Here is a 267,824-nt window from a genome sequence, read left to right as displayed (position 1 = left end):
CACCTATTTAGATACGGCCGAACAACCAAGGCAAAAACTTTTTGGTGAAAAAATGTGTTTGTTTGTTTTTGTTTTTTTTTTTAAATTAGCGTGTTTCTATTAAGCAATGTTATTTTTGTATTTTCAAATTTTCAATTAGCGCAACTCTATGGTTAATGGAAACACAGCTACAGTTTTTTAGTTCTGGTTCTCTGTTGCCCGACATGTTTTAAACGTGTCTCTGTTCCAGAGCAGCTGATTCAAGTGATTGCATGACCTCCTCTGCATGCCATCGAGTCGAGCCTCTTAGTCACCCACTTAATCAAGCCGGGTGCTTGACAGAAGGGAAACACCTAAAACATGTCGGGCAGTGGTCCCTGAAGACCAGAGTTTAGAAATTCTGCTTTATGAGATCAGTGGAAATTTTGCCAGAAGCTATGACTTACAAAAAAAACAAAGTTATTATCTTTGGACCTAAAGAGAAACAATCTGGAGTCAGCACACAGCTTCAGTTACTGAAGCTGGAGGCCAGCGATCAGGTCCGAAATCTGGCTGTAGTGATGGACTCAGACCTGAACCTTCAGAGTCGCATAAAGACTGTCACAAAGTCGGCCTTCTGTCACCTGAAGAACATTTCCAAGTCTTCTTTGCTGCTCAAGCTCAGTCAGATTCAATGGAGAAACCTGATGTACAACTCCTTTAAAGACAGACTCTAAATTATTTGATTTAGATGTGGATTTTATCTGAGCCATTCATCACCAACAATAAATTGTCAAATTACCAGTGGAAACATGCAACAGAGAAAAACGTTTCACATCAATTATTTGAAGAATGCCTGACAAAATTGTCTCGCTGTGTTTGCTATTTTAAATTTGCAAACAAAAAGTGCTCACAGACGTTTGTGTTTTGGTTTTCATTTGTGTTTGTTTTGTGATCTGCAGTATTGTGTAAAATCATTTTTCTTTCGGCTTTACATCATCTTCAAAAATATACCTACAGGGTTGCCTATATTTTTTTTCATGCATGTTTAAGAAATCCTTTAATCTCCTGTGGCAACCATTCAGTTGTATAAAATGTTTGGTGGGATGCAACACCTCCACTCAGCTCCTTTAGACTAGCCAGCAGCAATTAGCAAACACCTAGTCAAACTGTTCATCTTCTGAGCTCATTATAGGAGATACTTCTCAGTGTAGCGCAAGTAAAAACATTGTTAAAGGGCTAATAGAGGAGCCATGTTGTGATGGCTTCCTGAAGGTGGAGTTTCACAAAGAGCAGGAGTTCTTAAAGAGACAGAGGCCCAATTTCAAGGCATTAAATATTGATGTCAAATTTCTTTTGAGTCATATTTGATATATATAGTATTTTTATAACAACCGACGGTGAAATAGTTACTTGACTGTGCTACAAAATGGAACTATGTACCTACAAAATACATAATACTGCCCCTTTAAAGTTCTTAATCCATTGGCTATCGGTGTCTTTAGGTCCAACTAAAAGCCAACATGACAGATTTAAGCTCACTCAAAGAGGACTGAGGTGAAATGTCCTATGCAAAGTTTCTTGCAAATAATTATTAATAGTGTGTACAATTCAAGGAAGGCTATTTCAAATTGAAATTCAGAAATACTTGACTGATCCCAAAGGGAAATTAAATGTTGTTGTAACTCATATTCATTAAAATTTGATGTTTTAAAAAATAACTTAATGTGAATTTTATAAATGAAATTCAGTGTCATTTTAGAATTAAATGGTCATTTTACATTCTTATTATTATTATCATCATTATTATTGATGCCATGTTTTCCAGCTCTTTCATTAACCTTGACACTGATGGATGACTTGGTTTATGGAGTAGCAATCCTGTTTTATGTCCTGCTAGAGGTCATGCTACAACAGATGACCTCTGATGAGGATTAAAAATCAAATTACTGGAGATGGTACTCGAATTTTGTTAATTAAATGAATCCATTAATATTCAGAGGGCCCCGGCAGAACATTGCCTCACAGCAAAAACATTTAAAAGGACAAGTCCAACCTGCAGTGAATTTTAATCTAGACCACATCAGTTTTAGGTAAATAGGAATTTTTGTTTGTGTGAACTCTTGTCCGCAAACTAATTAATGAATTCATTCAATCTCAGTTGAGGCCCGGCTGGAAATGATCATCTACATTTTCACAAAAATAATTGTATTGTTATATTTGCATTCAGGACTATGTTCTTTTGGCCATGATTCATATCTTATGACCAAGGTGAGGATCTTAACATAATACAGCAATAAATTAAGAGCTTTCCTTTCTGGCTCTCCTCTCAGACAGCAGCTGGCATCTCTCCAGACGAAGCCCTTCTCTGTCCACCAACCTCTTTTACCGTCGCTTGAGACACCAAGACACGTAAACTCCTGTGTTTGGGACGGACACCAACACATCTTTTGGGATCTCTGTCTTCAGATTTAGAGGAGCTGACTTTAGCCCAGGAAAAGGTGTGGATGTAAATTACTGTTCCAGTTGGCTTTGCTGCAAGCGATCATTAATTATTTTACTTTGAAATCAAAATCTTCCAATGAAGGAAATGAGGATAGCAACGAAAATTATTATTAAACTCCATCCAGAAAGTAATTAAACATAAATTGGCAGGAAAGAAATCGCTTATTATCCTGACAGCTGGTTCCAAAAATGTGTTCTAGCAAATTAGGGAGGATGTAAACTGGACAAAAGCAGGACTAAAACGTCTCTTCTGTACTTCATCCAAAGGGTGTTTATGTCATCTTGCCTTTAAAAAATTGCATTAAAAGTCCATTAAAAGTGTCAACCTTGCATTAATAGTGTTATTATTTAGTGAATGACACATCATAAACGAATGTGTCACATCAGCCGTATGCACACCCGTTCAAATAAAGTGTTACTGACTTTTTTTAAGCCAACAGACACTCTTACCCATGCAGCTAACCCGACATTAGCTTCCAAACAGCACTCCTTTGAAAAGATAGAGAGATTGTGCTCAAAACCAAAGTGATACCAAAGCGTTTTCAAGGACATTGTTTTTGTATATGATCTGTTGGATTTGTTGTTTCTGTGAGAAGTCAGAGGACGATGGTCAAGCTGGTTTGACATGATAGGAGGGCGGACAACAGCTTAGATAACCGCTTGTTACAACCAAGGTATGGGGAATACGATCTCCGAATGCACAGCAGATTGAACTTTGAAGTAGACGGAGAACAGGAAACTCAGGCCACAAGTCACACAAATTCACTGAAACTGGGCAATAAAAGACTGAAACAACGTCGCCGGATTCATTGAGTCTTGATTTCAGCTGCAACATGCCGATGGTGCAGTCAGAATTTGACATTAAGAACATATCAGCATGGCTCCATGATATTAGTGGTTCAGGCTGCTGGAGGTAGTGTTGTGATACGAGGGATATTTTCTTGACACATGTTCAGTAAGACCCTTTAGCTCTTACTGAACATTATATGCCACAACCTGCCAAAGTATTGTTGCTCACCATGTCCGTCCCTTCATAGCAACCTGCGTTGCGAAGAGCATCCAAACTGGCACTAGAAAGGTACAACCAACAAAATGTCCAGTGAGTGAGTCCAGCCTATTTCTCGAATCATTTTAAAAAATATATATTAACAGTTGCATTCCTAACACACAGTCATGTCAACGTACCTGTTGTGGAGTTGCTGTATTTGTCTTTTTATAGCCATTCTCTTGGGGATGCGACAAAAACTCAGAGCTGCCCAAATAAAATACCCAGTAACAGCGCACATCTTTACCACGCCCAGCAGCGTCCTGACAGCAGGGAAGGCCCGACCCATAGCACCGACTGGCTTATAGCTTTGAGTCGTCTGTATTTCAAATCACAGCCAAAGTTGATTCAGAGCTTTGTGGAGTGAAGACGTCCAGAGATCTTGACCCATGCGTGACACATCCAGCTTCCATGTGCAAATAATCACACTGAAGCTGAGTTTTGATGGGATTTTGGAGTGATGGGTTGGGAGCTTTTATCATTAATGTGTCCACGGGTCACTGGTTTTAATCCAGTCTGGATCATCCCATTTGAGTACTTTTTTTTTTCAAACTTCCTCCTTAGTTATAATTTATTAATTGTCTCAGTGAGAGCTTTGATATTATAAAATATTCAAATAATCTCAGCCTGCTGTATCTAGTAGCGGTTATTAGTTCAGCTCGTCTTTCGTGTGCAGTAAAATAAGCACAAGTCACTTCTTCATCTCTTTCTGAACCTTCTTTCAGAAATGTATGTTTGATCCTGCTAGACTGTTTATGTAGAATGAGTACAAACATTTAATAAACAGTTATGTTTTACTCTGATTTATTTTACAATTATAGGGTTAATTATACCAAAAACAACCAACCTAAACCCTAAAAGCAAAAAATATTCATAACATATTGTGGGTTTTTTGATCCAATTTCACAGACACCAACTATTACAATGCAAATGGATAATAATACATATTAGGTGATGACATCATTTGGCAACTTATTCCAAAAGTTATTCTTTTTCTTCCTGCTGCTGTAAGTAAGTGACAGCTCTCACTGTGTGAGAAACAATTTTTCAAAACAACATTTTCTGACATTTAAAACAAAACACTAAATTCATTAAGCGCCACAGCTTTTCCTATGCCTTTTGTCTTCACACAATAAACTCTGTGAAATTGGCCTCAATAAAGCAAAACGATGTAACGACAACTTTGTGTGTGTCAAAACTAATTTTATATAGAAAAGAGGAGTAAATATCTGGAAAAAAAAAAGGAGTTTCGAAATTCAAATATTTTCAACTCGTGAAACTCAGAAAATATCCAAAAGTTGAAAATGTGCAACTTTTCAAACACAGAAATTTCCTTGTTTTTTAATCTAAATCTTTTTTGTATTTTCTAGCAAATATTTTACGTTTCAAACACAGACATTTACTTGTTTTTTTTATTAAAATTTGAGAGATTAATCTAAAAGTTTTTGACAAAAAAAATTACTCCTTTTGTTTCTTTCTATGATGGCTCTAATTTTTTTTAATATGTATCTAAAGACATAGCTGGATTTAAAATATTCATTTAAAAAAATGTCATGCTCAACTTGACAGCATATAATATATAAAAATGAATAAATCCGTACATGGGCTCATACACAAAGTATCTACTTTGATAACTGAATATTTCCGACATGTCTGAAAATGTTCAGGACATTTATGACTATTCTTACCGCAGCTTGCAGTTCCTCACGCCACACCTCCCAACGCTGAGCCTGTTCCTGGTTGGTTTCGCCACCAGGCCTCCAGGTTTCATTGGCTGCAAAGAGTCACCTGATTTGAAGAACAAAAAAATACTTTGAAAAGAAGTGGAGCAGACTGAGTGCTAGCTAAATTTTCTATGCTAACAGAACTGCCTTTCTACTCGGTCCAGGTAGGCCCAATAAGCAGCACGTGTTACTGTAAACAGGCGCTCGTGGCAGCAGCTGCTTTCTGATTGGTCAACCGCGCGTCGATTGTTCATTGGCTCTTCAGAAACGGGGACAAAACTGAAGAGACTATTAAAGACGATCATGGGGGCGACAGGAGGCGACAGGAGTAGCGTCTGCCTGTGTGTTGGACTAATACAGTGGTTCTCAAATGGGGGTACGCGTACCCCTGGGGGTACGTGGAGGTACTGCAGGGGGTACGTGAAGCTTTTCAAAATATCTTTAAAAAATCAGTAGGCTCCTCATAATAAGTCTTGGGAAAAATTATTTTGTAAAAAGTTCGATAAAATATAAATGTGTGTTCATGCACTGAATTTTATATTCAGTATTTAGTTTCAATATCCTTTAAAATAAAACAGACCCCCCCACCAAGTTAGTTTGACCCACGGACCCAGGGCACTCGTCAACGACCTGTCGTTATCATGATTACACTGTATCTATGGAGACGTGGCTAAAGCATAGCAGCAATGCTGCTGAAAGTATAGATAAAGTGAAAAAGACGGCACTGTACCTCTTTTTTGTTCCAAAAATGTTTTGCCAGTGTCAGGGGGTACTTGACTAAAAATATATTTTTAAGGGGGTACATCACTGAAAAAAGTTTGAGAACCACTGGACTAATACATTCAGGTGTTAGTTTTTCCGAAAGGCTTTTAACAAACAAGGAGGGCGACATGAGCAGAGAGTTGATTCATTTTGAAGAGATTTTTACATCAACGCTTTATCAGAAAATAAGTGAAACTTAAAGTTGGACATTATGTCAATAAAAAATTCTAAATAAAAAGAGAATACTAGAAAAAAAAGTCAAAATTAAATCCTAATCATTCTTGACGATATCTACATTGTTATATAAAAAATAATTTCCCCACATAAAGTTACCAACTAATTAAGATTAAGTAGGTCTGGGGTTTTCCCTTTTCGTTTCATTCTTTTTAGCAGAGGTAGACTGTCTTACCTTCCACGGTCTGACCAGCGTGTCCCTCCAGGGGTACTACAGTCACCGCCATGTTGCTGTTCAGACCCGAGCAGATGGAGCCCATCGTCAGGTGGAGGCTCCAAACAAGCAGAGCATTCTGAATGATGATAAAAAGACATGGTCCTTCTGCTGCTGTCCACATGCTACTTAGAGTAGCTTTGTGTTTGCCTCTCTGTCTCTCTCCCTCTAAACACTGAACGAGGATGTGTGGGTTTTTTGTGTGCGCATCACCCAGGCCTGCTTCAATGGCTGCGTTTCCATTAACCATAAAATTGCGTAACTTGAAATAAAGAAAATAAATTCACTCGATGGAAACACGGCAATTTTGAAAAAAACTCCAGTTTTTTTTATTAAAAAGTTTGGCCAATCGTATCGGTTTGGCAATATGGCCGAACCGATTTGGCCATATCGAAATCGGTTTGGTTCACAAACTGCAACTTTCCTTTCAACACGAGTCACATGATCGACAACCGAATGTTGCCACTGGTTCAAACCACGAAGGCAGAAGTAGTTGGAGCTTAACAGCACAAAGTGTTTTTAATGACTCATCGTGTGAACAAACCTTTCAAATTTTAGTTGCATTTCTTGTGTGATGGAAACACCACAGTCGCGAATTTGTGTTTTTTTTCCGACATTAGTGGAATATTGGCAAAATTTTAGGCACATTGGTAACAAAAATGCACTGCTATTTTCTTGTCCGTTGTATTCAACTCTCTTCACTCACAGATCCAAAGCTAATTATTTGGCTTGCTTCAGAAGCCAAATAAAGGCAAAGTGGGGGATCATCTTATGGCATCCTCATCATCACCGGAGAGATAAAAAGTAAAGACAAATCTCATTAATTCAGATTTGGCCAAACCTCACACCAAAGTGAATTCGGCTGTAGTGTGTTATATGATTTTTATTGATTCCACGACTGCATGCAGTACCACAGTACAACACCGTACGGTACGCAGGTAATTGATTGGCGTAATATCAGGCTACAGGCGGAAGATAACTTTTCTAAAGGGTAAGAATTTAAGGAAGTGATGAACTGAAAATTATGCCAACATTTTTATTTTTACCATTTTGCATCAGTTTTGCAATCAAGCCCACAGGCCTCTAACCTCAGACCCCGACTCTGTCTGAACTGTGTTGTATTATTTTTCATCTATGTTCTGTAAACTCAGAGGAAAAGTCCAACAGACTTGATGACAAAGTCTGTTAGAAATTTTAGGAATCACAACTAGCAAGTAGCTGCCCCACACCTCCCTCCCAGCCACTTCTTTAAAGAGGCAGTATCATGTAAAATTGACTTTTTTGTGCTTTACATTGTGTTATAATGTTGTTCCTCATCAAAAACATACCTGGAGTGTTGCCTTGGTTCTTTCATGCATGTTTGAGAGAGCCATTAATCTCCATGGCAACCACTCAGCTGTGCAAAACACCTGGGTGGATCTAGGAGTTTTGAGGTTGAAGCTTGTCCTCTGAGCTGCTGGTCCCCCACTCAGCTCCTTCAGACTAGCCAACAACAATTAGCAAACGTTGAGTCCATTATAAGAGCTACTACTTGGTACCATACTGGTAAAAACATTGTTAAGGGTTAATAGATGAACGAAGTTGTGATGACTTCCTGAAGGCGGCGCCTCAGAAAGGGCAGGTGTTTCTTAAAGAGACAGACACCCAATTTCAAGGCATTGAAGTACAACGTCAAATTTCTTTTAAGTCATATTTGATATAAATTACAACTGAAGGTGACATAGTTATTGACTGTGTTATTAATGCCATTATATGTCTGGAAAACAGATTATACTGAACCTTTAACATAGAAAGTATTAAATGAGATAATAAATGGAGTTTAACATTATGGCAAGGATTACATCGGAATGTATATAACTACATTTTAATCTGTCTGATTGACTTGAACTGAGTTTACATTTTTGTCTTGTAATGTGCCCTCAAGATGTCCATCCATACATCTGTTGTAATTTTATGTTGTGTGGATGAACTGTATTAAGTTCAGTTCATTTCCACTCATCAAAAACTGTCTTCTTATTATTGATATGATGTTGTTAGTAAAAAAGAAATACATCACTGGATAGTAGCTTTAATATGGGGGAAAAAAAACATCAGAACAAAAGAGAGATGTTATTGCTGGTAAGAAGCTCATGAAGAACATTTAGAAATTTAAAATTCACAAAAAGGCATACAACACAGAAAATAAATAGAAATCAAGCAGGAGTTTTGGTAATTGCAGTTATTCTCAGACCTAATTTCACTCTGATGGTTGGTATCTAACTTTAGAGTATTCCTGCACCATTAAAAACAATTCTACACAGAAGAAATGTTTAACGTTTCTTTACAATGTTTTATTACAATCACAGAGATTTCTCGTCGGACTGTATAACCTTCGCCAGACTCAGTCTTTAGACCCGTTCATTGTAGGCAGTTTGTAGTTTCTCAGCTGTTCCAGGAAGCCGGGGTTGGGAGAGGAGGCCGGCCGGGCAGACTTCACCAACGAGAACGCGTCTTCAAAGGACTGTCCGTCACATGACATCAGGTAGCCGATGACAACAGCCGGGGCGCGGGACACACCGGCATTACAATGGACCAACACAACGCCTTTCTGAAACACAATCATGTCACAACTGAGACCAACAATTGATTAAACTTGAAGCCAAGAAAAAATTTATTAATTCAAATTTCTAAAGTATTCGATCATCGCTACTGGTCATGGCAGTTTCTCTTTAACATGACTGACTTGCCTCAAGGTTCTGTACTTTAGCACTACTGGACTTTCCTCAAGCAAATCAATCGGATCATATTTCCCAGCAGTTCTATTAGTTATGTCACAACTCTAACAAACTTTTGTGACATTTTGGGTTATTTCAAAAGTTACGTAACACCAAGCTTGCAATAAGCCCTGCCTTTCCCTTGGGTTGCCCCTGGAGGCGCAGATTCACAACACATGCATTCACTTAGGTAGGGAAAAACACCTTATTTTCTGTGTTTAGCTCTAATAGCTAAGCCAAACCATGCATCCTTGACTCCGTGTCCCTTTGTAGCTCTAATGCACAGGTGTCGAACTCCAGTCCTCAAGGGCCACTGCAACTTTTACTGAAATGGTTCTCCTGATTCTATTAGTTAATACCTTATTAATAATTTGATGAAAAGTGAACTTTTAATCATAGTTATTAATAATTACATTAGCCAAACATTGATGCAAATCCTGCTTCCCTTCAGTGCTGTCTTCTTTACTTTATTCATAGTTGTTTTGAATCACGGGAAACAAAAATTCTCGTGGTTATACCAGAGATGCATAACTTTAGCTATCATTGTAAGGTTATTTGGTTTAAATGAGGAGGAAAGCTGCTGCTTTGTTTTAGTTCCTGATGGAATCATTTGGTTCTTTATTTAGCTAATAGTTTGTCTCTGGCCGGGACAATAAAGCAAACGTAAGAGAAAAGTTTGCGTCAAATTATACAACTTGATTATAAATTGACAGACAATTGCTCTTATTGTTGGGACTTAAGTTAAGTACCACATAAATAAATGTTTCTGTAAAACAAAAGTTAGGAAAAAAGTAAAGGGTTTTTTTTCTAGAAATACATGGAATCGTCTGCAATGACCAGCATTCCTCGAGTCAGCGTTTCGGTTTCTTTTTATATATCGATAAATTAACAGTTTTGAAAACAAAGAGGACCTGATAACCAGATGGAAGATGAAGCTGCTGGATTTCAGACATCCGCTGCAGTGGCGTCATTTGACCACACGTTGGCTCCCTCTCTCCTGCTGCTGTGACTTCGGCTCTTTGAGCCGAACTAAGCAGCTTGTTTGTTGGTGTCTTTAGGAAGTCATTAGCTTCTCAATTACAGCCCGCATGTTCCTTCAAAAGAACGCTTCACACCGCCCGGCGAGAGGCAGGGCGGGCAGCAGGACGGATGAACGAATGAACGAATGATCCAAAATGATTTTGTTTTTGTTTTTGTTTTTTTTTTTTAAAAAAAAAGGTTTTCTTTACTTCATCACGTTTAGAAATATAGCTGGTAGGAAAAGTTAACATTGAAACTTCTGGTTAGATGGCGAGGAATACATGCAAAAGAACAAATGAATTAAGAAAAAAGTGTATCTAGATCTTTTCTTACAAAACAATGAAAACAACAAGTTGCATCTGGATATCAAATATGAGCTTGAAAATCTGCTGGGGGGGAAAAGTCAATAAATGCAATTTAAAAGTTGCACATTTTGCGTATCTGTTGTACTTTTCCTGCCTGTCCTTCAACAATTAGATGTTTGCAGTTGTCATAGCGACATCAATATCTATTGGTCATGATCAACCAGGTGGCCTGCTGGGTAATCTGAGCCTGCATTTCAAAGTAAATGAATCAGTTTGGTTATCAGGGCTGGAATTACCAAAAACACACAAACACCCATGCATCCCCCCACACACACAGAACCATTTCATCATCAGGAATTCATACACACACTTCCTGTAATCAGACACCTCTAATGACTCTGTGTGTGTGTGTGTGTTTGTGTGTAGTGTCATGTTAAGGTGAGGCCCAGGATCCGCTGCTAAAAGCTTGTATGTCACCGAGATCTGATCTAGAGGCTGTTTAATAAAACATCAGCAAAACTTAGCATCTATTATTCAGAGCTGAAAAAGAGGAGAGGAAATTAGGAGAGGAAGCAAGTGGCAAAGATGTCAGGACGTCTGTCACAGCACAAAACTGTTCATACCCAAAGGCATAAAGGCTTCAGAGGTTCGTTAGAGACTATTAGATGATAACCGGCTTCATGAAGGCCAAGGGCCGCAGCGCATTTTGGAGAAGTTTAAAGTTATTATTGAAGAACTCCACAAATCTGGCGTTCATGGAAGAGTTACAAGGAAACGTTTTTAAGCTACTGCAAACACGAGGGAGTATGCGCTCTGATCTTAGCTAAAATCAAAGGTTTTTGACTTTACACCAAAAACCTGGGAAACCAATGTCTCCAGCTGCGTTTCCTTTACGAATGGGAGCAAAACCTGGTCGACGTTCTGCTGTTTTCGCCATTGTGGTTTTTTTTAAATAAGAAACGCAATTAAAAATCGCACATGAATGAGTTTGTGAAAGTGACGCGTCAAAAACATTCCGCGTCATCGTCCTTCCACTACCTCCTGTTGTTGTCTTCTTCGTTGGTTTACGCCAAGGGTCAGGCTCTTGATCCACCCCTATTGCAAAAAAAAAAAAAAGTCTTTCCATTGCAGTTTTGCGAAATAAACTAATTTTGACAAAGCCACAAAAAAAAACACTTCATCCTGACGCCAACACTTTACCTGAGTGAAGTTGTCCCTACAACTCACCTTCTGCAAGTCAGACAAAATAGGTGTCAAATGTTTCTGCTGGTTTGTGCAGTAAAATTCTTTGTGCCACAAAAGGTCATCTTTATTTAGTAAAATTGGTGGGGCTGGTTGACCTTTTGACCTTTAAGCTTTCATTAATATCGTCAAAGCCAAAGCAGCAAAAAAACAAAAGTTTTTTGCTGTACAAACCAGCACAAAAGTAGTTGAGTTGATTGGCACCAATTTCATGTGATTTGAAGAAGGTGGGGGGGCTGATTGACCTTTCGTGACCTCTGGAAACATTTTGTAATATCTCTGCAGCAAAACCAAGAACTTTTCCCGCACAAATTTTGCCTGATTTGAAGAAGGTGGGGGGTCAACTACACTCAGGTCAAAAACTCTTTATAAAAATAGTTTTCAGTTTCTTTTATTTGAAGTGGAACGTGGCAAGACTTGAGCAGTGACGTTTTATACACTCTCTCCATCGGGAAAGTAAAGAAAGATTTCAGCCTCTAGAACGCTGGCAGAAAGATCCCCAGAAAGATCTGCAGCTGTAAATGCAGCAAAAGGTGATTCATTTTCCTTCTGTTTCATAACTATGATAAATTGTGCTTGTATTGTGACAAAATGTGAAAAATCTAAGGAGCATGGTTTCTAAATGAAAACACAAAACTGTTCTTAATTTTGCTCGGACAAAGGACTTTTATGTTCCATGGGATGGAAAGAATCTATTTAACTGATTAGACTTTTTTTGTTGAGGTCAAGTTCTTCGTTTACGCTGTAGATTGAAAGTACAATCTAAAGTGCTTCGCCTTACGTTGCAGTAGCTTTTAAATCCATCTGGTCATCCGATATCTCTGTGATGTTATCAGTTTTGCAAATGCAGATTAAACTGAGGTCAGCTGACGGGGAGGGGTAGAATTAATTTGCAGCACTTTGACATGAAATCTTCCCAGGAAATCTCCCGAGGACGGAGACGCTACCTCTCTGCGAGCCTGCTGGATGAAGTCGCAGCAGTCCCGCATGTACTGCAGCAGGTCGGCGTCGGGGTGGTCCAGGATGCTGACGGTCCGGTAGATGAACAGGTCCGGAAACGCGTTCTCCACGCCGAACGCCACGTTCAGGATGTGAGAAACCTGAGGAGGAAGAACGGCTGACTGGTGGACCGAAGTGTGTGGCACGCACGGACGGACGGTCTGAATGGGAGGCATTCAGGCTGCATATAAACACACTGAGTGTGTAACTACACTGTGCTTGTCTTCGGTTAACAGCTCTTGAGAAAATGATATTTACAGGGTACAATGCTGATGGACCCGCCACGTTACAAAGCCTCTGTGAATCTGTGTACTTTTAAACCCTGTAGTGCAACTGAACAAGCATACAGTGGAATCAACAACAAAATATTACCAAGTAAATTTGGTTCTTTTTCTAGTACAAATGTCTTAGTAGACTTGAAATAAGACAAACCTAACTTACAAGTACATTTTCAGCAAGATGTAGAAGCTTGTTGTAAGTAAATAATTCTTCATATTGATGAAAAAGTTCCTGTTTCGCTGGCAGATTATTTCACTTGTAACATGAGAAAAACATTTTGTTATAAGTGAAATAATCTGCCAGTGGAACTGGTACTTTTTCATTAATATTAAGGAATTGTTTACTTAAAACAAGCTTGTACATCTTACTGAAAACCTTCCAAAAAAGGCTTAGGCTGTTGTTTTAGGAAGGTGACAATATTCACATCACACTGGCCTTATTTTTATGTTGAAAACCTTGCTTTGTTTTTTTCTTCTGTTCTACAGACAGGCACTAGTTCGTGTTGCTTTGTCTTATAAAATACCTCTAAACTACGCCAAAGTTTCTGGTTCCGATGTAACTAAATGTAGAAAGCTTTGATGGGTAGGAATACTTGTTTAAGGTGCTTTATATATATAATATTTATCTACAAATGCGGAAGACAAAAAAAGATGGCCAACCCAAAACTTTTGCCCAATGCTCAAAAGTTCCTAACAGGCTGGAGTCGTGTGTGACCCGACCTGATCTGCTCACCTTGTGTTTTCTTAGGGTGCCAAAGTCGTGTGCAGCATCCTGGGAACCTGCTCACACACACAAACACACAGTGAGTCAATTAGACGCGTAGTTCCAGACTTTTCCGTGTTTTGGAGTGCGTTGGACCCAAACGAGGATCCGTTTGGTACGCTGAGCTTAATGCAGGTCAAAGGTTCATCCAGCTTCCACATCTATGTCCTCAGGGGTCATGTCTCCTCCAGTCCACCCCCACCTCTGCACTCGTGTTACAGACTGCCCTGGTCCGGGAGGTCGTGGTCGTGGACTGAAAGTGACATCCAGGCCAAGGCGGGGAAAGGCGGTGAACCCGACTGCTGACCAGGGTAGAGGTAAACCAAAACAACGGCTGAACCTAAAATACTATGTTAAAAACTAGAATGAGTTATAAAAATGAGCACTAATATACTGACACTCTGCAAAATCACAAAATCTTACAAAGTACTTTTGTCTGGTTTCTATCGCAAATATCTTAGTACACTTGAAATAAGACAAAAGTAACTGACAAGCAACTTTTCAACTTGTTATAAGAGAATAATTTATTAATTTTGATGAAAAAGTACTACTTCCACTGGTAGATTATTTCACTTTTAACATGGTAAAAATGTCTTATTATAAGTGAAATCACTTGCCAGTGGAACTTGCTCTTTTGTGATGCACAAATAAACTTGACTTGGTAACGTAACGTAACATTTGCTGAGTGAGTGTTTGTCTGTCTCTTCCACTCTCACCCAGAAGCAGGTAGGGCGTCACGAAGCCGACCTGCAGGTCCCAGGAAGTATCTGGGACGTAGCCCAGCATCTTCTCTGGCGGGACGGGGTCTTCGACCACGGTAATCGTCGAGCCCTTCCAGGTCTCGATGATGCGTCGGCCACTCAGCGACGTCACACGGGTGCACTGCTTCCGCAGGCGAGTCCTGGAGAAGCTCTGGATCTCCTGAGTCAACGACTGCATGGCCAAACTTTACCAAACCTGAGGAGACGGGAACGTCGGTGAGAAACTGCCTCGACAGCATTACCACGTCGACATATCGATGTTTAATAGAGTTGCGCTGATCTGGTTCTGCTCTGCGTCCTCACAACCAGAATCAAACATAGAGAAGCAGCATCCAGCTTCTATTCACCACAAATCTGGAACAAACCTCCAGAAAACTGAAAAAGAGCAGAAACACTGAGTTCCTTTAAATCTAGAGTAAAAACCCAGCTGTTTAGAGTCGCTATTGAAACATAATCAGTGAAATGCGATGTGTAACGATGGCGCTTGTCAAAATGTAAAGCTTCACTTGTTGACTGTTTGCTCTATGACTGTATTTCTGTGTTTTTATTATGTAAAGCTCTTGGAAATGCCTTGTTGCTCAAGTTTATTGATGTAAGTTTACATCAATAAACTTTATTGATGGGTTGGTTGATTGATTGATGTGAAAAATTGAGACGATATCGATATCCGATATTTATTGCCATCATACAGAATAACCTATATTTACTGATGTATCCCAATAAATCTGCCATAATAAATTTCGCTGGATAATATATTGGCCCTGAAATTATAGCTGTAAATGACAAGGCTGTTGTTTTGAGACCGTTTTCAAGTCATATACTGATGATGGTATAATATTTCAAGAAAAGAAAGAAACAATACTCTGACATAATGAATATGAAGTAGCTGTAGAACTACATGGTCTGGCCGCCGCAACGTAGTAAAGGAAAGCCAGAGAAGATAATTGCCCACACTTCATCAACTTAATTATGCATTATTCACTGAACCAATCACACAAGATAATTACATTTTTCAGAGTGCATTTATCCGTCTATTTAGAGCGCTGGAGTAAGTTTAGATAATTTAGTATTGATGCTCTAATGGTGTTGTTACCTTCTTTCTGAATAGCTTTGTTTAATTAAGTCCAGTCACCAAACGTCCAAGCTGTCAAAAAATGACTAATTGTGAGTCAAATTGCTCATTAAGTTTTCAAAGTAAAGACTACATGAGAAAAACGCAACTACCAAGGAGACACTTTAGACCAGTAAGCAGCAGTGTTGTCTATTACTGAACTCCTTTAAATGTTCAGTTTGGTATTTATCACCAAACTGAACTGAACTGGTAATTATAAATCGGAGCGAGCAAAAATGACCTGTGGAGTTCCTCTAGGATGCTTTTTCGTGCCACTTTTATTCAGTATTTGCATCATTAAAATACAGAGTATTTCAGAATTTGTAATAATACCACAGTGATGACACAACTCTATATAAGTGTGTGACTATCTGACACAACTCTTTACACACACAGAGCGGATAGGCCAGTGTTTCCTTCAGCTTAATGTAAAAAAAATAAATTAAATAAAAGACACACAACCTCAGAAAGACTCGATGGTGCGTAAAAGCGCAGAAAAAATACATCCTAAACTCAGAACTAAATCTTAACAGTGACATCAAGTTTCATTTTAAACCAGCTTCTAGAATCAAGGCATTCTTGTCTATGTAGGATGTAGAAAAATAGGCACCAACATTGAACATTTCTACAATAAATATTAGTGATACGGACAGTAAAAAATACATATCAGACACAGTCGATCATTTCACTGGGTCTCCAGTTGTAAAAGAAAAAATATTAATATCTTTGCTGCTGGTCAACGATGGACTGAATGTCCCCAGGCCTGAATAAAGTCAGGCATGAACTATTTTAGGCGAAATTCATAGAGAGCACTTGAATTTTAATGTGATTTAAGTAACATATTTATTGACTTTTAGTTTTTATCTTGATGTGCTTCTGTGTCAGTCTGGTTTTTGTTATTTTTTTTGTAATTTACTGTGATTATCAGTCATCACTGGTGATTTGAGGTAAATCAAATGGACATTAATTAACATTAATTATCATTCTAAAATAAAGTTATACACTTTATTTTTTTGCTGAGATATTCATTCAGCCCATAGGACACATTTCCAGAATGTAAATGTCTCATTTTGGATGGTAAATTTATCCTTTATAAAATTTTACATCCCCAAATCTGACTTATCATTTTTATTTTTTAATTATTATTATTTCGTGAGATGTCTGTTCAGTCGTGTGATTTCCGATTTAAATCCACATTTCTGAGTCATTTTTCCTGTGCACAGGTTGCACAAGACATTTCATTATGTCAATGAAAAAAATACACTGAATATTATTTAGTATGTGGATTTTTTTCCCCCTAATCGTCTGATTTTTATTTTTACATTAATATTTGTTGCCCAAGTTCAAGGCAACAGTTAATAGTTTAAGTTCAAGTTTCTTTTTTAAAATGGGACAACACGTGTTAATGAATATCTACATGTAAAATATGAGATTATAGCCAGCAAGTTGCTAATTTCCATTTCTAGTCCTTTGGCAGGTTGATGCTAAAGCACAATAACAAACACAGGGATAAATAAAATAAAAAAAGTCCATTACCTGCTTTATCAGATGGTCGGTTTTAGTTGTTGCTTTTGTGACAAAACAGACGGTCATCCAGTTCAAACCGGGACACAGAGAGAACCACGGACACAAACTTCTGTTCTCATCCTTTTCTCCAGCAGTCTCTCCTCTCCAGTTGTAGCAGCTTCAGGTGTGACGTCTACCTGTCTGCCCGGTGTCACCTGGACCTCCTCTGCTGGAGGGGAGCGGTCACTGGGCAACATGAGACCCGCCAACTGGCTACGTAACAGATACTGTTAAACTGTACCAAGACTAAAATCTTGTCCCAAATGAGGTTACGGTACTCATTTAAAAAATGTTTTAAAAAAAACAAGAGGGAACTTAGAGTTTTGAAGTATTTAGGTCACAACATTTTAGTAAACACAGGCTTAGATTTAAAGAAACTGTGGTAGATGTTCCAAATGTTCCACTAGAGGGAGCCATATTTCTATATTTGCTGATGGGCTTCCTGAGAAACGGGAGACAGAAATACATCGCTGCTTAAAAGGTTATCTACTTATGTATGTTTTAAGTAGGCTGCATTTTTCTGAAATACATTTCTAATATTATATCAATTGGACGTACTTTCTAAGATATTTTAAGATAAATACATTAAAAACCATGCTTCTAATCCATCCATCCATCCAAATATTTGATTTTTTTTCCCCCTAAAATACACTTTACATTACAATTAAATATATTACTGAAGTTATATTAAGGGTAATTTAAAAAATATATATCCTTTGCATGTTTTTGTAAAAATGTATTATTAAAATGTACATTTAAAAAATATATTCAAAATATACATCTATATGCAATCATTTTTAGAAGTTTTACTTTAGATAAGTTTTGAGTGTATAATTTTAGTTCTTAATTATTCTCAAACAAAAATACATTTTATTACTTGTAAGTACTTTGTGTAACGGTGTCTAATTATGCTTCGGTTATGTTCAAGGTAACGAGATGAAAGTAGAACTGTTTTGAGTTTTTTGAACACATCGGACACTTTATTAGGTGCACCCTGTCGGGCCCTGTTCCCTGTGGCATAGATTAGAGAAAGCTTCAGGGATTTTGGTTCATGTTGACATACAGGCAGCACCGGTTGGTGCGGGCTGGTCGTGATGAGAATTGTCGGCACCAAGTAACGGAGGAGTCAAGAAAGCCGAGCCAACTGTTGAGCATGGTAATGCTAAGGTCGCTGCTTTTTTCTGCTAGTGGAAATGATGCGTTCAATGGTGTGGATAAAATAATAATATTTGCTTCGAAATTATTTGACCTCACCCAAAAGTAACAGCAACATTACGGAAAGACTTAGTACAGACACCTTTTAGACAGCATTAGTGTAGTAATTAGCAACCCAGTTAAAGGAACAATCAGCTGCGACGTGATGCCTGATGGTTTATGGGAGTCAGGAAGGTCAAATTGTGTTTAGGTCCCTATACAGCCTTGTAGGGCAGCTGTCAACAGTTTAACATGGCCGTGTTAAAGGGCCAGTATTATGTAAACTGGACTTTTAGCTTTACATCCCTCATCAAAAACACATCTGGAGTGTTCGGGGTGTGCTTGCTCTCACAAAGTGCCGCCGTTTCCACAAAGCAGATGTTTCTCAGCTCCTTCAGACTAGCCAGCAGCAATTAGCAAACACCTGGTGGAACTGCACTATCTGCTGAGCTCCTTATAGGAGCTTCCACTTAGAAGAACGCTGGTAAAAACGTTGTTAAAGCTTTAATAGAGGAGCCATGTTGTGATGACTTCCTGAAGGCGGAGTTTCAGAAAGAGCAGGAGCTTCTTAAAGAAATAGAGGCCCAATTTCAAGCTGTTAAATTGTCATATTTGACTCATACACAGCAATGTTTTAATAACTGAAGGTAACAGTTTTTTGATTATGCCATAAAATGGTATATGCATGATGTGCCTGGAATATGCATGATGCTGCCCCTTTAACAGCCAGAGAAAACCTGAAGCCATCTGAAGGGCACATGGTGCTTCATTTACCTTTTTATTATTGGCATTTAAGTGCTAAAAGCACCATATAACCTACTAGGATGTGTTTTGATTGGCGAGAAAGCCCTCTAAGTACCTACTGAACAGTGTCTTCAACCAGAAGGGTAAACCTTCACAGATGACTTTATGTGTTCCAGCTGCAGAGGGCAGCAGGTTTTAGAGGAGGATGAAAACTATTTGCAGTGAATATGTCCACCTGCGCTGCGCTGGCTTTATTTAACTACGCGTCATAAATCCAACACTGCAGCCACCAGTCACTTTTTTCTGCAAACATGCTGCAAAACCAGCAATTGTTCCAGATTACATTCAATCCTTCGCAATACCCTGAGTGTGCGGGCATGTGTGTGCGTGCGGGGTGTGTGTGTGTGTGTGTGTGTGTGTGTACAGCTGCAGTCGTATTTATGTTGGAATCAATTTTGGTAGTTTCCAAGAATATTTCCACATGCAGCGAGAACTAGCTTTCTCTCTGGGTGAAACTGAATCTTCTCAACCCCCAACCTCACCCCATGCCCCTCCCGCACCGCACTGGCCAGGACACGTTAGCACAGCTATCTTTGAGAGAGGACCATCGATGACATAATGCAATCCAGGGATACGAGAAGCCCCTTCCTCTGATCCGAAACCTCAAAAGTGATAAGAACGAGATGAGGAGATGCAGAAGACGGGACAAAATGAAAAACCTGACAGAAGAGGTGATGTTGGGGGGGTAGGGAAGAAAAAGAGACAGAAAAAACATTGGGAAAAACGAATGTGCTTCCAGTCTATGTGTGTGTTTACCTTTGGGAATGTGTGTGTTCATTCCTCTGATAAGATTTTTTCCTGCCAACTAAAAGAAGCTTTTACGTCAGAAAAAAAAAAACACTTACAGAGATTAAATCATGAGAACATGCAGAAGAAAGAAAAACGGGTCGAGAACGGGGGTGGAAGAAAGAAAGACAGAAAGAAAGAGAGAGGTAAGCGAATGATGGAAGACAAAGTGCTGATTCAGTTCTCTGCATGTTGATCCATGAGTCAGAAAACCCAGAGAGGCCAAGGGTGTGAATGCATGTGTGTGTGTGTGTGCGTGTGCGTGCGTTTGTGTGTGTGTGTGGGCGTGTGTGTGTGTGGGCGTGTGTGTGTGTGTGTTGGCTGTAACTCAATCCTTACATGGGAAGCTCCTCCAACATCTGACAATCATTACTAACCATCAACACACACACACACACACACACACACAAAAAGTGCTTCAGTTTGCTGCGTCATACTCAGGTTTAATGGACCAATAACGGGGCTGTTAATGCAACAAGCCCTGCCTGGGTCAAAGGTCGCCTCCAGCCACTCAATCAGTTACGGGTTCGTCCCAGTACTCCCAGCATCGGTGACGGGTCAAGTTGCCGCTTCTGTGTTTAGGCGGATGTGGAGGTTTCCCACGACACCCGCGGTCACTCGAGGAATCACTGATTTGATCTGAAAACCTGAATCAGAGACAACGACGGTTTTGCGACCAGGCCTGGAGGCACGTTAACCTAATCACTACTGGGGGGGGGGTTCTCTGTGAGACTGTGAGGATCAAGGAAAAGCAGCTGAAAGCTCAGCAGCAGTCAGTCAGAGAGACATTTTACCGTTTTTTGCCAGATCCCTGTGTTACCTTCACCCCACATGTCAGTCCCAATCTCTGCACTGTTCCTGTTTCTAACACCTTCTTTTGAACCTTTGTTTCTCCTCTGTACTTTCCGTTAACATGCTTGGCTACAGAACTCTGTGAACCACCAGCTTCTTCAGCTGTGGACGTTTGTGGGCGTGTGGGTGGGTGGGTGTGTGTGTGTGTGTGCGTGTGTGTGTGTTCCCCTCTTCGTGACAGGTGTCCATCACCGTCCTCTGGACATGTCCAGTCAGCAGATCGTGTAGCTGACTGACCCGACTGAGAGACGGTTTAAAGGCTCAGGAAACCTTAGCAGGTGTTTTGAGTTAATTACCTGATTAGGCTGTGACAACATGAGTTTCCATTAATGACCTTTGCCACAGGATTCTAATTGTTCTGAAAGACTGACTTTTGGGATTTCATTCTCTGGAAGAAATAATCATCAAAAAATAACAAGAAAAGACAAAAAAGCTTTGAATGTATCAATCTATGATCATTTTATACAATATGTGAGTTTCACTTTCTGAGATCACTGGTAAGACATTTTGACACATTTACCCAATATTGTAATTTATGAGATGTACTAAAATACTTAGAAATCACTCAATGGCTTAGAACCACAGTACATTACAGATCTGCTGATGTATCAACCTTCCAAACCTCCCAGGTCTTCTGATTCTGGTTCTGGTTCTGTTCTGCATCCCCAGAACCAGAACCAAACATGGAGAAGCAGCATTCAGCTTCTGTGTAACACAACTTCCAAAAACTGAGAACAGCCGAAACACTGAGCTCCTTTAAATCAAGAATAAAAACCCAGCTGTTTAAGGCCACTTTTGAATCATAACAACTGGAATATTGATCGACATATTTGATGGGTGTTGGTGATTTTGATTATGGCATTTGACACAATGTAATGTTTGTAACTGGTTTCACAATTGGTGACCGTACAATGTTTTCATGCTTTATTGAGAACAACAAATATGTTGTTCTCATATTTTTATGATGTAAGGCACTTTGAGCTGTCTTGTTGCTGCAATGTGATATACAAATAAATTTGGATTTGATTTTTGATTTACTAGATTTATTGCTAGATTGCACAATCTAGCAATAAAGGAAAAATAGTCTCTTTAAGGTCTTTAAGGTGTTTTATGAAATGTAAAATATATTTTCATTTCATAATTTTATTTGTTGACTGTATCACACTAAAGGAAAGACATTTGTTTCCAAATGAATGCAGGTAAACAGGCGTTTTCCACAGAATCATTTTTCATTTAGTTGTGAGGCAACCAGCAAGTTGCTCTGTTTCTGTAAATAACTGTCTAGTGCAACAATTCCCAGACTTTTGAATTCAAATAGCGGCTCAGTGCATGTTGAATTCTCTCAAGGTCCAGCGTCTGCATAGCAATGCTATTAAGGGGTAATACAGCTGGATATGATCTCTTTCAGTTTGCTGTGCCATGTCATAAAAACAAACATACAGTGAAAAGAAATAAGAACTGAATGTGTTAATTCTTTCTCAGTTTAAGTATTTCTAATGGGGCCATTGGCATATAATTCACACCAGATGTCGGCAGAAACCCAAGTAAGACATAAAGAAAGCAAAGCAAGTTCACAAGTGAGGTTATGGGTAAAAAAAAACAATAATAATACACAGAGTTGAGTTCTCACCAAACTGTTAGCTGTTAGCATGATGTCCTGCAGGTCCACCATCTTGTCCCTGGTGTTCTAACATGATCCTACCAATGCTGACAAGGATGGAGTTTGATCGGTTAACTGCATTCCCATTGAAAAATTATAGATGTGCTAATGCCAATCTAGCAATTTTTCTATTGCAAAAACTGTGCTTTCTAATTTATTTTAAATAGGAAATTTAATTAAAATCGCATGTGAAGGAGCTTGTGCACGTCACAACTCACTGAAAATCGCGACAGTGACAGTTACATGAAATATATTCACGCTTCAGTCATGGCGCTAGCTCATCATCTATCGGGCGTCGGAGCGACAAGCCCCGCCTACTTGGGAGTGGCTACGTATGCGGCGTTTTTGGGGAAATTGCAGTCGGTGATTTTACATTAGAGCGATGGATTCAACAGAATGGCGAATCTTTTACTGAACTGTGTGAAGCTGAGAGACTCTCAGAGCTCCGCTGGAGCCAGCTGCAAGAAAAAACTACAAATAAAACCTTGTCCTCTTCCACGTTTTCATCTGTGGTGACGTCTGGTTGTTGATCACGTAACAATTGTGATGTGGAAAACAAATGGTTTTGATAGGCCAATAACTTCTTACCCAAAAATCATGTTGTTTTTTTCTTTTCAAAATTGCTGTGTTTCCATTAAGTAAATTCATTTTCATTATGTCAATTTGCAGTTAATTCAAACAGATGCAATTAATCCAGATGATGGGTGGAGGACAGAAGGGCTTTTTAAAAACAAACTAACGGGTCTGGTTAGTTTCTGGTAGGTTTCAGCCAATAACATGTTGATACGTTAAAAAAGATGCTGTGCATCTTTTTAAAATAAATACTTTCCCACTCTGTTTGACAGGTTGTATAAAATTTTCTGGTTCCATTCGTGTAAAACACAGTTAATGTCTTAACTATAGCAAGTCTCTGAATGTGATTCTATTGAACAAAAACATAATGTTTCACTTTCTCCATGTTTATATGTTTGATTTTGGAATTAAATCTTTATTACTTTTTTTTTTTTTTTTATCACCGGAGACTTATAAGGAAAGTTAAAAATGAGCTTCTTCATAATGTCCTTAAGACTGTTCCAGTCTTTGGAACAATCTGTGAGGTTTGCTGGATCTCTAAATTATTTTAAAACTGTTTTGAAAACTCGTCTTTTTATACCGGTGTATAATTCCATATAGCGCCTTTGTGTTATGACTTAATTAATTATGTCAACCTTGTAGTTTTCTTAGTTTTGTGCTATTATTATTGCCTTCATTTTATTTCCTTTAGTATACCTGTAAAGCACTTTATCTAAAGCGCTTTATAAATAAACAATGCTTTGAAGAAAAAAAAAGACCCTGGAGACCATTTGTCATAGGCAAGCTACAGTAGGTGACTGCTTGCGACCTCCTAGCCACCAGGGGGCCCCAAAGCTACATGTTCAGCCTCATCGCAGTAAAATTAAAACAGCATTATTATGTAAGATAGACGTTTTGGAATTTCACATCATGTTGTAATGTCAAAACATACCTGGAGTGTTGCTTGGATTCTTTCATGCACGTTTGAGGAATCCTTTAATCTCCAATGGCAACCATTAAGCTGTGCAAAACACCTGGGTGGACCTAGCTCCGCCTTCGAGGACATGGCTCCTCCTCAGAGCTGCAGTTTCCAAGTATTCAGGCAGTTCTGTTGCCTCACAGAGCAGTGCATGTGTGTGTGTGGTGTATGAGTGTGTGTGTGGGGTGAAATATGGTTCATAGCTGCAAGGAAACATACAGAATCGGACATTTTTTGACATTTTTTACCCTTAAACTTGACTGCCGGGTCAAACTGACCCGAACAGTATCAGTATCTATGTAAAAAGTAGACGGGGGGGGGTAACAAATGATTAATAATTTTTCAATTATTATTATATGTATATGTATCTATTAAGACAGATAGAAAAGGTTTCATGCAAAAAAAAAAAAAAGTCAATTTGATCCCCAACATAAGTCCATCCGTTTTCTATACACCCTTGTCCCTAGTGGGGTCGGGAGGGGTGCTGGTGCCAGCTAACGTTCCGGGAGGGGTTCGCCAGTCTGTCGCAGGGCAGGACACACAACCATGCACACACCTAACAGTTATGTTTTTGGACTGTGGGAGGAAGCCAGAGAACCCAGCATGCACAGGGAGAACATGCAAACTCTGTGCAGAAAGACCCCAGAGCGGGAATCGAACCCAGGACCTTCTTGCTGCAAGGCAACAGCTCTACCAACTGCGCCACTGGGTTAAGTATACAACATTTTTATAACAACTGAAGTTATGTACTGGCACTATGTTGCCTGAAAACACATGTAACAGCCCCTTTAACTGCACACTGCCTCGCTTCTAACATGTAATAGATGGTGGCATTTCAGTGAGCCACGTAAGGAGTTAGAAATTTCTTCACTGTAATTTGGGCCCCCGCAAAACTAGAAACAGACAGGCATATATATCCCAGGACACCAAAATAGACAGAAGACTAATAACTGCATCTAATAAACCTTGAATATATAAGTGTAATGCAGCCTGCAGTGGGATTACTCCAACTTTAGGTGGAGGGAAATGCAGCCAGTGAGTGCCCCACACTTACTCCTGTAGATGTAATGGCACAAGCACCCAGGAGCTTTCCGGGGCTTAAGCAATGTTGACTTTTCATCAAAAAGGAATCTGTTTTTTTAGTGCATAGGATAAGGGAAGAGGAGGAGGAGGAGGAGGAGGAGGAGGAGGAGGAGAGGTGAGCATAGTAGAAGAGGAAGGCCTGAGGAAGAGGAGAAGAAGAGGAGGAGGTGGTGGTGTGAGTCTGCATAAGAAAGCAACTCCACCCTTGCTCTAGCTGCAGGAGCAGAGAGCAGCAGCAGCAGGTCAGGTCCCGTCCTGATTTGGATCTAACTTCACCGAGCACCGACTGGACCGCCGTTCCTTTTCACCGCCCCATCACCTCCCCCCCCGCCCCGGTCATGCTCTCCGCGGGACTCTGCGTGTCTCTGCTGGCCGCGTCCTGCGCCCTGTGGCCGCCCGCTGTCCGGGCTGCAGCCTGCGAGCCGGTCCGGATCCCGCTGTGCCGGTCCATGCCGTGGAACATGACCAAGATGCCGAACCACCTCCACCACAGCACGCAGGACAACGCGGTGCTGGCCATCGAGCAGTTTGAGGGGCTGCTGGGTGAGTTAATAAAAACCAATTAAACATAAATCAAGCGTTTTCTACAATATCTGGATACATTTTTATTTTTAGTTTCAGTGTTATTTTTAGGTTGTTGTTTTTTTTTTTTTAAGTTTTCACGCAAAGTTTTCATCAGCCTCTTCATGATATATGCTTCTAAGTTCCTTATTTTGGTTACAATAATGTGACATTTGATCCCAAAAGTTCAATGAAAAGTTTTTTCCCCCCCAGGAATCAACTGGTGCTTTCCAAATCGTCACCTTCCTAAAATAATGACAGAAGTGATTTTTGCCAAAAGTATTTTTTTTTCCACTTAAATAAAAAAGGGGGAGATGATAATATAGATATATCTATCTATATAGATAGATATATATCTATCTATATAGATAGATATATATCTATATATATATCTATCTATATAGATAGATAGATATCTATATATATATCTATCTATATAGATAGATAGATAGATAGATAGATATATAGTTATTTATTTTGACTAAAAATCACTTGGGGAAAAAAAAAGACTTCGGTCATTATTTTAGGAAGGTCACAAATCATACTTAAAGGAGTCTTTATTTTTTAATTTTTAAAAGGGCATCCTTCAAGGTTCCTTGCTAGGCATCTTAATATTTAACATTTAAGTATTCGCATAAATCATCTTAGACAAAAAAAACCTAAGTATTTTCTTTCCTCCCTCCAAAAAAACTCAAAGCTCAGCGCAGAATGAAAAAAAAAAAATCTTTAAAATATGAGCTGGCATCCAGTTTTAATTGTCTGGGATTTTAATCTCTTACTAGTTTTCTTATTCAGCACATTAGATACTAAGTTTTTTTGTTTTTGCTTTTTTCCCGGAAGAGTTTTTGCGGCGCTAGTGGCTCATATTTTTTTGCGACAGTAGGCAGACAGGAAAGAGGGGAGGACATGCGGCAAAGGTCGCGGGGACCGGAAGTCGAACCCGCGACGTCGAGGATTAAGGCCTCCAAACGTGGGGCGTGCTGTGGTGGCGCAGGGGGTTAGGAACGTTTTTTTTTTTTTAAAGCTTTTTCTTTCGTGTAAAACAAAAATATTTGTTCTCTTTGTGCAAAATACAAAAATATTAATAAATCAGGTCATTTTTCAGTTTTTACTCATTCATTATAAACTTTTCCATCCATCCATCTATTATCCTCTGCTTTTCTGGGCTCAGCTCGGTCGCAGGGCCAGCTCCCCCTGGAGGAACCTTGAGGTACTTCGGCTACGTTCACACCTGGCCTGTTTGGTTCTCTTTAATCAAACTCTAATTTCAAATCTGATGCGGACTAAAAAAAACAAACAACAAACTTCAAGCCTTTGTGTCTGTTTGATTAAAGTGAAGTCCGGTGCAGTTCGCGTGCATATGTGAACCCCAGGCGGGCTGGACCGGAGGCGGCTCCAAAAGCAGGGCATTCTGGGTAAATGCAACCTAAACAAACGCAAGAAATGGCTCGTGGGTTTCCTAAAAGACAAAAGAGAAATTATACAACCGCTAAAATCAGACACCACTCCATTTTTGTTTACATTTCATGAAGAAGGAAGTTGTTCTCTTGTTCTGTGAGGTTTTCATGTCGTTTCCTTCAGCAGTTGTTGGTGTCACTAAAGTAGTTGATGGCAATTTTAATAACAAATTCATCGCGATTAATCGTGAGGAATATTTGTTTCGGCTGTGCCGAACTTCCCCCTGGTTTTCAGATAATCAGGTCTCTCAGTGCCTGCCAGGTACTGATAACCTTGGCAGGCAAAACAAGGCCATGCATTCGCCAAGACTAAGCACCTGAGCCACCATGATGCATTACACGAATCCCACAGATATAAATTATGTGGCTCTGTTCTGCTTCTCTGTGTTTTGTGCTGCTGGTTTTAGTTTCACGCAGGATCAGCCTTTTCAGTCACACTTGAGCGACAAGCAACCAACCATGGAGATGGAGGTCTGATTTTTTGTTTAGTTTTTTGGGGGGGTTTGGGGGTCAGATATTTTAGATATCCGCATGGCTTCACATTAAAATAGTGGTGGATGCAGTGATCAAATCCAGGGGGAAATGACAGAAATGGAATGTGACGATTTTTTCAGCAGCTATGTGAGCCACTACACTGCAAAAACACAAAATCTCACCAAGTATTTTAGTCTAGTTTCTGGTGTAAATATCTTAATACATTTAAAATAAGACTAAACCAACTTACAAGTAACTTTTCAAGTATAAATAGGAGCTTGATGTAAGTCAATAACTCCTTAATATTGATGAAAATGTACTAGTTCCATCGGCAGATTATTATACTTAATATGAGACATTTTTCCCATATTAGAAGTGAATTAATCTGCCGATGCAACTAGTACTTTTTCATCAATATTAAGGAGTTATTGACTTACATCAAGCTCCTATTTATAGTTGAAAAGTTACTTGTAAGTTGGTTTTGTCTTATTTTGAGTGAACTAAGATATTTACACTAGAAACTGGATAAAAATACTTGGTAGATCTGCACATTCTGCACACACACTAGCTAAGTCTATAGACCAAAGATATTTGACTGTGTGAGGGTTTTCTTTGTTTTTGTATCGACTTATGCTCCTTATCAAGACATATCTCAGGGAGAATAGTAACTATAACTTCTCTTGCAACAAAATGGAGAACTTGATTTGGCTAAGTTTGGCTTTCAGTTTCCCTGGGGGACGAAACGTTGCCGTCTGCTGTGCTCGTTGACGCTTGTTTTCTGTTGCCTTTGCACATCCAACTGGATTTGGAACATCTGATCCTCAAGCAGAAAACTGGATGAACTGCCAGGAAATACAGTTCAGTTATCCGTACTGCTTACTGGATGAATCCCACTAACATCGACAAAGCCTGGTGTGTGTTTTTCTTCTTTTTCCCACCAACCTCTGTGTGCACCGAATACTTTTGAGTATTGGGATTTTCATTAAGTGGACATTTATGGTTTAGATTTAAAAGAGAAATCTTTTTCAAATGTCTTTAAAAAGTGCTCTCCAATTCCTTCCAGATATTGCAAAAGGAATTGCTTTGTCACATTTCGGACAATGCGCTTGGATATTTTGATTTTCAAATGAACAGAAAACGTAGCCGCTCTCTGTATGTGAATTTCTCCAGCTGTACTGAACTACACTGTTTCAGTTTTGTCCTTCTGTTAAAGATGAGAAAATCTTTCTTCTCTTAAATACAGGAGGAAAAAGGAGAAAGATTTTGGGTTTTAGATAACCGACTAACGACTCAGCGACTGTCGAGAGAAAGTCGAGAGAATTTCCATTTGCCGGCATAGAAAATGTGGAAGGATTTCACATGTTGGACTGCATGTGAAACGCTGCTTTGGCAGAAAACTTGCACTCTGTCACCCTCGGCATTCCGTCCTCCACACTGAAACATGGTGGTGGGAGTATCATGCTGTGGGGATTCTTTGGAGGGCTGACAGACGGAGGTAAACACAGAGCAGTCCTGGGAGAAAACCTGGTGAAATCCTTAAAATACCCGAGAATATGGCTGAGGTTCACCTACCAGCACAACAATAATCCTAAAGATATCACCATAGCAACAATGAAATGGTTTACATCAGGGGTTGTGAGAGAGCTAAGCTAAGCTACCAACCTAGCTCAGCAAGCTGTGAGAGATTGAGCAGCTAAAACCTTTCCTCTGCCTACATCCCTCAGAATGCTGTGCGGTTCTGGCACAAAGTTCAGTGAAATCCTAGAACATCCTATTGGATATATTTTCAATTGTTATTGATCACATGTCTATTGTGACGTATATTTTGGATTTACTGTCGAGCCTTGGTTTTTAGCCTTGGTTTAAGTTTTAACTTTGAGTCTTGAAGGTAGCAGCGTGTTAGTCAATGAGGTGAAAACTTAACAAAATCCACAGATGTTTATGGTTGGAACGTGACAGAATGTGAAAATGTGATGAATACTTTAGCACGACTGTATTCTGAATAAATTTTAGAAGAACAGTAGAAATTTGGTGGAATTCAAACTGTCCTCCTGACGTTTTGGGATTAGCTGAGCGCAGCTGAGTTTATACGAGTCTTAAAAGTTGCAAGTGAGAAAACTCCAACTAAAAACAAAACGCCCTAATGAGAGACCCATGATCCAACATTTAGGAAGCAGCTTCAGGTTATGAGTTCAACATCTTTCTGTGACTTCATTGAGAAGCCGCACAGCCAAACCTCAGGCATGCTCTTACAATAAAAAGGCTGATTTATCTCCCACCCTGTTTTGAACCTCTTCTGGTTCCGTCTTGTTTGAAACGTGCAGCGGGGTGGAAGTCGCGGTAACCCTCCGGCTGCACCTCCTGCGTGCGGTCAGTCGGTCCACGGTTCCTGAATGCAACACGCTGCTCTGCTGTAAGAGAAGTCCTTCCTGCTGAGGGGAAAAACCAACAACTCAAGTTCGAAAGAACTGAGCTGAGACTGAGTAAGCATCCTTCAAAAATGTTTCCATTTAGCAGATGTAGGAGCCTCCCGGGAGAGGAAGGAAGTTGCTTTATGTTCTTGATGTTGTACCTCACTGCCATCCATCTATTGTCGTCCACTTCTATGAAACCGGGTTGTTGAGGCAAACTTAGATGCCTCTTTCCCCCGGCAAAGCTCCAACTCACTTTGGGGATCCCAGAGCTTTCCCAGGTCAGAAGGGATAAATATTCCCTCCTCCAAGTTTTAAGCGGTGCCTGGAAAACCTCCAAAGGGAGGTTCGGTGGAAGACTACCTTTTGATGAGGAAGCGCTCTACGAGCTCCCCACGAAAAACTGAGTTCCTCATCCGATCTTGAAGGCCAAGAGATCGGGTGAAGAGACGCATTTCAATGTCTCTACAGGATCTTGCCCTTTTGGTCAAGACCCAAATCCTGTGACTATAGGTTAAGATCAGACTGTTGGACTGGTAAAACAGTTTGTTTGGCGCAACTGTTCCTTGAACTGAGCCTCACGTCTGCCAGAGTGCCCCAAGGCAGATGTGGCTCACCACCATTAGCTTCTGAATGTGTGTGTGTGTGTGTGTGGGGGGGGGGGGGAGTTACCTAGCAACAACCTGTTGAGTAACTTGCGCAGCAGCAGTTTCATATTTCGCCACCGTGTCTCAAAACGGCTTAAAAAATAATAATAATGGTGTGAAGTGAAAACTGTGGATAAAACAGGAAAAGTCATGTCACCAATTTTTATTACAGATATTTAAAATCAATCAATCAATCAAATTTTATTTGCATAGCACATTTCAGCAGCAAGACATTTCAAAGTGCTTTACATCATTACAAACACAGAAACACAAAGCAACATAGAATCAATAATCAAAACAAAGCATTAAGTCAAGTTCCATCAATAAATTTGTAATTGATTACATTTCAAATACAATTCTAAACAGGTGGGTTTTTAGTTGAGATTTAAAAGAAGTCAGTGTTTCAGCTGTTTTACAGTTTTCTGGAAGTTTGTTCCAAATTTGTGGAATAAAAGTAAAAACTAATCAAGAATTATTATCGACTAATACAGAACCCTTATATCGTGATACATTTTTCAGCCATATCAAGTCCTACTGTTTAGTAATACCTCTGATTCATAGTAACTGGAACATTCACTAATATATCTGATGTATATTTGTTTGATTTTGACAATTGCTTTTGATAAAATATAACATGCAGAGCAAAAGAGACTGAAAACGTTTTACACATTTTTGATGACCTGAGCAAATACAAAAAGCAGTTTTCAATTGATGATGTAATCTATAAAGGATGTGAAAGCTTTCCAAACCAATCAAACCAGATGAAAAAAGCAATTTCATGGTTGGTTTTTTAAAAAAACAAAAAAACAACCTCTATGGTTTCCTGTTCTGTCAGGTACTGGATGCAGTCAAGATCTACTCTTCTTCTTGTGTGCCATGTACGCCCCAATCTGCACCATCGACTTCCAGCATGAGCCTATCAAGCCCTGCAAGGCGGTGTGCGAGCGGGCGAAGTCCGGCTGCGAGCCGGTGATGAAGCGGTACAACCACAGCTGGCCCGACAGCCTGGCCTGCGGCGAGCTGCCGCTGTATGACCGCGGAGTGTGCATCTCACCTGAGGCCATCGTCAAGGCAGACGGACCAGGTATTCACATAATCATTCATAAAATGGCTGACGGGTAGAGGACATTCTGAAATTCTCATCTGCACCGAGAAGTCAGGGGTGTAAATTGTAGTAAATTGTAATGACAGACAGACTTCAGATTATTTTGTCGTTTAAAAAAAACAACAAACAAAAAAACAGTCAAATATAGAAAACGTTCTGTTAATGTGACCCCTGGTGTAAATCATAAAAAGTTTCTACCATACTTAATATTTATTTTATTTCAAGATGATTTTATTTGTTTGCAAAGATATATAAATAATAAAAGTATGGGGTGCTGTGGTGGCGCAGGGGTTAACCACAACCCACGTATGGAGGCCTTAGTCCTCGATGTGGTGGTCACAGGTTCGATTCCCTGCCTGGTGACCTTTGCTGCATGTATTCCCCATTTTCTCAGTATCCACTTTCCTGTCAGTTCACTATCAAATAAAGGCAACTAGAGCCAAAAAAACAAACAAATGATAATAATAGTAATAAAAGTATCCATCTGCATCAACCAAACCCCTGAGGCCTAAACAAAATAATTCAGACAGTCATTAATTTGCCCCACACCATACATTGGACACTCCTGGGCTAAATACAAATGCGCGCCACACTTTCAGGATTTTTTTTTTATAAGTCATAAAAAATATTTATTTTAAAAAGTACTAGTTCCATTGGCTAATTACTTCACTTGTAGCGAGACATTTTCCCCTGTAATAGGTGCAATAATAATCTGGCAATGCAACAAGTACTTTTTTGTCAATGTGAATAAATTATTACCAAGCTCCTGTATCCTGCTGAATAATTACTTGCAATTTAGCTTTGCCCTTTTTTTAAAGTGTAATAAGATATTTTCATTAACAACTAGACCAAAAATTCTTGTCAATATTTTGTGTTTTTGCAGTGTAAAAGTTGTCCCATTCAAGTAAATCCCACTGACTTCCTGCTGCCTGTAAAAGCCACAAATTGAAGGACTTTTATGGATAAGTTTCTAAGCTGCTTCTGAACTAGCATGCTATCTCTCTCTGAAAGACGTGGCCCGTTTTCCCAGAGAAGCCGAGTCCTATCAGCGTTTTCAGCCGCCTTCCTTCTCCTGCAGCTCTGTTTTGCTTTCCTCACAGATAGCATGAGTCATTTCCTCCTCTGAATCCACTCCCACCGACTTTCTCAAAAAGCTCCTGGATAGACGCAGCCCACTCGTTTTCCACTCAGTAAAACCCTCGCTGTCCTTGGCCTCTTTCCAAGCCGAGCCGGGAGCGGGGAGTCCTGAAGAAAAAAAACAAAACAGAACAAAAAAAAAAACACAACCTCATCCTGATCTCCTTGACCTCCGCGGCAAAACGCCCACGGCCCGGTGGACGTGGCAGGGGGCCTTTGGATTGTCCTCTCGCTGTGATTTGTTGCGGTTCAGCCGGGGTGAAACTTCCAAAATGTTCCCCCGAAGTCCAAAAGCAAGGCACGGAAGCGCCGCTGTGTGCGGGGAGAACCACGGGCCCACCCAACGGAGCTCATCTGGCCTTCAGCCGAGGCCGCGCTGATCCCATCCGCAGCTCTGACGAAACGCTGCGCAGACGGTTGAAATCATGCGTGGGATTTCTTTTAGATTCTGGGTTTGATTAAAAATGTTGCTGCAATGGGACTTACTAGGAGGCGGATCTGAGCAACAACTTTCTTCCAACCGAAAGCAGCTTGGTGCCTTATAGTCACTTGGTGACCTCACATCTGACAGGTTTTGATCAATCTGTGACATTTAGCATCAGATCTATCTGGAATGTTTCTTCCAGCACACCAAACCAGTCACACATCATTTCGTTTACTCTGTGTAGTGACAGGACACATGTTCTAACTTCCTTTTTCTATATAAGAAAACCAGCTTCCTTGTGAAAGAGTGAATATTTTCCCTCCATGTTTCTGCAGACCCATACCTCCAGGACCCCTCCAGGTGTAACCCAGGTGAGGTTTTAAAATTTAATAAAATGTACAAAGAAACAACAAAAGTTTATTTTCTTATGTAGAACCTTCCAACAAGAGGAATCAAAGATAACATAAATATAAAGTGCTATCATAGCAGTGTTAACTATTACACATGTACAGTAGGTGGATCTTTCTAAAAATGCTGCATCATTTAAAAAATACTATTGTTTGGTTTCTGAAAAGTTCTTATCCACATTAAATTGCACAAATACACCCTTTGTGTTGTTTTAAACATGCCAAACAGTGTAGTGCAAAGCTAAAACCTGTCAGCCAATCAGAATCCTTCAAAACAACAATGACTTCCTGGTTGGAGTTAAACATGTCGCACAGAAGGTTCATTTGTGTGGACAGAAATATAGACTGAGCTATTTTTAAATAGGGGTGTTGTAATACAACTTTTCCACTTCCGATATGATACCAATATCGCATCTTTGATAAGATATCTGCAAGTATCAACAATATTTTTATTTAGTTTTGTAGTGTGGAATGTTAGAAAAGGCTTGATCAAGTGACATCACTCAAACCGAGAACAGTAGTCAACAATAGATATAAAAAGAAACTGACCCATTTATTATTAACCAATGGTTCTCCGTTGAATACAAGCTCTGGTGGATAGAAATACCGGGACGGACTAAATGCTGGAGCGGAGTACTTCTATCAGTGTGCTAATATTGGAGATTTTAGATGCAGACTCATATAATCCAATACTTTGTTTGTTGGCTGATACCAGACCAATTTCCGATATCAGTATCAGATTGGGACACCCTTACTTTTTAAAAGCGCATTAGAATATGAAGTTAATAAAACACAAGACAATGTTGATTTGGGAACCATGACAAAGCAAGTATGTTTATATATTGGTGCATTATTCATCGCAGACTCCAGCACATGGAACCATAAATCTCTGCTTTCTCATGTATACACGCAAACACAGTTACCAAGTTTTTACAAATCTCCACTTTGATCTGAGTTTTTATAAATAATAATTTGTAGTGGTATAATCCCAGATGAAGGGCCAAATCACATAAAAATGTATACATTTTCCCAGCTACACTATGCTTGGACCTTAATCAAACTCTGCTTTTCCATGACAGAATCCAGTCCAGACTTTCCAATGGACCCTAACAACTTCCACTGCCAGGGTCCAAATGGAGGTGAGGCCCCACTGTCTCTTCTTCTCTTTTTTCCCATTTTGGGCAGGAGAGAGAAAACTTGTGACTGAGATTTGAAAATTTATTCCTATTAACCTAGTGTTGCTAATTAGCATCACACCTAAATTTGGACCAATTGCAAATGGAAAATTAAAGCAAGCTATCTCTAAATAATTTAGCATCTGGTTGTGAAATATAAATGCAGGCTTTAAGGGTCTAATGAAATGAATGACAAATATAACCCAATAAAATATTTTTGTTTTGATTCTAGATCGCTGCAAGTGTAAGACGGTCAAAATGGGACAGAAAACTTACGTGAACAACAACTATAACTATGGTGAGTGATTTGAGACTTGAAAATGTTATTTTAAAATGTGATCTATAATAATCATTAATATTTCAAGTGCAATAATATACGATACAATGTACAAATACAATATATAAAAAATTTTCTATACAAAAATCCGTCAACATCCAGACTCCAAGATCCTCTTCCAACTCCTAATCCTTCTAAATAAAACACTCTGAGGTCCAGTAATGCATTCTGTCTTTGGGCTTGACACTTCTATAGCGCTGTATGAGAAATAATTGGGCCAATATCAGGTAAAAGTATGAAGGAGGTGTATTATTTCTGTTGAAAGCATCAAATTAATTCCTGAAAGGGCAAAGTGGTTTCAGGAAGCTGGTCAGGAAGACATTAAAAATTATTTCTTTGTTTTATGTGTCTTTTAAATGAAGATTTCAGTTAACTCTTGGTCTGTTTGACATTTGACACCAGTAGGATTTGCGAACTATGTAAAAACCTTTGACCTATGTTTAACATAGTAAAATGAAACCTTTTGGGGCCAACGGGGGGACCTTGAGGCACACCCAAAGAGACCATAATATTTTGATTTGGTCAATGAAAATAAATCCTGCTCCACAGAATAGGGTTCTTATGGTTATTTTCAAAAGGTACTTTTAATCTGACCACCAAACCTCATTGGAACGCATATTCTAATTTCTTGACTGCATATAGGAGGGAATTTGTTCAGAAGAGAAAATTTAGCTATGTTCTCTCGCTCTTCAGTTATCAGAGCGAGGGTGAGGGAGGTTAGAAATCGTGGCCTGGAGCCCACGGCGGTGGTGGACGTGAAGGAGGTGCTCAAGTCCTCCCTGGTCAACATTCCTAAGGAGACGCAGATGCTCTACTACTCCTCGTCCTGCCTGTGTCCTCCTCTCACCGCTGGGGAAGAGTATATCATCATGGGCTACGAGAATGAAGAAAGGTCCAGGTATGAGTGGCACAGTTATAATAAAAGTATCATTGTAGATATCTGTGGAACCTGGACACATAAAGACAAAACGCATTGTGAATTCACCTTGCTACTTCTGTGTTCCAGTCATAGTGTTTTTTTCTTTAACAATAACTTTAGGCCTTCTTGTCCTTCTTCGATGTTTGATGCTGTAGATTGCCATTGAAATGAGTCGCTCACAAGTCCAACTGTGAACTTTATTTACCTCTTAATGTTTCTTGTGGCTGTAGGTTGCTTCTGATTGATAGCTCCATTGCGCAAAAGTGGAAGGACAAAATGCGCAGGAAAGTCAAGGTTTGTACTGGACTTGATTATTCACATAAGAGACTCTCTCCACTAGCCAGTTAGCTGGCAGAGCTAACTAGCCTCAAGTTAATGCTAATTAGAGTGGGTGGGATATCATATGGTAGTATTGTACCTAAACATACCAACCCTAATAAATTAGGATATTTGCTATTTAAAAAATAAATAAAATACTAGCCCATTTCCAATGTAGGTCACAATTGGGAAAAAAAAGGAAAATATCTGTCAACTCTAAAACAGATTTTTACTGTGATATAACAATTTGTCATGTTGAATTTACTCACATTTCTGTTAATCCAATACCAAAATTTTCCAAATTTTTTCAGCATATCTCCCGTTACATTCACAAACATTTCTGTCATTAAAAACTAAAATTTTCAGTATTTTTTCAGCACATCTCCTGGTACATTTGCAGACATTTCCGCTGTTAGAAACGCCAGTCTCCCAAAGTCAGAGTTAACCTGTTAACTGAGGTTGTTAACGGACAACCTCAGTTAACTACTACTCTCTCAAAGGAGTAAAGGATTTTATTCAGGGGAAAAAATTGTCCAGGTAGCTGTTTTTAATGCCATCTGTACAACAAACCAATTGTTCGTTTTCCCATAATGCAATGCGTGAAGCAGGAAGTACAGAAAAATTTCTTTAAATTTTTACAGTACATAAACCCGGTACAGAGTACCTCCATATGCATTAATATGTACAGTGGAAACCATTTACCACAGAAGCTAACATCTACAGTCTTTCTCATCTACACTCTTTGGGCTTCAGCCAATCAGCACTAAGGAAAAAAAAACTGGCACTCCTGGATTGGCTACTTTGCAAACACCAGTCAGTAGTATGTCAAGTAGTATTGCTCCTAGATGTTGTAGTTTCCCAAGCTGCATTCCTTCTAAAAGATTTCCAAAACGCTCCACAAAAAAGTCTTTCAATAGGCAAACTTTCTGCAAATAGCTTAAAGTTGCATTCCACAGAAAAATGACATGTAGTTAGAAAACTACATCTACTGAGATGACATTTGTTCTGAGAAGTTTGAGAGGAAATTTGTAGAAAAGGACAAATTTAGTCTCACTTGAATATTAAGACTTTCTGAGTTGCTTCTTGACTTACTGCTGGAAGCAGTAAGCAGGTGGTGCTCTCTTACCTGTTCATGTATCGACTCTCCTCGTCTTACAAGAACAGGAACCTCTTGTAGGTTTGAAGTTTCACACTTTGTTTTTTTTTCTCCTCTCCAGAAATGGGATCAGGCCCTGCAGGCACCCCCAGCATATTCACGCCAAAGATCTCCCTGAGATCTCACCCTCTGTCTGAATGTGTGTGTGGGTGTGTGTGCATGTGACTGTATGGGTGTGTGTTTGTGTTAATATTGCACTATAACAGGCTGTCCTTGCTGAATGTAGTTCATCTCTTCATTTTTCAGACTGTTTGGGATTAGATTTTTGCCTTGTCATTTTCTTTGCACAGACATTATTCAGTGTGTTTTTGTCATTGTGTCTCTGTATGTATGTATGTATATACAAACGAGTGAAGAGGCGGAGCTTTAAATATGTTGGCAAATGCTTTTTTTTTTTTCTTCTCTTGTTTTTGGACCAAACGTTTTTCAAAGGCAGCCATATTGGCTCAATTGCTCCCCTCCAGATTCTGATTTTATATAATCCTGGATGAGGCCCAAGTTACCATGGTGATTGGAAAGAAGACATTAAGTGACAGCAAAGCCATGTGGGTTTTCTCATAATGGATCTGGAACCACAAACTGGACTTCACTCAGCTTAAAGACGGAAGAGCATTTACCAACACGGAAACAAGAACATCTACTGTTGCCAAAGATTTCTGGGTTCTGGATCGGAAACCCTCCTTTTTAGTAGACAATAAACTTAAATCAGCTGCTTACAATGTGGTCATGGCTCATATTGTTTAATTTCATGGGAAACCTTAAAGCTGAACAACCAACTGCTCATAATTTACAAAGACCCAGAAACCCACAACGATACAGGCCCAGACGTAGTCTCAAATCCTAGATAGGGTTAGGTTGTGTGGTGTGTTTGGTTTTTATTAGTTCGTTGCTTCATTTTGTTTATTAGTTCGACATGCAGACTTTGTGAATTTTAAACGGAGACCAATTCACAGGCAACTTCTTTCTGCGTGTTTTTTAACAGCTGCCAGGCTAACAGGCCTCAGGGTAGGAAATCTGAATCTGACTTTGAAGTTTGCACACTGCACGAACACAAAATCTGACCAGGTATTTTTGGTCTAGTTTCTAATGCAAGTCTTAGTACACTTAAAGTAAAACAAAGGTAAATTACAAGAAACTTTTCTGCAAGATATGAGCATTATTTAGGTAAAAGATTCCCTAATATTGATTCTATGAAGCATAAGTAATTGCTTATAAGTTAGTTCTCACTTGTGGGGGCATGCCGTGGTGGCGTAGCTGTTAGCGCGACCCATATTTGGAGGCCTTCAGTCCTCGACGCGGCCGTCGCGGGTTCGACTCCCGGACCAGACGACATTTGCCGCACGTCTTCCCCCTCTTCTTCCCCGTTTCCTGTCAGCCTACTGTCATATAAGGGACACTAGAACCCACAAAAGACCCCCTGGAGGGAAAAAAAAAAAAAGTTCTCACTTGTTTCAGGTGTTTTTTTGTTTTGTCTAATTTCACTAGAAACCAGACCAAAGATACTGTGTAATAAATTCAGCGTAATAAAGAATTTAGCTGCTATTTGGAGCTGCGCTAACACATCAGGGGTTTTCAACCATCTTTATTAACTCCAATTTCATAACCTGTTTACACGGGAATTTTTATTTTTTTTTACCTCAAACCTGTTGTCAGTTTAAAAAACATTATCATCCACATGGGATCATTTCCAGAAATTATTTTATCCACACAGAAACATCAGGAACAGCCCCAAATGGTAATTTTCACTCACTGGGCCTGTAAGTAAAGCTAAACATGCAGCGTAGGACATGCGCTTATGGCCTCCACACAAGGTTAGCGGTAAACATGAGCAAAATGCGAATTACGAACAACAAAAACACGAGTGGAGTGTTTCGTCCAGAGCGATGGCGAGGTTGAGCTTCTTCTCGGTCACATTGGACTACAAATCCAATAAACTTCATCACAGCGTTGACTGATAGGCACAATGGCTGATGTCTTCATTTACACTTAAAAAAAAATTTTTTTCAGCAAAAAAGTTTGTTTTATGTAAAGTTAGCATGGTAAAAACCAGTCACTTGTTCCACGCTTCACTTCGTGCAGAAGGTGTGGACTCTCAGCTATTGAGAAATGATTGCTTCCTGGAGCCGTGGACGCTGTTGAAGTTTAAAATTTTATCCAGTTGCTAAAGTTTGGCGGTGAGGTATGTAATACGCCTATTCAACAATCTGAATTTGTCTGCGCTGTAAAGAACCACCCTCTTTTGGAGAGAAGGGCTGTTAATATTAATTCAATATTTAGAAGTGTGGTCAACACGGACTGAATACCTTTGTTCTCTTCCTACGTTCTTTAGTAAAGGCTAAGACTAGCTGAACAAGCTACTTTTAGCAATAGCAGTGGAGGAAATGAACAAAGCCACTAGCTAGCTACTTTTAGCAAGCTATAAACTAGAATTGTAGTCTAGCTAGCTAGACCCTAATCTTTAGCTCCTGCCAAAAATTCTCAGATTGAAGTCTGGACTTTCTGCTCCAAAACGTTAATATTACTTTCAGTCTGCAGAAATTTGTGGTTAATATTAAAATATTTGTTTAACTGAAACTGACATTATTTTCAGATCCATAGTTTTGTTAGATCATGTGTACAGTTTCAACTCTTCTATATCCTGTATATAGATATATAGTTATGTATCCGGTATACATACAGGATATATAATTCTTACATATCCTGTATGTATGTACAAGACCAGTTTTTTGTATTCTATAATTTTTTTATGTGCGATTGTATGTGTAAAGTTGAATATGCAAATGCAGAGAACCAAATAAAAACAATTTTAAACAATTTTGATTTTACTTCTTTTTTTTTTTTACATTTTATTTCAAATAAAGATGCAGAGTGAAAATAAATGGTCCACAGATTTTGCACAGTTCTTAAGTACAGAAGCTTTGTAGGATGTTTCTTTAATGTGGGTATTTTTTGGAGATGTGGTTTGAATTCTAGTGAGATGACATATGTTCAGACTTCAGACTCTCAGGTCTGTTCTGGCCGTTTGTAACGTCTTTATTTCTGAAACAAATGTTAAATCTGACTGGAAGTGGAGTTGGAAAACATGTTAAATGTAACACTTCAATACACTTGTGAATATTTATTCACAACCTCTCTGATTCACTGCTATTAAATCTGGAAAACACAAGAAACTGAGCACGTTTCCTAATTCAAAGTGTATTATTTGTGCTGTACAAACAGCTCAAATATTTGTGTGGCTAACATTACCTTTAAAATAAAAGCTTTGTAAGTTTTAAAAAAATTAATTGTGCCATCAATCAATAAAAAATTTTAACCGGATTAATCACACTTTAGCGCTGCAATTAATCATGATTAATCACAATGTTCAACTTTCGAAGCCTGATATGTACACGTTTTTTGTTTTTAAATACTTAGAAGGGCAGTATTATGCGTTTTATGTGTATTGTGTGTTAGCACAATCAATTAACTATGTAACCTTCAGTTGTTTATAAAAAGCCATATATATCAAATATGACTGAAAAGAAATTTTATTTCCTGATATAACGCCTTTAATTTGGGCCTCTTTCTCTTTAAGAAGCTCCTACTCTTTCTGAAACTCCGCCTTCAGGAAGTCATTACAATATCGCTGTTCTATTAATCCTTTAACAACATTTTCACCAGCATTTCACTGAGAAGTAGCTCCCACAATGAGCTCAGCAGATGCTCAGTTCCACTAGGTGTTTACTAATTGCTGCTAGCTAGTCTGAAGGAGCTGAATCCACCTAATCGTTTTGCACAGACAGCTGAATGGTTGCCATGGGAGATTAAAGGATTTCTCAAACACATTCAAAAATCAAGGCAACACTCCTAGTATGTTTTTGATGAGGGAATAACATCATAACATGATGCAAAGCTCAAAAAAGTCAATTCTACAACATACACTACCTCTTTAAATTATTAATTTTCTTCCTCTTCACACATGTACAGTAGATTTTCTTGGCCTGTCACTTAAAAAAAAAAAACTCAGAATGTTTGCCAGTTTGTTGTAACATGACAAAATGTGGTTCAAGAAGTTGAAATACTTTCAAGGCGCTGTAAAGGCAGGAAAACCATTTTCAGGCTGCAGATAAGCATCAATCTGTTAACCTGGCGCATGTGTTGGATCCAGTCAGGCGCATAACGAGATGAAAAAGTGGCTCGGAAATCTGTTCTCGAACAGAGAGCTCTGTGTCGTGGGATCCTGGACGGTTTTTAAAGGAGTTTTATGCAAGCTCATGGCGAGCCATAATGAGCACGCATTTTTGGAATTAGAAACACTTGCTTGACTTTTCCCAGATGATAAATTCACCAGAATGCGTGAGTGGAATGAACGAGTCGCAGCAAAGCTGCAGCCTGGCATGTCTACCAACCACATCCTTTCAATTTCAGTGTAGTACAAGTCAGATCAAATCTAAATCCAGTCATTTGAGGAAGTTCATAGTGTCTTAAAGCTGCAGTGTGTAATTTTCATATAAAACATGTTTGTTTTTTTTTACAAATTTGTTAAAACTGTCACTATGTCCTGATTATCTGTGAGACGGATAATATGTGACAAGATCAGTCTCTAACACCTGCTCCATGAGCTAGCATTGCCATCTGGAGAAATGTGCCTTTCCAAAGCAGAAACAACCAATGAGAGCCCGGAGGAGTGGCCTAGCGCTGTGAGTCAACCTCTTGTCTGCGCTGCTAAATGTGCTAATGGTGGAGAAACAAGTTATTGTTCCAGGGAAACTGTTTCTCTACCATCATAGGTGGCTATGCTAATTAGCCTGAGCGTTCATGGCAGGCTCTGCTGCTGGGATCTAGATGTCGCGTAGCACAGAGCAAGAGAAAAGTCTGAGCAGCGCGTACACAAGCAAGAGTGACAGCACTAAGACCCTCCTCCTAGCTCTGATTGCTTGTTTCTTATCAAACACCGCATTTCGTAAGGTGGCAGAATTATCATAGTAGTACCACGAAATATCGAGATAAAACTTGACGTCAACATCACCCACCCTTATTCACCCATCCCTCTGGAAATCTGCACAATTTGTGAACGACAAACTTAAATATAGTTCATTTCATATTTTATGTAATAAACCAAGACACAGTGGTGTATTCAGTGTATTCAGAAACTAAATTTCTTAGTTTAAATTGCAATTTTAAGTTCAGTTTGCAGCCTTACAAGCATGACAACTCAAAAAGATAATTGATATGAATATAGTTAGTTTAATTTTAACGTGTGAGTTGAAAGGATATATAAACGTAGGTTACTTTGTGAGTTGTTTTAACTCCGTGGTATCAAGTTCAAATAATAAGCAGTCATTAATTACACAACTTGTACAGCTTGACTACACGAGTTCAAATGACATAAATGTAACTTACCCTAAGAATAATCTTTTTTGTTAATGGATAATGTTATACAGTGAGTAATATCAACTCCTAGCATCAAGTTGCTAAATTATCATCAACTGGGTAACTTTCACGACTTATCTTTGTAAGCTGAAAAAAAGAAGAAGCTTGAGTTCACTTACGTTTTTAAGGCAGCAATTAAACTTAAGTTACCTTAATAATTTCTATAGTTTAGTGGAAGGAATATGGACTATGGTTTTCAAAGTAAATATGCCACCTTTTCAGCTTTTTATTTGTAAAAAGAGTTTGAAAAGCACGTACACCGATCTTTGCAACATGGACATTTGTGGTGTCAGCACGACAAAAGGTGGGAAAAATTCAGTGCCTCTTTCATGCATTTCAAACTGCACATTTTCCCGCGCTAATTTTAACAGCGTGTGGTTAATCGGCCCTATTTAGGAACCATGTTGTGTTTTGTTTTGTCTTTTTATTGTCCCATTTGCCCAGGAGCCCAGCTGATTCGAGCAGGTCTGCCATATCTGTTCACGGAACACCGACTTTGTGTGTAATTGTGATTTCCATCCAGCAGGGGAAAAAAATTGCAATATATTTTCCTGGCGACTGGGTTTAAATGTTGGGTGTTTCTGCCTCTAAAATGCTGGTAATTGCCCCTTTTGTGATGGTTTCATGAAATGTTATGATTGTATTCCCGTATGCATTTTTTTCTTTGTCTATTCTTTTTCCAGGCGCCCCCCCTGTGTGTGGGGGCCGCCCCCCCCCCCCCCCACACACACACACACACACACACACACATACAACAGAGACAGTTCAAGGACACAAATCAGCAGATTACATTTCTTGACAGGTTTCAGAAAGCGCCGTGAGACTGCGGTGTGGACCCATCTGGTCCCTGTTTCCATTATCCCAAGTCTCTGGTTCTAATGAAAGTCCAGAGTGCTTCAGTTAGCACTGAGAACAAAATGTGTTCACATAAATATTCATATTCTCAACAAATTCATGAAAAATAAACACCCCCAATAAGGTCATCCTGACCATGGAGTTTAACCAAACAGAGCAGCAGCATGAGAGAGAATGAATGGAGTGTGTGTGTGTGTGTGTGTGTGTGTGTGTGTGTGTGTGTGTGTGTGTGTGTGTGTGTGTGTGTGTGTGTGTGTGTGTGTGCGTGTGTGTGTGTGTGTGTAGGCAAGCTTCCAGTGTTTTCTGCCTACTATTTCACAGCAGTGTTTTCTCAGCTGCAGTTGCCATGAGAGAGAAGAGAAAATGTTTTCACGGATGTTCTGCTCTTACGCCTCCTCATCCTCCTCCAGCTGACTGGAAACACACCTGGCTCTGGGATAAGGTGAACTCTGTGTCTGGAGGCTGAGAGGGGCTATTCATGTTTCGGAGTGCTGACACGGCGAGCAGGTCTCTGGCTGAACACTTTCACACCGATCAGCCTCACGGCGAGCCACTAGAGCTGACTTTCACCGATTCAGAGGCAAAAAGTCGACAAAAATATTGGATAAGCTACAGTTTATAGCATAATAGAAGCCCAAAAATCTGATCTCTTCATAGGCATATCATGACCGAGAAGCCAGATTTGTAATGTCCTAATCGTTACGTTACAAATCTGACAGTTATGGATACGGAACAAAAAGAAAAACATTTCCGTTTTCTACAAGCCAATAGGACGTACAGAGGCGCTCCGGTCAGAGGAGTCCACCATCCATAGGTGCTTTTACACCTGAGATTAATCTCAGAATTTTTCAGAGTTTCAAAAGTAGAACATTTTTTAATTTTGAAACTCAAACATTTCCAAAATAAAATGGAATTTTTTTTTTAATGAATCCCACATTACTACCCACAGTGATACCTGGAGGTGGAAGCATCATGCTGTGGGGATTCTTTTTTTCAGCAGTGACGAGATCCAGGTTAAATCTAGAACAACCTCTAACATGTGTTAGGTTGCCTAATGAAAAAGTTGACAAAAGGAGAAAAAGTTAAGGGGTGTGAATACTTTCTTTTTGGAAAGAGAACAATATTAGTCTAAATGTGACACATTAATGACACTGATTTCCTAGCAAAGAAAAATACACTTGAGACGCAGTAATATATATATTTTTTAATTTATTGAAGACAATTCATTAACCAGCCTCCACTTACAGGTGATCACACAGAAATCGGAAAATGGTCGATTTATTTTTATTGTAATGACGAACGGTTGACAGAAAACAGAGAAGAAAGTGTTCCTCCAGCAGCTGGAGCTGGCCATCGCTCTCCCTCCCATCTGTGTGAAAACACCCAATCAACTATAACTTAATAATCGACTTTATAGCCATTCTACCAGGTTCAACTTTTATATATATATATATATTTTTTTTTTTTTTTTTTTTTCCATTTGTTAAAGATTCTGCATACAAAACATTCCCCTTGCTGAACTTAGACGTCAGCAGATGTCTGGGTTCTGTTTCGTGCATAAACAGCGTTTAAATGTAATGGCCGCATAATTAGGAGCAAGTGTGGTTTATTTTTGAAACGTTGCGTTTTCTCTCCAAAAATAGGAGGCTGTGAAACTCACATTTGCAGATATTGAATCTTCATGAAACCCAAAACGTCTTACAACACAACTCAAATAGATCAGTGTTTTAACCAAACAGCTCTCTGCCATGTTTGTAGAAAACTGAACCCAGCAAATCAGTAAATATACATTAAACCAACTGTAAGGCAGTGGTTGAAGGGGGGAGGTGGGCGTTTTGGGCTTGTTTTGGATTTATGGATTTAACTCACAAAACTCACAAATTTCACCCACTGGTGGGCCACAAAGTCCTTAAAAGGGGCAGTGTTATGTGTTTTTCAGCCACATACAGTAGAGTCATTTTATTGCATAATCAAATAACTATGTTAAAATAATTTTTTGTAAAAACACTGCGTTTTTCAAATATGACTTAAAAGAAATTTGACATTGTAAATTAACGCCTCACAATTGGGCCATGGTCACTTTAAAAAAAAAACAACTGCTCTTTCTGAAACTCCGCCTCCAGGAAGTTATAACATGGCTCCTCTATCGACCCTTTAACAACGTTTTTAACAGCGCTGCTCTGAGAAGTAGCTCCTATAATGAGCTCAGCAGATAGTGCAGTTAAACCAGGTGTTTGCTAATTGTAGCTGGCTAGTCTGAAGGAGCTGATTGGGGGAGTCGCGGAGGAGGGGGTGTTGCATGAATCAAGGCAACACTCCAGGTATGTTTTTGATGAGCGAATAACATGATGGAAAGCTACATTAAAAATGCAAACATTTTTATATTGTAATTCTTTTTTACTTTATCTCCTCAACAATAAACAAAATTTTACAAAATCTGTAATTCATTAAATAGCCAAAACATAAAAAGGGCTTTGTACTGTTGCTTTTTAAAAAGAACAAACATTTCCAAAATTTTGAGGTCATCAGTTGTTTGTTTTTTTTGTTGTTTTTTATACCATTCTTGAATTGTGGTTAGGAGAAAAACAAAATCCTTATGAGAGCCACAAGTGGCCCCTGGGGCCACACTTCATGCACTTACAGGACACTGTTATGAGAACAATTGAAGCTCTGCTCAAAGTTGGTCTTGCAACAATGAGGAAGTGTTGTGAAAAGGAACCTGGATCTAAATTTCCCTGAATGTCAGACTGATTGTCGCTGCTGAACCATGCTAACAGATCATGCTGCCTGTTTTCTGTTCACATAACCTCTCAAAGTTTGGCTCATCTAAGAATAATGACATGATGGAACCTGTTGGGTTTTTCCACACTTCCCTCCCCGTCGGGTTGTTATTGTGAATAAGAATTTGTTCCTAGTAACTCACCAGGTTAAATAAAAGAATGGATTGAAATTATTTTTGAAGCACATCTTTTTTATGATGTCCTGATATGGAAACTTCCATCCATCCATTTTCTGTTCAACCCTCGGGAGGGTTGCTGGTCTCTATCTCCAGCTACGTGCCGGGCGAGAGGCGGGGTCACCCTGGACAGGTCGCCAGTCTGTCACAGGATATGGAAACTTCTAGATCGTTTCTTTTAACCAAACTTTAGATGGGGATCTAAACTGACAGACTAATAAAACGGACAAAAGGTGAATCTGAAATTAAAAAAACAACTCGAATTGTTAAATTTTTGAGAAAACATTAGAGATTTGTTAATAGAATTTCCCCGAACAGTTTCTGCGTTGCCATACTGGCATCCGCTGGCCAGTTGGCGTAATACAGCGGCCTGTTGCTAAGACACCACAGGATAAACCTTGGTTTTATCTAGAAGTCTCATTCAATAAATCATAATATGTCCTCCGATGAGAATTAAAAGTACAATTTTAAAATAACAATATTGAAGCAGGTATTAAACACACTGCTCATTAAGCCCAAATTTCTGGTTTTAAAAGTAGTTTTTGTTGGTCTGATGTAATGTTTTAATTTTAAATGTCATGTTTGCATTCACTATATGCAGAAAATCATCATAAGTAACAGAAATAAAGGCTTTGATAAAGCATCTGAAGAGTAATTGAACTTTTCAATAGTACTGAAACTTATGGAATTTTATCAATATTATGTCTTCTCTAATAAAATGCTATTAAGGAAAGTGATTAAATATGTTTTTAATAAAAAAAATATGCTTCTACATAAGTCCAGTTATTTAAGATAATCTAAACAGCGTGAATGTGATGTCATTGTAGGTTTATTATTTTTGTGGTGAACTCTTACATGAAGCCAGTCAATATTTTAAACATGTCCACACAACAATAATAAAAAACTTTCTTTTATACTTTAACACCATTATAGAACATTGTCTATAAGAATAAAAATGCACATATAAATAGTTAATTGAGAGAATTTATTCCATCTGACATTAAAATTTGTCTGTCAGTCTTACGCGTTTATCATAAATAGACAGACATGTTTCCTGTTGTTGTTTAGAATTGGTTCACGTCTTTTTGCATTATCATTACACCCGGAAAATAAGAATTGCATAGATGTATGAAAAATGTGACTATTAATGGCAATTGAGACCACAATGACTAGATCTAAAGTTGTACTTCTAATAATCATAGCAGTCTATCCTTCTGCTGATTACTGTCACTATCTAAAGTGGAAGCTCACAAAAATGGCTCATTATTAACATTTTTCCATTCACTGCCATAAGTTACGGCAGTGAATGAGGAAAATCTTGTGTGTAGAAATATAGACAACGATTATGTTTCAGTTATGTAACCAAATATATTTTTTAAAAATTCTCTCCCAGGAAAGACCAGAACTTACAATGTTCTCTTATTCTGCAATTAACTAAACAACTTTCCCACTTGGGAATTGTTTGACCAGGGCTTTTCCCTTTGTTTGGGAGGTCAGCATTGACGCAGCCCTGCTCCATAAACCACTGGAACCACTTACTGTGTGAGTCTTTCTATTGTTTCATGATGTGAAATGGAGCTGCAAGTTGGACCAACGCTGTGGGAACCAACCTGTTAGTCCTGCGAATGTTTGGAGGATGATGTCAGGAAAAAAAATAAAATAAAGCACTTTTCATGTTGAACGGCTGGAGATTTGGCTCGTTGCACGCAAGTTGGAGAGGAGTGATTGTTCTGGCCACGCGTTTGGTGGTAACATTTACACTGCTGACATGAATAATAATGACATATAAAAAGCCTTTATTTCCAAAACTGAAGAATAACAAAAGAGGTGTTTTCTTGTCAACGTAGCAACTTATGGCAAACTGGCGGCAAGCACTGTAACTTTAGGAGCTAGAATGCCAAGCTTGTACTGGCCAGCGATGGAGAAAACATAGTAAAAACCAGAGTATAAGAAATAAGAACTAAACACTAAACCAGAGGCTAACAATGGGCGGCTGGAGCTCAGTGGAAAGAGTTGTCCAGGGTTTCCCGCAGTGTATTATAAGCCTGGTGGCCCGCCAGGCTTTATTTGCCTCCTCCCTGCTGGGTTGAGCCACCTTTGTTTATTTCTTATACACAGCTTGTTTATACACTGGCTGTGTTTCCATTAACCATATAATTGCACAAATCTGAATGACAAAAAATAAACAAATTCATTTATTACGGCAAATTAGAAAAAAATCATGTTTTTTTTTTTAATTTAAAATATTGTTGCGCTTGAGTGAGATAGTTTCTCGGTTGTATTTAAATAGGTGTATTTTGCAAAACTGTAATGGAAACATCTTTTTTTGTTGCATCACACCAGCCATGTGACCAATGGCTGGAGGTAATCACTGGCACAAACCACGAAGAAGATGGGAAGAAGTTGGAAGGAGAATGATGGTTTTGGCCACCAGAGCTCTCACAGCAAGACACAATCATGTGTCATTCAAAAGTGTTGAATCCATAGCTAATCTGTAAAATGGCCGACTACAATTTCCCCAAAACGCCGCATACGTAGCCGCTCCCAAGTATGAGGAACTTGGCCTGAATAAGACTCCAACATGTCCTCTGATGGCAGACAGATGATGAGCGCTAACTAGCATGAATGCTAGCGCTAGCTTTAATGATTTATCGCGTGGACAAGCTTACTCATGTGTGATGTTAATTTAATTTCTTATTTTACGCAATCGTGTAATTGTGTTTTTTCGACATTACCAGAGTATAGATAAAAATTTGCGAACATATGTAATGGAAACAAAGCTATTGATAGCAAAGACTGGACAAAGCTATGTTTACAGTTGATGCTTTGAGATGGGCAGAGGGGATGCGCCGTGTGCTCATTGATTGCCAGGGCTGAGCTACCTCTCCTGAAACTCGGCACGGATCAAAGTACATCTCGCTGCAACAAACAGAAAGGGGCGGGGACGGACCAATGTCAGTCTCATACCTTTTTTGGAAATGAGACCATTGCACTCCTGAAGTGAAGGGGGCGCTATTTCCTATATTATCCGCGGCCTCCGGTTTTTATTTTCTTTTGAAATCTGGGATATATCTTCACCTTTAGGAAGATTTTCACTCTCAGCATGTATTTGAACTTCTCTCTTTTATTTACTTCAGCGCAGCTCACGGTTTTTAACGAATTCTGTAGCTTTCTGTGTACTTCTGAATCTGCTCTAGTCGCATCTTTTTGGGCCTGATACTACCTCTAGTGGTGTGGGGGTGGTAACATAATTAATTTAATTACATTACTAAATCAGAATACCACAACATTTTTATTATTTATTATTAATTCTGGCATTACTGGATGATATAGGAAATGGCGCCCGCTTCACTTCCGGAGTGCAATGGTCCCATTACCAAATAAGGTAAGAGACTGCCACTGGTCCGTCCCCGCCCCTTTCTGTTTGCTGCACCGAGATCCTTCTCCACGGATCGCGCGCGCCACCTTTTCACTCAAACCGGATGTCGACTGGGAGTGGCTTTATACGAATCATGAGAGCTACTTTTCGAAGCTGCAACAAGGTACACGTAAAGTATAAAAGCCTCTTATCAATTAACAAAAAATTATCAGCGCATAATTTTCGCCTCCTGGGACTCTATTTTATTTTTTTAATTGCAGAAACAAAGGGACGTTCTAACTTAACAACTCAAAGACAAAAGAACTCATAATAGATTACAGGAGGAATAAAACGGACATTACACCACTAACCATTGGGGGAAAATGTGTGGAGAGGGTAGCTGATTTCCGTTTCCTGGGGGTCCACATTGAGCAGGGCCTCACATGGAACATGAACACCTTGGAGCTGATAAAAAAGGCCCAGCAAAGACTGAACTTCCTGAGGGTTCTCAGGAGGAACAACATCAAGGAGAAGCTGCTGGTGTCCTTCTACAAGTGCTCCATAGAGAGCATACTGACCTACTGTATCTGCGTCTGGTATAACAGCAGCACTACGGCTCAAAGGAAAGCTCTCCAAAGGCTTGTGAATACAGCCCAAAAAATAATTGGCTGCCCTCTCCCCTCACTGGAAGACCTGCACAGCGACCGCTGTCTAAGAAAAGCACAACACATCACAAAGGACACTTCTCACCCCGGACCTTCTCTGTTCACACTGCTGCCTTCAGGCAGAAGATACAGAGCAACCAGAACCAGAACCAACCGTCTCAGAGACAGTTTCTACCCGACAGCAATAACAAAACTAAATGCAATCAAAAACAACCATTAATCATCATGAATGATGTATGTGAGAATGTGGCTGCTCTTATTTAGTTTTTTTTTTTTTTTTGCCAGTTTGTTGATTCTTGCGTTGTGTGTGAATTGTGAGACAGTTATTTTTTGTTTTTGGGCATGTGCACTGACTGATGGCACCTTTTGAATTTCGTTGTTCTTGTGATAATGACAATAAAGATTTATCTTATCTTATCTTATCTTAAAACTCACGCTTATAAAACGAGTCGGTTTGTATCTGTTTTCCATAAAAAAACATAAAACACTTTTGCAATAACTACGGCCGCTTTGCAACCGAATTTCATCTCTGTGGGACAATATCGTCTGTTTCTATCCCATTCTGTTTTTCCCCCCTTTCTTTCTTTCAACATTAATTTGCCGAGAACTCCAGTCTGCAAAGGCTGGATGTTCGTGGTAACGTCCACAAATGTCCCTGGTTGGCATCGTCAGTGGTGATTAATGTGGCAGATTTTAGTGTGACGTAATACCCCAGCGAATGTGCAGTGGAAGTACAATTTTAAATGAAAAGTTGGCATTTAATGCACCAATAGCTACAAATTAACACATTTCTATTATGAATCATTTCATAATCATCTCCAACTGCCTGAAATTACATTCAGAAAATAACTCGATTTAAACATATTTAATTTTATAAACCCATATTATAAACCCAATCACAATGTCCTCCACAATGCAAAGAGTGACACCTGCTGGCCAAATTGAGCATTGGCAAATAAAATAAATATCTTTACTGTGCTTGAAAAGTATCAGAATTTTTTTTTCAAAGAAAAATCCACACATAGTCTGTTATTATTGACTGCAGATTAAACAAATAAATTCTACTGGCGTCTACAGATATTATTCAACGTTTTAGAGACAGGAATTGAAACAAGTTATCTGATGACAAATCAATGCCACCAACCTGATGGCTTCAGTCCTAAGCAGAAGCAACTTTTATTTTTTAACATCATATTATGTTCAGTGACAGTCCTATGGATAAGCCACAGCACTACAGGAAGTAATATAAAAGTTCAATAAGACCATGGTGATTTTTGATACGAGCCAAAGATGGGCGGTTTCCCAGGGCGGCATTTGAGGGTGGAGAGAGGGGCCACACAATTAAATGAAATCATAACATTTTTCTGTCAGTTGCTCCTTGAACAGGTTTTTTATTGCTGGAAGTTCAGAGAGTTGTGAGAGACTGTACGACTCATTGAGGTTGAGGTTATAATGTAAAAAGTTTAAGTGGTGTACATACTTTTGCAAGTCAATGTAAAAAAGTACATAAAAAACTAGACAACTTGTGTAACATTGAAAAAAGAATGTTTTATTTGTTTCAATTTGTATTCTTTTTTTTTATATCAATTTGCTATTATCATAAGTGGAATTGTCAACGTATATCTTTTTTAACAAGCTGGCATCCAGAACTTTTATTCTCCATCAAAACAACAGAGCCAGTAGAGTCAAGATCAAATATAATGACACATAAAAAAGGTAACGGTTCACATTTAGGTCTGGCTTATCTATACAAAAAAATATACATATTTGTTTAAAACAAACCAAATGAAACCACAGATAGGGCTGCAAAAATGTTATTTTTAACATAAAGTTATTTCTGAAAATGCTCCTTCAGGAACATTTCAGTAGTGTGTCCTCATTTGGTTGTGTGTGCAACTGTATCAGTGACATGTACAATATTCCATACTGTCTCACAGGTTTACTTCATAGAGTAAATACAAACATTGGAGACAAAATAAAAGCAGATAAAATTAAGGCTAGAGAGTTCAGTTGATTCAAGACAGAAGCATCAGTCGGTGACTTGACCGTCTCATCTGTTGTCAACTCCTGGAGTGCTGACTCACCGAACCAATCAAATCCAAATACATTCCTTCCTCTGACCAATCAGGTTGTTGGTCTTCTATGGCACCTCTTTGTCTGTCAGAGCTCGTCCTAAAAAACAAGCAGAGCCAGAAAAATAGTCTGATTCTATCTTAGGAGACACTTTAAGCTTTGAGTTGTAACTGAAAAGATGGCTACCTTTGCTGTGTTGTGTAACCGTGGTGACAGCTTCTCTAGCCGATGTCTGATGATGTCAGCGATTGTGTTTGCGTCCCGGCTGTTAATGTGCTCCCCACTGTGTTCATACTATAGTAACAAGTACAGGTTATTATTATTCTAGTTGTAAAGTAGAACTGTTGAAACACAGGCGCCCTCTGCTGGGTGTGTCTGCGTCCTCACCCTCCGTGTTCCCAGGTTTGGGTAAAATCGGACCGTTGGGTAGGCGGTGATTCCAGCTGACTGACACGTCTGATGATGAGCCTGACAGTCCACCTTCCCAGCCCGGACCTCCCCTTTAACCATCTGAGAACACAGAGAACCTTTAAAAGCTCAACAACATTTATGAGTCAAGTTACCACACACATTTGTTTTATTTTACCAACATGTTTCTCCAGACTGAATGTAATATCTGGTTTCCTATCAGAAACAAACTACAAATTTTTAATCTAAATCTTCTCGGGGTAAGAATAATTTTGGGATGAACTGTTGATAAATGTGTCTCACCCGAGCCAGGATCTCAAACTCTGGGGCGAAGTGTTGGCAAGGTCCACACCAAGGGGCGTAAAAATCCAGAACCCAGTGATCCCGACCCGAAAGAACCTGGGATCTGAACGTCTCTGGAGTCAGATCCACCGATGCTCTGGGCAAAGAACTACACACAACACCTAACTCCATTAATATCAAAAATAAGCAGGAGAAGAAGAAAGTAGTAGAAGAAAATATGGGAATACAGAAATATACCTAAAAGAGCAAAAAAGAGAGAACAGAAGGTGGGAAGAAAAACATGTTGTTAAGAAGGAAGTCAAGCCGGATAAAGATGCTACCTGAGAGCCCATGCTCTGAGAGAATGCGAGTCTCTGTTCCAGCCATTGTAACTCCTGCAGAGAGAAACCGATCACTGTTCTTCTGTCTCTTCTCTTCAGAAGAAGAATTTGAGGCTGATTCTTCCACGGTGATCACTTACGTAAAGCGGTCTGGCTGCCTGGTGTTCCCAGTGTACAGGCGGACTTCAGGGTACGCCCTCACTCCCTGACTCTGGCAGAAGGTCTGGAAGCGCTGACAGTCCACTGAACCCACCAGGATCTGACCTGAAACCATCTGCAACACAGAGACAGAGTAAAGAGAGACAGCTTTCACTGCACTTCCTCTCCTCTCTGATTCCTCTGGTGGGAAACACACATCCATCAGTGGCTGTTTTAACTAATCATCATGCAAATAACCAGAAAACATTAGAACATGTGAACATGTCATCATTTAAGAGGAGTTGTTCAATTGAACTGTTCATAGTTATTGGGGCCACAGTCAGTGGCTTTTGTCACTGTGGAAAACAGTTCTGTGTTCATCTTCTGTATGTGTGGTGGGACCTGGATTCTCTGTTCAACTTGTTCAATATTAATTAAACCGATTTAAAAATAAATGCACCTAAATAACATGTGATTTGTATCATTACAAAAATTGACCGGTAAAAATAGTTTGTGAATGAAAACAAAAAACCTCTGACTTCAGTTCTAAAAATGTTGTAAATACCAAAAATGACTTAAAAGAAATTTGACTTTGTAATTTAATGACTTGAAATTGGGTGTATCGTCTCTTTAAGAACTCCTGCTCTTTCTGAAACTGCGCCTTCAGGAAGTCATCACAACATGGCTCCTCTATTAACCCTTTAACGTTTTTACCAGCGTTGCACTGAGAAGTAGCTCCTATAATGAGCTCAGCTGATGCTCAGTTCCACCACATGCTAGCTAATTGCTGCTGGCTAGTCTGAAGGAGCTTAGTGGGGGAGTCGCACGGGAACTACAGCTCTGAGGAGGAGCTTTGTCCTTGAAGGTGGAGCTAGGTTCCACCAGGCAATTTGCACAGCATAATGGTTGCCACGGGAGATTAAAAGATTCCTCAAACATGCATGACAGAATCAACAGTCTGGGGATGTTTCTGAAGCGGGAGTAATAAGATGTGAAGCTCAAAAAAGCAAATTTTACATACTACCGATCCCTTTAACCTCCTTTTGAATTTGTGTATTTGCCGTCATACCCGAGCCATGCGTCTCCACTCAGGCATCATGGCCTGACAGGGACCACACCAAGGAGCGTAGAAGTCCACTGCCCAGGTCTGCCCTGCAGCTCTGCCTGCAACATCACCACCCAACATGGTTAAAGCTTACATTGAACTGACACTGATGCATTTCTACCAGAGCATGCTGAAGGAGTTTTAAGAGGATCTGAAAATGTTAAAGACATATTATTTTTGCCCCTCTTGTCCATATGACTGAACAATTTTCCTTACATTCATTTAAAGTTTGTACCTTTAACTTTCTCTGTGAAGCTGGAGGGATCAAGGACCAGCACAGATGGGCTGACCAGATCCTGGAGAAGCAAAAATAAAAGAAGAAAAGAAATCACCTTTCTGGTTACTTTCATAAAAGTAAAAACCAACACAGAACCCAATGGAAAGTTAAATATGACCTGTATGAACTCCAGGATGCCGTCCGCTGAGTGGTGTCCTTCGTATTCGTGCATGGAGGAGCCGTTAAAGATGACCGTGGTGGGATACGCCTGGATGTTATACTGAAACACAAAGAGGGTAACGGATGACCAACAGATTGATCCCTCAGCACAAAACACCCAGAGGGTCTGAGCCTACCGTGGAGCACAAGTCATGGTGGATGGTGCAGTCCAAGGTGCCAAACTTCATCTGTCCAGCCAACTGGATGGAAGCTTTTCTCAGTTCAGGAAGCAAGGCTCGACATGGAGGACACCACTGCAACCAAGATGAATATTTTTAATCCACCAAATTGTGTAGAAACTATTTTGAAACGGTTTTAAAAATCTCCAAGATTATATAAAAATCTAGAAATATATTATAACACAAATTATCAATTTGTTTTCCCAACCAGGTCTACTGAAAATAAATATTAATATTAAATTTCCTTAGTATTTTTGAAGAATTGCCATTTAAATGCAAGGCTTGGGCCAAACGATTTGGGTTTCCTTCCTTAAGATTATCACAATAGTTCCGTAGAGTTCTGGCCCATTCCTCCTGACAGAACTGGAGGAATGGATCAGGAATGGGTTTGATCAGGTCTGTGGGCTGCCTTGATCAAACACACATTTTCTATGCAACTGAGATCAAGGTTTTGTGTTGTCCTCTCCAAAACATTGAGTTTGTTGTTCTTCTACAACAGGATCTTTGCAGTCTCCTTTGGAAGCTTGGGTCTTTAAATGTTGCTTCATTTTTTAAAAATTTTTGTTAAACATAATTTTCAATCCCTGTTCAAGAACTAACTAAGAAGTGAACTGCATATAATATTACCCCTTCCCTTTAATAAATCGGAATTTGATCAAAGTACAATAAACTCCCTAAAAATATTTCCTATCTCATTATTTTTTGGCATTTAACAAACAGAAATGATTTCAGTCTGCAGTTCCAGAAGGTTTTACAAACCGGAGCAAAGAAGTCAACGAGCCAGGGCTCCTTCCTGTTGGAGGGGAAGTTGTCTGGCCTTAGCGTTGTCACATGGGCGCGAACGCTGTCCCTCGCAAAACCTACGATGTTGTACAATACGTCTTTCCCTGCATACGGACACAGGACACCACGGACATTCAGACACTCTGAAACAAACTGACTGCATTGAAAGAGGCAAACGGGCAGTAATAGGATTAAATAAAAGAGCTGCGGTACTGACCATGGTGGATCTCAAAGTCGTGAATTCCCAGTCCTTTAAAAACGGCCACACAGGGTTTGTGGATGTACAGAGTCTGACACAGCTCAGAGTCTGCGACACAGTCCACTCTGCCGACCTGGACAGACAAACGGCCGGTTGGGACCGTCAGGCTGAGACTAGAAGCTAAGCAGAAAGGCTGCTTACCTGTATGTGATCGTTTCGAAGTAAAGCTTGAAGCTTCTTGTATTCGCTGGAAGCCGATCGGCCACTGAACATAAAACTGATCAACCAGCGATGATGGGCCAGTTTCTTCTGCAAATAGTTACATTTCAACATTTACTGTATGGTACATAAAATCTGATTACGCAGCTGCTCTTGTGTTGTGATTCTACCTTGAAACTGTCACTCATCAGCAGTTCCAGATCAGGCAGATGATTGATGACCTGATTGTAGATCTCCCTGCTATCCAAAGTCTTCAGCCACTAAATTACATGAACATGAACAGAATCATCGACATGAACCGAAGTATGACTCACTGCATTTCCACCAATACGTCAGTCAGATACTAGCATGTTCTAGCATACCAGTACGCTGCCTTGCTTTTTCAGAGAACTTCCAGGAGGGAACAAAGCAGTGGCTCCACTTGTCACCTGAAATGGAAGAATAAAAAAAAAAATCAACTACACGAACCGTAAGAAACAACATTTACTTCATGTCAGCGGTATGTCTTACTTGAAAACTGTCGCAGAGCTGTTGCTGTGTAGTGCAGTCCATCCATCCCACCTTAACAAGACCGTCCTAAACGCAAACAACCGTCACTCAGACCAGAGATCTCTGCAAAGATTTTCGTGGGGTGCCACAAGGTTCAATCCTTGGATCTCTATTTAATATCTGCATGCTCCTGCAAGCTCTGGTTCTAACAAGAAATGAGATTAGTGAACTACGCAGATGATGCACAGCTCTACATTACAATGTCAGCAGGTGACTCCGAACCCATCCAAGCACTGACTCGCTTAGAGTAAATTAATGTGTGTATGTGTGTTAACTTCCTCCAGCTGAATAGAAACAAAACTGAAGTTATTATCTTTGAGCTTAAAGAGAAATGATCTCGAGTCGGCACAGTTATTACAGCTGTGTGGGTGATTAGTACTGTAGAGGGGATTTAGAAAATATTCCAAGACCACAATAAATGATTAATTTGGTGGTGAAATTAGTGAGGAGGGGACTTTATAGAGCTCAAGTATCATAGAACACCTTCTCAAATGAAACAACTTCATGTACACTTGTTGGAATAATGTCAAATAGTGCAAAATGATACAAATGTGTGGTTGTACTAGGAAGTTGCTTGATGAATAAAACTACGTTTTTTAATCATTTCAAAAAGATGGCTTATATCCGACTGAAACACACTGTTATGACTGCTTATCAAGGTAACCTAACATTACTTGTCTGCAGGTTTAAAACAATGACCAATTCAAGAATTTGGATATACCCCAGGCTGACTGTTTTGTTGTGTCTCCTTTTTTTCGGCTGATGACGTTAAAATCTAGCCAATTCAGCTTTTTTCTCACCAACATTCCGGCAAGCTTCTGTCGTGTCCTGGGCTCCAAACAATCTGAGAAACACAAGACACGTGTCAGCATGTAGAGCAGGAATTTACAAAGTTATTAATGACATTTTTGATGACAGGAGTGTATATGTGTGTGTGTGTTATTAGCCTAATATTTTGCATTGACAGCTGTGTCCAGTAAAGTCCATGTTACCTCCAGTATCAGAGCAGAAGGTGATAAGCCAGCCGAGTCCTGACGAGAACGCGTTCTCTATCTCAGTGAACACATTGCCTGGAGAGGAAGAGGGAGTAAGAGGCTGAACAGAAAGAAACTCCTTCCAAGGTGTGTACAGAAGTGGTTTGAAATCAAAGAAACAAACTGTGAATTAAGAGAGAAGGGTTAAAGCTGACATCAGCAGGACAAAACGTTTCAAAAGCCAGAAATTCAAAGCCACAAAATTCTGACCAGTTCATCTTAGAACAACAAAACAGAAAACCTGCGTGCAACTTACTAAACGAAAGCAGTATAGAATTTACAATAAAGATGCATACTGTGTTATTAATGGATGGTTGACAGAAAAGTTGGCAGATTTGAAATGTTTGGTCTGAAAATGGATGAAGGATGAGCTCACCCTGCCACAGCTCAGTGACTGTTGTAGTGATGAACTGCATGGAGAAGCGAACCAGGTTGTCTCCGTTCCTCTCCCCCGTGAATTTCTCCGGCCTCTGCAGAAACACACAGATGGATCAGAGGCTGGTCCTCACAGGATGAGCTCTGCTTGTGGTGCATGTCAGTGAGAAGCAACTCTGATCTGGAGATTCACAAATCAGCAATGTGGCGTCTTCCCAGAGGCCGTCTGAAAGCTGGTGATTTTATTGGGACATTATAACCAGCTGCTTTGAAACAATAAAAACAAACATTACTTGAACTATACTTGAATGGCATGTTCTGACTTTTTTGGTTTTGATTGAGAAGTGGCTAAAAGAAATGTGCCTCTGTAGTCACGCTTTCATTGACCATATAAATGAGCAACTTGATATACCGAAAATAAATTAAGTTTAATGGACACACCTCAATTTCGAAAAAAACTTTCATCGTTTGATAGCATTTTTAATTTAATTAATATAAGTTACAATGACATTTAAATTCCCTTTGGGATCAATAAGGCATTTTTTAATTGAACTTTGAACTGAATTGAAAAAGTTTTGGCACTAAGATAAGGAGGTTTGTTGGCCAAATAAAAATTGGTTTATTTCGCAAAACTGTGATGGGAACACTTTTTTCGGATGTTACTACTAGCGGGAAAGACAAGAAAGATGACCGGGAGTGGTCGGAGGATCGTGGTACAACATGTTTTTTGTTAATAGCATGAACAAAATCACGTGTGATTTTAATTGCACTGGAAACACCACAAATTTGAAATTGTGTTTCTTCGAACATTAATGGAATATTGACAAAGTTTTGCGCACATTTGTGATGGAAACGCAGCTTGTGTTGCATCGTATTCACACTCCCTGGAAAAAGGGAAGTTGTGGATGACTGATAAAGATTTACAAGACACTGTAAATCTTGTACATCTCCTTTGATTATTTTAATCAAAGGAGTTGATTAAAATAATTTACAATATTGAGTATGGTAGTAGTATAAATAAGCATATATAAAACAGACCTGTCCTGCTCTATAGATGTACAGGCTGGGATAGCTGTTGATGCCTTTCCTCCTGCACAGATGGTTGTTGTCTCCACAGTTCACCGCTCCAATCCGGATGACTCCGTCCATCTCCTTGGCAAACTCCCTCCACTGCGTCACATACAGAATATAGAAAACAATGTTAAGAGTTTGACGAAAGAAAGATTTACTTAATGATTAAGTTTACAAACACAGCATATCTGCCTTGTGTTTCGTTAGAATTCCAGCTGTAGTATATGAACCCTGAACTTGAGCCAAGTCAGCCACCACCGATATTTGGAGATTCATGAAAGGCTTATTGCATACACACTCAGGGTGCATTCCCTGTTTAGTCTCCTTTAATAGAACTCACTATAAAGTTTGGTTTGTTTGGGGGAGGTGTGAATGTGCAATCAAAGTCTGATGTGGACCAAAAAGCCTAACTCTGGTCTGTCTACAAACCTAGGTCTCGGTTTGGTTTACGTGAATTCTGCTAATAATTGCTTGACCATATAGTGGCAGAGCTTTCATCCCCAGATTGTCTGTTGATAGATAAGCACCAAAAATAAATAAAACAAGACTGTGATGTCACAGCAAATTAAACATTTTTCTTTATAATAATGTAAATTCTACTTTCTTTAGCCCAAAACAAGTGCACCGATCGAAACCACTAAAGTTGGCAAACTTGTAGCATCATGAAAATGTGGCAAGTAAACAGATTTGTAATGCCAAAATCAGCATATTCTTGTTTGTTTGTTTCTTTTTTTTTTAACAAGAGTCAGCTAGAAATTCAAGTGTGTTCAGAAACAGCAGACAACACACCTGAATTTCCCCAAGACTCCAGAGGCGTGTTTAGTGTGTCTATTTGTGTTGGTGTTTTATTACCGTTGGAGCCAGCTGGTGGCAGTGCGAGCATCGTGGGAAGTAGAAGTTGACAAACCAGATTTCTCCAGAGTTCACTGCTGCTTCTAGAACACAAACGCATAGACGTTTACTCACCATTTTTAACCCACATGCTGGCAGTTCTCACCACTTTACTTGCAACAGTTTACTTCCTCATTTACTGCTTTTCGTTGTTGCTTTCTTTGTTAAAACCTTACCAAAGTCGCCGCTGTCCAACGTGATAATCTCCAGATCATCATCGTAGATACCTGTAACAGACAGACCGATACATTAGTCGCAATACCATACAAACATCATGATAGGAGGAGTTGGTGGTTTAGAACAAAAACTATTTAAAGTGCTGGTAAATGTAGATGGGAGTCTTACCAAAGTCGTAGCGGTAGAAGTTCCAGCTCTCGTAGCGTCCTCCCTGCTGCTCGTCCAATCCCTTTTCTCCATATTTATCATATTTCTTTCTCAAGTCTTCATCTTTCAGCACTTCATACGCCCGATTCACCTTCAGGAACTTCTCGTGAGCCGAGGAGTCACCCTAAGCAATCGTTGGTCAGCATTAACGATGACAAGCAGACTCTAATCTACCAAAAATGTTTGAGATTTTTGGCTTTTCCTGTCTGTGACTCACAGGGTTTTTGTCGGGATGCATGGTGAGCGCCAGCTTCTTGAACGCCTGTCGGATCTCTCTTGTCGTCGCTTCCCTGCTGACCCCCAGCAGCTCGTAGTAGTCCGACTCCTTAGCACAAACCGCCGCCAGCAAGATGGCAAAGACGAAAACCAGCGACAGCGTGAGGATAACAGGCCTTAAGACCCTGTGGACGACTCTGGGCCCCATCTCTGGTCCTTCTACTGTAACCCCTAGAACCTGGTACTGAAGGAGAATATCCTCAATATTAATTTCCGTCATACAGGTGTCAACATTCTACCACCACCGCATGACTATATGATATTCTTCTATAATGTATAAACCCTCCAAGCAGATCCACTTTTGTCTCACTAGTCCAAAGGATATTTTTTCAAAATGTCTTGAGAATTATCAAGATATTTTTTGCTAATAGGATTCAACTGGAAGTGGATATAATTAAAACTGGTTTTCAACAAAGGACTGCCGCCACGGACATGTGTAGTATTAATATTTGACTTGCGTTTTTGGCAACATGGGTGGAAAAAATAATAATAAAGTTGGTTTCTCGTGCCCAGGACAGAAAAATGTGAAATTAGACAAGAGATATAATCTACCTCGCCTTCCGTGAGTTTTTGAGTGACATTATCACATATATTTAGTGTTTTCAGAAAATTTCATTTACTTTTTGCAACCATTCTTTACAGTAGTAGTTTGTGAACATGACTTGGTTGGCTACCAAAAGTATCTGTTGCCCACCAGAAACTGTACGCCCCATTTTTTAAAGACAAACTTTACAACTTTCAGCTTCCTAACTGAAGAAAATACACCGAATTCTACATCACAAAAAGGCAAACAACGTTTCTTTTAATCATAAACATCGCTCACAACTAAATGAAAACTATAAATCTCCACCTAATAAAATTACTCGCACAAGAATAAAACATACCAGTACATTCGCTACTTGACCAGTAACAAGTTATAGAAAGAAAATGCGGTTATAACGACAATTCATTCCGACCCAGTTTAAATTCAAACTTTTGTTGAGGACAATAAATTTATCAACTTTCAGAAAAGCGTTATTTTCACAGAATAAAAAGCCTTCTTTAAAAGGCTAAGCTAAGCTAACTGGAACAAGAACTGCTTATTATCTTAATATCCGGTTAACCGCTACAGACAGGCACAGACGGTGCGGAATTGTGGTTAAAGCGAATATTTCCTCTAATGCTTACAAACGTTTTTTTTTTTTACGGGAATAAAACCAAAGCTTTGTTACCTCCGAGGAGATTCAACACCTTTCAGCCTGCAGATGAAGATCCGCATCAGCATCCGGCTCATGCCGGTATCAAGTTGTTCACGCTAACGGGGCCACTTCCGTCTCTTTTCATTCAAAATAAAGTCTTGCGGATAACCGAAACGTTGAAAACAAAGTCGTGACTGCGTCGTTCAGTTCATAGTTCGTTGCTTCCCATCTAAGAGCCAGTAAAAGAAATGGCTAACGTTTCCAAATAGGCACGGCTGAATTTGAACTTTTATTTTGACACGAGAACCTTTAAACTCACGGAAGCTAGCTCGAATATTTGATGAAATTTGACGCTTCGCAACCACATGGAGATGACGTAAAGTATGGTGCATTCGAAAATTGTGCCGTTTATAATTTCAGATTTGGAAAACATTTTACCGTAAATTCTGATTTATCTGATACTCAACGAAGCATACACCCATTAAGTAATTATGTCTGTCTAAATTAGAAATTAAAGACATTTTTACAATAAATTATTTTTTAATTGTGTTTCAAACCCATGGCCAGAAAATGATTGATAAAAGTTAAGTGTTATTTGTCATGTTTGCCAGGTGGTTTAAATACCTTGGGCAACTAACATAATCACAATTTTTCAACCGCAAATGGACTTTGAAAGTCTTTAAGATTTATTTCTGCTTTTAGCTTAAAAGCCAACATATTCAAACAGGTAGAACATATATTATATGAGTACTTTAGGTTTGTATTATTATTATTACTTTACATATCATTAATTCGGAAAGAATTAGTATATCTTACTGTGCCCGGAAACACATTTTTAACATTTCTGAATATTTAAATTGTACGGGTACGTGTTAAAAAACGATGCACTTGAACGTCTCACCGATGCCATCAGTTACATGCGCCGGAACTTTCTGTAGGCGAACCATCCGCTCACTCCAGCAATAATTTCAGCCCTCCGTGAACGAGCTGTGGTTCTCTCAAAAAGCGGGCATTAACCCGCTCAACTTCTCCACATTAGACCATTTAATAAAAAGAACCCATCAGAGGTTTGTGTGACAACAACAGGAAGTTACAGTTAGTGAAGAGCTAGCTCTGAGTTTGTTTGCCACTGGCCTATTTTCCCCCTTTCGTCACTTCCTACTTTTGAAACTCGCGGCTGTAGAAAAAGAAGAAAATGGAGTTACAAGGTACTGTAACTTTTGTACAATCTTCATCGCGCGCTCTGCTAGTGTTAAAGTGGTTTTTCACTTAATGTTGTGTGCTCAAGAACACTGAACGTAGCTTTATGTCTTGCTTTGAAACATACAGTTAACCATCACTCGTTCGTTTGGGATATTTTTGCTTTCTACCGTAATTGTGATCATTCCGCGCAATATATTTAGCTTTAAAATAACTCGGTGGTGGTTAGAAATGTTACTGACTTCCTTAAGTGAGGTGAGTATATAATATTGAGCCCCCTACGTCACTACTTTACTCTGTGTGGAACCATCATTGGCTGAAGTCACAGCAGCTTCAAGTGTTTGGTTCTACCGTCTATCAGTGAGTCTGATTGGTTTCCTACATTTGCTTTCAAAAGCACTCATGTCTGGACATGCTCAGTTGGAATTGGGTCTTTGATTAGGCCATTATGACATGGTTTTGGTCTAATGTAACCAGATCACCTTCCACATGTTTGCTCTGCTCTTTAAATGACTTAGAACAAAGCGTGAATGAGAGTCATTACGCCTTTCCTCATGACTTAACCCTGCTTTAGACTTGTGGTTGCCCTGGATTTCATTTAGAGACAACAGAGTGAAGGGGGCAGCATACAAATGCATGTGTGACTTTTCAAATGTGTGTTTGCATAAAGATTTACACAAACACTCCTTTTTGTGACTACAAACATTTTCACAGTGCTTATGTTGGCCTACCAGAGGTAGGTGGAGTACCTAAAAACTATACTCAAGTAAGAGTAGAACAACTTCAACATGTTTTTACTCAAGTAAGATTAAAAAGTAGCCGTCCAAGAAGTCACTCAAGTAAGAGTAAAAACATTTGACAAAAACGTCTACTCAAGAAGAGCAAGTGATGAAATTATCAATCATTTAATATTTAAAAATTACTTAGACAGACCAAAATATGAAGTTGAGTGGAAATTTTGGTATTTTAAGTATGAAAATAATTCATATAAGTAATAAGAAAATCAGGCAAGAGAGAACGTTTCCAAATCAGTTTCTTCCATTAAGAACTTTAACAAAAATTGGGTGAATTTTTGTTTTTCCATTCAGTTGGTAGAGAATGCAGAAATTTCACTCAAGTCAGAGTGGTGATACTTCATAATAAAATTACTCAAGTAAAAAGTTCAGGGTAGTAAAAATACTCCGAAAAGTAGATTTTTTTTTCTTCAAAACAGTTACTGAATTACTAAACGTGAGTAAATCAATCAATCAATCAAGTTTTATTTGTATAGCACATTTCAGCAGCAAGGCATTTCAAAGTGCTTTACATCATATCAAACACAGAAACACAAAGCAACATAGAATCAACAATCAAAACACGATATTAAGTCAAGTTCCATCAATAAATTTGTAATTGATTACGTTTCAAATACAATTCTAAACAGGTGGGTTTTTAGTCGAGTTTGCATCCATAAAGATTTACACTCCTACTGTAAATCTAAATAGTTATTACCCAACTCTGTGGCCTACCAAGTTAAACTTCAACGGTATACACTGAAGTTGCATTATTACAAAACATGAAAGATTCCTGTGGAATATAACCCTTGGTAATCATCCTGCTGTTGCTGTCTTCCAGTGGGCTCTGAACCGATGACTCTGGGTTCTCCCACCTCGCCAAAGCCGACCTCCGGAGCTCAGTTTCTCCCCGGTTTCCTCATGGGTGACCTGCCGGCACCGGCCACCCCACAGCCCCGCCCTTTCAGCCTGACCTCGCCCCTCGCAGAGAGCCTGAGTGCAAGTCGAGGTCAGCAGAACAGCGCTGGATGTTGCTGTTGTTGTCGTGGTGGGTAGGCTGTGTGTTAATCTGGAGGTTTGTTTCAGGAAGCGCCAGTAGTGGAGGAGGTTCGGCCCCGCAGCCCGTCGTCCCCACGCCAAAAGATAAGAGCGGAGCTCCCCCTGTCCGCAGCATCTACGACGACCTGGTCACCATGGGAACGCCGCTCAGTGCACTCAAGCAGGTTTGTACGCAGCCAGGTAAAAGAGTAGGATGACGAGACATCCAGGTGAACTGGAACAGAGCAGTTAGCAAAAAAGGCTTTAATTTGGCTAATCTAAGATCAGCTGCGTTTCCATTAACCATAGTGATGCGCAAATTGAAATTTGCTTAATGGAAACAAAATGGAAACACATTCTTTTCTAAATAACCAATTTAGAAAAGTATTGTGTTTTAAAAGAGGGGGCTACATGAGGTGGTTTTTCGAAACAGAGGGTGTGCTGTGGTGGCGCAGAGGTTAAGCACAACTCACATAAGGAGGCTTAGTCCTCGACGTGGCCATCGCAGGTTCGATTCCCGGCCTGGTGATCTTTACCGCATGTCTTCCATTTCTCTTTACCACCTTTTCGGTCTTAGCACTTTCAAATAAAGTGCTCCAAAAAAAATGCAATGGAAAGACTTTTTCCGCTTCACACCAGTCAAGCAGTGCTGATCCGACTGTTACTAGTGAAAATCACAAAGAAGACAACAGGAAGTGGTCGTCTTTGTAGTTTGTTGTTGGGTTTTTTGTACAAAGTTTACGTCTGTTGCTGCCATGATTTTTACTGACTTGTTGCATGAACAAGCATCTTCACAGGTGATTTTAATATGAATTTTTACAAAATTGCGTTTTTTCAACATTAGCAGAATATCAACAAAGACTTGCACAAATTTGTAATGCAAACATAGCTGGTGTCTGATCTCTTAAGACATAAATGGCATAAATGTCAACATTGGGTCTCTGTTTCGTTTCAGTCTTTTCCAGTCATGCAGTCTCCCCTCTCAGCACGCCAGGCCTCCACTCCAGGATCAGGTGCGTACTGATACACCCCTCACTGACTCAGTAATTATAAAGTGAACCCCGGCTTGACCCCGGCTTCCTGTGTCCAGTGTTCCAGCAGGGGTGCCTTTCTCCGGCGCAGGTGGATCCTTTCTACAGTCAGGGGGAGTCTCTGTCATCTGACGACCAGCTGGACCAGACCTGGGTCACGGTCTTTGGGTATTCATACTCGACCTCGTTCTAGCCTTTTAGCTTTGCAGTCGCTTGCAGAAATCACTGGAAAGTATTTTAATATACACCGTTTTTGGTCATGTTACGGTCATAAAGAAAAACAGTATGAAAGCACTTTGACTGCAGCAGTATAGTAAGTCACTGATGTGTGTTTCAGTTTCCCTCCAGCCTCAGCGTCCTACATCCTGCTGCAGTTCGCTCAGTATGGAAACATTCTCAAACACACGGTGAGAGCAGCTAGTTACTGGTTTTAGTGGTTTCTCTCAGCTACAAACTGATTGACTGGCACACACACAAACTGGTGATGTGTTGGCAGATGGCGTCTCCTGGGAACTGGATGCACCTCCAGTACCAGTCCAGACTGCAGGCCAGGAAAGCCCTGTCCAAAGACGGGAAGGTGTTCGGAGATTCCATCATGGTGGGAGTTAAGCCCTGTATAGACAAGGTGCGTTCCTGCTGTTACCCAGCATGCCGTCTGTTTCTGTTTCACTTAAATTGGAGGTTTGACCCTTCATCGTTTCTCCCAGAGTGTGATGGGGAGCAGTGAAGCCGTCTCTCCGCCCCTCTCCGTCTCCTCCTCTGCTCTCCCCTCCACCCCTCGGTCCGCCATCCGGCCCCTCAGCGCTTCCTACAGGAGCTCCGGCAGCGACTACCAGGTGACTTCACATCTCCATCTCACTCTGTCTGCATTTCCATTCACCTTAAAATTGCGCAAGTTGGAATTACGAAAATGAATTTGCTTAGTGAAAATGTGTTTTGTGGCTTTCCTATGTCAGTGTATTAGGGTCATTGTCCATTGCCGGAAGCCCGTTGAAAGACTGTTTACATCGTTTTAAACTGCGTGATTGTGAGCGTGAGTGGGAATAAAAATACCAATAGGTATTTCGTTCCATATAACAGTGTAACCGGAAAACCTTTTATGGATGCAAAAGCAAGAACTTGCTTGATGACTTTGTGTTTCTGTGTTTGATATGATGTAAAGCACTTTGAAATGCCTTGCTGCTGAAATGTGCTATACAAATAAAATGTGATTGATTGATTATACATAGAAAAAAAAAGGATGAGTATATATCAGCCAAAAATATCTCAGAAATCTACAAAAAACAAGAAAATCTCTGAATTTGAAAAGTCGAAAATTTGCTAGAAAGAACTCCGAAATGAAGAGATTAGTCTCAGAAATTTTCTAGAAAAAAAAGTGGAAATTTCTGAGTTTGAAAATTTGCAAATTTGCTTGAAAAAAATAAGAAAACCTAGTTTTCTTTCTAGAAAACTAAAAAAAACTTAGTTCAAAATTTCTGAGTATTTTGGTGAAAATTTACTACCATCTACATCTATTTCTTTCTTTGTTTTTGTCTACTACACCGTCATATTTTTTGGCCATTATCAAAATTATTGTATTTTGCAAAGCTGCAATGGAAACACTTTTGTCACATCACACAAGTCATATAATCAACACTTGGGTCAGCAAAGGATGATGGTCCAGTTTTAACGATCTGTTGCGTGAGCAAACATATTCACGTGGGATTTTCATTTAATTTCTTATTTAACGGAAACACCGCCACGCCAAAATTGTGTTTTTCGACATTAGTTAAACACCAAAGTTTTGCGCACACTTGTAGTGGAAACGCAGCTTCTGTCTCTGCATGCAGAATCGTTCTCAATCGCTTCAGCTTGAACATCTGTGTACATCTGTCCACGCTCAGGTGGTGACGGACAGACAGACGCCCAGGAAGGACGACAGCTTTGTTTCCAAAGCAATGGAGTACATGTTTGGCTGGTGATGAGAGAGGAATATATGCAGATAGAGAACAGGATTCACTACAGTGTGTTTGGGTGTGTGCGTGTGTGTGTGTGTGTGTGCGAGAGAGAGACGGTTGGAGAATCTCTGTCTGCTTATTTTTTATCATGATTTTTTTAATGTCTTTTTCTCAATAAAGTTTGTCCTTTTCTTTAATCCAGTAGAGTCATTTCATTTTAATTGGGCACAAGGTGGCAACGCAGTCAAGGTGACCGCTGGAGACGGACACCAGCCCCCACATGACCAGGCAAAGGGATGGACGGACAGACGGATACATGGATGTAAATAAGATGGAAAGATTAGAATTTAAAAACAAGAAAAATCAGCTTTTTGTGATGATGATGCAGGTTTTATCAGGTAAGGAGAGATTCTAACTGCTGAGGGAAAACATGTCTGTTGCCGGGAGTAACCAGGCATGTGTCGGGACAGGGTGTCCACACATATTTCAGAATAACTCAGGTTCACTCTGACATATTTTAGGCTGTATAATGGAGAACTTAGACCCTCCTCCTGGCTCTGATTGGTTGTTTCTGACTGAGCTGTATATTTTTGCAGTTTGCATTGGGGGAAGGCAAAGACTACCTGTCACATATTATACGACACATTTTATCTGCTTTTTTAATTATTATTATTTTATCCACATTCTTTTCTGATTCAGTTAGTCAATTATTTCCTTCTTGATTTTTACTTGTTTTTAATAGATTTTTAATCTCTTACTCTTGATTTTTCTGTAAAGCATCTTGAATAGTCTTGTACACGAAATGTGTTGCACAAATACATTTCCCTTATACTGTCACGACATAATCACAGTTATATATGTATTTTATTTTTCTTTCTTTTTTTTGGGAGCTAAAATTCTAGATTTTAGTATATAAAGATCTAAAGTGGTGCTGCAGTGATTATGTGTTTTTAGCCAACGGTGCAATTCAAGGCGGGAGAACAATAAATCGCTCAAAACATAACTGAAAAAAAAAGTCCCTGCAAAAAAAAGCAGGTGTAGCAGATTCTCCTTTTAATTAGAAAGAGTGATGTGTCCAGTAGATGGCGCTATAAACTTTATGACACGTTCTCCAGGCAGTTAAGAAAACCAGAGAGCTACATGTAGGAAGACATCCTCAGAAAGGAACTTAGGAAAGTATTTTCACACAGAATAAATGAGGTTCTTAGAGAAATAGCTGAAAATAAATATTTAAATTTAAGAAAAAACTGAAGATTATAAAGCAAACGAGCTGGCATCACACCCTCTGTTAGCTTTCATAGCGAGTTGAGCAACATTTTTCTCACAGGGAGGCGCTCCTTTGTGCTCCAACTGTTTATACAGACACATGTTGTTTGGATGGATGACTAACAGAAGGTGAGTCGCAGCTCGCTGATGAATCTGCTCACAGTGTGGAAGTGGCTTAATCTCGTGTCTTTACGTCTTAAAGCGTTACATGTGAGTAATTGGATCTCTACAGCTCCTCCAGAGTTACCACAAGCCTCTTGTCTTCTTCTCTGATTGATGTTGTCCTCATCAGGCATGTCTGTGTGAGCGGATGGATATATGTTTTGATGGTTTTGCGGTTGTGACACGTTTTCGGAGCTGGGCCATGGTTTTCATGGCAACCCAATTTCTAAAGTAGGAACATTACAACCCAAGTAATAGAAAGAAACCATAACAAATAATTTCAGAAATGAAGTTACGCGTAATAATGTGAAATGACACCAGGAAAAAGTATTGAACACTTGCAAAAAAAGGGGGAGTAGGCCGAGACGCCAGCTGAGATCTATCAGTGATTAGAAAACCGTCCAGCTGGTTCGATCCAAACGGGTAGATGGATGGGTACTTTGACTAGGAGCTGCAGCTTTGTGCTCAGGCATCTGGAATGTTTCGAGATCAGTCCACAACCTCAGGTTTCACCGTATCTATTACGGCTCATTCTAAAATAAACTGGAGCAGAGGTATGAAGGTCGATGAGTCTGAAGTTCCTGTCGTAGTGTAGAGAGGATGAAGGTGGGTTGCAGGGCGGATAATAAAGCGTTGGATTCAATACAGATTCCTTGACTTTGCATACACACACATACACACACTCCACACTAAGGTCATCAAACGCTAAAGTCTGACAAAGAAAGCATGTGTGAACACAAAAAACAAGCAGTTTTCAAATTACAGTTTATGTATGACGGGATAAAAGCTGCCCAAACCTACCCGGCCCCGAGACGTTGTTTACGCCCTACACCTGCACACTGGCTGTCTCACCCTCGGCAGCACTGTGTCCATGATGACCTGCAATGAGCTTTTTACATCTCTGCAGAGAAACTTTGACCCACCAAGCCTCCATTTTGCTCAAGACGGTGGCAAATATTCTGTCACCCCGAGGTAACGAAGCCCGGTGTTTTCTGGGAAATGTGAGATGGGTCTTTGGCTGTTTTTTTTTTTGTTTGCTCAGCACATGTTTTGGCCTCAGAACATTACCATGAACGCCATCTCTGCCCAGCCTTCTTTTTCTTTCTTCTTCCCCACTGTTTCATGTTATCTCCATTTGTAGGTAGCGGTTCACACTGTGGTCCATTGGAACCCTGAAGCTTTAGATATGACTTTGTAAAAAATTTTACAAACTGATGGATTTCAAAGACTTCGTTTCTCATCTTGGATTTTTTTTAAAGCTGCAGTATGTAACTTTTTACACATTTTTTACAGTTTTTAAAACTGTCACCATGTTGCGACAATATGGTATGAGACAGATAATCTGTAAGTCTCCTCCAGCTACTGCCTGAGCTACTATTGCTGTCTGAAGAAATACATCACTCCTGGCCAAAAGTAACCAATCAGAGCCAGGAGGAGGGGCTCAGTGCTGTCAATCAACCTCATGTACTTGCTGCTAAATGTGGTAATGGTGGCGAAAGTACTCATTGTTTCTGGAAAACTTTATGCCCCATCATCAGTGGCCATGCTAACTAGCTTTAGCACTCTTTGCTAGCTGCAGCGTAGCAGACAGTGGTCGGCAGCGCCACACAGAGGGTGATTGACACCACTAAGACCCTCCTCCTGGCTCTGATTGGTTGTTTCTAGATAGAAAGGCAGAGGAGCTCGATTTTTTTTTCACAAATTATCTGTCTCATATCATACTGTCACAACACAGTGACAGTTTCAACAAATATGTAAAAAAAAAAAAATTTTAATAAAAGTTACATATACTTATTCACAGTGTATGTGTTGAACAGGGGGGGCAACTACATTTCCACATAGGATGAGGTTGGTTTGGAAAGCTTGTTTCTAAATGTTACCATCGTTTGAAAACCGATGGCCAGTATATTTCCTGAACTTATCTTCGACTCATATTAAAAATTTGTACAATGAGCTGAAGAAACACAAAACGAGAGGGAGGAAAAAAATCTGAAAGCGGACAAAGACAATATTAAAGGTGGTACATTTCTTCAACATCACTGAATATGTCACCCGGCCGACCTGCAGCCCTGAAACTAATTACAGTTGGTGTGTCTTATCCCAAACAACATATGGCCTCCTTTTGGTCTCTGCAGCAACGAGTGCGGCTCAAACGATTAGAGCAGGCCACTCAACCTGTAACTGCTCTCCACTCGGAGCAGAAAGGAAGCTGGCAGAGAAACAACAGACGGGGGAGTTGGACCTCGCCTGGCCTGACAAAAACAGGCAGACGACAGGGAAACCACCCTGAATGGCCTACTTTCAACCCAACCAGAGCAGGTTGAGTTGAAAGTAGGTCCTTTACGTTAAAGTACACCTACTCTGCAAGTCAAGCTTCTGTTTAACTAAATCTAGGTAAAACACAACTAAGGACAATCCAGAATGCTAAGCATTTATCTAGAAACAATTTGGTTTTCTCAGAATAAACCACATGGCATGCTGCAGGTGCACACATTTTGGTATTAACTGGTAGGTTTGAGCTCTTTATACATTGTTGGGACTAATCTGAAGGGAATGCATCGGGCAGAAGAAGAGTTTTATAAAAAAAAAAAAAAAAAACCTGACTAAAAATGAACACTGTGGATTGTTCATAATAATGAAATCAGAACATTTTAGTCTGGGCTGGTCCTAGTCATGACTTTGATATTGGGAAATTTCTCCTGCAATCTAAGCTTTGTTGTGTCGTCACATGCGGCCTTCAGTGTTTTTGCTGGATAATGAATGAAAGTGAAAGAGGAATTTACAGGAATATTGACACCAAATGAGCTAACAAACAGAAAAAATCTAGCATAATATGGTCTTCTCTTAATTGACAAACTATATTTGAAGTGAGTTTTGTTCATTCTACCGAAAGGTCTGGTCAATAGGTTTATCTTAACTAAAACTGTGGCATATTAAAATCAAAGATTATGTGTACTTAATCTAAAGTTGTAAAACTCCACTGTCTATAAATCAAAAACTATATCAGATGTGTCGGTCAAAGCCACGAAAAACCTGTTCTATGTTTTGCCTCTTTAGTCTCCTGGACATGTAAAAGGCATCGCGATATTTAGTCATCAGCCCGCCGGCCTGAGGTTACAGAGGTGATATCTCGCGCTACCTGAACACTCGGAGTCTCATTCCGCCACGGTCCAGCCTGCCGGGAGGGGGTTTCTGCTCAACAGCTCCACACTAGTCTTTTCATTTGGAAATAGAACCGAAAGTTTATATTTGTAACGATCAACTTTTAAAAAAAATTTATTTAAAGTAAATCAACCGGTCTACGTTATTTTACATTTATTCGTCGTAATTTGTAGAGGGAAAAAAAAGCTAATTTTGCCGTTTGAGATCAGCCGGTGGTGCTAACAAAGAAAATTGTTTCTCTTCAGTAATAATCCCCCACTATTCTCTTTAGTTATGAGTCATGTGGTCGTTGATAATCCACACGGTCTAGATCAGCAGGTGAGTAATTTCAACTTGTTCTTATTTCTTTCGGGAAGTTAAGAGAATTTTTGTCCTGTTAACCTTAGTTTCGACGGAGAAAAGAGGGGAGCTAGTTAGCTAAGCTAACGCAGCGGCTGCTAAAATGGAGGCTGTAGTCGCAGTGGAGAGGATTGTGATGGCGGAACATGATGTTCCGATGTGCTAGCGAACAGGCCGGCTGAAGTCCTCCTTGAAATATGTGACGATGCTCTTTTAACATTTAATTTCTTCACCTTTAATACATAAATGTATTCGAACGCAGTTTCGTTTGACCGACTGCTGCTTTAAAAGCCAGTGGAAAACTACTAGGTTAGCTGACATTTTAGACCCGGCCGGCATTCTTCCACTAGGCATAGCGGCGCAGCTAATGCGGCCTGCTCAGCCTGAAACGTGGCGCAGGAACAAAATGTTGGCGTCGGGGTTTAAACAACCGTGAACGACCTATTTTTTTCTCCATGACGTGTATTTACACATTTCCCCCCCAATAAATATAGTTATATCCAGTTAGTAAAGTTATTTGTGTAACATTTTTATGTAAATATTTATTTTCAAAATTTTTATCCGATTAATTTAACACCGCAAATCGCACTTTTACGCCTAATGGGCGCTTTGTGGCTCTCGTTCCCTTGACCTAAACATCGTATCGCTTATTGAGTTCCTTTTAACAACAGTGACGTTACGGCGACAAAACTAGGGACTATTTCCTAAAAAACAGAAGCGTTTTCTTACAGACGTAGTAAACACGGCAAACGGAAGTAGTTTTGGTAACTAAATTCATAAACGGGTGTCTAACATCTCTTGAAAGATTTGTTTTCTTCATCTCGAGGGAGGGCAAAAAAAAAAAAAAAAGCGTCGTCAGCTCCAAAGTTCAAAAGCTCAGCTTGGCTACATTTCTGTTTTGATGCCGACTTATTTTAACTGGGACAATTTGAATTTTTTTTTTGTTTTAGCAAAACTAAGTTGCACAACATGTAATGTTTGGATTATTTTATTGTGGGCTTTAGTGCTTAGCCGCTGTTCTTGCCTTTCTTAAAATGAAAGTTGGTATGCCAGTCAGCTTCTTCATCATACATACTGTTGACAACCTGGGATTTAAAATATTCCACTATAATCTGCTCTGCCTTTCTTAGTGAGGCCATGTTAGTAAGAGGTCGCTATTTTGGTTTCCATCAAAGATGATAATCTTTCCTGTTAGAGTTAGCCGTCCTTCTTTTTCGCCTAGTTACAATAAAAGGAAATGTGACTTGCTAAACATTTAGAATACAAAAATGAGTGATTTGAGCGCCAACACGACCATACTTGGATATTCTGACCACTGATAATTTGTCGCTATTTTAACTTTTCTGTTATTTTTGTTACTGTTAAAGTATTTTAAATATTACACAAGAGTTTAATTAGCAGTCAGTATTTCCATGAGTTTTATGGTTAGTCATAAAAATGTTCATATTGTGCATGTGATTTCATCAACTTTGAACTGCACTCGGTTAATATGAAACATGGCATTAAAATGAACTGAACTCATCATAATTCAAGTCAACGGGTTTTAAATTTGTACATTTTATAGTGACAAAGCACATTAATGACAGGAATTAAATGCTGTATTATCATTGGCTTCCGGTACTTATGAGAAACAATCACATTCTTAATTTGTTTTATTTTGCACTTGCAGCTTGCTGCCCTAGACTTGAACCCTGACGGTCAAGGCGGAGGAACTGGCAGTAAGTACCAACTTTAACTGTTTATATATATATATATATATATATATATATATCACTTTTTACAAACTACTTTTTTCAGCTTTTAAATTGAAGGAAAAACATTTGCAAAACGAGAATAGATACATTTTCTGCTGTGGGATGTTCATAGAAAATGATGCAAACAAAGCAGTTTCCAACATAAGGACAAGGAAAAAAATGTATATTACTGATGCTTTTAACATCAGTCTTTTGTGGAAACTTAATGCAGAAAAAGTAAACTCCTAAAATCTGCACTTGTTGCACCTATATTAAAAAAAAGTAGCTCCAGAAAGCCACAGGTTGCAGTGGCCTGGACCAGATCAACACACCTGAATCGGATAAACACTCAACACTGAGGAAATGCAGTAATTTGATTCAGGTGTGCTGAAGCAGGAAGGGTCCAGTGTGGTGGCTCAAGAGGACTGAATGTAGGGTTAATGTTCTAATTTTTAAAATCTTTTTCACACTTCTGTAGATCCCCATGTATTCACAAATTTTTCTGTGGAACATAATTTGAAATTCTTCACAGAAAATTCATATACTCAGATTTTTTTAAGAGCATATCTAAAATACTCTAATGCAGTGGTCCCCAACCACCGGGCCGCAGACCGGTACTGGTACCGGGCCACGCAAAAAATAATGAACTACTTCTGGGTCTTTTATTTTGAAAATCCTAAACCGGATTTTACCAGTTACGTCTTGCCAACTTGCCAAAATTGAGCCAACTTGCAGCAGAATGAGTAACAACAGAACATCGGAGTTCTGTGCACACACACGCCGAACAACGGTATCGGACTCGATACTTAGGACGCCCCCCGCGCAGTAAAATTGCGAAGGGCTGACCGGTCCGCGCGACTAAAAAGGTTGGGGACCACTGCTCTAATGAACATGCAGCTTGGGAAGCTGATTTTCCTCAGTGCAGTGCTAGTTGACACGCTATTGGCTGGTGTTTTGCGAAGTAGCCAATCCAGAAGCACTTTTTATTCCCCTTGGTGCTGATTGGCTTATAAGGAGGCTGTAGATGTTAGCTTCTGCAGTAGCTCCAAGACAGCGTGCACTGTGCGCATTACTGCATTTAAAGGTATAGTTGTTGTTTGAACTATTAAAATAGGCAGATAATAATTGAGGTTTCAAAATATATCGAATGGGATTCTTCTTTCTTTTTTTCTTTTCTTTTTTTTTTAAGTGTCCCAGTGTTCACCAGTGTGTTCTCTCTACCCAGGACGCTACATTCCACCTCACCTGAGGAACAAAGATGCTGCAAAAAATGGTGAGTTTGTCAAACGTTGTGCCTGGCCTCTGAGAAAAATCATAACAAGTTTGATGTGCAAGTTCTGTTAATGAGAAAAGCCCATCAGAGCATGGTAAAAGCAAACACAATTGAGAACAGATCAGAGGCGTTCAGCAGTATGTTTTAGTAACGTATTGATCTTTAAGCCAAAGGCTTAAACCTGTCTTTTGTCAGGTTTAAAATTTACTCGGGACCTTTCCATCGCACAGAACGAACAGAGGACGCCGTGCGGAGTGTGTTTTCTTTCTGTGCTGGACGGGTTTTCGGTGCTCACAAAGTAGGTCAAGTGGTATCGTATGTCAGCCTGAGCCTTCAGGTTTCACCCCAGACTGCTCGTACGTGTGAGGATGGGGCCAATTCACTTTAATTTAGCTCAACTATTCAGCAGATCCATTTTGTCCCTCGAACTTCAAGCTCTGGTTCATTCAGTCTCATGTGTGAAAGACAGTGCTAACTGTTGGCAGCTCTGATAAAGGCTGAAATTGGGAATGTCAAATTTTGAGATTAAAGCAAGCTAAAAGTCATGGTACTGTGTGGCTGCACACTTGACCCTTATTTCCCCCTTTCTTCTTTTTTTTTTTTTTTGTTATTCCACAGCAGGAAATTCTTATCCCGCTGGTAAACAGTGCGGTTATTCAGTGGCACCAGTAAATTTCTGTAAGTCCCTTCTGTCTGCTTTTGCTGATGGCAAATGGCATTTAGAGATGCATGAAATAACAATTTCACACACCAATAAAGCCAGTTTGACAGAGAGGAAGATTTTAAAACTATTAATTCAATAGTAGAGATGCACCAATCCAATACTGATATCAATCTTGATGAATAAATCTGGTATCTGTGACGATGCGTCTTCTCTACAAGGGCAGATCTATTTGGCCTATTTCTATGCTTTGAGCAACGTCATGCTTTATGTATTCAACATTATATTAAGAATTCCTAATTGCATCTTTTGAACCATTTGAAAGGTTTGTTGCACTTGATCACATGTTTGACCAAGGTAGTCGGTTTCTTTACCGTTTTCCATTTTCTGTTCTACTCTTAATTGCAGTGAGTGAACAAATTCAAGTTTTTTCACTCGCTTGTTTGACCAAGCAAGTTGGTGTCTTCAAGTGTGCTGCACTGGTGTAGTTATTAAAAGAAATGTAATTTGGTACATTTAAGTAAAATAAATAAATGAAGTTGCTATAAGTCGGCACTTTTTTCAGTATCAGATCAGTACCGGCCGATGCTAAACTTCAAATATCGGTATCGAAAGTTTAAATAAAAAAGAAAAGTGGATCGGTGCATCCCTATTTAACTTAATTGTTGCGCTTCTCTTTGCTGAAATGCTTGAAGTTGAAGATAATTTTCTACGGCAAGATATTTGTCATTTGATTATTGGCTACCTTTTTGTTATTCCTGGTTTGGTTTTTTATGGACAATATGGATTCCCCCCACACCCTCTTCATACATATCAATATTGATGTCGTTTATCTCGCCTTCAATGGTCTCCAAGACGCCCCTAAGCAGTGCCCCCAACCATGGCAGGCTGACTGCCAGCCAATGCAGGGAGCTAGCTGTCCTTCAGTATGGGATGACTGTACTATGGGTAACTATTGTGCAAAGTCAAACCCAACACTTAAAAACCTGCATGAGCCAGTACTCCCCGAGGGTGGGGGTGGGGAGTAGCGGATCTTAAAGCTTCCCTACTTTTTACTCAGGTTACCCAAGACTGGCCTCTCAAGAGCTTGCCTTTTACCATGCCTACGGTGGCGGCTGGCGAAACCGATGCGGTACACTTTGACCTCTGCGTGCATGCTGTCCCATCTACCTGTTGGCACACTTTGACGGTGTGTGCAGCTAGCTGAAAGCCTTAGCACAGTTGCTAATGAGCGTGATGATGCTGCATGGCAGCGATGCATTGGGTCACCGGCCATCACCTGGGCGGCTGACGATTTACTCTGTAGGGAGTGAAAGGGATGCAGAGCAGGTTTGTCTAGTAGAATCTGGGTGAATCTGTGCTGCCATTGGACCCGTTTTATTTAGCATAACTGCACCGGAATCCTGGATTCAGCTCTGCTCCGACACACCAGAGTTAAACAGATTGTTCAGGATTTTGTGTAACTTTAAATGGGAGGTAGGAAAACGGTAGTTTTTTCATTCAGGTGTGTTGGAGCAGGAAGGCATCCAGAAGTTACTATACAGAGGCAGCAGACCGGAGAGGCAGACCCCTGCTATAGCATCACCCCCAATAATGCGCCCCTACCACTTTCTTCAAACTCAACAAAAAATGGTGTTCAGTTAATTTGAACACCAATTTCACACCGGTTTGTTCATTTGTGCCGCTCTCATATTAATGTTATATTTTTCCAGCTATCATCAATGGTCAACAAGTTACTTCACATTTACAAAATCAAATTAAATGTCTTTCAACTATGCTAAAGGGTGCTGCAAAAAGGTTTTGTTTGTGCCATTATTTTGTAAGCTTAAAAAAGGAAAAAAGAAAGTTTGCAGAGATCAACCTTGTGACGGTTTGTGCAGGGAAAATATTTGTAGCACAGCTGGTTGGTCACAAATTTGCTTGATTTTTGGAAGGTAGTTGACCTTTTACCTTTGGAAGCATTTATTGATATCCTTAATGTGATGGCGGCACAAACAAACATCTTTGCCGCACAACCATTTGACCCCAATTTTGGGTAATTTGAATGGAGAAGGGTGGAAGCGCGCTCTTAGTTCAGGTCTACAAACTGAACAAAGTGCTGTTCAGATATCAAGTTATCACGTGAAGTTTTTTTTTTTTAAACTCACTTAAAAAATCTGAGCTTGAAAAAAGTCAAATTAGTGTGCAACAAATCCTAGGTGGCTAATTTGTTTTGACAAATTTTTCTGATACTTAGTTACTGATTGTTTCTGATTATTCCCATGAACTCTTAAGACTTTAAATGAACATGATCGCTAGTAGCTGCCTAATTTTTCAAACATTTTATTAATTTCTCAACCTGAACATTCAGTGAGCTTGGCCTTGAACACAAACTTCTTTGGCTCATCAGTGTCTGACTAGGGATTGTGATCGCTTGTGTTGGCCATCTCTGTTGTGCGCTTACTAAAAGGCTTGTCGTGTGCTTACTAATGGTTTCCACAATGGAGGATTTTGTTGACTCCCGGGTTTAAAAGTCTTATCTTCAACAAAAGACCTTGGAAGTCTGCCAAGATCCGTGTGGCTGTTCTGCTCTTGATATTTGGGCTGACGATGTTTCAGCAGAACGCTCAGACTAACGGTCGTCATTCCTCGTTTACCGAGTGTGGCCACCAGCGGGAGCAAAGCTGTTGAAATTGGTGCTACAGTCATTTTTACTCTGTTGCTGAACAATAGTGTCAAAGGGGCCTGTTTCTACCTGCCTGCTTTGGTATGTTGTCTGCAGTTCAGTTGTGATGGACCTAATCAAACCTGCTGTGTGTATTTGAAGTGTTAGCAACTGGACATAAAACCATTTCTAAATCTAGTTTTTGATTTCTTCCCCCCCTTTTATGTGAAGATTCACCTGGATGGGACGGAGGACGCACCAACGGATTTGTGAATGGTTTCCATGACAACCGTACAAATGGGGGTTTTGGAGGGCGCGGACCCCCTCGCAATGATAGAGGTGGGCGTGGCGCCTACCGTGGTAACAGGGGCGGAGGCTCGTTTAATCAGCCATTGCAAAATACAGGTGGGGAATTCCTGTTCTCTTAAATATCTAACTGTAGCCGCAAGTGTAGCGTAGCTTTAGCCGTAAGCCCTCCCCCCACCCATTTTTTAAAAAAGTATCTCTGTTTACATTCTCTTGATAGTAGCCATGCATTTTTAAACTTGCATCCCAGTCTGTTAGCTGTAAGGATAGGTCAGGAGTGAAATAAATTGACGGTTTAACAGGACTTTTGCTTTAAGGAAAACACACAGCTCCAGCCTTGGTAAGCAGCAGACATCTCTGGATGTCTGACAGCTGATTGTGCCAGAACAGTTTCAGAGTTCGTCAGTGACGGGGTTTCGCTTCCCTCGTCGCAGGTTTTGGAGGCTACGAAAACAAAGACGGAGGCTGGGGAGGAGCTCCTAGAGACGCCGCCTACAACAGCTTTGGAGGGCGCAACGATCGGTCCAAGTCTGCGTTCTTCAACGACCGTGGGGCTGGCTCCAGAGGAAGGTGTGTGTCACACTTCCAAAAGTCTTACAGCAACCCTGAAATATCAGAGGTTTTTTCTCTTCAGTTTTACATCTAGGTGTCATTTGTGCAGAAAAACTTCGAAATAAGCTGCTGATGCTAAATTTTAACTGGGGTTTTCATTATAGCTTGGGGCTGAAACAAGTAAGCAAGATGAATCAATTATTGGAATTTAGTAAACAAGTAATCGCTAGCTGGCATATACGGCATTTGTTGAAAGAACAGAGCAGTAATCAAGCAAACGCTGAACAAAAATGTATATATTTTGGATTTAAGATGAAAAACCTTGTCTGTAAATATGACCTGGAATTCTTCAGATGGCAGATTTAGCTTCATTTGGTTCAAATTCTGCCATTAAACAAAACTTAAGAACCTTTTTCATTCCATTTTTAACTGGTTAATCAGGATTATCCACATCTACTACTCTGCCTTAGCTGCAGGTGCATGCTTTTACAATTGATCAAGCATACGTTAAATGAAAACTTGTCACATTTTAGACACTTAAGTTTGTATTTAAAAAAGTCATTTGTTTACAACTTTTATGTATTTTTGCCGTTTTAAATTTAAGTGGTTAAATGAAAAATCGTCAAAATGTGCCAGTTTGTTTTAGGCAATTGTCAGAATAATCTATAAAATACTCACTTGCTAAAACAACAGTTTGCTGCAGCAGTATTATAACGGCACGTTTAAACAGAACATTTGCATCTGTTTCCAGATATGAGCGCGGGGGGTTCGGTGGTGGTGGGAACAGCCGCTGGGTGGAGGACTCCAGAGGAGAAGATGACTGGTCCAAGCCTACGGCACCCAATGAGCGTCTGGAAAAGTAAGCAACATTAAGCTTATGGTTGGATATAATCTGTCTGTATGTTGCATTCAGACTAATCCTGACTGTATCCTGCTTGCAGCGAGCTTTTCTCTGGAAGCAACACGGGGATAAACTTTGAGAAATACGACGATATTCCCGTGGAGGCGACTGGAAGCAACTGCCCACCACACATTGAGAGTGTAGGTGTCCCTCACTGTCTCTGTTCCTGTTTTTAGACAAAGAGCCTGGTGACTAATGATTGTTTCATTGTGCAGTTTCATGATGTGGACATGGGGGAGATCATCATGGGGAACATCACCCTGACCCGCTACACCCGACCAACTCCGGTCCAGAAGCACGCCATTCCCATCATTAAGATTAAGAGAGACCTGATGGCCTGCGCCCAGACGGGTTAGTGTCCCTGATTTCAAATGGGTTAGCATTTGGTCTGACTGGTTAACATCTATAGCGTTCCTTACAGACAGTTGAAGTAAAGTTCGTTGTCTTAAGATGGTTGGTGGTTTTTGTTTACATCTTTATTTAATAGAGCCCATGTGTGTTTCAGGTTCTGGTAAAACCGCTGCTTTCCTGTTGCCGGTTCTGAGTCAGATCTACACAGAAGGGCCAGGAGATGCACTGCAAGCCTCAAAGAGCAGTGGACAGGTAAAAGCAATAATCCATAAAGTTGTATTCATTCCACACAGAGTTGGGTTGGTCCTGAGTTTTCCTTCAACTTCCAGGAGAATGGACGGTACGGCCGTCGTAAGCAGTACCCCATCTCCCTCGTTCTGGCTCCTACCAGAGAACTGGCTCTGCAGATCTACGATGAGGCCAAGAAGGTGAGTTTGGAGCTAACAAATACTTTGTCATTTCATATTTTACACTGCTGTGACATCAAAAGACCTCCTATTCGCTCCTGGTGTCCAGTTCGCCTACCGCTCCCATGTACGTCCCTGTGTGGTGTACGGCGGCGCCGACATCGGCCAACAGATCCGGGAACTGGAAAGAGGCTGCCATCTACTGGTAGCCACACCGGGACGTCTGGTGGACATGATGGAGAGAGGCAAGATCGGTCTGGACCATTGCAAGTTAGTATCTGACTCACTGGGCTGTTGAAAGATCAAACGTTTGAATTCAAAGGTTCGACCCCAGGATCTATCAGTGGCTAAACGCAAATCATGTCTGCAGCTACCTGGTTCTGGACGAGGCTGACCGCATGTTGGACATGGGCTTTGAGCCGCAGATCAGACGCATCGTGGAGCAGGACACAATGCCGCCCAAGGGCGTCCGCCAGACCATGATGTTCAGCGCCACCTTCCCCAAAGAGATTCAGGTGTGACAGCAGCTTTACAGTGTCGCTTTGGCGGTGCGTTCAATGAGTCTGCTCATCTCATTGCTGGCTGTTGTTGATCTCAGATCCTTGCTCGTGACTTCCTGGAGGACTACATCTTCCTGGCAGTGGGGCGCGTCGGTTCCACATCAGAGAACATCACACAAAAGGTTGTCTGGGTAGAAGAGAACGACAAGAGGTCTTTCCTTCTGGATCTGCTCAATGCCACAGGTAAAAAAAAAAAAAAAAAAAATGTCTTCATTCAACAACTGTTTTTATTTGTTGAATGAATCTCATTCTGTTCAAGTCTGCAATGCTAAGCTAATGTCGGCCTCTGGCTGTAGGGTCTAAAGATATTTCAGTTCAGGGTTTCCCCCAGAAAACCTGCTAACCCCGGTGGTTGGGGCGATAGTTCAGTCATTCATTAAGCAACCTGCTGCGTTTTTGAGTTAAAACATGTTTAAAGTTGACAGGAAATTTGAAAATATCACTTGATGATTATGTATTATCGAAAGATCAATGCTTGAATAATGACTATAAAGTCTTACAAAATGCAAACATAAAAAAATAAATAAGCAATGCTTAGCCTGGTGGTCTGCCAGGCTTATAATACACTGAGGGAAACCCTGCAGGAACATGACCAGGTTACAGAAAGCTTCACCTCATACCAGAGTCATGTAACTTTATTCATATTCCTAGGAATTTGATTCAGTGTTTTGTCTTAAGTGTGGAAATACAATTTATACTGGGTTGGTTGTGTAGCTCTGATACTAAATGAAGAACTTATTTAGCACCTCCATGTTTTAAGGCTTGCATGCCTGGCTGTGGGGGAGGAGGAAGGTTGGCCTGTTTTCTTGGTACTGGAGTGAATGCTAAGAAGACTATTTTTCAAAGTTGTTTTACTGGCCTACATAATTAAATATCTGAAGTTTAACCCAATAACCAGACAGTCTAGAAACATAGCAGATATTATGTACTATTTAAGTAATCTTTGATTTTTGATAATCAGTCAAATTAAAAGAAGTACAATAAATGTCTCAGTAAAGAGGAATTCATCACCAGGCCTTTAATAATCTTCCTGTTGCGTCCTCGGTGATGTCTTCAGTTCTTGCTTCTGTAAAACATGTTCAGGTTATATTTCCGTACTTGCTGCATGCGTGTGGATTTTTAGCACTTCACAGCCCACTCATGTGGCTTCCTCATGGCCCCCCAGGTAAAGACTCCCTGACCCTGGTGTTTGTGGAAACAAAGAAAGGAGCTGATGCTCTGGAAGACTTCCTGTACCGCGAGGGCTACGCCTGCACCAGCATCCATGGAGACAGATCTCAGAGGGACAGAGAGGAAGCTCTGCACCAGTTCCGCTCTGGACGCTGCCCAATCCTGGTGGCTACTGCTGTAGGTTATCCATAGTTGCGCTACATTTCTCTAAATGTAATAATTCCTGAGTTGCCAAAATAAACGTTGCTGATGCATACCTCCTGCTTAGCTTTGAGCTTGTAAGGAACTGAGGAACACCAAATAAATTTCCTTCCTTCTGTCCAGGTGGCTGCTCGAGGTCTGGACATCAGCAACGTGAAGCACGTGATTAACTTTGATCTGCCCAGCGACATTGAGGAATACGTTCACCGTATCGGCCGTACGGGACGTGTGGGCAACCTCGGTACGATCCCGCTCTCAGTAACGTCAAATGATCTCTTTGCTTTAAAGAACAGCGGTGTAACATAACTTGTGGACTCTTGCTCAGGTCTGGCCACGTCGTTCTTTAACGACAAAAACAGCAACATAACCAAAGATTTGCTGGACATCCTGGTTGAGGCCAAGCAGGAGGTTCCTTCCTGGCTGGAGAGCCTGGCCTACGAGCACCAGCACAAGAGCACCAGCCGCGGACGTTCCAAGAGGTAACACTCCAAAATCTGGTCCCATGGCAATTCTTCCAGAAAGAGGTCAAAATGAAAATAATTCATAGAAAATCAGACAAAAGAAAAATTTTTCCAAATCTGTTTGATTCGGTGTATAAAACAAACTATGAAACTTTAGCAAAACTGCAGGTGTGTCTGTATTTTTGGTTGAAACAAGCCTGTTCTTCATTCAGTTCAGTGCATAGAGAACCCAGAAGTTTTACTCAAGAGCAGTGCAACTTCATAGTAAAATTACTCAAAAGTAATAAGTACCATGTAGTAAAAATATGTTTCCTAAAAGTTGCTAAAGCAAACGTAACTAGTTACCTCTGTTCTTATGTTCTTCAGATATCTGTTTGGTTCCCATGTGCAAACACTTACTGGTTTCTCTCCTGCAGGTTCTCTGGTGGTTTCGGAGCCAGAGACTACCGCCAGGCATCGGGAGGCTCTGGAGGCTTCAACAGCAACCGCTCAGGACGCAGCGCTGGCGGTCACGGAGGAAGCCGTGGCTTTGGTGGAGGTACGCGAGCTAATGTGGCTCAGCTTTTAAAGGGACAGTATCATGTAAAATCAATTTTATTTATTTATGCATTTATTTTTTTTATATTCCCTCTTCCAAAACATAGCTAGTGTTGCCATGATTCCTTGATTCTTTCTTTTGATGAGTTTAATCGCCCATGGCAACCATTCAGCTGTTCAAAATGCCTGGGTGGACATTGCTAATTGTTTCTGGCTGGTCTGAGGAGCAAACAGCTGGTGGAACTGTGCCTCCACTGAACTTATCCCAGCTGCTACTCAGAACAACGCTGGTAAAAACGTTAACAGGTTAATAGAGGAGCGAAGTTGGGATGACTTCCTGAAGGCGGAGTTTCACAAAGAGCAGGAGCTTCTTAAAGAGACAGATGTCCAATTTTAAGGTGTTAAATTATATTTGATATTTATATCAAATAAATGTAGTTGATATAAATAGCATTTATATAACATCTAAAGTTACTTGTGTTATAAAATGCCTCTTTGTGCCTGTAGGCTACATAAAACTGCCCCTTTAAAGTGTTTTTGTACTGCTGTGACTTTCACCTTTCTGTTTCCCAAACTAGTCATTTCCTCTGACCTCCTGACTTTCTCCTCCCAGGTGGCTTCGGCGGCAACTTCTACAACGACGGCTACGGCGGAAATTACAACCACTCTAGTAGCGTAGATTGGTGGGGGAACTAAACACCATAGGAACAGGTTGTCATGCCAACCTGCTGGAAACCACATGTTAACCTAAGCCAGACCTTAACAAACCCTCCCTGTGTAGCTCCACTGACAGACAGTACATTACAACCCCAGTTCTCTGCCACCGGCTTCTTTCCCCCCAAAAGGAAGCGCAGCACGACGCAAAGAAAATCACCAGCACGTGCCGACCGCCAGGGGGCGCCGCAGAGATTTTGCACACCTCAGAGCGAGCATGGATGCTTACATGCACTGTCCGACCGCAACCTCGGACTTTTCATCGTTCAAAAAAAGTATTTTTGTTCTCACTGCGGGGCCCGCCACCCCGCAAACTGGGTAACCTGAGGATTATTTGTATGTTGATGTACTGTGCCTTTTTGAATTTAACCAGGAAATATATGTTATTTCACCAGATGAACATGGCCAAGAGCTCAAAATTTGTTTTAAAGATTTAGTTTGGAAAAAAAAAAAAATAGTCATAAAAAAAAAAAAAAGAAACTAGAAAAGTTGAAATAAGCTTGGACTTAAACCTTGGCAAACTCTTGGGTGTTGTGGCTCTTGGAGTCATGATTCCATTTGAACCTCAAATTTCTAACATCATGTAGCCTTTTTCTATTGTCAAACAGCTAATGGAGCCATTAGTTTCTCTAAAACTGGGCCACTGTGCGAAGCTGCCGTTTTAATCCAAAGGGGGGACAAAGTTCCATTAGTATTTTTTCTTTCCTTATTTTTTTTGTTTTCTGCTCACTCTATCCTAGACAGGCTCTGTTTAGGGACATGGTTGTTTTTTTTTATTTAGCCATTCCTGACGTAATCTTAAGAAACACAGCAGTCGTTAAGCTCAGTGCCAACAATCGCTGAGGTACAAAAACCAAGAAACCAATGCTGGAACTCCACGCTTTGATAGACTTGACAGTGTTACGGCAGCTAGTCTGTTACCAAGCGCTAGCTACTTAAAAAAAAAAAAAAAAAAAAAAAGAACAGTGAACGTTGTTTTTTTGTTGCTTTTTACTTGAGACGTTCTCAGAGCAGGCGTATGCAAATTCTTTTGGGAAAAATCCCAGTCAGGTTTTTTTTTATTTTATCGTTTCTCTACAAAAAAAAAAAGATGTATCGAAGCAGTGCCTGCCATCTTGAAAGTGAAGTTCAAAATGGCTGCACAAAAGGACCACAACATTGGGTATTTTACGCTTGCAAGTGTTTTTGTTTTTTGGTCAAGGGAGAAAGGACACGTGAACTTGAGTCGCAGGCTTAACTTAATTACTAACATTTTTCTCTTTTTCAAGCTGCGTTGGAGGCGTGGTTCATCGTTAGGAGATGGGACATTTGGCGTAATCACTGAGGTTTTCAAATAACCTGCAGGCAAAATGGGTGGGTGGGGGTGGTTTACGTTGGGCAGCAGCACTCCAACCACACAGGACGGGGGCGGGGGGTGGGTGAGGGTGCGGGGCGAGACTTTTTTCAGTGCACCGCCGTTTGGTTTACACACAAAACTGAAGGTGGCCAAAGATCGGAAGGTGGTCCTACCTTCTGTACGGAACATTTAGGTAGTATCAAGAAGAAAAAAAAAAAATCGGAGCAGCTTTTCCTCTAGAAGAGGAGCAGGAGAACACGTAATGCTCCCCAGTCCTCATCAGGTGTGATGTGCCTTGAAACCTTTAATTTTTTCTTTTCTTTCAATCTGAAAAGCAGATGCACTGACAGTATTGAGAGATTGAATGGTGCTACTTGATATGTGTGTAGGCCCTCGTACATCGAGCCCATCGAGTTTTACTAAAGTTGTTTTATTGCACATCTAGAGTTTTATATAGATATCTCTGATATGTGTCCTTAAGCTTCCAAATATTGTGTGTGAGGAGTTTGTGGAGAGAGAAAGAGAGAGGGGCGGGGGAAACCCACAAAAAAAACGCAGCTTGTTTACAAAGGGGGAAGGGTTCTCAACGTTGAAATCCAGGATTTATTTGGGACCAGGGGGATTTAGCAGTCTGGGGGGGGGAATTTAGCCATTTGCACAGATTTCTAGATTCTACTTTTGCTGCTAGTTTTGTGTAATTTATTAAGCATTTTTGACAAATATTTATTTTTGTAAGCCTCCAAGTGATTCTCTGAAAGTTTCAGAAACTTGACCAAAAGACAGTACAAAAAACACTGGCACTTGAATGTTGAATGTCAACTGTATGCGTGAAATTTATATATTTCGGGGTAGTGTGAGCTTTTTAAATGTATACGATCCATTGGACTCAGTTTCTAAATATCCACAGCTGTTTCCGAGGCCTCCACATGGCCAGCCATCTATTAGAATTTCCCAATTGGTCATCAAAATTCAAAGTGGATTTGAGCAAACATGCCAAGGTTTGGAGTAAAGCTTTCAAAAGAGCAAATAAATTTCCTAAGCATATCAGTGCAGAAGTGTTCAGATTCTCCGACTGTGTGCATTAATCCTTCAGTCTAATTTGACCCGATTGTTTTCTCTCTTTTTTTTTTTTTTCCTAGTCAATGTCTGGCACATGGCAATCCTTAAAGAAACAAACATGTGGTTTATTCTCCTTGTTGTACTTTTGCATATATGATGCCTCTCGAGTTCTCCCGTGGCTGTGGAACAGGTCTTCAGCTCTGAATCGCAAGCAGAACCCGAGACTTGTTGCTCAATCTTTAGAGAAACCCCAGAGCTGTTTAGATGTAGACTTTGCTTTTTTTTTTTGTGTTAGCCTCTAGGCTGCTGCACTGCATGGAGGAAGTGGGGGGGGAGAGAGAGTACTCAGCTGTGCAACAAAAAAAAAGAAAATGTAAGATTTTACCAAAATAAAATGTTTGAATGCAAAAAGTTTGTTGAAAAATCAAGCATGTTTTCTGAGAAGTTGTTTACTGTAGATGATGCTGAGAAGACTTGTAGCAAGCGGCCGGCTGCTTTGTGTGGGCGACAGGCGGCGAAAATCAGTTTGTGGATTGGATGAGCTTCATTTGTTTTGATGAGGAAAAATGCATAAAGATTTCATTTGTACTTTCAACTGTGTCATGTCTGTGTTTTTCCTTAAGTTGATCGGCTTCATTTCTGCACAATACCATGCGAGTACATGCGCGGCAACGTCGACCTCATGCTGGTGGGGAACCAGAGCGACCGCCACCGCCTCGGGGCCGAGCCCACCGACGAGGCTCCAGCCTTCGCGGAGAAGAACAATATTCTGCTGACGTAAAAACAACTTCGCTATCGTCTTTCCATTAAATTAAAATCACGTGAACAAGCTTTTAAAACGGCTCAAGTCATGGCAGGTTTACTTATTTCAACTGGATCTATTTGCATTTCAGCGTTTGTGTCGGTGAGGCTTCGTTTAGAAGTCAGTATTGATGTTCTGAGACCATTTTCAAGTAATATGCTAAAGGTGAAATGATGCAAGAGCACATTTTCAAAGAAACTTTAAATTCTAATCAGCATTTAACACTGAACTGGAAGACATTTAACATCAAAATAAAGTAAATTAGGTTCTCAAAAAAAGGGCTAGTTAAGACCAAAGTACCAAACTGAAGACTTGTCATTCAGTTTTTGGTACAAAAAAACAAAATGGAGATTGAACTTGTTTTAATTTATTATGCAATTAATTCATTTATTGCTTATTGCCACAGGCCTCTGTGTAGTACCCGAAACTCTATAAACTGAACAAATTAAAAGTGTTTATGCAAAGTGAAGTTTAAAATGATCAAGAGGTACTGCAAACAGGATGTTGCCATGGTGAAATCCCGATTTATCTAAAACTCTGCTACCTCGTCTCTACCGTCAAACCCAACTCGGAGTTCAGACTTCCGAGGTAACTGGAACGCATCGTAAGACTTCAAGGTGAGAGGCTAAGCTAGAGTGAGGAAAATCTGCCCCAGCAACAGTTGCTACAGTCGTGTTGCCGCCAGTGTGGCTACAACGTCTGGATAGCAACATTTAATCTGAATGGTTGGCAAGGAAGTTGAGGAAAATATGAAAGAAGTGGTTTTTCTGCAGGAAGTTCAAATATGGAAGATTATCCCCTCCACTATTGTCAGAGAGCTGAATTTCTAATTTGACCCATTTATATGTAAACAAACTTACAAGTAACTTCTCAGCAAGATTATCGATTGTCAATAGTTGAATATAGATCTAAAGTTCTAGTTCCACTGGCATATTTTTTCATATAACATGTTTTAAGTGAAAAAATCTGCCATGGATGAAAGCTGTGTTTTTTATATCTATATTAAACTTCTGTGATCACGTGAAACCTGCTCCTGCATATTGCAGAAAAGTCCAGCCAGTCTCCTCTGGACACTCGTCGGTGCATCTGGAGCAGGAAAAATGCAAACTTGTGGATTAATATTCCAGTTGAATGAAAAGCATGTTTTAACCCACTTTCTGAATGGTTTTTTTTTTGCTCACTCTGTGGAGGTCACACTGGCTTTTGTCTGCTGAGCAGGTTTCATAACGGCTCTGTTTGTTGTATCATTTGTGTGTCATGTTGTGAAAAAGCAGGTTATGGAGCCATTGAAGTCTGGTGAAGTCAGAGAGCTCCAACCGCTAATCTGTTTAATAAATTGTATTGATCACCTGTTTGATCAGATCACTGTGGACAAACAGAAGCACCTTGAAGTTTTGCCTCTAACTTCATGCTCTGTGTGTGTGTGTGTGTTAAGTTACATCTGTGACTCTGTGCTAACATATAAGAGCTCTTTACTTGTGTAATCCCACCAACCGACCTCTCCAACCCCATCCCTCCTCCTATCACTCCATCCAGGGGATTTGATGGCCATTAAGAGATAGCTTTGTGGTGTGTTCGTGTGTCCCATCATACACACACACACACACAGAGTGAGCAGTGTTTCATGTAAAGGCTCTGCTCCACTTGCCTGGTCGTGCTGTAGAATGTGGACTGACATGGGACGGACAGGACGGACACATGCATGCGGGTCTGGATAGGGAGCTTTAACACACATGGATGCAGTTCTCCAGAAAGGGCTACAGGTGTTTCTTTCCACCCCACTTCCATCTTCTCCAGTTGCGTCTCTTCCTGCTGATGATTTCATGAGGTATTTGTACGATTCGTAACAGCTGGTGCTGGTGCGTTTTCCAGACCTCCACTAATCCTGGCATCTTCCGGATGAGAGACGGCAGGAATGACTTCCCTCACTTTCACCGGTCAGTTCCAGCTTCACATCCGATGGAGTCGCGTCTCTGTGTGATTGTTTCGTTCCGTCGTTTGTCAACACGTTAGCCGGAACGTTTGAAACGCTTTATTATGAATTCATTTTTTATGGCATCGGCATAATCTCACTACAAAAAACCAAAAGATTGACCAAGAGCTAATAGTTTTTAAGAAATGGGGCCAGTGTAGTTCAATCTGTACAAGTTTACTAGTAAGTTCATTAATATAGAAAATTTCAGCAACAAGACATTCATGATGAACATATAACTAACTAACCATATATGAAACAAGCAATAAATATTATATTTTGTCAAATGCCTTCATCAAAAAATCATGAACCAAAAGTACATCTAATATATTGACCTATGTTAACGCAACTACAACCAGGCCAGTGTTTCAGCTGTTTTGCAGTTTTCTCGAAGTTTGTTCCAGATTTGTGGAGCACAGAAGCTGAAAGCTGCTTCTCCGTGTTTGGTTCTGGTTCTGGGGATGCAGAGCAGAACCAGAACCAGAAGACCTGAGGAGCCTGGAAGGTTGATACAACGACAGAAGATCTTTAATGTATTGTGGTTCTAAGATGTCCAGCTATTTATTAACTAACTATATTAAAGTTTATTCTCTGAGTCAGTGGAAGATTTTTTAGTCAGACCTGTGAAGACTCTGCTGCAGTCATCAATGTGACTAAAGATAAACACACGGATGAGTTTCTCTAGATTTTGCTGGAATATTCGTTCTCTATTCTGGTGATTGAAGGCCGACTTTGTAACTGTGTTTCTGTGTTTCTGAAGGTTCAGGTCAGAGTCCATCACTACCCCAGATGTTTGGCCTGATCTCTAGTTTCCAGCTGTGTGTCCACATGACTCTACATAGACCCTTTTTAGGTCCAGCGATAATAACTTTACTTTTGCTTCTAATCTAATCTAGAGCAGATCCCCAGTTGGAGGTCATCCAGATGAACTCCAGTAGGTCTGGTTTTCAGCAAGTTCTGGATCTGGGATTGGGATGGCCATAGAGGAACTTTGAGTTGTGTTTTGCCTCCATATGTCATAGAAAAGCTAGCTCTAGATTGGATCAAATTCTTATTTACTTTCTGGTATTTCATGGAGCCATGCAGTCTAACAAGGTTCGCATTTGGAAGTCTCTTCACTCTTCCATGTTTTCTTCATTTATTGATATTGTTTTTCATCTGTTTTTGAACTTCCTCCGTTAGGGTATGATGTGTTGTTTTGTGGACCTTGGAGCCTACTTCATGCTGTCAGGTCCTGATACGAATGCAACAAAGGGAACTTTTCATGAGGATAGACATGGGTCTACTTACTATAAAAATAAATTGAGCATTTAGCTTTGTAAAAAAAATATGTTGGTAAAAAATCTCACTAATGCCCTTTGGGCAACACCTCTGATTTACACTGAATTTTGACTATCAGAGTAAAGGGGTTTAAATACATTTGGATGCTACACGTTTTAGATTTTATCTGTAAAAACTTTGACAGCTCCAACTTTACACTTCTGCACCTCATCATGTTGTTTTACACATAAACCACAAGAGAAAACAAGAAGCGAACTCTGTATAACCCACCAATGTTCTTTCACTGGTTCTTGAATTTCCTCCACAAGGGAGGAAATTCCCTAATGGAGGAAATTGGAGAAAAATGGAGCAACTGATCTCATGGCACTATCTGTACCGGACAGCCAGCTGCCCTGATGGAGCGTCTGCAGGGATTCGGCCTCACTGCCCTTTCTCACCTGTTGCCTTTCAGTCTCCGTGCTGTGCCTGCTGCCCCAGTCGGCGTTGGCGCGGTGGGCGTGCGTCCGGGCCTGCCCGCCGTCCTGCTCCTGCACGCAGGAGAAGAGCTGCAGCGTGCTGTGTGACCGCGCCGGCCTGGCCGAGCTGCCCAGAGAGTTCCCCTGTGAGGCGTCCGCCATCAACCTGGAGAAGAACCGGCTCAAGTTCCTGTCGGAGCGGGCCTTCGGGACCCTGCCCTCGCTCAAGTCTCTGTCTCTGGACCACAACAACATCTCCTTCATCACCCCGGGAGCTTTCAAGGTTTCCTTTTCAGTCATATTTTAACCATATCGTACTGAGCAATCCGTTTCCAGCCAGACGGCTGGGTTTTAAACGGAATTCAATGTGATGAGAATTTGATAGAAAAAGTAGCAGATGTCCCTTATTGTTAGCCCTTAACCTCGATTGTTGCTCTGCAAGTTTACAGGTTCAAAGACTTCACTTAGAATCTATAAAGAACCTAAAACCTCAATTTTTTTGTATAATTTCTATCAAGAGATTGTGTAAAATTCCCAATGACTCATTTCTACAACTGTTTCATTCTGGAGTCCAGGTTCCTCCAGAACGTTCCAGACAACAAATGAACATGGTCATTTATATCTTTTGGGTTTCCTTCTAGGAGCTTCTCCCAGTATTTTCCTGTAGTTCTGGTCCATTCCTCCTGTCAGAACTGGTGGAACTGAGTCCAGTCTGTAGACCGCCTCACTAACGCGCCTTTTCAGACCTGATAAGAACTTCGACTGGGGTCAGGACTTTGTGATGATTGGACCAACACAAAGACTGCATGACCAGTTTGAATGTTCAGGGTCATTGTCCATTTGAAGGACCAATCTGTGCCCAAGCTTTTACTTCCTGACTGATGTCTATAGATGTTGCTTTAATATTTCCACATGATTTCGTTCCGATTTTATGAAGCAAACCAGTTCCTCCTACAGCAAAACATATACTGAAAGCTGGGACGGCACAAGCAGTCAAGTTCTTCCTCCGAATGTAACAATGGTCATTATACCCAAACAGTTCCACTTTAGTTTCATCAGAATACAGTCCATCCCTCCAGAAATGAAGATTTTTGTCACTGCAGTGTTCACCTGCAAACTATAATCCGGCTTTTTATGTTTCTTATAGAGTAATGCCTTCCTCCTTGCTCAGCAGCTTTTCAACTAATGTAGTACAGGACAGTTTTACTGTGGATAATAACATTGCCTTAGCAGCTTCAGCCAGCCTCTTCATGAGGTCTTTGGCTTTTATTCTGGGGTCAATCTGCACTGTTGTTGCGCAACACCCCCCCCCTCCTTTCTGTCTCTACTCTCTCACTCTCGTACTTCCTCTTCTGAGAGGGGAGATGTGCTACCAGCTCTCCGTCTAACGGGTCCGTTGAGTTTCCTAAATCTGCTGGGATTTACCCTGTCCAGAACTGAAGTAAACTCTGTTTAAGCTGGTTTCGAGAAACGATTCGCCTGGTTATCTGACGGCCTACATCCAGGTGTCCCACCCTTCTTCCCCCTGTGAATTAGCCAGACTGAGCAGCCTACAGCCAACTAGTTTCACAGAGCACACCTGTTAACGGTCGCTCGTTCTCTATTTTGCAACTTGCATTTGTTATTGAACCAGGTAGGTTTTAGTGACTCGGTCGAGTCCCAAGGATGAGGTTTTAAATATGGGCTACCAGCAACCTAAAAACATTTTCCACCTCTTCCTCTCCAGAATCAAACATCACAGCTATTTTACAACCATCAAAGAACTTTAAGGTGACTCATTAACTGAATGTCCACAACATCTTTAGATTTTCTTTATGCTAAATATTTTATTAGTAAGGCATTTTTGCAAGGGTCAGTACAGCTTAATTCAGTAGCAGAAATAATCAAATAAGTAAAATCAATCATCTAGTCTATCTTTCCCTACTGCTGATACTGAGTACTAAAAAAGGAACCTTAGAGCGAGACGGACGGAGTTTGGCGTTTCGAACCCCAGACCTGGCTTGATGATGAAGAAGGTGTGGCAGCAGGAGGAAGATGTTGATCGGCGAAGGCCAGGATCTCCGCAGGTCCGATGAGCTTCTTCTCCGCATGGATGCTGAGGTCACACAGGACTTGGTGCTGGCAGGAAAAAAGGCACCAGTTCTTCTTCCTTGTCTTTGTCTTCATCTTTGTCTTTGGGGTCAGAACCCAGCCGATGAGAGAAGTGCGATTCGAAGCCACAGATTGTGGGCCAGACGGGTTGGTCTCCATGTGCAGGACAGTCTCCGGCTCCGTGGCTCCGGCTCTTCTTCAGCTGCAGAGTTCTTTGTCCATCTCGATCTTGGCTCGAAGCTGCCCGGAGGATCCAACGAAAGGTTCCTCTTTTGCACCCACCTTATATAGGGTTCATCTGTCTGCTTAGACAGATGATCTCATATCCGTCACTGTCTTAAGAGACATCATGTCATGATGTCTGTGCCAATGTCTCAGGGCTGCTCAACCTCCTGTTTCCATATAAGGTGCTGATCATCTCTGCTCTCCTGTTAGTTCCCCTTTTTCCCTTCCTGTCACCTTTCACCTACCATCTACCTCCAACATATCAGTGATGTTTAATTGCAGTTTTACAACCTTTTACACCATTTCAAGTTTAATGTCAAAATCACATTTATATCACATTTATTTTCTTTAGCTTCTCTGATTTAGCATTCATTTATAATTTTATAACTATAACTTATTAATTATATTTATTATAATCTTAATGTGAGTTATTACAGATGTTTTTCTGAAAAGAAACCAAGAATAATACATGATTCTAATTATTTACTACTAAAGTTACAGTTACTTGTTTTTCTTGTAAGTGTTCTCACAAATGTAAGTGTAAGTATTATTACAATTAAACCAATATTAATATAAGTATTTTACTTTGAATCTTATCCAATTACTAATAATGTTTAGATTTCATTCTTTAAAACTTTCATGCTTTAAACTAAGAAATAGTCTCAGCTATTTTTATAAATCTGCAGGCTGGAAACTTCCTCTTTTTCCAGGAAACCTGCTTTTCCTGTTTAATGACTCTCTCTGACTGACTATGATTTCTTATGATTAGATAGAAAAAAGTAGAATTAAAGCAAAGTTTGCATGAGACAAAAACAACACACACAACTAGATTTATTTTATTGACACTTAAGTCTAATGTTGGGCCTTGATGTCACTTGAGTGATTCATTTTAAAGATAACTTTATTTATTATTACTGTTAAACTAACTTTATTGACACTTAAGTCTACTGCTGGGCCTTGATGTCACTTGAGTGATTCATTTTAAAGATAACTTTATTTATTATTACTGTTAAACTAAAATCTCCAGCATGGGGAAGTGGGATGAGCTCGGATTTTCTTGACACCCCCTCCACGAGGTCAGACCTTTCACATGCTGGGAGTCCATCACCCTCCTGCAGTTCGCCGTCCTCATCCACTAGAAAGAGAAGAGGTTCGTCTGGGATGTGAAGATGCAGATTCTTCATCCTCAGTTTTCACAGAGGGCTCGGTGTAGTCATCAAAACTCCACTTCTCTTGACACCCCCTCTTTGGAGTTTTGATTTCCCCCATGAGGTGATGAATGTCGAAGAAAACTTGGATCGCTCTGATTCTTCTACAGGAACCTTCGCTGGATGAACTGTCGGTTCTTCAGGATGTGGAATGGTTCTTTAGGGAAGATGGGCTGAGACAGAAGGCCTCAAAAAAAAAACTTTTCTGGCTGTTCAGCAGAGCAAAGCAAAAAGCATAAGCATCATGACGCTTTATCCGTAATCATGATCCTATTCCATAGCTGGGGTCGTTAAGGGGTACTGGAGTTGTCAGAGGCATCAGGAATTGTCCAATTAAAAAACTGCAGTCTTTGGACCCGTTCATCAAAACTTACAGCCAGGTTGAAGTGTGATGAAGGTGGAAAAAACACAAAAACAAAACAGTTCCTTCTGTGGATGCAATCCATCGTGTGGGACACAATTAAGTCCTCCGGTTGCTTGTAGGCTTGTAAAATAAGCTTCTGATGCCATGCATTGAGGGGTGAATTCAGCTTGCGTTTGGTTTGATAACACACATAGACTGTAAAACATTTGAGCCGTCTTCAATTGTTTCTACTATCTTCTATTTGTTAAGTCAAATAGATTCAGCAAGTTTTAGATTTTAAATCTAAATGTGTGAGTCCATTAAAGATAAATTTAATCGTAAGTTGTTTTAAGCATTTATTCATTCTGCAATCCTCTAAGAGTCGAATAAACTAGAGTTCCTAGGTCATCAAAAAAAAAAAAAAAACCCTGTTCATACTAGATGTTTCTGAGCAGAATTCATTGTGATGTACAAAAAATTTTATCAGATCAGAAATTTTATTAATGCAATTTGAAACAAAAATCTAAATAATTCTAAAGTAAAATAGGCATTTACTTTAACTCAATATTGTGAATGAAACTAACAGAGAAATGTCTGCTCCTTTACTAGGTGACAATAGTTTTCTCCCTCCTATTGTGAAATAACTATTTTGTTTAAATTTAAGGCATTAAGTAAAACGCAGAATTCAAGACAAAAAAATTCTAGATAACTTGTCTCTTGTTGTTAAATCAACTTCATAAACTAACTTCTGAGATAAAACCAAAACAATTTTGTGGACTTGAACTACATTTTCAAGGCAGCAGGTGGACTCTCATTTTCAAATTAAACCACCTTCAAATGTTTCACAGTGTACAAGTGGCATCTTCTTTTCTTTAAAAAACAGATTTCCATCCATACCTTCCAGGTGTTGGGTCTGACTTCAATGCCTTGTTACAGAATTGATCTTGGTGATTTTCTATGACGCCGCTTCTTCCTCACGACTTCAGCCCCTTTTCCAGTTTAATCCATCAGGTTGTGACAGGAGTTCTTCTTTAGCATAGTCCAATTTCTTCACGGCCCTCCCAGTCCAAAGCCTTGAAGTTGTTCTTTGAACGGCAACCTTCCTGTAATAGTGGCCAGTCTAATGTAGGATGGCATGGTGCTTGATTCTCTGGCCATCTTCCCGTAATGTTCTGGTTCGCTGTAGCTAAGAACTGGCTTGAGCACTGCTTCCTCATGGACCCCTTTCTTCATCAGTAGTACTGTGTTGAAGTTCAGTACTTACTTTACAAAATTTCGGGCGTTGAATCTCAGCTTGATCACCGTAGTTGCAGGCCGATCTTGAGCTTTAATCCAAACTCTCTGCCCTGTTTTCAGTGACACTTCAAGCTGCAACTTCCCTTTTCCTTCTCTAAGCAAAAAGGAGAAGTGTCTTCGCCTCCCTGCTTTCTGTGACGTGAACGGAGTTCCTCTGCAGGGGAAGACCTGCTCTTCTAGCAGTTGTCACTGTGTCCATCAGCACCAAGAGGTACTTCTCACCTCTCTTTCCTGTTGTCCCCATTGGCTCTGCTACATCCATGCAGACTGAACCCCATGGGACTGTGCTCTTGATGAACAAACCTTCCATCCGCTGCCCTCGGCGACCTGCGTTGTATTGACCACACACTTCACAGTCCCTCAGCACGCGTTGGACTTGTTTCACTGGGATCCAAAGATCTTGCTCCTCCAGCTCCTTACGGGTAGGTCGCACGCCTGCATGTCCAAGGGCCTCATGCACGCTCCGCACGACCTCGACCACGTACTCTTCTGGGACCTCCCGTCCTCTGGGAGTACTGTCCCACTTCTCGGTACCGACAAAGACGATCTTCCTTTGTTGGACATAACAGTCCACTTCATCATTCCCACGCCAATGAGCTCCCTCATGCGTGTGTGCTCTTTGATGCTCAACTTCTATCTCCAACTGCATTTTTAGCTCAGCAATCTTTTTCCACAAATCTTTGTGTGCCACGGGCTTGCCCTTTGCAGTCTCGAAACCATTTTCTTCCCAAATGGCCAAGTCCTCTCTAAGGGCCTGAGCACAGTAGTAACTGTCAGTTACTAACCTGGCACTCTTGATTTTCCTTTTCACCAGCTCCAGCAATCCTTCCAGTACTGCCGTTACTTCTCCGGCTTGAGCACTACCGGGAGCTTTTCCTTTCTGACGGCATTTCTCTCTGGCATCCTGCTTCAGAATAAATCCCCAGTATGCCGACTGGTCGGACCCCTTTCTGGATCCATCGGTGTAGATTGTCCATTCCGGTTGTTCTGGCTTCTCAGATGTCTCTTGCGGTCGTTTCTTACTGGTGGGTTGTGCTGGCCCAATTTCAAGCTCCGGGTCCAGCAGGATGTCTTTAACCATGTCTGCGTCTGTGTGATGATGTCAGCTGCTGGTGTTTGTTCCTCTGTTGCCGGATGTCTTCTCGATGGCTGCAGTGGAGGACGCGGTGTGCTTCCTCATCCATCGTCGGCTGATGACACCTTTCTCCGTCTCCTCTGCATGGTTGCTGGCTGGTCTGGTCAGCATTACATCACGAACCACTCCAGCAAGAGTGAGCCAGCTTTCCTTTGTCAGGGGTTGATGTTTCAGTTCCTCATTCTTGGAACCAACTTCCCCACTTGCTTCAGGTCTGAGTCACAGTAGCTGTGTAGAAGCTGATGCAGTTCTGTTGAGGTCTCCTCCTTTTCCAAACGATCTGGACGGCCGGCTTCCTCCGGTTTCTTCCCCAGATTTTCCTCCTCGAAGTGATCATCCATCACTCCGTCTCTCTGTCGGTTCGAGTTGTCTATCCCCCAAAGCCTCTCTTTAGCCTTCGAGCAGGGATGGGTCTAGACTATGTTGGCTACTAGCTTCACTGTCTGGATCCGGTCATTTATCCTCAGTAGGAGCCTTCCCTCACCTGTATGCCATACAGTTACTGCAAGGGTTGTGACTGACGGCCTTATCAGTCACCATTAACTCTATTCCTTAAGAGTTAACAAGCCAAGTGAGCTATTCAGATCCTCACATCTGTTTTTACTAACTTGGCCATAGGGCCCTCCTACTCCGTTGGACTGGGGCCCCACGTTGGGCGCCACTTGTTGTTGCGCAACACCCCCCCCCTCCTTTCTGTCTCTACTCTCTCACTCTCGTACTTCCTCTTCTGAGAGGGGAGATGTGCTACCAGCTCTCCGTCTAACGGGTCCGTTGAGTTTCCTAAATCTGCTGGGATTTACCCTGTCCAGAACTGAAGTAAACTCTGTTTAAGCTGGTTTCGAGAAACGATTCGCCTGGTTATCTGACGGCCTACATCCAGGTGTCCCACCCTTCTTCCCCCTGTGAATTAGCCAGACTGAGCAGCCTACAGCCAACTAGTTTCACAGAGCACACCTGTTAACGGTCGCTCGTTCTCTATTTTGCAACTTGCATTTGTTATTGAACCAGGTAGGTTTTAGTGACTCGGTCGAGTCCCAAGGATGAGGTTTTAAATATGGGCTACCAGCAACCTAAAAACATTTTCCACTTCTTCCTCTCCAGAATCAAACATCACAGCTATTTTACAACCATCAAAGAACTTTAAGGTGACTCATTAACTGAATGTCCACAACATCTTTAGATTTTCTTTATGCTAAATATTTTATTAGTAAGGCATTTTTGCAAGGGTCAGTACAGCTTAATTCAGTAGCAGAAATAATCAAATAAGTAAAATCAATCATCTAGTCTATCTTTCCCTACTGCTGATACTGAGTACTAAAAAAGGAACCTTAGAGCGAGACGGACGGAGTTTGGCGTTTCGAACCCCAGACCTGGCTTGATGATGAAGAAGGTGTGGCAGCAGGAGGAAGATGTTGATCGGCGAAGGCCAGGATCTCCGCAGGTCCGATGAGCTTCTTCTCCGCATGGATGCTGAGGTCACACAGGACTTGGTGCTGGCAGGAAAAAAGGCACCAGTTCTTCTTCCTTGTCTTTGTCTTCATCTTTGTCTTTGGGGTCAGAACCCAGCCGATGAGAGAAGTGCGATTCGAAGCCACAGATTGTGGGCCAGACGGGTTGGTCTCCATGTGCAGGACAGTCTCCGGCTCCGTGGCTCCGGCTCTTCTTCAGCTGCAGAGTTCTTTGTCCATCTCGATCTTGGCTCGAAGCTGCCCGGAGGATCCAACGAACGGTTCCTCTTTTGCACCCACCTTATATAGGGTTCATCTGTCTGCTTAGACAGATGATCTCATATCTGTCACTGTCTTAAGAGACATCATGTCATGATGTCTGTGCCAATGTCTCAGGGCTGCTCAACCTCCTGTTTCCATATAAGGTGCTGATCATCTCTGCTCTCCTGTTAGTTCCCCTTTTTCCCTTCCTGTCACCTTTCACCTACCATCTACCTCCAACATATCAGTGATGTTTAATTGCAGTTTTACAACCTTTTACACCATTTCAAGTTTAATGTCAAAATCACATTTATATCACATTTATTTTCTTTAGCTTCTCTGATTTAGCATTCATTTATAATTTTATAACTATAACTTATTAATTATATTTATTATAATCTTAATGTGAGTTATTACAGATGTTTTTCTGAAAAGAAACCAAGAATAATACATGATTCTAATTATTTACTACTAAAGTTACAGTTACTTGTTTTTCTTGTAAGTGTTCTCACAAATGTAAGTGTAAGTATTATTACAATTAAACCAATATTAATATAAGTATTTTACTTTGAATCTTATCCAATTACTAATAATGTTTAGATTTCATTCTTTAAAACTTTCATGCTTTAAACTAAGAAATAGTCTCAGCTATTTTTATAAATCTGCAGGCTGGAAACTTCCTCTTTTTCCAGGAAACCTGCTTTTCCTGTTTAATGACTCTCTCTGACTGACTATGATTTCTTATGATTAGATAGAAAAAAGTAGAATTAAAGCAAAGTTTGCATGAGACAAAAACAACACACACAACTAGATTTATTTTATTGACACTTAAGTCTAATGTTGGGCCTTGATGTCACTTGAGTGATTCATTTTAAAGATAATTTTATTTATTATTACTGTTAAACTAACTTTATTGACACTTAAGTCTACTGTTGGGCCCTGATGTCACTTGAGTGATTCATTTTAAAGATAACTTTATTTATTATTACTGTTAAACTAAAATCTCCAGCATGGGGAAGTGGGATGAGCTCGGATTTTCTTGACAGCACATTTCGGGAACAGAACCTGTTCATCTCTGGCACCCAGAACCCGTCACCTTCCTTCCATACTCGGTAAAAATGTTTTGAACAGATGAGCGCGGCACCTTCAAGCAACGGTAAATTATTTCCAAGGATGAACCAGCATCTGTTCGGCTCTGTTCCTGATATCTTGGCTGATTTCTGCTGACCTTCCCAACGGGTCAAACCAGGAAGTAGTGAGTTCCAGGAGTAAGTCCAGTCAACTCAAATGGGACAGCTAACCTCTCAGGAGTTTGTGGAAGGAAGCCCAAAAGTCATACATCTTAGACAGTTATCCCTGATACTGACCAAATGTATGTAAGCTTTTGAATTCAAGGAAAAATATTTTAAAAAAATATCTAAACCATTTTTCTCACCGATTTTCTGGCATTTACACAAATAGAAGTAATTTAGGTAATTCTAACTAAACTAAATCAAGAAAAGTTTGGTCCGACTTAACTTCAGACCGTGAGAAAAAAATGTGTCTGTCTCCTTTTACTCAGTGGTTTCTGCTGTAGCTACAAAACTACTGAATCTAAAAAACAACAAGACTTAAAAATCTGCCTCTTCCAGGGCCTCTCGAACCTGCTGGAGCTGAGAATGGCCCACAACGAGTACATCAGCTACCTGCACACCCGGACGTTCACAGGGCTGAAGAAGCTGCAGCGGCTGGACCTGTCCGACTGCAACCTCTTCAGCATCCCCGACCGCGTCTTCATCGAGCAGACCGCCATGACAGAGCTGCTGTGCTTCCACAACAACTTCCGCAGGATCCCAGGGGCCATCCGGGGGATGGAGAACCTGACGCACATCTACCTGGAGAGGAACAAGATCGAGGCGGTGGCCTACAACTCGCTGCTGGGCCTGGGGACCCTCAGGTGAGAAACGCCTGCAGGTTTCCTTTCCCTTCCTACAGGCGTCTGAATGAAACGGGCGACATGTTCAGAATGGTGTTTGTAAAAAAAAAAAAAGAAGAAAAGGAATCCATGTTTCAGGTTCCATCCAGTTCAATGCTGCTTTATATTCATCTGTTACATAAAATCCACAAAAAAACACACTTAAGATTGTGATGTGAAAGTAGGTTGGGTGAGGTTGTTACCTTAGCAACGGTACTTTGGCACATCACCTTGAACACCAGAGTATTGTTGAGTTCTCACTTGCTGAGAACTCAAGTGAGTAAATGAAATGCAGCTATGAAACACTTGGCAGCAACTAAAACATTTCATAAGAAATTAGAGACTTTGTTTCATGTTCCGATCAGGAAGTGAGGCTTAAACCCCCAAACATGCAGCGTCCCAATACAGATTATTGACCCACAGACGCCAACATGGCCACTGTTTCTCTTCCTCTTCATCTCAGGTACCTGAACCTCCAGGAGAACCGCATCAATGTGATCCATGACAACGCCTTCCAGGACCTGGTGCGGCTGGAGAACTTCTACCTCAACGACAACCTGCTGTCCGACCTGCCCCGGTTCGCCTTCAAGGGGCTCAGCCGCCTCAAGATGCTCAACCTCGGGGGCAACCAGCTGATCAACGTGTCCAAGACGTGGTTCGGTGACTTGGCGGAGCTGGAGGTCCTGTACCTGGACCGGAACCAGCTGCTGAGCTTCGAGGAGGGCGCCTTCGAGAACCTGACCAGCCTGATCACACTCCACCTGAACAGCAACAACCTGACCACGCTGCCCCTCAGCGTTTTCCAGCCTGTCTACTTTCTGGGCCACCTGTACCTCTTCAAGAACCCGTGGGAGTGCGACTGCGCCCTGGACTGGCTCAAGCAGTGGATGGAGAGCTACAAGCTGGTGCGGGACATCCCGTGCGCCTCGCCGTCCTCCGTGGTGGGCCTGGACCTCAGCCAGGTGGTGTTCCCCACGGCGAATGGCACGTGCGTCGACCCCGCCGAGCTCAACCTGACCACGGCGTCCTCGGAGGTGCAGCCCACCACGGAGAACCGCTTCAACAGCCTCATCTCCAAGCTGCTGCAGCAGGAGCTCAGGGAGGAGATGGGGAACGGGACCGAGGTCGCGCGCAACGCGACGCTGCCGGAGCTGGAGGAGGGCCAGCTGTCAGCGGGCGTCGGAGGCCGAGGGACGCAGGCGGTTCAATCGCTGCTCTGCTTCATGGTGACGTGGCTCTTCTGTGGTTTATTCCACCTGCCACATGCTAGTCTCTGTCTTCGCTGTACATGAAGAAGAGGACGCTAGCATCAAGAGTTTTAATATCGCCTCTGAGCTAAAATGTGCTTTTATTTCGCCCAGGAGGTCTGAAGGCTTGTTGCCCGTTGTAGGAGCCTCTGAGTCGGCTTTTGGATGTTCCTCTCACCCAGGAACATGTAGCACATGGAATACAACATGGCAAGCACCGTTTCTATTGGAGCTAAAATCCTTGTGCTCAATATATCCTGGACTTCATGTTTTATGGGGTAGTTTCAAAAAGTATTCACCCCTGATAGAGTTTTTCTGTTATTGTATACCTGTCACATGTAGCCCTCCCTGATGCCCGACGCGCAGGAAAAGCAGGCAGTTGTCACGGTAGCGATTATGGTGTTCCGTCAGACCGTCAGTTCCAGAAATTACAAAATAAGGCTATTGTGAAAACGGACACAAAGACACTACCACCTCTTTTAGGACGGCAGGAGGATTAAATGTTGGAGATAAAAGTTCAACTGAGTAAAAACAAAATGTTTTAATGAAAGAGAAAAAATATCTCCAGGCTTCATGTGAATAAGTAATTGCCTCATAAGCAATAAGGAGGCATTTAATGTTGATGGCAATGTCACCAAGTGTTTGCAATACCTGGCAAAATTGGCGTAATTCAGCCAAATTCTAGAGTTTTCGACCAATAACAGCTTATTTAAGGGGGCAGTACTATGTGATTTCCAGGCATATTGTGCTATTTTATAGAACTATCAAGTAACTATGTTACCTTCAGTCGTTTTATCACATATAACTTAAAAGAAATCTTTCCTCCTAATTTAGAGACTTGAAATTGGGTCTGTCGCTTGAAAAACTCCTCCTCTCCCTGAAACTCTACCGCTAATCAGCACAACATGGCTCCTCTATTAACCCTTTACTATTATTTATTAACATTTTTACCAGTGATACACTGAGTAGTAGCTCCTGTAATGAGTTGAGCAGATATGCAGTTCCACCAGGTGTTTGCTAATTGCTGCTGGCTAGTCTGAAGGAGTTGAGTGGGGGAGTCAGTGGGGTGGGCTGCTCTGTGAGGCAGAAGCTCAGAAACTTAGAAACTGCAGCTCAGAGGAGGAGCGTTGTCCTTGAAGGCGGAGCTAGGTCCACTCAGGCATTTTGCACAGCTGAATAGTTGCCATGGAGATTAAAGGATTCCTCAAACATGCATGGAAAGCATCAAAGCAACACTCCAGGTGTGTTTTTAACGAGGGAATAATATAACACGATGAAAAAAAGTTGAGTTTACATAATAAACTTTAAGGTCCTCCCAACAGGATATAGGTCCAAGCTTTGCCTAGACCCCTCCAAAATGTTCCTGTTGCACAACCAGACGTTGTGCAACTTACTGACCTTTGTACTTAAGGTCAGTAAGTTGATTTGCAGACAGTGTTCTCCAGGACCGTCCAGCCACAGACCATCACACCACCTCCCCCGTGTTTGACTATGCGTGATGTTCTCTTTCTGAAATGCAGGGTTAGGAGCAGGACACGCCACCCAGGAGCCTCTGGGACGATCGAGGAGTTCATCATTTAAGAAATTATTTTAAAACTAACTTTCAAAAAAAAATCTGAAACATTACAATGTAAATGTGAGTAGTTTAAATATATAAGGGGATAAATACTTCTACACAGCACTGTCTATACTTTTCTACGAAAGAAATGTTTTTGCAGACGGATAAAACCAAACCTACCTGTTAACAGGCACTTCTCTCTTGCATAAGGCTCAGTTGGAATTAAAGTGATGTAATAATCTATAACGAGTGCTTTCTGTTTGTTTTTTTTCTGTTTGTATCTTCATTGACATCTGTGTGTAACATTAAAGGAGATAAGCGCTCCGGTCGTTATCTCCTGGACAGATGTCCTCTTTGCTCATTCCTCTGCGCTCTGCCGCCGCAGCCTCTCCATAAACGCATTAATCTTCTACTGTACGCTACGGCGGCCAGGAGGGACATTCTCACTGCTTCTGCCTCCTGGGATTAACTCTTTCCGAGTCTGCTGGGTTCAAGTCACAATTGCCTGAATGCGGAGTCGGAAAGACTGTTATTATTTTTGATTATGAATCTTTGACAGCATAACGCAGTGTTTGTTTTATACACGGTGTTGTGTATTTTCTAATGCTTAAGGATGTCATTGTTTAACATGAGTCACTGCTTTTCTCTCTCTCTCTCTTTCTTTTTTTAATCCCGGTGAATAGGTAGTCTGGGTTGGTTCTATTGTCTTTCGGGACCAAAGTTCTGCTACGTGATGTTTTTTTATGAATAAAAAGAAGAGGAAGGAAAAAAAGCGATTGCCGCTGAACTCGTCACATGCTGACTCACCGGCTCCCTTCAGCCTCGCTCGAGGAACTGACCTGTTTTAGAGGTGAACTCCAGTTAATCTGTTGGCCTGTTAATGTAGGATTAGGCCGGGACTTAGACAACCGGGAGAGGCTGGAGGCTCCACCTCATCTCCCTCGCTCACCCTGGATCTCTGTTCTCTTGTTTCTACCCGGTAATGATGCTGAGATGTAACAGAGAACAGTTATGTGGGTCGCAGTGGACGAGGTGTGTGGCAGCTTTGAGAGTTAGTGGCTCCGTAAAAAGTAGAGCTTTGGGTCCTTGTAGGTTTTAAACACCCTCTAGCTGCGTTTTCATTGCAAACGTACAAAAAACTTTGTCGGTATTCTGCTAATGGCGAAAACCCAATTGCGGTGTTTCCTTTAAATGAGAAACTCAATTAAAATCACGAGAATAAGTTTGCTCACGCGATAGGTCCTTACTGAACATCCTCCTCCTACCACTTCCTATCATCTTCATCGTCGTTTCCGCCAGTAGTAACGTCTGGTCCTTCACAAATTGAGTGACGTGAAAAACCTGTTTCCACTGCAGTTTTGTGTTAGCATCTAAGCCTTCTAGCTAAAATAAGCAAATTTATTTTTGGCAATTCCAATTCGCAGCTATAGTATACTTAAAAAAAATGTAATCAAACCAAGTATGAGAAGAGTCAAACATGCTTCCAAAAGTTGTCAAAGATTTAAATGATCAAAGGGAACCTTGAAGTGGCAGCGAAGAGGAAAGTCTCCAGCTCAACCAAGAGCCAATATCACAAAAATTCCTTTTCCTGACAGTCTGTAGCAACCTCCTTATAGATTGCCTCTGATTTGACATATCTTGACAAAATTTCCTTTAAAAAGCTCAAGTCTTAGAGCAGAAATTATATTTTCCCTGATCAGTTTGTTACCCTGATGACCTCAGACAACAGTTTTTCCATTTCTCCAAACATTAATACCAGTAAAATGTACAACAACAAGCTGTGGTATTTCAAATTTTGGTTGCGTAACAGAGGCTGGAGGCTTCTCTTTTCTACCCACAGTGTGTGTGTTGCTCTTGAGGACTTAACAGCAACGCAACAGCTGTCAGCACATTATTTGCGAGGCCACTTAAGGTTTTCTCACAATGCATGTCATTTGGCCCTAAAACCTTCTTCCTGGCCAATGGTTCACTAGAAGGCAAGTTAGAACAGGCAACTGATACATTGGAGAAGGAAAATGTTGGCTGCAGCTCCAATGCTATTAATTCATTTGGCTCAGATGGGAAAACACTTAAGTAAAAACCTTCAGAGATAAATCCTACAGCTTTACTTAAAAACACAATCCGAAGAGAGAAGAAATCTATCCGTTTCACTTTCATGAACGTCCTCTACTTTTAATGCGAAGGGAACTCTTTGGGAAAAGGCAAAGTGCTAATTTCATTCTTTATTATGTTGCTAATAATCAGCCAAAAGTCACTTTGGCATGCTTCTGTTAAAACTGTTTTTGTTTCTCAACAAAGCAATCTGGTTTATGAAGCTTTCCTGAAAAACTAAAGTATATGTACTGTATATAGTACTATATATAAAAATATATAGTAGTGATTGCTGGTGGTCCCTGAGGAGACTGGTTCATATATTTTAGCTAAATATTCCAAAAATGGTTAGCTAAAATAGAAGATAATATTTATGCATTATGTCAATTTTATTCAGTTGTAAAGTTGGAATGTCTGCTGAAGGAGCAACATCAATCCTTGTCTTTAGGACTGTTTAGAAACACATTTACTGCAAACTACCAGAGCTAACCTGTCCGTGAAATAAACAGCTTACTACATATTTTGTAACTGGACGCTAACACGGTTCATAAACCAGCTAACAGCCACTGTACTTCCTTGTAGCACTATTTTGTGTGACCGTGGATTTAAAAGGCAAGAGGAAATGTAATTTTAACTACAATATTGTTACCAAAATCGCAAACATGCAGACAACAGTGGAAATGAAGTGATTCTGCAAATGTTAAAACTGTTTCACAATATCATATAATGACATGTCATTGCCCCATTTCGTGTTTCTTCCATGTCTGAGAAGTAATAGCTGCATCTTTATAGCGGAGGTGCCGCCCATTTTGGAGATTTGATGGTCATCTTTGACAGAGGCAAACAGAACACTGTCAACACTGCCTCTGTTCCCCCCACCAGATACTAATAGTGTGGGATTATGGGGCATGAGTAAAACACAGTGTTCGGGATCTGGTTCACCCTAATCACTCACTTGCATTAACTGAAATAACAAAAAAAAAAAAGCCAGTCAGACAGAGAGGTGAGCAGAGTGTGCATTCAACTGAAATACCTAAGCCTCAGGGAATGGGTCACAGGCTGGTCCAGGCTGTTCAGCATGCATGAGGTAGTTTCATTAAGGAACTCGACCTAGATTTTGAATGTGCATAAACTGTGCTGAGTACTGGTTTATATTTATTATGCTTTCTTTTTCGTACTTTGAAATGTATATGAAACTGCAATTTTATTTAAACAGGCTTTTCATCTGCGCTGCATGTACAGTATATATACTATACGTATATATACTGTACATCACAGCTCTACGATAAAACTATTTTTGCTCCATTCAGTGTATAAGATCAAAAAATATCACAAAATATTTCAATGAAGATCATATCAAAAATAAATAAGTTATGTCAAAGTTGCATTTTGAGAGAAATCTGTGTCAGATTAATTCATTTACTGTAATTGTGAGAAAAAAACTAACAAGAAGCTTTTCTGTGATCAGTTGTTTCTGTTGAAGCCACGTCCCACTGATGGAAAAAGACAAATCTGTTACACAAGCTCTAGACTTAAACAGGATTTCTGTAAGATTTTAAAACAAAACTGAAAACAAGACTTGACAACTTCAACTGTTTTAGCCTCTTCCATTGGTTTAAAGCACAAGTGAGGTTAGTAATACTGACTGAAAACAGTAATTTCTCTGAGACCCTCTGCTTATCTGACAGATGTGTGAATCTTTGCTAGTCCATCATGAGGGAAACTGGATGCATTAGTTGTTACCTTTTGCTTTGTTGTTCTCCAACAGGCTTACAGCATTTCAAGATCCCTCTGTCTATTTGTGGCAGGATGAAAACAAGAAACATTTCCATATGCTGTTTAGCCTCCCTGCTAGCTTCCGCAAGTCTGGCTCTCTCTCTCCTTCTCGCAGCCTGAGAAATCTACAAACGTTTTTGAACAAAGAAAGTACAGAATCCTGTTTAATAATTTGATACTTTCTCTCTGCTTCCACCTTTGGACAGCTACCTAATACTCAAACAAGCTAACTTTGACACCTCATGCCACAACAATGAAAGTTGTTGTGAAACTGAAGGGTGTTGTCCAGGCAGCCTAGTAGCTATAAGCTGTGAGGCATACATTACTGGACAAAGGTTGAATTTTTGAGTTTCTGTGTGGTCTGAACCAATAAAAGTAAAAATTGGCAGATTCTGGTCACCAGCAGATTTCTTGGTGCATTTCTAGAAAAATATTAATATTCCAGCATACCTATGCAACAAAGTCCAAATATAAATTTTGTAGACACAAATCTTTGTCCTTTTAGTTTTCATGTAAACCTGTAACCTTGGATTTTAAGATGATGACGTTCTACTTCTGGGAAAATAAAATGCCACTACATCGTTTGTTTTCCCCCCCCCCAGCACATAAAAGGAAAATATATTTTAAAAAAGAAACACGGTTGACACTGAAGAACACACAGGGCAGTTCATCAGTCCATCACGTTCACATGTGGTGCTTTTTCTGCTTTTCTCTTTCTTCACAAAGTCGAGTGTACACATTGCTCTCAGTTAGAGAGTTCGTCTGTCCACCATCAGACTCGACGCCACGTCTTCGTCGACGGAGCGAACTCTTCCCGTTTGCGTGCGACAAATAAAAAAAAATAGAGAAACAAATCAAGACTTTTATTAGATTTTCTTTTCTTACAAACACGGCTCATGTACATGGTTGATCTCTTTATAAATCTGTGGTTTAGAAATGTCGCCTGAAACTCCAAGGGTGTGCATAGGCGTCGCGTCAACGTCCAGCTCTGGGTTCTGTTTTTTTTTGTCTCGCTCCTTCTTCATGTGGAATTCAAAGTCTGTCCAAGAGCAGGAATGTTGGGGGAAATTGTATTTTTTTTAATTCAGCTTTTGTTTGATGGAGATTCATGGAGGGACATGAGGAACACTGACTGACTGACAGCATGGAAGCTCAAACATGTCCACATGCATCACAACCTCATCCTAATGTCTGAAACACTTGTGGATTCATTTAGAAGAGACAGTACCAGGCAGGCGGATGGATGGATGGGCGTGGAGCCGTGCCGGGCGCCTACGAAGGGGAAACAACTCGGACCGAAACCGGATGAGTGATTCTGAGCTGCTGATGCGATCTACGGATGAGAAGATGCTGCAGTGTGCTTTGTGTGCTTTTAACTTCGGTCTCTTGATAAGGTAGCCACTGCCAGTGTCTCACTGGAGGTGGTTCACAACACCCAACAGGACCACAGGGAGATGGGAGGTCTGGAGAGCAAGCAACGCACTGGCATGGGAGGAACGGGAACACAGTACTGTCTCTTTAAAACAAAACATCTACAAAGATCTAGCCTCCTAGCTAGTACAGATATGACCATATTCACGTATTGGTTTTCTCTGATTTTATACAAGACCGTGGTCGATTCAGGTGAGTGCTGCTGATGCTTTCACAGTACGCTGAAGGGAGTCTTAGGTCAAAAGTAGCAAGAAGGAGCTCAATCCCTTTTTTTTTGTTTGTTTTTAACTCCTAGATTCTGTTTGCTGAAGATCGGACATGGCAGGAGCGACCGGAGAGGCAGGCGAAGTGGGTCAGTAGACCCACGACACCGGAACCCATTGGCTGGAGGTGCACACCAGGTCCATGGACTCCTCCAGGTGCCGGATGGTCTCGTCAATCTCATTGTTGATGATGGTCATGTCGAAGCAGTGGGCGTAGGTCTTCTGCAGGATCTCCGACTCTTTCTGCAGCCGCTGGAGCGACTCATCCTGGGGAGGAGGAGAGAAACGGGAAGGTTTCACCATCACACAGGCAGAGAGTGGGACAGGAAGATTAACACACCTTTACCTTTTCCATGTTTTGTCACATTACCACAGATACTTGCGTGTTAGAACAACAAAAGTAGTGCATAATTGTGATGTGAAAGTAAATAGTTGCGTTTCAATTTACCTCAAAATGACACAGTTCGACATTTCGAAAATAAATTTGCTTAATGCGAACGCCAATTTCAACAAAAATCTCGTTTTTCGATATAAAGTTTTGACTGTAAGATAAGGTGGGGGTTTTTTTTGGCAGCATCGAAATGTGGTTATTTAGTAAAACTGTGACGGAAACACTTTTTTCGTATCACACGAGTCACCTGATCAACAACCAGATGTTTCTGCTGGTGGAAATGACAAAGAAGACGACAGGAAGTGGAACAGCATGTTTTTAATGACTTATCGCGTGAACAATCTATTGATATGATTTTAGTTGCGTTTCTTATTTAACGGAAATGCCACAAGTGCAGAATTATGTTTTTTGGACAAAGTTTTGCGAACATTTGTAATGGAAACGCAGCCACTGTCAATCTCAATTTGTTAATAAGGCAAATAAAAGCAACAGATGTTGACCAAAGTGTTGCACAACTCAATGAAATGAACTAAAATAACAACAAGAACAAGAAAAAAATATGTAAAAGTAAGGTTAAGACAAAATACATAGGTACTCCATAAGCGTCATTGTAAAAGAAGCTCAAATTCTATAATGTATCAAATGCCAAAGAATAAAAATGGGTCTTGAGAAAAGATTTAAAAGTCTGGCCAGTCTCAGCGGTCTGTATATGAAAAAATAAACCGTTCTCCTGTTTAGGGGCACAAATTACAAAATCCTAATCACTTGTGGAGTTTAACGTGGATGTTGGAACATCTAAGAGAAACTTCATGACAGCTTGTATCAGTTTGTCTGGCTGGAGTTGGTCATCGTCTTCCATTCCTCAGGTGGTCAACCTAATCTCTTTGATGTTACAAAGTCACTACAATGTGAATCTCCCATGTGTAGCTGTGCTGAACCTTCTGGGACACGATGCTTTGAGATTTGCCACTAGGTTGTAAACGGATTCATCTGGGAAAATGTTTAGGCCACTAAATACATGCTGTAATTCCTGTAAATAAAGGAGAAATATTGTATTTTGAAGTTTGGTTTCTTCCTCTGCAGAGATCTTTGTCTCTTCACAATGCCAGACTAGAGTCAAACTCAACAGGGTCTTCTTTACTACAAACAGTCAAGGACACTAAGGCAGCTAATGAGAGATTAGCAATCTGGTTTTTGAAGCCGGGTAGTCAGCTTGGGACTGAATTGATCTGGTCTGGAACCACTTTTAAAAAATATTTTTAACATTACACACATCACAATTATGCACATTATCTGGTTGGTCGATCACATTTTTATGTGATGTTCCAATAAAAGTCATCATAGTTTGTGGTTGTAGTTCAAGAGGTATGAAAACTTTTGACTGTCTCTCTTTTTTTAACCATAGTTCAGAGAAGCTTGTCAAGTTGTTGAGCTCAGTGTGCAGGAACCTTTACTAACCAGAGAGGATGGAGGCTTAACACACAAAGAGGCACTTTCCATTACAGCTTATAGTAGACACACACACACACACAAACGCACACACACGGCTTAGAAATAGCACCTAGCAGTTTCAGTCCTTCCAGACTTTACTTACTGGCAGAGTTCGACACCACCTGGGCGGCTGAGGCAAGAGCCAAGCAAACAAGCAAACACATGCAGCATGCAGAAATAAAAGACAACAGGAAGAAGTGAGAAGGGAATGAAGAGGAAGCAGCTTTACACACATTGTGTGATCAGGAGGCGGGGCTAAAACCACAGAGCTGCTGGTGGATTTCCACATTTGGTACATTTCTAATTAACCTTTGGACCTTAATTCATTCACTCTTTTATCAGAACTACCCAGTATTTGTGTTGAAATTTTGTTCTTATTGTACGTATGTTGTGCTTATATGTTGCATATTTCTATCTCTATGTGAATCTGTGTTTTGACTGCCTGTCACTTTGCCGCTGTTGCACCAAACATTCCCCTATTGTGGGACAACAAAGGACATTTCTACTCTACTCTATACTACATTAAATGTTCTGTTATTTCACTTTAACATTACTTTTAGATTTTCTTCATTCCTATATGATCATTTTTGCAGGACTTTATTAGCAAACGGTTTGAGTGAAGAATCAATTTACAGTGTTGACTGATTGTCATAACTTCTATTGTTCTCTCTGCCGTAACAGGTTTCAGCTTCTGGACCAAATCCAGGCTGCTGCCGGCCCATTCTCATCTCCTTACTGTTCTGAGTTGTTGGTTTCCATTTGTCCTCCTGCTTTTTGTCAGCTGACCACGGCTTCTCAGGAGAGTGAAGATCTGGCCAGCTTCTTGGCCTCGGGGTTTTGTTGTGTCTTTGAGTCGCACCGTGCGAATGAGCTAGATGGAGCTAAAGGATGTTGGTGTGTTTGCTGGGCTTTTTTACCTCATTAATGCCCGGTGTGATGGTTGGAGCTGCTATGAAGATGACATATGGGGCAAACTCTGCCGTCCGCAGGACCTTCAGCGCCTGAAATGAGTCACGTGTTAGCGGTCAAACAGAGCTGGGACACAGCATACAGGTTTGTTTATTTTTTATCCCTAAGACATTATGTCTACTTCAAATCCCTCGAAGGCAAAAACCTGCTAACCGACGATGACTACCCTCGGTTTTAGCTGTTGTCAACAAAACACACTCAATCTTAGAGAAGAAAAAGGGACGCAGTGCTTTGCTACTAATTATCAACACAATGACAACTAGATAAGATACTACTAGATATCACATTTCACAGTGAAAAGATTTAATAAAAAAATAGTGAGGGAGAGTGAAGTAGGTCAGCTAGCTTGACTATGACAAACTTGACATGTAGATGTGCTGTGGAATTTGACGTTTTTTTTCAACTAAAAAAAAGGGCGACCTCCACACCAACTCTCTGACAGATCATTAGCAGAACAGAGATTTAACGTAGCTAATCTATCATTGCTGTGTTCAGACAGTTATTAATAATCACAAAACCAACATCAAATCTTAAAACAGAATACGAGTGGTTTTTAGTTGGTTTTTTAAGCGTTTTTCTACATTATTTTCCCTTTGCTGTGTCGCACCGCACTGAATTAATAACACCTACATCTCCGGGTTTCACACTGTTACCAAATTGTTCCAACCATGGCAGCACGGCTATGAATGGCAAATAAAAGAATCGGCTTTTTGCCTTCCAGCGATGGGCGCATGCACAAAATTTCAGAATGTAAACAACATTCCAACCATTTATGTCCTAAAGCTAACCCTACCTCTAAACTAAACTTAACTCGTATCTTCAACCAAACTTGGGAAGGTGTGTTATGGGACAGTATAAGACTTATACAAGGTAACCAATAGCACACACCTGAGGTTCCACATCTAATATAGCCACGAGTCCCTGCTGGTGGATCTTGCGGATGGTCTCGAGCCGCGTCCCGTACATGGCGTCCTCGTGGCTGCCGTACTCCAGGTACTCGTTGTTGCTGATGTCCTGCATCATCTGGTCATGAGAGGCGAAGTAGTAGTTCTTCCCGTTCTCCTCGTCCTTCTTTGGAGGTCTGGTTGTGTCTGGAGCCCCAGAGACAGGAAGTGAGGTATTCGCACTTGGACATGTGCGATGGGCATGTACAGTAGAGGTCTTACGTGGGATGGGGTAGGCAAATCTGTCGGGGTGTTTGGTTATGAGCGTGTTCTTGATGTGTCTCCTGCCCACTCCGTGAGCGCCTGAGGGGTAAACATGGAGGTAAACGAGACGTTTCTCTGACCTCCGACTCTCATGCCAGGCATCACTTACCCAACAAAACTAGTGTTTTCCTCTTGAAGGCAGGGAGCTTCACCACCTCCTCATACGTGACCAGGTCTAGTTGATCAAACACTGGAGGTGATAGAGGGAGAGCGGAGTGAGCAGAGAGGAAAAACACCTGGATGAATCTGCTAACTGAGTGGTGAAAGACAGACGGACCTAAACAGTGACGGCTGATGACCGGGTTTAGGTTCTGATCGGGGGCGGATAGTAACTAGCTACATTTACTTGGGTAACTTAGGAAAAAAATTACTACGGTTGATACTTTGTACTTTTGACTGCTTCTCAAGTAATATTATGATGAAGTATCGCTACTCTTACTTGAGTAAAGTTTCTGGATTCTCTACCCACTGAGTAACTTCACTGAATGAATAACAAACATATTTCATCCAAGAATGCAACAAATACAAACCAACACTTTATGCTAACATGTTGGTTTGTTGCTGTTTCTACAAACGTTTTGTTGTTCTAATGTTATTTTCTAACTGCTGAGTCTAATGTGACATTTAGAAGTCAAGTGAATATATACTGCATAAAACACACCATATATGGTCAATGGAAGTATGCTACCCTGCTTTAGCATACTGTATATGCTATATTATGAAATTGTGCTGAAATGGTTGAAGTCCAATACATCAATAAACACCAAAACACAATGACAAAATGATGCTACTGAGGAGTGAACGTACGTTTCTGAACAGAACTGTTCATTTTTATGAACAGATCATTTTACAAACGACAGAAAGTCCAACAGAATCTGTGAGATAATAAACATTTTTAGGAAGTTGGGACTTGTAAGCTTTTGTTTGGAGCTGGAATTCCATAATTTTGCTGTTTCTTCCAATCATAATGGAGGCCGGCTCTTGAACAGTTCACAAATAACCTACAGTCAGCTTGAAGTGTTCTGTATCTGTCACAAGAATCTATCATGAGGTTTTTACCACGAAGGAGTCTGCAAATATTTTCATGAACAAAAAAAACCCCACAGACATCTCAGCTTTGGATTTAATTGACAAAAATAACTAATAATAATGGTGAGATGTTTCTGTATGTAAACAGAGCCCAGAATAAATGAGTGGGGGTGCAGACTGTCTGTGCTGCTGATCTCTGTACAGTGTGTGTTCCCAGCATCTGAAACATGAAGCTCTGTGAATCTGAGGCCGCTGACAAGTGAAATATAACCCCCACAAGTCACCGGGTTCTTCACTGCAGCTGCTGCCGATCAGACTGCCGCGCTGATGTCAGAGGGCGCAGCAAACATCACACACAGAGGGAGAAACACGTGTTGGGCTGGAGACGGTCTAACGGAGTGTGACAAACGCTACAGGAAGCTGTCTGGTTTCAGTTTTGGTCTCAGATCTTCTTGTTGTTTGCAGAAAAACAACAGGAACAAAAGTGAAACGCCGACAGTGAACGGAGAAGAGAGGGAGGAAGAGGAAGAGCTGGAACTGGTGGTTACTTACATGTAGAGAGGCCGGTCAGAGGCAGACAGCAAGAGAGAGCAACACAGGGGTCAAAACATGGCCGCTTACAAAATGTTACAGAAACAGAGCAGACACTGAGCTGGTCACACACACACTGGCTAAAAACGGATTCACCTTTTATCACGACGCAATAATCTCAATTATTGATACCTCCAAACATTCCCTATAAAATACATCTAAATTAAGCTTTTTAAAAAAATCTTTTTGGACTTTCTTTTTTACTCTCTGAGGGCAAAAGGTTCCCTAGTCTCCATAGCAACTGTTAAACTCAGGTTTTACCATAGGCACACAAACTTTGTCATTCAACTGCATATTTAAAATGTACACCTTGAGCAAAATTTAATTGCAAAGCTTCAAAAGTAATAAAATAAAATGTAAGACTTTTAAAGACCCGTTTCTCTTCCAGTAGCCCAGGAACCTTTTTAAAAGTATTAAAATCTGCTAGATGGCGCCACTGAGAGCTGAAAACGAGTCGGTATTAGATCTAGAGCAGGGTTCTGCAATCGTTTTGATTCTAGCCCTGCTGCTACAATCAGCGATATTTTATAAACATGTACTACGTTATTATGTTTTAAAACAATATTTTGTACAAAACGACCAGCAGGGTGAGCTCTTTATGTATATATGGAAAATATAGATCAATAGGGAGCCCACTTAAAAATATAAAGCACATAGTCTGAAGCTAAAAAACATTAAATTACTTTATTATTAGTTAAAAAATTCTTGTAGCATTGGTGTCCCTTCTATTGTAGGTAACCAATGCAGATATTGCTTAAAAACACAGAGCTGCTAAAATAACATTTTCTTATGGCCTTTATATGGAAAATATATAAATATTTTGTTATTTAATTTTATAATGTGATTTCTTCCCCAAACTAATAAAAGGTTCCATCTTTTCTGTTTTCAGTGTGAGATCATACCACCGCAGTAAAATATGACCAACAGAGGAGCCGATACATTTTCCCCGTTGGAATCACATGAACACAAAGCGACTCTTATTCGCTTTGTGAATAAGAGTCGACGGAGTTTGATTGGGATCTGAGGAACCAATCAGAACACAGGATCCCAACCACATGGAGGACAGCTGAAGGCCTCCAGAGCCCCGCGGTGGATCCAGTCGTGTTCACAGACAACATGACCGGATGCAGGTGACTGTTAGTGGCGTCCATATTCATCAACATATTCCGTGCTGCTTTCCTGTCTGACTGACGCTTCCTGTAACGTCTGAGAGGCTCTTCATCAGTTTCAGCAGCTGACGTCAGCGACAGACTCCATGACGTTCACACCCGCCTGCTGCCGGTGGATTACTCTGACTTGTTAGATGACGATGGCTCCATTTTATACTTAGATTTCTATAAAGCGTTTGATACCGTGGAGCATTAGTTCATTTTACAATCCTTACATAAATTTGACTTCCAGGTGGAACTTTCCCCAGATTTAATCTTTATAGGGGGGAAGACAAGGCTGCCCAGCCTCTCCATACCTGCTCCTGAGAGTGGCTGAACTCACGGCCTATCATATTCAAAATAGTGCTGTAGAAGGCATCTCCCTTTTTGGTGACAAGCTTATATTAACTCAACTTGCAGATGACACAACCAAACTTCTGTAGCAATCAATGTAATTCAGGAGTTCTCAAAGGCATCTGGATTACCCTTTAGTATTAAGAAATGTGAACTCATGGCTATTAAAAACTGTTCTAAATCAGAAATCTGCAACATTCCAATAAAATATAAAGTTTGTTATCTTGGTGTTTTAGTAACCAAAGACCAAAACAAAAGGTGCACCTCTAATTTTAACCCAATCATATGCAAAACCTGCAGCAATTTCAACTGTTTTTGTGAGACCTTTTAACGGCAAAATTTGCAACTTTGAGAGCAACTTTTTTGACAAAGGCGCCGGAAAGTCTGCAGTTTTAGGCTGAGACAATCACAAACAAAAATAAAAAATACATGACAACATCCTGGAGGGAGTGAACCGTATTTAAATGTGTGTGGACCGATGAGCAGGCTGGAAGCTCATCAGTACGCCCGAGCTGCTCGTGTTTCCCTGAGTCGCCGCCGTGCTCTTCTAAGGTATGTCTGACATCGCTTCCTCTCATTCCTGGCTGTGGCATTGCTACTGGAGCTACGAGGTCTGCTTACCCTCAACTCCCGCACGCACGCACACACACACACACTCACTGATCTCCCTGTTAGCCAGCCAACACTGCGTGTTCCTGTGGGTGTGATCGCAGTACCTGCATTGTGCTTTGCCAGATACTTGTCTTTGTACTGCTTCTTCTTCTTGCCGAACCAGGTGCAGCTGGCCTGCTGCTCCTGCTTGGTCTTCTCCATGGCGATGCACGCCACCCGCCTGCCAAAGCAAACAGAGTTTAGAGCTTCCCGGTGCGCTGTGGAGAAAACTCGAGAGTCTCTCTGTGTCTGAGGCACCAAAATGGAGGAGCTGCTACTACTACCCCCAGCTTTTTACACTTCTCTAACATAGAAAGTACTCCAAGGTCAACACTTCTGTTTCTTTTCTGTGCCTCTGCTCCGACTTCTCAAACCTCTGGGCTGTCTGGCAGACGGCCGCTCACACTCAGCCAGGCTCTGCTTCTGCTGGAGGTTTCTCCCTGTTAAATGGCTTTCCTCTCCACTAACGGCACATGTATTCTGAGGGATTAATATTCAAATTTCGACTTTGTCATTAACATTTATATTAAAAGAAAGAAGTTAATCCTTTATTTTGGGTCAATTAAGGCAAACTGATCATTTCTTCTGTGCCTATTTTCATGCCAAAGTCTTCTTTTCTCTTTGATATACAACATGGCTTTAAAAGGTTTCCAGTGAAGAAGAAAAATAAGAAAAGCCTAAAGGGCACAGAAGCTTTGTGTGAAGGTTTTGAAAGTTCATCACAGTGGAAATGACCAGGTTATCAGACCACATCCTCTCTGTGATCAGCCTGACCAGAAACATGAAACTACCGCGAGTCTCTTGAGCTCACCAGAACACGCAACACTTTGAAAGTCCCTTGAAATAAGCTCTGAATGCAGGACAGGTCATTCAAACGGTGGCACTAAACACAGATCATACCAGATATGGCCCATTGAGGTGAATGTGTTCAAGCACTTTCCAAAAGTAAGTGTTGGATTATCAGAACTCGGAATCGTCGGCCGTCTGCAGGCTGAACTGATTATCTTTGGAACGAAAGAGGAACGATCCAGAATCTATGCACAACTTCTGTTATTACATCTAAACTAGAGATCAGGCCTGAAAACTGGGTGTAGTGATGGACCTGAACATTCAGAGACACATAAAGACAGTTACAAAGTCCAAAGCACAAAGCACCGCCATACAGCCCAGAACATCTACACCTGTATATCCCATGCATTTAAGGCTGAAAAACTATAAATACAGAGGATGGTTGGGTGATTCTGCAGTGTTACAATCAAGAATAGCAGAAAGTGTGAAATTTCTGGGGTTTGTTTGTGGCTCTTGGTAGCAGCACTGAGCTTCTCACACAGCATAAGGCTCTCTACAGCTTTAGCCCCCTTAGTGAATATTTATTTATTTATTTCGAACGGACAAAGTAAAATCAAGAAATAAGAAAAAAAAAGTGAAAACAAATGATCATGCCCAAGTGACATGCAATTTTATATTATCTGTTCGAAAAGGAGCAGGTAGAAGATACAATATCTTATAATGTCCTGCCCCTTTCATACTCATCAATTTATAATCAATTAAATGTCGAAACACCAAAACGACACAAATTATTTCCACCTTACATGATATTTAAATCTCACATCTTTAGATGTACAATTATTTTATTTTATTTTTTTCTCCGAAAAGTATTTGCGGCGCTAGTGCCTCGTATTTTTTTGTACAGTAGGCAGACAGGAAAGAGGGTGAGGAGAGGAGGGAAGACATGCGGCAAAGGTCGTCGGGACCGGGAGTCGAACCTACGACTAAGGCCTCCAAACGTGGGGCGTGCTATCCCCCTGCGCCACCACAGCACTCCCCAGATGTACAATTATTTAAACACTTTTTATATCATCAATTGCATTTATGGACTTTAAAACACTCATCTAATAAAACATATTTCCCAGTAAGATCCTTTCTAAACAGTTTTTTTAAGCTGGTTTATATTTGTACTTTTTTTGAAGTCACCATTCAATCCATTCCATAAATCTACTCCACACACCGATAAACAAAAACTCTTTGGTTGTTCTAATGCATTGTTTTTTTTAAAATGTCCCTCTCCTCTTAAATTATAACCCCCCTCTGTGTCACAAAACATTTTTTGTATGTTGGGTGGAAGTTGATGATTTCTTACCTTAAACATGAATTGTACAGTTTTAAGTGCTACAAGGTCCCAGCATTTCAGTATATTTGATTTAAAAAATAACAGGTTTGTGTGTTCCCAATATCCCAGCTTTAAAAGTTAGATTTTGTTTCACAGGATGCGTTTAGTCTTGTACAGACAGGCAACAGAAGTCAGCCACAGGCGAACACAAACATCGGTCAGACAACTGGCAATACATGTTTTCCATCTTTCTCCCTTTGAAAGATGGAAAATGTTAGCTGGCTAGCTCGCAAGAGTATATTAGCAGCCTGTTAGCTGTAAAAAAAACCCCCAAAAAACTTCTATTAGACCTCCCACAACAAAGCTTAAGACTTGTGACAACTGTATTCAAGACCAACTCTAATTTTTAAATGGAATTAAGGCATATTAAAATGGTCTTATTATTAGATATATGAATTTTTGACTTATTTCGACTGATGCGCGGACACCCTGTCCGAGATGTGCAAAGCTAAAAGCTAAAAGGTGACAGGCTGTCCTCATCAGCAGCTCCAGGACTCTGGAAGTCTCTGCTTTGTAGTTTTTGTTACTTAAACACAAAACTTATTTTTTTTTACCATTTTACGTTTTCTTATGTGCAGCACGTTGCGAGCCGCAGCTTGTAGGTCAGAACAGATTAGCAGCCTGATGCGTGACCCAGGTGTGAACGCAGACGTCCCATTTTTGGAGCAGTCTCCGTCGCACTCACCACTCCTGCAGCTCGGGGGACGGGATGAGGCCCGCCGTGCCGTTCTTGGTGTTCTCTAGCTTGCCCTGCCACCAGTTGTGGTCGTCCTTGGAGATGATCTGGATGATGTCGCCCACGCGGAAGCGGATGCCGGCCTCCTTGCAGGGGATGAGCTCGTCTTTGGAGGGGTCGTACTCGAACTGGGCCCTCACGTAGATCTGTGGTGAAATAAAACGACCGAAGGCTCAAACCAGGGAAGGTGGAGTGTTGGGCTAGTCAGTAAAAGGCGTTGGTGATGGAAGCATTGTAGGAAGTGAAGGATGTAGCTACATGGGGTCGGACAAGGAGCTGGAGAGGGATCGTTAGGAGGGGCGGGGGGGTCCAGGTTGCCATCTTGGAATCTAGTTACCAAGTAAGAAGGGAGGGCAGGGCTCAGTGGTGAGATAAACCCAAACACTGCAGGTTGGTTAAGGAACTCAGGCACAGGTCTTGCTTGTTTCGATCAGATCTGAATAAGTTTGGCTTTGTCCTGCCTGGAAACTACCAGAACCACACAGAGTCTGTTAGTCAGGAGGGATGACCGGGGGCTGGGGGGGCTGCTGAGCTTCTATGGGGTTTAAGGAAGTTTGCCTCTTACCTTAACGGACATTTTGTCCTTTGTGGGAGGTCTGGATCCCATCTAGGATTTGAAAGCATCACACGCATCATGCAGCAAAAACGCAGCGACACGACTGAACAGCAGGGGGAGGGGGGGAGGATGGTGGAGGGGAGGAGCTTAGAAGCCTGCTGGTCCTTAAATGGTGAGTTTAAGACCCTGTTATGAACTACAAGCCACTCAGGTGAGCCCGTCATCTGCCGCCCTCTAGTGGCCATTAAGAGAATCATCACAGCAAAAACACCAAATCACACCAAGTATTTTTCTTTTGTCTAGTTTCTGGTGAAAACATCTTAGTATACTTGAAAAAAGACAAACTAACAAGTAACTTTTGTATAAGATGTAGTAGCTTGTTTTAAATAAAAAATGTATTATTAATAAAAAGAAAAAAACACTAGTACCAGTGGAACTAGTACTTTTATATCAATATTAAGGAATTATTGACTTAAACAAGCTCCTATATCTTGCTGAAAAGTTACTTGTTAGTACACTTGAAATAAGACAAACTAAGATGTTTTCACCAGAAACTAGACAAAAGACAAATACTTGGTGTGGTTTGGTTTTTGCTGTGCTTCATTTTTCAAGGAGGGGCTAAAATGTGTGAATCAAAAGGGTGAGGGGTTTATGTTAAATGGTGCCTGTAACTGCAGGTTTAATGGAAAGAAACGTGTTAGTGATAGAGGGCAGAAGGTTTCATTGCTCACTCGGGACGTGTTTGAATTTTGATGCGTTTAAAGCGAAATGGGATGGATTAAGAAAAGTGCTAAGTTGAAGTATGAAGGATGACTGGTTCACATTAAACTGGAGCTGCTTTAAAAAGAGTCATAACCCATATTATCATCTCCAAACAGTTTATTGAAGAACATTGAAGTAGCTTTCTTGTATTGCTCAAGTGCTTGATGTCAGAAAATACCTAATCTAGAATGACTGAGCGTTGCTGGGGATGAAAAATAGTCCAATCTAAAAAAAAAGGTAAAAGAAAAGTATATATCTATACCTATAGATAGATAGATAGATAGATAGATAATCATAAAACAATATGATATATTGTGTGTGTGTGTGTGTGCGTGCGTGTGCGTGTGTGTGAGAGTGTGAACCAGGTTTTTATATCCTCGTGGGAACATATTTCTGTCTACATTGTAGCGTTGTGGGGACCACTGCTTCTTGTGGGGACATCTGAGGGGACCAGGATAATTTAATCCGTCTAATAATTGTTTTTGCCCATAGTTGATCATAAAACAATAATCAAGAGGAATGAGCCGATCCTGACTAAAGAACTTGGTTATGCAGTGGATTGTTTGCAGATGTGAAGTGAGATTATGAAAAGACTAAATGGCTAAAGTTGTGTCAACAAAACAACCTGGTGGTATTACACAGCCTTTCAAAATAAAAGCATCAATTAGTGTGATTGTGCTTGTTAAGGAGAGTTTTCTGTTTCTGGAAGCCATCTGGATCTGCAGCTTCTTCTAACCACCAGGCAGTTTTATCCTCCCCAGCATCCCTCGCACCACTTCCTCCCAGCACCGTCTTCTCAGAATCAATCAGGTTTGTTCCCCCCCTCAGAAAACAGAGCGATATTGATCTTGATGCATTGTGGTCTGCTGAAAGCGGAGCAGCAGCAGCAGGCCTTTTAACTATAAATGATGGAATTATGCATTCAGAGTGAAGCCACACGTTCTCCTTAGAGGATGCAGCCGATTACTTTCCACGCTGTCCGCAGCATTAACCAAGACCATAAAGAGACATCTGGTACCGAACGGACCATGTCCATTCAAATGGTCCTGAATGACTCTTACTGCCGGGTGGAAAGGGTGAGGAGAGCAAACAGAGGGATGGATGTGTTATAAGGTGCCTTGCATAACTATTCTCACCCCTCATTTCACATTTTGTCGTGTTACATCCACAAATCTTCAGTGTATTTTACGGGATTTTAGCGTATTTTCGCGGAGTGGAAGGAAACGACGCGAGGCTTTCACCAAAAAGTCAAAATCTGAAAATAGTTGCATCTGTATTCAAACCAAAAGTCACCTGATTGGCTAACAGAGTCAAAAGGAATATAGTTGAATATATTTATTATAAATCTAGCTGATCTGTGAATACTGTGTAGCAGTGCTGCTGATATTAAAATACTAAGGGATCTCAAATAACTTGACTTTTAAAAGTTTTTTTTTGCTTATTTTGATTTTACATTCTCAATAATAAACTAAGCAAATATTTTAGTAAGAGAAAAAATGTCCTTTTTGCAGAAAATGGATTTTAATTCATTATAGATCTGAAATGTAAACAGTTTTAGAAGAAATGCCCGTCAAATGTAAAATTTTAGTCAACCACCAGATCGTCTCAAGACAAGAATCTGGGTCGGTCTTTCTTCCAAAACGCTTCCCGCTACTTTTCAACTGCCTTTGCTTGTTGCTAAAATTTGTTTCATTTATGAACAGAGAGGAGCAAAACAATCATCCTGAGGGCCACCCTTACCTTATTGGTTTGTAGAGAACATTAGTCATTTACAAATAGCCCAGAGTGCATGTCACTCTGAATATCATGTAGACGTTTACAAAGAAATATTTTAGGTCGAAGGAGATTAATTTGTTAAAAAATGGTCCAATCAAAGTCCAAAATAAAGAAAAAATGTCTGTGTTGCAGCTGGAATTATTGATAAATGTGCCTCAATAAAGCATTGACAAAAGAAAAAATATTTTATAGAATGAGGCAAGCCTTTTCTATAAATATGGAAATGAAGAAATAGTTTGAAGATAGTTACTTTGAAAAGCCTGTTATTTTTGACTAGACCTTACGGAAAAACTCCTAAAATGATCATTTCTTATGGTGTGGCCAAAGAGCCACACATGACACTGCACAATTATTTGCTACTTTGCGTTTGTCTTCCCCATAAAATGTCCCTAAAACACCTCAAAGTTTACATTTGAAGATGAAATACGTAAAAAGTTCAAGGGGTGTGAACACTTTTGCAGAGCAGCGTTTGAGGGCTGGGTGAATCCGGGAGTGACGGTACATTACCTGTCGACCTTTGGGCTGGATGGTGGACGGCAGGTCCTGCAGGGTAGAAGCAACGGTTACAGAAACATGTTTCCGTCAACTGTCAACACTAAGCAGCTTCTTTCAAGAAACTCTACGCATGCATCAACCATCTGCGGTCTAGCCAGCATGAAACACACGAAACGGAAGCAGGCGGTGAAGACGGCGAGAGAGAGGACTGGTGCTGCTGCAGGTCTGGCTGTGGAGCCACCAAGCTAGCTAGCATGGAGCAAAGCCAAGCAGTCACAGAATCCCCTGCAGCATCTGTCTGGAACCTGGGCGGGGAAATGAAGGCCCTGCAGAACCTGAACGGGAGCAGTAGACAGAGTGGGGAGGGGGGGGGGGGGCGTGCAGGCTCCCTGAGGCACACCAATTTGTTAACTCAGATATCGGAAACAGCTCAAACCGTCACCAGGCCAGACAGACATGAGATAATCACAGTGAGGGGACATTTAAAGGAGACACGGACATGTTGGACGACCACGGCATGGCGGAGGGACAATGAGACGCACCGGTGGGGGCGACAGACGTGGGTTTGTAGGGGGAGTGGGTAGGGGGGGTCCTTACCAAGATAGAACTGTTAATGCTGGAGTGGCCATTGGCAGGAGACTGCCTGGAGGTGCTGGGGGACTCTTTCTGAAATAAGACACACAGGTCAGCAGCGCGCAGCACACACACATTCTCTCACACACACACACACACACACACACACACACATGTCTGGGCAGTGGTCTGAGGAGACGGGGAGGGCCCTATCTGGAGCAGCGGCGCGGCCGCAGAGCCGACGTGATAAGATGCATCAACAAAACACCAGCAGCCTGTTTCAACCTATGGCACTGAAAGACAACACCAGACGGGGGCGCTGTTCTCCTCTGAGCAGCAGAGAGCCTGAGGTCATCACTAGTACAGACAGCCACAGCTCAGAGCCACGGGAGTCAGAGGGGTTGGGAAGGACAGGGGGTGTCTGTGTGCGCAGGACAACCAAAAGAGCTGGAGGATGGAAGCAACTCCAGCTGGGAAAAAGCCCCACTGTCTGCTCCAGGTCTTTTGGTCGTCCATGTTTGGTCCGTTTGGTTGGAGATGTGTGTGTACAGGTCCAGTAGTTGGTCTGTGGACATGGGCAGGACAGGATCAGACAGGTGTGGCTCATTCCTAACAGAACAGAAAGACGGGTTCCGGTATCCTTGTTGTGAAATTGGTGTGCTAAATATCTGAACCAGCCCAAGCAAAACACACACACACACACGCACAGCATTCCTGGATTACACACACGCTTAGTAACCAGGCGAGCGGTTAGTAACCAGATCAGGAGCTCGCGATCAGCAGTAAGGAGCGGAGGAAGATGAGGATGAAGTGAGAGGAGGAAGAGGGGTTACCTCGCACGAGGAGCCCTGCGTCCGGTAACTGGGCACGATTTTAAAGGTGATGCTGCCTCGCATTTCCCTCTGTTGACAAAACACACACACACGCCGAGTCGTAAACACAACCATAAAATCTGCACAATGTGGAGCATAATTGTGAAGAACACGTGGTTTTCTAGTGTTCTGCTCTTTATTTATGTGGCTCTTCAGAAGAAAAGGAAACCAGAAATAAGTCTTCATGCCCCAGTGCAGAATCAAGGGTTGTTCACACCCAGTATAATGGATCATGACACAACGTCACAGCACAATGAAAGCTGCCTCACCTTCAGATTGACTTTTTTAAAACACATGTTGAAACGATGTAAGGCATATTATGATAGATAGATGTGTATTTATATGCGTAGCCCGTATTTGCACACTTGTACTAACCATAATCCAAGTTTGAAATGAACTTAAATATGATGAAATGTTAAAAAGCCAACACCGCCGGCTCCTGCCAGTCTGGATGCGTAGCCGGTGACTGTGCGCTGTGCTGCTCTCAGGAGTGACGCAAAACTAGAGAGGACAGTCTGAAGTAGAGGCTAAGGTAAAGTAAGGTAAAGTCATTTAATTTACATAACACATTTTCAGCAACAAGGCAGTTCAAAGTGCTTTACATGAATTAGAAGGAAATACAAGCAAAACAACAAACCAAAAGAAAGAAGTTAAAGTATAAAACTACATATTGGTTCCCCATGTTTAATGAGAATAAGAATAAGTAGTCCATAATTTATAAACTAGTAGGAGTTTCTCTGGATTCTTGTTCTGATAAAACTAGGTGTTGGTTCTTCATGTTTGGTAAGATTAGCGAGGTATAAAACTAAATGTTGGTTCCAGTTGTTCTCGGTTGAGTTCTAGATTTGTAGAAAAGGTTAAAGCAAAGTACCTAAGGAAGGTTGAGTTTAATGCGATTTTACTTCAACCTATGAAAACAGCCCTGATGTTAATGAATGTTGTATTTGAACAACCGTAACAAAGTTCATTAATGCAGTTTGACGTTCTTGTTTCAGATATGTGCTGAACAGCAGGTCATAGCTAAATGTTTGGTAAATGTTTCCATTGAGACACATTTCTGGTTACATCTACAGATGAGGAAAATGAAATATTTTCAGAAGAAGAGGGAGAGACCCGAGGAAGACGTTGAGGAGACGTTAGCAGGAGATGCTCGGTGCTCTTTATTGTGACGCCGTTCCTTTAAGTTCCGGGGAACATAAAAGTGACGGTGATCTGTACCGTGACACTATCCCGGTAAAAACCACACCCTTGTCCTACGCTTCACTTCGACCCTTATCTACTGAGAGTCAATTGATTCCTGGAGGCGTGGATTGTGTTCAAAGTTTTAACTTGAACACCCGACTGCTAACGTTTGTCCGTGATGAATGTAATGTGCCAGTTCGACGCTGTGAAGCTAACCGGAAACAACCATCACCCGCTCATGTTTCACTGGAGCTTCAGACGTCTCCTGCTCTGTTTCTGAACTTTCATTTGCTTTTCCTCAACTTGCTGACTCTGACTTATTGTCATTTTTTTAAATGTGTTTTCCAACTGCTGAACTTCCCATCAAACTTAAACTTGATATCTTGATAACTTCCAGAAAACTGCAAAACGGCCGAAACACTGAGTTTCTTTAAATCTAGACAAAAAACCTTGCCTGCTTAGAGTTGCTTTTGAAACCTAACAAACAAAACAACATTTTTATGTGTAACGATGGCACTTGGCAAAATTGAATGTTTACTAGTTTCCTCAATTGTTGACTGTGTTCTATGACTTTGTACTTTTACGATGTAAAGCACTTTGAACTGCCTTGTTGTTGAAATGTGCTATTCAAATAAATGTGAGTGATTGATTTAAATATTGTTTATCAAATTAAATAAAGCTATATTTGCATAGTGCCAAATTACAGATGTTATTTCATGTCAAGAATTAGAGAAAGTTTTAATATTTTAACAGTTTATGGGTAGTTTGAAAAATATTCTGCCATAAGCGACACTTTGAGGACATTCATGGTTCTGATGTGACATCATTAAATGTTGTTGATCTTTAATCATTATAGGATTACCATTATATTGCTTGAAAATGGTCTCAAAACTTCCTTAATTGAAATTTTTTCTGGGGAAATTTATCATTCTGGGCAAAATCTGTTATTGTGACAGGCCTACATGCAACTTTGTTCAACTTTGTCTTGCTGTGTCACATAATATCCAAATAAAATGCATCAGATTGTGATGGGGTCATGAATACTGAAACGTATTTGTCAGGTAGTGATGTCACACTTTGTTAGCAGTTTGAAAGAGTAGTTTTATTTTTTGGGGGGGTGAAAAAAGTAGGAACAGTCTACGGCTTCTTGATTTGCAGATTCTAAAGCAGAGTGTGTCTTCCGTTGTTGATTTAGTAATGATCAAGCCTTCAATGGTTGATCTGCATGTAACGATTTGCAGAAATGTTCTAATCCCGTAGCACTACTGTTTTCAGAAGCTTCAAAAAGCAAGATGGTCAATGTAGAGCAACTTACCAGCATTTTCTGCAGCTGCTCCACAGTCTGGTTGGCCACGCTGATGCCATTGATTTCCCTGATCTCATCTCCAACGTGCAACGTTCCTGAGAGGAAATGAGAGCTCAGGAGACGAGGCCGGTGGAACATTGTAGCTACACTGCACTCTTTTAGACTCTGTTGGTTTTTTTTCTATCACCACTACAGCAAAAGTAAAAATCCCTGTTTTATATTATTATCGATTAGATATGTTTAAAGTTCCTTCGGACTAGCCAGCAGCAATTAGCAAACCACTGGTGGAACTGCGCATCAGCTGAGCTCGTCACAGGAGCTACTGCTCAGTGCAACGCTGGTAAAAATGTTGTTAAAGGGTTAATAGAGGAGCCATGTTGTGAGGACTTCTTGAAAGCAGAGTTTCAGAAAGAGCAGGAGCTTCTTAAAGAGACAGAAGACCAATTTCAAGGCGCTTCATGACAAAGTAAATTTTCTTTTAAGTCATATTTGATAAATACAGCTTTTTTTTTTTTTACCCCTCTAGGGGGTCTTTTGTGGGCTCTAGTGTCCCTTATATGATAGTAGGCTGACAGGAAACGGGGAAGGAGAGGGAGGAAGACATGCGGCAAATGTTGTCGTGTCCGGGAGTCGAACCCGCGACGGCCGCGTCGAGGACTCAAGGCCTCCAAATACGGGTCGCGCTAACCGCTACGCCACCACGGCACGCCCCAAATACAGCATTTTTATAAGAACTGAAGGTAACCTAGTCACTTGATTGTGCTATAAAATGGCACTATATGCTTGGAAATCACATCATAATGGCCGTTTAACAAAAAAAAAAGAAGAAAACAATGCAGTTGGGTGTTCATTCTGTGAAAAGCTTCTGAAGAATCTTTGATTAAGCTGCAGGTAGCAGTGAAACCGTACCTTGTCTGTGGATCATTCCTCCGTGCATTATCCTGGCCACGATGCAGTGGTTTGAGTCGTTCATCTTCAGCGTGATGCCCTGCATGATTTAACACAGACAAATCTACAGTCAGAGGCACTTCTTCCTACGGTCACACATTTGGTGGGACAGCTGGTGGTGCTCAACAGGGACAACTTGGGATTTTGTTTGTCTTCCAAATACTGAGATTGTGAGGACATGTACCATGGGTTCGTCTGTGTTCTTCTGGAACTGGACCAGGCGGACTCTGGTGACGTTCTCCAGGTCCATGTCTCCGTTCGCACTCTCCGGGGAGTCTCCGTTCAAGTAGGGCGAGGTGGGCGGAGGGGTGACCCGCAGAGCCTCGTCACTGTAAACCTCGTGGGCGACCACGTCGTGGGCCTGCAGCAGCGCCTGTTGGTCACACAGAGCACAAAAAGAGGCAAATTGGAGATCCGACTGCACACTAGGAAGCCTCTGGGCGTCAGTGAAAAGGATTTAGCAGAAACAGAATAAAGACGTTTAAGCTGCATTTTAAAAAAATGAATGAACCTCAAAAGTTACACAGTAGTTTGATGTATAAAAAATTAGAACTATGAACCGACCAATCCTGACATTTGGAGATTTTGATCAGCAGCTGGAATACATTACCTGTATGCCTACAGATTAAAGATTCACCTTCCTACAGAGAATCTTGTGGTTGTAGTTCTGCATTTATTATTTCATATAAAAAAGTCATTGTAGGGTCAAGTATCCAAAATTTCACATAATATTGACAAGTGTTACATGTTTTATCTTAAGCTAGGCATCTTCAAGAACACAACTGCACTAGTCAGCTAAAGTTACATTAGATGTATTAGCTAACTAATGTAACATGTTAGCTAACGTAATATTAGTTATATTAGCTAACTAGTATAACATGTTAGCTAAAGTTACATTAGTTATAATAACTAATGTTACATTAGTAACATGTTAGCTAACATAATAGCTATATTATAATATAATATTATAACTAATATTAGTTTTATTAGTTCTAATATTATAACTAATATTATAACTAATGTAACATGCTAGCTAATTCTACATTAGCTAGCTAAAACGTTTTAAGAAATTTTAACTTAATCCACACAGTAAGAAAACTTTATTTTTTGAGTAAACAAACTTTAGCGTGATCGTCATTTTAAAAGTTTTCAACAACCCGTTGAAGACTTGTTCATCAAGAATAACTGGTGGACACTGAGAAACAGCACTTATAAATGCTGAATGGCTTCAGTCAATGATCTGCCTAACTCCTCTTGAGGGGGCTATAAATGAAGACTTGAGATATTTTAGGTGACATGGTAACAATGTGGGACTGTGGAGGATTTCTGCACAGTTCAGAGGTGGTGTTAAACTTAAACCAGCTTTGCAGTGAAGAGCTGGAGGGATTTCCATGTTAACTCGCTGCTCCACAGTTTGCCACATGTGGCGTGGGTCCGTAGCCCAGTTCTTCTGCTCCGCCCCACACCTACACACAGCTCGATTTCATTCGGCTGACAGCCTCACAGGGCCCTTGAGCTGCACTTTAACAAACCGGTCTGAACTTCAGAAGACGGCAATCAAAGCTCAGCAATAGGGGGAAACTGTCACTGATTCCCTCGGCTGTACACACACACAAACACACACGCACAGCTGTGGAAGGAGATCACATCAGAGACACTGGCAGCTCTCTCCAAATTCATGTCAAAATATTTCACACACGCCCTGAGACGAACAGGAGCTCTGTGTCTGAATGAGAACAAGGTTTAAAGCCTGACTCAGTGCAGCTCAGCTGGATGAGAATTTAAAGAATAATACAAAAAGAGGGAATGTGTTTGAGTAAAACCAGCAGCAAAATGAGAGGAAGGCGACAACAGCCTAAATTAGATCTGGCTCACACAGTGATAATCTCATAAATTCTGAGAGCAACTCAGAACGTCAGCCTGAGTTGTGCCCTCTGCCAATATTGATTGTGGTCAGTGAAAAACAAAGATGTGAAATTACGCGCATCCTGTTTGCTGCTTGGTTCAAGAAATGAAAACGACGTCGCAAAATGTCACAGTGATGTTGTCACAAAATATTCAGATGGTGTGTTTCCTGAGGAAGCTCCTCAAGACACAGTTACACCGGAAGATCATCAGCAAACTCAGTTTTCAAGGTTTCCATCTAAGCCTGCTGCAATAAATGAATCACAACATAAATTTAAATGATTTAATTTCCCTTCTGGTTATTAATCGACATCACAATCCATTTCTATTATGGTTTCAGTTGTGAGTGGTTTTTTATTCCCGTTTCTCTTCATGTTTTTGGTGGCCATGTTTTATTTTGGATATTTAAATGAACTTCCAGTTCCGGATTAAAGTGTTATTTACAAAATTACAAGTTTATTGGTCTTTGAGAAGGCACACATGTATTATTATACGATTATCAATATATTACTTGAAAATGGCGTCAAAACAGCAATATTGTCATTTATCGTGATAGTTAGTGGGACAATTTATTGTTGGGAAACATTTGTTATTGTCAATCTGCCCAGAGTCTGAACTCTGGCTTTACTTCAAATCAAATTTCTTTATATAGGACATTTACTTTTAAAATAACATTTAATAATACAAACTAAATGCTATCACACCTGGAAAAACGATTTCTGTATTTTATTGTTGTTACATAAATAATAGGTTGATATCTCCCTGCTCTTATATTATACTTGTTGACTGTAAATGTAGTTTTTATCAACTATTGTTACTTTCAAATAATTTTAAATAATAGCACACTTAAATACCAAAAAATCCAAATCATTATTTTTTTTAGTTTGTTACTCCTGTAAGGCTAACATGAATAGCCATGATGACACTGTTAAGTAAGCTACCTACAAATGATGCTAATGTAGCTGTGTTTATAGATGGAGTACATTAGGAATGGCAAAGAATCTGGTGTTGACATGTTGGTGTGTGTGACCCCCAAGTGAAAATCTGCTTAGGGTCCCAAAAACTCTTGGGTCGGCCCTGATGAGGGGTAAGGTAGAAGAAGACTGAAGGAAAGATGTATTAATACAAACTTTTTATCAACAACTTTCTTGATAAATGAGGACTGACAAAGACATTTGACATCAGAGACTTGCAAGTTAATCGGGTTAGCGTCTCTGACAATTTTTCGTTTGATAAGGCAGAACAAAATCGAGCTTGTATTTTTAGCAGGCATTAATGTCACAGCAACAGCACACCCAATCAGATGGACACACTCATACTGAGTCATCTGCTCCCCAGGACAGTCTGTTCCTCCCGAAGTGGACCGGGCGCGCTAACAGGAGTCCTGCTGTGGTTCCTCCCAGCTTGCCTCTTGTTGGAACGGGAACATGACGGGTCACTGCGTCAAGAGCGCCACAAAGGAGAGATGGGGAGGAAGTGGCGGTACTCTGACCCGACACATCGCATCAGACTCGCTCTGCTGGCGCCCTTCCTCCCCCCTCTATTCTTCCTAATTACCATAATCTCACCCTCAAACCTCACTTTGTTTTGATACATTTCTCTCTCTGTTTGCTTCCCACCACACCCCAGTGACATTCTGTCCATCTGATACTGAGGAGCCCATTGATCAGTGAGGAAATCACTGGCACTAAGGTTAGTGAGGGAGGCAGCCGACAGTAACGGCGGCTGCCTCCTGCAGTGGCTTAATGGTAATGCCACCAGATTTTTTGTGTTTTCTTTTTGGTGAGCAAAGACAAAATGATTCTATGTGTATCATTTTTTTCTACAAATCAACATGTAAAAGTAAAGTTTTGTTTGTATTCACCCCTTTTTACTCCAATAAAAGACCCAGTTACCTTCAGAGAACAACTATCCATGATGCAGTCAACAGACCTGGTCTTATGAAGGGGCCAGCAATAAGAAAGCTGTCCATGAACGTACAGATGCACCGATCCGGTATTAATATCAGTATCGGTCCTGATATTGAAAACAATCCTAGATCGGATATCGGTGACAATGTGCTCAATCTACTCAGTCTAATTCTATGCTTTGTTATTTATTTTACATCATATTTAGAATTCCTAATTGCATACAACAATTTGAAAGAAGGTTTGTTACAGTTAATTTTTTTACACTTTGACCAAATTAGTCAATCTATTGTTTTTATCAGTTTCAGTTTCTATATTATTTATTTTAAATTTGCTATCCTACTCCTTTTTGCACCGACTGAATAAATTAAAGTTGTGTTGTTTTTACATGTTTGACCAGGACTGTGAAGCTATTGATGCATTTAAGTGAGCTGTAGAGGAGCAGAGTTATCAAATACATTTGTTTTTCAGTACAATAATGTCTGAGTTAAAAAACAAAGAAGAAACAATTAAAGTCAATTCACTTGTTTTTCTGTATTGGATTGCAACATTTTGTCGTATTATTGTGATAACAATAAAAATCTATTACTTCTTTATTAGGTAGCTGTATGGCTGTGACAGCCTGGCGCCACAAACACAAATGCTGCTATTGAAAGACATTCCCATTTGAAGCAAATTTACCAAAAGGAAATGTGATTTAAACTGCTCTTACAGAGAAAGTAGTAAAAATGTAAAAATAACATTTCCAATAATACTGTCAGGTTTTTTTTAAACAATCATAATTTTTCTTGACAACAATAAATCAAAATTCAAGAATTTAATTTTAAAAAATTCAAGGATTTTTCCACGATAAATGATGCGATAAAAGGAGGTTCTCCTTCCAGGAAGACGACCACCTGAACAAACAGCCACACTTTTCAGAATTTTATTAGTAAGAGATTTTGAAGATGCTGGCATTCTTGTGTCACGTAAAAAGTCATTTCTGGTTACAGTGACGTAAAGGGAAATGAATAATGTGCCAAGATGTTTATCAGGCTCGTTTGCCACTCGCTCTACTCACCATGAAGTGCGGCTGCGTCAGTATCCGTCTGAGCTCTTTAGCTTCGTACTTCTCCGGGTAGCAGGCGATCTCTTCCAGGACCTGACGATGCAGAGAAAGGACAGTCTGCTTTAAACAGGTCTCTGTGCTCGGGTCACTTCCACACCGACGTACCTGCTGGACCTCAAACTATGCGGAGAGACCGACCCAGCGGCCCCGCAGCCCCTCCCCTCTTAAGGTTCCCATGACCTCCTGATAGTGCTTAGTGTTGTGTCAGCTTCGGTTATCCTGCCTGACTGGTGAATGTGGCATTGTAGAGGTGAGAGGCCTCTAAGAGGGTGTGGGTGTTTGCTCTGAAACCTGCGTTATTGAGTCGCCGCTTGGAAAAGCTGAAGGGTGGGCGGAGCCTCTTACATCCAGGTGCCTCTTTTACCCATTAGATTCCAGAGAAAACTCTTACTACCATGAAATGTTAGCTTTTCTTGTCATTTAACACTTATAACTTGATATTACTTAGATAAACTAAGGCTTGTTTGGTTTTGAATATTTGTGTTACTTTCTGATAAACCAACACATGCAGAATGTGTCCGTTTTAAGCTAAGCTAGTCTCATTCATCCAGTGTTTGCTGCATCTTTGACTTTATGTTGAGATAAAAATCCCAATATTACAATATTACACGTTTAAGTAAAAGTTGAGGTCCTCAGACCTTTATTCATGTCCCAATGGGCAATTAATTTTGCAAGCAAGCCACAATAATAACAACACACCCCAACAATTAGTGTTTAGCTAGAGGGCTACATTCCAAAATTCCTCTGCTTTGTTACATGGGGTTAAAAACACAAAACTTGTTGATCAAACACGAATAGGTGGTGGTATGACTTAAAATGTCTCCAATAAACAAACTAATAAACATGTAACACTTAAAAATGTAAAACTGTGCCCCAGATTGTTTCATCTCGAACAAATTCTGCTACAATATGTTTGTGAGATTTTAGCTAGAACCGGATGTTTTCTGTACTAGTTGGATCATGTACATGTTATATGTGTATGGCAGCCCGCTTTCTTTTTGAGGTCATGTGATTTTATGTTTAGTTACGGTAAGGAAAGCTTATAAAAAAAAAACTAAAAATGGAGATGGCAGGGGAGGGCTGCCGTATGTAGCACACAACTAAACATTGTAATTTATGCTTGACACTTAAGTAAAAAGGAAAAAAAAAGTATTTTAGTTTCAGTAAGAAATTAGTGGCCCTGTTAATTTTTTACAGCAGGAGCAATCAACTCTAAGAGTATGCCTTTGTTTCCAGTGGGTAATAAAACACTTTGAGTTTCTCTCAGATGCATTTAAGTGCAGTATGTTTCTGCTTCAAGCATCAGCTACACAAAGAATAGCTAAAACACACGCAACATCAGAAGTAAAATCTGCTCTTTCTCTTTAATCGTCAACATCTGTTGAAGTTCTGCACGCCACTTTAAATCTATCACAGCTGATTTAAGTAGGAAAATGTGACCCGGACTCTGTGAGCGGACTTGAAAGTCTCGTATAAACGCTCTGTGTTAATTAGCCCGGACTCTGTGCTCCCTCCCTTTAAACGGCCTCCCCAGTCTGAACAGCTCTGGGATTTACATCTCTGGGTCTCACCCACTCATCTCGCTGTTCTGACTCTTTGATAACTCCCTCAGTTTGCACATTTAATGTTTAGCTATAAATGAATTCCAACAATATTACCTATTTTTTTAATGAGTCTTACAAAGAGTTTGACATGCTATTAGCTGACAATCCAGAAGAGTCATTTGTTTTCATTTGTTCTGATTGATAGTATGGAGTTAGCTTTTTTCAAAGTGTGATTGTAATACGGGTCATTCGGCTGCTTCCTGAGTGTAGGCTAAAGGGAGACTGTAGATGTTAGCTTTTGTAGCTAATACTTACAGGACGACTAGTTGTTAGCTATCTGTAACTAATATTTACAGGAAGATGTTAGATTTCTCTAGCTAATATCAACAGGAAGACTGTAGATGTTAGCTTTCTGTAGCTAATATTTAAAGACAGACTGTATGCTAGCTTGTGTAGCACTGCCAAGATAGTTTCCACTGTGGGTATTGATGAAGATTAAGGTATATTTGGTGTTTGAATAATTAAAATAGGGAGTTATACGCGTTTTCAGAGGGGGTCTCAAGTATTTGTGAATTTTAGCCATTTGCCGGTAGCTGTGGTCGCTAACCACCGTAAATGTCAGGGTCCAGTTTATATTCATATGAAATTAATTATGAATGAATACATGAGCTGAGAAAAAGTTGTTATAAGACTTGTGTTGTAGTTTTAGAGGTTACTATGTTGGAGCAGGAATTCAAGTTTGTATCCAGGTTTAGCTGATTTAGTACCAGTGCTAATGCTAAAGTCAGACTTACTAGCAAGTTTGGCTTCTTAAAGGGTCAGTATTCTGCAAAATGAACTTTTAGCTTTACATGATGCTATAATATTATTCCCTTATCAAAAACACACATGGGGTGTTGCTTTGATTCTTCCAAGCATGTTTAAGAAATCCTTTAATATCCCGTCCCAACCAGGCTGTGTGGTGTAACAGAGCTCCAGGGAAGCTCCTCCCTGGAGCTGCAGTCACTGGCCGAGCTTCCACATTACCGAGCATCCCTCCCCCGTAATACCTCCACCAGACTAGTGGCAGCAGCAAGTGAGCATCTACTGAACGTTGTTGTAATCCTGAAGACAGAGTTTCAGAAAGAGCAGGAGCTTCTTAAAGAGACACAGGTCTAATTTCAAGGTGTTAAATTTTGAAGTCATATGTCTTTTAAGTCATGCTTGATAAAAATGAAGGTAACGGGCGTGCCGTGGTGGTGTAGTGGTTAGCGCGACCCATATTTGGAGGCCTTGAGTCCTCGACGCGGCCGTCGCGGGTTCGACTCCCGGACCCACGATATTTGCCGCATGTCTTCCCCCCCTCCTTCCCCGTTTCCTGTCAGCCTACTGTCATATAAGGGACACTAGAGCCCACAAAAGACCCCCTGGAGGGGTAAAAAAAAAAAGTTCTCACTTGATTGTGCACTACGTGCCTGGAATATCCATAGTACCATCCCATCATAAGGCAGTAAATCAACAATGCATCTTAGCTGTGGTTATCAGGCTTGATAAATTTACTTCAGTAATGTTTATGTCTTATCACAAACCAGAAGAGTTCATGAAAGCAGAAGTGAAAGTGCTCGTTAGACACCATTCTGTTGTGATAAAGGGCTTTCTCTGAATCCATTAAACGTGTTAGCATGCGCTAATGACAGAGGCTGTGAAACAGTTTCCTCACTAATGTGGTGTATTTGGTATTGACTCATTGTAAGTAAATGTACACTAAATTGTAAAAAGCATTTACAAATGATGACAGTGACGGCCTGAAGTAAAATCAAAAACTTTAGTCCACTCTTGGACTTGGGGCAAATGTAACGTTACTGTAGTAACTTGAATCTTGTTGCGGTGAGCAACAAGATTCAAGTTATGCTCAAACTGTTATCCTTCCACCAGTTTGAGCATTTCTTTCCCTTTTCTACAAACACATTGTCCCTTTGACATCTTTCTGCTGCTGTTTCTGATAAAGTCACAGAACAAGCTTCAAAAACCCAAAATTATCAGTCAAAAAGGAAAGTAAGAAGTGCGTGTGTTCAGTCACCTCTTTGGCTCTTTGCACCGCATCACTGGGGGGGTTTCGGATCTGTGGCGTCGACTTGGTGTTGATCTTATCGTAGAGCTGAAAGGAAAGCAGGAAGCCAGTGAGCGAATCAGTGGAAAGTGAGGCTCCGTCCATTACACCACTCATTCTTTGCATGTCAAATGAGACCAAGTGACCTTTTACTGCCCCTCAGATTTTATGTACTTTTCCACAAAGATTCCTTCTGTGTCAAACTGTGTCAGGCTGGGGTAAGTTAGTTTAGCTGAGACGTCACTATCTCACTTCATACTTAACCTGTCAGTCTGGGATTATTCAACAACACATTACCCAGTCATTGAGAACCCCAAGTTGTCAAATAGTTACTGTTTTATTTAGAAAGTAAGGCAATGTCCCCTGCTATGTTGCCATCCCAACAAGCAAGCAAGCTGAGCTGAGTACATTTTCATCAGCATAGACAAAGTGCCTGCATAACTTAGGATGAAATCGGTAAAGACTAAGAACATTTTGTAGAAGTAGCAAATCTAGTCCAGAAAATACAAAACAACCTGGCTTAGCTGGTGATAAAATATTCTATATTTGAGTATTTGATGAGTAAAAAGGTTATTTAGAAAGACAGGGGCATTGTTTGAACAGATGTTGCTGCAAATGTATCACAGAAAAAACGAGTTTCTGGGGTGTATAGGTTTTTGCAAGAAAAAAACAGAGTGAACAACTCACTGTCTTAAAATGTCTTTTCCTCATTACAGTTAGCTGTTGACAACAAGCACTGATTGTAGGACACAAACGATTATAAAACAACCAACCAGTGCAACTGTCATAGAGAAAATAAGGCAAAGCCCCCTGTTGCGTTTCCATTCCAAGTGTTCAGCATGCTGAGGTGAGCATATTTTCATCAGTGCAGACAAAGTGCCTGCATATCTTAGTGTGAGATTAGTTAAATAAGACTTGTGAAACTTTTGTAGTGATAGCAAATCTGATCAACTCTCATGCGTTTAATGATCAAATGATTAGAACAGGGGTGCCCAAAGTCGGTCCTCGAGGGCTGGCATCCTGCACGCTTTAGTTCTCTCCCTGGTGGTACCAACAACCTTTTCAACATGTCGGTGTTCTTCTTAGGCCTTCTAACGAGCCATCATTTGATCCAGGTGCGTTAAACCAGGGAGAGAACTAAAACATGCAGGATGCAGGCCCTCGAGGACCCACTTTGGGCTCCCCTGGATTAGAAAGACTTGAGTCTGACAGAGGTATTGTTTGTGCAGATGTGACTGCAAAGGTATCAAAGGCCAAATGTGTGCATAGGCTATTGCAAGTAAAAGAAAGGGTGAAAAAGTCTTCAGAAAAGCTTGTTGTTAATTCATCATTTCGTCATTAGAGCTATCTGTAATAAGCACAATAAGCACTTCTCACCTCTCTGCTTGTAGAACATGAGTCATTATAAATAGTTTAAAACAACATACTGGTGCAGATGTCATAAAGGGACAGACCAGCCCTGAAAGGCAGTCGAGACAAAGCCAGCAGCTGTGGCTCAAATTAAAACCGAGCGGCCTTTGGGACCTTGGACGCAGACGACCATGACCGAGTGACACAGCCATTATCACATGAAAAAGGAACGAGTGTGTGATGTTTGCCGAGGAGCGTGTAATTTTCATTTGACCTGCACCACAAAACATTGGCAGACAGTGTGCCGCTATAAGTGCACTCAGTCATAGACACACACACACACACGCCGCCCCCCCCCCCCCCCACACACACTCAAAGATAAACAGAGGTTTGTACCAGGCAGTGCAATGATACCCAACACCTCTGTTTCCTCTCTAACAACAGCAGCAGCAGCATCACATTTAGATGTGGATAACTTAATGCCTACAGCAAATAACTTTTGCTGTAGGCAAATCCTTTCTAGAAAGGATTTGCAACAGATCACACATCAACGTCGCTGTCATAATGAAAGGATAGACTTGTCAGGACTGTTGCAGGATTACAAAGCAAAACCATCTGAAAGAAAATCTTCGTAGCCTTATAAAACCTTGCTATACCTTAACACCTGTAACCACTCCAAGACAAATTAGTAACATCTAGCTGTCAGTCTTGCTTTAGTAGTAGTTCAAATGAGTGTTGATGGATTCCTGATGCTGAATCATGAGTGTGGTTGATATCAGTGTGATTTAAACATCATATTGATATCAATGGCTGTATTTGGCTACGCCAATAGCTGCAATTCCATTAAAAAATGTGCACAAAACCTTGTCAACATTCTGCTAAAAACCACAATTTGGCAATTGTGGTGTTTCCATTAAATAAATGCAATGAAAGTCAAACATGAATAAGTTTATTCATGTAATAAGTCTTTCAAAAACATGCCATGTCGTCATCCTCCTGCCACTTCCTGTCTTTGAGCCAGTGCCAACATCCACTTGTTGATCATGTGACTTGTGGGATGTAATTAATGTTTTTCCATTACAGTTTTGCAAAATAAACCAATTTTCTCACAGCCAAAATAACCACCTCATCCTAGCACAAAATCTTTTCAAGAAAGCTTTTTCTTTTCCAATTGGTGTGCTTCCATTAAGCTAATTTGTTTTCAAAATATCAAGCTGTGCGCGGTCTTGACCAAACCGAAAACTCCATCACATCTACATTTTTCCTTTGACCCATTTAAAACCACCACTCCCCCATTTCTTCCAATAGTTAAATGACCACTGTCTGACATAGATCTAAAAAGTTAGCAAAGCTTGAAAATATTCTGCAAACATAGTAATGCTACATGATATGCAGCATCTGAGCAGATGTGTGGTAAAGCATCTCCCACTTGAAGAACATTTACAAACATGCACAAAAGACGTGTTTTTGGTTTATTCTGAAAATGTCTGAAAATATCTGCAGAGGAGTCACGCAGCCGTCTCTCGGGCCCACCAACATGTTTGTCACCATTTGTCAGATCTACCCGGGAAACATAGCAAGGAATTCTGGATAGCTGTTGGGCATATTTATGGACCCAGTTACAGAGTGTAATTTTCTCAGAATTGACAGCTTTCTTGTGAAAACAGAAGAACAAAGTTCAAGAGACGTTTTTCTATGGCTTCAAAACTAAAACGTCTAGTTTGACGTTTCTTTCTGTTGCTGAGAGCATTCCTAAACATGAATTACACAGCACAGAAAACAAGCTACCGTGCTATTTTTATGATGTCACAGTATGATGAATCACTTGCGCCTGTCAAAGGAGAAAGAGATAACTATGCTAGAAAGAAGTTCAAACTTTGATGAAGAAAAAATGCCAAAACCAATCAGTGGAATGCAGTGTCCATTTCTAACGCAGTCATATAAGCACCAGTTCAGATAAAAGTCTGAATTGTATATATCAATTATTATTACCACTGAAATGAGATCAGTGGTTTCTGATCAAGAGACATCATGTAGGTTTCAACGCAGATCAGATTGTGAACTCTGATGTATGAAGAAAATGACCCAAAGTGAATGTTTGGTTTTAAAGCAACATCAAGCAATAAATGCTGCTACACGAGGAAAACGGTTCCAGGACAGTGTGAGGTGCTGACTTTGTCTCCAAACTTTCCAGGAAAACAAGTTCTTTTAGATATTCCCGATTTCCAAGATTGGGAACATACCAACCGAATGGTTGTGCCGACCCGTGACTTTCATTTAATGCTTGATTCGGACAATGAAGGAGTGAAAGAAGGTGACCTGGTCCAACGGCTAGTCACTGTTTTCTGTACTAGGATGTGGCACCAGAAAATATATTAGGAAAAAGACAACAGTGGCAAAGTAATCCTTAATAATTCAGGTCAAAGTGGACAGAACTTTGACACATTTGACAAAGTGAAACATTCTTTGACAAAACGTCCTTAAAAAAAGTGCAAGAACGGTTTCATAAACACAACGAAGAGTTTCTGATATTGCTTTGGCTTATCCTGAAGGTCAGTGCATACAGAATGGAAATGTCCTGGAAGACTGAGAATCTTTACTAATACATTGGTTTAGGTTTAGATCAGTTCATTACTCAGCTTTGAATCCATAGCTGTGTTGTCAAACAAACGTTTTTAATAGATATGAAAAACCGGATACATGGTATATTCCAAGTCCGACTCAGTCGTCTAGTCAAGACAAATCAGCATCTGAAGTTGCCGCTCCCTGCCACTTTCTTCAAATTAAACAAAACGGTTTCGTTCTGCTTTTGCAGCAATTTTTGTTTTGTTTGTGTCACTATCTTTTTAAAGATGTCACAAAATGTTTCCAGAGGTCATCAAAGGTCAACCATCCCCACCACATTTAAAAAAAACCCAAACAAGCAAATTTGGTGTCAATGATAAACTATGCAATAAATATTTTAGCTTCAGTTTATCTCTGCTGATCTCATCTTATCTTAAAAATTATTACGGCACAAAATAATTTTTTGCTCCACAAACAAACACATGTAGCACAGCTGATTGATGCTAAATTTCATTGGATTTTGTAAATGTGGACTGGTTGGTTGACCTTTGGAAACATTTACTAATGCTAACAGCACAAACAAAAATTTTTGCTGCACAAACGCGTGATTTCGTTCAATTTAACCTGACTTCACTCAGTTCAGAAAAGCCCTCGTCAAACTCGCTCAGATCCTCACGTTTGCTCATTTTCCCTGCTTCTAAAACATCAACACTGGGAAGAAAATGTTCGCTAGTATGTGTCGTCCACTAACAGGGACCATGATATACCGTCTTATTATCACCACCTGATCAATGTGAGTCATGTTACATCAAAATAAACTAAAGTGTAAAAATAATCAGTAGATTACAACTTTGGAAACCTGACATTTGCAGATAGGAGCTCATATGTTTTATACCCAAGCAGAATGACTTGTTTACTGACACAAACTGCAGAAAACCTGGCACTCCTATGAATCAATCTGTGCGCCTGCAGCCAAAATGGCACCATATATTCTGAGATGAAAACAACATATCTTCATTACTGAACACTGACAGGTGTAAACAGAGTTTCACTCGCGGGTAAATCGTGTCTCTGCCTCAATGGGCCCAGAGGAGCCTCAGGAACTGCACCGTGTGCAGCGGGAGGAGAGAATCATATAAATGTGCGGGACTAACGCTCCTCATTATACACGTCCCACACCAAAAACACACACACGGAATGCGTTGAGCTCGCTTCAAATTTACCTCGAGGCATCGCCTAGCGAAAACGCCGATCCTGCGCACGCGTCGGGAGAGAGCAGAACGGGAAGTAAACACGCACAAGGCTCCCGAAACACCAGTGGAGCGCAAACGGCGGCGTCTGCAGGACGTGGGAGCGCGGCGGCGGCTGCCTGCGGGTGGCACCGAGGCCCGACAACAGCCGTCATTGTTCCCACCAAAGCTCGGCTCTTCTCCTCCGTCCCATCCTGCTCTGATCCCCCTCTCTTAAAACTGGGGGAATAAGGGGGGTAAAGTAGAGCTAAAAGGAGACATCTGCAGCTCCCACCAACACTGATACACACACCAAAACACACGCACACTTTGACCTATTCAGCCTCTAAGAAAGCACACACGTCTCTGTTCAACGCTCTCTGTGTGCCACAGGGTTCCTTATTTATCAGGCTTGCAGGATAAATCTGCATGTGAGGAAAGTTCAACTTGTCAAACTTGTGATTTTAGGCCCAGGTTTTGAGTTTTTGCTTTCAGTAATCAGGCTTCAAACATCTGGGAGGAGGAAGTTGAGCTTTACTCACTTGTTCCAGATATCCTGCTCAGAACAGTGAGAACATGGTGAAGTGGAACCCGGTTGATCAGACTCGGCTGAGACGCTGGTTTCCATCCAAATAACGTCTGTTCCCAGCTGGCCTGGTGTTGCTTCAGCAGGAAAATATCAGACTTCATCGAACTAACGATTATTTTGGTAAGAAATAAAATTGATAAAGCCTATTAATCGGATGAAGTCAAAATCAATTAATCGGATACAAAAACTGGCACATTCTGCAGATTTTTATTCAACTTAACATTTTTTTTTTTAGCTAATATTAGAAATACATTGGGACAGAACATTGCATTGCCTAAAATGCAATAATATAGCATTCATGTAATGCATACTTAATCTTTTGTAGCAAATATGCAAAAGCAGATAACATCAACATGAGAAAAGCTCAAACCTTTTAGCCTGACTTAAGATAAATACAGTGTATGGCTGATCCATTGATTATTAAGTCATTTAACCAATTAATAATTAGATAACAAAAGGTGGCTAATTGATTTTTTTTACTGAAACCATTGAGTTTATTCTTTGTAAAGTTTTGTCTTCATTACTGCTCTGACTGTGTTGTTCTTTCAGCAAAACGACCCATTTTCTGAGTCTGAATATTCCAGTTAACGATTAATTGATTACTATATTATTTGACGATCATTTCAATTATCAATTAATCCAGATTAATATATTATTCAATCAATAGAATTACTATTTCAAATACAATAATACAAAAGCAGAAATTATGAAAATGTATCTGTTGTATTTACAGAAACCAGAGGTTTATATTCGTGTATAAGAAAATCACAGTGAAAGTAAAGTTGTGTTTAGTTGCACGGAGAACTAAACTGTATGGGAAGGAAGTGACAGTTTTGCTGCAGGAGGAACTGGTGCACTTCACAAAATAGAAGACAGCATGAGGAACTGAAAACATCAGCAACTTGAGCCCAATTAGCTACAAAGTGGTCTATTGGCTACTCTATAGTAGCTAATAGACAATTAGCTAATTATATTTTGGAAATAATATTAAAATCAAAGCCCTCAAAGGCAAATGAAAAAAACATTTTTACAGACTTATTCTCTGTAAAGTATACTGTAAAGTAATCTCTTCAAGGAGAAAAACATTTAGCCTTTTCCCCAAGGAAAAGTTTCTTCCTGAAAGGTTTTCCATCATGTCTTTTTGACTGTCCAAACATCCTTCTCTCATTTCTTAGCCAAGCGTTTGTTTTTTTGTTTCCTGCCCATTAATGGAAGTGAGAAAAACAGATCCGAGTGGCTTATTTTGCCACGAGAGGGACTGGAGTAAAACCACTCCAGCCCTAATAGCCCTGCTGCAGTGGATAGACAAAGGCTGGGTTTCCTAGAACTAATGTTCCACCCACTTGATTTTTGTTTTGTAGTTGATTTTATTAAAAAAAAAAAAAAGAAGAAGAAAAAGATGAACATAAAAGAAGCTATGCATTGCAGATATATTCAAAAGTTGTGGAGCCAAAATGACTTCCTAAGTAAAAACAAACATTTCTAATGCCTCTCAGGGCTTCTGCAGAACCCTCTCATCTACAGTATGTCCCACAGATCAGTGGGCTGAGCTGAAAAGGTCTGTATGAATGAAGCGGCCTATATACCAGAGAATATATAAGGCAGTTCTGTCAGGAGGAGTGGGTCAAAATAGCAAATTATTGTGAGCAGTCAACCCCTTAACTGTCACCTCAAAACATTTACATGCAAGTCAATGGGGCCATGAAATGTTTGACCCAAGTCAGACAGTCTGAAGGGAAGTTACACCAAATATTAAAGAAATGTAAAAAACCCAAACATCTCAATTTCAAAAAAAAAAAAAATTATTAATAATAATAATAATGAAGACATTTTTTCTTTCATCATTTTTGGAGTAGCCGTATTTCCATTGACCGTATATTTGTGCAAATTGATATTTCAAAAATAAATGTGCTTAATGGAAACGCCAACTTAAAGAAAAGAGTTCATTTTTCAATAAAAAGTTTTACTGCTGGGATGAGTTGGGTTTTTTGGCTGTATCAAAATTGGCCTGTAACAGAAACACTTTTTCTGCATCGCGTGAGTCACATGACCAACAGCAAGATGTTGCCACTGGCTAACCACCAAACAGAAGGCGACAGGAAGTATCTTGAGGATCATGGTGTGGCATAATGACTTATCTCGTAAACAAGGATTCACTTGTAATTTTAACTGCGTTTCACATTTAATGGGAACACTGCAATTGTGTGTTGTTGTTTTTTTTACTTTACGAATAATCGACTGAGTTTACACATACTGGTAATGGAAACACAGCTACTTTATTCTGATTTAGACCAAAACAGAGAGAGCAAAAAAAGTTTTATATCTTTAGATACAGTTTATGTAAGCATTTGGTTTTAACTGTACAATCATACCAAGAATGGGATCTGTTATTCTGAAACAACATTAACTTCTCAATGTGGGAATTTTCACAATTATTCTAAGAGACAACCGACTGCGGTTGTAATCCTGGTCAGACTCAGGCCAGCGGCAAGAAACACGCATGCTAACAAGATAGCTTTTTAATGGTTTGTATAAAAAAGGATTGAAAATAGATGATGAACATTACCCATTTCAATACAGCACTGGCTAGGCCTCATTAGCTGGATTCAAGAACACATCATATCAGTAATATTCTAATAAGAAAATTGTTCAAGTACAATCCTGGTAAATAAACGTAAATTGACTCAATGTAAGTGCTGTAGAAATGTAATTCCTGAAAGAATTTAAGTGTTTGAACACAGTTATTTTACAAACAAACTGCAGACAGGTCGACTGGTCTCAGTCTCACTTTCAGTGTAAACGCCCAAGCCCTGCTGCTGGACACTCAGGCCGGAAAAAGAGCTGAGCAAAGAAGAAAACGGTGGACAGAAAACAGGGTCAGCCGGAAAGGAAGGCGAAGACATGTTTATGTAAGGTCTGCTCTACTCCTGAAGTACGGTCTGTGAGGTGGTGATGCATCGATGGGTCAGCAGTCAGCAGCTGCCTCCGTCCACATCTGAGTCACAGAGAGCAGCAGAGAGCAGCTAGCTGACTGTTCAGAGCCTGTGTGGGAATTAAATAGGCAGTATTGTATATTTTCTAGGCATTTAGTGCTATCTGACAGCACAATCAAGTAACTATCTTAACTTCAGATGTTACAAAAATGATGTACGTATGTGTCAAATATGACTTAAAAAAATTTGGCTTTGTAATTTAATCCCTTGAAATTGGGTCTCCGTCTCTTTAAAAATTGCTGCTCCTTCAGGAAGTCATCACAACATGGCTCCTCTAATAACCCTTTAACAACCAGCGTTACATTGAGAAGTAGCTCAGCAGATGCTCAGGTCCACCAGATGTTAGCTAATTGCTGCTGACGAGTCTGAAGGAGCTGAGTGGAGGAGTTACAGAGGAAGGGTTGGTCACAAGCTTGGAACCCTGGAAACTGGAGCTCAGAGGAGAATCTGCATCTTGAAGGGGGGGATAGGTCCATCTGGCTTTTTTCACAGCGGAATATTTGCCATGGGAGATTGATGGATTTCTCAAACATGCCTTCATACATGAAAGAATCAAGGCAACACTCTAAGCATGTTTTTGATGAGGGAGTAACATTATAACATGAAGTAAAGCTATAAAAAAAAGCACATTTTAGATAATACTGCCCCTTTAACAAGATGCCAGATCCTCTCTGTTGGCCACACCCAGACCGCTAGGAACCCAGTAAAAATAACAAGAGGATTTTATTGTTACTTTTGTTTTTATGACTATAAGGCTTATAGTCTATAGTCCAAAAAATAAATCACAGCAAACAGATTTGTGCTTGCATTATGTGATTATTTAGCAGAGGTAGCACATTAAGAGAAAGACTAACAAAGTCTGACCGGGTTCGATTCCTGGTCTGGGGTCTTTCTGCACGGAGTTTGCTTGTTCTTCCTGTGCATCCGTGGGTTCTCTCCGGGTACTCCGGCTTCCTCCCACAGGTTAAATGGTCTCTCTAAATTCTCCCTAGGTGTGAGTGTGTGTGTGTGTGTCCTGTCTGTCTCTGTGTTGCCCTGTGACAGACTGGCGACCTGTCCAGGATGAACCCCGCCTCTCGCCCGGAACGTAGCTGGAGATAGAGACCAGCACCTCCTGACCCCACTAGGGACAAGGGTGTAAGAAAATGGATGGATGGACTAAGAAAGTGTAAATTCAGTAGAAATGCAGTCGTCCTGTTAAAACAGCTTCATAAAATCCCAGCAGACAAAGTCGTGGAGAAGTTAAGCAGAGTCAACTTAAACAGAGTTAAATTATTCGAAACTATGAACATCTAAACTTCATTATTTGTAAAAGATTAAGAGTAGGGTATAACTGCAAGTCCAACAAGACATGGCTGTAAATAACACAAAGCGAATTGATTACATACGTTTTGAGTTCATAGATATGTTTAAAATGTAAAAAGATGGAATTCAGAAACATTTACATGGATAAAGTTGAATTTGGAGAGAAAAAAAACGGGAACAGAATGTGAAAAATAATAATACATATTTCATGAGGCCCTGTAGGAAATCCTATTTAAAGTCTGACACAAGTTGCACAGGCGACCCAGCAAACTGACTCATTCAGGATAAAAACAAAATGTGCTAAATATCCCTTCACTTAGTCTATCAAATGAAATACTGTTATTTAGATATGAAAATAGTTTGATAAAAAGGAAGACTGTGAGCAAGGACGATAATAACCAAATGCTGCAGTTTCTATGACGATTGCCAGACGTTTTGTTGTTGTTGTCGGTTTATTTATCCATAACTTTGTAAGAAATCCTCTACAAAAATTCACCATGACGATTACTCATGGTAATGAGTGCTGCAGATAAATGAGGATTTTAGTGGGACTTGACTTGACAGTGAATGTTTTCAACAGAAGAGCAAAGACAATTAGATTTTCTAACACAGTCAGACAGAAGAGCAGAGTGGCTTGCCTCGCTGTCAGCACGTCAAATTGCCGAGCTCCAAAACTCCTCAACGGCCGAACGACTGTAAGATGAAACGTGTTTGTGAGGAAAACGAGGCCTGACAGTGACTGACGGCGGCGAGGCCTGACAGGCAGCAGGCCGCGCTCAGACATGCACACGCTGGCAGCCTGTGGAAATCAGGTCCGTGCGCTGATGACAGGTCTGGTTCATTTACGTCACGAATCAAGCTGCTCTCGGTTCGGTTCCCATGATCTCATCCTGGGTCTGAGGTGCTGCAGTCAGACGCAGCTGTTGAAATTCTCTCTCAGGGTTTTACTGCACAGAACCGGTCGACTTGCCTCATTAGACAGACAAAAACAACAAAAAAAACCTACTCAAAAATAAAAACTACGACGGAAAAGTGTTGATGGATAACAAGTGTGAGTGTGGATAGATGCAGGTACACTGCAAAAACACAAAATCTTACGAAGCAATTTTGCTCTATTTTCTAGAGCAAATATCTGATTAGAAATGAAATAAGAGAAAACTAATTTACATAAAACGATTCAGCAAGATATATAAACTTGCTTAAGTCAATAATTTCTTAATATTGTTAAAGAAATGTACTAGCTCCACTGCAGATTATTTCCATTAATTAATTTTTCCTATGCTTTAAAACTGCAGTACTTAACTTTTTTATATATAAAAAAACTGAGTGCTGTCATTGACTTAGAGAGAGCAGATGTCATGAATAAATTTGACATTAAACATAATGCAAGTTGAAAAAGTTGACAAATATAATGCAGCATTTTAATTCCACAGTAGAGAAAGCCGTATAGTTTCAGTAAGCAGGTATAGGGAAAAAATATCAGTATTGGTATCGGTTATCGGTCAAATGAGTTTTACTATATCGGCATATCAGATATCAACCAAAAATCCAATATGGTGCATCTCTGTTTGTTTGTTTTTTTTATCATTATGTTAACAAATACTGTGCATATGACAATAAAAGCATTGAATCTCAAATAACACCAAACAAGAGTCAATAGCAGAAAAAAAAATCTATGGATTGACTGCGATTATTATTCACAGTATAATAATCTGTGAATAATATCCAAGCTTTTCTTTGGTGCTAAATATGTGAGAGACTGTTGGAATCACCAGCAGCTAAAGGTTTAAATAAAGTGTCTTGACGGATCCAAGCCTCTCAAACATCCTTTGATCAGAGGCTCTGAGGTCACATGACGGCTACAGCGGCTGCAGCTGTTCGTCAGTCATCACGATGTGGAGAGAGTCGAGCCAGATGTGAGCCACCTCAGAGGGGTCAGAGTGTGTGAACGCTTATGTATTTGGTGACGATGATGTCACGGCGTGTGTGTGTGTGTGGGAGGGACACTTACGTCGAGCAGCGTGTGTAGATGCTGGTCCTGGAAAACGCTGTGGAGGAAGTCGAGGTCTTTCTCGCTGCAGTCCGTCAGAGCGTGGATCTCCTCTAAACTGTCCAGCACTTGAGACACAGCGCCTGCGAGGTCAGAGGTCACAGGCTCGTCACCGTTCGTTTCACATTTATCATGTTAAAAAAAAACACACAAAACATCAGTGTATCTTTTTGTCCTTTAGTGACGGAGCAACTCAAAGTAAAAGTAGTTAATGATCATGAAGGTAGTGGAATAAAGTTTTTGAGTTTTTTTAAAATTTTTTTTTTTCTTCTTTTAGATCATTTCCACAATTAAATTACAGCATAAATGAACAAAACAAACTACTCATGTTTCCTCTTTAAACACCTGAAACGTCGACTAAATTTCCACAGCTCATACGGACGCTTGAAGCTGGAGAACAACAAACATCAAAGACAACTTTCTGCTGCATATAGAGAATCCCCCCACCCCCACCCCCACAAACACACACACACACACACACACGCGCGCGCTAAGCGCCTGGATACCTACGTTCTGCTGCTAGAAGTCCTAGCCCAGGGGAAGCATTAACAGAGAGAGAGACACAAAGAAACAGAGTGACACTTTGGAAAAAGGCAAATGTGCTGCTGTATAGGGAATATCAATCGACGTCGCACTGCGTCAGCACCCACTGTGCTGCGCATGTAAATACAGAAAGAAACCAGGAATATATTATTCTACGTTTCTAGTTAGAAACTATTTACAGTTAGGCTAATAAAGTTATTTACAACTCGCAGCCAACGAAGATCACCTCTCTTCACCCTCACCAGATCATCTTCCTAAAATAATGTTCATTCTTTTTTGACAATAGTCACTTTTTTACCATCTTTCTATCCAGAAGATGGTAAAAAAAAACAACAAAAAAAACAATCAATTTTGGTTAAAAAAAAGACTGAGGCCATTATTTCAGGTATGTGACGATATGTGAAATTTGTGGGGCTTTTCTATTAGGCTCACCAATACTGTGAAAACTAGCATCTATTTTTATTTCCCCCGCCTAGAAATGGTTGACCTAGAACAGGGCTGAATCTCCTGCAGTCAAAGTGACCCCTAATTGGGACCAAAATAGGTAAAGATGATTGCATTTTATTTATTCTTTCTTTAAAGAATAAGTGAACCGATTTAGAAAACCCTATTTTGGTGCCCTTGCACACCAAAGGCAAGGGCGCCCTTGCCCTTGGTGTGGGCCTCCCTCTATCATTTAGAGGGACTCTGTCATGAACAAAATTCCCAGTAAGTAATATTCCCAGTAAGTGATATCCGCTGAAGTCTGGGCGTTTAGGTCATTAATAACAATAATCAAGCTTATAATGTTATTATAATTGTATCTCCAATTGATATATCAAGGGGCTCAGTCACACACTGGTGAAGCCCCTGATAGAAGTGGGGCTGCCGTCTCACCCAGGGACACAAACATCAAGGGTGGGCAGACCGGGAATCAAACCAGCGATCCACTGATTGCAGGGCGAACTCCTACCGCTGTCGCCACCATTAACACCTTCACATTTGGTATTGATAATGTCAGTTGTGATACACTGACAACATGATAGCTAACGCTAAGAAAGCTGGGTGACCAGGACAACCAGCGACAGTTTAAAGGCGGGCAGGTTGGTTTCTGTCGTGTTTACAAACAAATAATCCCTCTGTTGATCTCACAACAGTTAGAAACAAACTGAAGACATGTACACTGCAGAGAAAAGACCAGGAAAGTTCCTTCTTCTCCTAAAGGCCACCAAGCTCTTTGAAACAAAACCGAGAAAAAAAACAAAAAGCGTGCCCTGCAGCAACGCTTAGCATCTATTAACCTGCTTAATGAGATAATGAGCACAGTCCCCTGTGTTCATTTTCTGCTCGTTTAAGAGCAGCTGGAGAGGAATAGAGACAGCAGCAATCAGGACGAAAAGGATAAACACTGGAAGGCAGCCGCGTTCTCGACCAGAGTGGAGGTTGTGTGCAGAGGCGGCACCTGAGGAGGTGGGGTCTTCGGAGAAGTCGTTGAGTTCCTCCGGTGGATCGCCGTAGAAGGAGTTGAACTTGTGACTGGACACGGCCGCCAACACGGCTCCCTGAAACGACACGGGGAGCGTTAAAGCCGCGGTGCCTCGTCGCCGCCAAACCTCCGGAACATTCCATGGCGGACGGACGGACGGACAGGAACCTTGAGCTTCCGCCTGGCATTGAACTTCCTCAGCTGCTCCACGGTCTCTGGCAGATGGATTTTGTAAGCGTACCGGTCCCTCTCCTGCGGAAAACGAGAAACAGAACCTTCACCTTTTTATTCCCGTCTTGGCATCATCGGTGGCCGTCTTTACGTTCTTTCAACTTTTACTTTCTTAGCTCCACCTCTAACAGGAACAGCTAGAAGCTAACAAGAACATTTGGCTTAATATTTATAATCTGCATGGCAAATTTTCGTATTTGCCTTGTGAGTTCAAAGGTTGGTGATGCTTTTTGTTCACCAATGTTCACTGGCCTTCACACTAAAGCCAATTTAAATACCATACAGACACTGCAGCTGGACAAAATAGCCATGTTTAGAAATTATCACCTTTTATGGATAAAATCTAATTTGCTTAAAAGCTTAAGTTTCTCAAATGCGCCTAAACGGATCATCAACTCACTCTTCCCTCACGGCCATCTGTGAAACTCTGAACATGCAGTCTGTTTCAGAGGAGAGGCAGAACCGTGACAAAAGAAGAAGAATAAGAAGTAGAAGAAATTAACCAGGCTGGAAAAACTTTCCAAACGTTACCCTACATTAATGCACAAAGCATTTAAACAACGGGGACTTTTTTTTCTCCTTGAGTCATCACTGTGAGCTCACTACTATCAAAACTGCTTCGGTTGGAAAAGAGAGAAGTTAGGAAACTCAGGAGACTATTGGAGTATGACCCCATTCCAGAGAACTGGGTCATGACAGGCGCCTCTTTGGCTTTCAGATCTTGGTTTCAGGTGAGAGTTTACATCCACAACCTGGGCACAGGAAGAGAGTCATTCCATCCACAACCTGACTGCTGAAAAACAGAGGTCTTCCTCAGAACTCTATCGAGTTTCAACGAATCCGTCAAAAACAGATTTTCCACGCTGATGTCTGATGCGCTTTACAGAAAAACGTCCAAAACAGAGCAACCGCTGTGTAAGTTCATCCAAAAATAAACCGTGCGTCGCACAGATCACATCTGGCAGTTCGAGCATTACCTCAGCGTTGCAGGTATGTGATCTTGTCACATACCTGCCTGAGTGGCATTTTCATTCCACTCAGTCTTCATCCTGACCAAAACCTGGCACCGGCTTTAGATTACAGAGAAAAAAAGCTCGAGATACACCCTTCACCTGGAGCGTGAAGTGTGTTTCACACTCAGTGTTTTGAAATGGAAAGCTGACAGAGAGGATCTGAACCAATCAAGCTCCTCTGAACTTTCTCTGCTTTCTTCTGCTGTAATGGCGGCTAATCTTACACAGCTAGAGATTAACGACAGATCACAGAGTGCCCTTCCTTCCTCAGTGGGTTATTATCTATAGAACAGAGTAAAAATGTATTGTTTTTTGGGAGGGGGGAATGTAGGTGTACCTTCAATGAGAAATAAAGACTGTGTAGCACATGTGTCAAACTCAAGGCTCGGGGGCCAAATGTGGCCCGCCGTGGTTTTTTTGTGTGGCCGTCTAGGCTCAGAATATCAATAAGATCCTCCAGTTTTATACAAATCCACAAAATTTGCACAAAATCAACAGATCCCAAAATGTTTTCTGACTTTACTGACATTTTTTCCTCAAAATTGGCCAAAAACTTTGGGTTTGAGTGACTGCTACCTCAGCCTTAACGTATGTCAAGTTATTATCTGTGACCGATACAGCGTTTAATAAAAAGTCACATTTAACATCACAAATTAGCGCAAACATCATAAAAACTCCTTACAAATGATTCTAAATTAGCGCCACAAAATCTGTGATTTTGATTGCAAATAAAACCACAAAAAAATAAAAAAATTTTAAAAAATCACAGAATCCTGGATGGACTGATCATTGTGAAAAAATGTTCAATCTTATTTAATTTTAAGAAACACTTCTTGAATGGTGAAACAACTATTTATTGATATTTTGTAGCAATTTAAAGGGTTTTATCAGTACATCCTGGAACAACCGGCCCTTTAAGAACATTCAGGTTTTTGACATGACCCAACACGAAAATGAGTTGGACACCCCTGCAGTATGGTAAGGTCAAAGGTTAATATTGTGAAACGTAATGTTCTTGTATAATTGAGCTTTTAAAAACCGACTACAAGAAATGGAAAAATAACAGCAGGGACTGGATTTTGTTGGTAACAGCTGCAGGAAGAAAGGATCTACGATAACACTCCACTGTGCACCTAGGACAAAAAACATAACTAGAAATTAAATCATCATGTTAGGCTTGCATCTTCCTTTTTGGTTTGGGACAGCCTTCATTCTTTGTGACAGAGATTCAAAAAGGTGTTGGAGACATTCCTCTGAGACTTTGCTCCATGTTGACATGTCTGTTGTTGAAGATTTGCCGGCTGAACATCCACGTTGTGAATCTCCTGTTCCGCCTCATCCCAGATCTTCCACACTGGACTGAGATCCAGAGACTGTTCAGACGACTGGACGGCACTGAACTCATTAGTCATGACTAAGATGACATGATAGGAGCTAAGAGACTCTTACTGAGCTACTGAGCTAAGAGTCCACTGTGGTCACAACGGGATGGACTGGATCAGAAACTATGCTGAGGAAGGTTGTGGTATTTAAACAATGCAAGAGGCCCGATGGGTGGAAAGAAAATACGAAAATACCATCAGGCTGAATCACTGACACAAGGCAGGATGGCACGGCACGCTTTTTTAATAACTTATCACGTGAACGAATGGATTCAAGTGTGATTTTAATTGTGTTTCTTATTTAAAGGAAACACCGCAGTTACAAAATATATATAAAATGTATCTAATGATTGGACTATAGGTGTGAATCCTTGATTGTTATGTGCCAAAGATATTCAGGGTAAGTATTCAGCCTGGCCAATTCTCATGTGTCAAAAACAGAAACTGTCGTGTCAGAACATTTGTGAATCCAGGCGCCAAACTTTTCCAGCTGTGCTGAAAAAAATATCAAAAGCGAAACCAGACTCGGCTTTGAAAGGTTCACAACTGCCTGACGTGTCAGGCGGCTCCCAGGCATGCCGAGCTGTCAAGAAATCATGTCCACGTCTCCACTGCCACTGCCCACAGAAGGAGACGCGATGAAAGCGACTGCAATAACAAGTCGAGCGGCACCACTGCCGAGCCACCGCTTCCCGTCACCAGTTTAGTCTTTACACAGCGAGGACGGTGATTTCGCTCCAACTTCAGGCTACGAGTCTCCCTTCCACCGTGGTCTTTTACACCAAAAGACCACGGAAAGTTTGAAAAAGTCCAAAAAGTCCAAACTTTCGATGCGTAAGAATGAAGAATGAAGGAGCAGCATGTTTCTCCAAAGGAGGAAGGACATTTATAGATTTCTTTTAGCGGCAGCGTGAGATAGAAACCCAACACTGAGCAGAGTTTTTTTTTTCTTTTTTTCCCCCCCAACGTTTCAGAACGCGGCGTTACCTTGAGCCAGGGATGGTTCAGAGCCTCGTACACGGTGATCCTCTCCGCTGGGTCCAACATCAGCATGCGCCTCACCAGATCCTTGGCGCTCTCTGAGATGTGGTTCCACTGACGGGGATTCATCTATACAAGAACGAGACAAAAACATGTTCAGCGTGCTGCGCTTTAACACTCTCCACTCTCGCCCGCCAGCATAAGGCCTCCTGTGTAGAGAAGGTCTGCTATGCTTACAGCGTAAAAGTGTTCAAGTAAAACGTAGTGGCAAGAGTGGGTCACGCAAAACGATTACAGACTTGTACAAAAAAAGGGAAATGAATGGTGGTGTAGAAGACTGTGTGCGTCTAAACAGGCGCTAAATCCAGATCTCTCGTCAATCGACTCTTCCTCGGTCAGAAGGACTAGGGCGACTCCAACGGTGCAGCTCAAAAGTTTATTGATGTTTCGTATATGAGAGTGTGTGTATGTGTGTGTGTGGTCATCTGAAACAGAAAACAATAAAGGTACATATCAATACCCATGCAAGCAAAACACAGATACACGTAGATACAGGACGAAAATGGCCTGCAGCACCACAGAAATCCACTGGAGGGCACCACAACACTACAAATGAACAGTCGGGTAAATGCAACAAACATACAAATGACAAAAACCGTAAGAACACATGAAATGAATAGTAATTCCCTCATATACTAATACAATAACAATATGTATCTGGCAAAGTATAGTATAACCTGAGCTATCATAATTAAACGCCTGCATTGTCGGCAGCCAGAGAAACACGAGGACGCCATCACCTCCTGGGCCAACAACCGACACCAACACAAATATAGAACATGAAACTGCACACTTACATCATAAAAACGCACACAGGTTTCATACACAAAGGACCCAAGATAGGTTGATGGTGGATGTCAGCGGATGCCACTTTCATGCCACTGAGCCACACAGTAGCACAGAAAAACAAGCCACTCAACTACGTGAAACGGAATCACAAAAAAAACAGATGCATCTTGGGTAATGTAGTGCTAAACAAACAGACGGACTTTTAACAGGTGGTGTAAGTTGACAGTTGGCTCATCGTTTGGTTGTGTAAGGTATGTATGAAGGCAGGTTTGTTACTATGGTAACTGTGATTGAGAGTCCTCCAAACTTTGCCTTGCATTGCACATTCTGGAAGCTCTACATCTTTAGAGAGTTGAGAAAATCAAAGCAATGTCGGTGTGTGGATCATTAAATATAAAGTATTTAAAAACATTTTTTTTAAATCTGTTAGCAGCTGCTGTCGTGTCTCAATCTTTCTTTTTTAATTAATTTATTTGGCTATTTGATTCGTTTAGAGCTTAAAGTGAACATGCTGACGTAAGCAAAAAAATTTGGATGAGAAAGAGTAGTTTGAAGAAAAATACATTATACATTATTTCATAAACATTTTTTAGAATAATTTTTATAAAACCCGAAATTATAAATGACTTAATTTATATTTTAAATAATTCTTTAAATTATTGAGAATAATATAATTATAAATTATTATTATTTAAATGATAAATAATATCATTTATAAGGATCTTTTCCTTTTACATTAGGCAGTATGTCTCTCTTTCTACATGCTGCCTGATGGAGGTTCTGGTGAAACCGACGGTGTGTCGACTCGTGATGGGTGGCTGACCTCGGCCGGTTCCGTATCGTGACCCCTGACCTTGTATTTGCCCCTGCAGATGGCTTCGAACAGTCGCTCCTTGGTGCCGTAGAAGGGCAGGCAGCCCGACAGCAGGATGAAGAGGATGACCCCGCAGCCCCACACGTCCACAGGCTTCCCGTACGGCTCCCTCTTCACCACCTCCGGCGCCATGAAGTGGGGCGTCCCCACACGCCCTGCGGCCACAGAGACACGCAGGTAAATCACGATCGTCCACATGAAACAATTACAGCCCCGCAATCCCGTTCCAACTTCTAATTTTACACAATAGAGACAAGAGGAAGGGATTAAGAAGCCTTCCTCGTTTTCAAATGATAGGGTCAGAGTTTATTTGCCAAGCGGCTAACAGCAGATGAGTGGCGGACAGAAAGAGGAAACAAACCTTTCTACTTTTTCACTCTGAACATGTGAAGAAAGCTTCTTTTTTTACTGTCCAAACAGCCGTTTTAAAATGTATTTCTGAGCTCTGGCATTCAACGTGTTTTGCTGCCTCTTATGGTAGAAACATTGTTTGAGTCAAACGACGTCCAGTTCAAGCAGACTCTCAGGGGATGTGGGAGCCAGCAGAGGTTTATCTGCCCACAGCCACAAACCACACAACCAAGACTGTTTTTATAATTTTATAACATATATAAACCAACCCAGGATCTTTTGGTATTCACTTCAGCTGGTTATGTTGCAGCAAAGACTGAAGAGTTCCTGATAATTAAAGCAAAAAAAAGATTGTATTACCTGGAACTAGCTTGTACCAACGCATGCTTTGGAAGAGTTACCGCACATATTTTGTTTTCATAACTGATCACGTTGCAACCATGAACATCAATGGATTTTATAGCAGTTTTATCTGATAGGACTAGGCAAGTCACAGTAAATCAGTTAATTGCATGATAAAAGAAACTCTAATTTTCATTTGCTTGATTTATTGTTTTTCTCTCTCCCTCTCTCTCTTTTTTTTTTTTTTACTACAAACTGAAAGATAAAAGACTTCAGTCTAGTGTTTTGGTCTCAACTATCCCTTTTTTTGAAAAATAATTTTATTTACAGAGACTTAATAATTTATTTCATTTGTTGTTCCTTTTTTATTTATATTAGATATTCCAAATGTCATCCAGTTCCAGTGTTTAAATGTTCATTAGAATTTAAAGTTTATCGATCTGAGAATCGGTTCTTGCATTTTTATGCCACTCTTACTAGAAAATCGTCTCAAAACAACAATGTTATCGTTTATCGCAATAAGTCCTGGGACAATTTATCGTCCAGCAAAATTTGTTACTGTGACAGGCCTAGCTAGGACGACACAATGCGACACATAATTGTGAAGTGGAAGGAAAAAAATATGTATTTGTAGTTTTTTTCCCCTTCAAATTAAAGTCTGACAAGTAATGGCTTAGGAGACTTCTGAGTGGTTGTACTGGATTTTATTCAGGGCCACCAGAGTAAATGGGGTTGAATAAAACTACACAGCAAACTTTAACGATTAGCATCTGAGCTAACATTGCAAAAACCATGTCTCATTTTGCTTTACTTCCTAATATGAACCACCTTATTGGGTTGGTCTATCACGTAACATCTAAATACAGTACACTCAAGTTGGCGGTTGCCATGGTACAAAATGTGAAAAAAATACACACACACGCCCACACACACACATACACAGTATATATATATATATGTGTATATTTTCTCATCCATATATATATATCTCAAAAGGTGTGAATACTTCATCACTTCAGTTCATCTGGATCTGTTATAGATGAACTCGACTTCAACACAGGAGGGGCCAACAGTGGGAAGAAGACATTTTTTTTCTATGTAACTTCTTCTAATCAAATCTGGGACAAACTTCCAGGAAACTGCAAAACTTCCAAAACACTGATTTACTTTAAATCAAGACTAAAAACAAACCATTTTAGAGCTTCCTCTGATTCCTAGTAACTGGAACATTGAGCAATGTATTTGTTAAATATTTGCTTACGGATGGCATTTGACAAAATCTAATGTTTATTCCTTGTTTCATGATTGGTCACAGTATCAAGTCTTAGTGCCTGTTTTCAAAGAAATATTATCTTGATTATTAAACCACAGAACACTGACCAGTCAACTTTTCAGGCATCAAAAAAATGAAACCAAGTCAGAGGATGAGTCAGAGTCAAAAAAGAGGAAAAACTAGTTAAATGGAAAACATGGGACATGTACAGTACTTCAGGCAGTCTTTGTTCTCATTTCCTTTGAAGATAAGACGCATATGAAGCCAGTATTTTTCCAACGACAACAAGGTGAATTCCGAAGAGGTATTAGGTAAAAATGTGGCAACTCACTCCCTGCCTGGTGTCAGAGAACAAAAGAGAGAAGTACCAGGTGTCGAAGTATCCACAGCAGACACACGAGAAGTGAAAGTTGTGTGTTTAGAATACAGGAGAGCTGCAAAGACCTGATCCAGGACCTGAGAGCTGCACCACCCTTCAGCTGACCAGATCAACGTTTTCCGCTTATAGCTCTATTTTACAATTTTTAAAGGGGCACTACTGTGTGTTGTACAACCACACAGAATCATCTGACAGCACAGTGAAGTAACAATGTTACCTACAGTTGTTATAAAAATGCTGCATATATCAAATATGGCTCAAAAGAAATTTGACATTGTATTTTAAAGGCTTGAAATTGGCTTGAAAACTTCACCTTCAGGAAGTCACCGCAGCATGGCTCTTCTATTAACCCTTTAACAACTACTGAGAAGTAGCTGCTATAATGAGCTCCGCAGATGCAGTTACACCAAATGTTTGCTAATTGCTGCTGGCTAGTCTGAAGGAGCTGAGTGGGGGAGTCCCAAAGGAGGGCTGCTCTGTGAGGCAGAAACTTGAAAGTTTGGAAACTACTCAGAGGATGGGCTTTGTCCTTGCTAGGTCCACCCAGCTGATTGGTTGCCACGGGAGATAAAAGGATTTCTCAAACATACAAGAAAGACGCAACACTCCAGGTAAGTTTTTGATGAGGAATAACATTATAACATGATGTAAAGCTAAAAAAAATTGATTTTGCATAATACTGCCCCTTTAAGCTTTATTATCTTCGGTTATTTCCATAGATGCAGAAACGGAAATTAAAATATGTTGGTTGCAACAAGCCGATGGTAACATGATCCAGAACAGATCCACAAGGTTGTTCAGTTCCTTAATTCATGAGCTGAAAACTCATTAGAAATAGTTTCTGTGGAAGACTGAGAATCAGTGCATTTTGTAGGAAAAAGAAGGAAAGCAGAGGCTGGAGTTTGTCAGCCTCATTGTGAGACCGACTCGAACTGTAAGGCTGGAGTTGTAGAAGTTAGTAGAGAAGTAGAGGAAGAACGTGGACAAGTTTTAGGGCTTGTGGAGTATTTAATTATAGCACAAAATAACAAAAAGTGGACCTCGTTTAACTGGTATCAGTCTTTTTGTATTTGAAACGTAATCAATTACAAATTTATTGATGGAACTTGACTTAATGCTGTGTTTTGATTGTTGATTCTATCTTGCATTGTGTTTCTGTGTTTGTAATGATGATGTAGGTGAAATGTCTTGCTGCTGAAATGTGCTATACAAATAAAATTTGATTGATTGATTGATTTTTAAATTGCACTGATCCCAGTCGCATATTCTGTTAAATAAAGGCAAAACAGGAAGAGGACCAGCTGCTGTCTCCTTCTGAGAACCCGGACCAGCATCACCAGCAGCTGATGGTAGACTGATAGGCGGGAAGCCATCTGGTTCCAGTACACCTGGCTGTGGGGTTTACAGGTGTTAGTCTGAAACTTTTGACTATGCAAGTTTACAGACCCATTATGCCACACAGTGTTGACTGATTCCTGTGTCCAGAGGGCCAAACACGAGGCGACAATCATTAGCTCTTCTCCAGCCAACTGACCAATTGCATTCGTCCGTGTGTAATTTTGTAATTTTGTGGTTGTACACATAAACATGCACACATGGGCTAGTGACACGACACAAGAAACTTGAAAAATGTTCAACTTTTGTCGCTGTCGTTTGTCACTTCCTGTGTGTCGAGCCGATCAGCCAGAAAAGATGCAAAAAAGCTAGCTAGCTAGCAAGAGTATGTTAGCAGCTGTTTAGCGGTAGCTTCAATCGCCATGAGTCACAGAATGCGATGAAGACGTCTGACCGCGACTCAAACTTATGCATGACACAAAAGTCCCACAAGGAACAAAAACTACATAAGATTAAATAGTCCTTTAATGATACAATTTAAGGCCGGTAATAACTGTAGTTAAGGCTAAAGGCTAACTTACATACTAAGGCCTTAATTTTAGATACGTGAATTTAAGACTTTTTAAGAATGGGCAGAATAGACGTAAAACGGTAAACTGTGGATCTCTGCAGCTCCTCCAGAGTTACCATGAACCTCTTAGCTTCTTCCCTGACTGACATTATCCTTGTCCAGGCGCTTTTTAGACGTCACCGGCCGTGGCAGGGCTGCAGTTCTTCCATTCTCTTTCCATTGTTGAATGTGAACTTGAACAGTGAGATTTTCACTCTTTTACTAAGAATTACTAAGAATTATAGCATCAGGCTGATTACAAACACGCCACATTCTGGCGGTGTTATGTAAAATGTTTCTTTCATTTTGAAAACCATGGCACTTTTTTCTCCTCACATTTATGAACTACTTTGTGTTACTTACATCCCAGTAAAATTAATTGAGTTTTGTTGCTCTGACATGAGAACATGTGAAGCACATGAACGTTTTTTTTTTGCTAGTTACTGGATCTGAGACAAACCTAAAGTGTCTGATAGATGTGCTTTAGACTGGATTCAGCTTCAGTTTGTCAACTCTATGTTTGACTTGGTGATGAGCCAACATGAGCGTGCTCGCACATGTTTAGTTTACCTTTTTTTATTACGGAGAAAGAAATAAAACCCAGCTGGGAAGAATTCAAAGGAAAAACACCTGTAAAGCTTCTCAGAAAGTATTGCATGGATGATTTCCTGTAAACGCTTAATAGTACAAGCAGAGTCACAGAAAACATGTCTGCTTTTGATATGATGTTTTAATTTATTTTTTTTACATACAGGTTTCCCACATGAAAAGTGGGAAAATCATGGGAACGTGGGTATTATGAACCCTGCGGAGGGAGAACTCCTACTTTACCTCCTGCCACCAATCCGGACTCTCCGAGCTGGATGGCCACGCCGAACCCACCCAGTTTGACGGGAGCCGAGTTCTCTTTGGACGCCAGCAGCACGCAGTGAGGCTGAGGGTGAGAGCAGAGGAACGGAGGCTCATCAGTTCATGGTGGCACTAGGCTAATTAGAGGGTGAAGTTCCTTCAAAATAACACACAAATCATGTGAGCAACGACACGCCCAAGCCACCACAGTGATCTCACACACACTCACACAGAGTTTAATCACAGTGGGGAAGTGTAGCGTCACACAGATTATTTGCGATGTGCATCTGACCTCACATGTAGGAAGACCTCAGAACAATTAGAGGAAATGCATTAATGTGAAAATGATGTAAAGTGATGGAAGTGGTTTACGGCACTGCAACATAATTGGCCTGTGAAATGGACCAACATTAACGTTTTATGGAAGCTCTGATTGCAGTGGTTTCTGTTTACGACTAGTTTCTAAGCCTGCATATACAGTATGTCTTCAAACACTCCCTAACGAAACCTCATGGCGCCAAAATATACCTGTTACTAATAGGGTTTTCGATACAGATGACCGATACAGATGACACTCCAACATAATCATAATATTATATATATATATATATATATATATATATATATATATATATATAAATCTCAAGAGTGAATGGCGGATAGCGTTGTGCTGTGTTGTGATACATAAACCTGTTTAGTTTAGCACAATTTCTGATGAGGAATATAGGTGTTCCACCAGCACTTCGCTAATGGGAGGTGGGTTACTGTTCAGTATGAAGTGGAAGCTAATGGGTCAAAAGCTCACACACATTTAACGACATATTAAAATCACAGGGCCATCTAGTGGCCTGGCATGACAACTACAGCTGACTCGCGGTTTCTTGACGGGGCTGTCTAATAAATGTGGAACTTCTTCCCAACCGATATCCAAAAAATACAGACAGTTTCCAAGCAGCAGTCTCATGTAAACGTTGCCATAAACTCTGCTAGCATGGCAATAATAGACAGGAAAAACACGCGACCTGAATGACTAGTACAACAGCGTCATTCAGAAGGAACTTGCCCTATGATGCAGGTGGACGCTACGACACTGACATTTTTCTATTTTCTGACACACAGACAAGACAAACGGATAAGATATAGTATTCATACCCCTTAAACTGTTCTGTATTCTGCAACATTACAACCACAAATATATTTCATTGGAATTTAATGTGAAAGACCAACACAAAGCAGTATACAACTGTTTAGTAGAATATTCAAATGGTTTAGATATGCTCTTTAAAAAAAAAAATGCAAACAGAGAAGTTTTCCTAGAATAAATACATTCCACAAAGAAATTGTTTAATCTTAACCAGGCAATGGCGGGTATCAACTATAACTATAAATGACCTAATTTGAGATTTTGCCAAAACTACAGTGCTCTTTTCACCTCCGTCCTATTAAGGTTACAGTTTTAAAAAGTCACAGTGTTTGGGCGTAAATGAATTGTCACAGCTTGCCAGATCCAACCGGGCTTAGCTTCCCTCTGACAACACTGATCTAACTGCTGTGGGCACACACAGCAGTACTGATAGGTGTCATATCTTCTCCCAGCTGTCTCCACTAAGCAATACATCAGAGCTGTAATCAGATCCCGCAGATACGGGCCTGCCTTCTGTACTGCCTGCATGCCTCCGCTGTGTATAGACCGTGAGAGGAAAGAAGGGGGAGTAGCCTGGGGGAGTAGCCGCACTCGCAGCGTTCATTCTTGCTCAACACCACAGCATTCTGCACATCGGCGTTACTGAGAGAGCGCAGCCTCTCATTGCAGGGAGGGACAATGACCAGAGTGGCAGCGGCAGATCGAAGAGGACTCATCAGAGAACTGGTTTCACTTCACTCTGCTTCTATTTCTGCATCTGAACCTACGGAAACATGAGGAGGAGATCTGAAACTTTCTAAGTCGTCTTTTGGTTTAGGATTCTTTTTGTACTGACTCAACTCAAAGGAAAGTCAAATGTGGATTTGTTGATATACAAGGTGAGTTTGATTATTTTTCCCCCCTTTTCCTGCAGTGAGAAATACAAAGGAGGTTATAGAAATGTCAAACTAGCTTCCTTCTTCTTTTACCATTAGTGATGTCAAAGATGTGCTGATAAGGAGACCTCACAGCAACATTTTAGTGTATTTGCTCATGCAGTCCAACCAGCAGATGGTTTGTTGCAAGATTAGGAACAAAGTCAGATACCACAACAGATTGGTAACTAAGCAAAGTGCAGCAGATATTAGGCAGGAAGCTTTTGGGTGTGCTCTGAATATATAATTGACTAAGCAGGCAGAAACATAGCTTACAGAAAAAAAACTACCAAAGTTATTATAGTTAACTAAACCTAACAGAATAATGAAAACTGACAGAAAAGACATTTTTGTTTACTGAAATAAATAAAAACAGTAATTAATGTGGAAAAAATATAACTAACTGGAACTATACTGTATGTTTGTAAAACTAACTAAAACATACTTAAAGTGTAGATACAAGATCCCTCGTTTTTGTATTTATTACTCTATGTCAGGGGTCTCAAACTCTAGTCCTCGAGGGCCGCTGTCCTGCAACGTTTAGATGTGCCTCTGCTGCACCACACCTGAAAAGAATAATTAGATCATTAAGGCTCTGGAGAACTGATCTACACAAGGAGGAGGTAATTAAGCCATTTCATTCCAGTGTTTTGTACCAGTGGCACATCTAAAAACTGCAGGACAGCGGCCCTCGAGGACTGGACCTTGAGACCCCTGCATCTATGTATTCAGACTAATGTGAAATAGTTTTTTTCACCCCTACAAAATAATTTTAAGTCACCTGTCAGCAAATTACGGCATTCCATGCTCCTCCTGGCAGCACTTATTGCCTTACTAATTATTAGTCCGCAAAATGGTGTTAGCTAAAGTTGGGATAAAACACCAGAGTCAGTTGTTGCTCATCAATAATTGAATACATTTTTTGAATTGGTGTGAGTATTCATTACCCAATTGATGTATGGTAATCACAGTACAATGCTTTGGTTAATTCTTAGGTACAGAATTCAAAAAGGTCAAAGTATGAAAAACTAAAAGCACTACTATAACAAACAAAAACTAACCTGAAACTAAACAACATTTAACTCATTTTAACTCATTACAACTACCAAACACACTCCAAACATAATGTAAAATGAACTGAATTAGACAAAAAAGTCACAACAAATTAAAAGTGAACTATAATGAAAACCCCTCTCGCTTCATCTCATCTGTTAGTCGGTAGGGTTGAGAATCACAACGCCATGATGACCTCCACTTTCACGACCCCGAACACCTCAAAAGCGTGTAACACCAGCGAAGAGGTGGACGACAAAATGCTCCAGACCCCGCTGGCCGTGCTCTACTCCATCATCTTCATCCTGGGTCTCACCGGGAATCTGGTGGCTCTCTGGGTTTTCTTCTTCGTTCACTCCAAGAAGAACTCCCTACGGATCTTCCTCATGAACCTGGCGTTCGCGGACCTGCTGCTGGTCGTCTGTTTGCCGTTCAGGATCCAGTACCACCTCCAGCAGAACGAGTGGGAGCTAGGGCACACAATGTGCAAGCTAGTGGGCTACCTCTTCTACATGAACATGTATGTCAGCATCACCCTGCTGGGGCTGATCAGCATCGACCGCTACCTGAAGATCTACGGCAGTGCGCGTACTCGGCATAATCTGAGCTCCCCGAGGTGGAGCATCATCGTCTGCGCCATCATTTGGGCAGTGGCCCTGGTTTTCATGATCCCATTCGTCCTTGAAAGCAATGACAAATGTGTCAATGCAAAAAGGTAAGTTGCAGTTAGAAGAGGTTACACATTGGTCTTGTGCTTTGCTTCAAAAGTCTCAGCAGGTGACTGTTTTTTTTGTTTTGTTTTCAGGTGTTTCCACTACAAGACAATTCCGCAGGAAGGCATGCTGAAAGTACACATCAACATCTTTGTGCTGGTCGTCTTCTGGTTGGTCTTCGTCTCTCTGGTGTTGTCCTACGGAAAGATCGCCCTGAAACTCCTGCGGAGGTCGCAGCAGAGACCGGACCTGCCCACAGCCCCCCACTACAGTCGAGTTGCTCGCAAGTCCTTCTTTGTCCTGTTTCTGTTCGTCATCTGCTTCGTCCCCTATCACGTCTTCCGGGTCTTCTACATAAAAACCCAGATCACCAAGGAGACCTTGGAGATGCGCAACTTGGCCGACAAGTTCAACGAGATTTCGCTGGTGTTTTCCGCTCTCAACAGCTGCCTGGACCCCGTCATGTTCTTCCTGCTGTCCGCCTCAATGAGGAAGGAGGTGCGGCGCTTCATGTCGAGTGTGTTTTGCACCCGAGACATCAGCGGAACCAGCGGGGCTAACTCCAGCACCGAACAGGACAGCAGGAGTGACAAGAGACAGTCGAATGCCCTCGACAATATGAACGAGAAAAAATATGTTTTATAAAGCTCCAGCTGAGCTGGAGAATAAGCAGAACCAGAGACTTAAAAACTGGGACTCCCAGTTTTTGTCTTCAACTTTGAAAAATTCAATGTGGGGACTGATGGATAAGGCAACAAAGTTTCTCCTCTGTGTATCAGGAGCCTGGCAGGTCATCAGACTTTACTTGTCCCCCCAGCAGGCTAAGCGCCATTTATTTATTTTAAATAGTGTTTGCTATATACCAATAACAGTGAAAGTAAAGACAGATAAAGTTCTATAGTTGACGCATTGAACTGGGTGACCACCTGCACCTGCCTGTTGGCCTCACACACTATTACTTCCAACTTATGATGCCTGCTTGTGCACCTCCAAATTTTTGTAACTTTACAAGTTTTTAAACACAAAAGCATGTTGGGTTGCTGGAGGACTGCCCTGGTGCCCCTACCACCGGGTTTCGAAGGTTTTCTGGGGGAAACTCTGCATGTAGCCAAAAATATTAGCTCTATTTATGCATTTATTGCTAGTATAACTATTTATATACATATATAGGGAAGGAGCATGATGTAATGTGTCTTGCAAAACTATTTAAACCCCTTGACTTTCACAATTCATCACATTACAAATGCAAAATTAAATGTATTGTATTTGGATTTTTGTGTTTCAGACGTATGGATGCGTTTAACAGCCAGAGGCACAAATTCAGGTGCAGAATCTCATTAAAATAAAAAGTTTCTTGTTAATATATAACAAGATTTACAAGTCATTAAAACTAAAATAGGCTCCCTTTTAAACAAGAAAGTTTGTACCAGTCAAGTTTGTACAGCTAGATATTTAGGAGAAACAAGAGTGAGAAGATGGAGTCAGAGGGAGATCCTAAGTCATAATCTGTCAGAGAAACATATTTTTACACCTTACTGTAGCAAAACTTTGTCGTTACAACAAGATACTTCTGAATTGATGGCAGGTGAACACTTCCATACAGACCAACACAAAGCAATGCATAAATGTGGAGCAAAATGAAAAGGAGTCATGGTTTTTCATTCATCCATAATCTATACCCCTCAAGGCAGGGCGAGTGTTTACTTCTTCTTAAATAAAAATCTGAAAATGTGGTGTACATACTCAACCCTCTTGACTCTGATTCCCCTAAATCCACTGAAACCACAGTATAAATCGTAGCAGCCTCGTTTACTAAAATTCACTTACTACAAAGAGCGACTTTTAGATTTTAAACTCTACATTACATTTTACTAAGTACAAGTTATAGCCATCTGTTAAGTTTACCATTTAAGAAATTTGTCAGATTTGTAGGTGTTGATTCAACTTGAAGCACAAGTTGGGGAAGGAAAGAGAAAAAAAAGGCGAGAAAATAAAACCTCGAAGTTATCCATCATGCTGCCCATTTGGGAATTTGTCTGATTTGATTGAACTTGGATTTGCAAGTCATCAATTTGAAAAAAGGAGAGGAGGAAATAAAAAGCAGACGAGGCATTTGCTGTAACTTTTGAGTCAAACAATCTTCCTTGAACCAAGGGAACCCTGAAGAATGGGAATGTAAATATATACACTGCATATTGGTCATATACTAAAAAGGGCTTATTAATCAAAGCAGCCGTTTTATTTTTTTATTATGTATAATATGCTTCTCTGCCAGGGGCGAAGTGGCCTGGGGGGCGTCCAGAAGCCAAAACATTTCTTTAATGAGCCTAAAGGAGTTTTCTTTAGCTTAGTTGCATGTTCATCCTCTGTGTGATGATGCTGAAGTTGATTGTCTGTGTTTTAAAAAGTCTGTGCTGCATTTATCAGCCTGTAGTTCCAAATGTTAAAAGTTTACGCCAGACTGAGCAGGAATGAGTTCAATCCTGAGCTGAGTTTCATTAACTCTTTATTTTAGAAGTGAAAACAAAAAGGAAACTTTTATGGGGGCGGCTATAAAAGGACCAGTGGTCAAACCCGGATTTAATAATTGTGTATTTATTAGAGATGCTTTAAAACACAGGTTGTGATTTATTAAAAGCTTGCTCTGTATGGTAGAACAATAGAGATTATTAAAATGCTCTCAGAGATCTGCTCAGAAACATTTGTCTCCGTCCAGTCTTCAATCCAACAATCAAAATAAATGTAGATACAATCAATGTTTAGTTGTTTTGTTCCCCGGTTTGGACGTTGCCAGGGAGGGAGCAGGAGGTTGTGTTTAGGTTATTATGGGGTAGCAGAATGGAGGAAGGGTGATTGAAATGTTATTGATTATTTAATTAGGTTACTCCTCTGAAAAATCATCCAGGTTTGTTTAAGAGAGTCTCACTAAGTCTGAGAAATGAGGAAAGACTAGAAGAGAATCATGTATTTCGTCATATAAAATGCAATAAACATCTGATCACTACAGGAATCAATATACATGATTGCTGCTATTTGCTGTTTTATTTGAAGTGATTTGTGTTTCTGAAGTGTGTGCAGTTGACCTCTTGACCAGAGAACCCATGGAAAAGACACCCCAGTCTCAAATATTTGATGTATTCATTTATTTATCTGGTTAAATAAAGGGCCATATTCTTCAGTATTGGTAGAAAACTGACAAGGAGAGGATCATATTTCATAAAGACTGAATAAACATCTAAAAACATCTTTTTACCAAATGCAAAGTGATACTCTTCACCACTGACTCCTTCTGCAGTGCTTCTGAGCTGGAACATCATCGCCCCCTTCAGGACGATGGTAGGATGTTACAGAAATTCCTCAGCTTTCACTCACCCATGATGCACTAAACACATTTTTATGTTCAGTAAATGTAACTCATTAGTTCAAAATGGAACAGTGGAGAAGCAGGACAGACATGTGAACCACATATTTACATGCACTCGATAAAAACCTCACAGCGTTTTCTGTTTTAGGTCAATTAGAATGAACAATCTTGTGCTTATATGCCTGTTTCAAGGCTAATGAGACATTTTTACATGTTTTTTAAATAAATTTTTTATATTGAGAAGTTTATATACATTTCCTAAATATTCGTAAGAATATCCTTTAAACTCTGTGATTTGGGTTAAACATTTTGGGGTCCTTCGGGCATCTGGAGATTGAACCTAATAGTAAACCAAACAAGTGGAGGTTAACAGTTATCTTCTTTATTTTATCTTAGATTCTCGTGGTGTCACAGGATGTCACATGCTGAAGTAGTCCCTTTAAATATGCGCCTCCATTTAACCGCAGTGTTGTGAAATACAGTAAGTGATCAGAAGTAATGGTTACAGATACATGACAGAATCTGTGTGTAGGAAACCATTTGTCTTTCAAAAGAAATAAAAACGAACATTCATTATTCTGGGTAATAATACTAAAACCTGCAAGATGATATGCTCATATAAATAATTCACTAGGGGGAGACAACAGAAATGGAAACAAGGATGTTAACAAAAGGAAGAGTTGAGAGAAAATAAACTAAATATAAATGATAAAAACAGAAAGTTTGAGCTGCAGTGTGTAACTTCTACAACCAATCAGAGCCAAGAGGAGGGGCTTAGCGCTGTCAAGCCTTACCGTGGAGCCGCTGCTAAATGTGCTAAAAAAAAAAGCAAATTGCTGTTCCAAGAAAGCTGACGATTAATGGTCACGCTGCCAGCAAGGAGCTGTAGAGTAGCAGAGAGCAAAGTGGGAGGATGTGAGAAGGGTGTACACAAGAGTGATTGACAGTGCCAGGCTCTGGTTGTTTCTGACTGAGCCGTGTGTTTCCACAGATGACAATAAGACCACAGGGAGGCGGCAGAAGAGCTCAACTTCTTCACAGATTAAGATGTCTCATATTATACTGCCATAATATAGAAACACTTTAAACAAATATGTAAAAAACGATGTTTTTGTTACAGTTACACACTGCAGCTATAAAAATGTGCAAAAATTAATATTATTTGATTAGAAAAATACTAGTAGGGACATTTGAAATGTATTCTTAAAAAAACAAAAAAAGGAAAAGTTACTATGAAGCAAAAGAGATTCACTGACGCCTGGGGATGTTCCAGCAGCTCAGAGCTGAAACAGAGCATCTGATGAAGAACACAAGTTCTCAGAACAGCAACATTTCTGAAGGGCTGCTAGGAGAACCCTTTTTCTAAGGAAGAGCTTTCCTGGGTTTTTAGCCCTGTTCTCAGAAAAAAAAAAAAAAAGACGTCAGATTTCCTCTTTCTGCTGCTACTCAGCTACCAAGTTGCTGATTATTTAGAACAAAAAAGTAGATAATGTTCTCTAGAGGTCCAAAAAAGAAGAACCTAACAGTGGTGACTATATGATCGGGATGTAGACGGACATTAGCGGTTATCCAGGATAAAGGCAGGCTGCAGTTAATGAAACATAAAGATTTTACTTTGTGCCAATACGATGTTAGATTTACATGTTACTTTACTGTAGCTGAAAGACATACAGCAGTTTCTGCTCATTTGTGACCTATATCGGGCACATGTACAAAAGAAAACACCATATTTTATACATGTATTTATTTTTATAGAATGGAGGAAGAACTGGTAATCCTTGCAAGATTAACTTTATAACTGTATCACATTCTTACTAAATTAAGACATCTGTGGCTCTCTGCTCTCTTTTGGTGTGATGCTCCATGTTTCTTTTCTCATTTTTAGCTGTATTTGCCTTTATAGCAACAACTTTGTTGAAATAAAATTCCTAAGTAAGTAAGACCAGCGTTTGACCACTATGTATAAAATCCACTAAACCTCAGACTCCAGAGTTTGTGTCGCATCAAACGCTGCTCCTAGATCAATGCTAACTTTAGCCACGCCACGGGAGCAAAACTGTCAAGTTTCTGGGGTCTTCTTGTGGCAGCTTTGTGTTTCTCACACTATATATGTCTGTCTACAGTCTTGTCATTGTAGTGCCGAGCTTTTATGCTCAGAATGAATGTGGCATAAAAGTGAGGCAAAGATAAACATTGTCCAGCCAACCAGCAATAAATGAACACTTAATCAATGATAGATGCAAAACAGCTATTTGGCTAGCAAGGCTATGTTAGTAGCTAGTTAGCAGTAGTCATAACTATCTTGATGATAGATGCAAAAAAAACTAGCTAGCAAGGCTATGTTAGTAGCTAGCTTGCGGTAGACTTAACCGTCTCGATGATAGATGCAAAAAAGCTAGCTAGCTAGCAATGCTATGTTAGCAGCTAGTTAGCGGTGGCCTCAACTGCCTTGAGTCACAGAACGCAAAGAAGATGTCAAACTTTTTCCCTGACAGAAAAGTCCTGCTACATGGAATATACAAGATGAAACGGTCCTGCCACAAAATTTACAACACATGATTAACATATTTAGGGGCAAAAAATTATATTTCAATGAATTTAAGACATCTCCGTCTGCCTTTAAATCCATTGTTCCTGTGGCTGAATGGGAAACTGTAATGTGACCAAACGGATTTATCTTACTCCCATTTTTTTAGTGTTGCTTTTAGAAGTTCCACAGTGAAACATAAAAGTTCTCCACTGCATGTTTGCAGGGTAAAAGTAATGATATCTTCATTTTCTTTTGTATGTGGTATAAAACAATTGTCGTTCCAGCACTAATGGAGAGGGCTTTAAAACATGAGGTCGGACAAAGTATGAAGTTGCATTTTACGTGAAGAAATAACGTTACTATTGGGCTCTGCAGATATTCAACAAATATCTGCAGAGCCCCTGGGTGTGGGGAAAAATTTTATTCTGCAACAAAAGAAGGAAGCTAGTTGACAAAAAAAAACAACAACAAAAAAAGAATGCACAGCAAAACCTGAAATAACTCAGTAGCTGTCTTCTGTGTGGTCTATCTGGATCTGTTTACTGTTTGAAGTTGAAATAAATTTAGATGAAGTGAAAAGAAGGTTGAGGCTTACAGACTGACCAGCCCACTTCTGTAGCATTTACAAAAAGTGCTCAGTCGTAGAGAAAGAGGAAGAAGCTCTGAGAGCTCACTGTCGACCGGCCGGCTCCTGAGCAGCTCTCTCTCTGTCTGTACCTATGAATGCGTGGCTGGAGGTGGGGAGGATACTGTCCGAACTGAGACCCCAGGTATGTAAAAACCACACTTTGCATGGTGTCAAAATATATCAATGTGTCTCACAGTCATGAAGAAGACAAAGAACACCTCAGTATTCAAAGGCTGCAGAACCAGAAACTACTGGAATATTATTGTTGACTGCAGCAGCTTCTCTTCTTGATGCCTAGGATACTTCACTTGTTGCTCTTTCCAGCCTGGCTTCCATTCACAAATAGTTTCTTTATGAATTACTTAACTTTTCTATCGTCTGGCCACAGTACTTAAAACTTTGACAGGGACATCACGACATCTTTTCCTTTGTTTTAGTACCACAGTACATTGAAGATCTCTTGTTGTTGTATCAACCGTCATCCAGATCGCTCAGGAATTCTGGTTCTGTTCTGCTTCCCCAGAACCAGAGCCAAACATGGAGAAGCAGCATTCAGCTTCTATGCACCACTAATCTGGAACAAACGTCCGGAAAACTGAAAAAGAGCCGAAACACTGAGCTCCTTTAAATCTTTAATCTAAAAGATCCACCTGTTTAGAGTCGCTTTTGAACCATGATCAATGAAACACTGAGCAACATTTTGATGTGTAAAGACGACTTGGCAAAACGTAATGTTCCAGTTGTAGACAACCACACCCAGTTTGTTGTATATTTGCTTCAGTTTCTATGCAAAACGAATCTGAAACAAACTTCCAGTAAACTGCAAAGTTGCTGAAACATCGAGTTCCTTTAAACTGAGGTTAAAAACCCTCCTGTTCAGATCTGCCTCCGATGTATAATGCACAGAAAATTGATCAATATATTTATTTGATGATTTTGATGATTTAAAATCATACGTCCTTTTCTTTCCCTTCAGTTGCATGTTACTAGAAGTTGATCTGTCATCCGCTGTGTTTGCTTTTTGTTAGTTTTCTTCCTTTATTATCTGTATCGTATTTTAATGGGTTTTGATTTGTAAATGACGGCGTGTTGCTGCCACTCTTGGCCAGGTCTCTCCTGAAAAAGATACTTTTAATCTCAATGAGACATATCTGGTTAAATAACGGTTACATAAATATGAATTCAAAATACGGCATGAAACATATTTAAGTTTATGGTTGTAAAGTCAAACGCTTCAAGGGGTGTGAATACTTTTATTATATCCTCTATTTATTTCATAAATAATAAAGTGATTATTTATTATTATATTGATATTATTCGTAATGTGATTATTTATTAGCTAAAAAAAAATCATAAAATAAATAGTGAGTGTGATGTAAAACATTCGGTGACATGACCAATTTATTTTAAACCGTTTACCAATAAAAACATGAATGTTGGATGAAAAAGGACAAAGTTTTTCCTATAACATGGAAAACTACTTCATATTGATTCATTAATACATTTATATTTTAAATATCTTAATTAAGAGCAAAGAGGAACCGAAGTTAAATTCCTTGTTTTTGTTCAAGAAGTTGGTGAATACATTTGACTTCGACTGAATGCAGAATCTGTAGAAAATATTCTGAAAAAGATTTCTACAGGTTCAGATCTTTATTTAGGTTTTGTTGAGTTTAACGTTCCACCTCAAGAGAGAGAGGGAGGAGAGTGTGTGAGATTTAATTGCACACACCACTAATTATTGCTTGTTCACATATATACACATATGCTTACATCAGTCTCACTGATGTGCAGAGATATGTTAACATTATGCACAACATTCTGCGCAGGCTTGGACAAAAATATCCAAATAAACAAAAATACTAAATTTGAATGCATGTTCAAATTTAGTATTTGAACATGCATACTAAACATGCTAAAGTTAGTGGCAGAAATATAACACACTGCAGAATTTGAGTAAAATTGCAGGAAAAGCAGGGCATGTTTAACCATCTCACTAGGACAAATGCAAAACAAACCCAAATCATCACCCCTCCACCACCATGCTTAACAGCTGGAATCCACTGTTTGACTTAAACATAATGTCAACAATCTCTACGGTGGTCTACACTGTCCAAATGACAGTTCATGCAGATTCAAGCTGGCAAAAATATATAATAATAAAAAAAAATCTTCCTAACAAGGTGTAGTTCTGCTCTTTTTTTTTTTTTTTTAACCGTCCTGGTATGAACTGTAAAAATTTGAATTTTTCACTGAGGTCTGCAGTTTTGGTTTTTGTAAATTTCTCTTAACATCGTACTGCTCGGCTTTCCAGTAATCTTTTTGTTTTTTAGCCTCACGTATAATAATGTTGGAGTTTAAATGGTTAAAACTGGCCTCACGACCCACCGCAGGTTTACAGGAACCAACAGCTACTTCTGTAAGGTCACTTACAGCTGATAATAGTAATAAACTTTATTTAGAAAGGGGACAATGCACAGCTCAAACAAATGTCACCATCTGATGCACCGTACCAATTTTTAGCACAAGATAATCTGCTTTCCCATGACAGGTTACAAGAAAAGCACAAGATTATTGTGGTATTAACTCATTGCTGTGGTTTCCTGTCCTGTTAACACCTCCAGCAGTCCAAAATATGACTCAATTATTCAATCCTTTTAGCTAGCACCACTTAGATGCTACTTTTTCCTCCAAAATGCCAGTGAGGCGTCCAGAGCACGTCTGGTTTTACCAGCCTACAGTTACGGAAATGCTCTTCCCCTTTGAAACAATGTTGGGCAACAAGTTACAATTACAAGGATGACGTTGCTAAAACACATTACCTTTAAGCACGACATGTGCAACATCAACAGAGAAAGGAGATTAGTGGTTTTAATTACGTTCATTCTAACCTGCCATGATTTCTGCCATTCTGCGTTGGGCTGGAGCAGGTCCTTCCTGACAGAGTTCATGTTTGATACAGAAAAAGATTCAGTTGAAATGTCAGCTGAAACTGGTGGCAACTTCTTTCTAACTTCCCTTAAAGTAAAAGGTTTTCTCTAAAACAGGAAGGAAAAGAGTCATGCTAACCGAAACAGTCTTCCTGGCAGGTGGCAGGAAGACATGGAGGGACTCTCTGTAGCTAAACAACAAAACTCAAGCGCTGGTCTATGGTCTACTGGTTTGCCATAGACAGAAGATCCAGAATGTGTCTTTGACTCTTGGATCAACTTCTTGCAATTAATTTATCTGAAATCAGGCAGGAATTACAATTAAATCGAGTCTGGAAAATAAAAACATCTAAAATGCGTTATGAAGAAAAGCTAAAGAAATTTCGCATAGCGCAAACAAAAACAAGCATACATCGTGTGGGTGTGTTGGTCAGACTGACACTTAGTGCCTTATCTTCTGCTATACCAGCACGGCATGATACAGAACTGGCCTCACCACAACCACAGGTACTTGTCTAACTTAGACACAAGAAGACCGCATCTTGTTTTTGACTTTAAAACACTTTTCTTACAGAGTGATGGCTTGTGACAAAAGAGCCAAAGTTACGTTGATCCTTTCCAACTCCATGACCAGGTCATGTTGGATATTTGCTTACCAAGGCTCCTTTATAGACCTCAGAGTGCTTAGTAAAACACAACAGCTAGCTAACACACTTTGTATTTATTAAGACTCCCACATACTTGGGAATACCATGCATACCCTCTGAGCTGCACAGACTGTACATACTCTCTGCGGACGGTTGGAGTTTTATAGTCAAGTGTACAGGTTCTCTACATTTCTCGTGACAGATTCCTTCATTTCCCACAGTCCTAATGGATGATAGCAAGTTTGATGAGCTGGTTGGGTTCCTATCCCAGTTCCTTCTCCATCAGGGCAGCGACTGCACACCTGCCAATGCAGCAGCAGTCACGCTACTCGTCACTGCAACTGGTTGCGTTGACTCTCAACTTTCTCCACAGACTGTACAGTCGAATACAAATGCACGTTCCACTTTTTGATACTAATCTTTTGAAAATCATCTATCCTTTTCCATTCACTTCACACAGCATCATAGCTGCTTCTCACATTCATATTAAATTTAAATTAAACATATTAACGTTTGTGGTTTAAAAACTGAAAAGGACTATGAAGACTTTTGTTTAAAGTTAATCTCCATTTGTTCTCTTTCAGATTAAATGGAGGACCCATCGTCTCAACTTTCACTCCATAATGCCTCCTGTTCCCTGTGTCCCTCAGCGGCAACGCTCTACTTCCTCCCCTCCATCTATGCACTCCTCTTCCTCACCGCTCTGCCGGGGAACCTGCTGTCTTTGTGGGTGTTCCTGCGCTGCATCCCTTCCATCTCTCCCACACACATTTACCTCTCCCACCTGAGCATCTCTAACCTGCTGATGGCCATCATGGTGCCCTTCCTGGCGGTGTACTTCGCCATGGGCACGCACTGGTCCATAAGGGACATCCCATGTCAGATAGTCCTGCACGGCATCACCCCTGTGCTCCACATCAACATCTACATCAGCCTCCTGATCCTCACCTGGGTGGCTCTCAGCCGGTTCGCCGTGCTCATTCGGAACACCCACGCCTCCCGGCCGAGCGCCTGCATCTCACTGCTGCCCCACAGCTTCTTCTCGAGCCTCAAGCGGGTCTCCTTCGCAAACGGGGTGTGCGCCATTCTATGGGTGGTGGCGGTGGGGGGCATCGTTCCGGTGACTGTTTACTACTCTATAAACGAAGCTACAATAAGTGAGGAGGTGTGCTATAGCCCGGTGGTGGAAATAGGAGGCAGCGTGTCTTCAACCACCAGCGTTTCCCTTGTAATTCTGTTCTTCGTCCTCTACCTGCTGGTGCTGGTCTCGTACGTGACCGTCCTGAGGCACATCAAACGCTCGCGCCGCAACGCAAACATCACCAGCTCACAGAGCCTGCTGGCGCGGGTTTCCAGGAACATTGTGGTCATCCAGGTGACTATGAGTTCTTTCAGAACTAAGTTTCATCGCCATTATATTCCTGTTTGTGATGAGTCAAACTTCCAGGTCTCCAGTCACAGATGTATTAAGTAACATAGTTTTCACCAGATTTTCATTCAAAAGACCTGCACTTTCCTGTAATCATTTAAGGTTGTTTCAACCAATGACCTTTAGGAGTTTCTGAAGGTCTTGCAGAAGATTTTTTAAATGCAAGAGAAAAAACAACACTGTTGAGGCTTTCCATTTGCCTAAGAAGACAGAACCAGGAGCTGGGTTTGACCATAGATAACAGCGTTCCAATTAACATAGTTGGAGATGTTGGAATTTGAACATGGCGACACCCAAGTACACATTGCTTGCAGTGCATTTTATGAACATGATATTAAGCTTTGCTGTCCATCAGTGAGCATCACTTTCATTTGTTCAGTGTAACGTTGTGTAACATGTGACATTGACTTTAGTTTTCTTTCGCGTCACAGCTTTTAACTGTTGACGCGAGGAGCCGCCTTTAAATCCTAACTGAGGGTAGTTAGAGTTTTTCCCACTTTCTGAGTGGAAAGTCCAACCTCAGAGGAATTGAAGTTGCTTTTCCTGATTGGGAAGTCGGAATTCGGAGTGGAAGGACAAATCTTCTGTAAACAGCAGATTTCAGAACTAATATGCTTTAGATTTTTGTTATTGCTATTCTGCACACAGTAAAGGCATGTGAATCCTGCTAGAGCAACATGTTGCATAGTGATATCTACAGTATATATATATATAGTTCATCCCAACTGCAGAAAGGAAAAATACAGAATAAATAACTGAACTTACAGTATTTATCTCTCTAAGCAGTTGCAACATGGACAAATATTTAAGTTGCTTTTTTAACTTCTGGCAGCAGGTAGCTGTGCTAACATGCTATCGCTAGCTTAAACTTAAACAAAAACAGCAAATATTTGGGCGCATTGGTTTCTGCTGCAGTCCCACTGTTTTCTATGTCAATGTTCAGCCACTGGCTACGTGGCTCCAGCAGCTGTTGGTATCATGCACCCAAAGTGAAACAGAAATAATCCTGCAACCCATTCCACAAATAAACTAATTTCCTTTAAAGGTCTGAAAATCTATTGTACTGCACTGTAGAGAAGTCTTGGCTTGTTTGGAAAACTGTTTATATTACAGGAAGGAATCTTCCCTTCCTGTTGCAGAGAAAAATTTTTACTTTAAGGGAAGTCACAAAAACAAGGTGCCATCGATTTGAGCTGACTCTTCAAGTGATGGACTAACGGCATCTTTGTTCTGGATCAAACACGAACTCTTTCTCAGGAAGGATCTACTCTAAACCGGCGTAGGAAGAATAGAAATCCTAATAGCTTAGAAAGGAAGTAATTAAAAAATGAAAAGTGAGATATGTTCATGTTCTCCGGATGTCATTCTGCCTCAGAGTGCCTCAGTGGAGAGTTGAGATGTTTGGATAAAAGACATCAGCAGCGTGGCTCCACATTTCACTGAGCATAAAGCTAAACGGTGTTTCTAACAATGTTGTCCGTCTTCTACATTCACATCCACACTTTAAAATACAATTTCTCTGTTACAGTATATTGCACCATTTATGGAAATGCAAAGTAGTAAGGGAAGACATACAGTCCATCCAGAAAGTGTTCATAGAGCGTCACTTTTTCCACAGTTTTATGCTAAGACCTTATTACAAATTGTATTCATATCTTTATAAAAAAGGAAGGTGGTTCGGTGATGTTTTACAATTATTTTTTTTAACTCTGTGCAGGTTGTCCTGTCTTTGTGTCTGCTGCCATATCACATCTTCAAACCCATCTTCATCATTCTGGCTCATTATCAGTCTTCTTCGCTGGACTCCTGTTCTGCCACCACCTGTCACCCCCTGAACGTCTTCATCGAGGTAACTGAGTTCCACCTCCACGTCTCACTTCCTGGCTTCGGAGCAGATAGCATCACCTTCTCTCTGCTCTCTCTCCAGCTAAAGAACTGCCTGTTTCTGCTCGCCGTTCTGAGGTCCTCCACTGACCCCGTGATGTACTTCCTGTTGGACAGGACCTTTCGCCAGAAGGCCCTGAGCCTTCTAAGGAACAACAAGCTGGACTTTAACAAAGGCCAAATAGTATGGACGACTACAGAGAGTGCAAATCAGAAGACAGAAAAAGTCGGGGAAGGAAATGTGATCTTATCGAGTGTGGTGTTAGCTTGTGAAAGAAGTTAACTGATCAAGTGCGACAAGTAAGATGTGCCTTGACTGTGTTTTAGACATAATTTTTCCCCCAAAATGCCTCATATGTCACAACAACACCGCAGTGATGCAACAGGTCCAACATGGGACAGAATGCATGTGTGCTGGGCCTCCAGCCATGAAGAAGATGAGAAGAAGAAGATGAAGAAGAGACTGATATAAGAACTATGAATCCCACAATGCATTGCATTAACCTACTTTGCATTTAGCAGGAAAAGGAGGAGTTTCACTGAGACATCATGACATCATGTTAACAGGCCAGTCGATGAAAGACGTCGTCTTCTGTTTTATTCCATCAAAGGAACAAAACCCTGGCAACTGAGCTTCAGCCGCCATTGTTTTCCCTTAGCTGGAGAAATTAGTTAGGACGAAGCAACTTAAGTATTGCCTCATTGTGTATTTCATTGTGTTTTTGTATTGTCGATGATTAAGAATGTTCCAAACGGAGCTAGCCTTAAAGCTAGCAAACCGGATGGATAGCTCCGGTTTGCTAAGGTACTGAGAGTCCAGGAACATGAGCTTGTCTGCTTTTTTTACTGGTATTTTTTCTTTCCTTTCCTAGCCTAGCCTATATGAAATATTTAGCTATAGAGAAAGCTAAATGTCAGTCTTCTGAAATGCTAAATGCTAGCTAGACTAAGGTAATAGTTAATGGAAAGCAGTATCCAAGACTATCAGTTATTCAAGCTATTCAAACTTGATTCCCCTGAGTGGTTTCATCACTGATAGTCCAGTAACATGAGTTTGTCTACATTACTGATATTTTTTAATCTTTTTCTTTTTTGCTAGCTTATCTGAAATATCTCTGCAATTAGCTAAATGTCTGTTTGTGCCACGGTCAGGCTTGGCAAGCCGCAAGTGCTCAAAAACAATTATCGCTATTAATGGTGCTTAGACTTGAAAGAGATAGCTAAAAAAAAAAAAAAGAAGCAATGCCTAAACTAGCTTCTAGTTGTCTGTTTAATCAGCCATCTTGTGAGAGGCAACAGGATTTGGCAAGATCTTGATATTTACTTTTTACTAGTTTATTTGTTTTCATTACTTTTTCATCTTGTTACTATAGCCTCATGAGTTCTTTTTATTAAAGTATTTTAACTGTAAGGTTGTATTCTTTTTGTTAAACTCGTATATAGAAGCTGTCAATTATAATTTCTGTGTGTAGAGCTTGCTGTTTGAAGAATGCTGGGCTTATACCTTCATTGATCTTTATTTCAATATCTAAGCAGACAGATATTTATATATAGTAACTGAGATTGAACAGTTATTACATCCCTGATAATCCGGTGGTGGCGGACTTGTTCATTTTGATCTAATCTACTAATTTTATTAGCATGCTAACTACCAACGGTTGAATCAAAGCCTTTATTGGATTGAAAAAGAAAAACTCCTGTGCTTCCGAATCCTCTCTGTCCCGACTACAGTCGGACACAGCAGGACACAGGGCCTGGTTCTGGTTCTGCTGGACAATTTGGACATTTTCTTTACTTATTTATTTTTGCACTTTTAGCAGTTTGTGCCTCTTTAAAGGTACATAGTACCACACAAACCCTGCATCCTCCTTTCCTGTTTGAAGCTACATCAGACAGGAAAGCTTCATCAAGCTTTAGAAGATAAAGATCATGTTCAGTTCCACAGAACTGCAAAAACACAAAATCTTACCAAGCAATTTTGGTTTAGTTTCTAGTATGTTCTAGTTTTCATGTGCTTGAAATAAGGCAAAAACTAACAAGAAACTTTTCAGCAAGATATTTTAACTTGCTTTAAGTCAATAATTTCTTAATATTGATGAAGGTTTTGTTCCATTCGCAGATTATTTCGCTTATAAGACAATATTTTCCCCCATGAAAATAAATAATGAAATAATAAACATAATAAACATGAAATAATCTGCATGACCTGCACAAATATTTAAGCAGATGGGAAGTTTGCACTTATATTTATATGGCTTCTTCTTTTTTATTCTGTTATTCTTTTTTTCTTCTTTTTTTTTACAGCTTGTCTGACTGGTTTCTGTTTGTGATCTGATATGCATCGTTCTGCATCTGTTGGATGACAACAAAGATAATCTGAAAGTTCATTTGCTCTCAGCTCAGGGTGACTGTCCTGCAGTCCTGACCTCAGACCTTTGACCTCATTTTTGTGTCTCATTCTAACAACTATTGGTTCTTTTCCATGTTTAACCTCTGAGTTAAACAGGTTGTAAATATTTGATATGTGTGTGTCATAAAGCTTGTTCAGTAATCGGAACTAAATTATAAATGAGGAATTACTCTGAGTGCGGATGTGCTGAAAGTGTGTGTGTGTGGGTGGGTGTTTTGGTGTGTGGGATGACAAAAATCTATGAAGCTCTGTCATTCAGTTCATTTCATCTGAGCATAGCATCTTCTTCTATTATGCTTGTCTCATTGTCCAACTCCGTTGCACAATGAGGCTTCACGAGGTTGGAACAGGAAGAGAGAGAATCTGGAACCGTTCCTCTCTGGTGATTGGTCCAAAGTCCTGGTTCCGGTCTCCTCCTCTGTTCACCCCACATGGTTTCTGTAAGTTTTAGTTCGGAGGCCTGTGGCACCATTGAGAAAGTTTTATTTTCAGCAGTGTGTTGGCTTAGTCATATTCTTTGCTGCTTTCTTGCTAAAGACTCAGTGATGTGCCGTTCTTCTGTTGACTTGCACAGTTCACCAGATTTTTATTTAAAACTGGGTATTTCACAGCTCTCTCGTGGTTCCCATGGCATTTTAAAGGTTGTAGCTTTAACCAGTCATTTCTCAGTCAGACTCCATCCTACGCACTTCCTGACACAAGCCAAGTTGGGTATTGCGCTTAAGGTACTGCACACTGCATCTGTTGATTAGCCCATGGGTTTATAAACAACAACGTCTCAAACACCATTTTCAATTTTTGGCAAGACTGTAGGGGTTTGCAAGATAGCGAACCCCTAATAATTCCATGGTCAAAACCTTGAGTCCAAACCTCAGTTGTGGCAGAACAGTGCATGTGGTGTCAATTAGATGGGACAACACACAGCGAACACATTTACAGAGAGATTTCTTAGGAACTGGCCAACCAAGGGTACACACACAAAATCCTCAGAGCGTCGACTACAGACCCTGTACCGCATCTTCCTGTCCATATTCACTGCCAATGGAGACACACCTACTCTGGCTGGAACTGAACCAGACTTCAACCAGCTGGAGAGAAACTAGAAAATGAAATAAAGGGGCTTTGGTGAACTCAAGATGGCACCCTCTGTTGCAGTGGCAATGTAAATATTGGTTCTGGTCAAGTCTATTAGCGAGTATTACAAACCAATTAAAAGTTCCCAGAAAAATTGAGTAATCACAAAATCTTTCTAAAATGTTTGGTGTGAGATTATGCTCTAGCATAAACAGATGAAGATACTTTTGGGCTTTTTACACATTTCTACCTTAATCTTTGAGTTTTGACTCCTAATAGATGAATCTGATCACTTCTCATTTCAAACTTATCGACTAATTCAGCCGCATGTGGACATAACTGAGCATTTAGAGGTAACACCATCCCACGTTGGTCGTTACATAAACCACACTTAGAAGAAGGCCCGTCTGACCCGACTTGAAGGCGACACGTAAAAGAGCCATAAAATACCAACAACCTCTGGTTTAACGTTTAAAATGAATTTGAATGCAGATTCAGCTCTTTTTCACTGAACAATAACAGTTCACAACAAACACCCACACAATGAGTCAACAGACGTCCTAATTAAATCAGACACACTCTTAGCTGCTAAATATCCTCAGAACCAACTCTACTTTCAGTCAGTAGGTGAATCTCACTTTGTTCACTGATGATTAAAAATATAATTAAGAATAAAAAAAGATTGCTTTCAGAAATGGAACAAAAAATAACTAACCAATTAACATCTGATAAGCAGCTTTAATCAGTTAATGCTGCTAAATGTGTGTTTACACACAATTACAGCAAACCATTCCCTATAATCAGAACTACACACAGTTACTGACAAGCAGTTCAAAATCTTGTGTATAGTTGAAATGCATAAAAATAGTACAGACATGGTTTGTTTCTGTCATGCAAAATCCCAACAATACGAGCTGGAGTTTACTGCTGTAACATGACAAGAGGAGCAAAAAGACCCAAGGTGGTTGAATACTTATGCAAGGTGTCTGTAGCAGAACTATAAAGAGGAAGTTCTCCATGAACCTGACCCACCAAGACTGAATGCAGCTGCAAATGTACCTGATGTGAAATAAACCGCAATGACCGACAGCAATAATTTAATGTAGATCAAACTAACCAAGACGGTTGCTGATGAGGAATCACTAACCTGAAACATGAATCAACTCATTTTGTTTGTTTAATGAAACCTGACAGATGAGGAAGGGTTATACTTAAAACTTGAGGTGTGTATTTTTTTTCTTGTGTTTTTCCATTGACAGTTCAACTTCTGCTTTTGCGAGAATCTCTGCGACCGCAGAAAAAGCAGCAGGGACTGACTGAAATTTGGCCACATACAGATAAAAACTGCTTTGATTTGAGCAATAAAATAATATTTTAAATTGTTAAGTTGAAGTTTATTTATGTGTCTCTATAGAGTCTTGAAGGCCACATAAAAAGCTGCAGCAAGCCTGTCACAATTCATTTATCTGGACGATAAATTATTCCAAAAATTATTGCGATAAACAATAATATTGTCATTTTGAAACCATTTTCAGCTAATATATCAATAATAGCATAATAATGCAAGGTTGCCTCTCAAAGATCAATAAACTTTAATTTAGTGAAGAACACGCCACACCGGAACTGGAAGATATTTTGAATATCCAACATAAGTAAAAAAATGTTTAAATAAAAACAGGAAGTCATTGGTAAATGAACCAGTGGAAAATGAAAAAAAATTCCACCCTACAAAAGTTTATTTCTAGAAACGTCTGACCCTACCTGCCTGATGCATGACTGAAGGAGAACCCTCAATCACAGAGCATCACGGTCAACACCTCAAGGATCATTGGATGCCATTATAGAAGTCGTTAGCTCCGCCACAAAACCACCCATCATCACACACACACACACACACACACACACCACTAACGATCCTGTGAGCAGCGCCAGTACATGGCTCTGAGGTCCAAGTGGACTGAGGCCATTTTCTCCTGTCATACAGCTGACATTCACGTGTTCTGTGGGGAAATGCGTCTCGCCTCCATCAGTCACACTTGTAGCTATTCATATGCAAAATGTGGCATTTGAGCCTCGCTGGGCCTGTAAGGGACACAAAACTGCTGCCTTTGAAAACTGCAAAAAACAATCATTTATGTTCCTACATTTCTTTTTTTTTTTACAATGGGGATGTAAGTAGTGTCATCACATCTGTATCCACCTCAGCAATAAACTGTTTCAGATGAGAAGGCGCCGCATTAACAAGCTTGAGCCGAAGCTGAGGAGAAAATGTTTGGGAGAATAAACTGGGGTCGCACCGATTCACTTCTTTACCTTCCAATACCGATATCTGAGGTTTAGTATTGGCTGAAATCGATCTGATGCAGAATAGCAGCACTGAATTGACTTAAAACATTTCCTTTTTTTAAACATGGACATAAATGTACTAAATTACAAATTTATTTAATAACTCCACGTCAGAACAACACTTAAATACAAAAAGTTTCACAAGCTTGGTTAAACATGTAAAAACAACTTTGATTTATTCAGTCAGTGCAATTATTAGTAGAGTGGCAAGTGGAAAATAAGTAATAAAGAAACTGAAAATGACATAAACAATAGAGTGACTACATGGTCAAACATGCAAAAACTAAACTGTAGTCAGAAAGTGTAATTACAAATTCTAAATAAAATGTAAAATAAATAATACAGCATGATGTCACTCAGAGCACAAAGCACAGAGTTACATTTTGCTTTGTGGATGATTAATTAATTAATTTGGGTTTATTTGACAGCGACACACACAGACAAACTGAGCAGAACAGCAGTCCCATGTGCGCATCACAATGGTTATGGCAAAAGCTAATTCGCAGCTGGATGAGCTTTTTAAATAGTTATATCTATAATATATAAAAACTACTAGAAAGTGAAATTAATAATAATTTCAAATAATGCAACAGGATGTTGACAACATACAGACTTTGATTTAATGGCCATTGAACCAATTACCAAACAGGGTGGTGGTAGTACTATGGCTGGGCGATCATGCTTGGAAAATAAAATTTCAGGGTTTTTTTTATACCAAATCCAATTTCCAATTTTAATAATTTTTTATCTTGTTCTTACTTGCTTTTATTTCAATCATCCCTTCTGGAAGCTAAAGTCCCCCAAAAATTAAAACTGTAAAACAAGATGGCAGACTGAAATCACTCAGAACAACGAGAGCTGCTGCAAATAAAGACCACTAGTGGCAGAAAAAAAAGAGAAGCAATCAACCGGTTGTACAAACGCCCCTCCTCCTGCACAGACGCAGTTATATTCCTGGTTATCTGCTGCATATAGGATCCAAAGCCCTCTGTACTTGTGCTCCATCCGACAGGAGAGCCTCTCACCTGAGTGTATTTGCAGATAAAAGAAGTATGGCTGCTGATAAGCGAGGTGCGAGGATTTATGTTCCCCATCAAACGTCCCGCAGCGTTTTCAGATTCCTCGCACCTGTGATTTCCAGATTCGACATTCGGTTCTGCTCTTGACTAGGAAACGGTGCGTCGAAGCACGAACACAAGGTCCCAGAAAAAGATGGTTCAACCTTCACAACGGGTTGCCGCGACTCGGGCCACTAAACAGATTTAATCTGCTCTAATGGTGGGAAAACATCGGCAGAAAACGGATACACGCAGGTACCATCGGGGGGAGGCGTTCGGCAAAGCGTGTTGGGGAGATAAGTACAGTGGAGAGAGGGACTTGTGGCCGTCAGGGGCTTTAAATGAATCCTTTGACTTTCATGCATGAAAAGATGCAACTCTGGAAACCTGATCCATATTTAACGACTCTGGTTTTGTGAGCACTCTGAATGTGTGTCTGTCCCTTTAAAGGGCGCTGGGAAGCCAGAAAAACACAGGAAGCTCACAAAGCCACAGCAATAACAGAGGTGTTCACCATCCTGCAACAAAGTGGAACTCTGAATCTCTAACGCCGGGCTGTCAAACTCATTTTCATTACGGGCCAAATCAGGATCACGAATGCTCTTAAAGGGCCGAGTGTGCCAGAATGCATCGATAAAACAAATTAAACTGTTAAAGAGGCGGTATTAGTGTTTTTAAGGTACAACATGTCATTTTATAGCACATTCAAGTAACTATGTTACCTTCAGTTGTGAAAAAATGTTACATATCAAATATGACATAAAAAAAATTTACTTTGTAATTTAAAACTTTGAAATTGGGTCTTTGTCTCTTTAAAAACTCCTGCTTCTTCTGAAGCTCCGTCTTCAGGAAGCCATCAAAACAAGTAACTCCTGTAATGAGCTCAACAGATGCACAGTCCCACCAGGTGTTTGCTAATTGCTGCTGGCTAGTCGGTAGGAGCTGAATGGGGCAGAGCTGCTCTGAGGGACGGATGCTTGAAAACTGCAGCTCTGAGGAGGAGCTTTGTCCTTGAAGGCGGAGCTAAGTCAGGTTATATAAGCAAGTTATTTTTGCTTATCGCCACTAATTGCCAATATTGTTTATCTATGTCTGTATTAGTGACTTCTTTTTCTTTTTTCATTTTGTTTTGATTGTTTTTTTAGTATTGTCTTTTTTTATTATAGATGGAAAAGTTGAAAATAAGCAATATAAACACATAGAAAACAGCTTCTTCCCTAATTATTTGCTTTAATTTTACTGTTTATTTTTTAAATTCTCGATAAAGTTAAGTTTGAATATTTATTGTTTTTTTTATTTACGCGATGGCTCAGAATGTGTGGAGGAAGAGCAAAGAGGAAACAAAGGACGTCTAAACATAACAGCAAAGCATGAGGAGGATGAAGTCAGAGGTACCTTAACGTCTCTGTGGATGATGTTGTTGTCGTGGCAATAACGCAGCGCCTCGAGGATCTGCCTCATGTAATGACTGAAATCAAGAAGTCATGTAGTTAGTGTTGCATCTCAGCGTTTGTTCACCCTGATGACATAAACAGTTTGAAAGCATTCAAACAGATTAAAAGAGACTACAACATGGACACCACATTTAACAGATTTTCATTAACAACTGAAGTTAGAAACCCACGTATCATTTTCCTAAATGCCCCCGAAACATGTTGAAATTAGTAGTTTTAATGTAACAAAATGAAAAAAAAAAAAAAGACTCAGCAGGATTGAATACTTTGGCCAGGCTCTGAAGGAAAACCGAACAGTTCGACGCTCACCTGGCCACTGCCTCGCTGTAGACGAAGCCAGCGTCCGCCCTCTTCACGATCTCGAAGCACAGGTCTGCCCCGTCCATGCTGACAGACACAAACGGAGGGAACGTTTTTAAACTCACGTCTGAACTCAGGACAAATCTGCACAAAGGAAATTTACATGAGATCTTAAGCTAATGGAGCTTAAGTTTTGTGCTGCGTTCAGGGCGATCGCCGATCTCTACAAAGCCTGACCTGCCGGTTCCAATTTTGGCCAGTACCAATTTTTTTTTAAAATCCAAAACATTGTTAGATACAGCAACAAAGTTGCTAATTTGGCAACAGTGGGGCGACTTATTGTCACCCGCACAGGTGCAGATGTAACCGAGTGAGGAGGTTGATTTTCAGACCTTTGTGAGGTAAATAGGACCATTGGTCCTCTCTCTGGTTGCTTCTATTTACATTTCAAATGTCTTTAAATCAAGAGCCAAGTGTGCAAACTTAGTCAAGGAAATCACTCACATAGATTCACCGAAAATCTCCTGGAATGTCAGCTGGGAAATTCTGATAGAGCAAATCAAGGATCTATGCCACCTTGTGTCAACGGCTCCATCTCCTGGTGGAGTGTATGGGCGTAAAGGACCTCCTGGAACATGTCAGGACCATCTGAGCATCATTTAAACACCCACCTTAGTAAGGTGTTTAATTTTAGTAATGTTATCTTAATAGATAACATTACTAAGCCTTATCTTAGTAATGTTTATGATCTGTCCATTTTTCCTTTGGCACACTTGCTGTACATATACATATCTGCATTTTTTAAAATCTTTGCAAGGACTGCTCTTAAGTTGCCTTTTATATTAACAGCATTTCATATTTTTACAATTTATAGCATTTTATATTTGATTTTTTATTTTTATTTTATCTACAACTACTACTCAGTGGTAGTTGTTATTGTGTCTTGTCTCTATGCTGTAACTGCGAAGTAATTTCCCTGCTGGGATGAATAAAGTACTTTTATTCTATTCTATTCTATTTTTTTATAGTCACAGTACAACACACCATGTCATCTAGAAGCTTTGGATCGATTAATAAGATTAATTGACATATTTTTTTTAGAAATTTTCTGAGCTTGTAAAGTAGAAAATTTTTGACTTTTCAAACTCAGAAAATTTCAGACTTTTTCATTGCAAATTTACGACTTTTTGAGCTCAGACATTTCGAGTGCCTTATAGAAAATTTCTGAGATTCATTTCAAAATTTCTGAGTTTTTTGGCAAACGTTTGCTCCTTTTATTTTATTTTTACATCTGCATTTTCCATAATATACAATCTTACTGAATTATTTATTCCCAACGATTAATAGACAGTAATCTCAAATTAAGTGGCCAGAAAGAAATGCTTCTAAGGGACTCCGACTCGTTGCGGAACGGTGGAGCGCAGTGGCCTCCAACCACTGCGCCCGGGGGCACCCTGCTCTGCTGCAGCTCTTTAACCTGCTAGCTGCACCTGTTTCCTCCACCCTACAGCTTAATGTGGCCTGGGATCTGGAACGGAGAGACGCGGCATGTGTGTGTGAAAAAAAACGGGCACACACACGCACAAAAGCTCAGAAAGCATGAAAATCCCTCTAAATGGAGCTCACTTGCATTTCCTTCAAAGTCCCCTCTCTGTGCGCGTGACAGAGCGGCGCGGCGCGAGCGTTTTGCCCGTCGAGGCGATAACAGAATTACACGATAAAGGAATTAGTTCTGGAAGAGCGAGAGAGATGAAGATAGAGAGCGGGCCGGGAGGAGCTCCGGGGAAGGCGCGGCTTTTAGAGAAGCTGGAGGTAGCAGCGAGTGCGAAATCTTAATCTTATCTTTTTTTCCTCCGCGAGGCCGCTCTGTCTCTCCTCGCTCCTCTCGCCGCGGTCCATCCTCGGCTAACGAGCTTTCTCGTATCCATGCTGATTACATAAAACCGCTGTAGGACACGCTTCTTCTTCATGTTCCTCTTCCATTGCCTGGCTGCGTGGACGCCTCTCTGAATCCCATCTCATTCTACTTAAAACAAGCTGTGATATCCACCTCTGTTTTTTTTTTTTTTTTCTTCCCCACTACTGATCCACCTCTCTGTGTGTGTCCTTCAGATGTGACCTGGCAACGAGGGCTTACAATTCAAACACCATGTAGAGCATGCCGTCGGAGCTGTAGGTCTCCAGCAGCTCCACGATGTGGGGATGCTTCAGCATGTGGCAGATGCTGGCCTCTCGCTTTAGATCTGAGGAGACACAGAAGAAGACAAGAAACACAGTAAGGACTCGTGGCATTGTTAGAGCCGTACTGAAAAAAGGGTAAAGAAGTAAAATTTTGAGATATAAAGTCGAAAAAAATGCGACTCAAGTAACGGATAACTCCAACTTTTCCATGGTTTTAATTTCTTCATCTCTAATGTTTGGATCTTTTAGACCTTCGCTTGTGATTTTTCTGAGCGTCACAAACATTTCATGTCAAAAGCCACTCTTAGATGATTGTTTTTTGAACAACTAAATATCACATTTCGGGTTTAAAAGTAGCTTCAAAGGGCGCGGCGGTGCGCGCGAACCCCGCACGGAGGACTCGGTTCTGGACGCAGCCGTCACGGTTCGGTTTTGCCTCCTCTCACGACTCTCTTTCCTGTTGCTTCACTACCGAATACACTGGAGCCGAAAGCTCCCCCCGCCTCCCACAACCCCCTAAAAACAACAACAACACGAGTTAGTTTCAGGAAGTAGCCGAAGACTTTTCCCTGCGTGTTAAAGCCCAGCTGCTTATTTCATCTGGTGGCCCAAAAAGCAGACTAGAGCTCTTTTAAAGAAACAGGCGATACGCACTTCAAAAGCATTTACTTAAATATGATGAGAAACGCTTTGATCATGCTGTGCGAGTTTAGCACCACAATATCTCGCTTCATTAGCCTCTTTAATGTGGAGCCTCCAAAACAATCCAGCAGCTGCTTGTTGTCACCTGACTGCTGTGAAGATTGTTTGAAATTAAGAGATATTAAGCTCTTGTTTTTGGGTAAATAGATAACGATTATTCTCAGCCTACATAAATTCCTCCGATATCTTGTGACAGGCAAGGCAAGGCAAGGCAAGTTTATTTATATAGCACTTTAAAACAGTACCACTGACCAAAGTGCTGTACAATCACAAAATTAAACAAATAAAAACAAAATTAAAACACATCAAAACCAACAATGCAGTGACGTAAAACACTCTATATAATACATAAACATACCCAGATAAATACAGAAAAGCAGCATCTCAAACCGAATCAAAGGCCAACCGAAAAAGGTAAGTCTTAAGAGCAGATTTAAAAATTGCTAAAGAGGGGGCCTGTTTTACCAACATAGGTAAAGAATTCCAAAGTTTGGGAGCTGCAACAGCAAACGCCCTGTCTCCTCTCTGCCTCCTGGAAGTCCTCGGCACAGGGGTGTGTATACTTTTTCTCCCCCCCTGCATAAAAAGATCAGTGTGATTCTTTCTTTGTAGTAAAATTGTGACCTTTGAAAGGACTGGAATGACCTTATAAAAAGTGCCGCAATAAAAGTTTCCACTCTGTGTCAGGCCTGAACCACTGCCTCCAAACTGATTAGAGGGTGAAAAGTTGAACAAACAACGTTTTCTGGTCACAGTCCAGTTGCTTCTGTTGCATCTCTGCTGTAGGTCCAAGCAGAACCTTTAAAGATTTACAGTATTTGGGCGGCTCTAGTAGACCAGCTGTAACACACCCGGCTGCTTCACACATCCCAGTCAGCTGTTGTCTAACTGTGACACTGACATTAGACGTCAGAGGGAGCTCCTCCTTTCCCACTATGAATCCTTTGTATCCACTCCAGTTGTTTACTTCACGAGCCCAAACCAGCTTTTCTCAAGCCTTTTGTATCCAAGTGAAATAAACCTGATTTATAACTTTAGAAACAACGAGTCCTGGCTCAGGGGTGATTCAGTCGGCTGAGAGCGCGTCGGAGCGAGGAGTCCACAGAAATTCTCATCTTAGTGAGGAGGTGTGGTTGACCCTGCTGCTAGGCATGGTTGACCCCGTTGCTGGGTGTGGTTGACCCCGTTACTAGGAATGGTTGACTTCATTCCAAGGTGTTTTTTTCACTCCAGATACGATACCGATATTGCAGCTTTGAATATTGATTAATACCAATACTGGCACAATACCATATCAAAACGAGTCATAAATACTCTTTTTTTTAGGTTTTACCAGCTCTAGAGTTGTTTGACAGTGGTCAGGCAGATAAGTGGGTTGTGAGAGAGGAGGAAGACACGCGGCAAAAGTCATCAGGCCGGGACTCGAACCTGTGACACCCAGGACAAGGACTGATGCCTCCATGTTTGGGTCGCACGTTTTACCCCTGCTCCACCGTCGCGTCCGAGTCAAATACTTTTATTACCTATTTTTTAGTGTGGAATGATCAAGTGATATTACTCAAAAACAGAACAATAGTCAATAACAATATTTTTGTATGAGAACAACTGACCCATTTATTATTAGCATGATGCAAGCGTTGTTGGATACAAATACTGGAGCAGACTAAATGCTGGAGCGAAGTGTTTCTATCAGGCTTATATCGGAGATTTTAGATGTGCGCCGGTATAATCCAACAATCGTATTTCAGCCAATATCAAACCAATTCCCGATATCAGTATCGGCTTGGGGCGCTGTACTGATCAGAGCACCTTCTGCCACCATCTCTCCTGTGTCGCTTCATTTCACTTTAAAACTTATTTTCACAGAGGCTTTTTGTTTTCCAATAAACTGAACCTGATTTAAACGTCTCCACAGCTTTACAGTCTGCTGTGTTTATGATGCCGTTTATTCGCCGACAAACCTCTCCACAGAGCCGCTTGATACAACACAAGAGCTGTCTATATTTTAGGAAGCTGTTATGGATAGAAAACGCAGAGCTCAGCATGAGGCACGCACTCCTAAAGACCCACCATGATGACTCATCGGCAGGAGGGGGTCTCATGCAAAAAAACGCTAGCAGCTCTCAGCTCCCCTATGTGCTTTCAAGTGCCGTTTGTTTGCATGCATACCATTACTCCAGATCGTCTCGCTGCAGCCCGGCAGAGAGCGTCTATGGCGCTTTAATTGGCTCGTAATGAGGAGGAGGGCTAATGGAGGAGGGTTAGTGAAGCTGAACAGAACAATGCGGGCTGCTTGTTTAGGGGAATCACCAGGGAGAGACGTGACACTGGGATAAAAACTGAGCAGATACAGCTCAGGATCTCAGGAGAGCAAAAGCAGAGTGAGGGGGAAAAAAAGAAAAGAAAATAACAAAACAACAACAGTTTTACTTCAACAGATATTCGGGTGATGTTTAACGGGAGCAAATCTGCGATGACAGCCACGCGCCCGGTTATGAAGAAGAAGAAGAAAAAAAGCAGCTCAGACGAATCAATATGCCGTCACCGCCTCTGATGCTGACGGAAAATTGCTCTGTCATGTAAAATGGGATGAAAGCAGTGGCGTCTGGAGGCCCGTTTGAGCGATTAGGAGAGGTTCCAGGAGAGGAGCGACTTTAAATCAAATCTGTCCACATGGACGCTCTGAAGAGAAGAAAGCTACAGCGGAGGAGGACAACTTTAATAACCTGTAACGACTGCATCACACACTACTCTCTCCCTTTCTCGGCATACATACTGTGCCTAAATCAGCCGAAGCGGAAGCCGATTTGAAGGGATTTTTTGCGTCCGGTAAGAAGCGTCAGACTTGATAGAGAAAACGTCAAAGCGTTGGAAAGGAAAATACATGTTTTCCTTCACGGATCAAAAGTTGCCGACAGTAATAACCTGTCATTCAGGCATGGATTAAAGGGTTGGTTTGGATTTTGAAGGGGTGGAAAAAAAAAGGTTCTGGGAAATTATTATCTGTAATAATTCACTTTCCTATGGCTTGTTGAGAAGTAAGTACATCCTTGGAGTGGTGGAAAACTACACGCTTCCTTCACATGGTGTGTTGTAAATTGCTTCTCATTCTTTTCAGGCTTGTTTAATCCACCAGTGTTGACAGTAAGATATTCTCTTCTGAGGCTACTGCAGGCTAAATAAATGAAACACTCGCAGTTTGTGGAATCTGCTTCAGAAAGATCAAACACAGCTACGCTAGCATCCAGTTGTCTTATGTTTTCACTTTGAAATAACAAGTTGGAATATTTACACAAGAAAAATCAGTTATGAGACCATCCACCATTCCTACCTCACGTTCAAGAAAAAAAAAAGAGATGAAAAAAAAGACAGAAAATTACTACCTTTGTCCAACGAGAGAGAACAAAAACCTAACAAAGCAGTAACAGCGCCCGGAGCCTCGGCTCTCATCATGATCCTTAAAGGTCTTTCACCTTGCTTCCTGCCATGTGTTTTCATTTCACCTGTCCTGAAGGCTTAGCAGTGCATCACCATAGCCGAGATATCTTTAAGGAACAAGTCAAGTCCAGTTGCCTTCTACTATCACATGTAGGACTGTCAGGCCCTGGATGACTGAGAATCTATTGCTTCCACTTGCAGCGCCGCTAATCAATAACCATCAGGACCATGAGATGACGGGGTGTCATTCCAGTAACAGTACTGGTTCTTCTCTTGTTTTCCCCATTACAATACAGAATATGGATGTTTTAACAGAACCTAGACCCTTCAGATTAATTGAACCATGTACAGAAGAATAGAAATCAAATCAAACATGGAGGTCAACTAAGACACACAATAAAAAGTTCTCCATTCTGCTAATCAGCTGGTTCTTGACAATCTCCAACAGATTAACGTTGACTCCGTGTATTCCGATCGTTCCTGCTGATATCCCCCTGCCGATTCACCACAGCAATGTTGACACATCAGGTGGGAATTGTCCTGGCTCGTCTCTCCTCTTCCTGGTTCGCACAATGATTGACAAACAGCGAGGGATTCACTTGTTTTTCTGTTTTGTACCAACATCCTCTCCCTCTGTCTTGCTGTCATCCTTCCATTCAGACTCTCAATCTCTTCGTCCATTCATCGTTCGTTGGCAGCCGCAGTGGGAGCTTCAGACAGCCGAGCAGAGCAACGCAGATCACGTTTACAACCTGTCTGGACGGGAACAATTTCAATCAGTTTATTCAAAGAGCACTTAATTTTATTAACTGCCTGTCTGACTGACACTTCTGCACCAGCTCAGTCCGGGTGAACGCTGGCTAAATTCACCAGTCACCCTCCAGTCCCAGTGGGACATGTCCCACGTGTCCCACATGTCCCTGGCCACGTCTGCTGAAGGGATTCATAGCCACGAGGACTAATGGGGAGGAAGGTGGAGCCGAGTTGATATTTCTGCAAAGCCGCGATAGAGTAGCTGGTAATCACACCCACGCAGCGCTGCGAGTGAACACGCCGCATAGCTTCACCACGTAGTCGCAGTGACATTTAATTAGCTGAAGCCGTGGGCCTCGGCGCTAACATTAAGCCAGTCCTCCGAGGGGAGTATGCAGGCGGGGGGGTGGAGCCTTTGGCCTCCGCTGGCTCTGCCACGATGCTAATGCTGCTAAAAACGCCGCTTTTATTGTGGCGGGACGAGCTCGCTGCTGATATCAGTCGCCGGAAGTCCGGCTGGAGATCCAAAAGGATGCTTCGTCAAAACGAGAGGCGAATTACTGAGCCAGTGTCACAGAGCAACGGAAGACTGCCCGAAGAAAGGCACCGTCATTGCTTCTTAAATGGCCTTTATGTGTCTGCAAGTGTGTGCGCGTGTGCGTGTGTGTTGAAGCAATCGAAACCAGGACACATCCATTGATCATGGAGCTGAAGTGTAATCAACAGCGTTATTGACAAATAAACTTTTTTTAAAAAGCAGGAAGACATGGATCCGACTGGAAAACTGTACGTCTGATGGAAGAGTGTGGAGAGACGGGATAGATCTGTCTGTTCATTCATGGGACAAACTAAGTGAGCCACCAGGTTCAGCAGGTTGTTAGCCGCTATGACTTCAAGAAGGTGTTTACACTGCAAAAACAAAATCCCACCATGTATTTTTGGTCTAATTTCTAGTATAAATATCTTAGTTTTATCTTATTTCAAGTCCACTAACTTACGCGTAACTTCTCAGCAAGATATAGAAACTTGTTTTAAGTAAATAATTCCTTATTTTTGATAAAGTACCACAGATTATTTCACTTATAAGGCATTTTTCCCATGTTATTAGGACTCTGCCGAATATGGTGGAGTCAGATTATTAAAATCAGCTGCACATTCAGAGCTCCACAGTGAAATTAGACTCTAATCCAAGTTAAAGCAATTTCATTTCGACACTACAGAACAGGACCAATATGATTCCTTCTCTGAAATGCGTAAACAAGGCAAAGAGGAGACTGAATGTAGCGGTCTTGATGTTTCTGCTGGCACTCAGCCCCACAACCAGGCTGTTGGTTACGGGGCTGTTTTAGGGGACAAACGAGGGAAGGAAAGAGATAGTCAGCAAGAAAGCCTCTGCTAAACGGAAATAAAAGACAAGAACGCGAGAGACGAGCAGCTGGGATCCCCGTCCCTTTCTGCAGCCGTGACAGAAACAGAACATGAAGACGGCAGGAGGAGACAGATAAAGGATGGAGGACAGCGGAGGAAGAGCTCAGAGATCAGAGAGGCTGATGGCGCATGATGAATTTTCTTCATTCTCCATCTTGGTTTTCACTTTCATCCCCTCAGAGGGCTGACCTATTCATCAAACGGACAGACCTCTACCCGGCCTGTGTGTGTCTCTGTGTGTGTGTGAGCCGTGGTTGACCAATCCATTCCAAAGTCACAAAGCATTCTGACCCACTTCCATTTGTCTGGGCTGTGTTCAGGGTGTTTCTGGCTCACGAATCCAAAACTATTCATACCCTTGGAGGATTTAAGTTTGAAGTATCGAATAATTCCAGCACCTCGATTATTAAAGGGGCGGTATTACGTGTTTTCCAGGCGCATAGTGCCATTTTACAGCACAATCAAGTAACTGTTACCTTCAGCAGTCATAAAGTGCTATTAATATCAAATATGACTTAAGAGAAATTTTACTTTGTAATTTAATGTCTTGAAAGTCGTTACAGTCAGTTTGGTCTAGACGTCTGACAACACAGAGACTCTATCTGGTGAGCATCTCAAAAGCCTTCAAACCGTTTATTGACAAGGCGCATGTGACATTTCAAACATATTTCCCATCAGTTATTGAATTCTGAACTGTCCTTTGCAATATTAATATGGTGCATACTTATATCTTATGGAAAAAAACGGATGTCCGTTTCTACTAGGCCTCTCACAATAAACAATAAATCAATCACACAATAAATTAAAATGAGTTCAATATATTCAATTTGCATGATTTAGCATTTTTCTCTTTTTCTATCAAAAACTGGATGATAATAAAAGTCTTTAGTTTGGTGCTTTAGTCTTTTGGAGGTCAGTTTTGTTTACAGACTGTTTCTGTTTATTTATTTGGGATATTTAAAACGATTGTTAAATGTTCATTAAAATGTAAGTTTATTGATCATATTGCTTGAAAATTGTCTCACAGCAACAAGATTATTTTTTATCGCAATAACTTCTGGGAGAATTTATCATCCAGTAAAATATGTTATCATGACTGGCCTAATTTCTGCATCCTACCAAATGTGATGAAAAGAGGAGAAGGAAACTGGTCAAGCCGACCATCCAGAGATGCAACATTTAAGAAAACATCCTGAAGTAACTCAAATTTGCTCCTGCATGTAATGTGTCTAATACGTCTCTTTTCAAGTCTGATTAAAGCAGCAACAATGGTTTCACTCTGCTTTAAAGATGGAAAATCTCAGACGCGCCGAGGATTACAGTTGAATGTTTTAACTGTATTAGTAATACCCGGTTTTAGATCTGCTCTTCTGATTAGTCATCTGATGCCAAATTTAGCCATTGAACCTGAAAGCAGAGATTTCCAGGGCTGAAAAAAAACAAAAAACAATTGGTTTCTATAAAGGCTTCAAATTTAAGAAAATAATCAACTGTTGACATTTAAAAGAGCAATTCAATATTTTGCCACCACATGCTGTCTTCCTCAAAGACAAAAAAAAAAAAAAAGGTTCACTGCAGTGAGAGAGAAGCCACGCTGCTCAAACTGTTTAATATGGACTCTGTGGTAAACGGCTTTTCAGCAGACCGGCCGCTCTCTCTACATTCCTCCTCGCTCCCTCTCCATTGTATCAAGCTTATCGCTCCGTACTCCACCCTGTGAATATCTGTAATTCAATCTCTCCTCCTCTTTTGTTCCCTCATCCCTCCCTCCATCGCTCTCCTGGCCCGTGGGAGATGTCGGATAAGTCCTCCGCATGTTTTGTCTAGACGATACTCAGCAGTCTTTTCAGGATTACTGGTGCACAACAACTCTGTAATAGACTGAAAAATAAAAAGCTCGCAGACGGAGGAAACCAGGGAGGGTTTTTGCTTTTCTAATACCTTAAATGTCTGTATAGTTTTTTGGGTATTTTTAAACTCCAACTTACATTAACGTCCTGTGATAAAGTCTGCCATGGTGGAACACAAAGTGGGAAATACTGGTTAGAATTGACCAAAACCATTATAGTCAATAGAAACCGTCTGTTGTTTCATTAGCAGTCGCTGTTAAGGTGCCCAAGGTATTATTTGGCAATGAAGTGCCACAGTGGACCAGTCCAATCACAGCATAATAAACCAGACGGAACGGGGAAACTCCAACAGAGTGAATGAGAAGTAGGCCAGTGTGTAGAAAGGCAAGCAGAGTTGATAAAGCTTCGGATGTCCTAATCCAACCCCGATCAAAGCTTCTTTAAAATGACTCGTATTTAAGTTTTTGAAAAATGACAGCCTAGTTTTATGTGAAGTTGCAGGACTATATTATAAGCCAAGAATATGAATTAACTGATGTCAATCTAACGATTTTCTCTAGCAGCCTTTAAGACCTTGTCCACATGTAAATGGGATTTTATTAAAAAAATCTCTGCTACATCATATTGTACATGCAGGATCGGTTTCAGAAAGGACTTCATCCACACAAACCAGCACAAATCTGCCACTGATTATTATTTTAAACATGCCAAACCCATAGGGGGCAGTGTAGCACAAAGCTAAAACCTGTCAGCCAATCAGATTGCTTCAAAATAACTATGACTTCCTGTTAGGAATTAAACATGGCGCTAGGAGGTTCCTTTGTGTGGACAGTCAGGTAGACAGGTTGAACTATTTATAAATAGCATATTAGAATATCAAGTTATTAAAATAAGACTAATTTGATTTAGAGACATGTCAAAGCTAGCATGTGGATGTGTTGGCGCATTGTTTGTCGCAGACAGTAATACGCAAAACTTTAAATCTCCATTTTGTCAGGTAGACACAAATATCTCTCAAATCTTCACTGTCCTCTGAGTTTTTATAAGTAATCTTTTTTTTAGTTGTATAAAACTGATTGTTTTTTTGTGTGTGTATGAAAGGCCAAAGCACATAAGAATGTGTTTATTTTCCCTTTTTCTATTTTCCCTTCTTTGACGTTGATGGTGATATATCCATGATCAGCCCAAGTTACCAAAATGAGGAACAGGTCATCTTATCAATGAATCACATCGAAACAGAAAATCGATATGCTAATGTTAGCATAGCAGTTAGCAATGACACAAACCAAGAAAGCTGGATTTTTATCTTCAGGTTTTAAAAAACACAAACATGAAGCGTTCTTGAGCGGTTTCTGAGGCAATACAACAGTAAGACAAAGGGAATAAATAACCTTCATCTTCAAATGTATTTTCATATTTTCAGAGTTTACTCCTGGATAGAAACAGCTTGATTCAGAGCAGCATGTTTTTTTTTGTTTTTTTTCCCTGGATAATCAGAAACAGCTTTTCACATTTTGAGGCTTGCTAATTAACTTGGCATAAGAATAGATGTTAAATGTGTGAATGGCTATCTCCTTTTCTTCAGCAACAGCATTTTGTGCATGGGACACCCACCCACATACACACACGCTTTACTCTTGGACACGACATAACAGATAGACTGAAAGACAAAGGAAGTGGAGATGGTTTCATCAGTGAGGGCCCCACCTTCTGTGCTGAGACCAGGGCTGGAAGTGAACTGGGCCACATCCACGATTTTGACAGCAAACTGCTGGCCCGTGTCCCTGTTGATGCATCTCCTCACCACGCTGAAGGGACCCCTGTGCAACACAGACGGAGAGAGAGAACAGTGAGCACATGGAAACATCTGAGTGGTCTCATTTCACACCCACAAACACACAGAGGAGCAGCCATTGGTGCCAAAAAGAAGGCTAAAGTTAGCTTAAAGTGACACTGATGAAAACATGCCAGTTTCAAAAGAGAAGACATGAATGTAACCAGTAGAAACGTAGGTAGAGTGAAGCCTCGCCTTTTTCTGTAGAGCATTCCTGTATTGTTATGAATAAAACGCAGCCAAAATTCATCAGCGTGATGCTATTCGACATGCTATTAGCCGCCATTTTCAAAGAATGCAATCCAGGAGAGGCATTCGTTTTCCTTGACAGTGATCGACTGTAACACAAAGAGCAGAAATGAAGGAGACTGTAAATGTGTTGATGGATATTAAGGTATATTTGGTGTTTGAACTATTAAAATAGGAAATAAGTGTTCTTAGAGGAAGTCTAAAGTATTTCCAAATTATAGGTATTAATGGGTGACTGCGGATCCCTGGCCTCCACGTATAACGTCAACATTTCTGAACTCGTTGGCAAAAAGAAACAAAAACTCATCCAAGTTTTTTCACCAGATTCCATTTCAAAATAAAATATGCCTAAATGAGACAGCCTTTTTTTTATTATTATTTTTAGCTTGTAGTGGTGCTAGTGCTTGGGGGAGTTCTGTGTATATCACAGAAACAGAGAAGAAGAAGAGTGAGGAATATCTGGGTCAAACAGAATCAATATTATTGCAATATTTGATTATATTAATTAGGGCTGGTCAGTTAATCAATTAAATATATTGCGATAGGCACGTAATCAATATCAACAGATAATATGTATGATAGAATGTTCAATAATTTGACTGAACGCAGATCCAGAACACCACAGCATTCTGGGAGATGTAGGCAAAGGAACGGCTTTAGCCGCTCAACCTCTAACAGCTAGCTAATTAAGATTAGTGGACTTTTTGGTAACCACAGCAACAACCTGTTGAGTAACTTCCAGAGCAGCAGTTTCAGGATTCAGGTTACCACTTCCTGTCGTCTTTTTCTTCGCATTTTGCGCCAGCGGCAACATCCGGTTTTTGATCATGCGACTCGTGTGATACGAATAAATAAATAAATTGCAGTTTTGAAAAATAAACTTATTTCAATAAGGCCAAAAACCTTGTGACAACACTTTTCGAAATTGCGGCGCTTCCATGACACAAATTTAGTTTTCAAGATGTCGAATTGCACAATAACGTGGTCAAAGGAAACATAGTGAGTGTTCAGCAGCAGACCAGAGCCACAAAGCTAACAGTGGAGAACTCGAACAATGGAGGCGCGCCTCAGCAGAGGGAGTGGAGCCTTTCTGTTAAACAGTTAAGGAGTCCACTCAGTGTCTCTAGTTTATTATCAAGTCCACAGGTTGGGGTGAAAGTACAAGCTGCAGGAAACGACCTCTGTTTCATAAAGCCCCAGGCCTCACCATGGTACTGGGCTCTCCCCGGCCTTCACGCTGCCTCAACAATGCGTGGCGATCTGAGCGTGTCAGCAAGTCAACATGTCAGCGTGTGTGGATTTAAAGATAAATGAAGCAGCTGATCTCGCCTAAGAATAGACGTGCAGGCTATCTCTGGCAGCAGCGTGCTCTTAATCCCTTCCAAGTACTTTCTATAGTTGTTTACTCTGTGACGGCGCTGCGGGTTACAAATATGATGTCTTACATGACTGACTGGCAGGTGGGGAAGCCTTCCCGCTGAGCCGCCATTAACTCACCGGATGACATACAGCAGATCATAATTTTTTTAAATAATGGAGATCATTAAGCCGTGAAACACTCGTAAAGCGCCTGCATGTTCCCGATATAGGCCGGCCGAGGCATCACGCGAGGGTCTTTATAGCTTCGTTACGGGCGAGGCTTTGGGTCTTTGGGATAGATGAGCTGCAGCAGGTTGCATTATGCTGATGTTCCATCAAGCAGTCAATTAACTTGGACACAGACCTTCAGAGTTCATCTCCGGATGGCGCTGCTGACTGGGGGAAGCGCTCAGATTCGTTTTGGAGAAGCCAACCATCAGTGCCACTTCCACTGAGGCGCAGCATAAAGCGGGTAACCTGCGTTTGACCTGATCGACAGGGGGACCCCCCGCGGAGCCAGCCGCTCCGCTTTGTTTTGCTTTATAGACGGAATCAATAACGGCGGAGCGAGATATTAAAATGCTGTGATATTTATGGGAAGCAACTGTAAGATAAAGTTATTTGTGTTACAGAAACAAATGCTGCTCTTGAAAAACATTCCCGTTTGTAATAGTCTTCATCAGGACATCAGTCCAATAATGAAGTGGGATTTGTATCACTGCACACAGTAACTGCATTTAATCATCGTTTCTCATTTAGTTCTATTTATTGGTAGTCTTATTAATCAAAGTGTGGACAAAATTTTGTAAATAATCCTGACAGCGCAGATTGTTATTATTTTTTTTTATATAATTAAATAGAATTTAGCGTAACAATGAAAATTCTTATGCTAAATGATCTGATCAATGTGCACCACTATAACTAAAGTTATTAGAATGTATTATTGTATCTAATTGACAGACGTTTGTGTTTTTGTTGGGTTCAATGTTGCTGTGTAATTACACCGTCTTTGTGTCGTACCTCATTAAAATCTATTAATTCTACCTAATAGGATTGACCAGCTGTGATTGGTCCACATTCCCACTGATCCACATGATATCTAGATTTAAATACATGTACATTATATCTAGATTTGTATATGAACACTCCATGAGGAACAACTAAGGAATAATTACTCTTAGGCCACATTAACTAAGTTATCTCTGTATCAAAAGAGGGAAAAATGGCTAAAAATGAGGCCTGACGCAAAAATCTAATCAATCGCATGATGAAACAAACTCAATCACTGCTGCTTGCATAATTTATCATTATTGTATTTTCTCTTTCTACCAAAAATTGAATGACAAAAAATGTTCAGTCTGGTGCTTCAGTCTCAACTTTTGGTTTTTTTAGGGACAAATTTTGTTTACAAAGACTTCATACTTCATTTTATTTCTTGTTTCTGTTGTTTGGTAATTTAAGATGTATACCAGTGCCAGTGCTAAATGTTCATTAAAATTTAAAGTTTGTTGATTTTTTGAGAATATGCCATTACCATTACATCACTTGAAAATGGTCTCAAAGCAACAATATTACCGTTTATCGAGATAATTTTTGGAAAAATTTATCGTCCAGCAGAATTTGTTACTGTGACAGTCCTACTAAAAACAAGTTTATTTTATGTTTGAACATTCTGGCGTCCTCCACGATTAGTGGTTGCAGATACACAGGAGGGTCCGACATGGAACAAATAGAAATGTTTGAGTCTTTATCATCAGTTTCACACTCTGGGTTATTTTTTTCTTCCGAGTCTGTGCCTCATCAGCTTTGAAACCGTCCTGTGGGCGAAGTGAAGAACGCAGCGGTTAGCCGGGCTCTCTCCAGAGGAGCAGCTTTCAACTAGCAGAGTCACAGAAACACCTCCAATGAACACATGGCCCAGCCGACCTGAAACCTCGAGTGAGTTACACATCCCGCAGCAAAGTACACTCGGCGCAACCTCGGTGCTAAATGCGAGAGTCCTGCCATTTCACAGCTAAACAAACCGTGGCGTAACGACTTGCTTGCGTCTCAAGCATCGCCAGGGCTGCTCAAGTGTGTGTGTGCGTGAGCCGGCGTGTGTGTGTGCGTGTGCAATTTCAAGTCGTCATGCACAAATGCGGACTGCTTGAGCAGATGGCGATCAAGCCAAAGCGGCTTAGCGTCACAAAGGTGAGGTGGGACTTCACACTGCCTGAAGGCTCACTTTGATTTTCCTCTGAACTCACAAGTGAAAGAGACAAAAGGAAACTTTGAAATTCTCACGGCAGAAACAAACGACCAGTACAGACATTCTGACTCACTGGCAAGTAAGCAAATAAATTATTATGTGAACCTTAAACACACTTGTTTAATTATACCATCTACCAATGTGGGAAGTTGCTCTACACTGAATGCACGATATGAGGTAAATAAATATTTAGATGAGGCATTAAAGCCAACTGAAGGATCAGAAAGTAAAGAAAGAAAGAGGGCCGCTGGTCATTTTGGTCTTGCTATTTTTCAGTTTTCTTGTTCAGCACATCAATAAAGGCTACTGGTCAAACTTAGTGGAGATTTTGTCTGCGTTCTTTTGGAAGCAATACAAGCATGCATAGTTTTATTATGGTCGTTTCCATGAAAGTATTGTGAGTGTGTGTTTTTTCATCTCATAATTCTGACGTTAACTGTACACTTTGGCGTTTCTCCAGCTCTCCGTCCAGTGATAAAGGTTCCGTTTACGGCCCGTTTCTGAGCGCAATTAACTAAGATCACCTTAGGAAGGGCGCAGAGGTGATAAATTCCACATTCACTGCTGAAAATCTTTACGTTTAGTCAGTTAATCCACTTATCCAGGGCTGACTGATTGAGGTTCAACAGCCTCCTCAACATTAGAGCTCACTGTCAGCATGAACATCTTGATGTCTGGCATCGAGACTCTACCTCCAAAACCGAGCAAAGAGCAAGAAAATAAGCTTTTTCTAAGACTGTTTCGACTCTGAAGAGTCGGGCTCCGAGGAGAACTCCATCTCTCCAGCTGAAAGATAACACCAGCGTACAAGCAATGGATCCGTCACTTTCAGGAAGTCGACAGAGAGAGGAAAAAGCAGTTCAATCAGGAAAGAGTTTCAGCTGCAAACTTTCTGGAGGCGCACAGGGTCAAAAAGAAGTCATTTGCGATGTTGGCTGAGTCCTCCGCTGCTCTGTTATCGCCTCGCACGCTGCAGTGCAGCCACTTCGCCTCCGACCCCCCCTGGCCTTCACGTCACTGCCGATGAGGGGCCGCGCTCGAGGCTGACCGCTCTGCAAATACCAGGCAGCCCTCGAGGAGAAGGGATAAAACAAGGGAGAGAACAGAGGAGAAGAGAGGCGAGAGGGGAAGCGGAATAAAAATGTTAAAAAGTCGCAAAAGAGGAATGTGGCAAAACGATCTAGAGGAAACCGAGATGGAGGAAAACAGATATGAAGGTTGGTTAGAAGTAATTTAGATGTGAAGTCATCCGGGGTAATGCTAAGTGTAACAGCACCCAGTGAGGCCTTCTTACCTTAATGACACATACAGAGGAAAATGACGTAAACACAAGCTAAGCAGGACCATGGCTTATTACTTTAGTAAAAACTCACTAAAACAAAATATTACAAGCTAAGAGGAAATTCTTAAAGATTTTTTCAATCTTTTACTACAAGCGTAGTTGTTTGGTAGCAACTACGCTTAAATTCGTATCCGACTCAGACATTTCGTCCATCAAGACACGACTCCAACTAGAAAAGACAAAGAGGGACTAGCATCTCTGTCCCTCTTCCATCCATTAGAAATGTGAGTGCTGTAGTGAGCAGCAGCACCAATGTGAGACTGTGAGCAGGGTTTCCTCCAGAGGTGGGGACTCCCTCTGTTGGACTCGAGTCATTAGTAGTAAGACTTTAGACTGGGCTTGAAAAAAATGTTCAGAGACTTGGAAATAAAAAAAGACTTGAAAGAACTTGAAATGAAAAGTTTCAGATTTGGGACTTGACTCGGGACTTGAGGACAAAGACTTGAGACTGACTTGGTCCCACCTCTAATTCATCGTCGCAAAGTAAAAGCCGCCACACCTTCAGAATGAAATATTTTTTATAGCTTTTGTGCTTTTGCACTAACCACAGTCAAAGTTTGAAGTTAATTGAAATATGATGAAACAATAAAATTGACTTTATTTTGAAAAGACAACAGCGCTGGCTCCTGGCTGTCTGGCTGAGAAGCCGGCTGCTGTGCGCTGCGTAGCACAACTAGAGAGGACAGTGTGAAGTAGAGGAAGAGAAAAAGGCTAAAGATGGAAGGTTAAGTTGAATGTGTTTTTAGTTCAAACCTGTGAAAATGACCTGAATGTTCATGTATGTTGCATTTGAACAAAAGAAAGTTAGTTCATTAACAGTTTGTCCTCATACTTAATGTTTCAGGTGCGTTTCAAAGGCTCCCTGATTGTGGTATTGAGTCAACAGCATTGTGTCACCGAGCCCCGAGACATTTAAAGTGAGTTGATGCACCAAAATTTAACACTGACACAATACTGATGGTAGCTACCAGCAGTAAACAGCATACTTTGTCTACACCGGCTCTATCTGCAAAAGTAGCCTGCGTTTAAATCAGCTCCCTGATGAAGTAGGAAACATCAGCACCGGTTCTGCCTCGGAGAACGGGGAGGTGGAGAGGAGTGGAGCGAACACGATTTGAAGCTCCGACAGCTTAAGTGGCGGAACTCGGTTTCTCTGAAGAACTCTGCTTGCACATAAAGGAGGCGCGCGGCGTCTGAATGGGCCTCAGCTGCACGCAGCCGCTCCAGCTCTGAATGGGAGTCAGCTGCACTTGGCTTGTTCCGATCGCTTCTGCTCTTCAGCCACCCGCGCTGAAAGAACAGGAAGAGGGAGAGAACGGCGGAGAGGGGAAACGAAACCAAAAGAAAACGAGTAGAAATGTGGACAGGAAGGGGAGGTGAGTAGTGTATTTTTGGAATATCTTAACGTTTATTTATAATCCAGGAACCTAATTAATTGATTTTTTTTTGTTTGTTTATTTCATTCATTTATAATTTAAAATGAATGAATGTGTCACATGTTGATGTAAACAAACGTTTTGAATGAACAGCAGTTGGATGGAAAAATGAATCTTATATTGTCTGCCTCTACTTTCAAACGTCAATTGGCTGTATCGTAAGAAACTGAGCATCACTCAACCATTGTTATAAATACATTTTTAAACCCAAAACATGGAATGTGCGTAACTATAAAAAAATATCCATAATAATAAAAAAAGATACAGAACTGTTCTACTTCATAGAATGATTTATTTGATTGAGGGGAAGTTTTATGTAAAAATCACATATTTTTTAATCTTTATATCAGGTTGATTCTCTCATCCAGAAATCCTTCAATTTCCCATATCAACCATTCAGCTGTGTGGAATCCCTGGGTGGATCTAGCACCGCCTTCTCAGAGCTAATCCTCCACTCAGCTCCTTCAGACTAGTCAGCAACAATTAGCAAACACCTGGTGGAACTGAGCATCTGCTGAGCTCATAGAAGCTACTTCTCAGTGAAACGCTGGTAAAAATGTTGTTAAAGGGTCAATAGAGGAGCTATGTTGGGGTGACTTCCTGAAGGCGGAGTTACAAAAAGAGCAGAAGTCTCTTAAAGAGACAGAGGCCCAATTTCAAGGCGCTAAATTGCAAAGTCAAATTTCTTTTAAGTCACATTTTATATATACAGCATTTTTACAACAACTGAAGGAAGTAGTTGCTTGCTTGTGCTATAAAATGATACTACATGGCTGGCAAACAAAATTCTGCCCTTTAAAAGTAAGAACTGATCCAGTCTGGATGGTTTCTGTGTAGACAGATTTGTTCCATAAACAGAAACATTCCATTTGTTTAGTTCTAACTTTATTTTGTTTTTGGTTTTTTTTTTATCTCTGATCTTCTGAAATTATTGAAACGTTTAATTAAAGGTAAAACCAGGTGAAGTAGCTCCCGGCTGGGAGGGCTGAACTGTGTGCAGGTATGTCAGATATGGGGACGAGAATTTACAGCAGCGTGAAAAGTAAATGAGCACGGCCTTCACTCCCACAGCTCGCAGAAATGAGCACATAATGAAAACGGAACAGCCTTCACTCTCTCTGCTCTGCTGCCGAGCTTACGGGCGGTGGGCAGGGCGTCATGGCGACCAACGCTGGAGGAGGATTTAGGGAAGCCTGGTGGAGAGAAGCGTGTTCTGTGGAGTCGGTGTCAGGGTAACGACGGGGAATTTACGGCAGCATCAAAAAGACTGGCTGTGCCATCTGTCCGTGGCTTTCTGTGTGTGCTGCTGTCGTAAAAGGTGAAAGGGTGATTTGCGGACCACACTCCCGTTCGACTCCGAGGGACATCAATTGCTTATATCCCCCCCCCGTTTTGTAAACGCCGTCAGCTGTGCAGGACCCGACTTCATCACTTCCACAGTCTCAGAGATCTCAGGAAGCACATGGGCAGGTCAGGTAGGTCACAGCGAGAGACACGAGGACGAGCTTGACTGCCACTTCAAATACACAAACATTATAAAACATGAAGCTTAAAGTCGCTGAGCCATGAATGTCCATTTAAAGCCCCCAACTTTAATTTGAGAATGGTACAGATGTGACACGCCCAGACAGGCTGTTGATTCAGGTGGAGACTTTGTTTACCGACTAATTTAAATCATCTTACAACAAAAGTTTGAAAGTTAAACTGGCCCGCTAAAAAATCTGGAGCGGTTGGTCTGTTCAGGAAGAGCGCAAGCTAACACAGCTGCTAATGTAGCCATGCTAATTAGCGAGCTAATGTTAGCGTCAAACACATAAACACTGAACTCTGTGGATGTGTCTGCTATATTTAGCTTCAGTCTTTCGCCACTGTGCACATTTCAACCAACACTCATTTTAATATCAAACTACTTGTGACTGAAGTAGGGTTTCAATAGTAAGTCTAAAGTCTTACTATTAATGACTCGAGTCCAACATATTGATTTTTCTCAATATGTTCCATTAAAAAAAGGGGGAAAAACAAGCATATAAATAAACCAATGGTGTGGCATAACATGAAACAGCTAACTGTTGATTCTATTGTTTGGAAAATAAATTTGATCGTATTTTACGCTTTTACTTCAAGTTTCTTATTTAATGTGAAGATACTGTATTTTTCTTCCAAGGCTGTGAGGCGGTGAGAGTCCCACACCGGCCCCATGCACACACAGCACCAGCATGCATATGGAAAAAGAAACACTGGAGAAACAGAATCTGCCAGCAAGAAAATAAAAATATAACAGACATAATCAAAGGGAACAATGAGAATGATGAGAAACAAATTAACAAAGTGATTCAGGCCCAATGCCGTCAGGAGGCATAATGAAACCTCAGCCTGGAGGATTCATTAGAGAGAATTGATGCTAAATGGACGTCATTAGCATGTTTACACCTCGCAGGGAGCCTTAGGAGAGGCGGGAGGGAGCGGGAAGAGCCCAGAGAGGAAGAAATCAGTCCAACGTTGTCCACACATTCAAACCCAACCAGGACAGGCTCCTCCAAACAAACCAGGATGGTACAGCACCTTTGTTACAGAGCTACAGCCGCCATCTGGCTGGTTGGCTCAGAGGAGCAGCAGCTCTAGGTTGACTACATCTACGCTGTATCGTGACTTCATGTAACACACTGAGGCATGGATTCCTGCTGCAAAGTGACATGGAATGATGTAGGGGTGGGAATTTATCGCATCGTTTATCGTTTATTGTGAAACATTTGTCGTTACATTAAATTCCAAGTAATGTTTAAAAAAAACTGTCCGTGTTCTTAGGATTGTTATTTTTACTATTTTCTCCACTGTTTGTTCATTAAGAATATCAAATAATATCAATAAATTTGAAAATATGATTAAATGCAGTGACTGTGTGCAGATCAGTGATACAAATCAGTCTTTATGTGACTGGTGTCCTAAAGAATCATATTACAACTGGATGTTTCTCAAGAGCAGTGTTTGTGTTTGTGGAGCTGTGACTGCTGTGAGAGTCACAACTACACAGTTACCTAAAAAATACGTAATGGTTAGTTTTCATCGTCACAAAATATCTTGATATAATTTTAAATTCATATCGCCCCATTTTGAATGGGTCCAGTTAGACAAACATTTAGTAGTTGTGAATTTAGGAATTATATATAGTTCACTGAGAAAATGTTTTCAATATTGAGCCTTTGCAACTATGTTACTCAATCACGCGAGGCGCCATGATGGACACTGAACACAGTGACTGCCATTGTTTACCACAGTTATTTTTTTCCCCAATCTGTTTGTGGCTTCTACTGGTTCGAGTTGAGCTAATCTGTCTGTGGAGGTAACAAACTAGTCAGAGCTCATAGCAGTATTTCAAAAAGTTGGAAACAACAAGCTTAGAAACTAACTCATTACATGCTGACACGCTGCTGCCAGTTGTAAAAACAAGACCAATACGCACCGTAACGACTACCCAGAAGTTAAAAAGGAACTTTTGGATAACCTTTGAGTAACGTTTCAGCTGCACAGAATCCAGAACCAGAGGGAATAACTGTCCACACATGCAATGATTCCACCAGAAGAACGATAAATTAATGCTAAAAAAAAAGAAGAACGAAAACAAATCAGACTCAGTGTAGCAAAGCTACTCCAACATGCTGCCACCAGGAGCAATGCGGCTCTAGAAATCTACTTAATCAAACCGGATGTAACAAAATGTGCAGATATGCAAAATTACACCAAAACTAATCAAGGCTTTTACAGAAATGATTTCATATGTCGGTTTTCTATGGACGCCGAGAGCGAATGTTTTCCACATTTACTTTTGCTCGATGGTTTAACGAGTTCATTTCCCGATGGTTCGAGATGAACCAGATTCCTGATTAGATGAACCAGATTCCACCCTTCAAATGCATGCCACTGTGGTATGCATTTTGATTTAACACACACTCTAGTCATCAACAAACCTTGTTTTCTCAAGATTAACCCGTTCTCTTGAGAAAACGAGAAATTAACTCATCTCGAGAAAATGGGATATTAACTTGTGTCGAGAAAACCGGAAACGAATTAATCTGGAGACTGAAAATGAACTCTTAATCTTGAGAGAACCCGTTGAGAAAAAGTCTATGCAGAAAAAGTCCCATCTTGGTTTCCGTAGTTTTCAGTTCACTTGCAAGTGTTTATTTGGTCATTCAGACCATGCTAGGCTAACGACTAGCCCGCCGATTGCTTATGAGCAAAGTGGATTAAAGTGAACACGTGAAAAGGATTTGGCTGAATGAATTCACAGCAATAAGTCCAAACAATGAGGTGAGGCAGCCAGGAGAAAACCTGGTACCTGATGAAAGAACCACAGCGCTACATCCTCAGAGGAACACCAACACTTCTGCAGCATTTCACTGCAGTCTGCCACTAATAAGAGACGAATGGACGGCTGACCAACTGAGCTTGCCATCCTTCCTCCCCGGAAAAGTCAGAGCGGTCAGCTTTGATGCGCCAGGAATTGTTAAACAGCATTTAATTGACAGCTTTTTGACATCTCGGACTGGCGACGCCTCATTCTCTTCCTCTCTCTCGCTAACGCAGAACACACACACATTGATTCAGCGGCTGACAGTGAAGCTTCAATCAGCTTTCACTCAACGGCCGTCCGAGCTTTTGCCTGGTTTATGAAGGGAAGTTGTGGTAAAAGGAGCAAAAAGCGAACACAGTTCAGCAGCTCATACAAATGAAACCTGGTGTTTTAGGAAGGCAAATGCAGGAGTCTGCAGTCCCTAAAGCAACCCAGAAAACACCGGGACAGGTTTTCTGCACAGTCATTCCAAACGGGAAGCTCATGCTGACCGGAACAGTCAGTCCCAGTGTTTGAAACGTGATGGATGGACGAACTCTGGCTGCGTTCACACAGCAGGAAAATGTGACTCAAATACGCTTATTTTATCCCGAATTGTTTTGAGATAAACTATTCGGGATATTTGTTTTTTTTTTTTTTACAAATATCCTTCCTACTCGTTTTTACCAGAAGTAGCATCCATAACAACATGACTCGTGTGATGCAAGAAAAGTGTTTCCATTGCAGTTTTGCGAAATACATCCATCCTGATACAGATGGAAAAAAAACACCTCATCCTAGTGAAAAATGTTATCGAAAAACGTGAGGTTTTTTTTTTATTGTTTCCATTTAGCAAATTTATTTAGGTACTTTCAATTTTTGTAATTTTATGGTCAATGGAAACACAGCTGCTGTTGAATTATCCCATCGCACGTGTTGTAATAATTAGCAAAGCCAGCAGCATGGATTTGATTCCTGCTAACGTCGCGCTAACAGTCTGCAGCAGAAAACTCCGTTAGCATCTCCTTCATTCCTGTCAGTACTGCTGGAGAGGAAGCAAACTCTTCTTCTGTCTTTATAACGTTGTTCATCAGTTTTAGATTTGTTATTGAGATTTTATGTGGCAGACCAACACAAAGCAGCGAAGAATTGTTTTTGTGCACGTGTCAAACTCAAGGCCCCAGGGGCCAAACCCTCTAGACTCGAGATTACCTCAATAAGACCCTAAGGTTTTTCACAAATCCTCAAAATTTATACAAAATCAACAGATTCCCAAATTGTTTCTGATGTTACTGCAACATTTTCTCAAAATTGGTCAAAAACATTGGGTTTAATTGACAGCTGGCGTTGTAGTCTGTGATTGATACAGCGAGTACTAAAAAGTCACATTTAACATCACACATTAGCGCAAATGTCATAAAAAATGTCTTACAAATATGTGTAAATTAGCATCACAAAATATGTGATTTCAAAAAAGCCACAAAAGCAATCAAAATCCTAGAAGGACTGCTATTTATGAATATTTTAACAGATAAATGGGTTTTATCAATGTAGTCTAGCACAACCGGCCCTTTAAGAACAGTCAGGTTTTTGATTAGGCCCAAAATGAAACTAAGTTCGACACCCCTGGTTTAACAGAAGGATAAAGATGTCTGGTTTTCGCCCAATGCTTGCGTCTTTGCAGGTTTACAGTTGTGCCTCACTGACTATCCGAGTCTCCGTGTGGCAGCTGGCTGCATGCGCACGCGTACCGATGTATTCCACCAAAGATCCCTGTAAATGGATCCACATTTGGTAGAAAGTCAGATAAACTTTTATCATTTTTTTACCCTGACAGTCAGAAAGAGTTTTGGTGAGTGTGCGGACCAGAACAACAAGTAATCAAATGTTTTCAATCGGCCACGCTTGGCAGGGAATGAAAGGAGGCCGTAACAACGAATCAGGAAATTGCGGCCATCCGTCTACACCTTCTTTTAACAGCTAATTGCGCCGCTGCTATTTTCTCCTCGGCGGTCCCTCTCTGCATCTGGCCGTCTCTGAATTCATGCTGTCACCCCCTCAAATCTCTCTTTCTCTCTCTCTCCCAGGCATAGCGGTTATGTAAGGAGGCACAGCTAGGCTGCTTATTTACGCTCCCATGAGGATTAGGCAGAAGCCTGGACATGCCAGCACCTGCAAGACTCACTGACAGTCCACACACGCACACACACACACACACACACACACACACACACACACACATGGGGCTACCGCACAGTTGACAGACTTTCTCTAAAACGTCTCGCAGAACAGCCGTTCAGATTGTGAGCTCTGATGGACTCATGCTGGATCACACCACTGAGTTCTGACATAAAATAGATGCTCAGACCAGAAGTCTGCCTCACAACCCGCTAAGGTGTTCAGGCTCTGGTGAGAAACCAGCAGCTGAAAGGAGCGTGGACGTCGGCGCATATCAACGAGATCGACCTTAACGTCACGTCTGGGTGCCTTGTCCGGTTTCTCTGTTGTAATGAAGATGCTTGCGGTGCCGTTGGTTTGCTGAACACATCCAGTCTTTGGGGTTTTTTGTGACCAACTCGGCCAGACCTCTGTGTGCAAAGCGCAGTGATGCGGTAGAAATGAGAAACACACAGTAAGTCAGTCCACAAACCCCAGTTTTCGACCGTATCCAAACCAGTCGACGTTACTGGTCTCACTTCTGTCCTGCTGGTCTTTCCCTTCATTCTTCTCAACAGCCTTTTATCATATCCAACACTTTTCTCCACCCATTCCAACCTGTCACAATAACAAATGTTGCTGGACAATGAATTGTCCCAGAAATGATTGTGATAAACAATAATTTTGCTGTTTTAAGGCCATTTTCAAGTAACATAACAGTAATAATGGCAAGGACACATTCTCAAGGATCAATAAACTTTAAATTCTGATGAACATTTAAACTGGAATTGAAAGACGTTTGGGACATCCGCGATAATTAAAGAAAACAACAAAAACAAACAAAATAGAAGGACTGAACTGTCCTTCAAAGAAAAGACTTGTTGAAACCAGGGCACCGGACTGAAGCCTTTTCTCATCCAGTAGGAAGAGAGAGAGAAACAAAAACAATCACGCAAATGGAAACGGATGAGGTCGTTTTAAATTATCATATGATTATTTGATTTATTGCGACAGGCCTAGAAATAACACATTAGGATCATTGCTGCAATATTGGAGGAGCGCTGCATAAAGACCATAGCAGGGGCCCATATGTGAAGCATGTTATATTTCTCAACCCGTGGTGGACTGGCTCCAATGGAAAAATCACGTTTTGTGTGTCACAGTGAGACAGAGATGAAAAATACAGTAGTTTCAATAAGGCAAATCTTCAACTGCAATTTCTTCATGGGTTGCAGTGAAACTCCAAAAAGAATCTCTCAGCTGATGGAACAGAGAAATTACAACATGAAAGACGTCTTACGTCCTTTAAGTGAAAGAAAAACAACTAAGTTATTTCATCGGCCAGAAAAAGTCGGCAGATGTCACTAAAGCAGCCAGAAAGCAACTCTGTGCTCTGCTGCAAGGAAGCGTTCGCCATCCTTCTGGAACGCCACTGGGAAATTTCACCCAACGCAAGAGAGATGGGAATGTCGGCGGTGCTCCCGGCTCTCCCTGCCAGGGAACCTGAGCGTTTTCCCAGGTCAACGGAAAGACAGGCGTTCCCATCGCAGGAGCTTCTCTGCAGATCTTTGCCAGAGCCTGCGTGCTGAGTAACATGCTAGCTGTCCAGCAACAAGCGTCTGTTTCATCTGCTTTCTCTGCAATGCTCTCTACAACACAGCTGACAGACTAAATTATGATAAAAGATCTCCAGATTTTTTTATACAGATTCTGTTAGGAGATTATTTCTAGTACCTGAAAATATGTTCAGCAGAAGTCTTTACCAAAACATTTTTTGGGGGGGGAAACTCAAATCTTCCCAGGTCAAACTCTTCTCTTGGAGAATGTTGGCTAAAATCATTCAACTGATTTATTACATTTTTTTACATCTGTAATTGGCAGTTATTAATTATTTTTGTCGTGTAACCTCTTGGTTGTACAAGGAGATGTTCCAGAGTTTGAAAACTCAGATGAACACAACACAGAAAGTCCTGAACTTCACCACAGGATCGCATGGATCGATTGATTGATTACATAATCCAGTCCCAAAATGTGTTTTTTATGACGCAGGATATTCACATTTAGAATTACAGCAATGTGTAAGAATGTGAGCCATTAACTAAACCGAAGGAGAATCGAAGTTCTCCTTCGGTTTAGGAAGCTGATGCCAGGTGCTACCTGGCACGTAGCGTCTTCAAAATATGAGATTCCTCTGATGTTCTGGTTTTTGTCTTTCTAGCAAACCAACAGCTGTCGAATTTGACGCTTTTAAAAGGCACGGATTATGTTTTTCACCAATCTAGTGCCATTTTGTAGCACAATCAAGTAGCTATGTTACCTTTGGATGTTGTAAAAACGCTATGTATATCAAATGTGACTTAAAAGAAGTTAAACTTTGTAATTTAACACCTTGAAATTAGGCCTCTGTCTCTTTAAGAACCCTTACAAAAGACTCCCATGAAATTTACCTGTGAAAGTTACATTTGAAACCTATGTACCACACATGTGGTTCACACAAATGTTCACATGTGAATGACATGTGAGTCACATCTAAAGGCACATGTACTGTATATGTGTGATTTTGGAATGTTTCATGTGAAAACATGTGTATCTCATGTGCATCACATATTTCCACATGTCTATCACATACACATGGGATAGACATGTGATGTGTATCCCTGTGATAGACATCCCACGTGGAAAATGGGAACCACATGTGCCACATGTAATCCCATGTGAAAGTCATGGGATTTTTTGTAAGGGAAGCTCCAGCTCTCCAGGAAGTCATCACAACATCTGCTGGTAATGAGCTTAGCAGATGTGTAGTTCCACCAGGTGTTTGCTAATTGCTGCTGGCTAGTCTGAAGGATCTGAGTGGGGAGTTACAGGGACTCTGGTTTCTCCGTGTAGCTCTGATAAAACACTGGGTCTTTGTCCAAGCTCGGTTATTTAATAAGCTAACAGAAACGGATGGAAAGGAACGAAAGGACGACCCGTTTCTCTGTGTTTTCCAGCTTTGTTGGCCACGTGTTCTTCAAGGGAAGGACAAGGATGTAATGACAAGAAGTAAGCATGAGGAATATGTGAGCTATTAAGGGACACTGCGAAGACGAGTGGCAGTGTTCCCAGTGTGCTTCAACATCTGACTAGGACACTTCACGGCATGCGACGAGCCCAGCACAGACACGGGGGGCTGAGATGTAAAACAAATCTAACTTCTGTGAGCGCAAGTTGTTGTGCAGAGAGAGAAGAGCATTAGAGGAACTAAATAGCGCCTGCAAAAGTCATTTCCCCTGAAGTATAGACGCTGCAGCTTTGCTTTTTCTGTCTACTCCAGTTCTTTTATCTCCAGCTCCACTCCTACACTCGGTAACATGCCAATGATGCCATTTCATTACCATTTTGCCCCACTCCTGGTAATTAACTGAGAAGCCTTTTTATTATTATTTTTTTTTGCTCTGTGCTGACGCTCTGTGGTACAAGTTGCTGTAGCTGCATTTTTGTACCGTCTGAAGAGAAGAATCATCCTCAGAAAGAAGACAAACACCAAGAGAAACAGACAATATTAGAGCTTTCAAACCGTTGGCATCCTTTGCCGTCAGAGGTCCTCCCCAACGACCCCGAGGTCTTTTGATTGAGATGGAGGAGGTTGTGAAACCGCTCGGCTTTGATGTCAGATCACAGAGTGGTGAAACAGAGCGATGTGGGGTGGGGGGTGAGGAGGAAAACACGTTATCGAGTTCAGTGTGAATCACTGAGCTGATCCGCCATGCACCGAGGAGAGTGGGCTGCTTTTGGTCTCCGGTCTTCTGCTTTTACGTGTTTGTGTTGGAAAATTCTCTGCCTCTTTTCTCAAGACTTCTTAAGGTGGTGATTCAGCAAAGTTGTCTTCTAACCAATAAAGCCTCTGCGAGGAGGCAATTATGAGTCAGGCCTATCTGCAGCGGCCAGACGATCAGAAAAGAGGCTTACGCCGGCTCGTGGGTTTCTCTTTACCTTGCCTGTTTGCACTCCTCCATACTGATGGGTAGAAGAGCAAAAATTTAATTTCTGTTAAAAAAAACAAAAACCCAGAAAGTTATATTCGAACTCTGAGAACAATGATAATAGAAAACTAATACCCCAGAAAAATTGAGAGAGCAGAACTCTACAGTGTTGCCAGATTGGGTGGGTTTCTGTCCAATAGGGCTGCTTTTAAACATGTTATAGTGGAAAAAACAGCTTTGGGTTGGTAGTTAGAATTTGGGCTGCTTTTCACAACATTTGTCGGGTTGTTAGAACGTGTTCAAAAGACAATTCTTTCAAAATGGTTTGTCATTGTGTTTTGAAAGCACAAAACTTTCAATAAAATGCCAGGTTTTCGAATGATCTTAATTTATTTTGAAATGTCCAGAAGTTGTCGAACGTGACATCGTCAATAATTAGTCATTGGTTAATCAAAGTGTCACTATGTAGTCGTATTGTAAAACAAACATCCCAGAGCAACATCAGGATTTAAAAGGACAAATCGCCAACAAAAAACTCAAGTCTCGTGTTCAAAGATTCAAGTCCCAAGCAGTTCCTTCATTACAAGAAAGGATGAATAAAAGTGTTGTTAAATGTCAGAATTCTATAAATGCAGAGAAATGACACTTAATATATATATCTACATTAGAGGTTGAGATTTGCCCTGTTATTTGTTTTATGGTGTGTTTGGGCTGGAAACTCTCAGTCATGTCATAGTACAACCATGTAGAAGACAGCATGATGCTAGCCCAGTATTACAGACACTGTCTCATTCCACATGTCACAAAACCTCTTAATATAACAATGTTTAAAGTTGTTCTGTGAGTTCTGTTTAGCTTCACAGCATGTGGTTTTATCTGGTAAAGTAAGCTTAAGATGTCACTATGAGCCAAGGATCTGAAGGTCAGAGGCTTTAGCTTGAATTTCTGTTTCCTGAGTTAGCTTGTTGCATCAACACAGACAAAAACTTCTGGTTGGGTTGGCTGACAGCACTCTGCTCCAATAGTATTGGAGAGGCTTTCACCAGATTGTCAAGTTATTAAAAAAACAACTAATATGAGACAACATGCAAACAATGTGTAAGCACTTTGAGAATCCCACAGCTAGCTGCTAGCCGCTAACGACAAAACATTAGCGTCAGCTTTTCTGCCTGCTCTAAACGAGTCTGAACCGAATTTCATCACTGGTAGTTAAAACTCTAAAATGCTTTGATCGAACATAAGCTGGGTGAAAACACAGTTCAACATTTAGGAAACCTTTAAAGCACAAAAATTAAGCATTTTGAACTTTACTGTCAGACAGCAACACATGGACTGGACCAGGTTACACTGATTACAGGTTCTTAAAAAATGTGTACTTTCATTCTGTTTGTAAAAGTAAAATACGTCATCCTCAATTTTTCCAAAACTACTGCTGATATCCCGCCTTGTTCACAAGAGTCATTACACCGTTACCTAAGTGTGTGATAATGAGCTGCTTAATGCCAACTGTCTGTTTTTATCTCACCTGTCTTTGAGAATAACTAGTAAAGAAAAAGAGTAAACTACTTTTGTACCTTCAACATATTTCTGAACAGGTGACAAAATAATTTTAAGAAAACAAACAGTGACCCCAAATTTCTGTTCCTATTTTTCTGTTCTCCAATACTCCTAATACCGCGTTGTGTTACAAGATGAACATGTTTGTCATGTTCAGTGTTCGGATAAAGAGCAGACATTTTTCAAACTTATGATTGGTGAAGCACTGGTCAGGGTCAAAACTGAATACTGGGTAATTGATTTCTTAGTCCACCTCCAGTTAATCAGTTTCTGAAGAGAATCAGGAGAGGCGCTGATGTGGAAGCACAGGCTGAATCTCTGCTAGCGTAAAGAAAGAGGGTCACAGTCGGAGCAAACGGGGAGCCACATGCTGGGCGGCCCATCAAATACAAAACGAGTTCCAGACGGCAGATTCAAATGTGCACACATTACCTGTTCCCTGACCCAGAGAAGATGCAACATGGAGAACACAGAGGGGACGAGGGGAGAGAGAAGGGCAGATGGGTGAGACTGATAGCTTATGACAGAATGTCCCGCTTCAGCTTTTCTACTCAAGCTCCTCTAAAAGCATTTCCTCACACACCCTTTGTACCACTCAGCTCTGCCATTGAGTATTACATGACTTCAGCCAGTCAAGTAATGGAGTATTGCTATTACAAGTTTTTCATATAAAGACTATTCTTGATATGAAACTAAATCAGAAGGCAGGCGGTTTATTGTAAATACATGGACATGCTACTTTGAATGTGACTGGATAATGCAGGCAGGCTTTACATTTGAGTGTAATTTTTAAACCAAGAGGCTTCATTTTATTTTCTAGGTAAATCTAAAATGTAACCATTGTGATATTAAAATGTTTTAAGGAAAAAACTATTTTCTCAAAACAACCCAAATCTGTATGTCACTGAAAATCAAAATTGTCCGCATTGTTACATTTCTTCTTTTCAGATCCAACAAGACAGATTATAGTTAATTAACTTGTCTTTATTGTGACAATGTGATGTGCATCAGAGTTAACATTACAAAATATAATAGAGCTAAAGTTCTTATCTATTGCTATGTGCCACAAGAAACGGTTCTGTTAATGATCATTAATTCTGTATATCAGGACCAGAGGCAACGTCACACAGTGTGTGTTCAACAGAGCAGTAGGTGTTACAACGCCCTGCAGTTAAATGGGACTCATCTTGTATTACCAATTAGTACAGTTAGCATAACTACCAGCAGTTCTTGTGCGTAGTCTCTGTAGAGGCCCAATTCAAACCTTCTAGTCTACTCTACTGTTCGCTTCGTCTCCAACTCTGTGATGTAACTTTGATCGAGCACAAAGGTTCTCCAGGTGTCTCTAAGGACAGCAGTGTGTAGCCCAGATTTGTGACCATGTTGACTGGATGAGTGGGCTGAACATTTGCATCCAGTCAAACTCTAATCGTAGTCTATCCAGAGTCAAAAACCACAAGATTCCGCTCACTGAAAGATGAAACAAAAACTGAGCTTTATGAGTTGAAAAATGCCTCATTTTCTAGTTTGTGCAGAGAGGAGTGTGTGCATGCTGCTCCCAGCCGATGAGAAGAAAGGCATGAAGAGTGACAGCTCTGAGTGCTGCAGTCGAGAGGCTTTCTTTCCTCCGCCCACGCAGGCGTGGACGACTGAATGAGCATCCAGCTCCCAGGTGGCACAGTTCTAAGAGACCTTTCTTCCATCTCTGTCCTCCCTTCCTTTTCCTAACTCTGACCTTGAGCTTGGGTGGAAAATGGAATCATCATTTCATGCTCAGTTTTTCACACAACCTCCCTATGCAAACCCACCTGCTCTTTTATTTGATAAACCTTTCTGGGGGGGATTGTGGAGACAGTTTAGGCTGTAGACTGGCAGCTAATGGTTGGGCTTGTTTTACACCAACATCAACCAAAGCAAGACATCCTGCAGGGTTTCCCACAGTGTATTATAAGCCTGGAGGCCACCAGGCTAACCCCACCAGGCTAAGAGTCATTTGTTTATTTTAAATGGGTTTTTTTTATACACCAGTAGCAGAGACAGTAAAGGTGGATTAAGCTAGGTATATAGTTGACCCATTGAACTGGGCGGTAGGTAAGTGTGCCCCAATTGCACCGCCGCTGACCTTCCTGTTGACCTCATACGCTACTACTTCCAAATTATGACACTTGCGCCTCTACCACTGAGCTTAGCAGATTTTCTGGGGGAAACCCTGCATCCTGGTCCCAACATCAAATAGACAGAGTTTGTTGCCTAAAAAGGTGCTCAGGTCAAATGCGTTTCTCTTTTCAAAAAGGCATCCAATGCCTCAAACTTTGAAATAAGACGGTTGATATCAAGTGTCAAAATTGCTATAGGTTTAGGGCTGAGAAAAGTGAGAAAAGACCCGGGTTGGTGCGAGCCTCTTGATTCTTGGTTGCAGTCTCTTTGTACAATGGCGGATGAAATTGAGAAAGCGGTTTGGCTTTATTTACTTAGAGCAAGCGAATGTCATACGGTGTCTCTGCGCCATGTCTGGATTGACCTGATAATTCAGAGGTGATTAGAGTTTGGTGAGTTTCACAACCTAGACAGGTGCCGCTTTTAGCGCTATTTCCGTCTCACCCGATCCCAGTTTGACAACCAGTTGACTAACCGGTGCCTTCATCTCCTGCCAAGACACAAACTACAGGCAACTACTTATCACATATCTGAGTCTCTGATTGGTTGACGTGCTGCGCCCAACTGCAAATGTTCAGATTTTCCAACTGTAGAGTTTGCCGCTTTGAATGCTACTAAATCTGTGCTCAAAATCTGAACACGTGCAATGCCAGATGTGTGAAATATTTCAAAAGTCGCTGTGCTAGACACGCCGCAACACCTCTTGACATCCACTAGACCCTCTAACCAGAAGTCCCTGATATTGTAATTGGCCTGGACACATTATACAACAGCAAAGGGCCTTAGTAAAGTGCAACATCACCTACGACCACTAGGTGTATCTTCAGTTTCCCATTAACCAACAGTCTCTCCCTCTCTCAAGCTGGATTCTCTCTCTCTTTTTGATAAAATGTTCTTCCTCTGAACTCCCTGCAACTCTCCCATTAAAGTCAGTTTAGACCACTTTAACACTTTAACAGTTCATTTCTACCATGTCTTGGGTTTTTATTTGTTTGAAATGCAAATTGCATTTTAATGTGTTGTTTTTATTTGATGCCGGAATTGTTACCATTGTTCTTTTGATGCATGTCTAGTTTTTAATGAGATTGTTTTCTCTCCGTGTGACTAGTTTTCTGAGAAGCATTTTGAACTTCCTAGTGTTTGAATGCTGCCGTACAAACAGACTCTACGTTCTAATACATGCAGGCTACAATACTGACAGGCAAAAACCCAACAATGACCTCTGTACCACAGACAGCTCAGCTCATAAGCTGTAGTCAGCCATTTCCTTCTGTTATGTACGCAATAAGGTAGCAGAGTAAAATAAGATCTTGTTGTTTGGTACCTCACTAACAAGACAGAAGAAGTGGTAGGTATAGTTAGGTATTCCAGCAGTGTGTCAAAATAGGCTTTGAAACTCCACAACATCACAGTTTCAAGGGCTTTTGAAAAACAAGTAAATTTTGTTTTTGCTTCCTTATTTTCCCAGAGGTCCATGAAACCACGATCTCCTTTCTTATTCATGTAAACAGGCAAAAAGTAAAACATATATCATCTAGTTATATGTCCAAAAAACGTATACTTCATTCATTTGAAAGTTTAACAACTGTGTTTTTAAATGTTTTAAGGCAGAGGTGTCAAACTCATTTTTGTTTTGGGCCAAATCAAGATCTTGAATGCTCTTAAAGGGCCAGTTGTGCCAGAATGTATTGATAAAACCCATTAAGATATTAATGAATTCTTAAAATTAAGCAGTACTGAACATCTTTTCAGTCCCTCCAGGATTTCGCAATTGTTTTTGTGGTTTTGTGCAATAAAAATCAAAGTGTTTGTGGTACTGATTTTAAAATATTTACGATATTTGTGCTTATGCATATGACTTTTTATTACTCAACATGTAAATAATGGACTATAATCTGACATCAATTAAGGCTGAGACAGCTGTTAGCATCACGTAAACCATTTTTGACCATTTTAGTGAAAAATCTGCAATAAACTCACAATTATTCATTTGTATGGAAAAGTGCGGCGATTTGTTGTTTTTTGCGTGAATTTCTACCATAATTTGCAAGAAGCTGGAGGGACAGACTGATGAAATCTGACAGAAAATAGTTAAAAACCGCTTTGATTTGGTTGAAATAATAATATTTAAGCACACTGTGTTTAAAGGGGACACTGTTCCTTTAAAGACTCAAATAAATCGTAGTTTATTCAGGATGCAGAGAAAGAAAGAGAGAGAAAAAATAATTCCCACATTCCCAGAAAATAAAATGTCCCAATGGCTGCCTGATGTCATGATCCCAGTGTGCACATATACATCTGCTGCATCATTAATGGCCATGATGGACCATTAGTTCTATGGCATCATCCCAGCACTAAATCATTGATGAGCTTTGGGGGCTTTGGTCATAGGAGAACCAATAGGAAAACACTGAGGGTCCTCAGCAACAGAAGCACATATGACCCAACGTCCACTTATGGGCTTATTGTTCCACAGGCAGAAAGCTGTGTGTTCTGGTGTGAACATGTGGCCTCTAGCATAGATCATTAGGAAATAAATCATACAAAGAAAGGAAGAGCCTAATTTCTCCTTGAGTTGTGATCGGCAGGTTAAATATTGGAAAATCTGTTCATTTCTTCCTATTGACTGAATGTGTCAGAACTCAGTACTCTGAAATGCATTAGCCAGAGATATGAACTGATGGACTTTTTAAGAGTTTAATAAATTCATGTAAAAGCTTAGGGATCAACCTTTATCCATAACTCAGGATGATACTGAAATTCTTCCAAATATTGCTAAAAGCCTAAACAGTCAAAATCATTTAGACTTCAAATAAATAAAAAATAGAAAAAGAAGCATGGGCCTTGAAAAGCCTCATAAGTAGCTGGGTTTCCATTAGAAACGTGCGCAAAACTTTGACGATATTCCGCTAATGTCAAAAAAACAATTGCGGTGTTTCAGTCGAATAAGAAACAGAATTAAAAAATCATGTTTATAATAACTTGTTCACGTGACAAGCCATTAAAAACATGTAGTCTATTTTTGAAAACCGGAGCTTCTTCAAAGCTGCCGTGTTTCCACAAAGCAAACATATTTCAGTAATTTAAATTTTTACAGTCAATGGAAACGCAGCTCTCCTCTGACACTCACTTTTGGAGCTCAGGCTCATAAAACCTCTTCACATTTGAAAACGGACGCAGCCCAACAGCAGTTGAACCTTGGACTCCGTGATGGATTAGAGCTCCAAGGGGCGACGGCCAAGGTGTCCTACAGGTCACCATACCATGATGTGACTCAGGAGCAGGACCTACATCCATCACTGCCGTGGAATCTGACATCTGAACTGGCCCCAGATCAGGTCGTGACCACAGTGTGGCGTCATTAGGCTTTAGAGGAATAAACAGCTGATAACCAGACAGCACGTATGAATCGCTCTCACTTTGACACAGCTTCCTGATGCCCTGCAGGTGTAAGCGGAGTGAAGTGGTGACCCACATCCTGTAGATGGGAATGCTGCGTCAGCCCTCTGAAACTATAAAACCCCTCCATTGTTTTGAGACGTAGAAAAAACTTAGCCTAGAGAAACTACAGGCATAAGACACATTAAGAACAAACAAATGCTTGATAATTGTACAAATTAAAACTAATCATATTTAGGGAAGTGGTCGCACTTTAAGGCTGAACCGAGTAAGGCTAAGGTCATACTTTTATTCTTTTAAGCTTTCAATCTGTCATGGGAAGGATCTACATTCTTTAGGGAATATACAGAAGACCATTGTTTTACTAAAGCTAACTGTGCTAACACCAGCAATCGCTAATCTAACTTCCTAAAGACTAAATAAGAAATCAAACCAATCAAGAAGCAAAATCTCAATAAACACAATAATCATAGGTTTTTAAAATTCTGTAAGATAGACAATACTGTACATGTTTAAGCATTTTTAGAATATGGATAAGAAATTGAAAACGTACACCACTGTACGATGAAGCCCTGCTCATTATTCACAGGTTTTTCTGTGGAACGAGACACCAAATTATTTAAGGAAAATCCACCCAGTTTCAAATGTAGCTTGGGAAACAGAAATACCTTGCAGCCAATCAAAGAGCTCCATAACTCAGTTAATGGTCATTTTTTTCTCCTTCGTATGCTTTTGCCTTTTAAGATGATACTGAAACAGATGCTGTCCTAGAAACCAAACTTCTAAATTAAAATGGTTTGGTCCAACATACCCAGCTGTAAGTTCTGATATCTTCTTACGGCTTCTAAAGATGGTGCAAATCAAAAATCAGCTCAAATCCCTATTGGCGAGTCAGAACTTGGATTGGTGAATCCCTAATTTTAGAAATCTTCATGGCTCTGGCTCTGGTCAGTAGCAGAGCTCAGTTTGCTCATAGTTTGAAATGTGGGAGCTCTTGGATCAGCGGCCAGCCCCACGGCATCATATTACGGAGCAGGACAAGCGTGTGTGTGATTACACCAAGTCAGACCTCCCGTTCGCCTGGAGCTTTTAGAATGCGAGGGAACAAAAAAAACAGCCGCCAGCCTTTCTGCCGCTCAGATGCACTCAACAGAGAGCACAGCAGTGAGGTCCTCTGACAAAAAGAGCGGAAACCACGGTGCCAAAAATCCCCCCGGCACCCTTTAAAGTACTCAACATCCCCACCCCAAAAGAACAGCCCAGCTCAGGCTGCGGGGCTCCGGCGGCGCAGAAATCGATGAAATCAATCCAACTTTTGATTAACAGCACAGAGGATTTAAATGGGTAGCTTCGAGTGAAAGCTGCTGTACTCTCCCCAACAGAACCACTCTGGGTTTGTCTTTTACCAATATCTGGGCCAATTCATCACGTTGAGGACTTTACGCAGACGTCTGGGTGGTGGGTGGAGGGGGCTGGATCCTCACAGTGGTCAGCATATTGGCTCGGTCGTTTCCTCCGAGCTCGGGCTGCAGTCCATAAAAGTTAACGACCCCACGAAGCTGAGAGTGGCCCAGGAAACAGCCACACAGCAGCAGCACTCACAGACAAACGGCTTTTCGGTAGGGAAGCAACGCTCCTCCCCCCCCCGTCCACAACACACAGAAACTTTTCTGAAGACTCATTTCAGGCCACAGATGAGCGGACGAGACGAGGTTTCCTCGTCGTCTCCTCAAATATCGCACGCTCGGAGCTGCAAGGCCTTCTTACGTAACTCTCAGACTTCTGCCGAGCTGCCAGAGATTTCTGCGTCCGTGAGTCACTGGGCCGTGAGGACTCAGCAGCCAGAGATGTTCGCGCCATCCTGCCGTCCCAAACCTAACTCGCCTGCACCGCCCGAAAGTAAAGAGCCGAGAAACGGGCGGGGAGAGAAGTTCTCATGTAAGCGTCGAGTGATACTCCTGCGGTCTGTAGGAGAGCAACACCAAGAGGTGGAGGCAGAGGAGACCAGGACAACAGAAACCTGACTGGAGAAGCAACTGAACTGTGTTCCCACTACATCTGAACAGAATCCGCTCAGCGTCTCATCAATCTGTTCCAAACTGCTCCAAACAGAAACCGTCCTCAGGTGCTGCTCAGCTCATGGAAGTTGCCGAAGTTAGCTTGATGCCCTTTTCCTACTGCTGTACATTGCTCTCATTTAAGTCTATTTTGTTTGCTTTACTAGGTGTTTTGTTTGCTTTACTAGGTGTTCCGCATGGTCCTGTATTTGGACCTCTTCTGTTCATTCTCAATGCTCACAGTATTCAGTTTTCTATTAAGCTAGTTTTCTGTTACGCTGATCCAGAAAACCAGCTTAATCCCTGTGTTAGGGTTATTTAAAAAAAAACAAAAAACATCTCAAGTTCAGCATTGATTCATCTACAAAAGACAAAGAAAATTACATCTTTTCCAACCTGATGCTGAAAATATTACAGATGGATGTCTCATACCTGCCTGAAATGCTGCCAACCTGTTTTAAATAGACGTCCAAGCATAAAGCCCAGACTTTAGACACACGTCCTTCTTCTCTAATGGTGTCCTCCCTACACCATTAGATAGACCCTACAGCTCAATGACAGAATTTTAAATTCTGATTGAGATCAATAACACAAGTATTAATAACATTGCTCCAGTGCATCTTAGGGTGCATCCACACCAGCCTTGTTTAGTCTCATGAAGTCTAGTCCGTTTGCCTAGAAAGTCGTTTGTTTGGGGAGGTGTGAATGCACAATGGGATCAAAAGAAGCTAAATCTGGTCTGCCTTAGATGAATCATGCTTTTAGTATCATTAATCAGCAAAATGTGGCATTTTGATGGAGGCCAAAACCAAACAACAATCAAACAGTAACTTCCACACAAACACAAAAGAAGGAGGCCAGAATGAAGCTCAGGGTTTTATGGGTCGTGGAAACAACCTGGGTGGCTGTCTTGCTCTACTTGGATAAAAAACCAAACTGAAGCCTATTTTAAAACATACAAACTTCGTTCGTCTGAGCGGGAAAACAGTTGGACATTTCACATCGACTTCCCAGTTGGACAACATCTCAGAACCGCGTCCTGTTGAGGTCGCTCACTATAAGCCACAGAAACTCATGAGATTCCGCTGTAGCCCACAGCTCTAGGGCATGTGATTTTATAGAAAATAGCATCAAAGCTGTGGTGTTATGTCTACCTCTGACCGCCATGCTGAGTCATTATCTTAATAACATGTCATAAATCAGGAAAATGAAGGCTTAGACCTCATTTTAAACACCGGGTTGAGTAAAGGAGACTTGGAAGTGCCTCAGCCCGTCCTGAACCCTGAACCTGATGACCAGCTTGATGTTTTCCACCAATCAGAAGAGGTGTTATGACCTTCAGAGGGAACACGGACAGGAAGACGTCCACAGTCAAAGCCAAGCCTGATTTCTTCAGCGAGTTAGCGCTGCTCTCCATGCTAGTTATGTTTTCCCAAAGGCCCAGGTCCCAAAAGGCCAGGCGTACAGAACATGCAGATCCCTACCATAAAGTGGGCCGTGTGGTGTGCAAGCCCACTGAGAGTCCACAGAGACTTGTCAGGATAAAAGTTCCTGCTTGTTAGCAGCAGCAGCAGCAGCATGTGGACGGCAGGCAGACTGAAGCAGCTCCTCAGCAGAAAGAAGAGACATCCAGCTGGGTTGTGAGCTCTGTGGTGGCAGCTGGAGAGAGGAACTAGGTTTGATCCACTATCCAGGGATCCTTCACATTTTTATGTCAAAATTACATTATTGATGAACATTTTACATTTCACCTAAAATCAGTAGAATTTATGTACCTAATATTAAAATGTTTTATTCATAAATGTATTTTTTCAGAAAACCTAAATTTTGTAGATCATGACTGATTTAACTTCCAAGGAGGTGAATACTTTTGTAAGCACTGTACCTATATTAGCTTTAAATGCAGTTTCCAGATAGGTTGAAGTATACCCTAACACCCTGTCCTCACATCGTCTCTCTGGCTCTTTCTAAAACCGTCTTTCTAATCTTGGACAGTCTACAACTCTGGCAAAAGTTTCTATTTTTATTGGCCGGAAGCAAAAACCTGCCATCTGTCCTCTTTGTTTCATTTCTGCTGATTGTCACAGCATGCTTTTTCTTTCTCTTTCTTTCCTCATTTGAAATAAATAATTGCGGGTTGCTTTGTCCTTCCCTCATCGCCAGAGCTTGACGTACGGTCCGACACCATCGTGGAATCCTCCCACTCCAAGCTGTCTTTTTTTTGTTTGTTTGTTTATCGGACTTTTGTCTCCCTTCGTCGTTAATCATAAATGTTGCCGCGTAACAGCAGGAGGGCACACTGAGTGCTCTGATGTTTTCAGAAAACATTACAATATAATGACAGACAGGAACAGTGACAGTCATTTCTTTGTAACAGATGCAAAACAATGAGACCTAAAATTGAAGAACAGCAGGTCAGTTGATGCATGTGTGTTTCCCTCTGCTAGGGGTCCACATCTGCTGGTGCAGCTTGCTCTTACAGAGCAACTCTGTCCAGTAGCACTAGTCATGAGCTTAGGTCCTTTAATCCGGAGCTAAAGCTAAGATTAGCCCACATACACACCAAGAAGTCACACACAGGACCACCCCTCCGCACACACACACACACACCCACGCTCACACACACACGCTCACACACACACACACACACACATATATATATACACAAACTCAGTAAGGCCAAAACATGACTTCTAACAAGAAGCGCAGTGAACCTTCAGGGATTTTTTTTCCAACATTATTACAGCCTCGGCTTTTTCTACTCCCTGAAAATCTCTAAGTATGTCAGGTAAAAAATGAAAAACATGCCAAATATGGTAATGGTAATTTCCACAAACTGTGTTTCCATTTGGTTTTTGTTGCCAAATTTAGTATTTTTAACCATAGAATGAAACATTACACGTCATCATTATTCTCGTGGTTGCCCTCAGTAAGTTGCTCGCCAATGACGACCTGCATGCCGCAGCATCTGTTTTGTTCTAAAAGTAAATTTGCCCCAGTAGGAGTTTCTGTTTGTTATTGTTTGATACCCAATAACCGACAGTCTTTTTAATCTGGAAGAAACTTCCAGCAAACTGAAAAACAGCAGAAACACTGAGTTCCTTTAAATCAACGCTAAAATCCCACTTATGTTAGAGTTGCTTTTAATGCATTCAACTGGAACATCACTGATTCTGATTTGAACTTTTCTTTTCTATGTCACTTATTGTTTTATAATTTCATCTTGTAAAGTATTTTGAACTGCCTTGTTGCTTGAACTGTCCTGTACTTGCTTGACTTGGTTTGCCTACTAGGGAAACAAAAACACATTAAGACGCTCCTTTAAGCTTTTTTTTGTTTGTTGTTGTTTTTTTTACATCTTATTTACCCTATCAAATATTTTGATTGCAACATTTTTTTTCTTCTGATTTACAGAAATCAGAAATTCAAATGCAGCAGGCTGCGGTGACCTCAGTATGGAGATGATCCTAAAAGCTTCCCCGTCTCGCTCTGTGCGGTGGGATCACCGCTGCAAAGAAATCTTCCTTCCTGTGGAGCTCATTGTATCATAAAAAAAAAAAAAAAAAATCAAATAAAAATCGACATTCTGATCCCAGTGAAGCTGGGAGTAGATCACAGAGATCACTGACTCCATTATGATCTCATTCATCATTCCTGTAGCCGCTTCGGTTCAACTTTGATCTCCGGCTGCTCGGACAGCTCCGCAATTATCCCCTCTCCCCGTTTGACGGCGACGCCAGACTTTCGCTTTCCTTTCAACGAATACATCATGGTTACATCACTTCCCATCGCATTGAGGGGAGAGGAAAAAGAAGTAGAAGGACATGCTGGGACTCTGTGTGCATGTTAAGCTGTTTGGACGATAATATCGTAACGCGATTATTCAAACATGGAAGGTCACAATCCACCCCCCAAAAAAACTGAGACGTTTTCCTCCCTTTCATACATCGAGACCCTTCTTTTTCCCCCCAGACTTTTTCTTAACTACTGATTCTGGATGATTATATGTAAGCACAGCCCTAAACTCCTGTTGTCACACAACACATAAACACTTTCATCTCCTCCACCTGTTTAGTAAACACACACACACACACACACACACACAACACATATGGCACAAAAGGCACAACTAAAGCAATGCACAAAAAGCTAGGTTGTTGCCTGAGCAACATATGGGCTTGTGCGTGTGTGACAGTTGACTCAGGAATGTGTAATGTTTATTTACCCAGCAGAGGTCTCATAAAGAAGCTAACTGCTCAAACAGCGTATCCTCCTCGTCGTTTAAAGCGGAGTGTGTTCAGGCTAACGCCGGCTAACGTTCATTCTGCGCTGCATGGGCTGTGATACGGGGAGGAAAACTATTAAATAATCACTTCAGCTCTTTTCATGCTCACCAAACATTCACATTCTTCACTCAGCTCAAAGATGCACCAGTGAATGTAACTGACCCATCTGTGCCTTGAGTGGCACAGCAATCAAGGTTACTGCTTCGGTTCATGGATCACATTTAATCATGTTCCTGATGTGCAGCCCGACCCGACAGTGTTTGTCAAGATGACTAAATTCTGTTGTTTAGGGGGCGATGGGGAATATTTTGTGCTACTGTTGTGATAATAAAAATGTTGATGAAAACCTAATGCATGATTGTCAATGAATGGCACAGCAATCATAGTACCTCTTGAAAAGCGTTCCTATTTTAAATTGACTTCTAGACGTTACTTACTTAAAGGATGATTCACATGACTAAACTCCACACAGCACAAATTTACTCATGCTTGTGGAACAGTGGAGAAAATAGTAAAAATAACATTTCCAGTTTTTCATTTCCAGTAAAATAACGTAACAGGTTGGTTTTGTTGTTTTTGTTTTTTAACATCATTAACAGATTTAATCGAGATGACGATGAATGGAAATTCTTATCGTGATGAGAGTTTTTCACAATAAACGATACGATAAATCATTCATTGTCATTTATTCTACTGTAGTTTATCATTAACTGTAAGGCTGGAGCAGAGGCCTCCACTGTTCACTCGGCACAACATGCAATGAGGGCCAGATTGACTTAAGGCCCTAATAGCGCGCGTGTGCAGGCTTTGATTTCTGTTTCCATGGTTACCAGGTGACATATGTTGGCTTGCGATAGTCGGACAGTCTCTCACACGGGAGTTCAGAAGGTAAAGGACGCGCGGCAATTACAGACGTCTCGACAACGCAGATGGCAAACAGCTGCGACCCGCGCACCGAGACGCCCCCGCTCCGCCCCGCGTCACTCTGGCACCTGAACGCTGCCATGCCTGACCGCGGCTGACCAGAGAGCAGGCTTGTGTGATCATGCCTCAGAAGCCTTCCTCCTCCTCCTCCTCCTCCTAGCATCGACTCATTCTGTGAGAGAATCTCAACTCCCCCCAGCAGACAGCCTGTGGGTGTTCTCACAGGCTGGAAGAGGAGAGAGGGCAGATATCTGCGAGACCGAGCGAGCTTGTCAATGCGGTGAGCGACTCACGCACTCCATCTTATCTGTCGCCGACTCTCCGCTGCGTAAGCACAAATCCCAACTGCAGCAGGCGACAAAAATGGAGAAACAAGGAAGTTATTAAACAGCAGCTGCTGTGGAGGACAAGAGCATGACGGCGAGCGTGTTCCTGTCTCCAGGCCACGATGTGGTGGTCATTAGGCAAGTCTTTCTCCTCTCCAGGCCCCTGATGGCAGGTCGGTGAGAAGTCTAAGCTAGCTCCTTTACATTGCTTTCATTCCTGCAGAGGCTTCGTCTAACAGAGAGGAGCTCTATGAACAGCCATACAGAAGGGATGAGTAATGACAGCCCCATTTAAGCTCCTCACAACAGAGAAAAGGAGAGCAAATAAAGAGTCGAGACTCTGATCAAGGGCAGGAGTAGGAGTGGCACAGAAAGAGTCGGCGAGTCCACAGAGTGTGGAGTGTGGCGGCTGGTGAACAAACATCTCAGTGGGGCTGATGTGCCAATAGATTTCCCTTCCTGTTTCAGTAGAAGGGTTCGCATGAACGGTCGGAAAATTACAACAATTCCACAATGTCATGACGGCCTTCATACAGCAAGATAGCATGAAGGGTTAAATTAGCCAAAAGGAAGTGGTCTGTTCAGTAACATGCAACACCTAATCATTACATAGGTGCCAACAGCGGCTAACTCTGAATCAGACTAAAAACTAATGTGTGGTTACCTAGAAGTTTAACTCTGAACAGACAACAGGCTAAATTCTGTTCAAGAGGCAGTATTATGTTTTCCAGCTACATAGTGCCATTTTATAGCACTATGTTAGTTTCAGTTGTTATAAAAATGGTGTACATTTCAAACATGACTTAAAAGACATTTGACTTCTTAATTTAACGCCTTGAAATTGTCTCTTTAAGAAACTCCTGCTCTTTCTGAAGCTCCGCCTTCAGGAAATCATCACAACACTGTTTCTCCATTAAGCCTTTAACATCATTTTTACCTTTTTACCAGCGTTTAACAGAGAAGTAGCTCCTACAATGAGCTCAGCAGACGCTCAGTTCCACCTGGTGTTTGCTAATCGATGCTGGCTAGTCTGAAGGAACAGAGTGAGGGAGTCCTGGGGTAGTGGAGCGCTATGATGCGGGAACTTGGAAGCTGCGGCTCTGAGGCAGAGCTTCGTGCTCAAAGGCGGGGCTAGGTCCACCCAGACGTTCTTCACAGCTGAATGGTTGCCATGGGAGATTGAAGAATTTCTCAAACATGCATAAAATAATTAAGGCAACATTCCTGGTACTCTATGTCTGTGAATGCACAATAGAGCAATTATAATCCCACATAGACAAATATTGCTCTTGACAAACATCTCCATTAGGGGTGCAACAATTTCTCAGCCAGCTGATTTGAACATTATTAATTGGAATTCATCAAGACAATGATAAATCTGAATTAGTACCATGAAAAGAAATGTTTGACAATAACTGATACGATAAATGCCCGCCTCTAAATCCCACCTCTTTTTGCAAATGTCTCCTGTTTTCTCATGGTTCTTTAGCCTCTAAACACTTTCACTGTAGACATAAAACCACATATTTTTAAAAGAACCACATAGATCGGAGTTGGTTGCAGTTATGGCGAAAACAACTTGTTGAATTGCGACGGCTATGACCTCTGCTTTAGGCCCAGATAAAAATAAAACTGCTGATAAAACAGAGCATGCGCTATTTCCTCCAACGACTCTAAGATCAATTGAACACAAACGATAAAATAAATAGGTTCCATATGAGAGGGTGAATTAGAGATAAGAGTTTAGAGGCTGAGGCAGCTTGAACGGAGACGAAGCTCTTCCCGCAGCTTCTCCTGCAGCTCTGCGCCTCTGCCGCCAAGCCCCAGTTGCTCTTACAATGGCACTGAGACACAGAGCATGTGTCGCCCATCTGTCAGACAATATGTCAACACAGCCATAATAGCCCTGCCAAATGCGGCTCCGGCCTGTTAAAGCCCTCCACGTCGAGGCCTTTCCATCTCTTTCGCGTCTGCCGATCACTTTCAGAGCTGCAACATCCTTCTGATTGACGGCGGAGTTAAACGGAGCTTAGACTCCAAGCAGAGGCGCTAAACGCCGTTCATTCCCCTAAAAAAAAAATCAGCGCTACCATTTAATCGATATCAGCCAGGAAGTGGTTATAATTTGCTAAGAGATAACCACTTCCTGTCTCTCTCTGGAGTTCACTCATGTCATTCAGAAAAAAACACTATACAAAACCAAACTTGATGAAGATGAACTGAAAAAAAAAACCAAAAAAACTTTTTTTTATGTTGCTGAACAGAAACAAAAGTGAAGATTTTCATTGGACCAAAAGAAAAATGATCTAGAGTCAGCACACAGATTCAGTTATTACAGCTGGAAACTAGAGATCAGGTCAGGAACCTGGGAGTGGTGATGAACTCTGACCTGAACCTTCACTGTCACATAAAGACAGTTACAAAGTCGGCCTTCTGTCACCTGAACAACATTTTATGTTCTGTCTGATGACAGAACTGCTGTCTGATGAGAGCAGTTGGCAAAATGTAATGTTTATTGCTTGTTTAATAATTGGTCTTATGTTTTTATGGTGTTCAGCACTCTGAACTGTCTTGTTCCTGAAATGTTATACATTAATAAACTTGACTTGACCTCTGTTGTGATGAGTAGTAATTTGGGCTACTTCTCTAGAATCTTAAACCAGGTGGCCTCAATCTTCTTACAGCAAACAGGCATTTTTGTCCTCATTTCACTCAATGGATATGTCGACTTAAATCTCCTTTCTTCCACATTACAACTCTCGATCTAATCTCCAGTAAGTTGTTTTTAACACGTGTTACAAAAGCAACGGAACAAGTGTGCCTGACAAAGTGGCCGGCGGTTCCATATTTCCACCTGTGCAAAACACAAAACAATTCGGCCTGCAATCTGCAGCGAAGCGAATTAAACATCATTTCAGCCAGACAAACGGAGGCGACTGGATGGCGAAGTGCGAGATGAAAACACGAGAGCATTGGGCTGGCTTCGTGGGACGGAGGCTGGGAGAAGCACAACCAAACAGAGGAGGAGCCGCATCCCACGGAGACTCGCAAACATTCCAGCCACAGTTCCCGATCACACTCTTCCACAGCTCCCCCAGACGAGCGGAGCCGAGTGCGTCGCCATCCAATTAACAGCCAGTTGGTTTGAATGGATTACTACCTCGTTAGAGCCTCCGAGACTTTGTAGGTGTGTAACCACCTGGCTGCCAGGCGAACACACTCCACAATATGTTGGCTGACTTCACTCTACATTGCTTGGGTACTGCAGTACAATAGCCACAAAAGTGCTTGTTATTCTAGGGGCCAAATCGAGTTCAATTTGGAGAGTGTTAGCAAAGAAAAGAAGAAAGAAAGAAAGAGAGAAACTGCGATTCTGGACAACCAGGTGGCCGGAAAATGATTTGGAATTACAGTGGTGTGTCTTTTGAGAGTACAGGCTAAAGGAGAGGCATGCTGTTCGACTGTGACGTCAGTGAACCACTCAGTGGAAATCAGTGTTATAAGGAGAACGACATGGGATCAAGTGCAACAACGTCCCTGATTGTACTTTATGACCGGACAAGGTTAAAGGGAAGTTTTAAATCTGATCTTGTGATTATTTTCTGTATGTTTGCGACTTTTAAGGTCTAGGAGTTGAATTGGAGGAAATTACTATGTTGCTGCGTTTCAAAAGAATCTCTGGTCAGTATAGGATGGGTTTGATCAGTGTTCATATTTTAGACTTTTAAGGAGAATTGTGAAAATAGCCCTTTAGTTTGGCAGCAACAGGAAGTTCCAAAGCAGATGCCAACCTTAGCGTCAGACCTCACTAATGTTTAGCCGGTGGCTACATTCTCAAAGTGTTAACAAAATGTTTCTTGCCCCTCAGTCAGTATTTCTCCAAGTCAAAATCTTCCCAGATAAATTATTCACTGTAGCATGACACTCAGAAGCTACATCCTCACTTACTGCAAATACCATCAACAAGGATTATTGCGGTTGGCCGGTAGACTGCAGATCTTTATCGTAGGCTATATTTCTATTGTTTCTAACATATACTGTTTATATCGCGCATTCCTATTTCTAAGTAAGAGTCTCAGATATAGATACAGTGTTTTAAGCTTAAATCAATCACCTTCAGATCTAGGGCTCATAACAGCTAGCATTTCTTTCACCAGAAACCAAAGTGTTTCTTTTGACAACGCTTTGGTTGCTTTGGCTGCTCTAATATGTCGAGATCTCTTGCGAGATGTTCTACCTATCCAGCTGCTGTCACATTATTTCCCATGTTGCTGTGAATGTTAGTATGTTTAGTCCACCTTTAGCATGTTGAAAGAAGGAAAACTCTACTTCATTTTCCTAGAAAGTCCTCAAACGAAAGGTTTGCTTGGGGCTCTGAGGTTGCCCCCAAATAATAGCATCAGATAAATATTAGCTGAATTTAGGCCTGTCGCGATAAACGATAAATCGATTAATCGTACGATAAATTAAAACAATCGATGTCATTTCAATTATCGGCATTATTGTCTCTTCCGGCCTTTTTCTCTTTCTGTTGATGACACCGAATGAAAAACGGCTCAACTCCGGTGCTCTCCACTGACCCTCCCTTCCTCATTTCCTTAGTTTAATGCCCAGTGCGCACTACAGGATCTTAGAGCTGTCGGCCGATTGTCGGCCCATTTTCAAAACCTGACAAACCACACGGTTCGATCGGGTTCGGTCCTGCCGTGTGGTGTCCAACAATGGGCACAAAATAATGGCTACAAGTTCAGTGAACTAATTTTAAAACCAGGCATTAATCAATGCTTTACTACAATCTACCTGCAATGCATGTGGCTAGTGTCAGAGTAAAGTCCTGACTGAATGAAAATCATTAGAACCTATTTACGTCACGTAACGAAGAACAGCTGAAAAGTTACCAGGTTTATCAACTGCGGTAGCAATTTCGCTCCAACTCCTCCTCTTGTCATTTCTATTCTTTGCATGTTGAATAAACATTAATGTTGTTTCCACGTTGGCTGGACTTCGGGTTGCGCCGTGTCAGCTGTTTGGGATTCCCCTCTGTAATTTCCCCTCAGAAAGCGCGGAGGAGAATCCGGGCTTTCTGATTGGCTACCTGTCACATTCAACAGGCTGCGTTAAAGCTGCCAGTCGGGGAAAACCTCTGATTTGGACCGGAGCGGCAACGACGATCTAGTAACACACCACACAATCTTAGAAAGACCAACATTCTAAGATTGTCATAAGGGGAAAAATAGGAGCAAAAAATCCTGTAGTGTGAACTATTGCATCAGGTAGTCGATGTGCCCATCTTCTCATTTAAATCTAATTATTACTGAAGGGCAACATAATATACAGACTTTGTAATCTGTACTCTTTTGGTTGAATGCAGTATTTATTTCCACTTTGGCTTTATGTTGTTTAGTTTTTATCAAGTACATTTTTTGTTAATGGAGACCGAGAATCCATTTTGTTTTTGGTTGTTTTGTTTATTTTGTTTATCAGTTCCAGTGTTAAATATTCTTTTGAAAACAAAGTGTATCTATCTTTGGCAGGAAATCACATGCATTATTACTTCATTTCCATTACATCAGTGTAAAAAGGTCTTCAGACAATATTATTGTTTATCGCAATAATTTTTTGAGACAATTAATCGCTCAGCAAAATTTGCTATCTTGACAGGCCGAAGCTGAATTAATCAGAGAGCAGGTCAAGTCATCAGTTTTACAATCAGAACGGTATTTTTGGGTCATTCAGATGACATTTGAGTCGCAGTTGCATCGGGCACAGCAGAGGTGAAAAAATGTAGTACCGATGCTCTCAGATTCACACAGCTGAATCTTTCAACATGTTCTCACTCACACACACACACACACCCACACACACAAAATTCATGGCAGTCTGGTTTATCTTGGTGATCAAATTACTTTACAGCCTTTAATGCATAGCAAGGCTGGAGAGGAGAACTACTCTCCCATGCCATAATTTATTCCGATGCTATCGATTTAGATTTTTTAGGTTCAGTAAGGAAGCTCCATCTGAGCAAAGGAGCATGTAGGATCAGTTACAGCTCGAGCTCAGGCTAGAGGACAGCGGAAGCGACAGCTCAGACAATCATGTAGACTCTGCATGAATCTGACGTTCAATTAAGCTTCTTAGCTAACCTTAAGATGATGTTTTCATTACCTTTAGCCAATAATTCAGCAGCTGCTCTCATCTGTAGTTGTTGAGAGCAATGGTGATCCCACCATCTATAAACTCGTCCACATTCACAACGCCAGCAGCAGCAGCAGCATGCCAAACGACGGCTGCTGAAAGCAGAAGCGGCGCCGCGACCATGCGGGTGAGCCGCTGCGTCTTCTTAATTGCGAGGATGAAAGCGTGAGCCAGCCTCGCCTAATTACATTGTACGTGTAAATTTGATCTTAATTGACCTGCCGCGCAAAGTGAAGGTTAATTAAATAAAACTGTGATTTGTACACTTCTGCCTCGGGGTGGAGGACGGCCGGCTGGAAACACATATGGAGAGGAATGATTTAGATCTTTAACAGAGACGTGAAGAAACGTGTGGGTCTGATAACGGAGGTGTAGAGGAAGAGAATTCACACAGGCCTTCGTGTTTCCATTGGCAATGGGCCCACCGCTGGGGAAAAATGAGAGGCCCTGAGGCAGAAAACAAGCTTATCTTGTGGATTTCACTAAATATTTAAGACCATGTTTCATGAGTCTTACTCTGGAACCTGTTGAGCCTGCTGATCCAAGTCATGTTCTTCCTTGATGCATATTTGAGTAAATTGTCAACAATCAGACCACCATCTAAAGGTACTTATTTCCTTTTTAATGTTGCTAAGATTTTAATAGACAAATGAGTTTCTATACATTTACCAAAACAAATTTCAACTTTGTGTCAAACACTAGCAATCAGCCACCAACAAGTGAAAAGCTGCGGATTCAGAATTTGTAATAGAACCAACCTTTGGATTGGACAAGTAGGAATAAACTACAATACATGGAAGAGTCAGTGCTAGCCTGGATTATTCTACACTGACTAAAGGGGAATTATTATCTATTTATTATCTATTATTTTATAATGCAATCAAGTAACTGTGTTACCTTCAGATCTTATAAAAATGCTGTATATGACTTAACAGAAATTTGAATTAGCAATTTAATGCCTTGAAATTGGGGCTCTGTCTCTTTAAGAAGCTCCTGTTCTTTCTGAAACTCCGCCTTTAGAAAGTCATCACAACATGGCCCCTCTATTAACCCTTTAACAACATTTTTACCAGTGTTTCACTGAGAAATAGCTCCTATAATGAGCTCAGCAGATGCTCAGTTCCACCAGGTGTTTGCTAATCGCTTCAGCATGAAACAAACCTCAAAAAAGTCAAATTTATGTGATAAAATAATACAATTAATAAGCTTGATGCACAATGTTTCTCTGAGTGAAAATACGATTACATGTCTGTCGGTGTATATCTATGAATGCATGTGTGTGTATGTGGACACGTATATGATTTGTAAATGTACATTTGTGTGTGTACACATATACACACATATCTATATAGTCCCAGCAAATAAATGCGTATGTATTTATATTTGCACACATCTGTATTCTTTTGTACATATACTGATATTTTCATATTTAGATTTCCAGTTTAGCTTGTATTATGTGTTTCTTTCTACACTGCGCTGTTTTTCATTTCTGTTACTCTATTGTTCTGTCCTCTTTCTGCCATGACAGCTTGAATTTCCCACTTGTGGGACTAATAAAGGATTGTTTTATCTTGTATTGTTTTGGAGTCATGGAGTCTTTAAAACACCGTTTATGATTTGAAGAACCTCTATTTTATTTGTAAAAACAAAAAAAGGGGGGATTCCTCACTTTTTAAAAAACAAATATGTGTGACACATCTTTTATAGACCCAACAATAGGCATTATTAAGCAAAGAAAAGCTGGAGATTATTCTAAAATTTCCCTTCTATGGCCTCAAAGCATCTGCTAGCATAGGGGGTTCTCTTTTGTGACACTGTAACCTCTTCATCTGTGGTTTTCTCAGCAGTACATGTCCAACATGAACATTTTGAAAGTAACCGGGGAGACTGGGGGGGAATCAGTGGAAGAACAGCTGCTCTGTGTGGGAGGACGAAGCCGTAAAACTCCAGGATGTAATCTTTCAGGCCAGCGGGGAATGGGGTAAGGTGGGGCTGGGGTTGGAGTGGAGTTTTCCTTATGTGCTGCACAGAGGGTGATGTTTTTGCAGCAGGCCTGCAGCTGTAACCCAGGTGACTGTGTGTGTGCTTTGGCACGCATCGTGGAAACTGGTTTGGAGTGAAAAGACTCCAACTCGACGAGAGCCAAGTGAAAAAGAAAGAATAAAAACTGGCGAGGAGAGTGAAAAGCAGCGGTAAAATGTGATTGGTTGCCGCGGCAGCGTTTAGTAACTGAATCCAGGCGCTGATTTAGGCAGGAAGCGAAATCATATTTATCCACAATTGCGGAGGGAAGGACGGCGCTGTCGCGCGTGACTTCAGCTACTCACCACCTCTCTAAATGTGGGTGCGCGTGCTGTGAACCCACTGTTCAAACTAATTATACACACACGCCACATCTCCGCGGGGGTGCGTTCACACACACGGGTCAGCGGGAATATGATTCATTAATAACGCATTCATGAAGGCGCTGTATCCTTGTTGGCTAACAGAAACCTGCTGCGACCACAAACTCTTGACTCAGACGACAAGGACTTTGTCACCAACACACACACCAGCGCACGCGCACACACACACACACACGCATACACTGCGTCGCTCAGCTAACTGGTGATTTCGCCTCGTGTCAGTGGGTGTGCACCGTCTGTAACGCTTCGATGCTCTTCGTCAGGAGCAGCCCCAAGCTCAGGTCAGGGCACAGCAACATGGCCAGGGCCGGGCGATACGGCGTAAAAACAAAACCTCAGAATTATTCCAACCAGATTCGATTTCATCGATTTCTTCTTCGCTTTCTTTTCTAAATTACAAATGACAGAGAATATGTCCAAAAAGTGGTTTTCATTTCAGTTCCTTCTGCTAGTTGTACCACTGAGTACAACAAGACCAGGATATGAGAATTTTGGACTAATTACAAGAATACGGTTATAATGTTAGCAGAATGAAGACGCCACTTTAGCAAGAGAACGTCTTAAAATTATGAGAAAAACATTTTCTGGGTTAAACCCTGTATGAGTATATTATGAAACATATATTTAAATTTTAGGTAATCGGCGCACTTTCCACTGTAAAGTAGTACAATATTAAAACAAACAGCACAAACTTAAGAGACACTGAACTCATAAAAATGGTATTTAGATTTTTTAATTGTGTTCAGAAAAGTGAGACTATAATCAAACTATTATGAATGACTGTAAAATTCAACAAGTCCCAACACTGCCAGAGGTGCAACCCAGAAAGAACTTTTTCTAAACAAGAGCAAACACCGATTTCAAGCTGACTTATTGGTCCATTAATGGTAAAAACAAAGCACTTCAGCGACATATGACATGTATAAGAAAATGCACTGCTAGTCATTTCCATTGAAACAACATGCACACACACACACCAATGTGTATCTGGCAGCCATCTGCCGCTCCACAGTGTAGGATCCAGCAATCCTTTCTAATGACGTCTGCATTTTAGTGAGATGCTTTTTATGTTAAAGGGGCAGTATTATATATTTCCCAGGCACACAGTGCTATTCTATATAACTATTAACTTCAGTTGTTATAAAAATCCTGTATATATCAAACATGACTTAAAAAAAATTAGACATTGTAATTTTATGCCTTGAAATTGGGCCTTTGTCTCTTTAAGAAGCTCCTGCTCTTTCTGAAACACCGCCTTTAGGACGTCATCACGACATTCCTCCATTAAGATTTTAACAACACTTCTAGCAGCTTCACACAGAAAGTAGTTTGTATGATAAGCTCAGCAGGTGTGCAGGTGTTGCTGCTGCTAGTCTGGAGGAGCTGAGCTGGAGGCTGCAGCTCCGAGGAAGAGCTGAGTGTAAAAGGTGAAGCTTTGTGAGAACAAGCATTTAGTCACCCCCAAATGGTTGCCATGGGAGATTAAAAGATTCCTTAAACATGCATGAAAGAATCAAGGCAACACTCCAGGTATGTTTTTGATGAATGAATAATACTATAACATGATGTAAACCTTAAAAAAGTCTCTTTACAACTCCACACCAAAGCACTACCAGTGTGCATCCAACTTTAGAAGTTTGTATGAAAATAATACTCAAGGTTTCCCCCAGAAAACTTGCTAAGCCCAGTGGTTGGGTGCTAGAGCAGTCATTCATCCAGCGACCCGTCGTGTTTTTCAGTTAAAATGTTTTTTTAAGTTGACAGGAAAAGTTGAAAATATCACTTGATAATTATGTGTTATTGAAAGATTGATGCCTGAACACCAACTATAAAGTCTTAAAAAAATGCAAACATTTAAAAAGACTTAAATAAACAAGCAGTGCTTAGCCTGCACAAGTAAAGCCTCTTGTGCCCCCACCAGGGGGTTTACTTGTGCCCTCACAAGGGGCACAAGTAAAACCTGGAGGCCCGCCAGGCTTATATACACTGGGGGAAACCCTGACACCAATATGGAATTACACAGAATGTCTCAAAGCCACATTTAGCTACAATATACTTTCAGCTGGATGCCAGAATGTCTTAACTTACAAGTTGGAAAAAAAGCTGGAGACCTTCGTTAAAACAATGCCAGAAGAACCCAGTTTTAAGCTTACGTCAAGCTAGCTGGTAGCTCAACATCAGAATATACCAAGAAAATGATTGATTCTGATTTGATTGAGTTAGCTGTATTAAAGTGACAATTTGTAAATATTACTAAGCAATGTGTGAAAGGATTCCCCCACTGTGTTTACATCAGCTCATATTCTTCCATTATTAACAATGCCTGTCGGAACTTTTATTTTCTTTAATGATAAAAATAACCCAGCAGCAGCAGCCTGGGTTTACTCCATGTGTAATAAAAGAAAACAAATCCTGATTTTAGAAAACTACACAAATCTGTTGTTATCCACAAGCAGGAGGCAGCTTCGTTCAAGTCTTTTTTTTTCCGAATGACTACGAGCGCAGATGGTATTTATATGAGTTAGCTGAGGAAGTTAATTCTGAAATCAAAGGAAAATGTAAACAAACTTTGGACAAATGGATGAAAAAAATGCTCAAACCGCAGCCTAATCCCTGCATGGGAAAAAAACACACAACAAATGAAGGGTGGTGAGTCAGCTGCCAGCCCTTCAGCAAACGTTCACATATAGACCCGTTCCACATCTTCAAGGTAAATATCTCCTAGTAAACATCCCGGACTGCGTTCGGTTCGGTGCCTCGGTTTCCCCAATCCGGTGGGTTTTACAACCAAAATAAATCTGACAAGGGTCTTTCTTGTTTGTGTTTTTGGCAACAGGCTTTTCTCTGATTAAACCTACTCAACACAGCATGCAGCAACGACCTCATTAAGAATGCTTTATGTACTTCATGAAATATTCACACTTGCCCAACACCAGAATGAAAAGGACAGGGATAGCTTGACAGCTGAAAACACTGACTGTTCTTCTGAAACATCCATCATCCTGCAGGAGTACAAGTTCTCAGGACAAACTAGACAGAGGAACTTATTCAAGCAAATTCAGCTGCCAACAGCAAACCAAGCTGATAGCTAGAGCAGGGGGAGATGCTGTAGCTATCTACAAATAACTAGTTAGATAGCTAGCTAGCTAGAGATAGGTATATAGCTATCTAGATCGGTCTAGACAGCTGTATTCACAAAAAATAGTTGGTAATCTCTTGTTTTTGTAAAAGTTTGACTTTCATATTCACTTTTTCAACAAAAAAATAAATAAAACCAGAAGTTGTGATGTTGTGGATGTGATCACAACTATTAATGCAACTTCACTCAACATTCACAAAGTTTTGCGTGGACCTACAATTTTCAACAGTCCAACAGTTCGAGAAGTTATTGAGATAAAGGTTATTATTGTTCTTTTGAAACCATTTTCAAGTTATATAATGGTATACTCATGAAAGAACACATTCTCAAAGATCAATGCACTTTAAACTTTAACATCTAACACCTGAACTGGAAGACATTTTAATTATCGAAAATAAATGAACAAATCAACCGAAACCACAAAAATCAATTGTGAAGTCTCTGTAAACAAAACTGTCTAGTTGACACCAAAGCACCAGACTAAAGACATTTGTCATCCATTGCTTCAACTGGCATGCTTATTTCAGAAATTTTAGATTTAGGCCGATAAAATCGGATACTCATTTGTTCAATGATATCGGACAGATATGCGGTATCAATATCGAATCGTTGATACTTCCCACTATGCTACAAAGAGGAAGAAAAGGCTGGAGAATTGGTCCTTGGATAACAGCTGTTTGTACCGCACAAGAGTCAAGAAACTAAAAAAAAAAAAATCTTTTCACTCTCTATACAAACGGCACTCAATGGATTCAAGGGAGAATATCATTTTCCAAAAACATTTACTTCTAACAACGAAGTAAATTCATGGTTGACTCGTAACTGTAAATAGATACGATAATCACATTACGCCAAGTGCAACATTTTTCTTACAATGAACATAACAAGGTGTTATTGTTGCAGAGATTCCGACGAACACTGGATGGAGCTTTATCTTCGGCGTGCTGGCAGGCACCCGGCGGAGATGCTGGAGCCTGCTGGGGGGTGTTGTCCCCCAACGTGATGAGGAGGGATGAATATTTCAGTGGTTCGGAGTAAGATCTCTCCGTTACATCATCTCTGTGTAATTGTGCGTGCGGAAAGCAGCCTCTCAGCAGATTCTGCTCCCCTAAGCCCCCCCACGGAGAGCCTGAGATTGTATAATGTGTGCCGCTTCCACACACACACCCACAAACTCGCAAGGCCCCCAGAGACGGAGACATGTATGTTATTCCCCACAGACCGCAGCCCCAATTCAGTCACAGTGCTGACAAATTGGGGGGAAAATATGCTAATTGCTATTTGGATTTTGTTTAAAAAACTGCAGCCAATTAAGAAAGATTTACAAGGTTTAGCACAAGAGAAGGGCAAAAAAAAGAGCCACATGCAAAGTGATACGGATTAACTGTTGTGCATCATTTTGGGAGGTTGTTATGTATCCAAACTAGGGCTGTTGTAAAGGATTATTTTAGTAATCGAGTACTCTGTCGATTATTCTGACAATTAATCGAGTAATCAAATTTAAGAAATTGAATGAAAATTTTGGTATAGCTATCACTATAACAGCAGTATTCATATTGGGTATAGATATTGGTCAAAGTTTTAATGACTGCATTCCTAAAAATTATATTTCTATAGCTTGAAATAAGGGTGGGTGATATAAACTTGGAATTTTATTGTGATGTTTTGTGGTACTATTGTGATAATAGTAAAAAGATTATGTATTACTTATTTTTAGGTAACTATATAGCTGTGACTGCATGCACAGCGTTCATAGCACCACAAACACAAATAATGTTCTTGGAAAATATTCCCATGTGCAATAAGCTTCTTCAGGACACCAATATAATAGATAAACAGCCTTTTTATAGCTTTTGGTTTGTACTGCAGTAACAACAAAAGTATTTTTAAAATCCATCCCTGTCTTTTTTTTAACAACAGATGGTACGACTGATAGAACATGACTACAGTCAAAACCCTACAATTCATAAATACTGCTCTTAAAAAACTAACCAAAAGCCCAGAGGACAGTTTATAGATTAGTAAGTAGGCTACTTCAGAACTAGTCCGGTAAAAACCAGCACCTTATTCCACATTTCGCTTCATCCAGAAGGTCTGGACTCTCAGCTATTTTTATTTTTTTTATCGCCCCACAAGGGGTCTTTTTGTGGGCTCTAGTGTCCCTTTCTCAAAGTAGGCTGACAGGAAAGGGGGAAGACATGCGGTAAACGTCATCGGGTCCAGGAGTCGAACCCGCGACAGCCGCGTCGAGGCCACGTTGCCTCTGAATGTGGGTCGTGCTAACCCCTCCGCCACCACAGCACGCCCCTGGACTCTCAGCTATTGAAAAACTATTGCTTCCTGGAAATTGTAACTTTTACCCAATCGCTAACATTTAACCCTGCAGTAACAATCATCCTCCAATGCCAAGAGAGAAGTGCCGAGCTAAATGACTCAACTGTTGAAGTCAATTAAATATTTGGAAGTATGGCCATCATGGACCGAAAGGCTTTGTTCACTTAGCCATCGCTAAAACTAGCTAACTACACTACAATTCTAAAACAACGCAGAAAATTGATGTCATCGTTCAATCAATCAATCAATCAAATTTTATTTGTATAGCACATTTCAGCAGTAAGGCATTTCAAAGTGCTTTACATCATTACAAACACAGAAACACAATGCAATATAGAATCAATAATCAAAACACAGCATTAAGTCAAGTTTCATCAATAAATTTGTAATTGATTACGTTTCGAATACAATTCTAAACAGGTGGGTTTTTAGTCGAGATTTAAAAGAAGTCAGTGTTTCAGCTGTTTTACAGTTTTCTGGAAGTTTGTTCCAAATTTGTGGTGCATAGATGCTGAAAGCTGCTTCTCCTCGTTTGGTTCTGGTTCTGGGGATGCAGAGCAGAACCAGAACCGGAAGACCTGAGAGGTCTGGAAGGTTGATACGATAACAGCAGATCTTTAATGTATTGTGGTGCTAAGCCGTTCAGTGATTTATAAACTAACAACAGTATTTTAAAGTCTATTCTTTGAGCTACAGGGAGCCAGTGGAGGGACTTTAAAACTGGTGTTATGTGCTCTATCTTCCTGGTTTTAGTGAGAACGCCAGCAGCAGCTCGCGTTCACAACTTCTTCTGTTTGTTGATTTTTAGAAAGTCAATGGGAGAAAGTCCAGGCCTAGCACTGAAATCAGATTATAATCTGAGCTGAATTACGCACGAAGGCGATGCCCAGGCTACTTTATAACACCAGTTTTATGTCTAAACACCTGCATGTCATGGAATAAGCACACATCACCATAAAAATAAATCAAAATGATCACAATTTAAACAAAAAAAAAAACAAAAAACAAAACATGGATAATGAAATATTGTGCGACCAATACCAATCCCTAACAACCACCGGCCCAACAGCCTCCGATCTGTTCAATGGAGCCGCTGTCACCAGAATCTGTCCTCTGTCAGGTTCATTTAGACACAATGAACCTGGCAATGCTGATCATCACTGAGAGAAGCCAGCCACCATTACCACAGAGAGCCCCGGGGCCCGCTCAGAGAGGACCTTGGCTTCAGTAGAGGAGCTGCTTCCACACATCTAGGTCAGTGTTTCACACGTTTAATTAGGAACATGTGGAAATGCCTGGCCGGTAAATACGCTCGGTCTAAACCAGCCTAAATGTGCAAAACACTGGTTAGAGATGGAAAAGGCAGCAACAAAAGAAGGTTGGGGATTTGAAATGGCCAGCTGGGCCATTAGGTGAACACACCCTAAGACAGGGGCCAGTTCTCAGGCTTTACTCCGTCACCTCAGGGAAAGGGACACAGTGGACCAAACAGAATTAAGAAGTGACATGTGCCACACACACACACACACACACACACTTAACATAACCTCCTTGGTCTGAGAGTTATACTGACATTAAGCCTTCCTACTGCACCCCAGAGTGTCCTCGGAGGCCATGAGGAATGCAAATGGAGGTTCATTTCTCTTATTTGTCGTGGAGTAGCCATGGTGATATATGGCATCCAGAGGTTTAAATAGCAATACTAAAATGTTCAGCTGGGATGTTTGAACTCTCCTCGCCGCATTCATTAAAAAGTAATATACTGCCACATGGAGGCCGACCCAGTGACCAGGCTTCACTTGCTAGTCACTAAGCAAGTGAAGCCTGCTTAATGCTTCACTAAGCTAACAGTAATAGCAAGTGATTTTTTAAGGCTGTTTAAGTGTTGTCAATAATGTCTTCCAAAAACACATACCGTATTTTCCGCACTATAAGGCGCACCTAAAAACCTTCAATTTTCTCAAAAGCCGACAGTGCGCCTTATAATCCGGTTTGCCTTATATATGGACCAATATTGAGCCACAACAGGTCTCGCAACTACAGTAAGCAGCCGCCAACTTCATTTTCCCCCGTAGAAGAAAAAGCGCGTGGTGCACGCTGGGTTTTGTGTAAAGACCCCAAAATGGCTCCTATTAAGAGACACGCTTACGACGCAGAGTTTAAGCTCAAGGCGATCAGTCAGTCAGCAGAACACGGGAACAGAGCAGCAGCCAGAGAATTTAACATGAACCAATCAATGGTGCAGAAGTGGATATATTGTGATTTAACTAACGTTTGATTTATCGTAACAGTATCAGACTGTTTTTTACGTGTTTATTGAATCGAGGAAAAGTTCCCCTCCACTATATGTTATACCTTGCTGTTGTTAAAAGATAAACTGTGTCACCAAAATACCACGTCACTGACTTTACCTCGGGGAAAATAATAAAACAGCTGTTTATTCATTTTGGGAATGAACAGAGTTTTCAGAACGCTGGTTTGTAATTTATTAATAAAGTTTGACTGACCTATCTGACTGTTTTGTTGACATTCCCTTTAGCGCAGTTCCATCTAATGGATGCATAACGTAACCCCAGCCTCTACTGTAGTGTCTATTCTATGCGCCTTATAATGCGGTGCGCCTTATATATGAAAAGTTTTAAAATAGGCCATTCATTGAAGGTGCGCCTTATAATGCGGAAAATACGGTAATTACTTGGTGATATCTTCACATTTCCTGTCAACTTCAAACATTTTTTAACTCAAAAACAAGATAGGTCGATGGATGACTTGCCGTAACTCAGCAAGTTTTCTGGTGGAAAACCTCTAACACACAAACTTGCATTTCCATTTATATTAGGACTTTGTATTGACTTCCATTGAGTTTAGTAACTGCATTGATGCCTAACCCAAACATTTTTCCTAGGGCTAGGGATAGACCATTACTGTCTGTTCCGAACTTTAGCCAAATCTTAATTCACACCATACCTCTAAACCTAACCCTGCACAAGGGGGTCTAACATAACATATTAGGACCACACTTTGGTCCCCATGAGACCCATCAGTCTTAAGGTTAAGAATTATGGTAGAAATGGTCCTAAATAGGATAGCTAAACAAGTACACACACACACACCCATGCACACGCACGCGCACACACCAATGCATCACTCTTTTCTGAGGATGAACTAGAAAGTGAATGGCCTGAAGGCACACAGTGTCTCTTGATGTGTGAGTCAAACTAATGGACTGCTTCCTTCCACTGTACCCCCGACCTCTGCTGCTCACTCACTCATCCCATCTCCAGTGCAGCCGCTCTCTCTTTTCCCCTCCTCCCACATTTACTCCACGCAGTCCTGTCTTTGTGCTCCTAACCTCTCCATTTACTCTCCTCCCACCCTCACCGAGCCCTTCTTGTTTTTGGGACACAAACCGCGCTGGACTGACAGGCTGGTGAGGGAGAGGAGCTGAAAAACAAAACCACCAGGACAGACCAAGGACCAAGGATGCGCTTCCAGCTTCTACGTACAGAGCCTCGCATGAGTATTTGTTCCTGTGAAATATTTTGCTGTGTTATATAATCACTGTCTCATTTCATCTGGACTTTAGGTGTTAAGGAAGGTAGAGCCAGTTCTCCACCAGGAAAAAAAGCGCAAACATCTTTTTCACGACTTGATTCTGATTTTTGGGGGACAAAATCGATTCTTGAGTGAAGACAATTATTCAAAATGATTTCTGCTGTAGGTGTGCAAAGGATCCTCGTGATCTACCCCAATCTGCTTTGCAAGGTAGAGTTTTACATTTTTAATTTTTAAATATTTATCCACACTTAGATGGAATTACTCCCTCCATCCTCCGTTTTGTTTTAACGAAGTGTCATGAAAAGAACGCAACACGTTCCTGCTGACAGCCTCCTTTGTGGACCACAACGTTGCAATTTCCCAAAGTTTTTGACCGTTTGACGGTCTTTGTAGTTATTTAGTGAAGATTTGAAAAAAAAAGTACATTGTTTCTCAACCTGTCTTCTGTATTCATGTCACCTGCAGATACAAAGACCGGATTAGTGCAAGTGGACTAGTTGAAGTGAAATATCAACATTGCTGTCCAAGCGCATTTCAACGTAAAACACGGCCACAAACTTCTGACCAATCACACAACATTTCACACAGACCTCTGTACCGTTCGGTATACCGTACCTTGGCTCCATGTATTTGCATTGTTCCCAAAGGGCTCAATGTTCATTATGCAAACTTTGCACATGGTCAAGCTCGGTCTTCCCAGTAATTTGGTAAAAAACAAGATGAGTCCAAATGTTTACCTCTAATGAAATATCTCTCTCTTTAATTTATGTAACAAAAATGGACATGTCACACATGCAGGATCCTGCTCTCCAGCTCCCTGTTGGAGGGCAAAAAAACCTGCTCGCACACCATGATTACCATTGGTTTTAGTGGTCAAGTTGTCAACATAATGCGCTAAATCTTAAATGTATGATACATAAAGGAAAAGGGGACGCAGTGTTTTGCTATTACTTGTCATCACTAGGATAGCTGGATAACAAGGTCCAATGGTATCACATTTCACAGGCCAGGAAAAAGTTTTAATTAAAACAAGTAGATCAGTTATGCTAGCTTGACTTTGACAATCTTAATATGTAAATGTGCTGTGGAATTTAGTGTGTTTAGATTCAGCTTTATTTTAAAAAAAAGACTATGGATGGTAAGCACAAGAATCGTGTTTTTGCTCTCCAGTGTTGGATGCTGCAAAATTTCCTGATATAAACAAGAACATGCAACATGTCTATAGGTCTCCTTATGTGCAAACAGAACATATTCTACAAGACCTGCAGCTTTATTTCAAAGAGTTGGTTCTGAAAGAACTAGATCCAGGAAGTATGCCACATTTTTCAGATTTTTATATTTTAGAACAAAAAAAAAAGTAATACCATGTGCCCTATTTCTGCAACTTCACAACTGTGCCCTGCTTTGTGTTGGTCTACTGTGTAAAATCCCAAGAAAAAACATGGAGGTTCTTGACTGGAAGATGAAAAAGAAGTGGTAAAAGATCAATACTCCTTCAAGACACTACAAATCCAACTCCCACAACCTACAAGGAAATCAGGGAGCCGCTTTCCAAGCACCATTCAGGATAACCTATATTTAGCAGCTCATACGCCACACCACATAGATATAAACCTTGCAGATCGCACACGCCGAAATCAAACAATTTTTGAAGTGAAGCCTTTCCTGACTGCGGCCTGGTCTGTTTCTGGATCAGGGAAGCTGGGACAATGAAAGGTGTCTCTCATCCTCTGAACGCCGCAAATCTCAGACAAGCTGACAAATCCAACCACAATCCGGCCACAATTCAGGGGCCGTCAGACTGAGCTGAATCAAGGCACTTGAATTTGGAGTGAACCCTCCTCGACATCCAGGTTGAGGATGTTGAGTCTTTTGCTTGTTGAGGAATATGTTTGTATTTCATGCATGAGGACAGAGAGCAGGAAGAGCAGCCTCATTCTTCAGGCCCACACTTGCAAGCATTTTGAGTGAGAGAGAAACAGATTGCTTGTGACTGAAGACGAGAAGAAAAGTGCACAGTCGGGCTTGCCTAAACACGTTCCGTGACTTCCAGGCCTCGTCGCCCCCGTTAAGACAGTCAACCATCTCTGCGACACCACGGAGCGGTCCCGCAACCAGTCGGCCCGCATGGTCTGACTCACATGGTGGCGCCTGAGCCAAGCTCCTCCTGAATCAGGTGTTCGACGGTGTGTTCAGGCAATGAGGAGCTTGGTTCAAGCCCAGCGATTTGAATGACTCCAAAAGATAGAAACGGCTTTGCCTGGAACAGACTTCCACCTCTATTTAGTAGTAAAGTAGATACAGCAAATACAACAGCTGAACAAAGCAAACATTCTTGACATGTTTACTGGCAAAGCTGGAAAATATACAAAAAAAAAATTAGAATCTGTTTTTGTTGCAGCAGTAAAAGGGTGTTTTCTCGGCTGGTAGTCTGTTGGACTCGGTTGGATTTGGGGACCAAAATTGCAACATTTATTAAATTTTCAGCTGGGGGGAGGGGTCCGCTTTCACACTGCACTGTGCCAAACGTCCCAACCCTTTGAAAAACCTGTTCTCCTCTGCACCAAGAACCACTGAAGGAAACAACACAAAGACCTCTGAAGAAGACACTGAGTGCAACTTCCTTCTTCACAAAATGTAGAAAAATGGAGTGGCGTCAGATTTTAGCGGTTGTAGGATTTCTCGTTTTTCAGAAAAGACAGTGAGCCATTTCTCTCGCTAGCGTTAGACTAGCACATTTGTTTTGGTTGTATTTACCCCCATAATAACCTGCTCTTAGTCCACTTCCAGCTTTTGGAGCGGTCCCTTGTCCGTTTGTATTCACATATGGATTCGAACCGCACCGGATTTTATTTCAATTAAACTTTGGCCTACAGTTCATTCACACCTCCCCAAACAAATTAAGAGTTTCTCGGCAAACAAACTATAGTTTGGCTAAAGCGAACTAAAGAGGGCTGGTGTGAACGCAGCCTAAAAAACTCAAGCTTTAACCAAAGCATGTTCACACAGTGGAGGAAGAACATCCCATATTAAGGATTCATTCTCCAAAATCAGAGTTGTTACAATTACTGGTACCTTCCCATGTCAAAAAATCATACTGGATTCTTAAAACTCATAAAACTGACGGCATGACCTAATTTCTGATCCGCTGTGCTAATAAGTGACTACTTAGGCGCACTCATAGAGCATTAAAATGACCATTTCTAAACTATAAAATAAACCTTACATTTGAAAAGATAAATAAACAAAAAAGTAATTCAGATGCCCAAGGTGGGTTTGGCTTGAACAATGGAAAGAAAATGTAGAAATGCACTTCATGGCCCCTTGATAAGCATGGCAGGGAATCTGTGATGCTGTGGGCCCATTTAGCTTCAAAAGACATTCTTAACATGCATGACATTATGAAACCAAGAGATTTCAAATAAAAATTTTACAAACCTTCCCTGTAAACTTCAAACTAGTCATCACTGAGTCGTTATAATGATCCAAAACATATGGAACAAGCAACACGAAACCAATCAACAGACAAAGTGCCAGGAAAAAAAACTGAAGAGGTCATAAGACAAAATTGACAGCAGGTGTTCAAACATTTATGCCACTGGCAGAGCAGGATTTACAAGGATGTGGCCCCTTAGACTGGAGCCAGTTTTGGTGCTCTATGCAGTAAGGAAAAATGTGTTTATTAATGCAAATTACAGTACATTAATAGGTAGTCCTACATAGCAATAATTCCATGTTGTTCCCACAAAAAATCTACTATAAATTCATAATTTTCAAATACTTAAAACTTCTGTAAGTATTTGAAAATAAACAAGTATTTTTATGTAAATAGATTGGGTTGCATTAGGTAATACGACTCACCTAATTTGCACCTATGACTTTTAAACAAAGTACAATGTTTGCAAAAATACACATTCATTAAAAAAAGAGAGAATAGTTCTGTGGGCTACCCCCAAAACCTGGGGCTCTGGGCTACTGCCCTTGGAAAGTCTAACCAAGCCCACTGCTGACTTTGTTGAACATGATTATCATTTATGATATCAGCTTACACTACTACCATGAAATCTGAAGTTTTGGGGTTCTTCACATATCTGTTATAGTGGAATTTTAATTATTTGAATATTAACAATGTGGCAAGCTTGCCTCTTACAAGATTACAACAACAACATGGTTAAAGTTGCAAGACTCCCAGACTCTACCGTCATGTCTCCCTCTCTGCAGTCACTATTCCTGCAAGTAGCCTGGATCAGACTTCCAGTCACTAAGGAAGACCAGATGTGCACTGTGCATGACTCATGGCGCTCTTTGTGCCATGCCCCTTTAATCTCTTCATCAACCTGCCAACTGTCACTGGGTCAAAGCGCACACATTTTACGGCCGGTTAATGTATGTTAGGGCGGCTGCAACAGGCAACGATAAACTCAGAACAAAATCCTGCTCCGTTTTTTTTACTGTCACAAAACAACACTACTAAAATTCAAGGTGCTTTTGGGGGAAATGACAAATATTTAAGGTGACCGAAACCACAACAGCACCACCAGCTCCAGGAGAACTGACGCCAAGCTCTTCCCGCGTGCGTCCTGGAGCTGCGCGTGACAAGGTCCTCAGGAGGAGTTGATTAGAAAGCCCGGGTGACCTGCGTTAGAAGAAGCGCCCACACAGAGGAAGAGAGCAGCAGCGGCACTTACTTCCCGATGACCTCGCAGAGCTCGTACACATCTTCAAACAGAATGTCGTCGTCCGCCATAGTCCGAGCCCGGCCGGGGATGAATTATCACCCACACCTCCACGAAATATAGACGTTCCCTCAAACTGGTAATGCTCCTGGATGTGGTCACCGGAGGCCAGGGGCGGCTGACCGCTGCACAATAACAAACGACAACACACCGGCTGCCTGGAAAGAGTTACAAAATAGCTTTCTTGTTCCCAGTTGTTGCCTCCGTCGTCGACCCCCCGCTCCCCAAAAATAAGGCTGTGCTGCAGTTGGGGTGTCGGGACGAGGAGAGCTCAGCAGTCCAGTCTGAGAGCCCTTCCACCCCCGGTTCCGCCCCGCCTTTAGTTGAGCCTCCCGGTGTCTCAGAAAGCGAAGCTGTCAAACATGAGAAACTCTTCTTCTCCTGCTGCTGCTGTGTCCGCTCCCTGACACTTTCCCTCGGCTCTGCATGTGGAGCTCAGAGAGGATGGGAAGCGGGAGCGGAGCCGGCGGACAGCGCCGCTCAGTCCATCAGAGTCGGGCTACAGCGCGGATCCAGGTGGGCTACGCTGGTCCCCACATCCACGGCTCTTTACGTTACAGCTTCCCGGGATACACGGACAGTCCACTCCTCCGCTCGTGCGACTCACAGCCCGGGTGAACTCCTCTTTACAGCGGACAATTCCGGGGCGTCACACCCCGTCTTCGCTCCACCAGCTGCACTTCTCAGACCGTCGGTTCACCTCGTAGTCCTCCCAGCGTCGCCTGAGCGCTGCTCGGACTCTGCTCCGCGGAGCTTCCAGAAAGCAACGCTCCTCCTACTCGGGAGTTATGAAACTGCTTCGTCGTCCTCCATCTTGGCGCGTGCCAAATACGCGGGGCTTTCGGTTCAGTCCTTTACGGATTTGAGCCAACATGGTGGAGCTGCGGCGCCATATGCGTCGCTCTAAAACCGCAGTTTCTCTAGACTTGATCAATGGACGGGAATAAAGTGGAATTCCCAACCGGAAATGTTAGGGACAGAGCGCTTACAAGTCTCTGGAGCTGTTATCTATGAAATAAGTTGCATCACTTTAGAAGAACCGTCTTCATATGGTCTGTATATTATAAAAAGGAAATTGAGAGGGTATAAAATATAAAACATTTTTAATATAAAACATAATGAGGTGTGTTACTTTGTAAATATAATGTTCGAAAATCGTTACAATCCAAAAATAACTTCTTTTTTTTTTTGTATGAAATTCAACCTAAATATTTTTGATTAAAACTGCCCTGAAGGTCCAGCCAACCGTCAGTAGCTGCATTTCCTTTAACCATATAATTGCACAAATTGACATTTCAAAAATGTATTTGCTAAACGGAAACATGCCAATTTCGGAGGGAAAAGTTTTTTGATAACAAGTTTTGGTGCTAGAATGATGTGGGGGTGTTTTTTGTTGTTGTTGTTTTGTTTTTTGATGTTTTGAAATTGCTTTACTTTGCAAAACTTCGATGGAAACTTTTTTCATCGCATCACATGAGTCACATGATCAACAGCCAGATGTTGCCACTTGTGCAAACCACGAAGAAGAAGACGACAGGAAGTAGTTGGAGAATGAATCATGGCGTGGCATGTTTTCTAATGACTTATTGTGTGAACAAACATATTCACATGTGATTTCGACCATGTTTGTTATTTAATGAAAAGACCGCAATTGTGACACTGTGCTTTTCCGACATCAGTGGAATATTTTGCACACATTTGGAATGGAAACGCAGCTACTTACAGTACATACACCATGTGGGATGCAGGGACTGTGCATCTGCAGAGTTTATTAATGAACTATTTCTCAGTGCGTTAAAGAATGTTTGCAAACGGCTTTATGGAGAAATGTTGTGATACTGAAGCCAGAGCAGGAGCTTCTTAAAGAGACAGAGGCCCAATTTCAAGGCATCAAACTGCAAAGTTAAATTTCTCTTAAGTCATATTTGATATACACACGATCTTCATGACAACTGAAGGTAACATTGTACATGTAATACATGATAAGGCTCCTTTAAATCACACAGGTACACTATGCTCCAATGAGGTGAATGCTTGTGCTGGATTTTACTTTAGACTATAAGAGAAAAGCAGAAAAATTATCAAAAAAAGTTGCAGAATTTTCCTTCCAACCAAGCACTACTGTTTGATAGTCTGTTACATACAATCTTAAAATATATAGACGTGTATATATGGTAAAAGGTGACAATATACAAAAACACTCAAAACAAATTAATTTAGTAAGAAACGGTGAAACACAATTACTTTTACGGTTTGCGCTGAAACGATTGGCTTTAAGCCGTTTCTTCCACCTCCACAGCCTTTCTGCCTGGAGAGTTATTCATCAGACCGCGCTTCTCATTTGCTACTGCATTGCTAATATTAGACTGCTGCGCTTAATGACATCTGTGCACGCAGTTTGCCGTTAATGGCCGATCAGTTTACCAAATGAACGACCCGGCTCTGCTCTCTGGTCTTGATGATGTGCAGATATTATCACCATTTGACACAGTCATTGATTGGTTCCATTACGTTACAATCATTTGCAACGTTGCCATTTTTAGCTCTGTAATTTTATTGACAGCAGTACGAGGTTGGCAGGTTTTCAAAGCCGCCTCCCTGTATGTCTGAAAGGTCTTCTGAAGACGGCTTATTCCTGTTTACCCTCACAGCCTGGGCATCTTCATGAAATGACCAGACTTCACTCATCGCAACAAACTGAATAACGTAACATGACTGTGACTGATACTGAGTCCATGAAGTTCATGACATTTAGCTTGGCTAGTACTGATATACAGACTTCTGTGTATCAATACCAATCATTTGGTATTATTATTACTGTCTTTAATGTCTCTTATGTCCTGTCACATTCCCCTTCGGTGGCTGGTGTTAAATATTATATATGCATATGTCTGTTGCTATGGTTTCTCTTTTTCTCTCTTTCTGCAGGTGTAGAGGCAGACTTCTACTCTGTATGCTTCTTTATCTTCTGTTTTTAAATCTGTTGGGCCTCACCTTGACACTGCCAGACAAATAAAATGTTTAGTTGTGCTGCTCACCTCCGTTTCTAGCACTGTGCCGCTAATTGCGGCAGCAGGTTGGAGCGGCCATTTTACTTCAGATTCCCCCCCTTTTTATAAAAACTTAAATCCCCGTGTTTCTACCAGAAACTTTAGGGGATTTTTGGGGGACAACTATTCTCTCTGGTTTTAGATTCTGTGCAGCTGGAAGGACTTTTGCTACTACGGTTTAACATTTGGGCATTTGTTATGACATGTAACCATAGCAACAGGGTGGTTTACAACAGGGAGCTGCTGATTAACATAGTAGAAGCTCAAACGATACCTCAAAAATCAAAGATAAAGTGAAAATAATGTGTTGCAGCATTACGGACAATCCTTCATCAGATTGTCCTACAATAGGGTCAGAGGGTTTTCTACATGTTATGTAACACAGACTGCTACAGGAGATCCTTCCTGCCAACAGGCATCAGCTCCAAACTACAGCTCTGTGAAAAAAACATTACAACATTTCATTTCCCTTTGGGATTAATAAGGTATTTTTAACTGAAGTTAAATTAAATTCTGGAACAACAAAGTTGCTTCACCTTTCTTTTCTCCAACTCTTTTCCTTTTCTTTCTTACGTGTTTTGTTCTAGTCTCCTAATCATTCTGTTCAGCCAGAATGAATTTCATGACATTAATTAATTAGAATTTTTTAAAATTTTGACACAGTAAACTTCTTTTTTCATTCCAGATTATTTGAGAGGCCCCTCCCTGCAGTGGCCCCTGGGTAAACAGTAGGCCCCCAAATCCCCCGTACCACCAAACAACATGACCTAAAAGAAAGCCACTGTAGGCACAACATAGATAGATTTATGTTTCATTCACTCTGGCGGGTGACTCTATTGCCAGATGATTGCCTAATTAACGTCAAGTGAATAATTAAGCAGATTTAATGAACGACAATGAGCTTGTTCTTTTATTTATGTTTTTTTTTTTTCTTTACAAGAAAAAAGGATCTGGTGTAATTAAACGAGCCCCTCAGCAGTTTCCCTGTACGCGCTGGTTGAGCTCCCTCGATGTGGGTCTGCTTATTTAGCACAGAGTTCCTTTGTTTGGGCCACTGAAAACCTTCGGCGGCAGTCTGAGCCCTCGCCGACAACGGGAGGCTGCGTGTACGAGCCAGTGGGAATTTTTTTATTTTTTTGCCCAGTTTTAAGCTCTGAACCTATTTGGCTTAGGACGGCAGAGAAATCAGGACATCAGAGAAAAATCTTATCTCTTACAAACACACCCTTCTAGTCTCAGCTGGAGAGGCGCTGGTAGGGGTGTGTGTGTGTGTGTGTGTCGGGGGGAGGGAGGGTATGTGCTACCCGGAGGTTCTTAGCCGCAGTCGGAAATCACAAACACAGAGAAGATTTGCTTGTCGGGTGATATTGGGGTCACAGCGGTATAGTGAAAGCACGTGCAGTTACTTGCATGTTATCAGAGCAGACACCAATGTCTACAGTTTTTCAAAGTTTCATTTTAAAATATGCAGCGGAGAAAACCGGAGAGGTAATTTTTCACTATATAAAAAAAAAAAATTACAGTAAATAATATTGGTGCACTTGACCTATTTGGCACGTTAAAATAAAGTCTCCTGAAGCGGAGCTGGTCCTAAACTCCTTCAGCGTCAGATGGACGCTGAACACAGCAGCAGACCAGTTCACCTGGTCAAGCTGGATAACATGACGTAATGCTGTGAGACTGATCTCCTGAGGTTCAGTCTCACATTCCTAGACATAAATAAGGAGAACGTCACATATTGCTACACAGTGCCAGAGAGTTTGGTGACAGTTTCACAAACCATCCAGTCAGAGCCAGCAGCCAGCAGCTGGTTGAATGTGCTAAATTTTGAATTTTGTTTTTATGGCAGCTTTAATGGAGTAACTGTTAATATTGCTGTTAGTAAAAATAAAAAAAAGTAGAGGTGCACCGATTGCAGTTTTCTGGTTGATCACTGATATTTAATCAGTCTGGCTTTAAAAGGCCATTTTGATTTTGGCCCACACCAGTTTTAGGCCCAATTGTGCTCCAGTTTCCAAGCTTCCAGCTCCCCCATTCAGCTCCTTCAGACTAGCCAGCAGCAATTAGCAAACACCTGGTGGAAATGTGTCAGTTGAGCTCATTATAAGAGCTACTTCTCAGTGCGATGCTGGTACAACATTCTTAAAGGGTTGTTAGAGAAACTATGTTATGACTTCCTGAAGGCGGAGTTTCGGAAAGAGCAGGAGCTTCTTAAAGAGACACAGTCCCAACTTCAAGCCATTAAATTACAAAGTCAAATTTCTCTTAAGTCATATTTGATATATGCAGCTTTTTTATAGCAACTGAAGGTAACAATTACTTGATTGTGCTATAAAATGGCTCTATGTGTCTGGAAAACACATAATACGGTGTCTTTAAGGAACAGAAGAATTAAAACCTGCATGGCCTCGAGTGAAAAAGTGATTAACCAAAATAAATCTGTGGAAGAAGCAGCTTTGGTCACATGATCCCCAAACTGATCTGCCTTCCTGCCTTTTGTTTGAAGAAATCTCAGATCACTGTTCCCACACATATGCATAGCAGTGAGAGTATCATGTTATGTGAAAGTGTTAACATTTAAAATCGTGAGAGGCAAATTCTCAAATATTGCAACATACATTTCATCTCTGAGAATGACAGGAGCCCCGAGCATCAGGGGCAACCCCCGCCCCCACCACAAAAAAACATGCCAACACGTTTTTGCAATAGCCTAGTCAAAGCCCAGAGGTCAAATTTTTGGAGAATTTGGGGTTTGACCTAAAAACATTGCAACAAACCAGCGGAGGTCATCCATCTCCAGAACAGGAGCTGTTCTGTCTTGACAATAAGGCCCATTTGACCCACAGCTGTAATTACTGCTAAGAGTTTTTACAAAGTGTTGTCCCTGGACCGGTGGGGCGTGGAGGGTCACGAATCCATTTTCCTCTTGCTGAGGAATTCAACAAAATGTTTAAAACGCCAGAGGAGGTACGTACCTTAGCAACAGCATGTAGCCAGCAGTGGCGGCTCTAATTTGTAGATGTTATAACAGGTGATCAGGGTATATGGCTATCAATTGTGGTGTTTCTATTAGGAGAGAAATTAAAATCACATGTGAATAAGTTTGTTCACGTGATAACTCATTAAAAATCAAGGTAGCGACCGATGTAAACAGTTACATGAAATATATCCATAATACAGTGCTCATCACCTATCAGCCAGTCAGAGGAGACATCTGGGTCTTACTCAGGCATTAGAGTGATAAGCCCCGCCTACTTGAAAGTGTTTACATATGTGGCGTTTTGAAGATATTGTAGTTTGGAGAAACAGATTTTACACGTAGAAATGACAACTTTTTCTGAACTGTGTAATGCTGAGAGAGTCAGAGGTCTGGTGGAGCCAGCTGCATGTTGTCTGAAAAAAAAAACATCTTCCTCCTACCACTTCCTGTTATCTTTGTCGTTTCTGCCAGTAGCAACATCCGGTTGTTAATCATTTGACTCGTGTGATGTGAAGAAAATGCTTCCGCTGCAGTTTTGCGAAATGCACTAGTTTCGTTACGGCTGGAAAAACCAGCTCATACTAGCGCAAAAACCTTTTTTGAAAAACGTGAGTTTTATTCAAAACTGCTGCGTTCCCACTAAGCATTTTTTTCTTCTCTTAATTTCAGTTTGAGGAATTCTATGGTGGCTGAAAACATGTCAGGTCAGCAGTCTTTCTACAGAACGGTGTCAGCCACAGCCTAACTTTTCCACCTTAAAAATAATTCAAATCTCCTGAGAAATCAAACTGTAGGTTTTCATTTTCCGTAAGCCATAACGATGAAAAACAAATCGCTTCCACCAGGACACACTGCAGATGTTGATGCCCTGGGCGGCTCTCGCTGCAGGTCTCCTCTGAATGAAGATACGTGAGTGACGGTTTGCTTAAAGAGGCCACTCAGAGATCTGGGGGAGATTATGTGGATCCATCTGATGTGAAAGGAGGATGATCACAGATATTGTTGGAGCCCCTCAGCACTCCTGTGATCTGGAGGAAGTCATCCGCTCCCCTGGAGCGACTGCTTTCAGATTTCTATTTTTTAAAAATCAGTCGTCTGAGGTCTCTCTACATGTGATGTTTTGTGAACCATTTGATTTGGCTGGCAACACCTTCTTTTTTTTCCTTTTTTTTTGTAGCACTTCCACGTTAATTTGGTCCACTGACACAATTTATTTTTTGACAGGAAATCGTTTTGTACCTCTATGACTTATCGCTCCTTGACAGGCTGCTTATTCAGTCTAATATGAGACGCAGAACCGAAGCACAACAATATTTCCTTGTCTTATGAAAACACAACCTTATGAATTTAAAACACTCTAAAGCCAGAGGAGAAAAAGTAGAATACCAGTTTCTTTATTGACACCATCATGAAAAAATATATATATTTTGCTGTGTAGTCTGAGGGCAGATAAGCTCTTATACATGAGGATTGACTATTTCACTTAAAACAACAAATTAGCAGCAGACATGATTTTAGGAAAGCAGATTATTCCAATTTTCTGATGTGGGGCTCTATTGAGATATGTTGAGCAGTTAGTATCTTTCCTCCAGATGATACAGTATGTTTATTTGTTTATTTAAGGATCCCACTGTTCTTACTGGCTCCACTACAAACATTACAATAAAATCTTTATGGTGGAGATGAATGTTTATGGTCTAGGGCAGTGGTCCCCAACCCCCGGTACCGGTCCATGGACCAATTGGTACCGGGCTGCGCAAGAAATAATTAAATATTTCCGTGTTATGTATTGAATCTGGAGGATCTTTTATTTTGAAAATCCTTTAACCGGATTCTGTCGGTTACGTCTTGCGCGCCAACATTGAGCCCACAAACAGCATCGGTTTCGGTCTCCTCCCCGACCCCCCCATCCCCCGGTCCGCAGCAAATGTGCGAAGTCTTAACCGGTCCGCGGTTAAGACTAAAAAGGTTGGGGACCACTGGTCTAGGGGCCATATTTACCACCACCAATCACACAGGAGCACAAAACAGACATACATTCAGTCGGGACCAAACAGTTTCAATGAAATAAAACATTTCATAAACCAAGAAAAACATTAGACAAAAGCAATGAACTTTGACAGGGTTGAAAAATCCCCAATCCTTTTACAGTGGCAAGATAAGTACTGTGTGGAAACAGGAAGTGTGACTGCAGCAGTATTATGTAAAATCAAATGACTCCTCCACTCAGCTCCTTCAGACTAGCCAGCAGCAATTAGCAAACACCTGATAGAACTGCACACTCATCATAGGAGCTACCTCTCACTGAAACGCTGGTAAAAACGTTGTAAACAGAGAAGCCATGTTGTGACAACTTTCTGAGGGCAGAGCTTCAGAAAGAGCAGCAGCTTCTTAAAGAGACAGAGGCCCAATTCCAAGCCGTTAAATTGCAAAGCCAAATTTCTTTTTAGTCATATTTGATATATACAGCATTTTTATAACAACTGAAGGTAACAGTTACTTGATTGTGCTATAAAATGGCTCTATGTGTCTGGAAAACACAAAATACTTCCACTGTAAATGTTAGCTATATGGTCTGCACAACTTGACATTGATTGGACAATTCCAAACAACCCGGACCTGAGTGCTCATCTGATTGAATGCTGGATGTCTTCAGCCGCTCCACAGCGAAGGAAGATCTGTTTATCTTTCTGTGCTACTGGCTTGTAAGTTCAACACATTATGTGCTTCCAACATGGTGTAAAGAATTCATGCTCTGCGCAACGCGGCTCCAGATGCTGCACAGTGTTTGCAGCACAAATTGTTTCCAGACACACAGCATATTAATATTTAATTTACTTGTTTAAGAAACAACTGTATTTACTCGCGCTTCAAACGGCCCATCAGCGACGGCTGCGTCTGACGCGTGATTGACTCCGGAGCACATCACAGATGCAGATCTTCAGATCTTCTTGACGATACCCTCTGCTGGGTTTGGTTCTGGAACATTAAACGTTGCCTCTAGCTGAAGTCTGAAGCAGAGCTTGTTCTATTTTTCAGGAGCAGAGTAAACAGAACTCCCGCAGTAGAAGGCTTCAGGAAAAACAACGTGTGCAGACATCAACATCCTCCGGTGTCAGTCTCTAATACTCTGACCGTTCCCAGTAGTCTGAGAGCTGAGAGCAAGAAGACGATTACTTCAACTTCATTTCACTGGCAGTGCCACCATGAAACCAATATATTTAGTGTTTGGTCTGTTGAAATGTACTTTGGCAGCACAGATGCATTTCTGCACTCTTTGAAAATTGAGATTCTGAAGCTTTTAGCGCTAAAAAAAAATCCTATTGATTTCTCTTAGCAATCAAAAGACATTGTGACAGAGGTTTTACGGTCAAGTGTTTGGTCCATTCTGCCTTAAGACTTTCTGACAACTCGGTACACACAAGACAGGGTCCTGCATTGACCAGGTCACTCTTGGAAAAGAGGTTTCTAATCTCAATGAGCTATCTTCCTGGTTAAATAAAGGATACATACAACATGTGTACCTCAAAAATGCCTCCACCAATAGTGCATAAAGCACTGGCTTTAGCTGTTAAGTTATCAACATACTGTAATGCATTAAATCTTAAATGTAGCATGATACATAAAAGAAAAAGGGACATAGTGCTTTGCTACTAATTGACAATATACAATATACTGTGACAACTACATAACAGGATGTCACACTTCACAGGCTAGGAAAAAGTTTTAATAAAACCATAATTGCAGTAGGTCAGTTATGCTAGCTTGACTTTGACAATCTTACACGTAGATGATCTGCAGCATTCAGTGTGTTTTGGTTCAGTTCACACGATAAGTCGTTAAAAAACATTCTGCGCCACGATCCTTCAACCACTCCCTGTCATCTCCTTCTTTGTGGTTGTGCCAATGGCAACATCCGGTTGTTGATCACATGACTCGTGTGATGCGAAGAAAGCGTTTCCATTGTAATTTCTGTGAAATAAACCAATTTCAATTCTGCCAAAAAAAAAAAAAAAAACACCTCATCCCAGTGACAAAACCTTTTATTAAAAAATGAGTTTTTTATATATTGGAGTGTTTCCATTAAGCAAATTTATTTACAAAGTGTCAAATTTTCTAACGATATGGTCAATGGATACAGATCTACAATTGAAAAAATCCTAGAATGCAAGGATTCAAATTCTAGTCTGACTCTTAGGTTAATTGGTCTAAATTGTCATGAGTGTGCATGTGTGTGTGGGGGGGAGGAGGTTGAGTGTGAGTGTGTGTGTGTAAGGTGGGGGGGGAGGGGAAGAGTGTGTGTGGTGGGTTGCCATATTGCCCTGTGTTGGCAAACTGGAGTTTTTAAAGCAACAGCGGCAGAATTTTAAGACGACAGATTACAAAATAGCATTTCTTTTAAGCCCTATTTGATATGTACAGCATTTATTTTAACAACTGAAGCTAACAGCTTCTTGATAGTGTTATAAAATGGCACTATGTGGCTGGAAAATACATAATACTGATTCTTTAAAGATAAAGCCACAAAACCGCAGAAGACAACATTTGTGTCTTGTTCCTCGCTTTCCTTTTCAAACCTCGCAGGATGAATAAATTCCAAAAAGAACCAGGAACACTGACCAGAATCCCCAGTGCCTGACAAGACTGCTATAAGAGGCAGTAGGAAGAGGAGAGGAGTGGAAGGGGGGGTGGTTGTGGTCCCTCTAATGTTATTAACAAAAGCAGAATTCAATCCTGGTTAACATGGGCTGGATCAATGGACTTCGCAGCCCGCAGAATGGATGAATAATTGGGTTAGCTGCGGCACTGACACGATGAATGAAAGGCGAGCCCTGTGCTTGTGTACGCTTCGCCCGTCCGTTCATTTATGGATGTGAGTTAGTACAAAAGCAACAGGCAGCTCATCCGTCAGGCTGACTGCTGCAGAGGGGCCGTCTGCAGAGAACTTATCAGCGGAAGTGAAGATCGGAGGAGCAACGAGATGAATGGCAAACTCCGGTGTGTGTGCTTTCTTTTCTTTAGAGCACTGGAGTCCAGAGGAACAACATCTTCCTCAACCTAAACATGTCCCACGAGCGTGTGAATGCTGGGGAAAAAAAGAAAGAAAAAAAAAACAACTCCCGTGGTTTTCATTCCACTGGTCTTCCCTTCTTCAAGCAGCAGAGCACGGTCCACAGCTGGACCCCATCACTGGTCCCCTCAGAGGCGTCACGCACATTTCACACCCAGCAACAGCTGCTACTTCCTTCTCAAAGGCCGTCGTCTCTTCCTGCAGTCGGGCGCCGCCGACTTGCTGCAGCAACTGGAGCAAATATGAACCGCCGTCACGTCCCTGGAGGATGGCAGCAACAGAACCGGTGTCTGTGATACCTTTTATTGTTCTGCTGAATTAAATCTGACTCCCAGGTGGAACGGTTCTCGACGGTTTAGTTTCTAATATCCTACGGTGAAAATAAAATTGCCTGTAGGTCTCAAGACGCCGGGTGAAGTGAGAGACATGCTAACGAAATGGAAGAGAGACGCTTTTTGCTATGTAGCAGAGATGAAACGGATGTTCAGTGCAGTACAGAGTTAAGAGCAGGAGAGGGAAGCAATTAGTTGATGACATCACCAACTCCAGGAAAATGTCACAGGCCAACACAAAAACTACTGAGAGGAAACAAAGAGTTAAAGGGGCAGTATTATGTTTTCCAGTCACATAGTGCCATTTTATAGAACAATCAAGTAATTATGTTGTTAATTTAACTTCGTAAAAGAAACTGGGTCTCTGTGTCTTTAATAAGCTCCTGCTCTTTC

At 40.9% G+C, this 267,824-nt stretch overlaps 9 protein-coding genes across 24 annotated transcripts; 6 read left to right on the top strand and 3 right to left on the bottom strand.

Moving 5' to 3' along the window:
- Positions 1-8,494: 8,494 nt before the first annotated feature.
- dusp19a (dual specificity phosphatase 19a) lies at positions 8,495-17,414 on the bottom strand. The gene is made up of 5 exons (XM_028022151.1): positions 17,211-17,414; positions 14,519-14,759; positions 13,773-13,819; positions 12,710-12,862; positions 8,495-9,029 (listed from the first exon to the last, which is right to left on the bottom strand). The coding sequence occupies exons 2-5, from the start codon at positions 14,739-14,741 to the stop codon at positions 8,823-8,825; spliced, it is 630 nt and encodes a 209-aa protein (XP_027877952.1). The 5' UTR covers positions 14,742-14,759; positions 17,211-17,414; the 3' UTR covers positions 8,495-8,822.
- Positions 17,415-25,298: 7,884 nt separating this feature from the next.
- On the top strand, positions 25,299-38,401 carry frzb (frizzled related protein). The gene is made up of 8 exons (XM_028023432.1): positions 25,299-25,693; positions 31,536-31,784; positions 33,702-33,737; positions 34,853-34,912; positions 35,181-35,246; positions 35,979-36,183; positions 36,435-36,498; positions 37,740-38,401. Exons 1-8 carry the CDS (start codon positions 25,489-25,491, stop codon positions 37,794-37,796), a joined length of 942 nt encoding a protein of 313 aa, XP_027879233.1. The 5' UTR covers positions 25,299-25,488; the 3' UTR covers positions 37,797-38,401.
- A 13,893-nt stretch (positions 38,402-52,294) lies between these two features.
- Positions 52,295-62,989, bottom strand: dnajc10 (DnaJ (Hsp40) homolog, subfamily C, member 10). Its single transcript, XM_028024177.1, has 25 exons — positions 62,879-62,989; positions 61,609-61,851; positions 61,353-61,515; positions 61,184-61,234; positions 60,969-61,051; positions 60,084-60,215; positions 59,047-59,140; positions 58,629-58,706; positions 58,437-58,480; positions 57,598-57,663; positions 57,450-57,515; positions 57,258-57,347; positions 57,070-57,177; positions 56,887-57,001; positions 56,646-56,773; positions 55,845-55,961; positions 55,667-55,768; positions 55,507-55,567; positions 55,236-55,330; positions 54,169-54,302; positions 54,029-54,082; positions 53,709-53,856; positions 53,385-53,507; positions 53,184-53,291; positions 52,295-53,096 (listed from the first exon to the last, which is right to left on the bottom strand). Exons 2-25 carry the CDS (start codon positions 61,813-61,815, stop codon positions 53,085-53,087), a joined length of 2,379 nt encoding a protein of 792 aa, XP_027879978.1. The 5' UTR covers positions 61,816-61,851; positions 62,879-62,989; the 3' UTR covers positions 52,295-53,084.
- A 767-nt stretch (positions 62,990-63,756) lies between these two features.
- On the top strand, positions 63,757-69,021 carry nup35 (nucleoporin 35). Its single transcript, XM_028024500.1, has 9 exons — positions 63,757-64,053; positions 65,660-65,827; positions 65,905-66,041; positions 66,812-66,869; positions 66,947-67,055; positions 67,225-67,294; positions 67,384-67,512; positions 67,595-67,723; positions 68,771-69,021. The coding sequence occupies exons 1-9, from the start codon at positions 64,041-64,043 to the stop codon at positions 68,846-68,848; spliced, it is 891 nt and encodes a 296-aa protein (XP_027880301.1). The 5' UTR covers positions 63,757-64,040; the 3' UTR covers positions 68,849-69,021.
- A 4,371-nt stretch (positions 69,022-73,392) lies between these two features.
- ddx3xa (DEAD-box helicase 3 X-linked a) lies at positions 73,393-89,214 on the top strand. 6 transcript variants are annotated; one of them, XM_028022088.1, is made up of 21 exons: positions 73,393-73,732; positions 75,423-75,471; positions 76,712-76,759; positions 77,378-77,437; positions 78,276-78,368; positions 78,481-78,552; positions 80,296-80,469; positions 80,805-80,940; positions 81,674-81,781; positions 81,864-81,963; positions 82,039-82,174; positions 82,329-82,426; positions 82,504-82,602; positions 82,691-82,851; positions 82,952-83,096; positions 83,180-83,324; positions 84,307-84,488; positions 84,636-84,753; positions 84,838-84,991; positions 85,390-85,511; positions 86,124-89,214. In XM_028022088.1, exons 1-21 carry the CDS (start codon positions 73,688-73,690, stop codon positions 86,204-86,206), a joined length of 2,328 nt encoding a protein of 775 aa, XP_027877889.1. In that variant the 5' UTR covers positions 73,393-73,687; the 3' UTR covers positions 86,207-89,214. The 6 variants fall into 6 exon arrangements, with proteins under 6 accessions (XP_027877889.1, XP_027877891.1, XP_027877893.1 ...); XM_028022090.1 differs by lacking the exons at positions 78,276-78,368; positions 78,481-78,552; XM_028022092.1 differs by lacking the exons at positions 77,378-77,437; positions 78,276-78,368; positions 78,481-78,552 and having other exon boundaries at positions 73,394-73,732; positions 80,296-80,403.
- Positions 89,215-89,280: 66 nt separating this feature from the next.
- nyx (nyctalopin) lies at positions 89,281-105,291 on the top strand. The gene is made up of 5 exons (XM_028024351.1): positions 89,281-89,396; positions 90,468-90,523; positions 93,126-93,412; positions 102,768-103,072; positions 103,554-105,291. Exons 1-5 carry the CDS (start codon positions 89,281-89,283, stop codon positions 104,380-104,382), a joined length of 1,593 nt encoding a protein of 530 aa, XP_027880152.1. The 3' UTR covers positions 104,383-105,291.
- Positions 105,292-110,604: 5,313 nt separating this feature from the next.
- caska (calcium/calmodulin-dependent serine protein kinase a) lies at positions 110,605-256,136 on the bottom strand. Of its 11 annotated transcripts, none has more exons than XM_028022160.1 (28): positions 255,951-256,136; positions 201,713-201,825; positions 191,791-191,896; positions 189,663-189,740; positions 189,295-189,367; positions 163,758-163,860; positions 158,616-158,791; positions 156,920-157,042; positions 153,475-153,558; positions 153,283-153,382; positions 151,809-151,826; positions 151,260-151,381; positions 139,188-139,265; positions 135,537-135,617; positions 130,849-131,037; positions 130,626-130,704; positions 129,726-129,811; positions 127,190-127,258; positions 126,381-126,449; positions 125,796-125,831; positions 122,760-122,801; positions 122,144-122,340; positions 119,354-119,469; positions 115,625-115,705; positions 115,474-115,554; positions 115,196-115,398; positions 114,256-114,339; positions 110,605-111,723 (listed from the first exon to the last, which is right to left on the bottom strand). In XM_028022160.1, exons 1-28 carry the CDS (start codon positions 256,007-256,009, stop codon positions 111,547-111,549), a joined length of 2,823 nt encoding a protein of 940 aa, XP_027877961.1. In that variant the 5' UTR covers positions 256,010-256,136; the 3' UTR covers positions 110,605-111,546. The 11 variants fall into 11 exon arrangements, with proteins under 11 accessions (XP_027877961.1, XP_027877962.1, XP_027877964.1 ...); XM_028022161.1 differs by having other exon boundaries at positions 115,625-115,690; XM_028022163.1 differs by lacking the exon at positions 122,760-122,801.
- gpr34b (G protein-coupled receptor 34b) lies at positions 165,409-170,844 on the top strand. The gene is made up of 3 exons (XM_028022173.1): positions 165,409-165,797; positions 167,049-167,601; positions 167,692-170,844. The coding sequence occupies exons 2-3, from the start codon at positions 167,075-167,077 to the stop codon at positions 168,242-168,244; spliced, it is 1,080 nt and encodes a 359-aa protein (XP_027877974.1). The 5' UTR covers positions 165,409-165,797; positions 167,049-167,074; the 3' UTR covers positions 168,245-170,844.
- Positions 173,900-183,179, top strand: gpr82 (G protein-coupled receptor 82). Its single transcript, XM_028022172.1, has 4 exons — positions 173,900-174,263; positions 178,283-179,073; positions 180,845-180,976; positions 181,055-183,179. The coding sequence occupies exons 2-4, from the start codon at positions 178,288-178,290 to the stop codon at positions 181,292-181,294; spliced, it is 1,158 nt and encodes a 385-aa protein (XP_027877973.1). The 5' UTR covers positions 173,900-174,263; positions 178,283-178,287; the 3' UTR covers positions 181,295-183,179.
- Positions 256,137-267,824: the final 11,688 nt, after the last annotated feature.

Source organism: Xiphophorus couchianus, chromosome 7 (genome assembly GCF_001444195.1).
Source record: "Xiphophorus couchianus chromosome 7, X_couchianus-1.0, whole genome shotgun sequence".
Taxonomy (NCBI): Eukaryota; Metazoa; Chordata; class Actinopteri; order Cyprinodontiformes; family Poeciliidae; genus Xiphophorus; species Xiphophorus couchianus.
The sequence above is the reverse complement of the archived record's forward strand: the minus strand, read 5'-3'. Positions and strand labels throughout refer to the sequence as shown.

What these genes read in the sequence shown, in the direction of transcription:
- dusp19a (XM_028022151.1), bottom strand. Translation starts at nt 14,741, where the DNA reads ATGCAGTCGTTGACTCAGGAGATCCAGAGCTTCTCCAGGACTCGCCTG. An exon ending in GACGCCCTACCTGCTTCTGG is followed by an intron (nt 13,820 to 14,518) that starts GTGAGAGTGGAA and finishes GTGTGTGAGCAG; the next exon opens with GTTCCCAGGATGCTGCACAC. An exon ending in GCACCCTAAGAAAACACAAG is followed by an intron (nt 12,863 to 13,772) that starts GTGAGCAGATCA and finishes CTTCCTCCTCAG; the next exon opens with GTTTCTCACATCCTGAACGT.
- frzb (XM_028023432.1), top strand. Translation starts at nt 25,489, where the DNA reads ATGCTCTCCGCGGGACTCTGCGTGTCTCTGCTGGCCGCGTCCTGCGCC. An exon ending in CTGCCAGGGTCCAAATGGAG is followed by an intron (nt 34,913 to 35,180) that starts GTGAGGCCCCAC and finishes TTTTGATTCTAG; the next exon opens with ATCGCTGCAAGTGTAAGACG. An exon ending in GAACAACAACTATAACTATG is followed by an intron (nt 35,247 to 35,978) that starts GTGAGTGATTTG and finishes CTCGCTCTTCAG; the next exon opens with TTATCAGAGCGAGGGTGAGG.
- dnajc10 (XM_028024177.1), bottom strand. Translation starts at nt 61,815, where the DNA reads ATGGGGCCCAGAGTCGTCCACAGGGTCTTAAGGCCTGTTATCCTCACG. An exon ending in AGTCACTGAGCTGTGGCAGG is followed by an intron (nt 58,707 to 59,046) that starts GTGAGCTCATCC and finishes CTTCCTCTCCAG; the next exon opens with GCAATGTGTTCACTGAGATA. An exon ending in TCGTTGACTTCTTTGCTCCG is followed by an intron (nt 55,962 to 56,645) that starts GTTTGTAAAACC and finishes TCTTGGTTGCAG; the next exon opens with TGGTGTCCTCCATGTCGAGC.
- nup35 (XM_028024500.1), top strand. An exon ending in CGCTCAGTGCACTCAAGCAG is followed by an intron (nt 66,042 to 66,811) that starts GTTTGTACGCAG and finishes GTTTCGTTTCAG; the next exon opens with TCTTTTCCAGTCATGCAGTC. An exon ending in ACCTGGGTCACGGTCTTTGG is followed by an intron (nt 67,056 to 67,224) that starts GTATTCATACTC and finishes TGTGTGTTTCAG; the next exon opens with TTTCCCTCCAGCCTCAGCGT.
- ddx3xa (XM_028022088.1), top strand. Translation starts at nt 73,688, where the DNA reads ATGAGTCATGTGGTCGTTGATAATCCACACGGTCTAGATCAGCAG. An exon ending in TCAAGGCGGAGGAACTGGCA is followed by an intron (nt 75,472 to 76,711) that starts GTAAGTACCAAC and finishes CTCTCTACCCAG; the next exon opens with GACGCTACATTCCACCTCAC. An exon ending in CGGCTGGCGAAACCGATGCG is followed by an intron (nt 78,553 to 80,295) that starts GTACACTTTGAC and finishes TTTTATGTGAAG; the next exon opens with ATTCACCTGGATGGGACGGA.
- nyx (XM_028024351.1), top strand. Translation starts at nt 89,281, where the DNA reads ATGCGCGGCAACGTCGACCTCATGCTGGTGGGGAACCAGAGCGACCGC. An exon ending in AAGAACAATATTCTGCTGAC is followed by an intron (nt 89,397 to 90,467) that starts GTAAAAACAACT and finishes TGCATATTGCAG; the next exon opens with AAAAGTCCAGCCAGTCTCCT. An exon ending in TCACCCCGGGAGCTTTCAAG is followed by an intron (nt 93,413 to 102,767) that starts GTTTCCTTTTCA and finishes TGCCTCTTCCAG; the next exon opens with GGCCTCTCGAACCTGCTGGA.
- gpr34b (XM_028022173.1), top strand. Translation starts at nt 167,075, where the DNA reads ATGATGACCTCCACTTTCACGACCCCGAACACCTCAAAAGCGTGTAAC. An exon ending in AAATGTGTCAATGCAAAAAG is followed by an intron (nt 167,602 to 167,691) that starts GTAAGTTGCAGT and finishes TTTTGTTTTCAG; the next exon opens with GTGTTTCCACTACAAGACAA.
- gpr82 (XM_028022172.1), top strand. Translation starts at nt 178,288, where the DNA reads ATGGAGGACCCATCGTCTCAACTTTCACTCCATAATGCCTCCTGTTCC. An exon ending in GGAACATTGTGGTCATCCAG is followed by an intron (nt 179,074 to 180,844) that starts GTGACTATGAGT and finishes AACTCTGTGCAG; the next exon opens with GTTGTCCTGTCTTTGTGTCT. An exon ending in CCCTGAACGTCTTCATCGAG is followed by an intron (nt 180,977 to 181,054) that starts GTAACTGAGTTC and finishes CTCTCTCTCCAG; the next exon opens with CTAAAGAACTGCCTGTTTCT.
- caska (XM_028022160.1), bottom strand. Translation starts at nt 256,009, where the DNA reads ATGGCGGACGACGACATTCTGTTTGAAGATGTGTACGAGCTCTGCGAG. An exon ending in CGCAGGGCTCCTCGTGCGAG is followed by an intron (nt 126,450 to 127,189) that starts GTAACCCCTCTT and finishes GTCTTATTTCAG; the next exon opens with AAAGAGTCCCCCAGCACCTC. An exon ending in ATTTGCCTACCCCATCCCAC is followed by an intron (nt 115,399 to 115,473) that starts GTAAGACCTCTA and finishes CTGGGGCTCCAG; the next exon opens with ACACAACCAGACCTCCAAAG.